General features: G+C 39.8%; 1 protein-coding gene and 1 long non-coding RNA gene across 4 annotated transcripts; one reads left to right on the forward strand and one right to left on the reverse strand.

Moving 5' to 3' along the window:
* Window positions 1-64,546: 64,546 nt before the first annotated feature.
* Window positions 64,547-211,437, reverse strand: RERG (RAS like estrogen regulated growth inhibitor). 3 transcript variants are annotated; one of them, XM_043882584.1, is made up of 6 exons: window positions 211,095-211,437; window positions 207,189-207,352; window positions 96,540-96,596; window positions 86,008-86,081; window positions 83,796-84,267; window positions 64,547-64,694 (listed from the first exon to the last, which is right to left on the reverse strand). In XM_043882584.1, the coding sequence occupies exons 2-5, from the start codon at window positions 207,247-207,249 to the stop codon at window positions 83,827-83,829; spliced, it is 633 nt and encodes a 210-aa protein (XP_043738519.1). In that variant the 5' UTR covers window positions 207,250-207,352; window positions 211,095-211,437; the 3' UTR covers window positions 64,547-64,694; window positions 83,796-83,826. The 3 variants fall into 3 exon arrangements, with proteins under 3 accessions (XP_043738519.1, XP_043738518.1, XP_043738520.1); XM_043882583.1 differs by lacking the exon at window positions 64,547-64,694 and having other exon boundaries at window positions 82,272-84,267; window positions 211,095-211,432; XM_043882585.1 differs by lacking the exon at window positions 64,547-64,694 and having other exon boundaries at window positions 82,272-84,234; window positions 211,095-211,319.
* Window positions 211,438-218,598: 7,161 nt separating this feature from the next.
* LOC122680728 lies at window positions 218,599-227,957 on the forward strand. Its single transcript, XR_006336768.1, has 3 exons — window positions 218,599-218,743; window positions 222,069-222,071; window positions 227,947-227,957. It is a non-coding gene; the product is annotated as an uncharacterized LOC122680728 (long non-coding RNA).
* The last annotated feature ends 38,947 nt before the right edge of the window (window positions 227,958-266,904 follow it).

The raw sequence follows: 266,904 nt of genomic DNA on the forward strand, positions 1-266,904 counted from the left end.
AAAGATTGAAGGCAGGAGGAGAAGGGGAGGACAGAGGATGAGATGGTTGGGTGGCATCACCACCTCAACGGACATGAGTTTGAGTAAACTCTAGGAGTTGGTAATTGACAGGGAAGCCTGCCGTCCTGTAGTCCATGGGGTTGCAAAGAGTCGGACACGACTCAGCTACTGAACTGAACTGAACTGAATTGAACTGAGGCCCTTCAGTTGTATTGACTCATTTATTCTTTGCAACTACTCCCATTTTACAAATGGAAAAAACCAACAGAGCTTATCCAATTCAAATAGTATTTTGATTATAAATCTGTTAAGCTTTGTTCTTAGAGCTTATGCAGTTTATCATTCCATAAGGCTACCTCTCAAGAGAAAGTGAACCTCACCAAAGTATGCAGATGTTTGCTAACATTAATCCTCCTTAGTGTTGGGAAGGCCATGGCATGTAGTTTTCCTTAGGAGTCCCTCCGGACAAAAATGGGATCCAATCACCATCCTATCCTCATCCTGACCCTGTCATTACAGCTAAGACATCAGAGAGGACAGTAACTTCTTACTGAGCAGGGTTTCCATCTGCTGTCCTTCCACAGGGGTCAGTAATGGTACCTGTGACTTAGATTCTTCTTCACAATTCCATGAAATTCCTTGCTGTGAAGGTTAAAGGCATTTTCTATCAGAATCTTTTTTTTTTTTTTTTTAATGGGAAAAGCTAACTTGAACCTAACTTGTGAAAAAACACATAAACCTTTGAAGGCCAAGTAACCTGTAACCTGACTTCACAGAACAACTGACATTCACATGCTGAGTTTAACTGTTAATTCACCCCGATTCTTGAAGACTGCTCAGAATGTTCTTTGCATTTTTAATTTCACTGCTGGCTTAGCTGATGGGCTCTGTTTTTCTTATCTGAGCTGTATTAAGAGTCAAACAAGATCTTACATCATTCTACAGGAATAAATTTATAAACTCTGTTTACTTCAAGTTTCTAGTTGACACATAAATTTAGCAGCTACAAAATTACAGATAGCATTACCAGAAAGCTATTAAGCTATTCTCTTTGAGATAATATTTATAAATGAAATATAATTACCACCTAAAGCATGCTCTTTCCAGAGCTAAAAGCAATAAAGCTAAAGTAATAAAGAATTTACAATTAGTTCTCCTGGGAGGAGGAGGCCTCCAGCAGAGTGAGAAGAAGCTGGGGTGATTCATGGGCCTGGGATGGGGAAAGTAGAAAGAAGAGAAGGGGATAAAGAGAGGAGCTTGGTTTTTCCAGACAGTGGGTATATTCCAGGCTCCACTAAGAGAACAGACTTTGGCGCCCAGAGAGACCAAAAGTCTCTTGCCCTCACTGGGGGAAGAATTTTTAAAGTACTTTTCCAACCTGATAGAAACTTTCTCTTGGGAATACTTTGTTCACAGATGTTTTCCCCAAAGAGTTCTCTTATTTTCCCAGATAGCTGCATCTTGAAAAAAAATTAGATGAATGTAGACCAATAACCTACATAGTACATGGCCATTGTCCTTGATGTTTAAATTCAGGTCAGTAAATAATTATCGAGCAGCTACTATATACAAGATACATTGTAGGTATTTTGAAAGTATTAAGATGGAGCAAGATATGATCCCTGTACTCAGGAAGTTTAAAATTTCAAAGGGAAGGGACTTTCCTGGTGGTCCAGTGCTTGACACCATGCTTCCATTGCAGCGGGTGCAAGTTCAATTCCTGGCTAGGGAACTAAGTTCCCACATGCCATATAGTATGGCCAAAAAACAGGGAAAAAAAAAGATAATGAGATAGCTATTTTTTTTTTTTAATTTAAGTTATTTTTTTTTTTTTTAATTTCAAAGGGGAGAGAAGACATGTGATTGCAATCACTAATATTAGCTGTTCTGTGCCAGGCTTTGTTCTCAATGCTTTACACACCTTAACTCATTTAATCCTCATAGCAACCCTACAAGAAGCTGGCGTTATTTAACTTAATAGATGAGGAAACTGAGTTTGAGCCTTATTACAGAACTCGTCAAATGTTACACAGCAAAGCTGAAACTCGAGACAGCAAGAGATGAAATATTTGCCTTTAATTCTTACACTAAATCATTATCAGAGCCTGAGCTATAATTCAGTTGGAGCCCCCTGATTCTTTGCACAAGGCTCCTTTTATTAAAGTATGAAGTCTTTTTGTTTTCTCCTTAATAATGAATGGGGCTAGAAAGGATTTCCATGCTCCATCTGAAACTCCTGCTTGCTTATTCTGAGAAAGCAATTAACTTTAACTCAAACTTTGTTTTTCTAAAGAGCCCCCAAAAGTATTCACTAAGGATTTTATGAAACCTTAAGCAAAGAACTGTTTGTACAAATACCATCTTGAAAGAGTTTTCTGGCTAGAACTAATATAAACGTACATTTACTGTTGACTTTAGGAAGGCCTTCATATGAATATTAGTTTTTGAAGTTTATTTATTTTTAAAAAAATCTCTCGTTTATCTAAAAATGTATGTTTTGGTTCAGCATATTGGAATCAAAGTTTGTTAGATAATGTTTTTATTGGGAAAACTGGTTTTATTTACATAAAATATCTAAGGCACAACTTAAAAGAAATACAGTGATTTTAAAAATATCCTCTAAGCGATTTTTATGCTTAGTGAAATGTCAGACAAAAACAAATATTTTATGTTATCACTTAATGAGTATAACAACACAGAAATGGACTTACAGAGATAGAGAACAAACTAGTGATTACCAGGCGAGTGGGTGGGAGTGAAATAGAGGTATGGGATTAAAAGACACAAATTACCATGTATAGAATGAATAAGCAACAAGGATAAATTGTACAGTACAAAGAAGTATAGTTATTTTTAATAACTTTAAATAAAATATAATCTACAAAAAATTTTGAATCTCTATGTTGTGTACCTGAAATGAATATATTGTAAACCAACTATGCAAGCATGCCTGCTCAGTCACTTCAGTCATGTTCAACTCTTTGAGACCCGATGGACTGTAGCCTGCCAGGCTCCTCTGTCCGTGGGATTCTCCCGGCAAGAATACTGGAGTGGGTTGCCACTTCCTTCTCTAGTGTATCTTCCTAACCCTGGGATCAAACGCACCTCTCTTCTGTCTCCCAGATTGGCAGGCGGATTCTTTACCACTAGCACCACATGGGAAGCCCAAAAACCTATTATAGTGCAGTACTATATAACCGATTGGAGTATTACATATGGTACCCAGGCTAACTTCTTCAGACCTACAAACAAATTTGACTTACGAAAGCACTCTTGGAATGGAGTAGAACTCATTCGTATTTTGAGGGCTTACTGTACTGTTTTGTCATAATTTTAGTCTCCTTTTATGTCTGATTGGAAATATCCAATGATCTCCTTTAGTCCGACACCATCTCAAAAAGTCGTGGTGACAAATGTCCTTATGACTCAGGAGAAGAGGGAGGGTTACTTTGTTCAGATTAATTCATCAGCTTTGCTCATTACTTTTCTGAAGAGCAAATAGAATTTTGTATGTCTTGAAAAGAAATGATTGTTAAAAAGAAGAGATAGCCACTTGAGTATTGTGGAAAGACTTGAATTTTTAGTGTTGGACTAACAGTTTGTGTTTTAGTACTGCCGTGTACTAAATCATGAAAAACTCTCTTGGCAGCAATCTCTGGGAAATTAAATTTACATCCAGGTTTGGTTATTTTCAGGATTAAAGAAAGACACAGTAAATATTCATAAATAATGGCTAGTAGGTTTCCTACACTAGTAGTAGTAATAATAATTAATAATAATACAATAATAATAAAGCTACCCCAAAGGGATAGGATTGGCATCTAAAATGCATTTCATCTTTTCACAATTTTGAAGAAGTTAATCCTATATTCCATACCCAAGAAGGGAAGAGTAGGCCATCTTAGAATGCTGAAACAAAAGATTCAGTATTCATTGGCGGGGTCAGACCTCCAAACTCCTCATCCTTTGTAAGCTGTGTTCAGCTCACCTATGTCTTATCTCCAGCAGAGTAGCTGTGTTGGACCTGTGAACTCCCAGGCCCAGACCCGCTCTTCACAATGTGGCAAAAATTCCACTCTGTGACCCTCCCTTGCCCACAACAATTTTGCTGTGGAAAGAAGGTAATGTGTGGAAGTTGGACAATTTCTGAAGAGCTGGCCATTTCTTTCAGATAGCATCTTTCAGGATTCTGACTACCTGTGAATTTCAGATTGTTTAGTTTGGTTTTTTACCACCACCTGATAGATCAGCTTCTTGCTCACTGCCTCTCTACCCCTCACGTTAGTCCCTGGTTTCCAAAATAGAGTGCTGGCTAATCACTGGAACTTGCTTAAACCTGGCTGGCTTAGTCCACACAGTCTTTTAATGCATCAGAGAAACTTCAGGAGTCATTCCACAGCAGTTTTGGTCTCTGTATTTCTGTCTCAGGCTCTTTGGTGGCTTTCCTGCCTCTCCTGATCTGCCCCCTGTATCAGTAATACCACCAGCACCAACCTGGCCCCACAGTCTGTGGCTCCTCCTCTGGCTTGTGGAATAAAACATTCAGGCAGAGAAGTCTTTCTAGAAAGTGCTCACTAGGGAGCAGCACATTGAAAGTTGTAAAGCCTTTGTGTATGCTTCCACTGGGTGGATCCGTTTAACCTTCTATACAGTGTTTTTTTTTTTTATAAAGGTAAAATGTATGCTTTCACAAGAAGTTCTTAATTGACTATTTTAAAATTAGACTTTCAGAACAAAAACCAACTGGTGATAATACTGACCGGACACTGACTTATTAGAGAAACTAGGTTTTGTGGGATGTTAAAATAGGCCCTGATGCTGGGAAAGACTGAGGGCAGGAGGAGAAGGGGATGACAGAAGATGAGATGATTGGATGGCATCACCGACTCAGTGGACCTGAGTTTGAGCAAGTTCCAGGAAATGGTGAAGGACAGGGAAGCCTGGCGTGCTGCAGACCATGGGGCTGCAAAGACTCAGACACGATGAGCTACTAAACAACAGCAAGGAAAATAGATTCAGGGTTTACTTTGCAAAGGTCAGTGGACACCTTATTTTTCTTATCCTAAATGACCCCTATCATTCCACTTTGAGGGGAAAAAATCAAGAAAAATGTTGTCACATAGTTCTCTCCACTTCCTTCATTCTATCTTTTTTTGAAATATGTGCTACTGCCAACAGCAAAGAACTTTCTAAACAAAGCAAAAACTTGTCTTTGCCAAAGGATAAAAAACAGTCAAGCATTGGGATAGACTCCAATAGTGAATGGAAACTAATGCAGTCCTAAATCCTTCTTCTTAGCATGATCCTTAAGCTTGGAACCTTGACATGGAAGAGCAAAGGGTCATTGTGTTATGTTGGATGTACTATAGCAGCCAGGGACACAGGTAGAAACTTATTTAAGAGAAATAATTTCTGTGCCCTTTGTGTGAAAGTGAAAGTGATAGTTGATCAGTTGTGTCCTACTCTTTGTGACCCCCTGGACTGTAAGCCCCCAGGCTCCTCTGTCCATGAAATTCTCCAGGCAAGAATACTGGAGTGGGTTGCTTTTCCCATCCCCAAGGGATCTTCCCAACCCAGGGGTCCAACCTGGGTCTCCTGCATTGCAGGCAGATTCTTTATAGTTTGAGTCACCAGGGAAGCCCCATTCTATGACCTTTAAATATCTGAAAATAATATCCTTCTCTCTCTCTTGTTTATGATGGTCTCCTTTGCTCTCTCTCTCTCTCACACACATACAGTCACTCACACACCCCCCACAGGTGTTAATTTTGCTAATTTTGTTGATTTTGCTCAAAACTGATCGTGGAAAAGAAAAATGTTAGGAGAGCTCAAACCCACTTATCTCAGTAGATGAATCAGACTGTGACAGGTGGGTTGTAGTTAGATGAGATGAAAGCTCAAAATAAATGCTGTTAGATGAGATGAAAGCTCAAAATAAATGCTGTTTTCCATGAGCAGTGACAAGTAGAACTTACATACCCATACAATTTCAATCCTATTGTACAAAGGGAAAAGAACTGATGTGTGCACATGTCATGTTCTGGTAACAGAAAGCTGCAGTAAGAGAGGGAAGATTAAAAACCAAATGCCTCTGCAGTTCAAACTGGAAAAATGTCAAGTAGAGAGCGTGGAAAAGTGTCAAATGTGAAACAAGGGTCCAGAGGGCAGATAACAAAGATTGGGCCCTGGATTTAAGCTACGTGGGAAGGGAGAAACTACACTGGATTGGGCAAACTGGAATGGGAAAGAAAGAAGTTTAAGGGAAATGTTTTTGAATGTTTTTTGAACATTCATTTGTTTTTTGAACAAAAAATGTTTTTTGGAAAAAATATTAGACTTAAGTAATGATAGGACGTTTATTATTTATTTATTTAAATTTATTTATTTTTAGTGGGAAGATCATTGCTCACAATATTGTGTTGGTTTCTGTCGTACATCAACATGAATTAGCCATAGGTATGTGTATGTCCCCTCCCTCTTGAACCTCCCACGTCCCACCCCTCTAGGTTGTCCCAGAGCAGCTGATTTGAGCTCCCTGATTCATACAACAAGTTTCCACTGGCAGTGATAATGCATTTAAGATACTGTGATACATGTCATGAATGCAAAAATGGAGGGACAATGGTGTGAAAGGACATCTTTGTCCTTTGAGCTGGTGCCATGTGAGGATAGACAGGAAGAACTAAGAACATGCCAGAGAGGGAAGAAAGGAAGCTTGCAGCTCAGAGCAAATTGTTGTTTTGTCCTTGAGATGAAATGGAATTTTGCTCTGCTGCTTAGAAATTTAGGTGACACAGGTCTCAGAATGAATTTGTATAAATATTTCATTCTCTAGATGGAATGGAATTAGATGACCTCCAGCTCCGATAGACTGAGCAAAGGCAGACCGTGGATTTCACATTCAGGTTCTCACATCTGCACTGTGCTCCTCACCTTGGGATACTATTTTTTGTCTTTTAATTCTGAAGGCATAATCACTTCCTGTAGTTGCCTGGGACTCATTTTGCCCAGAACTCACCCCTGGAAGCAGAAGATCCATTGTGGAGCTCACACAGCAAACCATGAGGGTGTCTGAGATGGAGAACCTCATGGTCACATTCACTTCCCTGTTTTTCTCACTTGGCAAGTCTGCTATGTCACCAGGAAGCAGTCCTGTAAAGCTAACATGGTTTTATGGTGTCAAGAATGACTGGGTCACACAGTCCAACTAGGCTATTACTTCAGTGACTTCATTGAAAACACCACTCTCTCTTGCCACTCTTCAGTCCCCACTCCATTGAATCCTATTACTTTCTCCAATTTCCATGGTGACAGAAAGTCCTGATGCTGGTCATTCTTTGGGGGAAATGGTTGTAATAAATATTTCAGGGTAGATTATAGCTCTAAGTCAAGGGTTTTCAATCTTTACATTTGGGATGCTACTGACAGTTGGGGCTAAGTAATCTTGATGCTGGGAAAGACTGAAGGCAGAAGAAGAGGGACCAGCAGAGAATGAGATGGTTAGTTCATATCATTGACTCAATGGGCATGAATCTGAGCAAACTCCAGATGGTGGCATGCAGAGGAAACTGGTGTGCTGCAGTCCATGGGGTCCCAGAGAGTAAGACATAACTTAGCAAATGAATAACAACAACAGTTGGTCTCTACCCAGTAGACGCTGGTAGCACAAAATGTCCCTAGACATCGCCAAAGGACACTGTGGGGATAAAATCACCTTCTCAATCACCCTGCAGTGATTGAGAAGCACTGCATCAAACCACTGTCTCCCGTGAGTTACTTATGAATCAGTCCTAAGAGTCTAGCAGGGCCCTGAGAAAAGTGAGAGGTGTTTGGAGCTCAGGGAAATCATTAGCTCAGGAGGCCTCAGGACGCAGCTACGAAGGATAAATACACACCGGCTCTTGTGGGGCAGAGGTAACTTCCAGAACCACTATTAGAAGACTGATGAGGGGAAAACAGAGATAAGGGCACAAGACAACTGAATAGAAAGAGAAGTATTAAGAACAATGTTGCTTTCACTCTATGACTTACGCATGTGTGTTTCCATGCTAAGCCACTTCAGTCGCGTCCAACTCTTTGTGACCTATGGACCTTAGCCTGCCAGGCTCCTCTGTCCATGGGATTCTCCAGGTAGGAATATTGGAGTGGGTAGCCATGCCCTCCTCCCGGGGATCTTCCCTACTCAGGATTGTAACCACGTCTCTAACATCTCCTGCACTGGCAGGCGGGTTCTTCCCAGAAGGAAAACCACAGTGAATAGTCAGGAAACCAAGGATCTTGTCTCCACTCTGCTCACCTCTTGGTCTTTAGACCATGGCTTTATCCTTGGTTTCCCGATCTATAAATTGTAGCAGTGTTTCCAGACCTGGTTATCTTAGATGAGAACATGTTTTGTAACTATGTTCTCTATGAAAGTGTCAAGAATTACTGTTTTTGTACAGCTGTGCCTCACAAATAAGTCAGAAGGCTGAGAGGATGTTTCTCAGATCCGTAGAGGGCCTGGGGCTGGAGTGAGTCAGATTCATCCTAGAGCAGAATCATGTAGTTTGGTGAAAACCCAGGTCATACTTCATAACCTAGCCCTGGATTCTTGGGCATCTGGAACAGTTATAAGGGGCATTTAAGAGTGTGTATATCTGGGACATCCCTGGCCATCCAGTGGTTAAGACTCTGCTTTATTACTGCAGGGGGTGCAGGTTTGATCACTGGTCAGGGAGCTGAGATCCTGCATGCTGTGTGATATGGCCAACTCTTTTTTTTTTTAGTTTAAAAAAGAATGTATATATCTGAGTATATAGCATAGTAAAATTTAACTGCTAATATCTCCCATATAAAGGAATTTCTGTTAGTCTCAATGTATACTTAAGTGTCTTCTCAAAGGGAAAACCTTAGTAAACACAAGTAATAAGCCCACGATACTGTTCATATTGCTTGTGTTCTATAGTAGAAAGAAGATACATGCCTGGCAAAAACTTTAAAAAAATATTAGCTAACTGTATACAGTTATCATTTCTATTGCATGATAAATCTCTTCTCTCTTCTGACCTTGCTAATTTTCTTTTATCTACCAGGACCACTGAAACCTGGGAAACATCTTGCAGCCATGCGCCATGAAACCAGATGTTCTTTCCCATGAGAAACAGTAGTGTAATAAATGTCTCCTTCCCTGCCCTGCTTAGTAGGGTCAATAAACGACACAGTGAAACACTATCTTCTCACCACAAAATAGACGGGACAGAAGCAGAAGATATTAAGAAGAGGGCAAGAAAACACAGAAATATACAAAAAAGATCTTCATGACCCGGATAAACACGATGGTATGATCACTCACCTAGAGCCAGACACCCTGGAATGCGAAGTCAAGTGGCCTTAGGAAGCATCATTATGAACAAAGCTAGTGGAGGTGATGGAACTTCAATTGAACTATTTCAAATCCTAAAAGATGATGCTGTGAAAGTGCTGCACGCAATATGCCAGCAAATTTGGAAGACTCAGCAGTGGCCACAGGACTGGAAAAAGGCAGTTTTCATTCCAATCCCAAAGAAAGGCAATGCCAAAGAATGCTCAAACTACTGCACAATTGCTCTCATCTCACACACTAGCAAAGTAATGCTCAAAATTCTCCAAGCCACGCTTCAATAGTACATGAACCGTGAACTTCCATATGTTCAAACTGGATTTAGAAAAGGCAAAGGAACCAGAGATCAAACATCCAACATCCGTTGGATTACCAAAAAAGCAAGAGAGTTCCAGAAAAACATCACTCCTTCTTTATTGATTACACCAAAGCATTTGACTGTGTGGATCACAACAAACTGTGGAAAATTCTTTAAGAGATGGGGATACCAGACCACCTGACCTGCCTCTTGAGAAACCTGTATGCAGGTCAGAAAGCAACAGTTAGAACTGGACATGGAACAACAGACTGGTTCCAAATTGGGAAAGGAGTACATCAAAGCTGTATATTGTCACCCTGCTTATTTAACTTATATGCAGAGTACATCATGTGAAATGCTGGGCTGGATGAAGCACAAGCTGGAATCAAGATTGCCAGGAGAAATATCAATAACCTCAGGTACACAGATGACACCATACACAGTGGAACTAAAGAGCCTCTTGATGAAAGTGAAAGAGGAAAGTGAAAAAGCTGGCTTAAAACTCAACATTCAAAAAACGAAGATCATGGCATCTGGTCCCATCACTCCATGGCGAATAGATGGAGAAACAATGGAAACAGTGACAGACTTTATTTTCTTGGGCTCCAAAATCAGTGCAGATGGTGACTGCAGCCATGAAATCAAAAGACACTTGCTCCTTGGAAGAAAAGGTATGACCAACCTAGACAGCATATTAAAAAGCAAAGACATTATTTTGCCCACAAAAGTCTGTCTAGTCAAAGCTATGGTTTTTCCAGTAGTCATGTATGAATGTGAGAGTTGGATTCTAAAGAAAGTTGAGCACCGAAGAATTGATGCCTTTGAATTGTTGTGTTGGAGAAGACTCTTGAGAGTCCCTTGGACTGCAAGGAGAACCAACCAGTCTATCGTAAAGGAAATCGGTCCTGAATATTCATTGGAAGGACTGATGCTGAAGCTCCAATACTTTAGCCACCTGATGCGAAGAACTGACTCATTGGAAAAGATTCTGATGCTGGGAAAGATTGAAAGCAGGAGGAGAAGGGGAGAACAGAGGATGAGATGGTTGGATGGCATCACCGACTCGATAGACATGAGTTTGAGCAAGCTCTGGGAGTTGGTGATAGACAGGAAAACCTGGCATGTTGCAGTTCATGGGGTTGCAGAGTCAGACATGACTGAGTGACTGAACTGAACTGACTGAACTGTATTCAGAGTAATCATGGATTTTTTCCTCATATTTTATATGGAGAGCTGATTTTTTAAGATGAGGATTGGCTAGTGGGCAACAGGGAACAACAGTGAAGCAAGTGCAAACACCAGACTGAAAACTTAAGACATCAAAACCTTTTGGAACTTCCTAAAATATTATGTGGAAGATCAGCTCTAGTTTAAAGGAAAGATTCAGTGCTTATTTGTTTAACTCTAGTAAAAATTACTAAAACATATTTGCCCTCGGGAATCTAGACTACTGTACCTGGCCAAAAGGAAGAACCATGTTAGGTAAGATTAACCCAGTTCTTTCTGGAACATATGTGTGGTAGAATTGAGAAGTGTAGGTTTAAGCACAAGAACTGGATTGTCCTTACTTTCTATTTATGTAAGGAGTTGGACATCACCTTTTCTCATTTTCAAACTTTCTGTTGCCCAAACTACAAATGAGGTTTCCCAGGTGCTGCCAGTGTTAAAGAATCTGCCTGCCATCCGCAAGAGACACAGGTTTGATCCCTGGGTTGGGAAGATCCCCTGGAGGAGGAAATGGCAACCCACTCCAGTATTCTTGCCAGGAGAATCCTATGGACAGAGGACCTGGTGGGCTATAGTTCATGGGGTCACAGAGAGTTGAACCTGACTGAGCAACTAAGCAGGAGCAGCCACAGCAACAAACTACAGATAAAAACTGTGTGGGAAATGTTTTTGGGTGTCTGCCCCTGAAATACTGTTGCAAGTTGCAGTTGTGCTAAATTAGATCCGGAGAGCTTAATTATAGTAAAATCTGGTAGTGTAGGAGGTAGCCATTAGCTGCTGAGATAGTAGACTGCTTTTTGTTTCTGTCTGGTCTTTGTAGATAGATTCTAACTTTCCCCTTTTATACCTGTCTCACATTTCATTTCCCCAAACCAGAAAGCTTATCCTATTTGCAAAACACTGTTATTGCAGTCATCTCCTGGGGTATAATTAATCAGTAACCCCCAGTTTAATGATACAATGAATAGAATGGCTAGTTGCCAAAAAGGCAAAGGTGACTTGAAAGATGTTATTAGATTTTGAGGAAAATCCTTGCTTTAAATTGGCACTGGGTAGCTGCTTTATTTCTGTCAGATTCTGGGGTTTCAATAAATACATCTCCAGGACAGCATAGAGAGTAGTGTTAAATTTCAATGGTGAGGTTTATTAAAATATGGGGTAGGCACCCTCAAAGTTTGTGGGTTCCCTGTCACTGAATGATTTCTGATGAGAAGAATGATTTCTTTCCCTGTTAGAGAAACACAAAGAGCAGATAGACAAACCCTCATGTTTCCCACTTAACTTGAAATTGCATGATTTATACATGGTGTCGGCTTCTTAGAACTTTCAGGAATGAGGCGCTGAAGCCATGTTTAAAGAGCAGGTCCACGGTATGTGGTACAACATGTATGATGCTGGAGGGCAACAGTGTGGTGGTTTAGTTGCTAAGTGGTGTCCAACTCTTGCGACTGCTTGGACTGTCGCCTGCCAGGCCCCCCTGTCCATGGGTTTTCCCAGGTGAGAATACTAGAGTGGGTGGCTATTTCCTTCTCCAGGGGATCTTCCTGAACCAGGGATTGTCCTTGGGTCTCCCGCATTGTAGGCAGATTCTTTACTGACTGAGCTACCAGGGAAGCCCTGGAGGGCAACGAACCTCATTGCAAAATGACAAACACTTATATGAAGCATTTGAAGTAGCCAAACTCATAGAAACAGAGAGTATAATTCTGTTAGTTGCTGGTGGCTGGGGGAGGGAGAAATAGAGAGTTGTTTAACTGCTCTAGAATTTCAAATTTGCAAGATCAAAGTGTTTTATATATCTGTGGTACAACAAAGTGAAAACAGTTACCATGGAGGAACCAAACACTTGGAAATGGTTACGATGGTCATTTGAATGTATTTTACCACAGTTACACATTTTTAAAGTACTAAAAATTTATTTTAAATTTTTGGCAGAGAAAAATACTTTGTTTTAAAACCCTCACAAGAATAACTGAGTAGGCGCACAGGACGTCAAGGTGAGAGCTGAGTGAGTGTGATGATACTAGTCTGTCAGAGAAGTTTTCAGATCAGAGACATGAAAGTGAAAGTCACTCAGTCAGTGTCCAACTCTTTGCAGCTCCATGGATATAGAGTCCATGGAATTCTCCAGGCCAGAATACTAGAGTGGGAAGCCTTTCCCTTCTCCAGGGGATCTTCCCACCCGAAGGATCAAACCCAGGTTTCCCTCACTGCAGGAGGATTCTCTAGCTGAGACACAAGGGAAGCCCAAGAATACTGGGGTGGGAATATCCCTTCTCCAGCAGATCTTCCCCACCCAGGAACCAAACTGGGGTCTCCTGCATCTCAGGCAGATTCTTTACCCACTAAGCTATCAGGGAACCCTCCCCCTCCCCCCAAAAATAATAAATTATATATATATATATATATATATATATATGCAGGCATGCTAAATTGCTTAAATATCTGACTCTGTGATATGCTATGGACTGTAGTCCATCAGGCTCCTCTGTCAATGGAATTCTCCAGGCAAGAATACTGGAGTGGGTTGCCATGCCCTCCTCCAGGGGATCTTCCCAACCCAGAGATTGAACCCACATCTCTTGTGTCTCCTGCTTTGGCAGGCAGGTTCTTTACCACTAGGGCCACCTGGGAAGCCTGGATCAGAGAAGGGGAATCACTAAATATTTAGTACAACAAAAGAACACCAGTTTTACTGCTCACTGTTGGTTAAGTGACTTAGAAAAAGATGTATCATGCAGTCTTCCAAAAAATATTTACTGAACAAAGAGGAAGCCAATCATTGTGCCAGGTGATGGGGATTCAGTGATGAATAAGACTGATTTGCATTTTTATACTTCAGTCTACTGTAAATTTCCTCTTGCTGAGGTTGTCAATGACCTTCTAGTGACTAGTTACATTAGAAGCTGATTTACAAGGCTTCCCTAGTGGCTCAGATGGTAAAGAATCCTCCTGCAAAGCAGGAGACTTGAGTTTGATCCCTGGGTTGGTAAGATCCACTGGAGAAGGGAATGGGTACCCATCTAGTAGTCTTGCCTGGAGAATCCCATGGACAGGGAAGCCTGGGAGACTACAGTCCATGGGGTTGCAGAGAGTCAGCACTTTCACTTTTACAGAGCCTGACTATTTCCTTCTTGAGACTTTCTTCTCTATTGGCTTCCTTGACTTCAGCTTCACCTGATTCTTTTTTAACTTCAGCAGCTTCTTCTAGCTACTCCATAAATATTGATATTCTCTAGAATATCCTAGACCCCCCTTTCTTCCAAGTACACACACCCTAGGAAAAGTCATCAATTTGCTAAAGTGAAAGTGGAAGTATTTAGTTGCTCAGTTGGGTCTGACTCTCTGTGACCCCATGGACTGTAGCCTGCCAGGCTCCTCTATCCAAGGAATTCTCCAGGGAAGAATATTGGAGTCAGTGGCCATTCCCTTCTCCAGGGAGGTCTTCTCAATGCAAGGATTGAACCTGAGTCACCCACATTGTGGGCAGATTCTCTACCATCTGAGCCATCAATTAGCTAATGACCCTCAAATCTTACCTCCAGCTTAAACATCTTTATCTGGGCTCCAGAATGCTACATCTTATATACTATCAGAGAGCTTTACCTGAATGTCCTAAACTCAACAGATTTAAAACCCAATTTATTCTCTTTTCTGATATTCTTTTCTTCCTACATGCTTTTTATCAGGAAAGGACAGCATCAATAATTTAATTGCCCAAGCCAGAACTTGGGAGTCATTCTATATTTCTTCCTCTGTGTCGTCCTCACCAAGAAGGACTCAAAATAGTCTGTTAATTTCAGCTCTTTAATAATGCTTAAATATGATTCATCCTCTCTTTCATCCTGCTGTCGCTGCTTGAGTTCTCATTTGAATGATTGCATTTGAATTATTTCAATAGACACATCAATTTCCACCCACCTTGGCTTGACTTTCCTTAATCCATCTGACACATTGCTATCAGACTGACCTTGCCACACAAATCTGATTATGTTGTTTTCTCTGGGCAAAATTCTTTAATAGTTTCCCATTACTTCTAGGACAAATCTTCACCCTTGTCAATGTCTTCTGAGAGCTCTCTTTGCCCTCTTCTTAAAGCATTGTCTCTTACTTTTGTCACCTTTTCATCCAACTCTCAAGCAGGATTGAACTCTTTAGTTTGAGACTCTTTTATAAAAGAGATGTACTTTTCTTAGCCAGATGGAGTCCTATTTATAAGTGACTCATGGCTATTCTTTTATTATTTTATTGATTATTACTGATAACTCTCTTGTTGCTGCTCACTTTCCCCATGAACCTAAAATTACTAAAAGAAAAAAAAAATAGTCCATTACATATTTTAAAAGTACACCCTAATTCCTGAAAACAGACAAGTAATCAGTTTGTTTACCATTTATGTCTGCTTTATTAAAACTGGTTCCCTGATAATACTGAACACAGGAATGTTAAGAAACTAAAGATGGTATCAGGGAAACACTGGCAGACACTTATTTCTTGTCCCTCGTTAGAGTGCCAAACATTATGGGGGGAAAACCGGTGATTCTCAGGACACTCATGAAAATTTTTTCTTTCAGTGAAGTGGAATACATTCTCAAATGAGCCAGCACTGCCATACCATTGGGAGCAAATGAATAATCTGTCATTTAAAGCAAAGAAAAAGTATCTGGTGAATAGCTCTATATCTTTCAGGAAGAGAATCTTAATGACCATACTATTGCATTTGAAAAAGTACACTTGGGATTTCCCTGATGGTCCATGCTGCTAGTGCAAGGGGTGTGGGTTCAATCCCTGGTTAGGGAACTAAGATCCCACATGCTGTACAGCGAGGTCGAAAGATTAAAAATAATAGTAATATTAAAAAAACCTTAATTCTCTTGATGATGATGGTAGTGATAGCAGCAGGGAGCATTTGTTGAAAAACTTATCCTGTGCCAGGAACTGAGCATTTTTACTCATGAAATAGATGTCATCATTAGGCCCCTTTTCCAGATGAAGGCTCACAAAGTTTAAATCTCTTGCTGAAGGTCACTCAGCTATTAAACTGGTATAATGTGAAAACCTCTTTGGCATTATAGTTACTACTGCCTCTAAAAGAATGTAGAAAAAGAGAATTTGGAAGTGAGAGGTTTGGAGACCTAACTTCTTAGGACCTGACACACCAAACATTTCTCATTTCTTTACTCCAAAAGCTTTCCCTCATTTCAAGAGATCTGTACCACTTCAGCCAAGACATGTGAGAAAGACCTTTGTCATAATTTTTTCTAAAACCCAGATTACATGAGAGAAGTAGGTTCATTATCTCTATATTAAGTCACAGCAGGGGGAAAACTACATGAAAAATGAATATCTGATAAGTATTCTCTGCCTTGGGCAACATCTTCCCTTTGAATTTAAAAGAGGGAGAAAATTGTATATCTCTGTTATGAATGTGCAGAAGGGAAAATTCATAAAACTCGGATCCCTTTGTTAGAGATTCACACAAAATAACAAAGGGAGCATGTGATTGCTTTTTGCAAAACGGAAGTTCCTTTGCTGGCTTAGGCTGAACATGAAATGATGTTGGAGCAGGCTTTCTGAAAAGGGAATTAGATATCTTGAAGTTTCCAACAAGATAGAACACAACCAGACTCACACTGCTTACAAAAGCCATTTGGCACTGAGTGGAATGCAGAGAAAGCCTTGAAGGGAAAGATTAAATGGGTGACTCAGAGCCTCACCCCTCTCTGCAGCCAGTCACACCAGTGCAGTAAGCTTTCAGAGAGAATTTTCCCTGGGAAAAAAAAGGTACGGATGCTCTACCTTCACATTTCATCATGCTTTATTCTTTCCCAATCACGTTTACATTTTATTCTCATGACAAATTTGGGATGGCAGTAAGCTAGGTACTAGATTTCTATTTATTCAAGAAAAAAAAAAAGTCAGAGCCAGTGAGGTATTATCTGAGCTGAGTTCAGGGAGCTAATAAGGGGTGGGAAATGTACTAGAAACAGGGATGGTTCTGTACTCATTGCTCATTAGGTCAAATCAAATAGAAGGAAACACTGGACCTCAGACATTCTACTTCCAAGGTCTAGGCAAGCGTATATGAAGTGCAAAAACATGCAGTGGAAGAAAAGATCACATAAAGCCCATCAAAATTCACTCAGATTTGTGGAGTGAATGTGTCATATTTTGGGCTCGTAATGAACAGATCCCAATGCAAGTATGTTAATGCAAGATATTTGATTGAGAGATGGTGATTCCAGGAAAAACCAGATGGATAGTGGGAAATCAAGAAAAGGGAGGGAAATAAGTTAATAAAGGGTGCAAATCAATTCAGTTACCATTTTTTGTAACAGGAGTGTAACTCTCTCAGTATGTCGAAAATACACCTCATAGTTTGCTCCTCCAAAGGGTGAGGGTTCAGAAATGTCACAGAGGTGGGTGTGAGGTGGAAACATTGATTCCTCAGCACTTCTAGCCAGATTTATGCAAGCTCTAGCCTGCAGAGAAGGTCCTCAGAAAGTTGAAAATTGGCTGGCTTTCACTCCAGTGAAAACATCAAAAGGGGTGTGAGTGAGGACTTACAGGACCTACATCATAGTATCTCCAACAGAGTTCAAAAGTGGAAGAGCAGACATAGAATATTCTCATTCAGAGAAACATGGTATCGTAATTGATTTTTCTCAGCAGCAGAGGTAGTATCAGAAATGGATGTGTGTGTGTGTGTATTAGGCACTCTTCATGTTCAACTCTTTGCAAGCCCATGGAATGTAGCCCTCCAGGCTCCTTTGTCCATGGAATTCTCCAGGCAAGAATACTGGAGTGGCTTGTCATTCTCTTCTTCAGGGGATCTTCCCAACCCAGGGATAGAACCTGGGTCTCCTGCATTGCAGGCAGATTCTTTACCATTTGAGCCAACCAGGAAGTCCCCACTTTGTATCAGAAGACCACTTTCTAAAAATTTTAATTAACATTTCATTGATCTTTTCCTGTATCACTACTATACTCTTTTGATTATTTAAGCTATATACTAAGCCTGAATATTGGGAAGAGTGATTCCTCCCTGTTTATTTTTAATTTTCAAAATTATTTTGAAAAATAAAAGTCTAGAGTCGCTTTCCTTCTGTATAAATTTTAAAGTAAGTATCTATTTTTGCATAAAAGTTTCATAGATTTTGATAGGAATTTTAATAAACGGATAAATTTAGGGAAAATATACATCTATTATGTGGAATTTTCCAATCTATACACATGGCATGTTCTCTCCAAGTATTAAAGTCTTCTCTGATTGCTTTCTTTAGAATTTTCTTATTTCCACATACAGATCCCATACAAGTTTTGTTAAAAGACTCTTTTGCCCTCTGATGCTGTCCTTCTGTACCAGTGTAAATCCAATGATATTCCTATTACCACAATCAATGTTTTTGGAAGGGAGATTTTTGAGGATTTTATGGAGGTAAAACTATAGCAATTGTCACTATGTAAATATATGTAATATATGTAACACAAAACCTGGAAGTGACAATACCAATATAAAAGTTGTAGGGTAGCAAGGTTATGGGATTTCATTTCCTCATGAATTCTGAAATAATATTCAAATTTAGAGTTTGGAACTTAATATATTGTATTCCTTATAGCTTTGATAGGAAAAAAAGATGTACCTGGGATTTTAGTTGGACCAATTTACCTGTTTCCAGAGAGAAGGGAACATAGGACTTTTAATGGAAGTATGGTCTTCTCACACTCCTCCCCATCCTGCAAGGAGCAATAAAAGAATTTTCATGATTGCAAGAAACAAAGAAGGAAAGGACAGCTCTGGCATAGTGGGGAAATTACTGTACTTTGAAGCAGTATGTTTATGTTCAATCCATGGTTCTAGAATTACTAACAACGTAATTTAGAAAAAAAAATCACTTTATATCTCTTAGCTACAATTTTCTCTCCTATAGAGCAGAATGTTTACATCTAGAAGGTTCCTAGATTGGTTCTCTAAAGTTGCCTCCATGTTTCAAGTTAGAAGAGAGTCGTTTCCTCAGTGCAACTAAATAGCTGTTTCCACTAGACGGGATTAGTTTCTGGGCATTACTGATGAAAACATTTTATGCATTGGTTCTGAAATTTGACCAAGATTTAGAAGTTATAAAAGCTGGGATTTAGACCCATCTTTAAGTGAATCAGAGCTTCCATGGGCAAGATACATGGCTCAAAGTTTTCAAAAGCTCTTCACGGTGATTTTGATGATTGGCCAGATTTGGGAAAACTAGTGCTTTTTAAACTTTAAAGTGCACATAATTCACCCAGGGCTCTTGTTAAAATGGAGATTCCAATTTGTGGACCTGCGTGGGTGGGGGAGTGGCGCTCAGGTGTTCCCAGGGGATGCAGATGCTGTGTATTTAAACAGGAGTACCACTCCTAAAGCAGCAAGAAGACTCTCCTTTGGGCCTTCTGTTCTTTAAAAGGGCAGGTCACATACTGTCAAGGAGGTTCTTTTAAGGAAAAGAGAAACATGATTTTAATTCAGAGATTCCTTAAGTTCTGAGTATTCAAATAGTAAGGAATCATAAATTACTTCTGGCAAGACTAAAATATAAATGCTTGAATGTATAATGAAAATGTCAGCTTCAGTTCAGTTCAGTCACTCAGTTGTGTCCGACTGTTTATGGCTCCATGGACTTCAGCCCATCAGGCCTACCTGTCCATCACCAACTCCTGCAGTTTACTCAAACTCATGTCCATTGAGTCAGTGATGCCATCCAACCATCTCATCCTCTGTCATCCCCTTCTCCTCCCACCTTCAATCTTTCCCAGCATAGGGTTTTTTTAAATGAGTCAGTTTTTCGCATCAGATGGCCGAAGTATTGGAGTTTCAGCTTCAACATCAGTCCTTCCAATGTATATTCAGGACTGATTTCTTTTAGGATCGACTGGTTGGATCTCCTTGCTGTCCAAGGGACTCTTAAGAGTCTTCTCCAACCCCACAGTTCAAAAGCATCAATTCTTCAGCACTCAGCTTTCTTTAGAGTCCAGCTCTCACATCTATACATGACTACTGGAAAAACCATAGCTTTGACTAGACAGACCTTTGTTGGCAAAGTAATGTCTCTGCTTGTTAATATGCTATCTAGCTTGGTCAAAACTTCTCCTCCAAGAAACAAGTGTCTATTAATTTCATGGCTGTAGTCACCATCTGCAGTGATTTTGGAGCCCCAAAAAATAAAGTCTGTCACTGTTTTCATTGCTTCCCCATCTATTTGCCATGAAGTGATGGGACCAGATGCCATGATCTTAGTTTTCTGAATGTTGAGCTTTAAGCCAGCTTTTTCACTCTCCTCTTTCACTTTCACCAAGAGGCTCTTTAGTTCTTCACTTTCTGCCATGAGGGTGGTGTCATCTACATATCTGAGGTTATTGATATTTCTCCTGGCAATCTTGATTCCAGCTTGTGTTTCATCCAGCCCAGAATTTCTCATGATGTACTCTGCATATAAGTTAAATAAGAGGGGTGACAATATACAGCCTTAACACACTCCTTTTCTGATTTGGAACCAGTCTATTGTTCTATGTACAGTTCTAACTGTTGCTTCTTAACTTGCATATAGATTTCTCAAGAGGCAGGTCAGGTGGTCTGGTATTCCCATCTCTTGAAGAATTTTCCACAGTTTGTTGTGATCCACACAGTCAAAGACTTTGGCATAAGTCAATAAAAAAGAAGTAGATGTTTTTCTGGAACTCTCTTGCTTTTTTGATAATCCAACAGATGTTGGCAGTTTGACCTCTGGTTCCTCTGCCTTTTCTAAAACCAGCTTGAACATATGGAAGTTCATGGTTCATGAACTATTGAAGCCTGACTTGGAGAATTTTGAGCATTACTTTGCTAGTGTGTGAGATAATTGCATTTGTCCAGTAGTTTGAGCATTCTTTGGCATTGCCTTTTTAGGGATTGGAATGAAAACTGATGTTTTCCAGCCCTGTGGCCACTGCTGAGTTTTCCAAATTTGCTGGCATACTGAGTGCAGCACTTTCACAGCATCATCTTTTAGGACTTGAAGTAGTTCAACTGGAATTCCATCACCTCCACTAGCTTTGTTCATAGTGATACTTCCTAAAGCCCACTTGACCTCACATTCCAGAATATCTGGCTCTGGGTGAGTGACCACATCATCATGATTTTCTGGATCATGAAGATCATTTTTGTATAGTTCTTCTGTGTATTCTTGCCCCCCTTTTTAATATCTTCTGCTTCTGTTAGGTCCATACCATTTCTGTCCTTTCTTGTGCCCATCTTTGCTTGAAATGTTCCCTTGGTATCTCTAATTTTCATGAAGAGATCTCTGGTCTTTCCCATTCTATTGTTTTCCTCTAGTTCTTTTCGTTGATCTCTGAGGAAGGCTTTCTTATCTCTCCTGGCTATTCTTGGGAACTCTGCATTCAAATGGGTATATCTTTCCTTTTCTCCTTTGCCTTTCACTTCTCTTCTTTTCTCAGCTATTTGTAAGGCCTCCTCAGACAACCATTTTGCCTTTTTGCATTTCTTTTCCTTGGGGATGGTCTTGATCTCTGCCTCCTGTACAATGTCATGATCCTCTATCCATAGTTCATCAGGCACTCTGTCTATCAGATCTAGTCCCTTGAATCTATTTGTTGCTTCCACTGTATAATCATAAGGGATTTGATTTAGGTTATACCTGAATGATCTAGTGGTTTCCCCTGCTTTCTTCAATTTCAGTCTGAATTTGGCAACAAGGAGTTCATGATCTGAGCCACAGTCAGCTCCCAGTCTTGTTTTTGCTGACTGTATAGAGCTTCTCCATCTTTGTCTGCAAAGAATATCATCAATCTGATTTCAGTATTGACCATCTGGTGATGTCCATGTGTAGAGTCTCTCTTGTGTTGTTGGAAGAGGGTGTTTGCTATGACCAGTGCATTCTCTTGGGAAAACTCTATTAGCCTTTGCCCTGCTTCATTCTATACTCCAGGCCAAATTTGCCTATTACTCCAGGTATTTCTTGACTTCCTACTTTTGCATTCCAGTCCTCTATAATGCAAAAGACATCTTTTTTGGGTGTTATTTCTTGAAGGTCTTGTAGATCTTCATAGAACTGATGAACCTCAGCTTCTTCAGCATTACTGGTCGGGGCATAGTCTTGGATTACCGTGATATTGAATGGTTTGCCTTGGAAACAAACAGAAGTCGTTTGTCGTTTTTGAGACTGCATCCAAATACTGCATTTTGGACTCTTGTTGACTATGATGGCTACTCATTCCTTGTAAGGGATTCTTTCCCACAGTAGTAGATATAATAGTCATCTGAGTTAAATTCACCCATTCTAATGAAATGAAAATGTCAACTTCACGAAGACATTAAAAGAAAAAAGACAATTGATCAAATATCATTCCTTGTTTTTATGAAATACTCTGGAAGACACAAGCAGGAGTCATGGGTTGTTTTGCAAGTTCATAGATAGAGAAACTGATTATTATAACAATTTAGAATCATTTCAGACAATGGCCCAGATAATAAAATTCCTTTTTTTTATTGGAAAATTTCCTCAATACTGGAAATTAACTGGGAAATTACATGTTTAATCATTCAAATTCAGATTTCTCATAAATATTGAAATGGGGTCAATAAACATGCTTAATAATCGAAACAAGCTTTTGCTGTTTTAGATAAAGTAAACATTAAAAACAACAAACTGACTTGATGAATTTATCGGGATCCAAGATTTCATTTTCAATTTTGTATGTTCAAGATACTGTGTTATAAAATTTAACCATAATATCAACATTATTAATTTACACTAAGAAATAAAGCTGTTCGGTACAATTGTTCCCTTTTTTCTAATCCATACAGATTTTCCTATAGGCAAACTAATGATGATGTTACCCAGAGGTATGGCCTCAGAACGAAAGAATTAATTATATGCTCTAAATAATTAATATTATCAAATTCTGATAATTTTTTGTTTTGATCTCCACAGTGGGGTTGCCTCTGTAATAGGTAAACACATACCTCAACCCAAACAAATGCGTACTGTCCTCAGTTAGGACTCTGGCTATAATCTACCAAAATGGTTCATACTTGTTGAACATCAGCCCAGTGTGCAAGGTAAATAGGACATCTGAGTCCCTCAGGATGTTCTAATCTTGAAACAGTGAATGACAAAGTCAGTGTTTCTTATTTTCAAGCTTTTATTCCTGATCACTACAGTCTCTTTACTTAGTCACACAATGAATACCACTTTTCTCTTCCTTTGGGGGAAAAGAAGAAAACTGATCATACTCCTCAAGTTATGGTTAATTATGGCCATGTTTATTTTGTGATATTTATTATTTTCCTTTACTAGCAGCCATGTCCAACCCCATTCTTATCCCTTCAGTAGTATCCCACTTTGTATAAGCCATGTAAGTCTTTCCAATCCACCTTCCATAGCATACTTTAATTTTTGAAAAAATAAGGTGTGATTTTCTGTCAGTTTAATACATGTAGATTTAATGCTGTAAAATAAAAGTTATAATGGCATTGTCTTTCTTACCATTTTTCCACAATATTAGGTTCTCAATGACCATCACTGTTAGGAATTCTACTTCATGACTCCTGACTGTGGCAATAATAGTTTCACTGTATGTGTATATTGTTACTTAGCTATTCTACTGGTGATACTCCAGGGGTTATGTTCACCTTTGCTACTACAAGAACTACCCTGTTAATATTTTGGTGCACTCAACATCTTGATTGATATTTTTGGTCTAAGAATAAAATGACCAAATTAAAAGGTATATGAACTTTACATTTACATTGGGTTTCCAATATTTTCCTTGTTTATTTCAGGAGTTCCTTGTATTTCCTCAATATTAAATTCTTGTCTTATAAAAAGTACATATATTTTTTCCAGTCTATTTATTACTTTGTCTAAGATGTTCTTCATTGAAGAACAGTTTCAATTTTGATGTAATCTAATGTATACATTTAATTTTCCTCTTATGACTTGAACTTTTAGTATATTAGTTAAGACGTTGACCCCTTAGGAATAAGTGAAATAAAATCGACGGGAATGGAAGAATTTAATTCAGATGGCCACTGAATCTACTACTACTACAGGCAAGATCTACTACTACTATCTACTACTGTGGGCAAGATCCCTTAGAAGAAATGGAGTAGCCCTCATAGTCAACAAAAGAGTCTGAAATACGGTACTTGGTTGCAATCTCAAAAACAGTAGAATCTCAATTCACTTCCAAAGCAAACTATTCAACATCACAGTAATCCAAGTCTTAGGCCCAACCACTGATGCTGAAGAAGCTAAAGTTGACAGATTCTATGAAGACCTACAAGACCTTCTAGAACTAACACCAAAAAAGATATCCTTTTCATCAAAGGGGATTGGAATGCAAAAGTAGGGAGTAAAGAGACACCCATATTAACAGGCAAGTTTGACCTTGGAGTACAAAATGAAGCAGGGCAGAGGCTAACAGAGTTTTGTCAAGAAAGCACACTGCTCATAGCAAACAACCCTTTCCAACAACACAAGAGACGATTGTACACATGGACATCACTAGATGGTCAATGCTGAAATCAGATTCATCATGTTCTTTGCAGCCAAAAATGAAGAAGCTCTATACAGTCAGTGAAAACAAGACCGGGAGCTGACTGTGGCTCAGATCATGAACTCCTTATTGTAAAATTCAGGCTTAAATAGAAGGAAGTAGGGAAAATCACCAGGACATTCAGGTATGACCTAAATCAAATTCCTTATGATTATACAGTGAAGGTGACAAATAGATTCAAGGGATTAGATTTGATCGACAGAGTGCTGAAGAACTATGGATGGAGGTCATAACATTGTACAGGACGCAGTGACCAAAACCATCCCAAAGAAAAAGAAATGCAAGAAGCCAAAGCAGGTGGTTGAGGCAGCCTTACGAATAGCTGAGGAAAGAAGAGACGTGAAAGGCAAGGGAGAAAGGGAAAGATATACCCAACCGGATGTAGAATTCCAGAGAATAGCAAGGAGAGAAGAAAGCTTCTTAAATGAACTGTGTGGACTACTGATCACAAAGAGGGCTAAGCCTGCCCACTGCCATCAGGGAGAGCATGAAGGGAACCAGCTGGCTACGAGGCAGTGCAATACAGGGAAATAGCAACATCCCAGGCAGATGTAATCACTGGAAACACAGCCAGAGCTGGTCTCAACAGACCACATTGTTGGAGGCAGAAAGAGAATGCTGCCAGGCTTAATGTGAAGTTTGCTCCTTGTTTGATTATTTCAGGATAACATAAAACCAACAAGTAATTATGTATTCAATCCATAATTGAAGTAAGCTACAACTGTTTCTGGCATTTATTCAATGAGATAGAAAAAATTCATGAATACTATTTCCTTATAGCAATTTCTTAAGTACCTTGAAATACATGATGAATGGACTTCTCAACGTTGGACTCAGATTCAAAAATCAGAATCCAGTTAGCTTTTCCTAGGTTCCATTTGCAATCCTTTCTTTATTTGTTTCCCCATCTTCAGGTCTCACAATCTACATTTTAATTATGCAGGACATTGAAATACCATACATATATCAGTAAATCTGAAAGGATAAGAACAGGGGCTCAATAAAACACAAGAATTCTGCACATTAAATGGGAATCACATGAACTGATGGGGCATGAAATTGACCTGCAACTAAAGATAATGGTTCAAATTACACTGGCATTTTCAACAGAGCAAAGCTGTCAATAAAGAAGTTCTAAAGCTATGTATTGCATCCAGAAAGGGAAACTAAATCTTTTTTTTTTTTTTTTAATGGGAACACGGTGAGAGGTCTAAAAAAGAAACATTTTTGCTGGTGTAAAGTCCTCATCAGGCTCAGCAGTCTTGTCAGTTGGATTTGCATGTGAGAAGAACTCTTTCCAAATGTGCAGGCTTCATTGCCATCTGCAAGACAGGACTTTGTAATCCTTCCATTGGCTCAAATTCAGAAATGTCTTCCTCCATAGAGTGTTCACTTACCCATCTTGATCTCTTTTCCTTGCCTCTTTTTTTTTTTTTTTTTAAATTCAAGGCACTAGCAAGCTCAAACAAGTAAAGCTTCCTTGAAGTGTTTAGGCTGGGAGACAGGGTTTTCAGACGGTTCTTATTTTTTGCTTCATGGAAATGGAAAATTGCGCATAGCTTTTCTCTGCTTAAGGCTGAGAAATTACTTATACACGATAAAGAAAAATAAGGGGGAAGGGAACCCGAGTAATCAGTCTGTTTCTATTGTGTGTAGAATTAAGATATGGGCTCTGTTAAATATTTGTAGGTGTGTTCTTAGCCATTAAACTCTCAGCACTGCATTTCTGGTACATGGAAGTAGCTTGACAAAGACAAAAATTAGAAAGACAGACTCTCTCAGCTTGCTATGTGTCATGTTATACATTAATTTAATTTTTTTATTTTGGTACCAGAATATGATTTGGAAATTTCTGTAATGTCACAGGCTTATACTAAATACACATACACACAAATACACAAGGAGTAATCGCATGACCCATCTCTCATCCCTGAGGGCTATGAGAAGTGTTGATCAACGGTTTTGGATACTGCTTCTAGCATTTACATCCATGTTTCTGTAGTATGTTTATTGGCTATTTCTTGGGTTTTTTTTCAACTTATGTGATGGCTTCCTACTCTGGAAGATGAAGATTTAGTTCTTTATATACTGCTCCTAGGCACTTCAATTTCTCATCCTTTTGTTGTAGGAAGGGGGACCCCTTCCAGGGCCCGAAGTTGGGCTCTTGTCTAACACTCGGAAAAGAATTGTCCGAGGAGACACGTGCTGACAAAGCAAGAGATTTTATTGGGAAAGGGCACTCGGGTGGAGAGCAGGAGGGTAAGGGAACCCAGGAGAACTGCTCTGCCGCGTGGCTCGCAGTCTTGGGTTTTATGGTGATGGGATTAGTTTCCGGGTGGTCTTTGGCCAATCATTCTAATTCAGAGTCTTTCCTGGTGGCACACGCATCGCTCAGCCAAGATGGATGCTAGCGAGAGGGATTCTGGGAAGTGGACGGACAGGCAGGGTCTCTTCTCAACCTTTCCCGAACTCTTCCGGCTGGTGGTGGCTTATTAGTTCCTTATTCCTTATCAGGATCTCCTGTCATAAAACAACTCATGCAAATAGTTACTATGGTGCCTGGCCAGGGTGGGTGGTTTCAGTCAGTGTGCTTCCCCTAACACTTTCAACACATTTGGTTAAATTAGCATTAGGTTTAGATTGCTAGAATCATGTACCTGTTGTCCACGGAGGCATTTGGTACACTGCCATTACATTTTTTCTTGTGTAACTTTTCATTTCTCTTGAAGTTAACAACGGACTTTCTTTTTTTTTTTTTCATTTGCTTAGTTTTCTAGGTACCATCTAGAAGGTGAGGGAAAGCCTTCAACCTCCTGGTGTTTCTGAGGGCATGGGTTTTGGTAGCATCCAAAGCAGCTTTATTTCTGAGATCCACTGAGAGTAACTCTCCAGCTGGCATGTCTGTAGGGTCAATGGGGAAACTGGTCCTAGGAGACAGGATTTGCAGGCAGCATATGGCTGCAAAGTCTTGAGATCTTACTGGAATGCAGAAAGGGATAAAAGAGGCTGCAAAGAAAGAAGGGCAATAAATTGCTTGGAGAAGTTGTGTGTTAAATATTAGAGAAGCTCTACTTATACACAAGCACCAGTGGTTACATGAGAAATAATCTACACCAAATTCTTGCCAGGGCTGTTAAGTACATTTTCTAAGGGAAAATGGAAATTAAGACTTTTTAAATATGTGGGATCAAGGGGCAAAAAGAAGGCTTATGGATACTCAAATGTCTCAAATGCTCTGAGAGGTAAAGCAGTGCATATAAATGGATTTTACCCCCAGGATGGGGCAAGCATATTATGACAATTAACCTCTCAGTGGGAGGTGTCTTAGAAATGAGTTTCAACTCATAGATCTTGAGCTTCAGACTATTGTTCACCGATTGAATGGCATCCCTATCTAGGATGTCCTGAAGGTAAGGCATTTCTCCCTTTATCTCTTATACTTCCTGTCTACTATTCTTTCCAAGATAATACTGACACTTCTGTAGGTATGCGTAGCCTTAAATTCTGCAATATATATATATTTTCCCCCTAGGAATATACCCACAGGGGCCAAAGATTTGTTTCACAGGTTTTATGGGTATGAGGACAGTGATATGATAGACTGACTGTATACCCTATTGAGTGTGACTGCAAAAGAGGTACACACAAGTGTTAAAGTTGAAATAGCAACAGTTTGGGGGTTGCCCTGGGAAGACAGGACAGGATGCACCAAGCTGCTGAATAAACCCAGATTAAGTGACTGTCCTCTGAGCTGGGCTAAAGAGAAAACTGATTTTGAACTTAAATTTTTTTAGTGCATGAGAAGGATATTCCATTTAGGAATTTAATCTCTCTGGCAACCTCATATTTAGATAACCTTTGTTATTAATTTTTAGGGCATCGTATTATTTGGGGTATTATTTATATTGTCACATGCTTCCCTGGTGGAGACTCAGGTTCAATCCCTGGGTCGGGAAGATCCCCTGTAGAAGGAAATGGCAATAGCAACCCACTCAAATATTCTTGCCTGGAGAATCCCATGGGCAGAGGAACCTGGCAGGCTACAGTCCATGGGGTCTCAAAGAGTCTGACACGACTGAGCAACTAACACTTTCACTTTCACTTCAGGAAGAAAAAAGTAAGAGAAAAAAAAAGTGAAATATCACTCAGTCATGTCTGACTCTTTGCAACCCCATGGACTGAGGCTGCCAGACTCTTCGGTCCATGGGATTTCCCAGGCAAGAATACTGGAGTGAGTTGTCATTCCCTTTTCCAGAGGATCTCCCTGACCCAGGAGTCAAACTTGGGCCCCCTGTTTTGCACGCAGATTCTTTACCATCAGAACCTCCAGGACACTTTGCTCTAACATGAGGAAAATGGCAACACTCTTGTCAAAAAAGGCAGTTGATGTCCCTTGTTCTTCTAGTCCCCTCGATGAAAGAGAAAGGTCCAGCTCTTCCAGCTCTCTTTGTTCCAACTACTTTAGCCTGCAATCAGGTGAGTACACCAGATTAACCCTGCCTATTTTTGATGCCTGCAGTTTGGGGTTAGGGAAAAAATGGCCTACTGTGGTGCTAAAATCAGCCTTGCCAAAGAATACTGTGCTTTAGGAGAGAAATGAGCAATCTGACTGACCTTCAAGAAAGCTGACATCTTGAGTCCCATTAACTATACTGTCTTTATACCTATACTCTGTTAACTATGGGATGATGAGTCTTGCCATTCCCTCCTTCACAAGGCTTCCCAACTCACTGAATGTGCAGTAAGTTGAGATTTGGCACCTGTAGCTGCCGACCATGACTACATTGATACACTCTTTGGTAGGCCAAGCTGACAAGCACATGGTAAAGTGGGTCTCAAGCCTGGACTAGAATTCCCTGGGAGTATTTAAAAAATTATAATGTCCAGTCCTACTCCCCACAGATCTGCTTTAATTGGACTGAGTTGGAGTCTTAGCATCAATGGTTTCATAAAAATCCATGAGTTTCTAAACATGCAGAGTTGAGACCTAAATCAAATCAGAAGCTGAACATCAAATCATCTTACTCCCCCTGAAACAGACAGGGAACAGGTTTCCCAGTACTAAGAATGCTCCTTTCATTAAGACTTCTGTTTTCTTCTCCCATTCCTTCACTCTAGTGTCCTCAGCAGGGGAAGAGTTATCATTAATAATTTATAGACATTATGTGTTCCAAGAGCCATAACCAGTATAGTTTCAGGTATTTAATACTCACCACAAAAGTTATATTTTCATCTAATTGTAGAATCAAAAGCTAAAGGGAAGAGTTTCCCTGGTGGCTCAATGGTAAAGAATTCTCCTGCCAATGCAAGAGACACTGGTTTGAGCCCTGGTCCAGGAAGATCCCACATGCCTTTGATCAAGTAAGCCGGTGTGCCACCGCTATTGAGTCTGTGCTCCAGATCCCAGGAGCCTCAGTTACCGAGCCCACACACTGCAACTACTGAAGCCTGTGTGTCTAGAGTCCATGCTCAGCGACAAAGAGAAGCCACTGCAATGAGAAGCCTGCATACCACAACTAAGGAGTGGTCCCTGCTTGCTGCAACTAGAAAAAAAAACCTGTGCAGCTACGAGAACCCAGTGTAGCCAAACGTAAATAAATAAATAAAATTATTTTTTAAAAAAGCTAAAGGTGGAATAACTTTTCTGAAACCATATTTCATAAGTGAAAAAATTAGATTAGAACACGCATCAGTTTGAATTACTCCATTATTTTATTGCAAACTTAACGTAGTAAATAGTTTTTAAAAGTTTACATTTTTGGGTGGTTGTATCTTTATTTAAATTCAGCTTATTTGTAACTGTTTTAGGAGAGAGAAATGGAATAAAAATGCCTTTGCTCTACTATTATAGTTGTAAGTCAAGGGTGCGATTTCACCATGATTATTATCTCTAGTTCCCCAAATGCCAGAGGTGGTATAATTTAGTAGTTAAAAGGGCATGGGTTTTGGAGTATGACTGCATCAGTTCAAATCTCAGCTCTGCCTGTCTCTGTAACCTGAAAAGTCTACTTAATGCCTCTTGACATCAATTTTCCCATCTGAAAAGTGGGGATAATTTTTTTTTTCTGCTTTGTTCTGAGGCTTACACATGCTAGTTTAAGTTAAGTGTTGAGAACAACATCATAATTAATCAAAAGCAGGCTATGAATATTATCTTGGTGTTGATGAGTAGCATTTGATCTAGTGAAAGTACACTGTTGCTACAATTGTTCTTCACTAACATACTTTTCGTCAGAGAAGAAGACACTTTAAGATAGGTCAATTCGAGATCCCCATTAGAAGGATTTGTTCACCAAAAGACTTACAAGGAATTTTGACTTTCTTGAGCATTTGCTTCATGTCTGGCACTGTATTAAGCATTAATATCATTTTGTTTATTCTCTACAATTGTAAGATACATTATTTCCTAATTATGTACTGGAGAAAATATTTCTGCACAGTACACTCTTTAAAAGACTTAGAGAAGGATCACTTATATATTTTCTTTCTTGTGTATTTCACATTTGTTTAAGCACTAATGTTAATAGTTGTATTATTGAAGTATTGGTTTTAGGTGTTAGAATATTGGTCTTGGGTATTGCACACTAAGGTTTTCTTACTCATCAAATCAATGTTCCCATTTTTGCCTCAGCCCATTCCTCATTTTTAATCCTTCAGGAAATAGCTGTAATAGCCTAGTAGTCTAAATAAAGTTTCCTGGGCCTAGTGTGTTGCAAGCTACCCAAATATTTTTCTTGAGGGTAGTACGCAAACCAAACCTATTTTGACTGCAGGTGTTAAAACTTGTGGGTCTTGGCAGATTTAACAAATTCTTGATGCTGACAGAATAAGCAAAATGCTTAGGACTCTACCCCTTGGGTAGGATTGTGGCTTGGGAAAATCAAAACCTGTAAAGATGGCTGCGTGCCAGCCCTTTGAGGTAGAGGCGCTGAATGTTTCTATAGAACCTCTGTTGGCCAGCTTCATGACTCCAGTGGCTGCCTGCAAAATAAATAAATAAGGGGCTGATGTGCTGTACAAGTTACAAGTACTGTAACTTGCTTGTCGTGCTGGTTTAGAAAGCAAATGTGTCTGTTCAAAACTTGTCACATCGAAAGCTGTGAATTCCTCCTGAATCTGGACTTTTGTGAGAGAGAATAATTCAAATTTATCTTGGCAAGAGTACTAATGTACTCTTGTACAATGTACAGTGTACCAATGTACAATGTGATTTGTAAAATTATTCTTATCTGCTTTGCTGCAACAATGTCATTACCTGTGTTCTTAGCTATTATTAATAATTTATAACCAACTTTCATATCTTGTGTCACCCTTTTCAAGATTCAGTTCAGTTCAATCGCTCAGTTGTGTCTGACTCTTCGCGACCCCATGGACTGCAGCACGCCAGGCCTCCCTGTCCATCACCAACTCTCGGAGTTTACTCAGACTCGTATCCATTGAGTCGGTGATGACATCCAGCCATCTCATCCTCTGTTGTCCTCTCCTCCTCTAGCCTTCAATCTTTCCCAGCATCAGGGTCTTTTCAAATGAGTCAGCTCTTCACATCAGGTGGCCAAAATATTGGAGTTTCAGCTTCAGCATCAGTCCTTACAATGAACACTCGGGACTGATCTCCTTTAGGATGGTCTGGTTGGATCTCCTTGCAGTCCAAAGGACTCTCAAGAGTCTTCTCCAACACCACAGCTCAAAAGCATCAATTCTTCAGTGCTCAGCTTTCTTTATAGTCCGACTCTCACATCCATACATGACTACTGGAAAAACCATAGCCTTGACTAGACTGACCTTTGTTGGCAAAGTAATGTGTATGCTGTCTAGGTCATACCTTTTCTTCCAAGGAGCAAGCATCTTTTAATTTCATGGCTGCAATCACCATCTGCAGTGATTTCGGAGCCCCAAAAATAAAGTCAGCCACTGTTTCCCCATCTATTTGCCATGAAATAATGGGACCGGATGCCATGATCTTAGTTTTCTGAATGTTGAACTTTAAGCCAGCTTTTTCGCTCCCCTCTTTCACTTTCATCATGAGGCTCTTTAGTTCTTCTTCACTATCTGCCGTAAAGGTGGTGTCATCTGCATACCTGAGGTTATTGATATTTCTCCTGGCAATCTTGATTCCAGCTTGTGCTTCTTCCAGGACAGTGTTTCTCATGATAGGCTCTGCATATAAGTTAAATAAGCAGGGTGACAATATAGAGCCTCGACATACTCCTTTTCCTATTTGGAACCAGATTTTCAAGACTACATGGTAATTACAGAAATATGAAACCATTCAAGTATCCTGAGTGTCTGTAATTTGTACATTTATAACATCACTGAGCAGACAAAATTATCTGACCAACGTGAGGTTACAGTTTAGATAACAGGATAATACATAAAATGTGGACAACATACAGGACAGAATGCAAGTATCCAATGTCACAAATTTTAAAGACAATACGTATGATCAGATAGGGTTTCATAGAAAAGGAATGGCTTGAAGGAAAAGCCCTAAGGGAAGTTTTATGTGCTTGGCAAGATTTTTGTTATATGGTAATGACTTGAATTATGGTATTGCCACAAGAATAAGTTAGGAATGATCACTAATGATAAATTATCAATAGATACATCAGCTGAAGGAAAGATTTGTGTTCAATTTAAGATCCCTTTTGAGGAAAACACACTTATCTAAAAAAAAAACCCAAAACATTAATTGGAAAAGATACATGAATCCTAATGTTCATAGTAGCATCATTTACAACTGCCAAGATATAGAAGCAACTTAAGTGTCCATCAGCGGATGAAAGGATAAAGAATATGTGGTCCATTTATACAATGGAATGCTACTCAAGCATAATGAATTTTGCCATTGCAGCAACATGGATTGACTTGGAGGCCATTATGCTAAGTGAAATAAGTCACACGAAGGTGAATACTGTATGATATCACTTATGTGTAGAATAAAAAAAAAAAACTCTAGCGAATATAACAAAAAAGAGACAGACTGTTGGGTGGATATAGAGAACAAGGTAATGGTTACCAGCGTAGAGAGGGAAAGGGGGAGAGGCAATATAAGGTTAGGAGAACAAGAGGTCCAAACAATTAAGTATAAAATAAGCTATGAGGATATTTTGTATAACAAGGAATTATATACAGTATTTTATAATAACTACAAATGGAGTATAACCTTTAAAAATTGTGAATCACTTTAAAAAGGGCTTCCCTGGTGGCTCAGATGGTAAAGAATCCACCTGCAATGCAGGAGACCTGGGTTTGATCCCTTGGTTGGGAAGATCCCCTGGAGGAGGGCATGGCAACACATTCCACTATTCTTGCCTGGAGAATCCCCGTGGACAGAGGAGCCTGGTGGGCTACAGTCCATGGGGTTGCAGAGTTGGGCATGACTGAGTGACTAAGCACAGCACAATATTTTCAAAAAGACACATTTGTCCATTTACTTGCCTTTTTGATGAAATTCTATTCACTAATGCAGAAGTCATGTTGGAGTTGCTCCTTTTATGTATTTTAAGAGCATATCTCTTATTTTAACTTGTTCACTGAATGTTTATAGTGCTGATTATATATGATGATCTCTGAGATCATCCTTTTCTAGTAATGGTAGAAGGTAGAAGGCTGAAGACTACATTTCACTAGTTACTGTTTATCATCAACTTACTTTTTTGTGTTTGTCACATGAATGATGCTGTGTGTGTGTGTGTGTGTGTGTGTGTGTGTGTGTGTTAGTTGCTCAGTTGACTCTTGGCAACCCTCTGGACTGTAGCCCGCCAGGCTTCTTTATCCGTGGATTTCTCCAGGCAAGAATATTGGAGTGGGTAGCCATTTCCTTCTCCAGGGGATTTTCCTGACCCAGGGATTGAACCAGGGTCTCCTGCTTTGCAGGCAGATTCTGCTGGAGAACTTATTTTCAGTCCCACATAGGGATTCCTTTACTTCCCTTTGCTGGTAAACCAAAGTTCTCTTGTAGAAAGTCATATTGGCATCTCTTTTTATTTATTCTTTAGTTTTTTAAAGAATGTAATAAACGTGTATTTAATCTTTCAAAAATAACATATTCATAATGACCTTTTATTGATGCCATGCCAATGATATTCTAGTAATAGTAATGATTTATGGTAAATAGTTTACAACAGATTTTGTAGTTTAACAACTAAGAAATTTAGTTGAATTAGACATAGACTCATAGACATAGAAAATAAACTCATGGTTACCAAAAGGGAAACGCAGGGAAAGGATAAACCAGGAATCTGAGATTAACACATGCACACTACCATATCCAAAATAGATAACCAGCAAGGACCTGCTATTCAGCACAATGATTGTTTGTTTAAGCTCTTCCTACTAATAATTGGGTGGGGGAGAATGGATATATGGGTATAGAAAGTATTGAAATAATCCTCAGATTTCTGAGACTGGGCTATACTTCCTCTCTCCTCAAAGTAACAGTAACAGAGATTTGATCAGTTCAGTGTTTCTATGACATTGTGGTTAAGATTATGAATTATGGAACTAAACTGCCTGAGTTTGAATCCTGGCTCCACTATCTTCTAGCACTGATAACTTGGTCAAAATATATAGTTTCTCAGTCCATCTGTACTTTTATTTGTAAAATGTAGATAATAATAAGTACTACCATTTTGGATTGTTCTGAGATTCAAATAATTAATGCATGCATTTTTAAAAGTGCCAGGCCCAAAGAACACAAACTGTTATATAATTATGGTAAAACATTTCCTATTTTATTTACCACTGAATATCTTTTTTTAGCACTGAAAAGGTACCACCATACAGGCTTTAAAAGACCTACTTGGTGACTCAGTCAGTAAAGAATATGCCTGAAATGCAGGAACTCGTGTCAATCCCTGGCTCGGTAAGATCTGTTGGAGAAGGGAAAGGCAACCCACTCCAGGATTCTTGCCTGGAGAATTCCATGGACAGAGGAGCCTGGTGGGCTGCTCTCCACAGGGTCACAAAGCAATTAACATTCTCACTTTAACTTTGTATCTTTAACTGTCATCTAAAATGTGTATTCTACTGGATACAAAGACTTGCTCTGCTACAAGACTCTCAGCATTCTACCTTGATTTTCCAGGGAGGGAAAAGGAAAAACAAAGAAGGATTTTCTACTTGCTCTCTAATCCTCCTTCATTGCCTACCCACCCCAAACCTGCCACACACACAGACATATTGGCACTGATTTATCTTTAGGAGAATATAATAAGAAAACATGAATAAGGACTTTTAGTCTTCCACTTTTGAACTTTTGGACACAACTTTATACAAGTTTGGCATATGCTAGCCATATGTTTAAATGTCAGCCAAGTACTTCGATGTCTAATATTTGAACATAAACTGCAAAGTGTAGAATTGCAGTAGAAAACTCCCCTTTTGTTCAGAGCTAGATTCACACAGTGGAGTTTCATGTTGCATGATTTGAAGGGCACCAAACAGCCTTTTTCCTCTGTCCCAAGAATATCCCCTTTCCCCATCTTGTTCTCAATGTCTCTTCCTTTACTAATTATCTTTGGAAAAAATGACAAAGACTTGCATGCTAAAGCAAGTTGGATTATTTTCTATTCAGGGAGTACTAGGAAGCATGGAAACAACCAATGTATAGGAACACTTCGGTTGAGTAAGAAGAAAGCTGGGGAAAAAAGAAATATGGCTCTAAATTAAATCTTTGCTCATATTATTTTCTTGCTTAAAGGGTTTCTGTTTTCACTTACATAAAATTCTTTGAAGGCAGATTGGTTCAATATAAGTCCCCCTATGTTATCAGGCAAGACACAGTTACCGTTTAAAAAATGAAACCACCAAGACTGCTGAGAACTGAACAATATTAGCTAGATCCAAGGACTATGCCAATATAAACAAAGACAGGGACATTTCCCTTTGACAAATGATCTAACACAATGTTTGTGATATTGAATGAAAAATATATTCACTTCATGGAAAACAAGGGTAGAGTATCCACTCTTTAAGCAGAAATTATCCCTTTGTTTCTTCAAAAGTGTTGTGGCTTACTTCTCTCTCATTGCCGAATAAGTGCTAGTATAGAAGGAAATTCACAAAGTATCTGCAAGCCCCTTGAGTTGTTCAGTTGTTAAATCATGTCCAACTCTTTGTGACCCCATGGACCGCAGCACACCAGGCTTCCTTCACCATCTCCCGGAGTCTGCTCAAACTCATGTCCATTGAGTCAGTGATGCCATCCAACCATCTCATCCTCTGTCACCCACCCTTTTCCTCGTAGGAGGGTCTTTGCCAATGAGTTGGCTTTTCACAGCAAGTGGCCCAAGTATTGGAACTTCAGCAGTCCTTCCCATGAATATTCTGGGTTGATTTCCTTTAGGATTGACTGTGGCCACTGCTGAGTTTTTCAAATTTCCTGGCATATTGAGTGCCACACTTTCTTTCCTTCCAAGGAGCAAGCTTCTTTTAATTTCACAGCTACAGGCACCATTTGCAGTCATATGAGAAAAATTTTAAATGGATAGAGATAGAGCTGATCTATTCAAATTTTGGTTTTACCTCCATTTACTTATTTGGAGTCTGTCCTTTTGACACTGTATGTCAACACTTCTACTTCATGGATTTAAATTCTTGATCTTTAGACTTTTGGTTTTAAAGGCTTGTAGGTTTGCTATTTCCCTTGGCAACCAGCTTTAATTACACAAATAAGAGTACTTTCTGTGATCATAAACTAGAAGGGCTATTTGTAGTTTATCTTTTAAAATATTCCCTCTCATCTAAGATCTCTCATGTTCTTTCATGTTATAAAAAAAGCAGAAATTACTCATTGCTACACAGGATTTGAAGTCTAGAGTGTATCTTTTTTTTCTCCCAGGAGGTAGTTTCCCTTACTTTACTCAGTAGCAAATCACAGTATTTGTACACTGTCTCATCACATAAATCACTTTCATATTCTCATCTGAACTTTATAATAAGCTTATGAAATAGTAGAATTGCTTAGTGAACCCTTGGATTTTAGTAGGTCCTTAAATAATGGCTGAAGGAAATGTAGATTTTAATGTTGTTGTTGTTCCATCGCCCAGTCATGTCCGACTCTTGCGACCCCATGGACTGCAGCACGCCAGGCCTCTCTGTCCCTCACCATCTCCCAAAGTTTGCCCAAGTTCATCATGTCCATTGCATCGGTGATGCCATACAGCCATCTCATCCTCTGACGCAGATATTAATGACTTATTTTTTAAAATAAGTATCTGAAGTATGTGGAGTGAAAATGATTTTCTAAGGTCACTAGGTAGAGTTTGAACTCATGTTCAGCTTTTTTAGATCACAGGGCAAGTTTCTTTCTATTGTATTATGGCTTTAGTTTTTGTAATTGTGTTTAAGGTAAAATTTAAAGTGAAATGTTCAGATACTAAGTGCACAATTTGAGTTTTGAGAAATGCATTCACCTGTAAAGCCAACACATCAGGCAAGATATTGAATATTTCTGTTTCTGCAACATTTCCTGGGGACATTTTCCCCAGTCCAGGCAATCACTGTTGTGATTTATTTTTTTAACCACCATAGCTTAGTATTGCCTGATCTAAACCTTCTGATAAATGGAATCTTATAGTAAATACTTTTTTGTATTTTGCTTCTTTCACTCAGCATAAATTTAAGATTTACCCACATTTTGCATGCATAATTTTTTAATTATGCATCTTTTTAATTGCTAAGCAATAGTCCATCACACAAATGTACTACAGTTTCTTCATCTGTTTTTCTGCCAGTGAATCAAACTGCTACAAACATTTGTGTACCAGTTTCTTTATGGATATAAATTTTCATGTATTTTTTTCTTTTTGGGGAATTGCTGGGTTTACATGCTAGATGACAGGACGTATAAGAAACTGCGAAATTTCTCCCAAAGTGGTTGTACCATTTCATATTCCCACCAATAATGTATGAATATTTCAGGTGTTTCACATCCTTGTTGACATTTAGTATTGTCAGTCTTTTAAATTGTAACTATTGTGGTGGGTTGTGTTGCAGTTTGCGTTCTCTTGGTTAACTTGCAGAGCTTTTTTTCCACATGCTTATATGCCATTTGTGAATCTTAGTGGGGTGTCAAACCTTTTCTTTCATTTTTAAATAAGATTGTCTTTTTGTCATTGAGTTGTTGGCATTCTTTCTATATTCTGTACATAGCTTTTGCTAGATATATTGTGAATATATTCTCTGCACTGGTGGTTTGTCTGTTCATTTTCTAATGCTGTCTTGACTGACAGAATTGTAACACTTTTTCTTTTGTTGCTATTGCTTTCTGCAGTCTAAGAAACGTTTGCCTTACCCCAGACTGTAAAGATATGTTTGCATCTAGATGTTTTATGGACTTAGATTTACATTTTGGTCTATAACTTTAACATTTATATTGTGTCCATTTTGTTAATTTTTCAGTATGGTGTAAGGTAAGTGTTGAGGTTAGCTTTTTCCATGTGGATTTCCAGTTGTTTCAGCAGATTTTGTTGAAAAGATGTTTATTATCTTATTGAATAATTTTGTCTTCTTTCAAGTTGATTGTGTAAATAGGTTTACATCTGTACTGTCTCTTCTCTTTGATCCTTATGCCAATAGAATATCTTAATTACTCTACCTTAATGTGTCTCCCAATAATTTTGTCAAAATCTCTTTGACTAATATAGTTTCTTTGCATTTCCATTTGAATTTTAGAAATAGATTGATCATTTTGATAAAAATCCTTCTGGGATCGTAATTAGAGTGTATTCCAATCTATTTTGGAGAGAATTAGTAGCTTAACAGTAATGAATGTTTCAATCCATGAATTTAATATTCCCTTCATTTACCTAGGTCCTTATTTTCTCAAGGTAATGCTTTTTAGTTTTCAGTGTATAAGCCTTCAGATGTTTTGTTAAATTTATTCCTAAATATTTTGTTTAGATGTTATTGTAAGTAGAAGTTTTGAATTTTATTTTTTACCTGTATAGTGCAAGTATAGAGTTTCCCTGGTGGCTCAGACAATAAAGAATCTACTTACCAGTGAAGGAGACCCGGGTTCTGTCCCTGGGTCAGGAAGAGTTCCCTGGAGGAGTGCATGGCAACCCACTCCAGTATTCTCTCCTGGACAGTTCCATGGACAGAGGAGCTTGGCGGGCTATAGTCCATAGCGTTGCAAAGAGTCAGGCATGACTGAGTGACTAACACACATACGCACACACGGTGCAAGTATGTAGAAACAAGTTGTTTGTGCATATTGCCTTGTGTAGAGAACTTGCTAAATTCACTTAGTAGTTGTTTCATAGATTACCTCAGGTACTTTTACATAAAAAATCATATCTGCAAATAGAGACAATTTTACTTTTCAATGCAATTTATATTTTTCTCACCTTATATAGTTTTACGGTATAAGACTGTGTAAGGTGTTGAATAGAAATGACGAAAGTAGATATCCTCTTTATTCCTAATGTTAATATGAAAAGGGTTCAGTGTTGCACCATTAAGTAAGATGTAGGTTTTTTAATATGTACAGGTAATCAGACTGGGGAAATTCTGTGCTATTCCTAATTTGCTGTGAATTTTTAGTAAGCCTGGTGAATAATTTTGTCAAGTTCTTTCTGTATTTGACGAGATGACCGTGTGACTTTTCCCTTTAACCTGTTATTTTGCTGACATGCTGATTTTCAAGTGTGAGGCCAACTTTACATTCCTAAAATAAATATCACTTGCCAAATTAATATGCTAAAATTGTTAAGAATTTTTGCGTATCCTTATTGCATGCCTGCAATGCAGGAGACTGGAGTTCAATCCCTGGGTCGGAAAGATGCCCTGGAGAAGGAAATGGCAACTAACTCCAGTATTCTTGCCTGGAAAATCCCACGAACAGAGGAGCTTGGTTCATGGGGTCACAAAACAGTTGGACAAGACTTAGTGACTAAACAACAATAATATTCCATTGTGTATGTATATATATACATATATATATTATACATACACCATATATGTATATATAGATATATACATACACCACATCAAGTCACCTGTTGATGGACATTTAGGTTGTTTTTTTGTCTTGGATATTGTAAATAGTGCTGTTATGTACATAGGGGTGCAGGTATCTTTCGATATTGTACTTTTATCTGGGTATATGCTCCAGAGTAGGCATGCTAGATCATACGGCAACTCTTAGTTTTTTGAGGAAACGCTATACCGTTTTCCATAATGGCTGTACCAATTTACAAGGGAGTTCCCTTTTCACCACACCCTCTACAGCATTTGTTATTTATGGAATTTTTAATGATGACCATTCTGACCTGTGTGAGGTGGTACCTCACTGTCATTTTGATTTGCATTTCTCTAATAATTACCAATGATGAGCATCTTTTCATGTGCTTGTTGGTGTTCTAGAAGTCTTCCTTGGGGAAATGTCTACTTAGGTCTTCTGCCCATTTTTTAATTGGATTGTTTGTTTCTTTGTTGTTGAGTTATATGAGCTGCCTGTATGCTTTGGAAATCAAGCCCTTGTTAGTCTCATCATTTGCAAATATTTTCTCCTAGATCTAGGCTGTTTTTTTGTTTTATTTGTGGTTTCCTTAGACTTCCCTGGTGGCTCAGACGGTAAAGCGTCTGCTTCCCTGGATTGGGAAGATATCCTGGAGAAGGAAATGGCAACCCACTCCAGTACTCTTGCCTGGAAAATTCCATGGACAGAGGAGCCTGGTAGGCTACAGTCCATGGGGTTGCAAAGAGTTGGACACGACTGAGTGACTTCAATTCACTTCACTTCACTGGCTGTGCATACAGTGGCTCTGGCCTAACTACTGGATGGCTTGTTTAGCTTCTGCCTAAGTTCTATGAAAACAGAAAATGTGTCTCAAATTTACCTGATTCCATAATTTTTGTTTTATAAATAATTTTAATACAATTGCTGTAGTCAAGTCACTTGCTTTGCCTGCATTTCTTAAAATGATGCTTCTTTTTCCTCAAGTTCCAAAGGCCATGTATCTGCTCCCAAGGTTTTTTGGAGCATGAAAAAATTATTTTGTTAATGTGTCTAATTGGTTTTGTTCCGTGGAATTATCATACTTTATTTTTCAGGTAGAAAAAAGTTGACTAAGAAATCTGATACATTTATTTTTGGAGTAAACTTGCTTAAAGTAACATTATCTTTGTAGTTTCAAAGTTGATTACCCTTTTCAGGTTGAAGTAGACCAGGGGAAAGTTCCTTCTCAAAGGAATTCTGCCTTGAGGAACCTTATCAGTTGAGTTTTGTAGTTATACCAGGCCCTAGTGGAGAAATGAATGCCTTAGGATATAGTGGTTTGTTTTCCTGCCTCAGAAGTCAGATCATATCACACTAGTATCTCAGGGACTCAGAAAGTTAGCAAAGCAAAACAAAAAACTGTTGCTCAGTATAACTAAAAGCACATTCAAGCAAAGATTGTGTGGTGAGGGTTCTAGAATTATTGCTGACTCTAAGCTAAATTTCTATGGGGAAGTTACAGAACTTTTTAAACTTCAGGTTCATTTTCTGTAAGTTAAACATGTTGTACAAGGTACCTCCTGTATGAAATCTGTTTATTCTTTGTTGTCTTACAGCTTCATTCTCTTTTGCATCACAAATTTCTTCTTCTTGACTGGAATATTCCTATGAATATACAGATTTTTCAATATTTAAAATGTTTTTCACCTCTTTTTTGACCTCTTATCTCTACAACCACTGAAGGAAGTACCTCATCTGTCAGTCAGAAAATCTTTATTCTACAAAACATTCCATGAGAACTTACTTAAAAGAGGAAGGGATGGGTCTTTGAATGCATAGCATGAATTTTAACATGAATCCTTATCACAAGTCCTAATAAACCCTAAATTTGTTCTAAATTGTAGTATTTATTATCCTTCTACTAACCTCATAGCCTCCAAATTCTGTGTATTGTTATGGCTTTCCCAGTGGCTCAGTGGTAAAAAATTAACCTGCTAATGCAGGAGATGGGCTTTTGATCCCTGGGTTGGGAAGATCCTCTAGAGGAGGAAATGGCAAATCAGTTCTGTATTCTTGCATGGAAAATTCCATGGACAGAGGAGCCTGGTGGGTTACAGTCCACAGGGTCGCAAAGAGTTGGATACAAGTTAGCAACTAAACAACAACAACAAGTGGCACTTATCAGTTCTCTCCTTTACAAGTAAGAATACATGAGTCGGACATGACTGAGCGACTGAAATGAACTGAACTGATATATATATATATATTCAATTCAGTTCAGTTCAGTCACTCTGTCATGTCTGACTCTTTGCAACCTCATGGACTGCAGCACGCCAGGCCTCCCTGTCCATCACCAACTCCCAGAGCTTACTCAAACTCATGTCCATTGAGTTGGTGATGCCATCCAACCATCTCATTCTCTGTCATCCCCTTCTCCTCCAGCCTTCAATCTTTCCCAGCATCAGGGTATTTTCCAATGAGTCAGTATTTTGTATCAGATGGCCAAAGTTTTGGAGTTTCAGCTTCAGCATCAGTCCCTCCAATGAATATTCAGCACTGATTTCCTTTAGGATTGACAGGTTTGATCTCCTTGCAGTCCAAGGGACTCTCAAGAGTCTTCTCCAACACCACAGGTCAAAAGCATCAATTCTTTGGCACTCACCTTTCTTGATAGTCCAACTCTCACATCCATACATGACCACTGGAAAACCATAGCTTTGACTAGACAGACCTTTGTTGGCAAAGTAATGTCTCTTCTTTTTTTTTTTTTTTTTTGATCTGTAGACTGAATTTTTATTTTTTTTTTTATTTTATTTATTTATTTTTATTTATTTTTGTTAGTTGGAGGTGAATTACTTTACAATATTGTAGTGGTTTTTGCTATACACTGACATGAATCAGCCATGGATTTACACATGCTGCCTAGACTGATCATAGCTTTTCTTCCAAGGAGCATGCATCTTTTAATTTCATGGCTGCAGTCACCATCTGCAGTGATTTTGGAGCCCAACAAAAGAAAGTCTCTCACTGTTTCCACTGTTTCCCCATCTATTTGCCATGAAGTGATGGGACCAGATGCCATGATTTTAGGTTTCAGAACGTTGAGTTTTAAGCCAACTTTTTCACTCTCCTCTTTCACTTTCATCAAGAGTCTCTTTAGTTCTTCTTCACTTTCTGCCATAAGGGTGGTGTCATCTGTGTATCTGAAGTTATTAATATTTCTCCCAGCAATCTTGTTTCCAGCTTCTGCTTTATCCAGCCTGGCATTTTGCATGATATACTCTGCATATAAGTTAAATAAGCAGGGTGACAATATACAACCTTGACGTACTCCTTTCCCAATTTGGAGCCAGTCTGTTGTTCCATGAAAAGTTCTACCCGTTGCTTCCTGACCTGCATACAGGTTTCTCAGGAGGCAGGTCAGGTGGTCGGTATTCCCGTCTCTTGAAGAATTTTCCACAGTTTGTTGTGATTCACACAGTCAAAGGCTTTGGTGTAGTTAATAAAGAAGAAGTAGATGTTTTTCTGGAATTCTCTTGCTTTATTGATGATCCAACAGTTGCTGGCAATTTGATCTCTGGTTGCTCTACCTTTTCTAAATCCAGCTTGAACATCTTGAAGTTCACGGTTCATGTACTGTTGAAGCCTGGCTTGGAGAATTTTGAGCATTACTTTGCTAGCATGTGAGATGAGGGCAATAGTTTGAGCATTGTTTAGCATTGCCTTTCTTTGGGATTGGAATGAAGACTGATCTTTTCCAGTCCTGTGGCCACTGCTGAGTTTTCCTAATTTGCTGGCATATTGAGTGCAGCACTTTCACAGCATCATCTTTTAGGATTTGAAATAGCTCAACTGGAATTCCATCACCTCCACTAGCTTTGTTCATAGTGATACTTCGTAAGGGCCACTTGACTTTGCATTCCAGGATGTCTGGCCCCAGGTGAGTGACCACACCATCATGGTTATCTGGGTCATGAAGATCTTTTTTTTATAGTTCTTCTGTGTATTCTTGCCCCCTTTTCTAATATCTTCTGCTTCTGTTAGGTCCATATCATTTCTGTCCTTTATTTTGTCCATCTTTGCAAGAAATGTTTCCTTGGTATCTCTACTTTTTTTGAAGAGATCTCTAGTCTCTCCCATTCTATTGTTTTCCTCTATTTCTTTGTGCTGATCTCTGAGGAAGGCTTTCTTATCTCTCCTTGCTATTCTTTGGAACTCTGCATTCAAATGGGTATATCTTTCCTTTTCTCCTTTGCCTTTCACTTCTCTTCTTTTCTCAACTATTTGTAAGACTTCCTCAGACAACCATTTTGCCTTTTTGCATTTCTTTTTCTGGAGGGTGGTCTTGATCCCTGTCTCCTGTACAATGTCATGAACCTCCATCCATAGTTCTTCAGGCACTCTGTCTGTCAGATCTAATCCCTTGAATCTATTTGTCACTTCCACTGTATAATCAAAAGGGATTTGATTCAGGTAATACCTGAATGGTCTAGTGGTTTTCCCTGCTTTCTTCAATTTCAGTCTGAATTTGGCAACAAGGAGTTCATGATCTGAGCCACAGTCAGCTCCCAGTCTTGTTTTTGCTGACTGTATAGAGCTTCTCCATCTTTGGCTGCAAAGAATATAATCAATCTGATTTCAGTATTGACCATTTGGTGATGTCCCTGTGTAGAGTCTTCTCTTATGTTGTTAGAAGAGGATGTTTGCTATGACCAATGCATTCTCTTGGGAAAACTCTATTAGCCTTTGCCCTGCTTCATTCTGTACTCAAAGGCCAAATTTGCCTGTTACTCCAAGTGTTTCTTGACTTCCTACTTTTGTATTCCAGTCACCTATAAAGAAAAGGACATTTTTTGGGGGGTCTTAGTTCTAAAAGGTCTTGTAGGTCTTCATAGCACCATTCAACTTCATCAACTTCAGCTTCTTCAGCGTTACTGGTCAGGGCATAGACTTGTGTGAGGCAAGCAGAAGTAACGCCATGGCAGGCAGCTTAGATTAGGAGTAGGCCTTCCTACTTCTGGGTGGTAAGATTATTGGATACAACCAATCAGCTTAACACTGACCGCTGTTTGCCAATTAGGAACGGGGCAGAAACCCCCGGGAAAGTCCTGCGCGTGTGAAAGTTTTGAAAGGACCAATGAAATTGCTTTGCAAACTTGTAACCAATCCGCTTAAACCAACTACCAGCGGCGTGTGCTCACCCTATAAATTTGTGTAACAGCTTGGGCTCGGGGCTCTCTGACCCCGCACCACTGCGTTGGATGCGGCAGGAGCCCTGACTCGACTCAGCAATAAACTTCCCTTTTTGCAAGTTGCATTGTCTTGAAGGCCTTCTCTCTTCCCGCTCGGGGATTCGGACATTGGGCATAACATCTGGGGGCTCATCTGGGATCCCTTGACCGGGGGAAAAGAACACTTCCAGGACAGAGGGGAAGGATAGATAATAGCACCGGTGCTCAGGCAGGACAGGAAAGTCCAGTGTAAATCCGAGGCCCCGCTGTGAAGCAGGAAGGTATCTGGCACAGGAGAAAGCTTTCTATAGAGGGTTGGGAACGGGCTGGACGTTCCAGCCGGCGCAAGACCGAGGCCAGCGAGCGTGCTGGAAGGCAGCCGGCTCTGTGGGAAGGAGAGTTCCTCTCCTGATCCCAAGTCTGGTGAGCAGTGGACGCCATTCGGTGAGGCAAGAAAACTCAGGGGGCCTGAAAACCCAGCGCTGTGTTGTCGGCCAACGTTTGTCTGTCCGTGTGTTTGTCTTCGGCTCTCCGTGTTTGTGTGTGTGCCGGCATTGTCTCTGGTCTTGTTCTCTTCTGGTGCATCGTTCTCTTCTCTCTCTTCTGACTTATTCTCCTTCTCCCCTTCTTCTCTGATCTGCCCTCAACTCCTACTCTTTTCAGGAGTTTCAGTGAACAGGCGAATGGTTGTGGGGGCAATTGATGAGTCCCGGCCAGGGCTACACCCTGGCGGACTCTGAAGGCCCTACCCTAAGTGAGCCTCAGTAACTAGAGCCCGACCGGGTGAAACTCTCCTTTAACATCCTTAACTGAGGACATGGCCTAAAATTCTTTGTGTGGGCACGGGTCAGGCACTTAAAGGCCATTAGGGCGCCTGCCACTTGAAGACTCCCGTGAGAGGATAAGGGGGTCATGGAAGGGGCTAGAAACCCCTAGGGTGCCCGCCCCCAGCTAGAAAACTTCCGTGCAACGACGCAGGCACATAAACAGTTCCAAAAGCATACCATAAGCCCAACCTCTTGGCCACCACCACTCCCGGTATGATTTTTGGTGGTCGTTCTCAGTGACTTCCTCTCTCCCTCTCTCTTCCCTACCATTCTCAGAGAAACCTCAAGGCCTCATTGACCTCTTAGATTCCATTTGTTCACTCGCAACCCCACCTGGGACGATTGTCAGCAGCTGTTGCAGGTGCTCTTCACCACAGAAGAATGGGAGCGAATTCTGGCAGAAGTGCGGAAATGGGTCCTGGGGGTCGACGGGAGGCCAACCGCCCAGCCTCATCTCGTGGACGAGGGGTTTCCTCTGTTGCAGCCTAACTGGGATTTTGAGTGAGCGGAAGGTAGGGAGCGTCTCTGAGTGTACCGCCAGACTCTGATGGCTGGCCTGAGGGCCGTAGCTAGAAAGCTGACAAATTTGGCAAAGGTAAATTTAGTAAGGCAAGAGCCCACTGAGAGCCCGGCAGCCTTCCTAGAGAGGCTGATGGAAGCTTTCAGGCAATATACACCTACGGACCCCCAGGCTGAGAAGTCACGCGCTGCAGTTCTGTTAGCATTTGTAAATCAGGCAGCCCCAGATATTAGGAAGAAATTACAAAAGATAGACGGATTGGGAGAACAGACGATACAGGATTTACTGAAAGCAGCTGAAAAGGTATTTAATAATAGGGAGTCCCCAGAAGAAAGGGAAGAAAGAATTTGACAGGAGGAAAGGGAATTAGCTGAGAAGATCAGGAAGGAAGATAGAGAACATAGAGCGAGGGAAAACCAGAAGAACCAGAGGGAGCTAGCCCAGATTCTTTTTGCGGGGATAAAGGCTGGAACAGAATTGAGGGAACCTCGAGACCCCCGGATGAGAGAAAAAGATAAACCAAAATGGCAGGCCCTAAAGAAAGATCAGTGTGCCTACTGCAAAGAACAGGGGCACTGGAAAAACGAGTGCCCTAAGAGGGACCCGAGGAGAGGAACGACCCAGAGAGAGAGAGTCTCCCCTAGAACTCAAGTTCTATATGCAGAAGACAATGACTAGGGGGGTCAAGACTCGGCACCCCTCCCCGAGTCCTGGGTAACCATACATGTGGAGGGAAAACCCGTTGGCTTCATGGTAGATACTGGTGCCCAACACTCTGTTTTAAATAAAAAACTGGGACCAATGTCTAAGAAAACCAGCTTGGTGCAAGGAGCCACAGGGACAAAAAGATATTGTTGGACCACAGAACGAAAAGTAGATCTGGGGACCCACCAGGTGTTCCATTCGTTTCTGGTGATACCAGAATGCCCAGCCCCTCTACTTGGAAGAGATTTGTTGACTAAAGTTAATGCTCAGATTCATTTTGACCCTGGGAGAATGACAGTCATGGATGGACTTGGACAGCCGATACATGTCTTATCCCTAGACCCACCTCCCACAGGGGTTCAAGAACTCCCCTACCTTGTTTAATGAGGCTCTGAGTGAGGACCTCTATGAATATCGGACTTGCCACCCAGAGGTCATTCTGCTACAATATGTGGATGACCTTATGTTGGCTGGAACCACAGAGGAGGCATGCAGCTGTGCCACCGGGGACCTCTTACAGACCCTAGGCACCTTGGGGTATCGTGCTAGCGCAAAGAAGGCACAAATAGCCTGGAAAGAGGTCACCTATTTTGGGTATAAGATCAGGCAGGGGTAAAGGTGGCTAACCCAGGCCATGAAGGAAACAATATTACAGATACCAGAGCTCAAGACCCCCTGCCAGGTGAGAGAGTTTCTGGGGACTGTTGGATATAGCAGACTGTGGATCATGGGGTTTGCTGAGAAGGCCTGGCCCTTGTATGAGGGAAGTAAAGAGACCCCAAACTGGACTTGGACTGAGCCAATGAAACAGGCTTTCCAGACACTCAGATGGGCCCTACTAGAAGCCCCAGCCCTTGCCCTGCCTAACCCAAATAAGCCATTCCAGCTGTTTGTAGATGAAAAGCAAGGAATAGGAAAGGGGGTCTTGACGCAACAATGGGGACCGTGGAAGCGGCTAGTGGCATACCTTTCGAAGCGACTGGACCCGGTGGCCGCTGGGTGGCCCCCTTGCCTTCGCATCATCGCCTCGTCCGCGATGCTCACAAGTTGATGTATGGACAGCAACTCTTGGTTTACACCCCCCATGGCATTGAAGGGGTTTTGAAGCAGCCGCCGGGTAAGTGGATCTCCAATGCCCACTTGACACATTACCAGGCCTTGCTGCTCGATGCCCCATGGGTGCGTTTTCAGACCCCTTGCTTCCTGAATCCGGCCACGCTCCTACCTAACCCAGAGAAAGACTGCCCTCTCCATGATTGCAGTGAGATACTGGCTGAGGCCCTGGCGGCACGGAAACACTTAAATGGTTCACCGATGGGAGTAGCTATGTAAAAGATGGGCAAAAGAAGGCGGGAGCCGCCATAGTTGATGATTCAGGACAGACAATATGGGCTGAGAACACTTCTCCAGACGGCCTGCCTGAGGTTCCCTCGACAAAATGCAATTGTATGAGAGATAATTCAGGCTTGCAAAGCGTGCCAGCTAATGAGGGCAGAGAAGAAGCAGCACACGGGAACGAGGTACCGAGGGGAAAAGCCAGGGCAACACTGGGAGATAGATTTCACTGAGGTAAGGCCAGGCAAGTATGGGTATCGCTATCTGTTGGTTCTGGTAGATACCTTCTCGGGGTGGGTGGAGGCCTTCCCCACTAAGGGAGAGACAGAAATAGTGGTTGCTAAAAAGATCTTAGAGGAGATAGTGCCTAGGTACAGGCTGCCAGTGACTATGGGCTCTGATAACGGACCTGCCTTTGTGAGCCAGATTGTACAAGGGCTGGCCCAAGCTCTGGGGACGAAATGGAAGTTACATTGTGAATATAATCCCCAGAGCTCAGGACAGGTTGAGAGAATGAATTGGACCCTAAAAGAAACTTTGACAAAGTTGGCAATAGAGACTGGCGGGGACTGGGTGACCCTCCTTCCCTTCGCACTCTTTTGGGCATGCAACACCCCTTATAAGCTGAATCTTACCCCTTTTGAGATTCTGTATGGAAGACCCCCTCCTGTGTGTCCTATTTTCAAAGGAAAATGCCTGCCACCCACTCTGTGTCTTGGTTGCTGTAATGCCAAAAATCTTATACCACTCTGAAGAGGTTATGTGCTCACATTGGGACCAGGAAATGCTAAGACAAAAGAGAGAGCCAATCAGTGCGATCACCATAGCAACCTTGTTCAGTCTTGGGCTGGCAGGAGCAGGACTTTGGGACAATTCCAGCAAACTCTGATGGCATTAAGTAGGGTGCATAACCATGTTTGGAAGTTGATTCGAGAGATACATGAGGGTCAAAATAAGGGGGCCATCCCCTCACATAATATTGGCCCAGGTGATTGGGTTTGGGTAAAACAGCACCAGTCTAAAGTATTAGAACCTAGATGGAAAGGCCCTTATGTTGTTCTCCTTACCACTCCTACCGCTGTCAAGGTTGACGGGATTGGACCCTGGGTTCACTGCAATCACGTGCGGCAAGCCACACCGGAAGAACAAGAAAAAGCGCGAGCAGAATGGAAGGCGAATCCTCACCCGTCAAATCCTTTGAAGCTGAAACTCGTCCGCCGGGAGGCCTCCTAATTCTCCTGTTGATGGCTGCCCTTATCGACCCAGGAGCGACTAGTCGCAACCCCCATCAACTTGCCAAGATCACCTGGAAACTCAGCGATGGGCAGACCCACGAGCTGCTCAACGAAACCTCAAGAGTTCACCCTCCGAACATCTGGTGGCCAGACCTTTACTTTGATCTGAGGGGGGTCTTCCCCGGGGAAGGACCCCGAGGGAAATACCCACAGTTTGGGCCATGGGGGGCCATAGGGACCGGGAGAAAACTCGGCCAAGAGGGGTTCTTTGTGTGCCCGGGCAACATAAGAAATAACTGGAAAACCTGTGGTGGCATGGAAAGCTATTATTGCAGGATCTGGAGCTGTGTAACCTCTTGTGATGGGCCCCGGGAATGGGACGTAGGAAACAGAGATTTGGTAGTCCCAAGTGTGGCGCAATCCCCAGGGCCAAGTACCTCAGATACAGGTGCAATTTAACCAAGCTTCACTATCTCTGCAAGGCCAAGGGCTTTCCTCCCTACGAGCCGCTGTAGATGAAGATATAACTCAATCAGTCACTTAGAGAAGTCTTTGACTTCCTTGTCTGAGGTGGTCTTGCAGAATAAGAGAGGATTAGACTTGATTTTTCTCCAACAGGGTGGGGTCTGCACGGCTCTGGGAAAAGAATGTTTCTATGCAGACCATACAAGAGTGATAAGAGAATCTATGGCAAAAGTGAGAGAGCGACTGGCACAATGAAAGAGAGAACGGGAAGCCCAGCAGAGATGGTTTGAGTGTTGGTTTCAACGCTCCCCCTGGCTGACTACCTTAATTTCCACCCTCCTGGGTCCACTTATAGTGCTATTATTGATACTCACATTTGGCCCATGTATTTTAAACCGACTAGTATCATTTATTAAAAAATGCCTCAACACCATTCAGATTATGGTGTTGAGACGACAATATCAGCCAGTGGCCCAAGATGGAAAAGAGGAAGATCCCTCTACCTGAACAACAGACAGGGGGGAATGTGAGGTGAGCAGAAGTAACGCCATGGCAGGCAGCTTAGATTAGGAGTAGGCCTTCCTACTTCTGGGTGGTAAGATTATCAGGCCACCTGGATACAACCAATCAGCTTAACACTGACCGCTGTTTGCCAATTAGGAACGGGGCAGAAACCCCCAGGAAAGTCCTGTGCGCGTGAAAGTTTTGAAAGGACCAATGAAATTGTTTTGCAAACTTGTAACCAATCCGCTTAAACCAACTACCAGCGGCGTGTGCTCACCCTATAAATTTGTGTAACAGCTTGGGCTCGGGGCTCTCTGACCCCGCACCACTGCGTTGGATGCGGCAGGAGCCCTGACTCGACTCAGCAATAAACTTCCCTTTTTGCAAGTTGCATTGTCTTGGAGGCCTTCTCTCTTCCCGCTCGGGGATTCGGACATCGGGCATAACAACTTGGATTAGCGTGATATTGAATGGTTTGCCTTGGAAACAAACAGAGGTCATTCTGTTGTTTTTGAGATTGTATCCAAGTACTGCATTTTGGACTCTTTTGTTGACTATAATGGCTACTCCATTTCTTCTAAGGAATTCTTGTCCACAGTAGTAGATATAATGGTCATCTGAGTTAAATTCACCCATTCCAGTCTAAAATGTCGATGTTCACTCTTGCCATCTCCTGTTTGACCACTCCCAGTTTGCCTTGAATCATGGACATAACATTCCAGGCTCCTATGCAATATTGCTCTTTCCGGCATCGGACTTTGCTTCTATCACTAGGCACATCCACAGCTGGGTGTTGTTTTTGCTTTGGCTCCGTCTTTTCATTCTTTCTGGAGTTATTTCTCCACTGATCTCCAGTAGCATATTGGGCACCTACTGACCTGGGGAGTTCATCTTTCAGTGTCCTATCTTTTTGCCTTTTCATGCTGTTCATGGGGTTTCACGGCAAATTACATATTGCCATATACATATTATATATGTGTATATACATATGTACTTAATTTATCAATATTTAATTTAAGGGTGTATATAGGTGGCTCAGAGGGTAAAGAATCTATCTGCCTACAATGTGGGAGACCTGTGTTCCATCCCTGGGTTGGGAAGATTCCCTGGAGAAGGGAACAGCTATTCTGGCCTGGAGAATTTAATGGACAGAGAAACCTGGTAGGCTACTGTATATGGGGTTGCAAAGAGTCGGACATGACTGAGTGACTTTCACTTCACATGTAATTTATGTATATGCATAATGTAGTATATGTTTAGATGACATTATAATGTGAGAAGTATGCTTCTTTCTCTATGTGGCCTATTTTAATGTTCAAATCTATTAATACCTTTCATCATTGTCTTTCCTAAAATCTAATCAAAAACCTTTGTTTTATAGGTAGGCTCACTGTCCCACAGATTTGCTTCTAATATCAGCAGATTCAGAAATCTAGCTTGGGATTCATGTTTGAAAATTTTATGCTTTGCAGTTGTTCGGCTTTTTTTTTTTTTTTTGCAGTTTAATATATGCCTATTTACTGCTTTGAAAAAAAAATAATCAGAGAGAACAATGGTTAATCAAGTGTGCATCATTGCTTCAGACATCCTAAGTATCATTTTTTCAACAGCAAATATTGTAAATGTTAGTGGCAAATTCTTGTTTATGTCCTAATATTTTGTCTTATGTGAAATCTAGACTGCATAAATAAAATGAGAGCTTTTACTTTCTCAGGCAAATCTGTTTTCAGTATAGTCATAGAGAAATCAGTTACCATGACTGCAAGATCATCTGGCCATTTATTCACTTATTAAATTACACTTTAGCAACAGTCATTCCTACTTCCTGGCCCAGGGATATGGTTTGACCTTTCATTTTGAATTGCTAAGTAAAATTATAAATTCATGTATTCAATTTCCTATCTAAAAACACTGGTTTTTATGTTTCCTTGGTTATCAAAGTTAATTTTTTTCAGATTGATTATACTGAATGTTGTTACATGAGCTCTTGGGGGTGAAATCAGAGGTTATATTGGTGTCACAAGAACTCATAAAAGTTAATTGACTGCCCACAATGGAAACTGAAGTTTCTTTTCTTGGAAAATTATAGTATATTGATGAGTGTCTCATACTGATGCTGCTACTGCTCACATATGGGATTTCTTGAAATAAAGTCAATCATATCAGTTAGCAATGACCAGATGTATTCTATGTATTGCTAGAAGAAACCTTCCCAAATTAAGTTTCAGGTAGAATTGTAGTAGTGATTCCTTTTTGCTCTGATGGTCAATTTTTTTTTTACATTAAAAACAGTATACCTTTGGAAATAGAAAGCATATACAATACTTGTGTATTATTTCTGTCAATGAAAAAACTGTTGCCCACTGTATCAGTAAACAAAGGATGTTGCCGCCATCAAGCCATCATATTATAGCTGCCTCGATGGTGAGCCCTGAGGGAATTCAAGATAGAACCAGGATGCCTACCATCAAGCCTTCAGCCACTGCAGCAACCTGCCAATGTTTCTGAGGAGACTCGGTAGGGGAAAACACAGAATATTGGCCCAGATAGCTGAGGTGTATGTCAAAGGAATGATTTCAATGAGCCCAGACTTTTGCATCTTCCCATACATACAAAAAGGCTACATTCATTAACTTGAAATGTCTGGGGGGAAAAAAGTGTGTTTTAGTTGTTCATTTGTGTCCAACTCTTTGAGACCTCATGGACTGTAGCCCTCCAGGCTCCTCTGTTCATGGAATTCTCCAGGCAAGAATACTGGAGTTGGTAGCCATGCCCTCCTCCAGGGGACCTTCCTGACTCAGGAATCTAACCCGGGTCTCCTGCATTACAGGAGAAGGGAATGTCTACCCACTCTGGTATTCGTGCCTGGAGAATTCCATGGACAGAGGAGCCTGGAGGGCTGCAGTGTATGGGGTCACAAAGAATAGACATGACTGAGCAACTAACATGGAGATCTGGTTGGGAAAGGGGCAAAATTTTTGCATTTCTAACAAGTTCCCCAGAGACACTGATGCACTTTGTGAATCAATGGTCAACGTGATATGTTAAAACATATACAGTGTGGAGATTCCTTAAAAAACTGGAAATAGAACTGCCATATGACCCAGCAATCCCACTCCTGGGCATACACACCGAGGAAACCAGATCTGAAAGAGACACGTGTACCCCAATGCTCATCGCAGCACTGTTTATAATAGCCAGGACATGGAAGCAACCTAGATGCCCATCAGCAGACAAATGGATAAGGAAGCTGTGGTACGTATACACCATGGAATATTACTCAGCCATTAAAAAGAATTCATTTGAATCAGTTCTAACGAGATGGATGAAACTGGAGCCCGTTATACAGAGTGAAGTAAGCCAGAAAGATAAAGACCAATACAGTATACTAACGCACATATATGGAATTTAAAAAGATGGTAACGATAACCCAATATGCAAAACAGAAAAAGAGACACAGATGTACAGAACAGACTTTTGGACTCTGTGGGAGAAGGCAAGGGTGGGATGTTCTGAGAGAATAGCATTGAAACAAGTATACTATCAAGGGTGAAACAGATCACCAGCCCAGGTTGGATGCAAGAGACAAGTGCTCAGGGCTGGTGCACTGGGAAGACCCAGAGGGATGGGATAGGGAGGGAGGTGGGAGGGGGGATCGGGATGGGGAACACGTGTAAATCCATGGCTGATTCATGTCAATGTATGGCAAAAACCACTATAATATTGTAAAGTAGTTAGCCTCCAACTGATAAATGGAAAAAAAAAACATATAGTGTGCTCTTTACCAAAAACATTGCGGTAACATTTTGTTCTTGAAATGCCTAAAATATCCTTCACTTCCCAGTAGTCTAACAAAACAGAAGGTACTTGTGCTGTACATCCTTAGCTCTGCCACCCACTCAGGGTGATCTTAGGTAAACCACAAAATCTATTTGTATTTAAGCTTCTTCTTACAAAGGAGAGCACGGTAATATTCTTACTCTGCAAATTCTGATTTTTCTAAGTTGAAAACTCTCTGACTACAGAATTGAAAGTATGTAAGCCGTTTGTGGGAGCTTCCCAGATGGTGCTAGTGGTAAAGAACCTGCCTGCCAATGCAGGAGACATAAGAGACACAGGTTCGATCCCCGGGTTGGGAGATGCCCTGGAGGAGGGCACAACAACCTACTCCAGTATTCTTGCCTGGAGAATCCCTATGGACAGAGGACCTGGTGGGCTACAGTCCATGGGGTAACAGAGAGTCAGACATGACTTCAGTTCAGTTAAGTTGCTCACTCGTGTCAGACTGCGACCCCATGGACTGCAGCACACCAGGCCTCCCTGTCCATCACCAACTCCTGGAGTCTACTCGTCCACTGAGTCAGTGATGCCATCCAACCACCTCATCCTCTGTTGTCCCATCTCCTCCCACCTTCAATCTTTCCCAGCATCAGGGTCTCTTCAAAGGAGTCAGTTCTTTGCATCAGGCGGCCACACAAGCCTTTTGTGAAAAACATTAACTAAGCTCTATTGATTCAGTTACATTTTCCCCAAAAGTTATTTTTATAATATTCTATCATCAGCCAGACCCTGGAATAGTAACAACTGATATTGAGTATAACTCAAACCAAAGGTTGACCTTGACCAGTCTTTTATGCCTTCTCTAGTACAAAGATACTGGAAGTGCCTGATTTAGATGGGGATATTGTCTCTCTATTTCCCCATCACAGAAGGTCAGGTTACTCAGAAGAAAGTAGCCTTTGCCTTCTTTTATCTGTGTCCTGGGAGCACCTTAGTTCTTAAGGCCTACACACATTCATTTGAACAGAAGTGTCATCTGAAATGAATGAAGTAATTTCCAGTTTCCCTGAGGTCTCAAGGCAAAAGCATTTCACACTCAATGTCTTTTTTCTTTTCTATTACAGAACAGGGTTCATGTTCTAAATTCAGTTATGTGGGATAAAATTTTTTACTCTTTTTTTCCCTAAAGATTCAAATTCTAGAATCAGAACAGTTTTTAGGGGCTCTGTCTATGCAAGGCTTATGGATTTATAATAGCCATATATATTTGAGCTTCTCTGTACGGTGATGCATGCAATGAATTAATTGTGAGCACATCAAGTTCACTTTCTCACTATTAGTTTCCATGCTTGTTCATTTTTTTGAGGGATGACATTGATTGATACTGTCTAGACAAAACCATTGATTCTGTTTCTCACTTTGTTGTTTGGGGTGGGACTGACAGAGCATTGAAAGAGGTCAAGTTCTGATGATGGACAGGTCAGATTTTGAGTTTTCTGTTTTGCATATTTGTGAGTTCTGCTCATTGGATTGACATTTAGATGCCAGCAGGCAGGAGAAAATGCTGCAGACAGTAAAAGACTGCAAAATTTTGATGAAAATCATGGTACTCTTAGAGGAATAATATACTTTACAGCACAAATTACCTTTCCTTGGCATTGTGGCAAAAGTGTATTTATGAGTAGGGTGAACGTAGAAGCCATTTTTCCTGGGACAGTCTTAGTTTATGCCTATTTTCTCGGCAAACTTATTAGTAAATCTCCCTTAGGCTCCAAAGTGCTTCAGTTTGGATGGCAAACATGGTCACCTTATTTTTAGCAGGTGTAAACCATATTCAAATAACTACTTTTTGGTGTGTTTTTAAAAAGTAAGCTGGAAATATTTTCTGATTCCTTGAATGCTACTAGTCTCTAAAATATTGGGACAAACAAGAAGCATTTACTTCAGCAAATAATTTGCCTCTGATTCCAAGAAGGTCTCCCATAGACACCCTGATGGTAAAATGGTCTCGAAAATTGAGCTGTGGCACTGGGGTGGCACACCTGTCCTTTCACCAGTGATAACTGGAAATTTATCACCAATTGCTTCTATATCTGGAAGAAACGACTTGACATCATGCTAAATACACTTTGGATTATAGTTATTGCTGTCTTCAGTGCAGATAAATTCTAGCAAATAATTCTGAATTATGTAGGAAAAAGAACGCAAGTGTTATGGGTTATATTTTTAAGTAAAGAGGGAAGAGCAGAAAGTTTCTGAGTACAAGGTGTCTTCCCTCTGCTGTTTCTTATCTATTATACTTATTATTATCTACTTATGTTCATTATCTATTTAAGGCATAGGTACTCTTTCACAATATCAATAAACATGTTTGTCATAAAATTTATATTCTGACAAGCTCTTTTCTGGTTTTAAATAAAGAAATAGTTGGCACGAACTTTCTTCTTAGTACTGTCTTAGGTTCAAGAGTATGTGGAGACATAAAATTCAGTGAAGAAGCATGAGGCCATTATACAAATGTAGAGTCACAATAAATAGGATATAAGATTATGTGACAGAATGTATGATTTGAAAAATTTTAAAGGCCTTTTAGAGGAGGCAACTAGAATTTGCCTGCTATTTGGGCCTTTGAATGATGCACAAAATACCTGTGCTTGGCATTTATATGCCAAACACTAATGCTTTATCATCACTCATGCCAAGTGCTTGAACAAACTGCTGCCAAATATGAAGCCTGAGGAAACAAATGGCATAATAAAGAACTGCCTTTTTACGTCTGAATCAGTTACTCAGACTTAGGGGCCATTTTCGTCTGCATGGAATAAAGCTGCTCCCTGGAAATTCTGGGCATAGAAACAGAGATGGAGGAAGAGATTGAAGTAATTAATGCTCTGAGAACATTAGAAGAAATTGGATTGATATGAACTGGCATTAAATAACACCAGTTTGAAAATTCCAGAGAGCTACCACATTTAGAATTGCCTTTCTTAAAGCTGCAGATTCAACTGGAGAGCAAATGAGTACATGCTGAGAATTTACTAAAACCCTTTTCCTCTCAGGAAGATACTAAAACAGAAAGAAGCTTGGAACTATTGCAATCTTTGCATTCCAGGATGAAGGTAGCTGATCTTGACCATGTGAAGAACTTGGCATCAGCTGAGTGGCAGCCTCTAGTTCCTTACCCTCTCTTTCTAGAACTATAATACTTATTTTTCTCTTTCCATTTACCCAGACCAGAGTAGTAAGTAGCACTTTTCATATATGCAGTTGTCATAAATAGCTACTAAAATAATGATTTTTCTTAAAGCCTTCAGGAGATACTGAGAAAAAAGGTTGCTATTTGCAGCATTTCCGGTAAGAAGAGGAATTTTAAAATGTCCTTATTAAAGGAAGCAAGTTTTTCTTATTGTGACATTCAAGCTAGGATATTTTGAAATTGTGTTCAATGGTTTTAGCACAGTCATTTCTATTACTAACATCCCTTTTGTCTGTACTCTCAAGATAAGGTGAGGGTATAACAGTGTAAGAAATGTAGAGTCAGGAAAGTGAGGTAGACTAAAGCTACCCCCAGAGGGGAGCAGAGTCAGAACTTAAACTGTTCTCTCAACATTTAAGCTATAATAGCAAATTTTTCTTTAGGTAAGTACCTTCCATAGCTCAGGTACAGAAAAATTCTCAGGAGAAATACTTGCACAAGAACCAGGTAAAGCTAATTTCCTACTGTTTCAAAAGCTAATATTGCCCTACATAGTATTCAGGCATTCGATTTCCTAAAGGAAATCATTGGAAGGACTGATGCTGAAGCTGAAGCTCCAATACTTTGCCAACTGATGAGAAGAGCTGACTCATTGGAAGAGACCAGGATGCTGGGAAAGATTGAGGGCAGGAGGAAAAGGGGGCAACAGAGGTTTGGATGGCATCATTGGCTCAATGGACAAGAGTTTGAGCAAACTCCAGGAGGTTGTGAAGGACAGGGAAGCCTCCCGTGCTGCAGTTAGTTCATGGGGTCACAGAGAGTCAGACACGACTTAGCGACTGAACGGCAATATTGAAAGAAACGTTTTGTAAATACATCTGAATTATTGGATATTATTCTTCTCCATCTATTAAAGATTGAATTTATCTAAAAGGACCAGTTTTAAAATTCTCCACAGACAGAATTGATCTGAGACTTCCCTGGTGGTCCAGTGACTAAGACTCCACGCTCCCAATGCAGGGGGCACAGTTTCAACTGCTGGTTGGGGAACTAGATCCCACATGTGGCAACAGTGCAACTTAAATCCAGCACGCTGCAACTAAAGATCCTTTATGCTACAACTAAGACCCTGTGCAGCCAAATAAACAAAAAAAAAATAAAATAAACATTTTTAAAAAGATTCTGTAAGAGTAAATCTTAAAAATTAAAAAAAAAACCCAGAGAATTGATCTAAATTGAAATAAACAAAAACCTGGTACATAAGCAGCACTCTTTGCCTTTTCATTTGGCTGGATATCAAACCTATCAGTCCTAGAGGAAATCAGCCCTAAATATTCATTGGAAAGACCGAGGCTAAAGCTGAAGCTGCAATACTTTGGCCACCTGATGTGAAGAGCTGACTGATTAGAAAAGACCCTGATGCTGGAAAAGATGGAAGGTAGGGGGAGAAGGGGGCAACAGAGGATGAGATGGTTGGATGGCATCACCGACTCGATGGACACGAGCTGGTGATGGACAGGGAAGCCTGGTGTGCTACAGTCCATGGGGCGTGCTGTAGTCCATGGGGTCACAAAGAGTTGGACTTGACTGAGCAACTGAACTGAACTGAACTGAAGCAGCACTCAGACCAGGTAAATCTTCCTCTGGGAAACAGGAATGAGACCTTATTCTTGGAAGGGCATGTGTATTCGTTTGTTAAAGCTGCCACAACAAAGCACCACAGGCTGAGTGACGAGCAGCAGAAGTTTATTTTCTCACAGTTCTGGAGTTAGAAGTTCAAGATCAAGGTGTGTTCATGTTCTTCTAAGGCCTCCTTGCCTTGAGATGGCCTCTTTCTTGTGCTGTGTCCTCACATGATCACGTTTCTATCTGTGTTGTCTGCGCCCCTGTCTTCTCTTCTTGTAAGGACACTGGTCACAGTGGATGAGAGCTAATTTTCATGCCCTCATTTTACCATAATTTCCTCTTTAAAGGCCCCACTTCCAAATACAGCCACAATTCGAGGTACTCTGGTTAAGACTTCTACAGATGAATTTGGGTGGGGGCAGGTGACAGGGAACAGCACAATTCAGCTCAGAATAGCACACATTGGTTAAAAGTCCTACTTTCGGGGGTCTCTGAGCTACTTAAATGTACTGTTTAAATGTATACCATGGAACGTTTGGAAAAAATTCCATGTAGTTCAACATTTTGCTAACAATTGACTGAGTCATGAAGACAGTCTGTTAGAAGTCAAAAACCCTGAGCTGCAAAACAGTATGGGGTGGTAGAAACCTACAGGATCTGTCAATGGCTAAGACAGCTCTTTGACTAATATCATATGAACATGAAAGTGAAAGTCCCTCAGTCATGTCCGACTCTTTGTGACCCCATGGTCTATACAGTCCATAGAATTCTCCAGGCCAGAATATTGAAGTGGGTAGATTTTCCCTTCTCCAGGGGACCTTCCAAACCCGGGGATCAAACCCCGGTCTCCCACATTGCAGGCAGATTCTTTACCAGCTGAGCCAGAAGGGAAGCCCAAGAATACCACAGTGGGTAGCCTCTATCATCTCCAGAGAATCTTCCTGGCCCAGGAATTGAACCAGGGTCTCCTGCATTGCATGCTGATTCCTTACCAACTGAGCCATCATATGAACATAGGTGTGTAATTAACCACTACTTTCTTTATCTGAAAAATGGGAATAACATCCCTCTTGCGAGTTATTTTGTGGGCTGTAATATGTGAAGTGAGAATATAGCACTGACAGATGGCAGTACTCAAATATTAGTAAAAATAGGGTAGTTCTCCCTCTGCCGTGTGTTAACTTGTATACATGCACTCATTTTCTGTTGAAAAAATGACCATAAATGCATTGGCTTAAAACAATGTTGATTTATTATCAAACAACTCCAGGGGTCAGAAGTCTGACACTGGTTTAAAATCAAGGAGCTAGCAGGGCTAGTTTCCTTTCTAGGCGGTGTTGGTAAGGGGAGAATATATTTCCTTGTCCTTTGCAGCTTCTAGAGGCTGCCTGCTATTCTTGGCTCATGGCTCCCTTCCTTCATCCTCTAAGCCAACAATGGTGGGTTGAGTTAATATCTCTCTGATCCCGCTTTTGTCATTGGTACATCTCTTTCTGTGACTCTAGATAAAAAAGGACCCAAGTGATTAGAGTGGATACACCTGGACCATCTAGGCTAACTTCCCATCTCAAGATTCTCTACTAATTCACATCTGCCAAATCCCTTCTGCTGAGTAAGATGACATATTCAATGATTCACAATAATAAGGGCCATTATCCTGTCTACCACACCGGGGGCTTAGATGGTAAAGAATCTGCCCACAATGCAGGAGACCTGGGTTCAATCCCTGGATTGGGAAGATCCCCTGGAGGAGGGCATGGCAACCCACTGCAGTCTTCTTGCCTGGAGAATCCCCATGGACAGAGGAGGACCCTGGCGGGCCCTTGGGGGCTCCATGGGGTCACAGAGAGTTGGACGTGACTGAGCAACTAAGCATAGCACAGCACAGTGTCCTTGGACACATTTTTCTCATGAGCCAATTCTTTAACAATAAAATGGACATATTATGGTCCCTGCCTTTACCTTGAGAGGTTTGTAAAATTTAATACATGATTTTCTATTTGAGAAACAATACTTCAATAAGATTCCTTATCTTTCTTCTATAGCCATATGAGAAACCAAGACTGAATATCAAAACCATAAACAAAAATTCTATTGTTTCTCCTCACATTCTGATAAATTCTTACCCTAATTTCTCCCCTGCACCTGACCTGACTTTCACCTCACTGATTCTCTTTTACCTTAGTGCTTTAGTAATAGTATTCTCTTATAGTCCAAGTTCAAGTTCCTATTACTATGGATTGGTCAAAAAGTTTGCTTGGGTTTTTCCATAAGTTATTACAGAAAAATCCAAATGAACTTTTTGGTCAACCCAATACTTCAGAAATGGACCACAAAAACTACCACATTTTAAAATTAATTAGAATACCTCATTTTCCAAGTGTTCTACACCAAAAATTTTTTTTGAAACTTGGCCATGGTTCTTATATGTTAGATACTGAACTTGAAGCTGAGGTTAAAGGCATATTCTAAGATTCCTGAAAGCCACAATTTATTGAGCTAGTCCTAAAATAAACTAAAGATATAATTTGGGAATGCATGTGAATATTTTTCTTGGTATGTTATTCTTTTCCAGTAGGCATGTAGAGATGAGTTCCACACAATGTATGAGAAATAAGAGATAATGAATATATACCATATTTTAATCTGCTATATTCATAGAGTATAAAACAATACTTCATAATTTGGATATTTACAGTCAAAGATACAGAGGCTTAACACTTGGTCTGCTGTTATTTACTAGCTGAATGGCCTTGGGAAAATACCACCTTATATAAATGTTCATGTCCTCATCTGCTAAAAGGTGGTAATATTCTAATTTACAAGTTTGATTTGAGGATTAAATAATGCATGAAATTTATTGATCACAGTGTCTAGCACACAGGAAGCACTCAATATTTAAATTGTTATTTTATTTGTTTTCAGGTTTTCTAATGACTGATATGAAGCAAGTGGGAAAGGAGAGTAATGTAGACTGATGGTAATAAGTGAAAATGAGTTTTTCTTTCCTATGTGAAGACTGACAGGTATTTATAGAAAGCAGGCATGGTCAGTAAATTGAAAATATAAACCATTTCCAGGTGTTTCCCCCCTCCCTTGTCACCAAAAATGGTTTCAGCTTTACTCTGTCTGTTTTTTTCCTCTGTATTGTCCACCCAAAGAAAAGCCTGTCACTTTTAGGTTTGTCCTTTGAGCTTCTTTAACACAAAATCTGGAGAAATATGCAAACAGGAGAAGAAAGAAGGGGAGGAGCTTTTAGCTTTTTTTTTTTTTTGAGGGTTTGAGCAGAAATGTGCCAGAGGAGCTCTACTAGGAGTAAAAAGAAGAAAGGGGATTTAAAAATGTATTATTGTGGATTATCTATTCACTTCAAGATGTTAAGGAATATAATTAAGATGTTATTTTCTGAGATTAGGTCTTAGTTATAAACATTCATTTGCTATACAGCAAATTGTGATAAGCAGACATTGAGAAAGAGAGAAAGGAAGGGAAACAGACTGACAGAAAGAGCAGAGACAAATAAGGAAAAAAGAGAAGACTTAAGGCAAATTGCTTATTTCCAAATTCTGACTGAGGCTGGTCCAATCCTGCAATGTGAGTTGGTTGGGTCCATATTTAACTATGCAGGGTTTACATTAAGGTCATATTTTTGCAAGCCAAGACCACAGATTGATTTACTAACCTCAGATTAAAAAAAAAAAATCTTAACAACTTCTTTATTCTGGGTCCCCTGGAAACAAATGACTGACTTGACTAAGCAGACATTTTTAAGCTAGTGGTTTTGGCTCGGTAGTCACAGCTAGGATCAAGGATCAAACCCAAGCCTTGCTGGTGACTGTGTGGACACAGACATGTCAAATCAAAAGTGACATTCCTATCTCAGACAGAGATTACAGAGTACAGGCTCCCAAGGTTTAAATTTTGGTTTTGTCATTGGGCTATAATTCTAGTTCTGGTATGTCGTCCCTTTAATTTCACTCTTTTCTGGGAACAATAGCAATTTTCACCCAGAGACTGGTCTCGTATTCAGGTAACTGATATCTGATGGCTCTTGTGATCAGATACTGTTTTAATTTTTTTTTAAAGTTCCTTGCCACATCCTCAGAAGCTCATTATATAGAAGATAGAAGCTGTCACAAAAAAAAAAAACCAAGGGAACAGCAATTTTAATGCTTTCAATTTAATACAACACATTGCAAATGAGTACTAAGCTTTTAGAAGACCCTGGCCTCAAGGCTATGGAAACCAAAAGCAAATAAGGCATAACTTCTACAGTCGACTGAATGGTTATCTGATTCATGAGACTGAAAAAACTATGAATCACCACAGTTCACTTTAGTCGCTCAGTCGTGTCTAACTTTGTGACCCCATGGACTACAACACGCCAGGCTTCCCGGTCCATCACCAACTCTCAGAGCTTGCTCAAACTCATGTCCATCAAGTCAGTGATGCCATCCAATCATCTCATCCTCTGTCGTCCCCTTCTCCTCCTGCCTTCAATCTTTCCTAGTATTAGGGCATTTTCCAATGAGTCAGTTCTTTGCCTCAGGTGGCCAAAGTATTGGAGCTTCAGCATTAGCCCTTCAGTGAATATTCAGGACTGATTTCCTTTAAGATTGACTGATTTGATCTCCTTTCAGTCCAAGGGACTCTCAAGAATCTTCTCCAACACCACAGGTCAGAAGCAACAATTCTTCGGTGCTCAGCTTTCTTTATGGTCCAACTCTCATGTACCCACATGACTACTGGAAAAACGATAGCTTTGACTAGACAGATCTTTGTTGGCAAAGTAACATCTCTGCTTTTTAATCACCACAATGGAAGTTAAAAAGGGCTCATCATAAGCCAAGTAGTCTGTGAATACAAAGAAGGAAAAGGAGAAAGGTCAGTGGAAAGTTCACTGAAAAGATGATGTTTAATCCTCAAGATTAGGTTGTATTTATTTTTAGTACTGCCAACAACTTATTTTTCTTCTGAAAGTTATGCCTATGCAGATTATTTGACAAACACCAAAATTAGTAAAAGATAATTTTATTTAAAGATTTCATTTTTCTTCTTTTTATGCATAGTTTTTATGTGGTTGAGATTTACATGAATTATTTGTATCTCATTCATCCTTTTAAAAATTGTCATAAGCACTTTCTGGTATTTTTTGAAACTTATAAATAATATTCAATGTCTATAAACTGTATTTGCTTTTACTACAATTTTAAATAATTACTGGATATGTAAATGACTTCCTCTTTTTTTTTTTTGCTTTCTTGTTTTTTGTTGTTGTTGTTATGAGACAGTGTAATTACCTCATTACCTTTGGTATTGTCTTTGTTGCACTTTTTTCTTTCTTTAAAATATTTTTCTAGAAGTAGACTCTTGAGTGTAAATATTTGGAGGTATAAAGGGGTAGAGACAGAAATAATATTCTAGGTACAGGAAGCAGCATAATCATAGGCAGACTATTTCCCTGGCTTAAAAATGACTGTGGAAATGTAAAGTTCATCTAGAAATATGACCATGAAATGCAGAGATGATTTTTCCACATAGGTCTTACATTAACATGTGAATACAGGGTCCTCTGTATATGAAAAGAAAAACAGAGCAGAAATCTGCAGGCATGTTTTAAATGATAAAGACCTCATAATAGCTGAACGTAGTAACAGAGAGAAGATACCTCCCAATGAGAGAAAGAGAAACTTATAGCTAGTACAGTGGTCAGAGGTTTGGAAGTTAAAAGTAAAAAGTGATCTCAAGGGCTTCCCCTGTGGCTCAGTCATAAAGAATTCACCTGCCAATGCAGGAGACTCGGGTTCAACTCCTGATCCAGGAAGATCCCACACGCCCTGGAGCAGTTAAGCCCTCCTGAGCTACAACTATTGAGCCTGTGTTCTAGAGCCTGGGAGCTGCAACTACTGAAGCCCACGTGCCCTAAAGCCTGTGCTCCACAGCAAGAGAAGCCACTGCAAGAAGAGGCCTGAGCACCACAACTAGAGAGTAGCTCATGCTCGCTGCAACTAGAGAAAGTTGATGTAGCAATGAAGACCCAGCAGGGCCAAAAATAAATAAATAAAAGTTAAAAAAATATTTAAAAGTGATTTTAAGATGATGGAGTCTGTCAGTTACACAACTTGCTAATGGAGAGGCTCCAGATCGCTAAATGCATAGTATCCAGAATCCTTAAGCCAAAAATCATGAAAAAGAAGAGCTAATGGTGAGCTGCTGGACAAACAAAATTCATACAGAAAATCTAAAGATGATCTTATTTTTCTAGGGATGAAATAGTGGGGCTGACAGAGGAGATATGGACTGGAACAACCCAGGCATGGGCCCATGAGATCATTTCTTTTTTTAAAATAAATATTTATTTATGGCTGCGCTGGGTCTTCATTGCTTTGCATGGCCCTTCTCCAGTTGCGGCAAGTGGGGACTACTCTCTAGTTGTGATGCATGGGTTTCTCATTGTGGTGGTCTCTCTTGCTGTGGAGTGCAAGCTCTAGGCATGTGTAGGTTTCAATAGCTTTGGCTCCCAGCTTCTAGATCACAGGCTCAGTAGTTGTGGCACAAGGATTTACTTGCCCCACAGCATGTGGAATCTTCCTGGATCAGGGATCAAACCCATGTTACCTGCAGGTAGATTGTTTACCACTTAGCCACCAAGGAAGTCCAAGCCCATTCCTTTTGGTTAGAACAGAGGGATCATGGAAAGAACCTTGGAAGGAATTTTTGGATGCTTTTTTGGGGAGCCTAGCTGCTGAATGACATGAAACCACTTCAGATCTAACTGGAATATCTTTTTTTTACCAGGTCAGGAAACACTAGTGTGCCCAACCCAACTACAAAAATTGGAGAGTTGAGAGTCCTTTCTTGCTAGCTGTGATGGTTGGTAGAGAAGAAAACACTAGGCCAAGGGATGTTCTTTAACCAGCAATGGTCTCTTTTGGGGCTTCCCTGGTGGCTCAGATGATAAAAAAAAAATCTGCCTGCAGTGTAGGAGATCTAGGTTGATCCCTGGGATGGGAAGATTCCCCCGGAGAAGGAAATGGCTACCCACTTCAGTATCCTTGCCTGGAGAATTCCCCCATGTACAGAGGAGACTGGTGGACTACATACAGTCAATGGGGTCACAAAGAGTAGGACACGACTGAGCAAATTACACTTTTTACCAGTAAGCAACAGCAAAGAGAAATACATCTACCATCCCACTGGCTGTTTCACACAGAGCTCCATTTTGTTTGCTTCTGTGCTTTAGAAACAAAAATACCCACTGTTAGATTCCCATTCTCCTCGAACTGAACCTCTCTTTCTTACAGGGAAATCAGTGCATGTTATCTGGATGCAGCTGAGCTTTTCTCCAGCTAGAGGTGCTGGCAGCAAACATAATCGTGAGTAATTAGAGTACTCAACCCACTGAGTACAATGAATGGTTTAAGGATGAGTTTAACACATGTGTCAGGACAAGCAAAGTATGTGGAATTTTTTCCTAGCAGAAAATATCATCAAAAACTCTCCCTCCTGGGCTGGCCAGTAACTGTTTTTTTTCTTCTTCTTCTATTTTTATGCTGTAATTGCATATTTATTTGTATGAAAACAGAAATATGAGTAAAATAATCAGGATACAGGACAACCACATACACTGCTTTAAATATATATTCTCATTAAAGTTGAAGATGTCTATTTAAGTTCTTCACTCCCTTTTAAGTCAAGTTATTTGCTTTTTTGTTGTTGATGGAGTGAGATTTTAAAAGTTGGTGTGTTCATGTGTGTGTGTGCACACACCAATGTTTTAAGTAAAATTTAATGTTATGTTAAAAAATTTTAGATACAAGAAAGACTTAAACTGCTTCAATTTTTTGCAGTGCCAGTCATTACAACACCGATTCAGAAGGAGCTGAGAAAAGTGGTTGGAGATCATTCAGGTTCAGTGACTGTTTTTTCTATCTTATGCACAGAGAATGAAGAGAGAATCCTTTTGTACTCTAATCCCCTGGATCCGTCAATGCCTGAAGCCCTTATCCCTAACCTTCACAATCATACTTAGACTAGATTGCATAGTTTCTGTCAGCTATGACTGATAACAACATTTCTAATGCTTGTGTGTGTGCTAAGTTGCTTCAGTTGTGTCCAACTCTTGGCGACCCCATGGACTGTAGCCCATGGGATTTTCCAGGCTAGAATACTGGAGTGGATTGCTATTTCCTTTTCCCCATGATAGAAGAACTTTCCCTGGAAAAGTTCAAGGAATTTGTGTAACAAAAACAAGACTAGATGGTCAACGACTCTTACAAGTGCTTATTATGTTTAAAAAAGTCAAACAAATTCAACATCAAATGAACATTTTATTGATTTTTTTTTCCTTTTTAATCTCAATGCCTTTTATTTTATTGAGTTGGAATATAACTGCTTTACAGTGTTGTGTTAATTTCTGCTGGACAATGAAGTGAGTCAGCTATATGTCTACATATATCATCTCCCTCTTGGACCTCCCTTTACTTTTGTATAATGGATATCAATGAATTTCTATATACTATTCTTTGCTTGCTAGAAAGTTTTATGCTTATCTGTTCTCTACAATTCCAATAAAGTGGTTGTACATTTGTTTTGCTTTATTGTGTGCTACAAAGTATTAATATTCTTTAGCCAGAAATGGTCCCTTTTGGGGCTTTCCTGGTGGCTCAGATGATAAAAAATCTGCCTGCAATGCAGGAGATCTAGGTTGATCCCTGGGATGGGAAGATCCCCCTAGAGAAGGAAATGGCTACCCACCCCCTTCTATACTTCCTTCCAAATAGTCAATTCTTTCTAGATTTTATAACTTTTAACTGTTGGTGTCTAGATACAAGATCTTTGCTATATGCAGAATAATCTAGAGGCTTGATATAAAAAGAGCTTCAGATGACAGCTGTAGTTATCTCTCCATGACTCTTTCAATACCTGGGTTAAACAACGTTCCCTTTTCGCTTTAAGTGTTAGTTGCTCAGTCATGTCCGAGTCTTTGTGACCCCATGGACTGTAGCCTGCCAGGCTCCTCAGTCCGTGGAATTCTCCAAGCAAGAATACTGAAGTGGATTGCCATTCTCTTCTCCAAAAGATCTTCCTAACCCAGGGATTGAATGTGTATCTCTTGAATTGCACGCAATTTTTTTTACCATCTGAGCCATCAGGTAAGTCCAGGTATAATTTGGCCTTGGCACCTCCTCACAAGCTTGAAAATGCTTCTTTTTTTCCCTCTGCAGAGTAAAGTGAAGAGGTCCATATCCTTACTGACATCACTGAGGGTGTTAAACAGTTTAACTATTTACAGACTGCTGGGAGATGCTGACCTCATGGGATACTGCCCTGTGGAGGTGAGACAGGCTGGTAGCTGGAATCCTTTACTGCAGTCCCACGAAGTTTGCACCTGGACACATCTCAATGCGAGCAACAAAATAAGAAGAAACTATATGGTGGTAAAGATAACGGTGCGTACATGCCATTGGGGCAAATGCTGGACCAAAAGACACAATGACAAAAAAACTCCAACTGCCATTTCTGAAGAGTTGGGAGCAAAAAATTTTGTGTCAGGAGCAAAAGCAGGGTACTACACATGTCCCCCTGCACTTAACACCACGTGGGGGTGGACAAACAACCTAAGCCACCCTTCCATCCCAATCCCCGGACATACCCCTACCCTCAACCCATATGAGGAATCAGCTCACCCCCTGGGGAGCAAGTAAAGGAATCTGTTACTTGTTTCCTCTTCCTCCTATAGCCGGCACAGGAATCCCAATAAAGATTTGCCTGAATTTCTTGTTTGACATCTAGTTAATTTCTATTGATTGGGGAAGGCCAAGAACCCTGGTTGGTATTAGAAGAATCGGAAATTAATCTGTCTACTTCCTTCCATACCTTAGAACCATTTCTGCCCAGTTTAAGTAAGAATTGCCCATTGAAGAAACCTGATATTGATGCCAAAGCTATTTTGAGACAAGGTCTATTCTGGATACAAAAAAAGATGGATAGAGAGACTTTGGTATTCAGGTGCTGGATCGTGGCCTTATTCTTTAATACCATTTTAATTAAACAAGTATTACTGTAAAGTTGGAAGTGAGAGGCTTCATTAGCATCTCAGTTTCATCCTGTCTCCAGGAGCTATACAAATTATCCAGGTGCTTTTGTCAAAGTTCTTATCATTCAGAGGACATTGGAAAACTCTGTCTCCTGCACAGCAATGTGAAGATATGGCATACTGTTTTTGTAGGGTGGCAAGAAATGATAACAATTTAGAGATACTTTTTCACCCCACGAGATTCACAGATTTTTCAGAAAATAGTTACTTGATATATGTAATATGGGTTTCTTGCTCTGTCTCATTGGCACTCCAGGAAAGACTGTCATTGTACCCAGTGTACACAGATGTACACCATTATCATTTAGAGAGTTGGTTAAAATGCAGATTTCTGGGCCCTGCTCCTATATATTTTGGCTTAGTTGGACTGGAGTGGGTGGGTCCAGGATTTAAATTTTAAACATGCTTCCCAGATGACTCTATTAAAAGTATTCCATGGACTGTATTTGGAGAAACATTGCCATAGGGAGCAATGTACTCAGTTGCATCATGGAAGCCCAGGGATTCTAACAAGCTCGATCGAAATGGGATATGATGCTCAGCTGTAGTGTGCAGCCAGTAGGGTTTGACCAAGTGGTTCCAGGAGAAACAGTTATTTACTTATGGATTCAGGTTTTTGCACTCATGATTCACCCTTGACTCTTTTGAAAGGACATGATTTGCAATATGGAGGTAACATCTGGTGGGTTGGCAATCCAGAGTGTCATTTAGGTCTAGTGCCGTTTAGGTCTAGTCCCCGCAGAAGTCAGATACACGTTATGGTTTGTGGACAGGTGCCCAGTCATTAGAGTTAGTGAGAAGAGTTCCAATATGCTTTAATCGGTCCTGAAGTTTTATGGTCAAGACCTAACCATTTATCAGCATCATTAGTTGCCCAGCAGAATTTTTGTGCCCCACTCTGAGCTGCGACTTTAATGGATTGTTTCGAGCCAAGGTGGTAGTTGGAGACAGGATGTTGATTCACGGTTAATAACTTCAGCCAGAAAGATTATCACAATAGCACCTCTCTCTCTTTTTTTTTTTTTTTTGGCATTATTCCTAAAATAAGATTAGGAATATTATTATCAGCACTCTATATCCCTAAGATACCTGGGTGGGTAGGGCTTTGTCTGCTTTGTCCTCACATATCCTTGGGTCATATTCCTTTATTCCCATAAAAGTTTTTGTTTGATACACTGGTTGACTTGGGTGCTTCATATTTACCTTTTTTATTATTATTATTTTTACTTTTAAAATTGGAGTATATTTGCTTTATAACGTTGTGTTAGTTTCTGCTGTGTGACAACACAAATCAGCCTATTGTGTGTACATATCCTCTCCCTCTTAAGTCTCCCTCCCACCACCCCATCCCATCCCTTTAGGTCATCACAGAGCACCGAGTTGAGCTCCCTGTCTTATAAAGCATCTTCCCATCACCAAGCTATTTTACACATGGTAGTGTATATATGTCAATGCTACTTTCTCAACTCATCCTACCCTCCCGCTCCTTCCCCCTCTGTGTCCACATGTCCATTTTCTACATCTGTGCCTCTACTCCTGCCCTGCAAATAGGTAATTCAGCACCATTTTTCTAGATTCCCTATATATGCGTTAATATTTGATATTTGTTTTTCTCTTTTGGACTTAACTACACTCTGTAAGACAGACTCTAGGTTCATCCACATCACTACAAATGACCCAATTTTGCTCCTTTTTATGGCCGAGTAATATTTCATTGTACGTATGATCATGTCTTCTTTATCCATTCATCTGTTAATGGACATTTAGGTTGCTTCCATGTCCTAGCAATTGTAAATAGGGCTGCAATGAACATTGGGGTACATATGCCCTTTTGAATTTTGGTTTTCTCAGGGGTACATGTTCAGTATGTATTGACAGTTAACTAGAGATTAGGTCAAGAATGCTAAGCTAGCAAAACTAGAAACCCACTTCTTACAGAAAATCAATATGGATGTGAAATGTTACAATTTTTTATTGAAGAATAGTTTGGTCACATAGATTAATAAATCTCAATTTGCCTACTACATGTCTTTTTTTCCTATTTCTATTTTTTTCCCCTAAAGCCAACAGAATGAGTTGGCTAGAGAAACTAACAAAGTAAATTCTAAAATTCAAGCTGTAAGTGACATCATTTGGCTTAAGGACAGAGCTGAGCACATGAATGGAAGCTGGATGCCTCTTCTCCTGAGAGAAACGGAGAAGGACAAGCATATTACTGACTTGGCTGTGGTTGCTGAGTTTGTTATATGCTTGTACAGTTGACTTTGGGGCCTCATACAATGAAAATATAGCAACAGACAAGGATTGCTCTTTAATCTACAAATTATGCCCCATTTTTAGCCTGGCACCAAAAATGAGCAGGTGGCATCACTTTATGCAGTAGATGAAGTTTGTAAAATGTGTTTGCAAATTGAATTTTTATTTTAAAGAATCACATACTAAATTTTCTGGAGGTGGACTATTTTCAAGGAGAATTCTGTAGTGATTGTTTTTTAAGGTAAAGCCAGTGATTCTTTTTATAAATTCAAATCTTAACCATATCCATTTTAAAACCATACAGTATATCAGGGACCAGGAGAGTGTAACCTGCCTACCAACCTCAGGAACACATTCATGTATAAAATTTTAGGATTCTAATTTCAATTTTTTATGACTGGACTTCTTCAGAATAAAGGAGGATTAAGACAATAGATGTTAAACTATTTTAAAGCTGCACCATCCAATATGGTAGCCACTAGCACTAGCCACATGTGGTTATTAAACTCTTAAATGTAATTGGTCCAAACTGAAATGTGCCGTATGTGTAAAAGTACACAGTGAATTTCAAAGATGTAGTACAAAAAATTGTGAAATATTGTGTGAATTCATTTTATATTGATTGTAGGCTTCAATGATCATATATCAGACAATGTTGGATGAAACAAAATATATTAAAATAAATTTCATGTTTTTCTTTTTACCTTAATTGTAAATCATTTTACATACTTTATTTTTTGTCACTTTATTTTTTTAATTGAAGGATAATTGCTTTACAGAATTTTGTGGTTTTCTGTCATACATGAACAAGAATCAGCCATAAATACACCCATGTCCCCTCCCTCCCAAACCTCCCTCCTATCTCTCTCCCCATCCCACCCTTCTAGATTGTCATAGAGCCCCTGTTTAAGTTCCCTAAGTCACATAGCAAATTCCCATTGGCTATCTATTTTACATATGGTATTGTAAATTTCCATGTTACTCTCCCCTCCCGCTGTGTTCATAGGTCTGTTTTGTAAGTCTGTTTCTTCACTGCTGCCCTGAAAATAAGTTCATCAGTACCATCTTTCTAGATTCTAAATATATGCATCAGTATATGATATTTATATGGCCTCTTTCTGACTTACTTCACTCTGTATACTAGGCTCTAGGTTTGTCCACATCATTAGAACTGACTCAATATGTCTCTTTTATGGCTGAGCAATATTCCATTGTATATATGTACCACAGCTTCTTTATCCATTCATCTGTCAATGGACATCTAGGTTGCTTCCATGTTCTAGCTATTGTAAATAGTGCTGCAATGAACATTGGGGTACATGTGTCTTTTTCAATTTTGGTTTCCTCAGAGTATATGTCTAGTAGTGGGATTGCTGGGTCATTTAGACAATTAATGATGATCTGATAAATTGAAAATAGAAAACTGTGACCTCCATGTATGGCTCACATTATATTTTCATTGACAGGACTACTTTAAAAGGACAGTACAACTTACAAAGAGATCCTCCATTATTAATGGAAAACCATGATGATGTAGAAGACACATTTTCATGGGATGAAAACATTATTTCCTAAAGTATACTTCACAGAATCCCGTGAGGTGCACCCCATAGCCAAGTGAGTTTAGGCAACAGTTACTAATTCACAGCATTCACTAGCATAATATTGATGCTTGAATGAATGAATGCTTGTCTTATATTAACATGCTGTTTTCCAATCATTTGAAACATAATCCTCTTTTAAAAATGATAACCAGTAGCAGTCTGCAGGCTCAAGAAAGGTGTTACTGCAGCAAATGCTGTTGAATTAAATGATCACCAAGTTCCTTTCGTCTCTGTTTATATAAACGGTACTTGTTTCAGTGTATGCATCCTTCTTTTCTAAAAAATCATTCCCCTATTTTGCATAAAATATTTCCTTTCACTTTTCTAGGCTACTTGAAATATCACCCATTAGATATATTTGTGTAATCAATTTTACTCTTAAAAAAAATCCCCGATTTGCCCCATTTTCCAAAGAAAGCATATATGGTGAAGGGTTCAAGGGACAGGTGGTGTTGGTTTAGTAGCTAAGTCATGTTTGACTCTTGTGACCCCATGGACTGTAGCCCATCAGATTCCTCTCTCCATGGGATTTCCCCTGGCACTAATACTGGAGTGGGTTGCCATTCCCTCTCCAGGAGATCTTCCCGACACAAGGATTGAACTGGGATCTTCTGCATTGCAAGTGGATTCTTTACTGACTGAGCCACCTGGAAAGTGGAGGGGGAATACCAAAATGTGTGGGAAAGATGAGAGGATGCTGGAAAGATCTTTATCCTTTTTGAAATGTTATTTTAAAAGTATTTCTCATCAAGAAAAGTGCAATGTTATGGGTTAACAGGCTGCTATGGACAGGCTGGGGAACCTAAATATGATTTGTAGCTTTGTTTTCCAGGGAAATTGAACTCAACATCTCAAGAAGCCAATTTACAACCAAATGCTAGGAGTATAAATTGTAGTTGGACACTTCCAGTGCATAGATTGACTCAGAGGCTCAGGGAATAGAAGCAATCAATATCCTGTGTATGTTTCAATACCCACCTTGTTTTTCTCAATAAGCCCTTTGCTTCCCATAACAAGCAGAAGATGAAGAGGATGATAGAACAAAAGTTTTCTATGACTATGCTTATAGGCTCTCATAAATCATTAAGGAGCATTAAGAAGGCATCAACAAGCACTTCCCTAGATTGCTGAACAATGAGATTTTATTCTTAAAAATACTCTGAAAAAAAAAAAAAACTACTCTGCCCGGGAATAAACCAAATTATTTTCTTCTATCATAAAATAGGTAAAGAAAGACTAGACAGACACATGTACACATGCATAGTCCAAAATTCCGTAAGTTCAGGTGCTCATTCGTGTTTCCAAAGGAAAAGTAAAAAGGTCTTTGGGCTCACAAAAGAACAGAATGACATTCACTTGCAATGGGTCTCTAGTGACTAGAGGTAATTCAGGCCAGGGAGCCCGAAATGACATAGAAGCATGGACAATTTAAATAAATTATTATTTTAAAATACAATATTGATACTTTATTAAGAGTGGGAAAAGTACAAATTAGAAACCTATTCTGAGATATTGAGCATTTGTTTTAAATAGATTTCAGGATGGGTTTTTTTTGACATGTCCCCCTTGCTTAATTGCCAACTGAAAGCTCAGCATTCTTGAGATAGAATTCACATACAATCAATAAGCCAATTTTAAACTTTAAATTGCTGAGCTTTAGAAAATGTATGTAGTCATATGACTATCATAGTAATCATGATATAGGATAGTTTCTTCACCCTAGAAGGTTCAGATGAGCCCCTCTATGGTCTATTCCACTTGTTACAATTAACATAGTTAAAGATACGATTAGATTTAAAGCTACCATCTTGCTCATGTTTTCTATTTAGCTCATCTGTTATTTTTTCCTTATTTCCTTTTTCTGTCTTTTTCTGAATTTAGTATTTCTTCCATTTTATAAACACTATTGACTTATTAGCTACAGCTATGTTTTGGTTCTTGCTTTCATTTTTGTTTTAAATGGTTGTTAGATTTACATGATACTCATTGAACTTATCATTGCACATCTTCAAATAATATAATTATATTTTATCATCTTTTGTTTCACTGTACTCATGTTTCCACCTACTATCCTTACCCTTGGCTGCTTTATAAATGTTCTTTTTTTCACTGTTTTTCAGGAATTTGATTTTGATGTTCCTTGGTGTTGTTTCCTCTGCTTTTCATTACTTGATGTCTAGTGAGCTTCTTGGAACTGTGGGGCTTATAATTTCAGAAAATTGCAGCCATTATTTGTTCATATAGTTCTTTATTCCACCATCCTTTTCCTTTATTTCTGGGAATCTAATTATATGCATGTTAGATTGTTTGAGTTTGTTTCAAATGCCATTGATTCTTTATTATTGTCTTTTTTCCTCTCTTTGATTTATTTTGGATTATTTCTAGTACTATGTCATTAAATTCCCCTGTGATTTTTTAGGACGTCATCTGGTGTTAATCCTACTGTTTTGTTATTTCAGACACTGTATCTTCAATCTCTAGAAGTTACAATTAAGCCTTGTTTATATCTTTCATTTCTGTCCTCATACTGTTCATGTCTCTATCTTCTTAAGCATATGTGTCATACTTATAACAGCTAAGTTACTTGTTTTTTAATGCTATCATCTGGCATATCTTGGTCTGCTCCTATTGATTGAATTTTCTCCTATTTATGAGTCATATTTTCCTATTTCCCAGCGTAAATGGTAATTTTTGACTAGATGTCGGACATTGCAATTTTTATCTTGAGTGCAGGATTTGTTGTATACCTTTGTATAGTGAGTTGGGTATTATTCCAGCACAAAATCAAGTTACCTGAACTCGTTTTGAAAAAAAAAATTCAGACATCCTTTTAAGCTTTCTTATGGCAACTGGGTCTAAGGCTAATTCAGACTCATAATTAACACTATGTGCTTTTGAAGTCCTGTGTATCACCCGATGCCCTGTGTATTACAAGGTGTTTTCACTCTGGCCAGTGGAAATACAAATACTATTGTCAGCCCTATGCATGCTCCTCCCAATTTTTGGCCTATTTCTTTCCAGTGCTTTTTCCTCCAACCTTGAGGAATTTTTTCTCACTATGCAAAGATCCATATTCAGCCAAAGGCTGTAAGGAACCCTTCTGAAGATCTCTCCATGTGTGTGCTTATATTCAGTTGCTTCAGCTGTGTCAGACTTCAGGACCCCATGGACTGAAGCCCGCCAGACTCCTCTGTCCCTGCGATTTTCCCAGCAAGAATACTGGAGTGGGTTGCCATTTCCCCCTCCCAGGGATCTTCCACACCCAGGGATCAAACCCAAGTTTCTTGTGCCTCCTGTCTTGAAAGGGTTCTTTACCATTGAGCCTTTCTAGACATTCTAGCCAATAGGGTCTTATCAACTTGGCCTCTCCAAACTCCGATTTTTGTCTCCTCAACTCAGTACAACTCCTAGGCTCTGTTTTGATGTATATTGCTTCTTGGAACCTGCCAATTGGCAGGAAACTGGAACGAACATAGGGTTTACCTCATTCTTTCCCTTCTCTCAGGGATTATCATACTGTACTGCTTGTCATTCAATGACTGAAAACCATTGTTTCAAATATTTTGTCTGGTTCTTTCTAGTTGTTTAATATGTAAAGGGAAATCTGGTCTGGTCTCTGTTACTCCATCATGGCCAGGTGAACGATACAATTTTAACACTGAAAATAAGACTCTGTGCCTACTGAAGCAAAATGGATCGTGCTTCATTGCCACTCATACACCTAGTAATATTAACTTATTTAGAAGTGATGTCAGCAAGATGATTGAATAAGCTGTCCCTCGCATATATCCTCCTCACGACAACAATAATTTGACATGGCTTCCCAGGTGGCTCAGTGGTAAAGAATCTGCCTGCCAATGCAGGAGATGCAAGAGATGTGTGTTCAATCCCTGGGTCAGGAAGATTCCATGGAGAAGGAAATGGCACCCCACTCCAGTATTCTTGCCTGGAAAATCCCATGGACAGAGGAGCCTGGCAGGCAACAGTCCATGGGGTCACAAAGAGTCAGACAGGACTGAACACACAGCATTAGCATGGAAAAAGTGTCTTCGTGGGAGCTTTTGGATCCAGACTGGAGGTTGTGAAACTGAAGTGTAGTCTAAGACTGAGGGCCGTTTTAAGAAGGCAGGTTCACCACCATATGGCTGACTTGTGAACTGTGGTCTTGCCTACAGACAAACAGTCCCATACCCATAAGAACTCAGCTACAGCCCTTTTGGGTTTGGGTCCGTTACTGGCACCAGATACCGAGGAACCTTGGAGGAGTTATGCCCACCTCAGCACTGGATAACAGAAGTAGCTTGTGAACTCACTCCAGACCCTCTTGACCACAGTCTGAGAACCCCTACAGGTAAGCCTGTGAAACAGTCTGAACGCAAACTCTGAAAGGTTCTTATAATTGGGCTCCAGTCCATTCCAGCCAGAGTCCATAAACAATCCTGTTGGTTCAGGAACCCTACAGAAAACACTCCTGTCTGCACCCCTGGAGATCTTGAAAGGGCCTTATACTGGGGTTCTAAGGACCTAAGCGTCCCCATCGACAGATGAGTGAACAAAGAAAAGGACATGAATACATACACTACTGAATATTATTTCACCAGGCAAAAGAAGAAATCTTGCCATTTGCAGCAACATGGATGGACCTTGAGGGTAGCAGGCTAAGTGAAATAAGTCAGAGAGAGACAAATATCATGTGATTTCACTTACATTAGAATCTTTAAAAAAGCCAAACCAAAGTAGAATGGTGGTTGCCAAGGATGGGAAGTAGGGGAAATGGGGAGATATTGGTCAATGTGTACAAAGTTCCAGTCACTCATCCAGTTATAAAATAATAAGTTCAGGGGATCTAATATTCAATATGATGACTACAGTTAAAAATACTGTATTTGACAGTTGCTGAGATAGTAACTGTATTTGATAGCTGCTGAGATAGTAAACCTTAAGTAGTCTTACCACAAAAAACAAAAGGTAATTATGTGAGGTGATAAACATGATAAGAAATATTATTGTGGTCGCAATACACACATGCATTAAATCATCAGGTTGTACACCTTAAACTTGCACAATGTTTTGTCAATTATATCTTAGTAAGGCTGGGGAAAAATAGACACTGCCTTCTAAGCACAAACAGAAAATCTTCCTTCTGATTCTATTTTTAGATGAAATAGTTACATAGTCCCAGAGTACAGTAATGCCCAAATCAAAAAATTTATTCTTAATTTTGATTACCTCAGGGAGCATCACTACTCCAGTCACAAAGAAGCAAGCTTACCACTCTTATAATACATAATTCAGGGTACATAATTCAGGGTGAATGCAAAATTTTACACAAAAATAAAGAGCAAAGGTTCTCTGAAAAAAAAATCATATTATAATAGGAGTAATTATTACATATTATTGGGCTCAAATTTTAACATACCATGGTTCTAGAGCATGAACAAACAGACCAATGAAACAGAACAGTCTCCAAATAGACCCACATATATGGGAATACAGAATTTGCTAAATGTAACATGCCAAACCTATGGAGAAAAAAAAAATTATTTGTCCTTTTTCTTCTGAGACTCTCCCAATAAGTGATTAGCTCAACAACTTTACCCTTAATTCAACTTTACTTTGATTAAATTTGGCCAAATGAACTGACTACTTTTCTTATCCTCAAAGTGGACAGAGGCTGTTTTAATAAGAAAGCTTGATTTTTACCATACTTGGAATGCAAGATGTTGCATTTATCTATGTCTATGTACCACAAATATTATTTAAAAGAAAGATCCTGCCTTCTTTCAGGGCTGTGAGACATATGAGTACAAACACAATATACGGAAAAAAGTCTTTTGACTGTTGAAAGTAAAACAATTACAAGAAAGCAAATATCGGTAGTGGTAGTGTGGTAATAACAACCCATCATTACAGTTCAAGAACACACAGGTTTCCGTCATTACAATACTGTGTAAAAGAACCAATGTGTTTATAATCTTCACTTGTGGAGAAGCCTGAGGCATGAGAGGAATAACTAATTTATATCTGTGCAATCTCAAGTTCTTCTGTAATTACCAGTTGGGACTTCTGCCAGTGGTTCTATGTTTTAACAGGTCTGGATTTGTATATATCTGTCTAAGGAAGATACCGGTACTGGGGACTGTAAGTTCACTTCCTTAGTGTTTGACCTAAGAGAGCGTCCAGATACTACAGTAGGCCTCCTTAGCCGCATATTCTTAATGGGCACTGGCTGAGCTTCATCCCCAAGTATAGCATGAGAGAATGAAAGAGATTGCATTTCTAGAAGATGCTATTTTAAAAACAAATTTTCTCTGCTTTCCTTTTCCCTACCCTGTCTAAATGGACATTACTGGAAATGAATCACAGCTAAGTTACCTACTTGGTCCTTTAATATGTAGTTACCTAAACTTGTGGTTTTATGAATAGATGTGACATGCTTTCTTCACTTCCGAATCCCTTATCTTTTTTCTTTCTCTTAATCCCTCCTCTCTCCTCACCTTCTTTTTTTCTTCTTGAAGAATGATATATGTGGCTCTCTAAACTCGTAATTACTACATTACCATCACCTTTCGTGTCTCCATGTTTTGGTTCCGTGCTATTCCTTTTGATTAGATACTTTTACCATCTTTCTTTCCTAGATAACTTGTATGTACAGGTGACCCTTGCACAACGTAGGGTTGAACTGCATGGGTCCACATATGTGTGGATTTTTTTTTTTTTGAGCAAATACATTGGAAAGCTTTTTGGAGGTTTGTGACCATTTGAAAAAACTTGCAGATAAAACACATAGCCTAGAAATATAGAAATAATTAAGAAAAAGTTAGCTATGTCATGAATACATAAAAAATATGTAGCTATGGAGATCATATAGGCATAAGGTGAGTGATATTTACTATAAAATTAATAATGTATTACTTTTCTTACCATTTATAACTTTGTTTTCAAAGAATCATATTACAGTACAGTATACCACTCTCCCAAAATTGAAGAAACTATGTATCAGCTTATTGTCATGGATAAGAGGTTTTTAAAAAATGTAAATTTTCCAATACTGTGTTATGAATTTGACTGTAATACTGTACACCATACAAATTTTATAATGGAGTCATTCATTGTGTATAGGCTAGGCCATTATGAAGCAATCATACTGATTACACTAGGCTACTATAAAGGAATCATATTGCTGCTTCTTCATGATCAATGCATGAAATAAATATAAATTTCTTTTTCACAGATATTTCCATTGTTGACATCAAGTATAATACATATAACATCTACAGTGCTTCGTAACACATAAGACTATATATCTATATGTACTGATAGATGATTCATTTTATAAACAGATGACATAAACTTATAGTATTGATAAACACAGTGCATGTATATGTGTTCAGTTGCTCAGTCGTGTCTGACTCTTTGTGACTCCGTGGACTGTAGCCCGCCACAGTATAGTGTTGTAATTGTGTTTTCTCTTCCTTGTGATTTTCTTAATAACATTCTCTCTAGCTTAATTTATGTAAGAATACAATATATAATGCATAACACATACAAAACATGTGTCAGATGAGAGTTTATACTATTGGTAAGGCTTCCGGTCAACAGTAGGCTATTAGTAGTTATGTTCTGGAGAAGTCAAAAGTTACACATGGATTTTTAACTGCGTGAAGAGTTGGCACCTCTCACCCCCTCCACTTTCAAAGGTCAAATGTATTCTTAAAGGTTCAGCTCAGAATCCATCAGATGGACTAATGTGTCAAGTTACATGTCCAGTTTATCTGTAAATATTTGTTCATGAATAAATGAAAGCATAACTGAAACAGTTGTTATTGTTTAGTTGTTGTGTTCGACTCTTTTGTGATCCCATGGACTGTAGCCTGCCAGGCTCCTCTCTCCATGGGATTTCCCAGGCAAGTATACTGGAGTGAGTTGCCATTTCCTTCTCCAGTGGATTTTCCTGACCCAGGAATGGAACCCTGTCTCTTGCATTGGCAGGAGGATTATTTACCACTGAGCCACCAGGAAAGCCCCATGAATAAAACAAGTCTTCCCTAAATTTTCTCCTTTCTGTTTCTTCATACCGATGACTCAAGAATAAGTCTACTAAAACACTATGGTGGATCACAGTCTAGGCTTACAGTCTGACTTTGCCTCTCTGAGTTCAAATCCTAGCTTTACCCACTAAATAGCTTTGCAAACTTATTTTCCCTTTTGGCTCAGTATCTTCATCCTTACAACTGTGACCATAATACTATCTCTTGCATAGGGGTATTGTGAGAATATGATGAGATAAGACATGAAGGGCCTATAATAGCATGTAAGGACTCTAAAAATAGTAGCAATTATTATGAATAGGTGCTTATTTCTTTGCATCACATTCAATAAGTCATCAACTCTGCAATCCAATAGTCTTCTAAAATCTCTCCTAAAATGGCAAACTTCTCACAAGAAAAACTGCCTGAATGTGACAGAATGTGAAAATTATGCTTTTTATTATATTCACATAAAATAGTCAATTACACCGAGTTGTCCAAATGCATTGGTGAATTAAAGCCTCCAACTCTTACAAAGTTTTATACATATATCTATGCATTTATAAATACACACATATGTAAAAGATATATATTTTCTTCTAAAATAAAGTGCCCAAATCTTAATATATGGGGGCATAATAGGGGAAAAAAGAATCATAACGCTTTATCAGTTATAGACTGTTTCACAATATAAGAATCTGATTTATACACATTTATTCAGGTATAGTGAACTCTAACCATTCATTCTTTTCTGAATTCTAAATGAATTAATTTATCCAATATATTAGAAGCCATGTAGCCAGTTTAAATGAATCAGAAGCTAATTCTTCTTACTGTGCCTGTCACAGAACCTGGGCTCCCCAACAGAAGAGTAGTTAAGCTTCATTTTTAATTCCCCTGTTTATCTGAATGTTGTCTTTCTGCTAAGATGATAGAGAAATGTAAATGAATAAACTTCCAATTCTAAATCCTCTATTAGCATTCAATAAAGTCAGGGTTTGGTGAAAAAAAATTCCTTTTGTCTTTATTTCACCCTGGGCTTGATGAGAAATGGCCTGGCAGATTTGAAATGAGGGGTCCTGCTGTCTCTGTTATAGTTAAGTCTTGTTGGAATCACAGAAGAATAATTAGGATGCAATGATCAATAAATAGATCAAGGAGACAGTCAACTCAAATTGAAATGAAACTCTCCAAGACAATGGAAAACTTTGTGAGCGCATGTTTGAATTTAACAACAGAACAGAGGTTAAAGAAAAACTAGATGGTTTAAGATCATTCAGAAAAGCCTCACTTCAAATAGAAACAGACTCTATTCTTCAGTACAATGTCTCAGCTACTCTTACTGTTTTCATTGGGTTTTCTATTGTGTGCATGCATGCTAAGTCTCTTCAATCGTGTCTGACTCTTTGTGACCCTATGGACTGTAGTCCACCCAGCTCCTCTGTCCATGGGATTCTCTCAGGCAAGAATATTGGAGGGTTGCCATGCCCTTCTCTAGGGGATCTTCCTGATCCAGGGATCGAACCAACATGTCTCCTGCATTGGCAGGCAGATTCTTTACCACTAGCGCCACCTAGGAAGCCCTGTACTTTCTGTTTTCTTAGATTGTTAGGATGATCATTTGTAGGTTTTGACAAGGAATACAATTTAAAATGCTTCTGAAAAGATTTCAACCTATGGAAGCAAGGTGAAGATGCCTAAAAATAGCTTAATACGAACCCAGCCATTTTAGAATTTGGTGATTACATGTTCAAACTGCAATAGAGCATGTTTTATTCAAGCAGGCAAAAGAGAGATTGTCAGCACTGAAATTGCATTAAAACACTCTGCAACTTCCCAACATACGGAAGGCTGGGACCAGTGGGAAGCCCAAACTTTTCCCAGAGTCAGAACAAGGAATGTAGTATCTTCTTTTCTTTGGAGAAAGAAAAAGGGCAAGAAAATGTTTCCAATTACCCAAACCGACCTGAGCAGGGTCTTCCCAAGGACGGAGCTGCCTAACTGCTGATTTTGGTGAGCATCTTATTAATGGCTTGCTTGACGTGCGTGGTGGAGCTGCGTCGCCTCGTCTTGCCCTGGACCATCCTCCGGCGACGCACCTCTCGACACAGCTCGTAGAATATCTCGGTGATGTTCCCTTCTCCAGTGCAGGCAGAACACTCATAAAAAGCACATGCCAGTTCTGTGGCCAGCTTCTCCCCTTCTTCTGTACTGACCTGTCTGGAGTGGTCCAAGTCAGCTTTGTTTCCAACCAAGATGAGAGTCACGTTCTTGGGCTTTTTGATCTCATCCAGGATGTTCTTAAGTGGCAGCACTTCCTCAAAACTTCCTCGGTCAGTAATGTCATAGACCAGCACAAAGCCTTCCCCCCATCGCATGTGTCCTTCCCTCTGAATGGTGTCTTCCTGTTGGCAGGGAAAAAACAGCAGTCGGGAGACCTGGAAGTAATTGCAGTATATAGATGCTACAAATGCTAACAGTGATCCTTTAACAACCATTCCTTACATTCAGCAGCGTTGGAAATTCTTGGTAGACTGCCTGAACAAGCTGACCCTCTCAGTTTCGAATAGAAGCATAACTTAGGGAACTAAACATTTTCTAACTGCACGCAGCCTAACTTTGTGCTTCTAACTTTTTCTTGCCACATCATTAAATGTGTAATTGCAAGGACTATAAAGAAATTATCCTCCTAGTTGAGCATACTGCCTCTGAGATTTTTCATCACAATTAAACAATTGGCCAATAGGTAACAAACAAGTAGACCTTACCCCATCCTCTGAGATCAGAATTAGAGGCATGGCTTAGTGAAGTGGTTTTGATTTTGTTTTGTTTTTTAATCTTCTTTTCTTCAGATTAGAGACAATTAGCCACACACACACACACACACACACACACACAAAGTGAAAAACCGTATAGAATCAAAGTAAAAGCTAGGGGATTTGGGCTTTATTTTCTATCTCAGCACCTTTGATATATTATGCAGTCTCAATAATGATAGAAACTCAATTGCAGTGATTCTCAAAAGGGGTGATCGCTCCTTCTTAAGAAGGTAGCATTTGAAAGCATTCTTAAGCAGGTGTGATTTGAAAATGTATTGCCATTATAGGCTCAAATGACTTCTCCAGGCATGTACTTTCCTGCTGTCTCTCTCTTTAGAATCAGTACTGGAAGATGAGCACATATTTAGGGAGCAGGTAGTGATGAGAAGGAAAACTGTATAACTAGCTGCAAATATATTTCTTGGATTAAATAGTTTTATCAAGTAGTAAGTGAAAAGCAACATCATATCCTTCAGCTTCCTAACTCTCATTCTCAGTGGTCACCCCTATTCTGGGAGGGCTTCCCTTGCAGCTCAGCTGGTAAAGAATCTGCTTGCAATGCGGGAGACCTGGGTTTGATCCCTGGGTTGGGAAGAACCCCTGGAGAAAGGAAAGGCTACCCTCTCTGGTATTCTGGCCTGGAGAATTCCATGAACTGTATAGTCCATGGAGTTGCAAAGAGTCGGACATGACTGAGCGACTTTCACTTTCACTTCTTTCTATTCTTGGGAACCAAGCCTTCCTATAAACTGTTTCTAATTTCAGAACTGACTGGCTGCAACGCAAAAGTATATCAGTTTCATTTTAAAATAAGTTGTTAGCGTTCAATGATGTGGCTCAAGTTTTTAATCTGATGTGATGAGGTTTAGAAAGAATATTACAGAAAAGATTCCTAAAATAAAGTATTCTGAAAAAAGATTCTAAGGTTATATAAGTCGAGAATATAAATATTGTAGATTTCTTTAAGATTCAACTTATATATATAAGCATATTAAAGGTACTGAGAACTTCTCCAGTGAAGATATATATTTAACTTGATCAGAGTATTTCAAAACACATTTAACCATGAAAACCTAATATTAATATCCTGTGATCTCCCCATAATAGAGGTGAGAAATTCTACTTTAGATGATAGCATATGAATGTTAAGGTATTTTCAAAACCCTCTTGGAGCACTGAGAAATTTATATAAGGACACATATATAAGCTATTGCAAATAAACTGATATAAAGCATAACTAGATAATTAAGTCTTTAGGCATCATTAGGTTAACCATAGAAAAGTGTCTTAATTCTGTTCATATTATGCACATCTCATTTTTATTTATCCAGAAATATTAGAGCTGAATTCCTTTTTCACCTGCCCAGCAGTATCTAGTATCTCCATGGTGACAACTTCATCATCAATGGTTGCTTGGTGTCGGTAGGTTGATTCTGAGGGAATGAGCAAAACGAAGGTAAAATGGTAAATAAACGCATAGTTAGATTTGATCCTTGAAATTATAAATTAGTCTCCAGTGTACACCTGTTTCCAGAGCATTAGAATAACGTGCAGTTTAAGGGGTGGAAGAAGGTGCTGTTTTTATACTCTTAAGTTCTTGGGAGTAACAGGTTCTAATATGGGATCCACAGATGCTCAGGATATAGCATGGGAGATTCCCTTTTTCTATTATTTTATTCTCCTGTGAGGCAAGCCTTCTAATACTCTTTTCTCTCTGAAAGGAGACTTCCACATCCTAAAAAGAGAAAGAGATTCCCACAAGGGCATTCTACCTTGAGACTCCTAAAAGTACAGCTTAAGGAATCATGTTAATTCCTATTCCTGACAAGATGGCAGGCAGACAGGAGCTGCTCATTTCCATCTAGACCTCCACTCTAGGAATGTATTAAACATTAGAGGGAGGCAGATCCCTATTCATGTAAAAAATGACTGTGGAAACCTAGGAGGAACCCTTGGGGTGGTAGAAGGTGGTTGGACCCGGGTGTTCAGGGCTTGTAAGGAACGGTCACCCACAGTAGAGGAGGACTGAGGGAGAGAGAGAACAATTCAGAGGCAGAAGAGGTTGCTTAGTACCAGTTGGAGGCCGGTGACTCAGACAGTGAAGAATCTGCCTGCAATGCGGGATACCTGTGTTCGATCCCTGGGTTGGGAAGATCACCTGGAGAAGGGAAGGGCTCCACACTCCAGTATTCTTGCCTGGAGAATTCCATGGACAGAGAAGCCTGGAGGGCTATTGAGTCTGTAGAGGTTACAAAGAGTCTGGCACGACTGGGCTATTGAGTCTGTAGAGGTTGCAAAGAGTCTGGCACGACTGAGATTAACACTTTCACTTCAAGATAACATCAGAGTCATCTTCAAGCTCTGCTGGGGTCAGGAGGAGTCAGGAAAAATACAACCACTAGGTGGCTCTGAGTGTTCTGACGTGAAACGAGAACCAGGCATTAAAATGGTGTTGCTGCGACTGCTGCTGCTAAGTCGCTTCAGTCGTGTCCGACTCTGTGCGACCCCATAGACGGCAGCCCACCAGGCTTCCCCGTCCCTGGGATTCTCCAGGCAAGATCACTAAATGGTGTTGCTCTATATGAAAATGAAACAAATGACATAAAGCACTCAATACGTGACTGACTGAGTTGATGAAGTTCAGGTTGAAACATTCTTCCAGAAAGTACTAGTAAGTGATAAAAAGAAGGAAAATATGAAAGCAAAATATAAGAGGCATGGATAATAGAAACAGACATGTTATTTTCCCCTATAAAATGAGCCTCGAAGAGAGACTAAAATACATAGAAGAGTGGAAAATAGTTGAAGCTGAGGCTGTAGTAACAGAGAATTTCCCAGGACTAGAGCCATTGAATGACTTCACATTAAAAGGACTATTAGTATAGAACAGATAAACAACAGGGTTCTACTGTATAGCACAGGGAACTATAGTCAACATTCTGTGATAAACCATAATGGGAAAAGAATATGGAAAAGAATGTTTACATATGTATAACTGAATCACTTTGCCAGACAGCAGAAATTAACACAACATTGAAAATCGACTATACTTCAATAAATAAAAGTTTTTAAAAAGGACTGACAGGACACAAGGGAAAAGCCCCAATTTCAACCTATTACAACAAAATGTAAAGATATCAATGACAAAGAGGAAAATTTTAAAAGATCTAAAGGAAAAAAAGTCCATCACATACAAAAGCGTGTGACTCAGACTGACACTGGACTTCTCATCAGCAAAACAGAATTCAAGATCCTAAAGGAATCACGAAAGCAACAAAACTATACCAGAAGCAATTCAGAACCACAAGTCTAGATAACACCAAAATATCAGGGTGGAGATGGGGCTAGAGACCAGAAGCAGGTTTGAGGGAGTTAATGTACTTGCATTATTCCAAATGATGATATAATAAAAAGGTATTTAGAACAGAAAAAAGTGAACAAATTATTCAACTCAACGATTAGAAGAGGAAAACAAAGCAAATCCAAGAAGATATGAGAAAAGTAAAAGAGAAAATGGCAGAAAAAATTAGATAAGGTTAACAAAAGCAAAGCATGGCACTTGAAAAATTTAAAAGTAGGGTGGGGAGAGGTAAAGAGCAGAGAAAACTAACTAGTAAATTAAGAGAGAAGGCGCAATCAAACAAAAATAAGCATAAAACAGGAAGTAATTACACATCCTGGTGAAATAGAAATAATGTTGTGAACTGTATACCAAACAAATTTTAAAGCCTGATTAATTCTTTGAGGAAAAAATGCACAGATTGGTACAATGAGAAATAAGACACTTAACTAGGTCAATAGCCTGTGAAATTTAAATGTTAACTGTAGATTTCTTATGAGAAAAAATGACTACCTAATTGGCTTTATAGATTTCTATTAAATATTAAACAAGTTGTTCTAGGGGTAAAAAAAAAAAAAAGGATAGCTACCCACTACATGAATTCCAAAAGAAATATTAGAAAACTAATAAGAAGAGAAAAGGAAAATAAAAATGTAGGTTCATTTTTGAACACAGATTCAAAAATTCTAAAAAAGTAATATCCAGTTGAATCCAACAGTATAATAAGAAAAATACACCATAAAATAGTAGAGTTTATTTCGGGAATACAAAGTGTTTATAACTATCAGTGCAATTAACAAATTAAAGAACTAAATGAAAATCACTTGAGTACCTCCATAGGTAGATCTATAGCATGATAAAATGTATACAAATTTAAAATATGTGTATATATAGAATTTTTTTCAAAAAATATGTAATAACTAACACATACTGCTTACCCTTTGAACACAAATTATTCTAAATGCCTTACTCATGTTAACTTATTTATTTCTTACAAATATTTCATGGTATGTAATACTATCAGATCTATTGTATGTGAAGAAACTGAGGTACAGCAATGTCTAATAAGTTGCTGAAGGTCACACAGATGTTAAGTGGTAAATGGTACAGTTACGACTGGAGCACAGAAGACTGGCTTTGGGAATTTAGACTTTGAACCACTGTGCTAAGTGTCAACCGCATTAGATTATATGCCTCTGGGAATAGAGGAAGGCAACGGTGTCAGAATAGGGGATGCAGGAAAAATAAAGTGAGGAAATAGAAAGCCTTCACATACACATGACATGGTGCTAGGAATAGAGCAGCATGATTGACTTAAGTATTAACTCAATTATTTGCCCTGAAGTACTCAAGTTACTAACCAGTCAATCAACTAAATAAACCTAGAAATTTCTTCCCTACCAGGGTAACTGGTAAGCTGTTGCTTTTATTTTTTCCTATAATCTGTCTACCTACCTATTATCTATTATCTATCTATCTCATGTTTCTTTCATTTCTCCAGCAACTATCTTACAGTTCTTTCTTGACCACAGTTTTATGTTACTTTGCTGTAAATCAAATCTCCTACTCAAAATACAAACCACAGGAAGGAAGCTTAGCTGAGCAGTGTAACCTAGCCATCAGTCCTATGTGATAACCACTCACAAAGGCAGCACACATTGCAGATGTATTTTCTGAAAAATAAAAGTTTAAAATTAGGTCATGTTTGTTTTATTTTTTTTAGACTCCACATGTAAGTGATAGTATTTGTCTCTATCTAACTTATTTCACTAAGTAGGTCCATCGATGTTGTGGCAAATGGCAAGATTCAATTCATTTTTCATGGCTGAGCAATATTCCATTGCCTGCATGTGTATATGTATATATCTCACATTGTCTTTATCCATTCATCTGTCAGTGGACATTTAGGGTGCTTCTTTATTTTGCCTATTGGAAATAACTGTACAGCACAGAGACAATAACCAATATTTTATAATAACTTTATATAGTATGTAATCTATAAAATATCAAATCACTATGTTGTACACTTGAAACTAATATAACTTTGTAAGTCACTATTTGCCAATTTTAAAAAAATGACAACGAGATTATGTTCAATGTATTTTAATAAGTGTATTTTACATTATCATCATTCTCCTGTAATACGTAATCCTTACAGGGTATGTATGATTCTCAGTTCTAGATCATTCCATTCCCCTCTGTTATGTTAAATGGGAGATGATTGTTTTATATAATTAAATGCTCTAAAATACCACTGACAGCCACTACTCATTTCTAAGTGTTCTCTCAGTGATTTCCTTCTCATCTCCTGGGCTCCAGTCTGAAGAGGAGAAGCCCAGAGGGCCCTGCACAAGCTAGGGTCCACGCCCTTTTTGTTTCTCTCTCCACTGTTCTGCCGTGACCTTTGCGCTACTTTTCCTCTTAAAGGACTGGCATCAGCCCTGGAGCCTGGAAAACAGAGTTCTGGGCTTTAGTCCATCTCTTTGCACCACAAGTTGTCTGACAAACAGGGACATTTTTTTGAGTTGCCTCCATGCTAAATAGAATATGTATTTCAACCACAGAAGGCCACAGTAGGGGGGAAATAAAATATAAAGAAAACGGTATGAAGTTGTGTGATTCTTTGGCTGTTTGTTAACTGAAATGAAAACGATGAAAGGCAGGAAATGAGGGAATGTCGGCCACAGACAGCAGCGGGAGGCAGCAGTGATTTCATCTAAGCTGAACACTGGTTTCACGCCATTGGAAGAATATTTTCTTTAAGTCCCTTCTCCCTCTCTCATTAGGAACTCATGGCTACATGTAAAACAGTGGAAATAGTGCTTACAGAGGCAAAATGTACACTGGTGTGCTAGCTTTTCCGAGGATAATTCTAAAAAAATGCACTAAGTACTGTTAGAATGGAATGAAACTCTACTATTCATTCTGGAAGTTAAGAAAAAATATGTAAGTTTTTGTTAAGGAAGTTAAGAAAAAATGGAGAATGGAAATACTTTTCATTCATACTCACAAAAAAATGATCATTTTAGTCTTTTTTCTTGATGGGTAAGGGGATGATTGTTTAAGAGATACTTCAAAATGAACCAAATATTGGATACTGTAAGATCAATAGTTGGCATCACCAATTCAGTGGACATGAACTTGGGTAAACTCCAGGAGATGGTGAGGGACAGGGAAGACTGGTGTCCATGGGGTTGCAGAGTTGGACACGACTTGGTGACTGAACAACAAGATCAACATTTGTTTCACGATGGAATTGTGCTGCTGCTGGTGGTAGTAATTTAGTTGTGATTGATTTTTTGTGACCCCTGGACTGTAGCCTGCCAGGCTCCTCTTTCCATGAGATTCTCCAGGCAAGAATACTGGAGTAGGTTGCCATTTTCTCCTCCAGGGGATCTTCCTGATGCAGGGATTGAATCTGGGTCTCCTGCTTTGCAGGCAGTCTCCTGCATTGCAGGTGGATTCTTTACTGACTGAGCCACCAGGGAAGTCCAAGATGGAATTAGGCATATTAAATATGTATCTCAAGTTCACTGTATATGAGAGATACATGATTGAAAACCTGTATTCCATATCATTTTATAAACTGAAGTATATTTTGCATACTAAGAGAAATTGATGCTCAGAGGAATGTTTCGTACCATTAATCCCTTTACTAATTTAGCTCTTTTGCAAATTTCAGCATATTAATATGGACATTTGGCTAGTGCAACAACAGTTAGTAATGTTGATTTGTGCTAGAGTGGGAATTGTACTAACTGGAGTTCTATTGCTGATCTAACCACAAAATAGCCATGTAATCTTGGATAAACTGACTTTGTTGGACTTGTTTTCTTAATTGCCAAACAACAATCTCAAAGTTCCTTGCTGTGCCAATATGAACCAGTTCTGTGAGTTGGCTAAGCACCTCTGTTTTAGTGTCCAGTTGAGACAATTTGTTCTGAGTGTGTCTCTTTCTTAGTATGAGTTTTTCCAATCAGAGGGAACTGTAATTCAGGTAGGGAGAACCAGTCACAAAATCAGAGCACCAGTGGGTCCAATATGTCTCCCACTTCCTACTTTCATTTGTGTTGCCTTAATCCATTCAAACAGAGTGCAGTGTCTCCTAAGGAGTAATAGTTTCCCTCTCTCTCTCCAACTGCCCCCAACACACACAGGGGTGCACGCACCCACAAGCACACAAACGCACCACAACTGTAAACGATCTAAGTCTTCGTCTGTATTCTCTACCACGATCAGCATTTTCTGAAGGTAGTATGACTCTGAGAGGTAGAGACTCAGGCTTTTTTTGGAATCTAAACGGGACACGGAAGCTGTTCCGCACCCAGGAAACTGCTGCCACTTCCATCATGCAGGGAGTTGTCTTGGTTAGATGGTCCAGTCCCAAATTCTACAGGCTTCAGTGTATGTGTGTCTGTGTGTCTGCGTGTCTGTGTGTCTGCGTGTCTGTGTGTGTGCATATGTGCTTAGTCATGTCTGACTCTTCTTCTCTGTCTATGGGATTTCCCAGGTCAGAATGCTGGAGTGAGTTGACATTTCCTTCTCCAGGGGATCTTCCCAATGCAGGGATCAAATCGGAGTCTCTGGCGTCTCCTGAGCTGGCAGGTGGATTCTTTAGCACCATCTGGGAATGAGTAGTTTCTAAATGCAATTCACAGACCACTTCTGACCTCTGACAAAGATTTCACTGGTCCATGGTGAAATGAGAAAAACTTAAGGAAAAATAACATTGTCCAAAGTCAAGGACTGATTTTTTTCCCCTTAGATTATATCCTTCAAAACACGTGGATGTTAACAATAGTTCCTTCTTATACGAAAATGGAAGTGCCACTAGAATTTTTAATTCTCCCTCACCTTCTGAGCCCTCCATCTGTAATTGGAATTCCTATGAGAGTTCCTCTCCTTAAAAAAAAAAAAACACCAAAATCTAAAAGTTTGAAAATCACTTGTGCTTATACTAGCAAACAATTTCTTTACAGAATTATCTCAGAGCAATAGATATTCCAGGGCTGTTAATATGCTGAAGGATGTTCACAGTCTTCAGTTCCTCATGGAGTAAAAATTCTGTTACAGGTTGAAAAACAGCACCATGATTTTGAGGACGGCTTATGATACAGAATTCAAAACTGTTTTTTACAAATAAGCTACTTTGCTTTCAAAGATAGCTTTCCTTTTGGGTGGCGGTCTTGAAACTCTCTAATATTATGAAGTTATGCCCAGGAAGGGCTTTCCAGGTGGCAATAATGGTAGAGAACCTGCCTGCCTATGCAGGAGATACAAGAGACTCAGGTTTGATCCCTGGGTCTGTAAGATCCCCTGGAGGAGGGCATGGCAACCCACTCCAGTATTCTTCCCTGGGAAATCCCATGAACAGAGGAACCTAGCAGCCTACAGTCCATAACATTGAAAAGAGTAGGACATGACACATGCAAAATAGCACACATGCATGCATGCCCAGGAAATGCTTGGTTCATCTTGAATCAAATGGATTGGAACTCCTCTAGGCTAGAACATTAGTGACTTCTTATATATGAGTGTACACACACACACATCCAGTTTCCAGGGTGACTGAATGAAAGCCTCACCTGGGAGTGAGTCATCTATCTGATACGCCTGAAGTCAGATGAGCCCCCTTGTTGCCTAGCAGCTGCAATTCTTGTGGAGCAGAACAGTACAAGGTCACTCAATAAAGTTTCATTATTCATAGTGAAGGAAGCCCATGGTACAAATAACTGGTGCAGGAGATTTCTATTAATAGCATTTGTTTTTCAGAAGGAATAAAACCAAAGGGAAAATGGTTGACCTAAGACTAATTAAAAAGCAACATTAGTTACTGGAACAAATCTCAGACAGTATTCAAAAATTTTTAAGATCATCTTTTAGAAGCTTTATCTTTTGTTGAGTTGTACCGGTATAGATAAATAAAATTAATATTTTTCTATTAAACTCCCATAAATCATTAAGGTTCTCAGGGGCTATAATCTTTATAAAGCTTATTTTTATATAAGTAATTAAATTATAAGAGGGGAGTAAGCATTTACATAGATGGGGTAAGCAATAGATAATGATTTTTTTCAAACCAACTACAATGTTTTAGATACAAATATATCATCTTAAGCTTAAACTGTGGCTATATTAAAAACATTTCAAAAATTATTGATGTTGAAAAACCTTTTATTTAAAAGCAAAACCAGAGAAGACTAATAAATGTAGAGACATGCTATTTTCTTAGATTAAAAGAATGAATATCATAAAGCTGTGAATCTTCTCAAAGGAATGTATAATTTTAATGCAATTCCAATCAAAATTATTTCATGCTATGATATAGTTTTAAAAATTGACCTGGAAGAATAAACTAGAGATAGGAGTCCAGATAATTTTGTTAAAAAGTAAAGAAGAAAGGCTTTCTCTACTGAGTATCAACATGTCCTAAGGAACATACAATTATCAAAAGAGTGTGGTACTGGCATTGGATGTGAAAAGCAAATCTAGAATTGCATCCTTGTGTACATGATTCCATGTATTTTTAAAAGGCAGCATTGAGTGGAGGTTTCTTAAAAAACTGGAAATAGAACTGCCATATGACCCAGCAATCCCACTCCTGGGCATACACACCGAGGAAACCAGATCTGAAAGAGACACGTGCACCCCAATGTTCATCTCAGCACTGTTTATAATAGCCAGGACATGGAAGTAACCTAGATGTCCATCAGCAGACGAATGGATAAGGAAGCTGTGGTACATATACACCATGGAATGTTACTCAGCCATTAAAAAGAATTCATTTGAATCAGTTCTAATGAGATGGATGAAACTGGAGCCCATTATACAGAGTGAAGTAAGCCAGAAAGATAAACACCAATACAGTATACTAACGCATATGTATAGAATTTAGAAAGATGGTAACGATAACCTTATATGCAAAGCAGAAAAAGAGACACAGATGTACAGAACAGACTTTTGGACTCTGTGGGAGAAGGCGAGGGTGGGATGTTCTGAGAGAACAGCATCGAAACATGTATATCATCAAGGGTGAAACAGATCACCAGCCCAGGTTGGATGCATGAGACAAGTGCTCAGGGCTGGTGCACTGGGAAGACCCAGAGGGATGGGGTGGAGAGGGAGGTGGGAGAGGGGATCGGGATGGGGAATACATGTAAATCCATGGCTGATTCATGTCAATGTATGACAAAAACCACTACAATATTGTAAAGTAATTAGCCTCCAACTAATAAAAATAAATGGGAAAAAAAATAAAAGGCAGCATTGAAAGCAGTGGGGAAAGGTGGATATAATTTAGTAAGTCATAGGAGGACAGTTGGTCAATTCTTTGGGGAAAATGTTGCCTCTTCACCTTGTACTTCTCACTACAATAAATTCTATAGATTAAAAAGTTAGAAATTAGGTAAAATATAAGATCACTCTCTATCCCCTCTCCTGTTCAGTTTCCCTTCATGGTGCTTATCACTGTTTGACATCGATTTGTTTACTGACTCTTCTCTCTTCACTAAACTGTAAGTTTAACAAAGCCCATGCTTTCTCCTTCTGCCTATTGGTTTATCTTCAGCACCTAGAATCATTTAACTCATAGGAGGCATTTAATACATATTTGTGGGATGAATGAGTGAAAGCAATGAAAGGAGCTCACAAGGGCAAAGAAAGCCCCCTTTGAAGCTGGATGGTGTAAACTTGTAGTAACAAACACAAAAACAGAAAAGAAACTGGGAAACATCTTTGCCCATTTCATCATTCTGCATAAGGCCAGCTTGGTCTGGGACACTGTGCTTGGTAATAAAATGATGTATGCCTTTCCTACTGCCTCTGGATTTCAACGATGTTGACCTTTACAAAACCAACTAGGGTCCCAAATCATAACAAACAAAAACTCAAAGGCTTAATTCAGAGTCAAACTTTAGCTCAATTTGAAACCCATGGATTTTCAGTGTTATTTTGAAGATGAGAACTAAATAAGAGAACCAATAAGGACTCTGCTCTGGACTACAAAAAATACAGTTGATGAATACTTCATCCATCAATATTATTGCTACTTTCAAGATGTACAGATATCAATTTTTGCTTCTTTATTATATTTTAAATAGGCTTAAATCAGATTCATTGGAGAGAAGAGGAGGGAAAAACATGGTTTATTTATACATTTTACCAAAATGAGAATTCACAAGCTTTATATTACTATTAGTCTCTTCTCCCCATGCCCTTCTCTCCCAGACCCAATTAGCCATATCCATTGCATCCTCTTTCTCCCACTAGAATGATGCTACATTTCCTGATGGAAGAGCATCACATTGTACCCACTTCCTTCTTGTCTCAGGTTTGACCAGATTTCTTCATCTATGCATTAAAATCCTGCAGAGTTCTAAGCACAGACAGCGTACAACACACATCCATCTTCTTACAGGGCCCTTTGCGTGACTTGATAAAGCACTTCTCAAACAGCTGCAAGACGCTTAAAAATGTTGCAACAGAAAACATCATTTTCTCTTTTAGGTCAAAACTTTGATTGGAGAGGAGGATGAAATAAAATTTGACCTACCGAGGGTGGGATCATATTCCCAGATGAACCGTTTGGTCAAAAATCTCACTACAAGAGCTGTGGGAAAAAAGAACAACATTTTAATCAAATTTGTTAATTTTCTTAACAGCTTTTAACCCTCCTCCAGAAAGAGGACTAGCCCATAAAACTATATGCGTTTTATGGTTCCTTGGCAAATAAACTCAATATATTTATTTATGTTTATTCAAATATTTTAAAATTTCATATTGTGGTCTAAAAATTGGTATAATGTTTTCACGGTTTGTTTTACCTTAATGAACAGTTTAGATTTTTTCCCTTGAATCCTGGAATTGAAAACATCACAATGTGAAAACGCACACATACTCAATTTCTAGCAAAACAATGAATTCAACCATAAAGCATCACAATGCTGGTGTCTAAAGTTTGAATACTGATAATGATTGATACAGGTCAGTGAAAAGGTGATTATTTTTACTGTAATGAAAAGATATTTGTATTATGCTGCTGCTGCTGCTTAATCGCTTCAGTTATGTCTGACTCTTTATGCGACCCTATGGACTGTCCCGCGCCAGGCTCCTCTGTCCCTGGGATTCTCTAGGCAACAGTACTAGAGTGGGTTGCCATGCCTTCCTCCAGGGGCTCTGAGCTCTGACCCAGGGATTGAACCTGGATCTCCTGCATTGCAGGCAGATTCTTTACCACTGAGCCACCAGGGAAGCCCCATTTGTATTATAAAAATATTCAAAATTAAGGATTTTATTAGTGAGTCATTAAAGCACATCAAAAGTAAAGCTGATGAGGTAGTTGTAGAAAGAATCAGAATCTGGAATTATGCGAAGCACCCTACTTCCATGATCTCCTCGACCAGGACTTCATCCCTGTGAGGCAAGTACTAGGATTGACCCCATTTTTCAGATAAGGAAACTGAGGCTCTGAGAGGTTAACTCACTTAACTAAGCTCATCTAGCCAGTTAGTGGCTGAGCCAGGATGTGACTCCAAAAAGGCTATTTCCAAAACCTGTAATTTCTTCATTGTCTAAAACTGGTTTTAAGGCCGAGGCTATCTGGCTAATACTTAACTAGAAGATGAGTCAGACAAAGAGTGATGCTGAAAAAAAGTGGATTCTATTGTCCTTAAAAAACTGATGTGACAAATGCTAGACATTTTCTTAGACTTGTATTATAGTTGAAAACAATGGTTTTTAATCTACCAAAAAAAAAGTTTTTTTTTTGGAGGAGAGCATCACTGATACTTTAAAAATAGAATGAAAGCTTTGGATTCTTTCCCTGGAAATATGTATATACACACAGTCTAGTATATAATTTCAGCAGGCTCACTAACTCTTTGAATACCCTCATGGTCTTCCTGGGATCTCACTGACCCTAACTAAAGAATCAGTGTTTATTGAAATTATGTTATTTTAAAAATATCTATTAGGGTAGTTTTATTTTTACTGAAATGCCCTGTATGTGGTATTCTAAAGATACTCTTTGGAGAAATAAGACTATTTAACTGAAAGGCACTGTCAATCTTTCCTCTTCCTACTGCCTCTGTTAAAATCAACAGAGGTATATACTCCCTACCACGGTGGCCTATATGAGAGACTGCAGTGCAAATAGCAATGAAAACTTCATGAGACAGACCACAAGGATACGTGGCTTGGCTGTAGACCGAAAGCTGCAATGCTCTTTCTAATTACAGAGTGTGAGGCTGGATTTGAGCCAAAATATTTGCAGTGCCAAAAGTAGCAAGGCCACTGACCCTATGGGTGCTTCCCACAGTGCATGTACTTGTGGTTTTATCTTCAATTTGCAGAGTCTGTCACCATTCACTCTCTTGAGACTGAGTCATTTAAAATTTTTTTTGCATGTAAGAAGTAGAAAGCTCTAGATAGAATTTTTCTGCTTTTCAACTGTCTATTAGTAAACATAACTGCCTGCAGTATTCAAAGCGTTTCACATTTTTGTTGGAATATGGAGTTTTAGCTTGAAAGTTTGTGACCTAGCAAAATTCATTTATCTGGCATCTTTAAGTCATAAGCTATTAAAATTAACAAAATTTCTCATTCAACTGAAGTTTGAAGTACCCTGGTTCCTAGACCATTTAAACTTTAATAATTTCTCAAAGAAATCTTTCTAAAATATTTTAGACATGCCATTACCTTTTGAAACCTAGTATACTGAATAGAACTAAATCACTTTTAAATGTCTAGATCTTAGTTAAGAATCTATTACTGCCCTGCGTAGTTGTGGAAATACTTCTAGAAGCTGCAGAGTGGTAGAGGCAGAATGATTCTAAAGTGCTATGGCTCTTGAATGATTTTAGTTTTTGGTTCTATAAATATATTTTCATATTGTGTGTGTTCTCAGTTAGTCAGGTCTGACTCTTTGCAACCCTATGGACTGTAGCCCACTAGGCTCCTCTGTCCATGGAATTTTTCAGGCAAGAATACTGGAGTGGGTTGCCATCTCCTTCTCTAGGGAGTCTTCTTGACCCAGGGATCGAACCCCCATTTCCCAGGTCTCCTGAATTGCCAGGTGGATTCTTTCCACTGAGCCACCTGGGAGGCCTGCATAACACGTGACAGGCATTTAACACACAATAGGCAAAAGGAGAAGAGGGCAACAGAGGACGAGATTGTTAGATAGCATCACCGACTCAGTGGACATGAATCTGAGCAAACTCCATGAGATAGTGAAGGACTGGGGAGTCTGGTGTGCTGCAGTCCAAAGCCGGGGAGGGGGGGAGGTCCCAAGAAGTTGGACATGACTTAGGGATCAAACAACAACAACAAATAATCCAGTAAACAATTGAGACAAAGATTTTTTAACATACCAAGCTTATATTCTACTAGGAGACAGATAAAAAAAAAAATTATATAGTCTGTTAGAGGTGATAAGTGATAAGGGATCAAAGAGGGAGAGTAAGGTAAGGGGGACTCCACATTGGGAGATGAAGGTGTGAGAGGTGCTGTTTAAGATTGGGTAACCAGGGTAATTCTTGCTGAGAAGGTGATAGAAGAAAGAGATGAGGGAATATACGTGGGAGGAATAGTATTTCGAAAAGAGGGAACAGTCATTGCAAAGGTCCTAAAACAGGAATATGCACTTGATATGCTCAAGGAATATTAAGCAAGCCAGTATGGCTAAAGTATAATGAGCAATAGCGAGCAAAGCTGATTAGATTATTTCCCTCAGTCATGCCTTCCCCTTCCATAAATCTACCATCAACATCACCACCATCACCACCCTCACCACTACTACGAATAATTAAAACGACTAAAATGCTTCTTCGTTATTATCATTATTGTTATCATTTTACTTGATTCCTTCTTTAGAATGTATATTTCATGAAGGCATGGGATCTGCTTTGTTCATCACTATTTTCTAGTGTCTGGCACATGTAGACAAAAATATTAATACTTGTTGAATAGAAGAAAAAAGATGTATCAACCCACCATTCATTCTTCTTAATAGTTAAGTAATAACCAGGCATCAAGAGAATAAGCAGAAAAATTAACCCAAGAGAATTCATAGCAGAATCATGCTATAATGTTTTTCTAAAATGTCATGTAAATATACAAGCCGAAATGTTTATTTTATGATGCTTATACAAATTACATTTCTTAAAGTTTATTAAAACTGTAAAATTGATCTAATTATCTTTTAAATATCCTGTGGTTTCCATCCCAACAATCCCAAGCAAAGGTCTTCTTTTGATATAAAATGGTGGTATTGATAACAATTACTTCCACTAAGAGTCTGACATATGGTTTTTTTTCCCTAAGTTTTAAGGTTTGACATACTTGATTAGTTACAAGTAAGTCTCTGTATTATAAAATATCTTATTTTCTTCCCATTGCCTTGAAAACACATACCTTTCCATTAAATAAGTAAAAAAATCTCTAATTTAGAGAGTAACATTTTCCTCATTTTGCCTAAATTATAACCTATTTGAGTAATTCTTCTTTACATGTGGTTTATTTTTGGAATTCCTGGCACTAAATTTCATAATTATCAATGAAAACTAGTTTCCAATGAAATGGAAAATTCACTAAGCAGAATTTGATCCAAAGAAATATTACTAAAAGTGACATCAAGGTAATAAATAAATAGGATAAAAATTCTGTTTAAAAGCAAGAGCTAGCAGGTAAAATTTCTACATTAAAATAGTCAAACTATTTCTAAAGGTTAACAAGGCTGGGCCAGTTATTCAAAATAATTCCTGATGTCATTATCACAATGAGGCAGACATCAGAAGTACCAGCTTTAAGGATTAGAATAATATTTTTAAATGAAAAATGGCCAGATATAATCTTTGCAATAAATTAGCTTTTATTCTTTTCCCCATTTATTTGTATTCATTGGAGGCTAATTACTTTACAATATTGTCGTGGTTTTTGCCATACATTGACATGAATCAGCCACTGGGAAGACCCAGAGGGATGGGATGAAGAGGGAGGCGGGAGTGGGGATCTGGATGGGGAACACATGTAAACACATGTAAACTAGCTTTTAAAAAGAAGTGAACTTTTCAAAGTAAATGAAAACACCCATGATATTCTTCCACTCTAAAAATAGTTAAGAGATATACTCAAAAGACATTCAGAAAGAACTTTCAAAGGTTACTTTTTGAGCTCATATTCTTTAAAAAAAATCCTGTTATATCATTATTTTTCACTTATACAACCATGAAATAGCCTAATTAACAAGGTATCTGATATAGTTGTTTCATAAGACACTCAGGCATACTCAACCCCCTAAATATTTGTGATCATTGTCATTTCTATATTCTCTTAAAGATGTATTTTTATTATTAAAAGTCTAGTCTTTTTGTCTGAAAGGAACTTTTATCTCTTTATGGATGTGTATTGAATGTGTTCTCAGTTAAAGCAGTTGCCAGTTACTTGTCCTCTTCAAACTCTGGCTTTCTCAAGAATAATATAAGGATAAGAGCATCACGCTGTAGCTCCCGGATCCTCACACTTATCTCCTCTGTAATATGAATTTCAGTCACTTTTCATAGCACTCCTTACATCACCCCATAAGATGGATTGTACTAAACTAACATCATACAAATTCATCTCTTAATGCTTCTAATCACATTGTTATTGCTGCCTTGAAAGTCTTTATCCAGCTAGTGAAATCCCAATCATCCTTCAAAGTCTAACCCAAATATAACCTCCTGTATGAAACCTTTCCTTTCTGTATCAATTAGCAATTGCCATGTAACAAATATATTTCAAAACTCAGCAGCATATAACAATAAGCATTTATTATAGGAAAGTTACCATGTGCTTATAGAATTCTGGGCAATTGATTGTTTGAAGAAAAAAATTCAGCTGAAAAGTGTTTTAAATGGCTAGGTCAGAATTTTAGGATAGGAAAAGAATTTCTGCTTCAATTGAGAATACTTCAAGGAATACTAATTTTCACCTGCCATTTTGGATAACTTTTGAACTTGCCATTGATCTTGGTAATACACTGAGCGAAAATCCTTGACGTCATATATATGCTAAAATGGTGCTTATTATCTCGTCTATTCACATCATAATGAAAACTTATTATGAATTATATATATTAAGTGATGTATGTGGTTTTTATTTGTAACCTGCAGGACTTTCATTAAAAAATATATTTACTTCCAAATTGTAAACAAGGTAACTTTTAAATAATTTTAAATGATTTTCTACAAGAGTCTACTAAATTTAGAACAATTATTTCACAAAGAATTTTAATCATTCAGTGAAAAACTAAAAATTTTGTTATAGGAAAAGAAACGAAATATGGGCAATATTAGCACAATCAGAGTCCATTCTGGGTTGTAAGTATATTTACCACTTGTTATCTGAATTATTTTTTCTATTTTGCAACCATTTTTTTCAGTGTTTAAATGAATATAAAAGATTAAAAACCATGAAAAGACATTATAATAAGCTTACACAGTATCCTAAATGTGAAACTTCTCAATATTGTAATGCATAGAAGATAGAACATCTCTTTTCTTCCTCCTCCTCTGCACTTCATCACACTACTTACAATATAACCACTTGGCCAGCAAAAATGAGAAGAAATGGTGATTACCAAGATTAAATGGGTGGCAAAAATCAATATTAAATTGCTTTCAGCTTGAATTTTATGATCTATAGGGAAGATATCACAATAAGTAAGGTGTTTGAAAAATAATGGAAAAGGATGAAAGAATTCAATATCACTTGGGAATTGTTTTCTCACTCTACTAAGCACAACATCAATCTAAACAATATCATAAAGATTATAATGGGAAAATAGTCAAAAAATAGTGCAGTTTTTGTCCATATTGTTATCAAGTTTTGTTTATTGAGCGTGTGCTCTCAGGTTGGTGCTGTGTTATATTTTTACATGTATATCTTTACTCTTCATTGCTCCATAGCATGGGATACATATAGTATAGTATGTGACTATGCATATAGATACACCTATATATAGGTATGTGTGTACTTCACAGAAGAAATTGAAGCTCAGATTATTTACATTCCTTCCTGAAATATGTGCCAACTCCTGTCTGACACCAGGAATCACATTCTTTCATTGTGTCACACTCATTCATTCAGTGGATGATGCTTCTTTTTTTTTTTTAATACAGATGAGGAATTTGCCACTGGAAAGTCTTATTGGCGTCCTCCTCTTTTGTTACTAAACTCTTAATTTGAAAAATTTCTGGGAGAAAGTTGTATGTATTTTATATACAGTTTCCATTTTGAAGAAAATATATTCTTTAGTTACCTAACACTGCTTTTGTGACAAAAAAAAGGGATCAAAACTGTGGTGAAAATAAAGGCTTGAAATGTCTCTAGAAAAAAGTGAGTTTCTAGACACGTGCTTCTGAACGTTCCTGGGTTTCTTTTATTACTTCCGTATGAAGCAGTGACTCACTCTTTTCATTCTATAATCCATGATGTACTAACACAGAGGCAATGCAATCATCTTCATGGTATATGTCGCTTCATCTGAATGTGGTTGGTTGTTATTTTTCTTGTTCAGTCATTCAGTTGGGTCCAACTCTTTGTAGCATGGACTGCAGCATGCCAGGCTTCCCTGTCCTTCACTGTCACCTGGAGTTTGCTGAAATTCATGTCCATTGAGTCAATGATGCCATCCAATCATCTCATCCTCTGTCACCCCCGTTGCCACCTGCCTATTTATTACAATTTTACATACAATGTGGAGATCCTCGCTTATTTTGAGTGTTCCGTAAATGGTTTCAGGGCTTCCCTGGTAGCGCAGCTTGTAAAGAATGCTCCTGCAATGCAGGAGACCCCAGTTTGATTCCTGGGCTGGGAAGATCCCCTGGAGAAGGGATAGTCTACCCACTTCAGTATTCTTGGGCTTCCCTGGTGGGTCTGATGGCAAAGAATCTGCCTGAAATATGGGAGACTTGCGTTCGATCCCTGGGTTGGGAAGATCACCTAGAAAAGGGCATGGCAACCCACTGCAGTATTCTGGCCTGGAGAATCCCCACAGACAGAGGAGCCTGGTAGGCTACAGTCCACGGGGCCACAAAAGAGTCAGACATGACTAAGCAACTCAGCACAGCACATAAATGATTTCAGGCTGTTCCTTTTTAAAAATTTTGCACCCTGGAAAGCCCAAAGAAGCTAGTAAGCATATTATGTAGGTAACCCAGAATGGAACTAAATCAAAGAAAGGGATATTGAAATATGTATTTAGAAAACAATGAATCCATAGATAGTTACTGCTCACCAGAGCATTTCTATTTATAGAAACTAGTGAAGGACCACTTCCTCTTTCAAGTTTTCCTTGACTTTCCCAAGCCATAATCACTCCCCATGGTGATGTGAAATTGTCATTTGTTTCTTCTCGATTATAGAATGTGCACAACTGCCTCACAAAATATTCACTTATATTCCTGTATGTCTTACAAATTGTGAATAATCTGAGGTCAGAGATTAAGCCTTGTTCCCTTTTGTCTCCTGGGGCTGGAATACTACTTGATACATAATATGTGCTCAATAAATATTTAAAGAGCTGAATGAGGAAACAATTAAAATCTGGATAAATTATTTGACCCCCATATTATTACTGTACTCAAGTCAGTACTCTAGTGTGCTTTTATTATTTGAAAAAATCTTCTTTACAGTGGAACTTCCATTGAATATAAGGCATCCCTTCTCAGGTTCAATGCCTAGTTCAGATGTCTATTAAAAATCTGATTGGTCAACCTCGAGACCCACCAGGTCCCTTCTCTTGGGCCAGAGGGAACCACTGTCCTCGACCTCATACTACCATCAGCCTTAAGTTTAACTCCAAACCTTCAGTGGTCATAAGCTTCAGAGAAATAAAAATGAGCTTATTTACAAAAATAGGTTGAGTTCTACTCTAGATCTGGGTAGACAGTTTATTGCTGAATAAATTAATTTGGTAGAACTCAGTACCCAGTTAATAACTATATGAGCTGTTAGGTTAAAGTATACATACTTTTTGGAACACCATTAAGTAGATTTTAGCTATTATTTAAATAAAGACACTAATGGGATTTCTGGAATGGTAACTACCGAAAGGGAGTTTATATTGAATATTGACTACAAGCTTATTTATTTCTCACAAGCACTCTCAAAAGTAGGGATTAATGTTCCTATTTTACACATAAGAGACCTGAACTGAAAAGTAGTAAACATGTCTGTTTTGCAGAGCAGGCAAGTGACAGAACTGGATTGAACTGGGTTCATTTACTTTAAAATGTGTGCTTTTTCTAATGTCCAATATTTACCACTATATTTTAATATTTATATGAATATGATTTAGTTCTGAATGGCTGAAATTGTTTTCCCTATGAGCTTACACCTGATGAAGAAGCATGCTTTGAAAAGTGCATTTTTTGACTAGATTTCTTCATCCAGAGTGGAGGGAATATCCATGACCAGAAACCATGGCAACACAGAAAGACAATATGAATTTCAAGATGCAAGAAGGAAACTTTTACATAAATAAGATTTTTGTTTTTTTTTTGAAAAGGTCTTTAAAAGATGCAGCAAAGGGAGGAAAAAAAGGGTACGTAATGATACAGACATAAATTAGTACGTGATAAACAACTGTTTTCTTACTCTTTTCCTCTGTCATTAACAAGTTCCTTCTTTCAGTAACGCAAATGGGATGTCAGGGAACATGGAAGGCAGCAAAGAGGACAGCACAGAAAATAAGATGCAGTTCTTATTTTTGAGAGGCTGAGAATTTGTACTTTTGCATATTCCAGGAAAAATCAAAAGACATACAGCTAATTTAGAGTATTATCTAATTTGAGTCCTGTTATGATGCCCAGGTAAAAGAAGGGAGGCCAGACTGAGGTGAGTTTTACCAACTTAAGTGCCTCAAAGGGAGAAAGCCTTCTGTTTTCCAGAAAGGAAAGTGTAAGAGACAAAATCAGAGTAATACGTATAAATTGTCAATCCTATGACTGCTTCTGTTCCATCTTCAAGATGGATGGGGTTTGGCTAAAAGGTAAGAGGTAGTTCAGTTTTATCTTTTTCCTCCCTCAGCTGGACCTCTATCATCCTCTTGTCAAATTAAGCTTCCAAATAAAATTTCCCTATTCTCCCCACCCCCATCCCATTTGGATCCGACGCTTCTGTACCTTACTCCTGGGTCTCTCCTGAACCACCAACCTGAGGTTCATGTTCTTCCTTTTAGCATCTTCTCTTTCTGTGACTACACTAACCTCCCCCAGGAAACATGGGCCACTGTGCCTTAAATCGAGGAGAAAACTATGCAAATCTCAGCACAGAGACTTGATCTAGAAAGACATGTGCAGGCCAGCACACTTCTTTGAAGTCTGGGCTTAACAGTTGCAAGTGATGGCTGAAACCAAGAATATGGCACTTTGGAATCTTAGGACCCCTAGTCAAAGGGGCTAAAAGCGCTTTCTGAACTGAGAAATTTAACCAAAAAGGGATGGAAATAGGCTGGACTGGAAATGAGACGTCAAAAATGCACCAGGAAATTGTGCAACTTGAAATGTCAGGGTTTTTTTTTAATTTTTGTAAATTTTATTGAAGTATAGTTGATTAACAATGTTGTGTTAATTTTTGCTGCACAGCAAAGTGATTTAGTTATACACATTGGTATATTCTTTTTTATCTTCTGAGATGTCAGATCTTACAGAGGGGTTCAGAGCAAGGGATGCGTACACAGAATTCAGATTTCAGATAGAATTACTGATATCTAAATTTAGTAATTTTCAAATGCTTCTCCATCTGGTTCTCTCATTAAGTCTTTTTCTCCTCCCCACAGATATGAGTTTTGAACACATTTATTTAATCATTAAATATTTATTGATCACTGTGCTAGACATGAAAGAAAGCAAGATTGAGAGGATTCCCTAAGCAAGATCTTCACAGTGACTTCATATTAGACCTAAATTGAGAGCTGAGTCTTGGATGAATTGAAAGTTTGCTAACTTAGGGAGAGCGCTGTAAGCCAAGAGCATCATGTTCAAAGGCCTAGACATGGGAGACTCTGGTTGGTTTAGGAGTGCAAGTGGTTCAGGGTAGATTGAGTGGTATGTGGGTGGAACTATGTAGGGGGTAGTTTGTGAGGTTCTTCAGAGACCACTCTATGAAGGAGCTTATACATCACATTGAAGAGCTTGAATTTTACTCTGAAGTCTATGGGCACACGGATTCTGAGTAGAAAGGTGGCTTAATTTGAGCTGGTTACGTATAGCAACTGTTCACTGACTAGCTGTAGAGAATGATAGAGGGACTGGTTCATATGGAATAAAAGTATAGGAGAAGCATTATTCTCTGAGGCAGAATATAATGAAAAAATCAGTTAAGAGCAGGTGAGATTGGACTTGAACATGAGATACTAATGACAATATCCAGGTAGAGAAGTACTATCTCTCCTTCCTTCCATCCATCCATCCATCCCATCTCATATCCTTTCATTCATTCACTCATCTATCATACATTAAGTGTATATCTATTAAATACCTGTCATATCCCAGTCACAGGTAAGCACTGTCCCACAGGCAGCTGACATCACAGCATGAAGCTGAACAGAATTGATCACTGCTAGAATGATCTAGGGATTTGCAAATGCAATAGGCATGGTTAAGATGCCCCATGTAGAAAGTTTAAAATAAGAACAGAGGACTGAGCACAGAACTCTATTTTCAGTCTCATCTTAATGGTGAACTCTTTCACTTCCTATGTTCTTCTCCATGTCAACTCCTCAAATTTCTAGACGAACTAAAAAACTGAACAGATAAGTCAGAGGACAAAAATTTGTTCATGTAGTCTCTGAAGCAGAACCACCCGCAGTCCTCTACTCCCTGCTCCATTTCCTGTGATGGTCAAAATAAACTGAAATTTAAAAATTGAAGCCCCATAAAAACATGGAAATTGAGCAATTTAATGGAAATTTAAAATTAATGCAATATAAAAGTGGGTGCTTTATAATGCCAGAAGTTCAGATGAGAAGTAAATTGGTTCCAGATGAGGGTCTAAGTGTTGCTTTTAAATTATTATTTGCTTAAGCCTGAAAATTTTGACTTGTCCTGCATTCTGACAAAAATATCACTTTGAGAAAGAGTTACAAAATTAATGTCAGTTCTCTATGCAGGGAAATTCTTAAAGATAAATGGTGTAATCTTCAAGAATTATTAGAGATGCTTTTGTATCTGGAAACCTAGCCACAGAGTCTAACTTCAGTGCATTTCAAGTCTTGAAAATTGACTTATTTTGCTATGGAATGGTAAGGTAAGGATTTGGTACTGACAACAGGGCTTTAGGATGACAAATCAGAATGGGGGATATGGCAAGACCATGACTTGTAATACTTAATGTTTGATAGAGAGTAGAGGTTTGAGGATGCTTATAAAGAATGCAAAATCAAGAAAAAACTTTATCTTAAATTAAAAATTAACTTGTATGATTGACTAACAATAAATTCTTCCTGAATTTAAATTGAAAGTAGGAACGAGAGAAGTTAACTTTGAAATATGGTAATTAACTGATTTGGTTTTGTTTCCTAGTTTGTATTTGAAAGTTAATAAGTGAAAAGCTTTGGATTCTGTGCTAAGGGATTCAAACCAGCTTTATATAAGCTGTAAATTATTATTCATTTTAACTATAATTTAATTGTAAGTGATGCTTAAGAAGTAAGTCACTAAATTTCCTAGGCCAGAGTTTTTAATTTAATAATTTACAATTTAAAATTATTTTCACTAGAATAATATTTCATACCAAAGCACTATACAGAAATAGAATTATGTATCTTATATTAAGGATTTTTCTAAATTTTTCAAAGGATTTGGTCATAAAATTTGAATCTTTAATTTTTACTCATTTTTGGAAGAGGAACACGTTTGGTGTTAATTTCTGAGTTTCTTTTCCTGTGCTTGTATTACTAGAACACCCAAGAAGTTGGCAACTGGAAATGTATAGAATTTGTGGGAGCATTAAAGTGATTCAGAGTGACTCAGTATCCTAGACAAGCAGACAAGCAGAAGAATATCTCATATGATCCCCAATAAATGCCTTCTTTTATAAAGAACCAAGTACCTTACAATTTATTCTGCTTTCACATGGCCTCTGCTCCACACTCATTTTGCTTCCTGCCTAGATGGGCTAAGATCATGGCATCTGGTCCCATCACTTCATGGCAAATAGATGGGGAAACAGTGGCTGACTTTATTTTTGGGGGCTCCAAAATTAATTCAGATGGTGATTGCAGCCATGAAATTAAAAGACGCTTACTCCTTGGAAGGAAAGTTATGACCAACCTGGACAGCATATTAAAAAGCAGAGACATTACTTAGCCAACAAAGGTCTATCTAGTCAGAGCTATGGTTTTTCCAGTAGTCATGGATGGATGTGAGAGTTGGACTCTAAAGAAAGCTGAGCGCCAAAGAATTGATGATTTTGAACTGTGGTGTTGGAGAAGGCTCTTGAGAGTCCCTTGGACTGCAAGGAGATCCAACCAGTCCATCCTAAAGAAGATCAGTCCTGGGTGTTCATTGGAAGGACTGATGCTGAAGCTGAAACTCCAATACTTTGGCCACCTGATGTGAAGAATTGACTCATTTGAAAAGACCGTGATGCTGGGAAAGATTGAGGGCAAGAGGAGAAGGGGACGATAGAGGATGAGATGGTTAGATGGCATCACCGACTCAATGGACATGAGTTTGGGTAAACTCCAGGAGTTGGTGATGGACACGGAGGCCTGGAGTGCTGCAGTTCATGGAGTTGCAAAGAGTCGGACACAACTGAGCGACTGAACTGAACTGAAATTAATAGATTTAAGAGGTTGTGCCTATGACCCTAGTATGGGGGTCTCACCTCTAGCAGTTGGGTGTCTCCATTTGTAGCCCCATCATCACTCCTACCTTCAAAACCTCATAAGATAAAACCAAAACATGGGGCCTTAAAAAGTCACAATGTACATGGAGAACTAGAGCCTAGCAAAATAAGCGTGTAACGAAGAGGAGTTGTGAGTGATTGGACTGGAAAAGGACCCACATTATGAAGGGCTAAGACATTTCTAATTAGGTTTAAAATGATACCAAGCTAAGACAGTTTAAGATGATTAGAAGCCATTAACATAGTATAAACACAAAGATGACATGATGCCTTTTTGTTTTACAAAGGTCACTGCTGTTTCAGTGCCAAGATGAACTAGAGATAGGAGGACTAGTGAAGGAGCTATTTTAGTACTACAGAAAAAAAAAAAAAAAGACAGAATGACTGCTCCTTCACTCCTATCCACTAGTAAATGTGTCAAATCATAATTGGAATTATATGTGACCTTTTCAGTCTGATGTCTTTCCCTAGCAATGTGCATTTTAACATCTTCCATGTCATGCCCTGGCTTGTGAGCTTATTCCATTGTATGGGTATACTATAGTTTATCCAGTCACCAACTGAAGAACATCTTGGATGCTTCCAATTTTTGGCAATTATGTTTTGACCATGAATATTCACATGAAGGTGTTTATGTAACAGAAGTTACCAGACAATTTGGGTGAATATTTAGGAGTACAATTCCCAGATCATAGTAAGATTTTGTTGTGTTTGGTTGCTAAGTTGTTTCTGACTTTTTTGCGACCCCATGGACTGTAGCCCGTCAGGCTCCTCTGTTCATGGAAATTTCCAGGCAAGAATACTTGAGTGGGTTGCCATTTCCTTCTCCAGGGGAACTTCCCAGCCCAGAGATCGAACCCACATCTGCGTCTCTGCATTGGCAGATGGATTCTTTGCCACTGAGTCACCTGGGAAGCCCCCTTCATTGTTTCAGGTTATAGTAAATCTTGAAGTCAGGTGGTATCAGTTCAGTTTGGTTCTCCTTCAGTACTGTGTTGGCTATTCTGGGTCTTTTCCCTCACCACATAAACTTTAGGATTAGTTTGTCTATGTTCACAAAATAACCTTGAGACTTTGAATGGGACTGTAGTGAATCTTTAGGTTGAGTTGAGGAAAACTGTCATCTTGACAATATTGAGTCTTCCTATCTATAAACATGGAGTTTTTTAGTTTTTGGGTTTTTAAAATCAGAGTTTAGTAGTTTTCTCCTATACATCATAAACATATTTATTATGTATCTACTCAAAACTATAAAACACTGATGAAAGAAATCAAAGAGGACACAAACAGATGGAGAAACATACCATGTCCATGGATTGGAAGAATCAATAGTGTAAAAATGAGTATACTACCCAAAGCAATCTATAGATTCCATGCAATCCCTATCAAGCTATCAACGGTATTCTTCACAGAACTAGAACAAATAATTTCACAATTTGTATGGAAATACAAAAAACCTGGAATAGCCAAAGCAATCTTGAGAAAGAAGAATGGAACTGGAGGAATCAACTTGCCTGACTTCAGACTATACTACAAAGCCACAGTCATCAAGACAGTATGGTACTGGCACAAAGACAGAAATATAGATCAATGGAACAGAATAGAAAGCCCAGAGATAAATCCACATACTTACAGACACCTTATCTTTGACATAGGAGGCAAGAATATACAATGGAAAAAAGACAATCTCTTTAACAAGTGGTGCTGGGAAAACTGGTCAACCACTTGTAAAAGAATGAAACTAGAACACTTTCTAACACCATACACAAAAATAAACTCAAAATGGATTAAAGATCTAAATGTAAGACCAGAAACTATAAAACTCCTAGAGGAGAACATAGGCAAAACGCTCTCCGACATCAATCACAGCAAGATCCTCTATGACCCACCTCCCAGAATATTGGAAATAAAAGCAAAAATAAACAAATGGGACCTAATGAAACTTAAAAGCTTTTGCACAACAAAGGAAACTATAAGCAAGATGAAAAGAAAGCCTTCAGAATGGGAGAAAATAATAGCAAATGAAGAAACAGACAAAGGATTAATCTCAAAAATATACAAGCAACTCCTGCCCCTCAATTCCAGAAAAATAAATGACCCAATCAAAAAATGGGCCAAAGAACTAAACGGACATTTCTCCAAAGAAGACATACAGATGGCTAACAAACACATGAAAAGATGCTCAACATCACTCATTATCAGAGAAATGCAAATCAAAACCTCAATGAGGTACCATTACACACTAGTCAGAATGGCTGCTATCCAAAACTCTACAAGCAATAAATGCTGGAGATGGTGTGGAGAAAAGGGAACCCTCTTACACTGTTGGTGGGAATGCAAACTAGTACAGCCACTATGGAGAACAGTGTGGAGATTCCTTAAAAAACTGGAAATAGAACTGCCATATGACCCAGCAATCCCACTTCTGGGCATACACACTGAGGAAACCAGATCTGAAAGAGACACATGCACCCCAATGCTCATCTCAGCACTGTTTATAATAGCCAGGACACGGAAGTAACCTAGATGCCCATCAGCAGACGAATGGATAGGAAGCTGTGGTACATATACACAATGGAATACTACTCAGCCATTAAAAAGAATTCATTTGAATCAGTTCTAATGAGATGGATGAAACTGTAGCCCATTATACAGTGAAGTAAGCCAGAAAGATAAACACCAATACAGTATACTAATGCATATATATGGAATTTAAAAAGATGGTAACAATAACCCTATATGCAAAACAGAAAAAGAGACTCAGATATACAGAACAGACTTTTAGACTCTGTGGGAGAAGGCGAGGGTGGGACGTTCTGAGAGAATAACATTAAAACAAGTATACTATCAAGGGTGAAACAGAAATCCAGCCCAGGTTGGATGCATGAGACAAGTGCTCAGGGCTGGTGCACTGGGAAGACCCAGAGGGATGGGATGGAGAGGGAGGCAGGAGGAGGGATCGGGATGGGGAACACATGTAAATCCATGGCTGATTCATGTCAATGTATGGTAAAAACCACTACAATATGGTAAAGTAATTAGCCTCCAACTAATAAAAATAAATGGGGAAAAAAATAAAATGCATGTCAGATAATGACATCTTACATATTTATACCAAAATAAAATAAAATAAAAAATAAAATCAGAGTTTAGTAGTTTTCTCCTATACATCATAAACACATTTATTATGTATCTACTCAATTGTTTCATTTTTGTGGTGCTAATAAAAATGATATGCTTTTAGTTTCAAATTCCACTTGTTCACTGCTAGTATAAGGGCTTCCCTGGTGGCTCAGATGGTAAAGAAACTGCCTGCAATTCAGAAGACCCTGGTTCAATTCCTGGGTTGAAAAGATCCTCTGGAGGAGGACATGGCAACCCACTTCAGTATTCTTGCCTGGAGAATCCCCATGGACAGAGGAGCCTGACAGGCTATATATAGTCAACGGAGTTGCAAAGAGTAGGACATAACTGAGCAACTAAGCACATTGCTGGTATAAAGGAAGACAATGGACTTTTGTATTTTAATCTCATATGTTGCAACCTTGCTATAATCATTTATTATATCCAAGAGGTTTCTTTCTTTTTGTCTACTTTTTGAGATTTTCTACATATATGATGATGTCATCATGAACAAAGACAATTTCTTTCTTTCTTTCCCATCTATTTCTACTCTTTTCTTACCTTATTGCATTTTCTAGAACATTCTACACTGTGGAAAAAGAGTGGTAAAAAGAATCATTTTTCCCCTTGTTTTTGATTTTAGCAAGAAAACTTGTAGTGTCTCACCGTTAATTATAATGTTAGCTGTGGTTTTTTATAGATATTCTTTATTAAGTTGAGGAAGTTCCTCTCTATTCCTAGGCTGCTGAGAGTTTTCAGCATGAATGAGTGTTGGATTTTGTCAAGTGTTTTTTTGCACCTCTAATTATGATATTGTGATTTTTCTTCTCTTGCCTGTTCATGTGATAGTTCCATTAGCTTATGTCCAGGTAAGCTAATCTTGGCTATCATTTTCTGTATTCACTTGTCTTTCTAGATTTCAGGATATGGTATATTGCTTAGCAACTTCACTTTTTTGGTTGGACCAGAAAAAGTAATTAGCTTTGTGTGTTCAGCTTTTTTGTTGTTGTTGTTGTTATAAGGATAAAAGTGATGATTTAGAAGCTCTTTACATTTCAGGGCTGAAATCAGATTGTGGTTTAAATTTTTTTACAGGATAAGTAGATTCCAGGGCTTCTTGATCTTATTGTTATTTTTGCCTCTTCAATACTCTCTTACTATTCTTTTAGCTCAGCCGTGTGTTGTATATATTCCAGCATTTTTCATGTGGGCAAATGCAAAATGGATTTCCCTGACCTACAGTAGCATCATAGGACTAGAAACAGCTCAATTAACAAGTATTTAATAATTCATTTTTAGTTTTATTTAGTTTTTTATGACTCAAGTTCCTCATATTACCTAATTTCACAGATTATGTGAAAAAATATATTTGGGACACACATATATATATATACACATATATATATGAATATATATATGTGAACTTGAATATATATAACATATATATATATATATATGTTAGTGTTAGTCACTCAGTTGTGTCCTATTCTTTGTGACCCCATGGACTGTAGCCTGTCAGGTTCCTCTGTCCATGGAACTCTCCAGGCAAGAATACTGGAGTGGGTTTCCATGCCCTCCTCCAGGGGATCTTCCCAACCCAGGGACTGAATCTGAGTCTCCTGCATTACAAGCAAATTCTTTACCATCTGAGCCACTAGAGAAGCCCATATATATATATACACTACTACGTACTCTTTTTGTTGTTGTTGTTGAGTCTCTCCACTGTGTCCGACTCTTTGTGACCCCATGGACTGCAGCACACTAGGCTTCCCTGTCCTTCACCATCTCCCGGAGTTTCCTCAAATTCATGTCCACTGAGTTGGTGATGCTATCCCTCTGGGCTCTCTCACCAGAGGATGAGATGGTTAGATAGACCAGAGGGATGAACCTGCCTGAATATCAATGCCAGCAGACACCAGCAGGGACAATGGTGAAGAACTTCCAGTGCTTGATGGAAATCCATGCAGTAATATCTTCCACATCACACCAGGAGATAAATAGGCAGCAAGAAAACCCCACAGTGGACTATAAGTCCACTGCAAAAAATCTGAAGTTTCAGACTAAATTCATAAAAATTGGCGATTTTAAGTTTATGTCAGAAAACAGAATACGATTGGAGATCGAAATGAGGTGGTTTTAGAGAAAATTATACCAGCCACATGAGCCCACAATTACACAGAAAGTGTGTTTGCAAGCTCTTTGGGAGAAATTGTGGTATAGGGAAATACAATACTCTATACTTGAAATGGTAAGAATTAGATTTGAGTCCCACCTCTGCAACTTTCCAAATAATTTAAAGCAAGGAAATTATGCTCTCTGAGCTCCAGTGGTTTTATTTGTAAAAGGAGAACAAGTAAATATACCTTACAAGACTGCTGTGATTATAAAATCCCATGCTATACATAAAAGTGTTTTAAAAACTATAAATGTTCCACATAAAAGGTAAAGAGATTGACACCAGATGCTACAATGTATCAGGCTCCTTGTATTATGATAAATATTATATGTATTATGTTATATTTAATATATGTAGTAATTATATTATAGGGTTTCACAGGTGGCACTAGTGGTAAAGAACCTGCCTGCTGGTAAGAGACGTGGGGTTCAACCCTTGGGTTAGGAAGATCCCCTGGAGGAGGGCATGGCAACCCACTCCTGTATGCTTGCCTGGAGAATCCCATGGACAGAGGAGCCTGGTGGGCTATAGTCCATAAGGTTGCAAAGAGTCGACATGTCTGAAGCAACTTAGCATGCACATAATTATATTTTATTACATTACCAAAGTGACTTAGCATGCACATAATTATATTGCATTACATTATGTTACATTATATTATGTTATATTATATTCCTGGTTTGCCAGGAGAGCCTTATTTTACTGCTATTGCCTTGGCATCATTTTTTAAAAATGCTACTTTTACTCTCAAATGTATTTTTGGTTTAGATGATAAATTACATGGTCACCCTGTGTATATGTTTCATACAATATCCTTGCAAGATAAAGGAGGTATTTTTATTTTCTTTTCATAGATGAGGCACCTAAAGCTCAAATGGCCTGAGCAATTTACCTGTGCTCTCTCAGTGAGTTACACTGCCTTATCAGAAATCAAATCTAAGCCCACCAACTTGAAAGGCCAGGCTGTTCTATCTACCGTGCCATCATGAAAAGTACAAAGTTACTCTTTTGATTTGCCTTAGACTGCCTGCGAGCATCTCAGTTGCCAAGTCATGCCCGACTCTTTGCAACCCCATAGACTGTAGCCTGCCAGGCTCCTCTATCCATGGGATTATCCAGTCAAGGATACTGAAGTGGGTTGCTATTTCCTCCTCCAGGGGATCTCCCTGACCCAGGGATCAAACCCAGGTCTCCTGCATTGGTAGGCGGATTCTTTACCACTAAACCACCTGAGAAGCCCTTGGTGTATATAAACTGAAACCATTTTTTTGAGGCACAGAACATGGGACCCACCTAGACTGAAAGCAGCAAGTCAAGAACACAGTGAAGGTTAATCCTTGAATTTCTGAGCAGGCAGCCTCCCAAATCCTGTTTATCTTCAGGGATTTGGCCTTTGCACTGGACTGGCAAGCAATCCAAAAGCATGCACATTAGCTATAAGCAAATCAACTTAGAAAAAAATTACATTAACAACCCCTCTCTTCAGTTTTCTTTTTATTTTGGTTTCAGTCAAACATTCTTAAAAGAAAATCTCCATCTCCCTCAAATCTGCCTTTTCCTTGGTATTCTAAAGCTTTTAATTATGTCCAGTTTGTAAATCTAATTTAGTGAAACCTCATAAAGGGGAGGTGGGGGGGGGTGGCTATGTTTGCTTAGTAAAGCCTGGAGTAAGGTTCATGCCAGATCTCATCTTAACAAAATGAATTCACTATCCCCTGGTAAACAGAGGATGAAAGTTATAATTATACTGGTGACCAGAAAGACTCTCTGGCTTTGGTTCACAGAATTCTGTGACCTTAAGTTAATACTATAAATCAAAAAGACGAAAATCTGGGTCTGAAAATGAACATTATTCATAAAATTTGCTCTAAGCAAAAGAGTGTTTTGTAACATTCTTGAACTAAAACTGTGTCTTTAGGAGCTAAATGAGATGACTATTTGGGGGGATGGTCTTTAGTTAATTTAGGCTGAAATAATCTGAATAAAGATGGAAGAAAATGAAATTATTTTGTAACTGTAGTTTTGCAGATATATTTATTTTTTACAACAGTTAGTGCATAAATTAGCATCCTCTTATACTGATATAAGATGGGGGGAGACTGAAACTTTGAAAAAATAATACATGTATGTGTAGAACTTGTATCTGAAATTATACCCACTGATCCAGAATACCTCCATCAAAATGTGATGAACTATTTAGCAACATTCAACAGCAAACAAAACATTGCTCTAGAATGATTATCTGAAGACAAGGTCCGAATGCATTAGAAGGTAGATTGTGAGAATTTCATGTATTAAGATGCCAAAGCAGAAAAGAGAGACCACTGAATTATTTTGTACTTGGAAAAAGGTATGTTCATAAAATTGGGGCTAATCCTACCACTTCTATAAAAATATGTCTCTGGAGTCAGGCAACATGTCTGTGAGTCTTGATGGATAATAGCCTGTACATGAAACATGTCAAACATATGTAAAGTACATCAGGTTCCCTCAGAATAAGATGGAGGTGTGTAAAAATCTGAGATCCTCTCTCAAAGAGAGGTTAGGTAGATATACGAAAGCACTGCAAAAGTTGAAAGCAGAGACACAACCCAGCCAGTGAGAGTAGTATCTTCCTAAACAACTGAACAGAGAAAAAAGCCAGAGGGAGAAACTTTCCAGAAGACAAGGTTACAGGTGCATTAAAAACAAACTGTAAGTGAATTGTATTTAATAAAATCAAAGGACACAGAAGACTAGGCAGACTGGCCATTATGGGAACTTTTTGTATTTTCCAAAAGGAAAACACAAAATATTTTTCAGCTTTTTAACTGGAAAAAAAACAAGAAGGGATGAATAAAATATGTAGAGACCAGTGGAGCCTGTAATTGATCAAGCCTTGTTCTTATAAGTTTCCATTACATTCTGCTCTTATGTAACAGACATACTCTTCTTTATCACTTCCTGTATTTTCAAACAGTTTTACAAGAATCATGTTATTAATGTAAGCTCAGTTGTGTTAAGTTTCTGAAATAAAGCTCAACTTAAATGATAAATATTTTTTTCAAAGAAACAGTGAACATCAGGCTTAATGGGGGGCAAATGATTATAGGTGACTGAGTACACAAGATACGCCATCACTGCTGTACTATGCTGGGTGAAAACACATAATAAAATCATAATGTAAAACTAAAAAAAAGAAAAAGAAAGTAGTGACCAAATCCAAACTGGCCTTAAAAAAAAAACAAAAACAAAACAAACAGTAAGTGATGAACAATGCCAGTAATGGTCTGCTTTAGTGAACTGTCCTGTTTCTGAAAGAATGTGGAGCTGAGTCCTGCAAATGCAAATACTTAAACACCCTGGAAAAAACGTTTTTATGATGTCAGTACAAGAAACTTCATATAAAATAATCTAAATGTATTAATTATCAGGGGAAAAGCTTTATGTGAGATGGCTTGATAAATCAGTCATTGATGCCAAGGGCAGAGGCACTGGGGGGGCATGAAGTGAACTAGACAAGGTCACTTTTGTTAAAACCAGTGATTTTGTAGGCATTTAGAGATCCTTTTTTTTAAATATTCATATATTCCTGCTCTGATATTAAGCTCTGAAATTTTGGTCTCTACAATGAATATTAATGATCAGGACAACAGTTCCATTAAATTCATTAATGGTCCTTTAACTGTTAATGTTGTCCATAATCATAACTGAGAAGAACAAGACCGTGTTTGTTTCTTTGTTCTATGCTAAAATATATAAAATGTTCTCCTAGTTTCTATTAATTCACCTCACGCTTTCCTTATATAAGCTGAATTATGACACAATTCTTAGCATTTCTTTAAAATGTATCATTATTATTTAAAGCAAAAAATATGCACCTGCATTTATTATGGAAAAAGGAAACACTGTGCTAGGCTCAGCTGGTGGGAGAGAGGGATGAAATATAGATAATCAAGACAGAACTTATACCCCAGGGCTTTGCAGTTCTGATGGGAGATAGATATTCACCATAACAATAGCATAGGGCAAAACGTGACCTGAGTTACACTTTGGCGAGACAGAGTTCAATTCTATAGAAGAGTATGGGAGATTTAATGCTAATGGAAGAAATTCCACTTTTAGTAATTTATCCCAAAAGCTATTTTGGACAAATACAAAAAGATACTATGTACCTCGGTGATTTTCCTATGTCACAATTTAGCTTATCTTTACCAAACAATTAGCTGTCCGCTTGACTACGCCAACATATCAATCACTCTGTTACTGAGATTGGAGTTACTAGGAAATAAAATATATAAAAGAAAGTGTGTCTATATCAATATATATCATATATATCAATGATATTTAAGGCCAGCCTACAGACACTCACTATCCCCTTCCACGCCTGTGACAGGCATTACTAATTGATCATGGCGGACTTTGTCCTGTGCTATCACTGTGGCCTTATGGGCCTTCCTTGACGTATTGTTCCTGAGAGTTGCTACCTACTGACTGAGGTCATGCAAGACGACTGCATCTTATCATCCAGGATATAGGCCTTCGTTCTCCTGTCCTGCTCCTCGGATCTATCATTGTCTTTGGAGTTTGCCAGGAGCAATGAAGGGAAGCAGTACAGATGGAGATCAGAGGCTTCTCACATGTGTTCTAACATAGCAGCTCCTCTGGTTAACATTTTGCAATTCAAAATAAGATTTCTTTCGATCAATGGATTTTCTACTAAGAATTTGCAAACTATTAGGACTTTCTAATGTGATTCCTTTCTGTCTTTCCACAATCTTTGCAAGTGATAAAGACAAGATCGCTGATATTAAACAGCTAGTTCTGTGTGGACGCACATAGTTTATGGACGACTATGTGATATGCTTCCAAGCACATCAGCAAGCAAGCTATTCTGTCCATGAGTTAATTTGCCATAAATACCACAGCTTTGCTTACTCTTTCTATTCCTTTAAATTTCTTGATAGTTTATTCCCATGATAGTATTTAACTACATCAAAAATGAGTCATTTCTATTGTGTAAGTAAATTTAAACCCATATGCTTTTGCAGGAGCAACTAATTGTTAACTGATTTTCTTTTTTAAATCCAAAAATTATTCAGAACAAATTATCTTTTGTCCTAATGGTTTTAAAAATAAAAAGTAGCCTCTAATTATCTTAAGTAGGTTAAAAGTTAACTCTCTAAGGAATATAAATTGCTACAATTATTTTGGAAAAGAATATGGCAATAAATACTAAAGCTAAAAATATGCTTGCTCAAAAACCCAACAGTTCCACTCCTAGATTTTTTTTTTTAACTGCACCATTCAGCATCCAGGATCTTAGTTGCCCCTTCAGAGATCAAACCCACACCCCTTACATTGGAAGCCCAGAGTCTTAACCACTGGACTACCAGGGAAGTCCTCCCCCGCACCCCCTACTCCTATGTCTTAATCCAATGGAAAGCATATGTATAGTCACCAAAAGTCATGTACAAACATTATTATAGCAGCAATATTTATAGCAATATTCATATTTTGGGGCTTCCCTTCACAGTTCAGTCAGTAAAGAATCTGCCTTGCAATGCAGGAGACCTGGGTTTGATCCCTGGGTCAGGAAGACCCCCTGGAGAAGGAAATGGCAACCCATTCCAGTATTCTTGCCTAGAGAACCCCTTGGGCAGAGAAGCCTGTCGGGCTACTGTCCGTGGGGTTACAGAGAGTCGGACACGACTTAGTACAATATTCATGTTAGTCCCAAACTGGACATCTTCCAAATATCCAAGGGTAGAATGGATGCACTGGGATTTGTCAATGGATATAAACTATATGGTAATGAAAATGAACAATAAAGATGAAACTTGCAAACATAAAACTGAGTGAATGATGTCAGACACAAAAAGGGTTAAAATAGGCAAACCCATCTATGTCTTGGAAATGAGCTTAGTGGTGACTGTTGGAAGCATTAGTGACTGGATGCAGTCATAAGGACACGTCCCTAGGATCTGTCAAAGTTGTGATGCTCACTTCTCAGTTGACTTCATTTGTGAAAATTTACATAGCTTTAAACTTGTGATATATTTTATACATAAAATATATCTTATACTTCAATAAAAATTAAAGAAACAAAGTGATCGTTAACCCACTACATCCAAAAAGGATGGCTAGCTCAGGTTTTATGATAGTCAAATCCAGGCTAGGATTTAGGTCTACTGGTAACTTGCTGTGTGGTTTGGACAGGTCACTGAGGTTCTGTTTTATTTTTGAAATGCTGAAATAGGGTACAGCATATCTAACTCATAGGATTGCTATGAGGGTTCAGTGGCATAATTACTAAAAAGAATGTAGTATAATGTCTGGGGCTTCCCTGGTGGCTCAGCAGTCAAGATTCAGCCTGCAGTGCAGGAGATGTGGGTTTGAACCCTGGGTTGGGAAGATCCCCTAGAGAAGGAAGTGGCAACCTACTCCAGTATTCTTGCCTGAAAAATGCCACGGACAGAGGAGCCTGGTGGTTCACAGTCCATAGGGTAGCAAGAATTGGACACGACTTATCGACTAAACATACACGCACAGCATAATGTCAAATATGTCATTACAATATAGTAATAATAATACCTAATGATTATAGAGTGCTTCCCAGGTACCCAGGTCTGTTTTAAGGACTTAGTTTTCTCTTAAAAACCCTGTGGGGCAGGGCCTTTATTGACAAACCAGGAAACTGTAGAACAGACTTTAGGCTCATGCATGATCACACAGCTGCGAGGGGGGAAAGCCTGAATTAAAATTCAAGGCTACATACTTAACCACTGTATTATCTTCTATAATAAGAACTTAATCAATGGCAGTTATTATTACTACAAGAACAAATCCTGGCAGAGATGTGGGAGATTATAGGGATGAATCGAGTTTGGGCTGAATTGTTATTCTCCGGGAGGCAAATGGCAACTCTAAGGTTAGGTTTTGAAATTCTGTGTTAAATAAATAAATGGCTGTTAATTTTAATGCAATTACTGGACCTAATTTGAGACAGAAAATGAAAGTAAACAAATGCCATATTATCATTGCACTTTATAAATTGAGAAAACAGCTGCAAGGGAGGTTAATGACACGCTCACTCTCAGTCCCTCAGAGCCTGTTCCCTGAGGACACACAGGAGACAGGCTCTAATGTTCCCTGGTCCAGGGAAGCAGGCTATCTTGTCAGGCTACATCTAAAATCTGCCTTGGCTTTGGTGGAATTCCGGGTAATTTTTTTCTTTTTCCTCTGTCTTTTCAACATTTTCTATACTGAACACACTTTATTTCACCGTGGAAAACTCACTTAAAAAAAATAAAATGAAGTACAAACAAGGACCAGTCTCTGTAAGGCAATAAGAACCACATGTGTTGTAAATGGAAAACATGCTGATTTCTCTTTTGTGTATTGGAAGCAGCATGCCAGACACATAGTCCACAGCTTTGAACTGTTTACATAAACACACCCAAGCCAAGGGTTTGCACGCAACAGTTAAATAGCCCGCACGCGGGCATCTGAATGACTTGGAAGGGCAAAAACTGGTATTCACTTCAGTTGAATTCCCAAAGGGCACATTAGCAACATTTGCGGTAGACTGTAGCATCCCAAGTCACTTTGAAAGAGAAATCTGCTGAAATCGAGTGGGGTTGGTAGAGTGCTAACTGGTAGTTGAAGGTGAAATGGATTGGAATGACCCAAGAAGTTCGCTATCAGCCGCTAGAGGGCACTACCAGTATAAACAACACTTCCTCAGGAAAGGTACGAACCTCCTTGAGGAAAAAAAAAAGTGAACGTGCTAGTTGTGTCTGACTCTTGGAGACCCCATGGGTTGTAGCCCTCCAGGCTTCTCTGTCCATGGCATTTTCCAAGCAAGAATACTAGAGTGGATTGCCATTCCCTACTCTAGGGGATCTTCCCGACCTGGGTCTCCTGCATTGCCGGCAGATTCTATACGGTCTGAGCCCTCAGGAAAGACATGAACATCCTTCTCACCCCCTAGTTCTAAGCAAAGAAAGCTGACAGGATAAGGTCAACAGAATTCCACTTTTATTTTGCTTGCTCTTTCTGCATAAATTAGATGAGGTTTTTCTTCTTTGTGAAGGGATTGATGGACAGAGGGTCCGCTTACTCTTATGACTCTTAAACTGTCATAATCATTTGATTGTAAACATGTCATTTTACAACAAATGTTGAATGTTTCTCATGGGCTAAGTCCCGAGCTTGTCACCACCATGGTATAAATTAACTCCAAGACCACACTCTTGCTTGCATGTTGGAGACAAATAGCTTCTGAGATAACCAAGAGGCACACGAGATAACCCAGGAACTATAAAATGTAGAAGGCTGATGCTATTTTGCTGTGCACTGCAAAATACTGTGGTTGACCGATGGGAATATCAGCCATGGTCATTTTGGAAAGCCATCTGAGAAAAGCAGAGAACAATGTACTACTAAAACAGGCAGAAAAGAAAGCAGAAACCAGCATTAGCAAAGTTATGGAAGCAGAAATTTCATGACTAAGGAAAACTAAAGCCTTTCATTTAATATTTCTGACAGTCTACATGGACTTAGAAAACTTTTAAATGCACCAATTTACCTGCTTTAGAGATCAAGTGATATTTCTGTCCCATCTACTGTAGTAGGTGTGTTTGTTTTTTTTTCTTTTCTGAAGCTGTTATCTATAGTGTCCAATTTTTCTTAACAGAGTAGACTGTGAAGCAAGCCACCTCTTGGAAACTGAGGTCCTCACTGTGTTCTGCCTGATCCTGGACACAGTAGAGCTTTATTCCAAGAACAGAGAACACGTTACACCATCCCATTTCTGCCTCTGAAATTCAAGTTATGAAGCAGTGCCCTAGGAGTGAAGTTTAACATGGATAACTTGACTTGAGAAAATTCAGTGCAGCTGGAACACCTCCTTGTGGTTTTCCGTGTACTAGGAATAGAAATTTGCAATGAACAAATATTTTTTTTTTAATTTAATTTTCCCATAGGATTGGAAACTTAATAGAACTTTTTTTGATTGGAACCAGATCTACACATGTATTCTTAGATTCTAAAGCCTAATACAATTGCATTATTATTTGGAGGTGAAAAAAAGGATTCTTTTGCCATCATAGCTTTTCAAAAATAACACTGCTTTCCACTTACATTGACTTCTCTACTGTTTATGTTATGCTACTTAGGAAAGTGCTATTTTCTTGTTAAATTAATATGTGCAGACAAGCATTTACTCACCACACGTCAACATGACCTTCTTATAAGTCATCACTCCTAATATTTATGGTCTAGGAATGAGGTAGTTTGGGTGAGTCACAGATTTATACTTAGCCCAGAGATTAAGAAAAAATTAACACCACAATTTCCCTTAAGTAATGGAAAAAATGTGACTTATTACACATTTCTTTTCTGGGTCAGTGTTTTTTCAGGCAATTCACAGGGTCCTAGGATCACACAAGGTTTCTTTAGTTTCTCTTGAGTGGAAGAACGGGGAAGGACTTCCCTAGGGGTCCAGTGATTAAGACTCTGCACTGCCGCTGCAGGGGGCAGGGGTTCATCCCTGACTGGAGAAATAGATGCCATATGCTGCACAGGGTGCAGCCAAAAATGAAAAATGAATGGGGGGAGTTGTGATGGGTGCTTAATTTTAAATTTTATTACAATTGTATGCTACTTTATTTAAAAGAACATAGATAACCACTGTGAAGGTTATTGTTGTGGGCAATGAAAAATATTAAGCAGTGGTACAGACTCTGAGTGTTTCAAATGAATGAAATTGAATCAAGTTTCTCAAATAGCAGCGTCTCAGATGTGTACTTTACTTACAAAAGCAATCCTTTACCCATTCTTTAAACATGTGCTTATCCGGCATAAAAGAGGGAGAGTCTAGTGTTTATGAAATGTAGGGGGAGCAATGAAATTCAGAAAATACCAACAAGGTCTATGAGAAAACAATAGAGAACCACAGTCCCTGGAAAATGTAGGAATAATTGAATAGCATTGATAATTTATAGAAAAAGAACATTCACGGTAGTTTTGGCATTCTATCATCTAAATAAGATGTCTAGAATTAAAAAATTAACAGAAGCTAAACTGTAGGATTCACATAAATTTTACTTATAGTTACAAATTATTCTCTCTGGTGGTTTTCCACAATAGATATTGTTATGAGTTGAATTGATTTTGGGGTCTAGAGTGGCTCAGATGGTAAAGAATCTTCCTGCAATGCAGGAGACCCAGGTTTGATCCCTGGGTCAGGAAGATCCTCTGGAGAAGGGAATGGCTACTCACTCCAGTATTCTTGCCTGGAGAAGTCCATGGACTGAGTTGAAATTGATATTGAAGTCCTAACTCCCACTGCCTTTGAACACAAAATTAGAGCTTATTTGGAAATAGAGTCTTTGCAGATGATCAAGTTTAGATGAGATCATTAGGGTGGGTCCTCATCCAGTGTGACCACAGTCTTATAAAAAGGAGAAATCTGGCCACAGGGACAGACATGTGCAGAGGGAAGATAGTGTGAAGACAGAGAAAACGCCGTCTACAACACAAGGAATGCCTGAAGCTACGGGAAGTTGGGAGAAAGGCAGAAACAGATTTCCCCTACAGCCTCAATAGGTACACAATTGGGACTGCCCTAGTGGTCCATTGGCTAAGACTCCAGGTTCCCAATGCAGGTGTCCTTGGTTCAACCCCTGGTCAGGGAACTAGATCCCACATTCCACAACTAAGAGTTCACAGGCTGTAACTAAAGATCCCACACGCCACAAGGAAGACTCACACAGCCAAATAAATAAACAAATATTTAGAATGGAAGGAATGAACCATGCTGCTGACACCTTGATTTGACTTCTCACCTCCAACACCACAAGATAACACATTTCTGTGGTTTGAGACACCCAGTTTATGGTACTTTGTTAGGGCAGCCCCCAGAAATAAATCCAGATATCTATTCCTGATGTCTGTCTTGTAGTTTGCGATTTACCACCAAGTCTCCTGCAATTAACAGAGCACAGAAGTTGTATCCAGATTGCCCTCAGAGCCAACCACCTGGTCCAGTGCTGGACCATCTGACTCTACCATTCACATAAGGCAAGTTCCTTTTATAATTGGCCAGAGCAAAGCAATTAGGAGGGTGAATCTGCTGCAGAAACTCATATATTGCATTATGAAGCCAAATACCTTTGATTTTGATTATTGTTCAAACAATTAGAAAAGAATATGACTTTTGACTGCATTTCATGATCTTCAAGGAAAATTTGGCCAAATGGCTAGAGTAGGTCTGATTCGTGGAATATTTGGCAGAATGTAAAAAATACTGGGATTACAAGAAGCAATCATGGACATCCATTGATACATCTGGTACTTCCATAATGTGGCAATTCATTGGTCCCCTGACTAATGGGGCAATAATACAGATTATAACTTGCCTCAGTCACACGCAGAAATCATGTTTATGAACATTATCTCTGATATCATTTGGGTCAGATGAAGACTTAAAATCTTGCATGCACATGGAATTAAGTTATAATTTTTAAGATAAATTAAACTTCAGAAGGGACTTGTCCTAGTATTTGATGAAGGAGCTTCAAAGAAGCTAGTTTAAATGTGATGATAGTATCAAACTTTTTCCATTTTTGAAATGTAAGTTACATGTGCAGCTGTGCTAAGTTGCTTTAGTTGTGTCCGACTCTTTGCGACCTAATAAACTATAGCACACCAGGCTCCTCTGTCCATGGGATTCTCCAGGAAAGAACACTGGAATGGATCGCCATTTCTTCCTCCGGGTGATCTTCCCAACCCAGAGCTCGAACCTACGTCTCTTATGTCTCCTGCATTGGCAGGCGGGTTCTTTACGACTAGTATCACCTGGGAAGTCCCGTAAGTTACATGTGCTTAGGCATTTAGACATTGATCCCACACTGTCTTGATCCTTGCTGCATATAGACTTGGGAAAGAAACTGAATAGTTTATCTAGAAAATGAACAGTTCTGATGAGCAACTCAGCCAAGAACTATTCAGACTGCATAAATAAATAAAAGAAAGTAAAATAAAAAGATCAAATAAGGAAACCTAGATGAAGAATATATGAAGCAATAAGAAAACAAACAAAAACAAACAAAAATCAAAAAGGAAAGGAAGCAGGCATTTTATTCGGAACATATAAAGAAATTTAACACTACTAAATTTTTCGCCTTTCATTTTCCAGCAAGTGTCTATGATGCATTGTAAGTATCAGGAAAATATGCACAAACCTGGTGCCACCTGTGTAGGTGTGACCAGAATTCCGTCTGTTGCAAAATACAGGATTAAAACACATGAAATTAGAGAAAATGACACATAAAAGAACAACTGAAGTTTCCAGCAAAGTAAATATATAGCTAAGTCGATTAACCCTCCAGCAAAGTCCTCCTGGGCTGTGTTTTCTCAGGAAAATGAGGGTGGAGAGAGTCACAAAAGTCTTGGCTCTGATCCACCCCCATGGCCTGCTGACACAGGCCCGGCTCCCCAGAGCACTGGGGTCGCATTTGAGCTACTGACAGGAGACCTGCTTTCATTAAAATTGAGTAGGAAGGAGTACAGCAGTGGGGCTGAGCAGAATAACTGCTCAAACTTCTGGATTCTGGAAGGGGTTGGGGCTGGAGCGGGGAGAAGGTTGCTGAAGCACTGGGTAGGATGTACTTGGTAGAACCTAACAATTATCTTGTTCTAGCATTTAGAACTTTTATTCATTCCTGGGGTCACTGCAATTTTCCAGGGTACCCTGAAAGCAGCCAGTTGTTAAGAGGCTATTTCCTACTTAGTCTATGTTGGGTTTGTGCTACAGAGAACTCTTAACCATTTGCATGCCCTGTACCATTTTGGGATAGCTAGTAAATCAATTAACAGGATAACATTTTAAAATATATAATATAAAAATACAATTACAAATAAAACCTGGGTTGAAATACCACTATTAAAATATTGATGTACTTACTGTTTTAAAGAAACAAACTTGTGATATAGCAATTACACATGCTTCTTGAACATTTTACATAAGATCTAGTCATGAGTTTAATAATAATCTAATAATTATCATAATTTCAAGTTAATTATGAGTACAGGTGACATTTTGAAATAGGAGCAGCAATTGATATGACTGAAAATATCTGTGATTTCTAGTGTCGACAGGCATGGTATTGCTAACAACACTTTGATCTGTAACAACATCATAATGGAAGACACTGCTAAATTTCACTTATATGAAATTTAAATGTTAGTGAAAACGAAGATGAAATATATTCCCATCCAAGCTAACAGAACCTCTGAAGACTTTGGTGGGTCTGGACCTCAGGTTAGAAACACTGCTAGAGAGGTTTACCCATCCTGATACAGAAGTTTGCCACAAACACCTCATCAGTTTTAGAGCAATCATATTATGATTACCACTTCACAAAAGTGTTAACTTGGGACTTCCCTAATGGTCCAGTGGTTAAGACTTTGCCTTCCAATGCAGCAGATACAGGTTCGACCCCTAGTCCGGGCGCTAAGATACCCCATGCCTCACAGTCAAAAAAACAAAACATAAGACAGAAGCAATATTGTAACAATTCAATAAAGACTTTAAAAGTGGCCCACATCAAAGAAGTGTTTATCTCTCTGAAGATTCAGAAGTCACTTCAAAATCTTATATTAATAGTATGCCAAGAGGTAACATCATGAGGATCAAATACTATCAGCCTGTAGATTGGAGGAATGTTTGTTAATGAAATCACTGGGTTCAGAAAACAGATAGTAGTTTCTAAACCAAGATGTGCTACATATTCTGCAAGAGAGGTTGACATTATCATTGCACCATGAGTCCTCAGGGGGAAAAATATAGAGCAGGGGATTCATCACAGTTAATAAAACAGGGTACATGGGCTCCACAGGTGGCTGGCTGTAGTGGTAAACAAAATCAAAAGTGAAAGCAGTTCAGTCCTGTGGACTCTGCAACCCCATGGACTGTAACCCGCCAGTCTCCTCTATCCATAGGATTCTCCAGGCGAGAATACTGGAGTGGGTTGCCATGCCTTCCTCCAGGGGATCTTCCCAACCCAGGGATCGAATCCAGGTCTCCTGCATTGCAGGAAGATTCTTCACTGACTGAGCTACCAGGGAAGTCTCAGCCTGCCAATGTGGGAGACATAAGAGATGGGCCAGGAAGATCCCCTAAAAGAGGGCAAGGCAACCCACTCCAGGATTCTTGCCTGGAGAACCCTATGGACAGAGGAGCCTGGCGGTCCACAGTCCATAGGGTCACAAAGAGTCAGACCTGACTGACCAGACTGAGCATGCGTGCGAAGCCTAGGAAAGCCTACTCTGAAGTCAGGCAACATTTCATTCAAATTGTTCAAATCACAACCCTTCAGCTCACATTTGCTAAATCATTTTATTACTCTAAACTTCAGTTATCTGAGTTGCCAAATGGAAATAAAAGTAGTGCCCATCTCAGAAATATTAACGGATCAAATGAGACAATGTACCTAATGTACTAAACCAGTGCCTGCCGTGAAGTATCCCTCACCTGTCCTGAAATGAAAAAAGGAGGGCCAGCTACAGATTAACAGACATCTCTCAGCCTGTCTTCCTATTGAGCTTCTTTTCTTGGACCTGCTCTAGGATCATCCCTTTAGCGGATGAGCTCTGTTTTTTGTCCTGACCTCTGGATCTCTTCGGTTCAAGAGGGCAAAAGAAAAGAAAAGAGGCCACTTACACTGCATTTGAGGCAGATGTGCAGGACATACCAGAATAGTTTAAAACTATGTGCAGTCAGCAGATAAGAGCATAGGTCTGGTATCAGCTCCAAAATATTTTGTAATTTTGGGAAATAGTTTACAATCCAGCCACCCCCACTTTTGCTTTGCCAAAATGTCAGGAGGGACATGCAGGAAGCTAGTGAACTAGCAAGTAATTTTTCATATGAATTCCCACTAGTTGGGGCTGAGTTGAAGTATGTAATTTATGGCCATTCTTGGGAAACAACCATACTCCCGTTTCATGAAAATATGGTCCTAAAACTGATCAACTGCTTCCTGTCTTAAAGTGGTAGGGCTAAACTTAATAGGAGTGTCCCTTTTTCACTCTTTTTGGTTTCCATTTTATACTTAAGGATGCAAAAAATAAAAACAAAACAAATCAAACAAACAAAAAAAACTAAACCAGAACTTGTACACAAAGATAACTGATGACTAGGAAATGACAACTTTGGCTGCTTATTTTTGGAAGCTGGGCTTTACTTTCTTTTGCTGCATTTCATCACAGTGAAATACAAATGATGGCATCTGCTGAAGGGGAAATTTTGCTATCCAATATTTTGGTCACTTTTTTGGACACTTAGAAAAACTTAGAAAAAAGCCACAAAAATAGAATAAATAACTCTTACATATTCTTTACTGAGATTCACCCATTGTTTACAATTTGCCTCATTGGTTCTATCATTCTCTCTCTCTCTTTATGTAATATATACTATATACAATCTGCATTTTTTTTTACCATTATACAGTAAGTTGGAGATATTGTGCATCCTTACCTCTAAATATTTCAATATGTGTACTTAACAAGGATATTTTGTATTATAACAGCATAATTACCATTATCAGAAGATTTAACATTGACACACTAATATTATCTAATCTACAGTCAGTATTCACATTTCTTCAATTGTCCTCATAATACTCTTTATACAGTTACTTTTTTTCCTCCTGTCCAGTATCTAATCCAGGAGCAAACATTGAAATTAGTTATTATCATTTCGACTTGCTCTAAAATTGGAATATTTCTTTACTCTTTTATATATATGTATATTTTTCAAGGTTTTGACATTTTTGGAGAGTACACGGCAATTGACTAGATTCAGCTTACACATTTGGGGAGAGAAATGCAACAGAAGTTACAGTATGTCCTTCTCAGTCAATTATGTTAGAATGCACAGGTTGGTTTATGCCTCCATTGGTGAAGTTAACTTTAATCAGTTGATGAAGGTGGCATTGTTCAGATTTCTCCATTGTAAAGTTGCTATTTTTCTGTTTCCAATGAATAAATAATAGGTGAGATATCTAAGACTATGTAATTATTGATATCCTGATCCTCATCAAACTTTCATCCATTAGTTTCAGCATCCACGTGTGACTCTTACTTTAATCAATTAGTACTACAATGGTTCTCAAATGGTAGTTACCTAAACCTGCTGTTCATTTCACACCTGATATTCTTAAGCAAGTCAATTGTTTATGTCAACCTGGACTCATAGGGACTTCCCTGGTGGTCCAATGGTTAATAATCTGTCTTCCAATGCAGGGGATGTGGGTTTGATCCCTGGTTGGGGAACTAAGATCCCACATGCTATGGAGCAACTGAACTCATGTGCTGAAACTACCGAGCCTGTATGCCATGACTACAGAGTCTGTGGGCCGCAACGATAGACCCCACATGATGCAACTAAGACCCTATCAGCCAAATAATAAAATTAATAGATACTTTTAAAAGACATGGACTAATATATTATTTTATTCAAGGTTGTCATCCATTATTATCAATATTTATTTTGTCCCAGAATTGTCTAGCAAGTACCCTTTCAAGCTGACTCCTATGTCCTTTTGACAGGCTCCCATTATTTATTTGTTGAACACAACAATAATAGTATTTCATTCTCTGCAAAATTTGTTGCCTCACTAATACAGAAATAAATCTTTGATTCTTTCATAAAGATGATTCCTTTTTTTTTTTACAGGAAGGAGAATAATGATTAATGATTGATTTAACTATATATATATATTTTTTAAACTATGTGTTTTAGTCTTCATGATTTGTGATTTTCTTTATGTCAGTTGTTGATTTTAGGCACTTGTTTATACTTATGAATACAAGCATCAATCAGGCCAAAGACAAAACCAATGACAAAAATATTTTAACCAAGTTTATCTTCCTGAGAATAGAAAAACAGAGACTCAGAGGCTTAGAGACTCAACAGAGGCTTTAGACAAGGAAGGAAAACTGTGATATTCTATCATTCATATAAGAAGGAAGAGAGCAGTAGAGATTGCCTTAAATGTTGGAAAAGAGAAAAATGGCCATAGCTACTTCACATCTATGACAAATTTGTTTTATATAAAACTGCAAATGTTTCATTATAATGGCTGATATACTTTCTCTGTAGTTGAGCAGATATATATATATGTAGTATATATCTTTAGTATATATATAGTACATATCTATATATATCTATACATATAGATGCATATATAGATATGTGTATATATACATATATGTATAGTATATATTATATACATATGTCTATATAGTAGCACATTTATGTACTTTTTCTTTTAAATCCTTTCCTTGATACTGAACTGAAAGTCGTGTTAGATTGTGTTGATTTCACTGATTCTCAGTCTGAAGCACTATGACCCTTGTTGGGTGGCATAGTAACCCTGCTGTTCCCAGGCCATTTCATGAGCTAGAATGCAGCACAGAAGGATTGAAGCAGATGCAAGAGACATGCAGATACAACTGAAATGTGGCTTCTTAAAGCCCACATACTTGGAAAATTCTGAAAAGGTTCCATCCATAAAGAAAACCTAAAAGAACTGCATGGTAGAAGGTATGTAGAATTTGGGGTGTGACCTTAAAAATGTCTTTTAAGCTTTTAATCATAATTCCATCATCTTTAAAAAGGGATGATAATAATACTTACCTTACCTATCCCACACGTTATTATAGTAAAAGAAAACCTGCACAATAAAATACTCTGCATGTGACAGAGTCACATTAGTTATGATCACACACATCGTTTAGAGACATTTGAGGACATTATACTGATTACTGGATTAAGAATTTAACTGCTCCCATCACATAGGAGAGATGGAAATTTAAGAACTGAGTTGGGAAAATACATCCTGGGATGCTCAACAATCATTAAAGCCTTAGGCAATAATGCTTCTCAATAGCAGGGGCATCACTGAATGTTCCAGTCTATCTGATATAAATAAAGTATGCCACTACATCACATTCTCCTGGTGGCTCAGCAGTAGAGAATCCATCTGCAATACAGGAGACAAGGGTTTGAGCTTTGGGTCAGGAAGACCCCCTGGAGAAGAAAATGACAACCCACTCCAGTATTCTTGCCTGGAAAATCCCATGGACAGAGGAGCCTGGCGGGCTACAGTTCATGGGGTTGTAAAAGAACTGGACACAGCTTAGCGACTGAACAATAAAAATGGGCTATCGTAAGGAAAACCTCAGAGTCAACAGAAGTATATTGCTTGGAGCCTCTTTATCTCCTCTGGAAGCCTCTCTTTTCTCAGGAGTGAGCTGCTGCTGCTGCTAAGTCACTTCAGTTGTGTCCGACTCTGTGCTACCCCACCAGGCTCCTCTGTACCTGGGATTCTCCAGGGAAGAATACTGGAGTGGGCTGCCATTTCCTTCTCCAAGGAGTGAGCTAGTCACTGAAAACCCTGGTGCAGGGCACAGATCTGCTCTCCATATGCTTTGGACCCCACTTCTGCCCTCTTCTCATTTGTATTTTGCCTCTTTAGGAACTAGCCAGATTCCCTTCACTCAGTCTGAATGGCTGAGGTACTCAGTTAATACTCCTAGAAATACATGCATTTTAGAAGAGATTTTAGAGATTCATTCATTCACTGTATATTTAACGAGCACCAATTCTGTGTTAGCAGTTCAGGCTCTGATCATGCAGAAGAAACATACAATCTCTGCTCTCATGTAGTTACAGTTTGGTGGTGGAGAGAAGTGATCCAACAATCAATAATATCAACAACAATCATAATAATAACAACTAGGGTTTCCCTGGTGGCTCAGTGATAAATAATCCGCCTGACAATGATGGGGACACAGGTTTGATTCTTGGTCTGGGAAGATCCCACATGCTGTGGAGCAACTAAGCCCATGAGCCACAACTACTGAGCCCATGCACCCTAGAGCCTATGCTTTGCAACAAGAGAAGCCACCGCAATGAGACGAATTACAGTGAAGACCCAGTACAGTCAAAATAAAAATTTTTTAATTAAAAAAATAATGATAATATTTAACAAGAACAGGTCATATTGCTGAGCACTGACCAATTGCCAGGCACTGTTCTAAGTGTTTCATGTGAAAAATTCTCCCCAAAACATGGATACACACACACACACACACACACATATATACACACACACACACATATATATGTATATATATATATACACACATATATATGCATACTCAGTCGTTCAGTCATATCTGACTCTTTGCAACCCCCTATGGACTGTAGCCCACCAGGCTCCTCTGTCCATGGGATTCTCCAGGCAAGAATACTGGAGTGGGTTGCCATGCCCTCCTCCAGGGGATCTTCCCAACCCAGGGATAGAACCTGGGTCTCCTGTATTGCAGGGTAATTCTTTACCACTGAGCCACCAGGGAAAGCCATACATACATACACACACACACACACACACACACACAGTTATTATTCTCACTTCACAATTTTAAAAATTAAGTCTTGTGAAGCTGAAGTAACTTTCACACAGTTACTACCTGACAGGAAGAATTTAAAACTTAGCTCCAGTACCTGTACTCTTTGGTAAAGAAAGTATAGGGCAGTAAGGAAATAGACTCTAACACACGCTAGGGATAGAAATGAAAAGGTTTCCTGAGAAAGTGTTGTATAAACTGAGACTTGAAAAATGAGACACTACCTTTGTCAGAATGAATCTCTTATGCAGCTTTAAATGTCCTCATGCAGGATAACAGGAGGGGATTGAGAAGAGGAAAGTTTGAGGGCAGAAGAATTCAAATCTCATCACTGAAATGGCTGCCCACTCTAATTATGCCCAAAATGGAACAAGGCCCATACATCACCCTGACAAGGCACTGCCAACCAGGAGAAAGAATGGGTGGGTCAATCAGGATAAAGAAAAGCAAAATCAGGGGATCAAGTCTTACACTATACCAAAGTTAAGATATTCCAAGCTAAGAAGGGTGGGAGAGCTTGAGTATATGAAAACTAACTACACAAACTGAAAATGCAGAATCAAAAACCCCACTAGACTTTTGTCTCACCCTTAGCACTGCTTCTAGGGTAAAAGGATAATATTAAGTATGCATGATACATTAAAGGAAAAGGGGGGTAAGATGGGTAGGAGTATTGAAGAGGGAAAAGCCAGCAGAGAAAGGTTTTTCTTTCTTTGTTCATAACAATCTCTTTTGCTCTCAAGGAGGAAAAATAAAGCATGATGAGTGTATAATATACATCTATATTGTGAACAATTTAAATTATGCATACCAAGAATCATCCCATAAAGCTACTGCTAATGGTAGAATTTAAATTTTTCACAATATAGATGTATATTATATTGTATTGCTAAAGCAATACAAGCAATAACCAAACTTAATGTACAGTTATAACTTTATATATATGGGCTCTTAGAGATTTGTTGTTGTTGTTCAGTCACTAAGTCATATCAGATTCTTTGCAACCCCGTGGATGGCTGCATGCCAGGCTTCTCTATCCTCCACTGTCTCCCAGAGTTTGCTCAAATTCACGTCCATTGAGTCCAATTACCTTATTTTGTAAATGTGAAAATAAACCCAAAAATGAAAGTCTTGCTCTGGTCACACAGCTAATTATGGGCATCATGAATAAGTACCAGATCTTGGAATCCTATAATATACATCTATGTTGTGAAAAATTTAAATTCTACCATTAGCAATTGCTTTATGGAATGATATTCATGATAAGTATAAATTTTTGTTAAGAATTTTAACAGACTTTGCTGAAGCAATACAAGTAACTGTTTTCTCTGGAGCCCCTGGCTGTGTTAATGAGGATCCCTAGCTTCAGTGGTGACATGGCATTTCTGCCTTTTGTTGAAACACGACAGATGTAGGTGGAGATCATGAGTGCTTTCCTTTCGCAATGAGCCAACAATGCCAGAAGCGCTACACAAACTTGGGCAGATGCTACCCCTGCCAGGTGGCCTGATATTCAGATAGGAGAAAGGAATAACATAGTAGGAAAAGTAGATGACTCAGGCTGCAGAGAAGAAGAAGGGATGGGAATTAACATCTATAATTTCATTTTGTGACTCATAGAGCCATTTTTCCTGGGTTGTATTTCAAACAGTGCCAGCTAATTTTAAGATGAATGTACAGATTTGAGATGAAAAGGACACAATGACCCCAAGAAACTAAAATTAAGCATGGATGTGAAGGATAAGGCTAGAAAGGGGAAACGTGGGACTTCCCTGGTGGTCCAGTGGTTATGATTCCGAGCTTCCACTGTGGGTTCAATCCCTGGTTGGGGAACTAGGATCTCACATGCTACAGCACTGCAAATAATAATAATAAATAAAATAATCTTGAAACACATCAGAAACAACTCAATTTTTAAAAAAAGGAAAGAGGAAATGTTTCCAGTAGAGGATAGGACATAAATTTGAAACAGGGGAAAGGAAGTAATTTATAGTCAGATGGTCTCTGATGCAATTCCACACCTGCTCAGCAGGAGTGTACCCTAGGGTCTTGCCAGGAGCACAGGGAACCACCATGGGTCTTTCAAACAGAAGGCCTTTAATAGAGGGGAATTGCTATTGAAAACAGTGAAAGAATGGAAAAGCCAGATGGAGATGGAGATGGACAGGCAGAAGCGGAAAGCTGTAATCACAAATAGAGGTGATGAGATAACAGGAGGAAATAGGTAACCAGGGCCAAGCATCTGGAGCCTTCCAGAAGGAAGTGTAGAATGCCTTGTGGGAGAATCTCATGGAAGGAGGGGCTTTTCTGAAGTAATGAGAATTCAAGAAGACATGTTGTTACTACAGGAGAAAATAGGGAGCAGAGACAGAAGGAGGGAGACATTCAGTGGTTTTTCCCTCCTCTAGCCCTTCAATCTTCTGTCATTGCTTCATACTGGCCAAACATACTAGGGGGGCAAAGGACACGGGAGCCTAAACAATGTCATCCATTTGCAAAGTAGTCCGTTTCCAAAGCAGAAAAAGGGCAGAAATGAATCTGAAATTACTGTTTGTTGACCAGAACACATAGCAGAGTTAATGAAGTCTGACTCCAGCAGATCCCCATTGCATTGATCTCTGAGCCAGTCCCAAGTGAAGCAAGTTTTCCATTAGGACCTCTGTTACCAAAGGGTCTGTATTTGTCCATCCTCCTCTTCAGTGCTTTTGAAGTAAGCTCCAAATTCATTGTCTATTTGCCAAACTTTAGAGTTTCCCTAAACAACCAAAGTGTCTGGGCTATTAAAAAGTCAACCTCCAGCTCACCACAAGAATCCATTCTGATCCTGAAGCATTCTTCTGAGACTCTGAAAGCCTGTTAGTAAGCAGCTCTTATTAACTCCCTCTTCTAAGGGATATAAGGCCTAAACCCTTAATTTTGGATGAAGATATTGATCTAAAATGAGTAGATCATCAGCCACCTATGAGACATCCTAGATCATCACCATTATGACTCCAGGATCTGTGTCCCCCTCCACCAGATTGGACCTCCTGGATATGGCCAATACCAGAATTTCTCAAGAAGCACCATGCCTTCTTTCTGAGGCACCAGCCTTGGGGGCAACAGAGCCGCCATTCAGTTCTCTGCACTCAGATTGCCCCTGGTCCATAAGCAGACAATTTGAGCTTTCCTTCTCTATCTGTCCTTCAGTCATTTGCCATCCATGAGAGAGGTTAAACAACATACAAGATTCAAAGGTGTCTGAGAACAAGATGGAAACACAACTAAATTTCCTTTGGAATCTTGACCTTTTGTCCCTGGAGAGAATCACATGAGAGCTAAGTCGCTTCAGTCATGTCCGACTCTTTGAGACCCCCATGCACTATAGCCCACCAGGCTCCTCTGTCCATGGGATACTCCAGGCAAGAATACTGGAGTAGGTTGCCATTTCCTTCTCCAGGGGATCTTCCCCATCGAGGGACTGAACCCACGTCTCTTATGTCTCCTGCATTGGCAGGCAGGTTCTTTATCACTAGTGCCACCTGGGAAGCCCCAGAGAGAATCAAAAAGGGTGTTACTGGAGTTTTCCATTGAAGTGCTATCTCCATGAAGTCAGGGCACCACTCTGAAAATGTAAATAGAAGAGCAGATGGCACATAATCCTCTTAGCACTGAGGATTCTGCTCTTTCTTCAAGGTTTCAATCTGCTCCTTCAGAGCAGACTCTGACTTAAATAAAGATGGGAAACAGGGTGTCCTGAAACCCCAGTGGATCCGAGGACACAATCAGCTGTCAACCCCTTTCCTTCTCCCTATGGCACTTGAGAGCTGAAGATGAGAGGAAGGGTCCTTGTGTTGCTGCTGAACCCTGGTAGCATTAGTCATAACAGAGCAGCGGCCACTCACAGACTGCAAATTACAACCCTCTGCCTCTGCATGTAAACTGTCCCAGTACCACTCAAGAGACCAGGATTGGAAGCTCACATACCAACCCCTTCTTCTAGCCAACAATCTTTTAACTTCTGCCAAGGCTTTTCTCACTAAAACAAAGTCGCTCGGCCTCCAAAAATAACATCTGTTGCTCAGAGTAACATTTTCAAACAACATAATAAACTGTACTTCCAGAAAATATACACTCGGTGCTTCCCTGAGGGTCCTCACAGAATGAATGATGTGGGATTCTGGGCTCCCTCCTTCCACACACGCACTGTCTACCCTTGGGCAAATGGTTTTGTTGTCACGGGTGGTGCTAAGAGTTACCATGGGAAGGTGTCTCCATCTGCAGAATGCAGGGACCAGAGAGGTTTTAAATAACAGTCCTACCCAGATTTGTGATGTAGGCTTTCACAAGTAGAACATTTTTTTTTTTTCCAAACCGAGGTTATGGTGCCCTGGAATTAGTATCAGGGAGACCCAAGAAGTTTAAACAAATAGCAATAACCATAACACTCCCAGCATGTACATTTTTAGATTCCCCGCAAATTAACTCTGCTTTCAGGGATCAGCTAACCCCATCACTCCAACCCCACAGGATTCGTCTGCAATTTGTTCATCTTAGAATATAATCCTCTCCATCTCTCCCTGTCAGTCTTTTCAAGATAGAAGGACGTGCTTGGATCACAGTCTGTTCCATGACTATACTGAGCTGCCCTGATCATCTCCTCAGTGTAATTACAGGAGCTCTGAGAGGGGATGTGTAAGTGGTGGACAGTCAGCACCACTGGAGATCATGCAAGACACTCATTTCTGTACCCACAGGGTGGAGAAGGACTTAGATCCATGAGGACCCTATCATTTGTAGTCTGTCAAATGAAGACTATCATTTGTAGTCTGAGCAAAAATTCCAAAGACACTTCTATTATTATCAACCTCTTCTGCCTTGAAAGAACCCTATTTCACCCCCCCCCCCCCACCTCCCCACCCCCACGACAAAGCCTGACTCTTCTGAAGCAGTTATTTTCAAAGTTCAGAATCACCAGAATCACCTGCTGGGGTTGTCACCTAGATTCCTGGACCTCCAATATTAGAGTTTCTGATTTAGTAAGTCTAGGGTGGTGCCTGAGAACATGCATTTCCAAGACGATGCTGACACTCATGTTCCAAGGACCACAGGTTGAGAATCACATTCTTTGGGGCCAGTGTCTATCAGTTCAGTTCAGGTCAGTCGCTCAATCATGTTTGACTCTTTGCGACCCCATGGACTGAAGCACGTCAGGCTTCCCTGTCCATCACCAGCTCCTGGAGCTTACTCAAACTCATGTGCTGGTATCTAAAATAACCTTTTACATGTGTCTCAAAAATAAGCAGTCTCGTGAGTTTATTCTGATGGCTCCTAGCATAGAAAAAAGCGCTTTTAAAAAGGTGGATGATGAAGCTTCCCTGGTGGCTCAGTGGTGAAGAATCTGCCCACCAATGGAGGAGACATGGGTTCTGGCCCTGCACCACAACTACTGAGCCTGTGCTCTCGAGCCCAGAAATCTCAACTATTGAGCCCACGTGCCTTAGAGCCCATTCTCCACAATAAGAGAAACCATTGCGATGAGGAACCTGAGCACCACAACTAGAGGGTAGCTCCCACTCACCGCAACTAGAGAAAAGCTTGCGCAGCAATGAAGACCCAGCACAGTCAAAAATAAAAGTAGATAATGGATATAAACTTTTAAAATAGATAGCATTGGGTATATCCAAATAATATTTTTTCATGTAGACTTCACAATTTAATATTTGTATAAAGACATAAAATCATCTCGTATTGTTCATTTGTTTAATCTTGTTATACCCCTCAAGCTATTAAACCTGAATAATGTTTTAATTGGTTCTTTAATCAAATCAAGGTCAAAGGCTTTCAGATGGGCAATGCAGATTTATAATTTGTTCTTTGAAAATCAAATAAGAATTAGGAATTATGCCTTGAGAGAAGGTAAGATCCCATTTAGATCTGTTTCCCCCTTTATTATACTTGCAAGTTTGGCTTATGATTGCTTCCCATCCATTAAAGTGAAAGTGAAAGTGAAGTCGCTCAGTCGTGTCCAACTCTTTGGGACCCCATGGACTGTACTCTACCATGCTCCTCCATCCATGGGATTTTCCAGGCAAGAGTACTGGAGTGGGTTGCCATTTCCTTCTCCAGAGGATCTTCCTGATCCAGGGATTGAACCTGGGTCTCCTGCATTGTAGGCAGATGCTTTACCGTCTGAGTCACCACGGAAGCCCATTCATTAATAATTAACCAATTAAGCTCTTAGCCTTTCTTGTTGTCACAGGCAGAGCTCCAAGCCTCCACATTAATAGTAGACCGCATTACAACAAAATGTGTACAGTTCCCTAATTTCCTAAAAAGGCTACATTTCCTGAAATTTATGTGCTCTTTTTCATTCTCAGTTTTAATGATATAGATGTGTCCCCTCTAGCTTCAATTACCCACTATTAACCAGAGTGAAGTGTAAGCAAGGTCCAGTGTCTGCCTCACTTGGTCCGCCTGCCTGGCTAGCCAGGGAGCAACCCAGCAGAGTACGTGTCCTCTTCTGAGTTTAAAAACAGTCTCTACCCAGCTTTAATGCCCACTGGTTCCAGAACCTGGAGAAGCCCTTGACCTCCCAGACTCTTTTCCATTGTAAAGTGGAGCCAATAATCAGTGCCTGGACTACTTCACTGTGCTGCTTTGATGATCAAAATAAGAATGAGATAACAGGAGTGACTGCATTTTGGAAACTCGCGTTAGAAAACAGCAAGGTTTCCTTCTTCTTGGTGTTGTCTTACGGGCGCCCTGCATTCACAGTGATGGATTGTTAGTTCGCCCTGGTCCCTGTTCATAGTGAGCAGTTTCTTAAATGTATGCCTGGATTCTGGTAAGGAAGGATGATGGCTCCACACCCACTGACCACCGCAGCAGTGCTGACATTTCTTTGCTGTGGTGTGAGTGATAAAGTCATGTTCAGATACATGATCCCTCTCAGCCCTTAAATCCCTGTACAGTTATAATATGATTTCCTCCATTTCACAGATGGATAAACAAAAATACAGATTTTTATTGTCTTCCCAAGTATACAGTAAGGAGCAGAACCCAGTCCTCTCAAAAAGTCCATGGTCTTTCTGTCACTAAGAAGCTTTTCTTACGGGAAACCAAATTTAAATAACTAAAGAACAGGTAGGTAGGTAGGTAGGTAGATAGATAAATAATGGATGGACAGATAGACAGACAGCCAAGCAAAGGGTGTGATTCATCCATATACTAAAGTTTTCTCCTTTGTTTGCAAAGAATATTATTTTAATGACTTTTGGGACGAAATAGTTTGACTTAGTTTTCAGCATTTTTTAAGGTGCACTTTCTGGAGTTGTAGGCTTTAGGATCATGGCTATTAAGTACATTTCACCAACAGGCAGGGGCCAGTGCTTCCAACCTCTGAGTGCAATAGGTTGGTCTGAAGGCTAGATTCTAGTGTAACTTTTGGTCACAGACCCTTGTTCTGAATGAACGTGTTTTGTAGAGGAGATGATGAACAGTCACAAGGGATCCCAAAGCAGGAAAGTAAAACAAGAGAGTGGGAGTTACCTCTGATTTGCTGGTGAAATGAGCCATAAGCCCAAATTTTGATCTATCATGCCCAAAGCGGTGTGGTTTAAATGGTTTTAGCTCATGACAGGTTCAATGTGTGCCAGCCTATAAAGACAGATCTGTAGCATTTCTTTCAGCTAGAAAGTGCTCCCTCTTAAATGTGTGCAGAATTTTATTTTTATGAGTTCCTAGCCAGGCATTCATGTGACAGCAATTCCTGGCCTGTACTAAACTTCCTCTTTTAATGACTAATCCATACTTCTTTTAGATAGCAGGAGGTGGGAACATTAACAGAATGTAGACATAAGCAATGAAACAAGGAGGGCACACACCAACACAGCATCCATTTAAATGTGTGTGTGCATGAGAGAGAGAGATCTCAATGCAGGAATTCTGAGACCAGATATTAAGACGCAGATTGCACAATGTTTTGTATTTTTAATCTTTGTAAACCTTACTAAATATAAAGTAAGACATAAATATACAAAAATGGCCATCATGACTGAATTCAACCATTCTAATGATAATCAAGACTTTGGACCACCTTAACATAAAAACACAATTTTATTTAAATAAAATTTATGTTCTAAATGATTTAAAAATAAATATTAAAAGAGTGAACCCTAACAGAAACTTGGGTGACTATGATATGTCACTGTAGGCTCACTGATTATAACAAATGCACTCTCTGGTGTGGGATGTTGAAACTGGCGAGGCAGGAGGGACAGTCGAAGTTAATATGGGAATTCTCTGTACTGTCCATTCAGTTTAGCTATGAATGTAAAACTGCTCTAAAACACGGTCTATTGTAAAAAAGAAATAGTCTTCATTTTTAAGGTGCACTTTCTGGAGTCGTAAGCTTTAGGATCATAGTACATTTCTTAAACATGCAGGGGCCACTGCTTCTGACCTCTGAGTGCAATATGTCTGAAGGCTAGATTCTAGCGTAACTTTCGGTCACAGACATTTGTTCTGAATGAACGTGTTTTGTAGAGCAGACTATGAGCAGCCACAGACTAAGGAAACTTGCAGATTTCTGCAGTGTTAAAGCAGTCTAGGTCAAAATGACATTTCCAGCTCTGGCTGAAGATAACATAGCTTTCCCATACATGCTGCCTCCTAAATACTTTAGCTCCCCAAAGAGAAAATGACCCTAAACAATCACTTTTTTCCCCCTATTTTTTGGCAGCACACTGCATGCAGAATCTTAGTTCCCTGACCAGGGATTGAGCCTGTGTGCCCTGCATTGGAAGCGCGGTGTGGGAAGTCCCAGCAGTCACCTTTTAAAAATATAAATCACTTCCCTAACAATCAGGGGAAATAGATACCACCTTTTTCTTTTACTATCTTTGTGCATATTGTCTGCTCTGCAGACAACTTAAGGGAGCTTTAGAAAAACTCACCTCTGCTTTAATTGATGTATTTATTGGTACTCTGTGTAGCACAAATGATGATTTTCAGGTCTCTTTGGCTTACGAGGATCACTGCAGCATGATATTATTATCTTGCTTTGGGATGTTTGCATCCCCCTGTTTGGGAAGCTGTAATCAGAGCTGGGAATCTGTGTGGATCAAAACAAACTGTGGAAAATTCTTAAAGAGATGGGAATACCAGACCACCTGGCCTGCCTCCTGAGAAACCTGTATGCAGGTCAAGAAGCAACAGTTAGAACTGGACATGGAATAATAGGCTAGTTCCAAATTGGGAAAGGAGTACATCAAGGCTGTATATTGTCACCCTGCTTATTTAACTTCTATACAAAGTATATCATGCGAAATGCCAGACTGGATGAAGCACAAGCTGGAATCAAGATTGCTGGGAGAAATATCAACCACCTCAGATAGGCAGATGACACCATCCTTATGGCAGAAAGCGAAGAGGGAGGAACTAAAGCGCCTCCTGATGAAGGTGAAAGAGGACAGTGAAAAAGTTGGCTTAAAATTCAACATTCAAAAAACAAAGATCATGGCATCCAGTCCCATCACTTCATAACAGATAGATGGGGAAGCAATGATAGTGACAGACTATTTTCTTGGGCCCCAAAATCAATGTGGATGGTGACTGCAGCCATGAAATTAAAAGACACTTGCTCCTTGGAAGAAAAGCTATGGTGAACCGAGATAGTATATTAAAGAGCAGAGATATCACTCTGCCGACCAAGATCTGCATAGACAAAGTTGTGGCTTTTCCAGTAGTCATGTACGGATGTAAGAGGTGGACCATAAAGAAGGCTGAGTGCTGAAGAACTGAAGCTTTCAAACTGGTGCTGGAGAAGACCCTTGAGAATCCCTTGAATTTCAAGGAGATTGAACCAGTCTATCCTAAAGGAAATCAACCCTAAATAGTCATTGGAAGGACTGATGCTGAAGCTAAAGCTCCAATACTTTGGCTACCTGAGGTGAACAGCTGACTCATTGGAAAAGACCCTGATGCCAGGAAAGATTGAGGGCAGGAGGAGAAAGGGGAGACAGAGGACGAGATGGTTGGATGGCATCACCAACTCAATGGACATGAGTTTAAGCAAACTCCAAGAGATACTGAAGATCAGGGAAGCCTGGTGTGCTGCAGTCCATGGAGTCAGACGTGACTGAGTGACTGAACAACAACGGCAATCAGAGCTGATGTTGGGCCTTCTTGCTGTGTATGTGTGAATTAACACATTATTTTTTACTCCGCCTTGTGGTCTTCTGATTTCCCCCCACATATCTAGACCTTGAGCTTATAGTACTTACAATACCTAGGAGATATTGAACAAATATTTTAATTAAAAGACTAATGAAATAAATGATGAATAAATGCCAGATGAGTTCAGAGACCAAATAATTTGAATGATTCACAGGGTTTATGTAAGAATGGCAGATAAGGCTGGCCACTGGATTGGACTTAGACTGTGGGAAATCCTACATGGTCCACAGAGAACCCTAGGGGTGACCAGGAAAGGGTTCTCAGTGGGGCACAAACACTGAGAAACAGTGAAAGCAAGAAAGACCACTTCAGTAAAACTGTGATTAGGAGTGATGATGGGTCAAAATAAGTATCTAATAGATACATGGACGACACTGGCACCTTGGAAGAAAAACTATGACCAACCTAGATAACATATTAAAAAGCAGATACGTTACTTTGCCAACAAAGGTCCGTCTGGTCAAGGCTATGGTTTTTCCAGTAGTCATGTATGGATGTGAGAGTTGGACTATAAGGACAGCTGAGCACCAAATAATTGATACCTTTGAACTGTTGTGTTGGAGAATACTCTTGAGAGTCCCTTGGACTGCAAGGAGATCCAACCAGTTCATGCTAAAGGAGATCAGTCCTGAATATTCTTTGGAAGGACTGATGCTGAAGCTGAAACTCCAATACTTTGGCCACCTGATGCAAAGAACTGACTCACTGGAAAAGACCCTGATGCTGGGAAAGATTGAAGGCAGGAGGAGAAGGGCATGACAGAGGATGAGACGGCTGGATGGCATCAGCGACTCGATGGAGATGAGTTTGAGCAAGCTCCGGGAGTTGGTGATGGACAGGGAAGCCTGGCATGCTGCAGTCCATGGGGTCGCAAAGAGTAGTTGGACACAACTGAGTGACTGAACTGATAAATAATACTGTTATAAACATTCACTTGTATGATTCTATGTAAACATATGTTTTCTTTCCTTTGGATGGGTATATAGCTATAAGACTTGCTTGATTGACCATATAGTAACTTTGTTTAACATTTTGAGGAATTGTCATTTTTCAAAGGGCTACACCATTTTACACACCTATTAGCACTGTTTGAGAGTCCCAACTTTATACATCCTTGTCAATATTTATCATTGTCCATTTTTCATCATAACCATTCCAGTGGGTACAAAGTGACATCTCATTGTTGTTTTTGATTTGCATTTCCTTAATGGCTAATGACGTTGAGCATCTCTTTGTGTACTTATTGTTCATTATATATCTTCCAGGGAGAAATGTCTATTCAAACCCTCCATTCATTTTTAATTTGGGTTATTCATCTTTTTTATCACTTAGTATAAAGCTTCTTTATAAAATTCTGGTTATAAGTCCCTTATCAGATATTTGATTTGAATGTACTTTCTCACACTCTGTGAGTTGTTTTTTCACTTTCTTTGTAATGTCCTTTGATGCATGAAAAATAGTTAATTTTGGTGAAGTCAAACATATCTATTTTTTTCTTTTGTAGGTTGTGTTTACATGTCACATCTCACAAACCCAAAGTCACAAATACTATTATTCTTTTTTCTTCTAAAAATTTATAGGTTTAGCTCTTATGTTTAGATTTATGATTCATTTTGAGTTAGAAATGTTATATGGTGTGGTCCTTGTCCACATTCATTCTTATACATGTGGATATTAACTTGTCACAAAACAATTGTTGGAAAGACTATCCTTCATTGAATTGTCTTGATACTTCAGCCAAATATTAATTGGTCATAAATATGAATTTACTTCTGGGCTGTCAATTCTGTTCCATATTTCTATGCTTATGCCAGTGGTACACTTTTGATTATTGTAGCTTTGTAATCAGGGGATATGAGTCGCCGATTTTGTTCCTCTTTATCAAGATTGTTTAGCTACTCTCAGTTCAGTTCAGTTCAGTTCAGTCGCTCAGTCGTGTCCAACTGTTTGTGACCCCATGAATCGCAGCACGCCAGGCCTCCCTGTCCATCACTAACTCTCGGAGTTTACCCAAACTCATGTCCATCGAGTCAATGATGCCATCCAGCCATCTCATCCTCTGTCGTCCCCTTCTCCTCCTACCCCCAATCCCTCCCAGCATCAGGGTCTTTTCAAATGAGTCAACTCTTCACATGAGGTGGCCAAAGTATTGGAGTTTCAGCTTCAGCATCAGTCCTTCCAACGAACACCCAGGACCGATCTCCTTTAGGATGGACTGGCTGGATCTCCTTGCAGCCCAAGGGACTCTCAAGAGTCTTCTCCAACACCACAGTTCAAAAGCATCAATTCTTCGGCACTCAGCTTTCTTCACAGTCCAACTCTCACATCCATACATGACCACTGGAAAAATCATAGCCTTGACTAGACAGACCTTTGTTGGCAATGTAATGTCTCTGCTTTTTAATATGCTGTCTAGGTTGGTCATAACTTTCCTTCCAAGGAGTATGCATCTTTTAATTTCATGGCTGCTGTCACCATCTGCAATGATTTTGGAGCCCCCCAAAATAAAGTTTGACACTGTTTCCATTGTTTCCCCATCTATTTCCCATGAAGTGATGGGACTAGATGCCATGATCTTAGTTTTCTGAATGTTGCGCTTTAAGCCAACTTTTTCACTCTCCTCTTTCACTTTCATCAAGAGGCTTTTTAGTTCCTCTTCACTTTGTGCCATAAGGGTGGTGTCATCTGCATATCTGAGGTTATTGATATTTCTCTCGGCAATCTTGATTCCAGCTTGTGCTTCATCCAGCCCAGCATTTCTCATGATGTACTCTGCATATAAGGTAAATAAGCAGGGTGACAATACACAGCCTTAACGTACTCCTTTTCCTATTTGGAACCAGTCTGTTGTTCCATGTTTAGTTCTAACTATTGCTTCCTGACCTGCATATAGGTTTCTCAAGAGGCAGGTCAGGTGGTCTGGTATTCCCATCTCTTTCAGAATTTTCCACAGTTTATTGTGATCCACACAGTCATAGGCTTTGGCATACTCAATAAAGCAGAAATAAATGTTTTTCTGGAACTCTCTTGCTTTTTCGATGATCCAGTGGATGTTGGCAATTTGATCTCTGGTTCCTCTGCCTTTTCTAAAACCAGCTTGGACAGCTGGAAGTTCACGGTTCACGTATTGCTGAAGCCTGGCTTGGAGAATTTTGAGCATTACTTTACTAGCATGTGAGATGAGTGTAATTGTGTGGTAGTTTGAGCATTCTTTGGGATTGGAATGAAAATTGACCTTTTCCAGTCCTTAGCTACTCTAGATTCATTAAATTTCCATATGAATTTTAGGACCAACTTATGAATTTCAGCAAAAATAAGCCTTCCAACCTTTTCTATCAGACTCTGCCTGTGTCTTGGGACACAATTTCAAGGTCTAGGCAGTCAGTTTATGAGTCTGCTCAGACTTCACTTTCTGCTGGTACATGGCTTTAGGATCAGCCACATGTCAGAGACTGAGGCCCTCTCAGGTCTTTCTGAGCATGCATATAACTTTGTACATGAGTCCAACCTTCCAAATCCCCAGGAACACTATAGAGCTTTTCAAAACCCCCTGTGAATGTCACATTTCCCTTATCTTCCTTTTTACGTTTCTAGTCAAGCTCGTTTGTCTGTGATGTTAAACAATCACTACTGATTTTTTTTTTTCTGACAAATGCCCTGGAGATAGGGTTTTTTTTTCTCCAGCAGGTGTCCTGAGTCAGATCAAATAACAACAACATCCTGAATTGGGCTTTTCCCCAGGCTGTGAGAAAAGTCAAATAGTGGTGACAATGCTCTCTAGGTAGAACTTTCTGTGGGGCTCCAAACCCGACCTGCCTGTCCCTCCAGTGGCTCCGAGTCTGGCATTTTTCAGTTACACGGTTGTGAGACTGGTTTTCAAGGTCACTGTGCAGAGGTGGGAAAAGAGTGATAATACTGTTCATCACTGACTGTCCGTGGTGGCTCAAATGGTAAATAATCCATCTGCAATGCATGAGACCCAGGTTCAAGTCCTGGGTCGGGAAGATCCCCTGGAGAAGGAAATGGCAACCACTCCAGTGTTCTTGCCTGGACCTGCCTACCCTTCCAGTGACTCCAAGTCTGCCATTTTTCATAGTTAACGGCTGTGAGACTGGTTTTCAAGGTCACTGTACAGAGCTGGGAAAAGAGTGATAAAATAGTAGATTAAGTTAAAACGCCACAAACGCTGTAGTTCTTAAGGTTCAGCATTTTTTTTCCTGAATAAACTATTCTCAGATTGTTACAAGACTTTAGCTAATTTCTTGTGGTCTAAAAAAGGTGATTTTGATGGCTTTGCCAGTGTTTTCATTGCTTGTTTGGGAAGATGAATTTACAGAGGTCTTCATTTGGCCACTCTATAAGTCTACTACCATTATTCATCCTTAAAGAGAAATGTAATTCGATTGAAACTTTTCATACAGTATAAGTAGTTTTTGATCTTTGTTTTCATCTAATTTATTTAGGAGATTACATATATTAGTTCAAAGTTCACAAATTTATGACATATGGCATAAACATAAATTTTCCAACTTTTTTCCAGTCCCTTCTTCATATCACATAGTTCCTCATATTATAACATTAAACCTCCTATGTTAATGTTAAACCTCATAACATTAAATCTCCTATGTGGCCCTCCTTTCTTTCCCCTTATTTTGATTGTGCCTTTGTTGCTGTTGGTACTCAGAACAGAACACAGTATTTCTATGCTGTGTTCAGACCTTTGCAGAACATAAGAGAATTTTTCGTCTTCCTGTAATAGGTATTATGCTTATATTGCTGCTGTTTTTCAGTGTACACATCTGCTTGAGTACATGAACCTGCATAGATTCTTAGCAGCTTGAAATGGGACACTGAAAAATGAAAATTGTAAAACATATGCTGAAAAAGTTAGTTTTTCATTATTGAAGGTCAGGAACATTGCAGTTTGAAAATGGTCAGAAGGCTAATGGTCAGAATGCTGACACATATCTTTCAAACTGCCTACCATGATGCATAGCTACTTTAGGAAATGATGGAAAGAAAAAATTCCACCCATCTTTCATGATTATAAGGATCTAATTTAAAATACCAGTACACACAAAATTTTACTTGGTACTTCCTTTTGTATTCTTTAAAGATATTTTAATTTTTTTTAATCCTAGATTAATCTAGTTTCTTCTTCCATTGAGAAATGCATTGCCTTAGAACACTTTTCTAACAATATTTGATCTTTCAACAAAATAACTCACTCCCATTAACTAACTGGGCTTCCAAGGTGGTTCAGTGGTAAAGAATCTGCCTGCCGATGCAGGAGATGCAGGAGACATGCCTTTGATCCCTGGATCAGGAAGATCCTCTGGAGAAGGAAATGGCAACTGACTCCAGTATTCTTGCCTGCAAATCCCATGGACAGAGGAGCCTGGTGGGCTACAGTCACAAAGAGCTGGACACGACTAAGCACGCACACATTAACTAATTACCCCTTACCCCCCTTAAGTACCAATAATGCAAACAAAAAGGGTAAACACATTTATTTGACTAGTATCTTTCAGATATCTTACTAAAATGTTATAATGTATGAAAATGATTGATTTTCCTGAAAATGTCATCACTCAATTTTTCTACATCTAAATGGTATACAGGTGTGCATAATCTTTTCATTTACTTTCAAATCAACTTAAGGGTATATTTTGACACGATCACTTCTAATTTCTTAAAAACTTTAAAATTCATATAGAAAAATTCTACCTCTATAATTTAACCCATTTGTTTATGACTTTCTTCTGTAATTCATACCACTGCTTATTGTGCATACTAAGTTGCTTCAGTCATGTCCAACTCTTTGCGACCCCATGGACTGTAGCCCACCAGGCTCCTCTGCCCACAGGATTCTCCAGGCAAGAATACTGGAGTGGGCTGCCATTTCCTCCTCCAGGGGATCATCCGGACCCAGGGATTGAACTCACATCTCTGGCACGTCCTGCATGGGCAGGAGGGTTCTTTACCACTAGAGCCACCTGCAAAGAGAGCACCTCAAAGCACATTTCTTTCTAGTAAGTCCAAAGTCTCCATGTGTGACCATTAAAGGAGGCAAAAATAATCACAGTACTTCAGAATTAAAGGCAACTAAGCTGTCAACTTAAAGGAGCATTTTTATCAGTCTCACAGCCTATAAACACATGGACTACAGCTGAAAATCTAGAGAAGAGACCAAATACATACACACACACACACACACACACACACACACACACACACACACACACAGTAAGTCCCTTACACACAAACCTTCAATTTGTGAACTTTCAAAGATGTCAACATAACTTTGCATGTCCGATCACGGCCAGTTAGTTCCAGTCACATGGGTGAGTTCATGTGTCTGGTGTACACTGTCATGCGTGTGCATCTTCAAGCAGCTGTGCTTTTGTGTACTTACTGCCTGTACTGTATAGACTACAGTGGCACAAGATCTCTATTTCAAGCCCAAAACGTCTGGAAGCAAGCCTAAACGCAGCGGTGAGGTGGCTGGTACAGTACTACCTCGACTGACTGGGTTGTTTTTTCAAGAGGGTAGACAGAATTGAAACCATCAAGGAACCAGAACCTGTGCCATCAGCGTCAGGTGTGCGTGAAAGTGTAGCTTGCCCTCCGTCCCCTGTGGTTGACGATCCTCCAGCTCCGCCGTCTCCCACCTCCTCCCTCCTCTAGCCAGTAACTCCTCCTGCCTGTTCACTCGAGGCCAGCCCTTGTGTGCCAGTTGCTGTACTGTACTATTGTACTTTTCAAAGTACTATAAGATTAAAAAAGGTTTGTTTTTTTTTAATTTTTTGTGTTTATGTATTATTTGTGTGAAAAGTATTACAAACATATATAGTACAGTACTATATAGCCAATTGTGTTAGTTGGGTACCTAGGCTAATTTTGGTTGGATTTACAAACAAATTGGACTTATGATTGTGCTCTGAGAATGGAACTCGTTTTTATGTAGGGGACTTACTATATATAGTCCCTCAGTCGTGTCTGACTCTTTGCAACCCCATGGACTGTAGCCTAACAGGCTCCTCCGTCCATGGGATTTTCCAGGCAAGAATACTGGAGTGGGTTGCCATTTCCTTCTCCAGGAGATCTTCCCAACCCAGGGAACCTATATGAAGGACATGAGAAATAAAGAAGCAAGAGACATAATAAGAGGCTAAAATTTTGATCTCTCTTGATTCCACCACTTTTCTATTTTTATCCTCTATTATTTTTGCTGCTTAAAAACATGATATCACACTTTACTGTTTGTTGTATTAACCAGAAACTCAGAGCACATAGAACAAAGGGAGCTGGAAGCATACATTTAGACATTTACATGCTATCATTTCCAGATTTGCCTTTTTCGGTATTTTCCCCAAAATATTTCAAAATCCTTCCCTGGATGACTGAGGAAACAGACTTCACATTTTTAATGCTAAATTAGAGCAAGGAAGGGGACAGCCTAATGGTATAATGGACAGATACTCTGCAGTTCTTGCATTTTGACTATGTGTTAAGAACTTGATTCTACAATGCAACAGATTCAAGAGTAGCTTTAAGCTCTTTAGAAATTTACTGATGACATTCTTCTTATTCATTTAAACCATTCTTCTGGCTGAAGCTTTGTACTTTCCCACTCCATTTAAAATGACACTCTTGGGTTTTCTGCAATATTTATTGTTACATATTTGAAGGATTATAGTAAAAACATGAAGACTGGGACCTTGGCAGTAATGAATAGGCTTGATCTATACTCTGCAAAGTTAAAATACCAGAAATGATTGATACGGTATCAAGGAAAGTACCCAAAACAATATCCATCTATTTATTTTCTTTTTTTTTTTCATCAACTTTACAGACTGTTTTACTTGGGGAGAGAATATGCTTTGGATTCATATTTGAATTCCAAGTTTTTCTCTTGCTGTGTGATCTTATACAAGTTACATATTGTATTTGAGCATTAATTTTCTCATCTGTAAAATATGGATAATAAAACCTGATGTGAGGGCCAAATCATAAACATAAATTAAATGATTGCATTGAAACAAACGTTTGACTCCTACAAACCCCAGGACATTCATCCAGGACATGTACATTGCAACATTCTCCAGATTCCTCTGTGTTTTGGAGATTAGGTGTAGGGACCAACCCTTGTTGTTCAGTTGCTCAGTCGTGTCTGATTCTTCGAAACTCCATGGATTGCAGCACACCAGGCTTCCATGTCCTTCACCATCTCCCGGAGTTTGCTCAAACTCATGTCCATTGAGCTGGTAATGACATCCAACCATCTCATCCTCTGCTGTCTCCTCCTACCCTCAATCTTTCCAAGCATCAGAGTCTTTTCCAGTGAGTTGGCTCTTTGCATCAGGTGGCCAGAGTATTGAAGCTTCAGCTTCAGCATCAGTCCTTCCAATGAATATTCAGAGCTGGTTTCCTTCAAGATTAACTAGTTTGATCTCCTTGCTGTCCAATGGACTCTCAAGAGTCTTCTCCACCACCAGTTTGAAAGCATTAATTCTTTGGGGCTCAGCCTTCTTTATGGTCCATCTTTCACATCCATACACGAATACTGGAAAAACCATAGCTTTTATTCTAAGGATGTTTGTTGACAAAGTGATGTCTCTGCTTTTAAAGATGTGAAAAAAAAATAGCCTTTTTCTGAAGAGGATCTGTAAATAACTGTGTGCTTTTCTAGAGTTACAGTTGTGTTCAAAATCAGGTCAACTCTTTTATCTCAGTTATAAGAGGTGAACACCTACAGTAAATGTTTCTTAATTATTTACTAAAAGTTCGTGTTGAAATGATAACTTTACTATCTTTAGTTGGCATGTTGCCTGAAACATAATCATTTCCCCATGTCCCAGTTGAATGAAGATTTTGGACATCAGAAATGTAAAAGGAAAAGAAATAACAGGAAGGGAAGAGACAGAGCAAGTGAGAATGTGTTAAACATGTGGGGTGAGGGGATGAGGAAAAGGATGGTGATCATGAGTGTGTGTGTGTGTGAGTGTGAGTGTGTGTCAGTATGGAGGAGTGACTGTGGGTGGCTGCCGTTGTTGTTTCGTCACTAAGCAGCTTCCACCTTTTTGCAACCCCATGAACTGTAGCCCACCAGGCTCCTCTGTCCATAGGATTTCCCAGGCAAGAATACTGGAGTGGATTGCCATTTCCTTCTCCAGTGCATCTTCCTGACCCAGGGATCCAGCCCACGGCTCTTGCTTTGACAGGTGGATTCTTTACCACTGAGCCACCGTAGAAGCTCCTGAGGGTGGCTACTACTTAGCTATCCTGGGACCAAATTAACCTCTTCTGTTATCAGAGTTAAATTTGTATTATATTACTTAAATACAATTGCTTCTAAAGACAGCAGTGATTTTTTCTTACCTGATCAGCCATAACATTTTTGCAATCTCAAAGGCAGTTTAGAAGGGAAGGCTCCTCAAAACCAGTGTAATTTGGAGCAAGGCTGAAAGCTAGGGCTGCTGCTGCTGCTGCTAAGTCACTTCAGTCGTGTCCGACTCTGTGCGACCCCATAGACGGCAGCCCACCAGGCTCCCCCGTCCCTGGGATTCTCCAGGCAAGAACACTGGAGTGGGTTGCCATTTCCTTCTCCAATGCATGAAAGTGAAAAGTGAAAGTGAAGTCGCTCAGTCGTGTCCAACTCTTAGTGATCCCATGGACTGCAGCTTACCAGACTCCTCTGTCTGTGGGATTCTCCAGGCAAAATTACTGGAGTGGGGTGCCATTGCCTTCTCTGAAAGCTAGGGCTAGGCACTGTTTTTATCTAACTATTAATAAATTGAACTGTAGAACTGCATTAAGGTCTCTGTTAGCAATCCCTGTTCAAGCCAGGATGAGAGTCCTATACCTGGTTGAAAGCAACCTCCTGTCCCACCATACTGCAGTTAAATGTATAGATTTTGTGAATTTCCATTAAAAAAAAATTGAAGTGTCTGGCTTATTCCCCTGAATGCATTAGCTTCCAAATTTAGGTTGCCTCTTTCTCCAAAAAATTGTTAGGAAACATTTGCTTGCTGCCATGTAACATCCCAAAATATCAAGACATTAAGAGATGTGTGAGAAAATGCCTACGGGTTTTCTTATTCCAATTGCCATCGCTGAAAGCCACAACAGTGACTCATGGCTTTTCACGGAGAAAATTACCAATCAACAGAGAAAGCTAAATGAGGCACTGAGGGATACAGTGTGGGCAGCTGCAATTCTGGTCATGCTTTCTTGCAGCTTCTCCACCACACAGCGGGAGCTTCGAAAGATCGTGTCTGGAAGTGCATAGAACTGCACTTCCCAAGCTTGGACCAGATCATCAGGGTCAGTGGCCAGGCCAAAGTTATAATGAAAAGCAGATGGGTTGAGTTTAGTAGTTGGGGAAGAAGAAAGAAAAGACAAGAAATCCACCCATCTGAACATAGCTATGGAGGTTTCCAGTGCAAGAAAATAATTAAAAAAAATAATAACAGCATTTCTTGGCTAGAATTAAACTTTTTATAGACTGAAAAGTCAAAAAATCTCATGTGAGACTGTCCTTTCAAACAGAGAAGAATGTCTTTTCACAGGAGATCTTGGAATTTTACTGTAAAAGACTGATAAAGGAAGTGAACAACGGTTTTTTAAATTATAAAGATGTATTTAAGTGTGTTAATTGATCAGTCGTGTCCAGCACTTTGGGACCCCATGGACTGTACCCCACCAGGCTCCTCTGTCCATGGAATTCACCAGGAAAGACTATTAGAATGGGTAGCAATTTCCTTCTCCAGGGGACCTTCCTGACCCCGGGATTGAATACTGGTCTCCAGCATGGAACCTGGGTAGCCTAATTCTTTACCGTCTAAGCCACCACAAAAGTCCAAAGATATTAGGAGTGATAAATTAGGAGTTTGGGATTAACATGTACACACTGCTATATATATGATTGATTAAAAAAAAAAAAAAAAACAACAAGGGCCTATTGCATGGCACAAGAAACTATACTTAATATTTTGTAATAAACTATAATGGGTTTCCCAGGTGGTGGTAATACAGTGGTAAAGAACCGGCTTGCCAATGCAGGAGACATAAGAGATGTGGGTTCAATCTCTGGTTGGGAAGATCCCCCGGAGGAGGGCATGGCAACCTCCCTCCATGAACAGAGAAGCCTGGCGGGTTACAGTCCATGGGGTTTTAAGAGTCAGACACAACTGAAATGAGTTAGCACAGCACAGCACATCAGGGAAAATAATCTGCAAAAGAATATCTATCTATCTATCTATAACTGCATCACTTGGCTGTGTACCTGAAATTAACATGACAGTGTCAATCAAATACACTTCAATGAAAAATTAGAAAAAAGATAAAGCTGCAGCCCGGTTTTCCACATGAAATGAATGCATAAGTCACATCCACTGTGGATCCTGAGAGCCCCTTCCTAGGGCCACTCAGGCCCTCAGGAGCCCTCTTCACACCACCCCTTCCTGTCCTGGAGTGCGGGGGGAGACCTGGGGCCCTGAGTGGGGAGGCCTGAGGCCCCAGCTCTGACTCTGGCAGGAGAAGGAACCCTGCCTCTCTGCAGTCCCAACAGCCAAGCTTCCTGTGAGCAGTAGCTGCCCAGGCGGTGGCCAAGAATGTTCAAACACAAAACTCTACACCCTGAAGGCAAATCTAATAAATCATCCCCAACAGCCTCCAACTGGAGGCACAGGCTTGGAGACTGAAGTCATACTGGCTGAAGGCAACAGGGAAAGCGTGGAGCCCTCCTGTCTGCGAGAAGCTGGGTGACTTAAGCTCGTTCACAGCACTGCTGATAAACCCGAGGTGGCTTTCAGCCTCACTCAGCGCTAAAAGCCTCACTGAAGACTCCATGGGGACATATTTTCCCCTTCTGATTTGGCAAGGCATGGAACTGGGGGTGGGGGGCCCTAGCTTTCAAAGAGGAAAGCAGAATTATCCAGTATTTTTTTTTCCAGGCAAGGCTTTCTTGGGGCCCCTGCTGCAGCAGTAGGGAGTCAGAGCAGACAACAGGCTCCCTTGCTTGCTCCCCAAGGTGGGAGTGAGTTTGCTTTTTATACAGGGTAGGGGTGTGTGCAGGGGGCAGGTGGGAGGGGTAGCTTAGGTGGTCGGCCCACCCCTTAGGTGGTATTGTGTGCAAGGGACATGAGTAGTACCTGCTTTTACTCAGGGCTCTTCAGAAGTGGCAGTTAGTTTTTTCAGTCTCTTGGTATCTTTCGTCCAGAATTTGCCCTAACTGCTATATACCCAGGCAGAGCAGCTTCATAATTTTGGCAGGGAAGTATCACCTCTCTCGTCTGGTTAACAGTTAAGAAAGCCCAAAGTTCACCTGATTACTTCCCCTCTTAGGCCCTGCAGTGGCTATTGATCTTCTTGTTATTCTTGTTTGTTTAACCTTCTGGTTAAGTTTGTGTCTTTTAGGGTCCAACAGTTTGAAGTAAGGCTCATAGCTCAAGGAATTCAGCCCATTGCAGCAGAAAGTGGCCCAGGTCCTTGTAACAGTCAGCGAGGGACTTCTATACCTCTAAGGTAGGCCAGGGTCTGAGGCCCCTGTACAGCAGGAAGAAGTTTCAGAAAAGACCAGTGACTCTTTAGTCCTTAAGAATAAGGGTGTAGAGTGTCTTGTGGAGAATGAGACAGGCTGGGATATGGGACCCTCTGCAGTGCTGCAGTCCTTGCACCTGGACACACCTCTCCTCAAGCAAAAAATACAAAGAAACTACATGGGACTAAAAATAGCTTCATGCATGCACAGTTAGGTTCAGCATTCTTGGTGTAAACTGGGGAATAAGACTACACAGCCAGGTTGCTCCTAGTTTTTTAGGCAGACCATGTATCATAAAGATACCTCATGCATTCTCAGTCTCAGTTCTTCTCACATGTACAAATGATGAAGAGTGACAATTCTATTGCATCTAGACATTTGTTTTTTACACTTTTTTTTTTTCCCTTGAGAAGAAACCAAGCACAGACATCAATAGCTTTGATCATCTGTTTTTGGTTCATCTTCTGCCTCCCAGACTCTGATTTCATTTAGAACCAGCATGTATGTAGCAATCCAAAGAAAGCCTTCAATCCTCCCAGTGGAGGCCCTGAGCCATTCCCATAATGACTGAGTCATGTGGGTTTAACCCAGGAACCCAATCGCCAGTAAAGGAGTCCTCTCTGTCATGAAGAATTTTAACAATTTGAATAATATGTGAAATAGTAAGTGAGGACACTTTTATGAAATTCCACATCCAATTCAAAAGCTGGCATGGGGTTTGTTTCCTTGTTTGTGTTCACAGATATACCATTTATCAAGTTGGCTAATATCTGGGCTTTGAAGACTTAAAGACAGAACAGTAAATAATTACAGGGAGATAGCATCACCAACTCTGTGAATTTGAGCTAACTCCGGGAGATAGTGAAGGACAGGGAAGCCATGTGCCCGTGGGGCCACAAGGAGTTGGACACTGAACAACAGTGACATAGTACAGGGTGCTGGTGCCAGTGTTGCTAGGTTTGAAATCTTGGTTGTGCCACTTCCTTAAAATTAACCTCCTCTCCTCAATTTCCCCATCAATAAGCAAGGGCCAATGCTAACTTCCAACCAGTCCATCCTAAAGGAGATCAGTCCTGGGTGTTCATTGGAAAGACTGATGCTGAAGCTGAAACTCCAGTACTTTGGCCACCTCATGCGAAGAGTTGACTCATTCAAAAAGACCCTGATGCTGGGAGGGGTTGGGGGCAGGAGGAGAAGGGGACGACAGAGGATGAGATGGCTGGATGGCATCGCCAACTCGACGGGCATGAGTTTGAGTAAACTCTGGGAGTTGGTGATGGACAGGGAGGCCTGGTGTGCTGCGATTCATGGGGTCGCAAAGAGTCGGACACAACTGAGCAACGGAACTGAACTGAACTGAATGCTAACTTTCATAGAGCTGTTATAGCATATATATATATATATATATATATATATATATATAATGTTCAGAACAATTCCTGGAACATCAGAATAGCTCCGTAAATGTTAGATTTTATTATTATATCTGTATGAACATACTCTCCATCCCATATAGGAAGAAAGAAAAAGACAAAAGCCTGCTGTGATGGCCCTCTAAATTTACATCAGTGAGAAGAGAGTGGAGAACAGGAAAAAGAAGGTAAGAAGTGAGGTCATACTTATAGCCAGGTGAAAAATGCCCAGGGAGGTTGTTTCTAAGGCACGGCCAAATAGTTTTGGTATTCATACAGTAAAGTTTGGAAGAGTGTCAGTGTGACCACTGGCAGGAGCCACCAGGAAATTCAGTCACTTTCTTTTTTATACATTTAAAAAAAATTATCATATTTTAAAAATGTATTATGAGAAGGCATTTTAAAAAGATATTTATTTTTATTTTATTTATTTGACTGTGCCAGGTCTCAGTTATGGCATGTGGGATTTTCCATATGCAGCATGTGAACGTGAGTTGCAGCATGTGACATCTAGTTCCCCAACCAGGGATGGAACCTGAGCCCCTTGCATTGGGAGTGCAGCGTCTTAGGGGCTGGACCACGTGGGAAGTCCCTCTCTTTTACACGTTGATGAATTAAATTATAGTTCATGAGACAATTTTATCTCAAAAGAAGGACTAACTGGCAGATTAGGTTTGAAAAAGGCAGATTAAGCTTGAAAAAGGTCTCCTGGCTCCTTGCTAAAAGAACTATCCATCCATACAAAGAAAGTCCTGCCAAGGGTTAACCATACTGGAACCAAAGGAAGGCTGTCACTACTAAGAATCTCAGAAGTTAAAAAAAATTCAAATATTGACTCAAAGATGTAAGATCACATCCTAAAGTATGTATCTTTTTTCTTCTCTCCTCCTCTAAAGCCATTAAACTGTGTATAATTCTAGGAAAGATGAGTCAACTGCCAAACTGCAAAACATGCGCTTTCTACATAGACATGTTGATTTCAGAATGACATCAACGAGTGATATAAACAGTTCATCTTTATGTTCTGACTTAACAACAATGATCTTTCACTTCCTGATGACCTCAAAATATTTTACAGACATTATGTCATTAAGAAGGTATTAAAGGGATATTTGTGTCCAAACATTATGAAAAAGTATGATGGAAGATATGTGGGCTGAAAGACATAAATTGCAGTGACGGTAATAATAACTTGAAATGTAATAATAATGTATGTAATAATATATAATGTAATAATAAGTCATATCATATCATTTTTTATGGTTTAAAAAATCTTTTCAGTCATAATGCTATTTAAATTTTAACATAAACCTGTGGCACAAATAGAACATATAATAATCTGTGATTAAGAAAGTGCTAGAGTACTAACACTGACTAAACAATTTAGTTTAGAATTTTAAAAAGTAAATGCTAAATAAAAATAATTTTGTTTACTAATTTAAATGCGTAATGTATACTCATTATTTGTCTTGTTTGCAACTCAAAAATTTCTGCCATCTTCCTGAAATATATACTGATACACAAAAGCCTCTCTTTTTGGCAGCCAAAACATGTAAGCGTCTATTTCAATTGTTTGGAAAAGGAAATGGCAACCCACTTCAGTATTCTTGGGCTTCCCTGTGGCTCAGCTGGAAAAGAATCTGCCTGCAATGTGGGAGACCTGGGTTTGATCCCTGGGTTGGGAAGATCCTCTGGAGAAGGGAAAGGATACCCACTCCAATATTCTGGCCTGGAGAATATACAGTCCACAGGGCTGCAAAGAGTCAGGCATGACTGAGCTTCTTTCACTTTCAGTATTTTCGCTTGGGAAATCCCACAGACAGAGGAGCCTGGCAGGCTAAAGAGTCAGACCTGACTTAGCAACTAAACAATAACAACATCTCTATTGTTAAAGAAAACCAATGAAGGCAGGAAATGGCATTCAATCCAAACTTATAGTTCAGGTGTACAATTTCTAACACAGGAAGAGTATTTTCCCTGATATTATATAAAGTTTTATGCTTTAGAGTATGTTTATTTTACAATTGGTCATTCTGAGACATCAAAAAGAAATTAGAAAGCTATTAAGATGTTTTCTTTTCTTTAAATAACTGACCTGCATATATCACTTTAGAAAAATTATTTTATTACAGTTCAGTTCAGTTCAGTTGTTCAGTCGTGTCCTGAACACCCAGGACTGATCTCCTTTAGGAAGGACTGGTTGGATCTCTTTGCAGTCCAAGGGACTCTCAAGAGTCTTCTCCAACACCACAGTTCAAAAGCATCAATTCTTCGGCACTCAGCTTTCTTCACAGTCCAACTCTCACATCCATACATGACCACTGGAAAAACCATAGCCTTGACTAGATGGACCTTTGTCTGCAAAGTAATGTCTGCTTTTTAATATGCTGTCTAGGTTGGTCATAACTTTCCTTCCAAGGAGTAAGCGTCTTTTAATTTCATGGCTGCAATTGCCATCTGCAGTGATTTTGGAGCCCCCAAAAACAAAGTCAGCCACTGTTTCCACTGTTTCCCCATCTATTTGCCATGAAATAATGGGACCAAATGCCATGATCTTAGTTTTCTGAATGTTGAGCTTTAAGCCAACTTTTTCACTCTCCTCTTTCACTTTCATCAAGAGGCTATTTAGTTCTTCTTCACTTTCTGCCATAAGGGTGGTGTCATCTGCATATCTGAGGTTATTGATATTTCTCTTGGCAATCTTGATTCCAGCTTGTGCTTCATCCAGCCCAGCGTTTCTCATGATGTACTCTGCATAGAAGTTAAATAAGCAGGGTGACAATATACAGCCTTGATGTACTCCTTTCCCGATTTGGAAACAGCCCATTGTTCCATGTCCAGTTCTAACTGTCGCTTCCTGACCTGCATACAGGTTTCTCAGGAGGCAGGTCAGGTGGTCTGGTATTCCCATCTCTTTCATAATTTTCTGCAGTTTGTTGTGATCCACACAGTCAGAGGCTTTGGCATAGTCAATAAAGCAGAAATAGACGTTTTCCTGGAACTCTCTTGCTTTTTCAATGATCCAGTGGATGTTGGCAATTTGATCTCTGGTTTCTGCCTTTTCTAAAACAAACTTGAACATCTGGAAGTTCACAGTTCACATACTGTTGAAGCCTGGCTTGGAGAATTTTGAGCATTACTTTGCTAGCATATGAGATGGGTGCAATTGTGTGGTAGCTTGAACATTCTTTGGCATTGCCTTTCTTAGGGATTGGAATGAAAACTGACCTTTTCTAGTCCTGTGGCCACTGCTGAGTTTTCCAAATTTGCTGACATAGTGAGGGCAGCACTTTCACAGCTATTTGAAATAGTTCAACTGGAATTCCATCACCTTCAGTAGCTTTGTTTGTAGCGATGCTTCCTAAGGCCCACTTGACTTTGTGTTCCAGGATGTCTGGCTCTAGGCAAGTGATCACACCATCATGACTATCTGGGTTGTGAAGATCTTTTTTTGTATAATTCTTCTGTGTATTCTTGCCACCTCTTCTTAATATCTTCTGCTTCTGTTAGGTCCATACCATTTCTGTCCTTTATTGAGCCCATCTTTGCATGAAATGTTCCCTTGGTATCTCTAATTTTTTTGAAGAGATCTCTAGTCTTTCCCATTCTATTGCTTTATTACAGTTTATCCTAAATCCATAAAAAGCAAAGTTCTTATACAGGCCCATGAATAGGGTAGAAGAAAAAGCTCATCCTGGTTAAGCATAAACTCACACATTTTAGGATTAGCCTGCCATGAACCCAGCTGGGAATAATGCTCAGGGTTGTTTATTTTTTAATGTATTTATTTATTTCAACTGGATGATAAAATACTGTAATGGTTTTTGCCATACATCAGTATGAATCAGCCATAGGTGTACATGTGTCCCCTCCATCCTGAACACCCCTCCCGTCTCTCTCCCCACCCCATCCCTCCAGGTTGTCTGGAGTCCAGTTGCTTTACAATGTTATATTCGTTTCTGCTGTACAACAAAGTGAATCAGTTATACATATACATATCTCTCCTCTGTTTTGGATTTCCTTCCCATTTATGTCACCTGACAGCTCAGTTGATAAAGAATCTGCCTGCAATGCAGGAGACCCCTGTTCGATCCCTGGGTCGGGAAGATCCACTGGAGAAGGGAAAGGCTACCTGCTCCAGGTTCCTTGGGCTTCCCTATGGCTCAGCGGCAAAAAATTTGCCTGCAATGCAGGGGACCTGGGTTCTATTCCTGGGTTGGGAAGATTCCCCTGGAGAAGGGAAAGGCCACCCACTCCAGTATTCTGGCCTGGAGAATTCCATGGACTGTATAGTCCATGGGGTCTCAAAGAGTCAGACGCGACTGAGCGGCTTTCACTCACTTCACTTATGTCACCACAGAGTTTTGAGTAGAGTTCTCTGTGCTCTACAGGAGGCTCTCGTTAGTTATTTCAACTATGTATCCCTTCATCTTCTCCGAAAAGTCTAGTGAGGAGCCTTAATATCCCTGCCATCACTTCTCTGTCCTACTATCAACTTTGTAGGAAGCCAACTAACTTTTCTAAAAATTAAATATATGATGTGAATTTATGGAAATGTACTCTACAGCGCTGTTACTCCTCATCTCCTGTAACCAAGACACCCACATCAAACCCAATGACACTCACCTGTCAGAATGTGATGGGGAGCACCAATCAGAATGGAAGAAAGGAGTGAATCACCACACCTTTTATCCCATTTCCTCACCCACACCAATAGTCTCCCAAGGGATGCCGGGAAAAAAAAAATTCAGACTGCTCTTTCTATTAATTTTAATCTCATCTTTTAAAAATGTCTACATTTTTATGCTTTTTTATGATGAAAATAATATATCAGTATCATAGTGACAGGTAATGAAACTAAACGGGCCTAGTTCAAATACAAAGGGAAAGATGCTCCTTTGTATATAGGACTAATTTTGCAGGAAAGCAGGTCTTATTTCTCCTCAAATGGATGTTGTTGGTTTTTCTAAACTTTTGGCTTGCTTCTTCAAAAAAAAAAAAAAAGATAAAAGTCTGACCTATGAAATTTTTTTCTAGAGAAGATACAATAAGTCACAATGCCTGAGCTTTTAAACCCAGTTAACTTTCCCTATGCATGCTACGTGATCATACCAGCCTAATTCATCAGGAATGCACACAGATCCAGATCATTATTACAAGCTGTAAACCTGGGAAGAGAGTGTGTTTGAACTGAAGAATTTAATAGCATCCAATGACAGCAAATCACAATGACAGGGTGCATGTTATTAAAGCCGTGAGAGGTGAATTATGAAAAATGCATATTACTGAGTCAGTTTTGGGGCAACTGTACTTCTTAAGTGGGCTAACCCTTAGGAGTCCTTTCAGAGTATGAACTGAGGTACTCATGATGTCTTCCTTAGGTGACAAAATTTGAAATACCACAGAGAAGAGTGGTGGCAAGCATAAAGGATATTCTGTCTTACATACAATTTTATTTTCTCTTAACCCAATTCTAATGGCAAGTGACAGAAAAGCAGCTCCAGTAATTTGTCAAACACAGACATGTGTGTTTCTTATGCATGGCACAAAACGCCTCCATATAATTTCCCCAATATTTACTTTATTCCTAAGCAGGCAACATCTTAGGGAAGGGTACATGTCCATGATATTTTTTTTCCTTGTGGCTATATTTATATAACATCCTTTCCCCCCTGAAACACTTAGATCTGATGTTGATTGCCGCAGTTGCCAGAATACACATACCTTGAATCCAAATCATGCAATGTTTCAACAACTAGAATATAGAACACACAATATTTAGTTTCTTTGCTCTGAAGGTATGTTCTATATTCTTAAAATAGTGTCTGTTAACAAGCTAAACCTCAAATGCATTCCTTAAAAAGGAATAGTATGGACTGGGATAGAATTCTGTGAGTTAAAGCTTGATATTCTAAGATTTTCATTATAAACTCCATGTTAAAAAAAAATGTGCTTCTTTCACCCTTTTTGTAGGGAGGGAAATGTTGTGGGTAATTAAATTACCTCAATTTGTCTGATTATTTTTCCCTCTACATAATCTGGCCCTGGAGGATTCAACAGAAGGCTTCCCCTCCATATGGGAATTCATACTAGCTAGAGAAAATAAGTTATATTGCTGCCAAATAGGTTGCTAAAATTCCAGATATTGAGTTAAAGAAGAATTTAATCTTGTTGACTTGATTTTGGGATTAAAGAACACAGACATACTAAAATAATCTCTACTGATCATGCTTTTAATGGAAACTAAAATTGATTGGACAACATACAGGAATTTCCAAATGCACATGTAATTTTATCTTTACGGCTCTATAGAGGAGATATTAGCTGTTCCCACTTTACTGGAAATAAAACTGAGTCTCAGAATTTAAGTAACTAGTCGAAGGCCATGGAGATACGTGATTGTAAAGCACATTAATCCCAGGACTCTCTCTTCTACTGCACATGATTCCAACTTTACTGAGTTGGTTCTAATAAATCAACAACTTCAGTAAAATGCCTGCTCAGAATATTGTGGTCAACACACAGAGTACAGTCACAACACTGAGTCACAACATGTGTAAGCCACTCCCCCACCCATCTTCTTGAGTGTAAAGCCTGTGTTTGGCTTCGAGTCAATGAAATATGGCAAAGGTGTTGGAATGTCCATCCCATAATCATATGTTACACAAGACTGGGATGAGAGAGAGTCCTGGCTGGGTTTGAAGAAGTAAGCTGCCATGTTGCAGAAAGGTTGTGTGGCAAGGACCTGTGGGCACATCTAGAGCTGACAGAGGACCCTGGCTGACAGTCAGCAGGGAAGTGGGGACCTCAGACACACAGCTGCAAGGCAATATATGCTATGAAAGTCCTAAGTGAGCTCAGAAGCAGACTCTATCCCTAGTCAAGCCTCTTGATGAAACTGTATGCCAGCGATTGAGATCCTGAGAAGAGAATCCATCTAAGATGACCCCTTAGCAGAGGACCCATCTGAGATGATCCCAGACACCTGTCCCATGAAAACTGAGATCATAAGTAGGAATTGTGTGAAGCCACTAAATGTGCAGAAATGTGTTATACAGCAATAGAAATCTAGTACAAAAATCTAATACAACACACAGGGCCTCAGACACGCAAGGTCTGTGAAGATGAAAGAGTTAAACTGCTTCTTCTATGGTGCAAAGTCAATCTCCTTAATGATATTCATCTGTGCCAATCTATAAGGCACATCCTATCCACCCCCTCAAGGAATGCTAATGAAAGATGAGCTTTTAAGAGTTTCCCTCCATGGCATGCAAGTGTTGCAGAAGCCATCAGCAGCACACTGGCACTGCGTGCTTCAACACGAATCCATTGGCTCTGAGGTTTGGTTTGGAGGTCAGAATTCCTTGATTTCCAAGATGGTAAGGAAACCACAGTGAAAAAGTAGTATTCATTTTAAATCTCTTCTCTTCCTTCACCTCCTGTCTCCAAATGTACAATAAACATTCTCTGATTTCTGGGAGCAAATGCTACCTTAAGCCCCGTGGATTCTTTTTTGTATAACAATTATGTTTTCATTTTTGTAAAGTTTTTATTGAATTTGTTACAATGTTGCTTCTGTTGTTTCATGTTCTGTTCTTTTGGCCATGAGGCATGTGGGATCTTAGCTACCTAAGCAGGGATCGAACTGGCACCCCCTGCATTAGAAGGTGAAGTTTTAACCACTGGACCAGCAGGGAAGTCCCAATCCTTGGGGATTCTTCCCTTTACCTTGTTGCTCTGAAATCCTTCACTGACGCTCATAATTAATTCCAGAGCAGCAGTTTTGGGAAATGCCTATCAAGCTTTATGTGTTGAACGGTCAATGTCCTCTTGCGAGAGTCATCTGTCACTTTGGTGATTGAGTGAAGTCGTTCAGTCATGTCCGACTCTTTGCAACCCCATGAACTGTAGCCTACTAGGCTCCTCAGTCCATGGAATTTTCCAGCCAGGAGTACTGGAGTGGGTTGCCATTTCCTTCTCCAGAGGATCTTCACAACCCAGGGATCAAACCTGGGTCTCCCACATTGCAGGCAGACGCTTTACCGTCTGACCCACCAGGGAAGCCAAGGGTAACGAAATACCTGAATAATCAACTGGCAGAAACAGAGGTTCCCATTGCTCTATTTCCCTTCCTGAATCACCATCTTCTGCCACGGTAGTTCTAGAGTTGTCTGACTACTCTAAGAATATAATATATTAATTTGACAGCAAAGATGAGCACATGTGAAAAAAAAAAAATCGTAATAACAAACATTCATTCTTAAAAGCTACAAATTAGTTGCTCCTGTCTGTTTTGAAGACTTGTAGGGTTGATTAATTCACTATTTGGAAAACACTGCTATTTGCTCTCATTCTCAGCTATGATAAGCTAGGAAGGAGTTAGGTAACAAGTGAGAGGTTCAGTTATGCAATTAGAAAACAGACTATGAACCGCCACTGTGGGCAACGAACTAAGTTGGATTCTGTGCTAGGCGATAGCTCTCAATATTGGCTTCTCACTGAAGTTAGAGGGGGACCTTAAAAAATACTGATCCTGGGTCTAGGATGTGGTCAAAGATTTTTTTTTTAAAGCTCCCAGATAATTCCAGTATACACTGACAGCGTGAGAATCAGTGGATAAGCGGGCCAAAGTGGATATGAAATCCCTCAGGAAGTTTGCAATTCAGTTCAATTTGTTGTTCTTGCTCAGTACTTAAGCTGGGATCCAACTCTTTGTGAACCCATGGACTACAGCATGCCAGGCTCCCCTGTCCTTAACTATCTCCCAGAGTTTGCTCAAATTTAATGGAATAAAATTTGAGCCCTCAAAGAACAATCAAAACATTTTTTCCTGGAACTTCCCTGGTGGTCCAGTGGCTAAGACTCTGTGCATCTACTGCAGTGGGTATGGGTTTGATCCCTGGTTGGGGACCTAGATCTGACATGCCACATGGCAAAAGAAACAAACAAACAAAAACCAAAAACCAGTTTTCCTTGAGAGGTCAGTGGTTTTTGACCACCTCTTTCCAACTCGTGAGTTTCTTTTCTCTACCTACCAGATAATCTCCACCTTTGGAGGTCTATGTCTTCCTCTCCTTTCTGACTCATGACACCATTCTGGGCAACTCCAGCTTTTTGGGGGGGTGTGTGTGTTTTCCTTGAGAGGTCAGTGGTTTTTGACCACCTCTTTCCAACTCGTGAGTTTCTTTTCTCTACCTACCAGATAATCTCCACCTTTGGAGGTCTATGTCTTCCTCTCCTTTCTGACTCATGATACCATTCTGGGCAACTCCAGCTTTTTGGGGGGGTGTGTGTGTTTTCCTTGAGAGGTCAGTGGTTTTTGACCACCTCTTTCCAACTCGTGAGTTTCTTTTCTCTACCTACCAGATAATCTCCACCTTTGGAGGTCTATGTCTTCCTCTCCTTTCTGACTCATGACACCATTCTGGGCAACTCCAGCTTTTTGGGTGTGTGTGTGTGTGTGAAAACTGTATTAAAGGAACTCATTCGTTCCCATTCATTCAAAAAAATATTTATTGAACAGTTACTCTGCTCTGGGTATTATACTTGGCACTGGGGTATTAAGCAAAATCATTTAGTTCTTGCCTTAGTAACTAGAATCTAGTGGGAATATAGCATGTATGCATACTCAATTGTTCAGTCATGTCTAACTCTACAACCCTATGAACTGTAGCCTGCCAGGTTCCTCTGTCTAAGGGATTTTCCAGGAGTGGAGCAGGTTGCATTTCCTCCTCCAGGGGATCTTCCCAACCCTGGGATCAAACTGGCATCTCCTGCATTGCAGGTGGATGCTTTATTGATGAGCCACTGGAGAAGCCTCAGTGGGAAGACAGATGAGTCTTTTAATAAATAGCATACTTTTTACACTTTTCAAGGAAGGTATAAAGTGTAGGAGAAAAATTACCAAAAAGAAAACTTAAGTCTGATTGCATGTGGGCTCAGTTGCTCCAGTCGTGTCCAACTCTTTGCGACCCTAAGGACCACAGCCCACCGGACTCCTCTGTCCATGGGATTCTCTAGGCAAGATTACGGAGTGGGCGGCCATGCCCTCCTCCAGATTAGAGAAGTGGAAGAATGCTTCACACACAGAAAGCAAGCTAAGCCTGGAAGGATATATATTACTTTGGCTAGTAAACAAGGAGATAGCTTCTTATGGTTAGAATGAAAAACAAAAATAAAACTATAGAGGCGCAAAAGAGAACTGTGAGCACTGGATCATCCGTGTGAGTTTGTAGGAACAGAGACAAGGTGTGGAACAGTTATCATGCTAAACAAGGCCTTAATCATTCACCAGGTTCTTGGGAAGTGTCACACATTAGGTTTGTGCTTTTAAAGTGTATTCTTGCTGAAATTTCATGGGACATATATGCATTAGGTAAATCATTCCATTTACAGATGACAGAATTGAGGGCCAGAGAGGCCAAGGGGCATTGCTCCAGGATTGTAGGCAGCAGTGGTAGCTCTTATCTGGGTCTGATTCCAGAGCCTAATCATCACTTGATCCACTATACTGTCTCCATGTAAGGAGAAGGTGATACAGCTAGGCAGGTGCCAAATTCATAATCATGTAATCATTTGGCCTCCCATGAGAGTTCTTAGTCATTTCTCATCATCCATGTCTCCTTTGGAGTTACGAAATTAGTAACCTCTCCCTGTAACAGTCCCATCTAACATTGGTCTTGGCTGTGATCTAGATATCCAGATTGTGAAAGCTCCCCCACCTAATTCTAATGTGCCCCCAAAGACTGAGAATCACTTTACAGGGGAAATGAAGATGGGAAGGAACATTCCATAGGGAGCTTGCAGTTCAAATCAGTGAAAATTCACCCTTAGAACCCCTCATTCCCCTGGATCTCCCAGGAAGCCACTACTCTTCCCTGGTGGAAGATATTTCATTTACTGTCAAGAAACCACTTCAACATGTGTGAAAGCAATGGCGTCACTTTTAAGCAATAATAAGGTATCTTGGGCTTCCTGGGGGGCTGTGGTAAAGAATCTGCCTGCCAAGGCAGGAGGTGCAGGTTCAATCCCTGGGTCGGGAAGATCCCCTGGAGAAGGAAATGGCAACCCACTCCAGTATTCTTGCCTGGGAAATCCCATGGACAGAGGAGCTTGGTGGGCTATATAGTCCAGGAGGTCACAAAAGAGTCGGACAGGACTTAGTGACTGAAAAACAACAACAACAAAAGGTATCTTAGGCAAAAATTCTGAGGTTGGACTCTCTGGGGAAAATAATGATTTTAAGGGATCTTCCTGTGTTATTATCAAAGCGTAGTCCTTATTACCACAATTAAGAAATGCTAGCGCATGATGATGTGTAAAATAGACAGCTAATGGGAAGCTGATAGCACAGGGAGCTCAGTCTGGTGCTCTGTGACAACCTAGAGGGGTGGGATGGGGTGGGAGATGGGAGGGAAGCTCAAGAGAGAGGAGACATGTGTACACCTGTGGCTGACTCACGCTGATGTATGACAGAAACCAACACACCATTGTAAAGCAATTATCCTCCAATTAAAAGTAAATAAAACTTTCAAAAAGAAATTACTAGCATGATGACAACATTAAGAAGTGAAATTGCTGATTCTTCCTCCTGTGCTGCTTTCATAGCCATCCATGGTGTCTGGATGCTTGCTGGGCCCTTTGCTCAAGATCAAGATTAACCCCCTGTGGGGGGAAAAAGTTAAAAAGCAAGGCACAATACATCTAAAGCTTTAAATCTTCTTCTGGGGAGGAAAAAGTTAAAAGGAAAAGAAATTGTGAGTATCAATCTGATATATTATTTAGAGAATCTGTCTTGGTGTCAAAGAGATGAAGGAGAAGAGAAGAGCATGGAGGAGGAGAGGAAGAGAAGGAGGAGGAGGGGAAGGGAAAGTGGTTACAGGAGGAGGAGGAAGGGGGAGGAGGGAGAGGAAAAGTGGTTACAGGAGGAGGAGGAAGGGGGAGGAGGGAGAGGGAAAGTGGCTACAGGAGGAGGAGGAAGGGGGAGGAGGGAGAGGGAAAGTGGTTACAGGAGGAGGAGGAAGGGGGAGGAGGGAGAGGGAAAGTGGTTACAGGAGGACAGGAGGAGGAGGAAGGAGGAAGAGGGGGAGAGGGAGGGAGGGGGAAGGGGAGGAAAGGGAGAAGAGAGAGGGGATGGAGGAGGAGAAAGGGTGGGGAGGAGGGGGAAAGAGGAGGAGGGAAGTAAACTGCTTGATTCAGAAGGAGAAGAGGAAGAAATAAAAAAGAGGAAAGATTTAGAGGCTACTTTTTCACAGCCATATGGGGTAAGTGACAAAGAACAGGCCCTGCTATTAATGAAAATAAGCTGCCAAAGTACAGGCCCATGCAGAAAATAACAAAGCATTTAATTATACAGTGACAGTTGCAGCCCTGGGGATTTCCCGGAGATTAATGGAGCAGCTGGGAAGAGTCGATGGCCCTGGGGACAGCCAAAATGATCCCAGTCAATGAATAATACCCAGGAAAAGCCTCTTGTTAACTTCGCTATGAAGCGGAAAATGGAGGAGGACTTGGGTGCTTGGTTTTTGCCTTCTTCTTTCTCTCGTCCTATTTACAAAATAAAATTAACAAAGGGGACAATTTGGTTTCAATTAAGATCCCTCCAGAGATAATCAGACTGCCTATTTCATCTCTCACTGGTCAAGTCGCTGAACTAGGGGTAAAGCTTTTCCATTACCCCAGGCTAAACTGCGAGTCATGACCAAGATCATTTTTGAGAAGGTGGGAAGAGGGATGAATAGACATTATGAAAATTGGGATTTCAAGAGGTGGGAGAATCAGAGTTCGAGTTAACAAGTAGGATTAAGGCATCATGATAAATCCTAAGTAAAAGACACTACTCTTTTTGGAAAGCAAAGCTTACAACGAACCAGAGAGTAAATGTAGTATTTAGCACAACCAAATGCTAAGTATGAATATATTAATGCAAAATTTAAATATCATTTGACTGGCAGTCTGAAAGTTTTTTAGGTCTGGAGTTTTAGCACTATTACTAATTTGCTCACATGACAGCAACCAGACATAACACTGTCAGCTCTTAAGTTTGACAATGTTAGGTACAAACGGGAATTAAGGTAGTACATATATACTGTTTCTTCTTGGTATTTTGCTTATTTTTCTTTTTTTGGCCACACTGCACTACATGTGGGATCTTAGTTGCCTGACCAGGGACTAAACTCTTAATCACTGGATCGCCAGCAAAGTCCCATTTTTAACAGCGAAGTGAAATACTCTGAGACCCTGTTTGACATTATACTAGGGGAATTACAGTGAAGCAAGACTTTATGATAATTTTATAAGACTGCATATTGCTATCCTCTACATTATCAGGAAATAAATACCGAAGATACAAGGACCTAGAAAATTTCTTCCTGTCAGGGTAAATAAGACTAGAGAACACCAAACTGAGTTCTAGAGTTCCAGAGCTAGAAAGGTTCTTAGACAGGCGGTAGTCATATTTTAAGGATGGATATGGATCCTTAAGGAGGTATGGATATCCAGAGAGATGGATGACTTACTTGCTCAAAGTCACAAGGTTAATTAGTGGCAAAGTCAAGACCATAACTTATGTCCCCCTCCTTCACCCAATCCAATGCTCATGGGCTGCCACCAGTGTTTCCTTTTGCTCACGTGGCCAGCTTTAATGCCTTCTCAGTGAAGAGATGTTTATCTTTCACGCTCTAGCAGAATAGGCTTTCAACAAAGGATAAGAAAGCACAGTCTGCTCTAAGATCCAAGGTTGAGTAACCACTGTTACTTGAAGAAGGTCACAGTGTCTCTACAGCTATATTAAGGAAGTTACACAAACAGATATACAGAGACTTCGAATCTACTAACATTCTTCTTTGATCATCATGCATGAAGAAATGCTCAGAAAGAAGGCAGTGCAAAGTACAATGACAAACAGGGAATGGTCTTTGGGATCAATTCTTGTTCCAATGCTAGCTCCTATTCTGAACATGTCATTAATTTTTTTCTGAACTGTGACTTTACCAAGAAATGAAGATATCCTTTATATACTTAGTGTGGAGCTAAAAATGAGATACCACCACAATATTGTAAAGTAGTTAGCCTCCAATTAAAATAAATAAATTAATTGAATAAAAAATAAAATTAAAAAAATGAGATACCATTTAAACTGTATTTCATACAGAATGGGCACACATAATGTGTTCTTATACCAATGTGATACTAAAATTGTATTTAGCATGTAATGGATGACCAATAACTAGATTTTATTTGCTCTTCCTTCAAATGGCTTTTCTAGACCAAATTAAAATTCTTAGAGAGAAATAAGGGGGCTTCCCTGGTGGCTCAGATGGTAGAGAATCTGCCTGCAATGCAGGAGACACAGATTCGATTCCTAGTTGGAAATAACCCCTGGAGGAGGAAATGGCAACCCACTCCAGTATTCTTGCCTTTCTACCCAAATTAAAATTCTTAGAGAGAAATAAATGTTCTACTTAATAGAAGGAGGAATTCCTTCCACAGCTCTCTGTTTTCCACTGGCAGGAGTTAAAAGAACACCCCAGCCCCTCACATCCTTTCAGAGTAAAGAGATCAAGGAATTTCTTGACATCAGTCCCTAGAAGAAGCCAAAGTATTGCAGACTGTCCCTCTTCTTGATAAATTAAATAGAACTTTCTGTGATGATGGAGTTGCTCTGTATTTGCACTGTGTTACCTGAATTATTAAATAGTCTCCTGACCAGCATCTCTCTTCCTACCTTTGGTTTCAATCTCTTTTCCCCAACACACACCATATTGTATTCTTGGTGTAGAAATTAGAATAGTTGTATTAAAACATAAGCCATATCATGTCATCCCTCTGCTTAAAATATTCAAATGGCTTTTTGTGTCATCCCGGTAAGAGTCAAAGTCTTTATGGTGACACAGAACCAGTGTGATTTCATCAGCCTCAAGAATCACTTTGATCTCTTTCTCTTCCTTCTCTCCTCTCCAACTAAACTGGCTTCCTTCTTGATGTCCTTGCCGACATCAGACCTTTGCTCTCATGTTCCCTTTGCCAGGAATGTTCTCTATTCAGATAACCACATGACTCACTCCCTTATTTTCTTCAGATCTTTGCTTCTATGCAGTCTTACTGAAATCTTCTCTGATCAGTCTATTTAGAATTGCAATCCTCAACACTGTTTCTATTCCCATATTCGTATTTTTGTTCCCATCACAGCCATCATCATCTAACATAATACACATTACAAATATTCATTTTATTTCTGGCCCTTTAGAATGCAGATTCCATTGTTTTTAATAGTTTGTTCATTGCTATATTCCCAGAGCCTCAGACAGTTGACTGGTATATAGTAGATGGTAAATAAATATTGGTTGAGAAAATGGTTCTATAGCTAGAGTGTTAGGAAGAAAGGGCTTCTGGGAGAGGAATTTACATGACCTACTCCATAAGTGAGAAGTAGAAAGCAGGACTTCCTTGGTGGTTCAGTGGTTACAACTTCATCTTCCAACACAAGGGGTAGAGATTCAATCCCTGGTTGGGGAGCAAAGTTCCCACATGCCTTGCAGCCAAAAACCCAGAACATAAAACAGAAGCAATATTGTAAGAAATTCAATGAAGATTTTTTAAAAAATGGTCCACATCAAAAAAATCTTTAAAAAAGGGGGAGAGCTTGGTATGAATAAATCCCATCCTCAAAAATTCATGAATAAGACAGAAAGCCACGGTCTCCTAATTATCACCTACTTCAGTTAGGATACAAGCCAGACATTAAGGAATCCATATGATTTCTTAGACTCTGTACATTTCTAAAAATGCTCTTTTCATAATCATCTATCCATTTCCTAATATTAATTTAAAATGTTACTTTTCTTTGTAATAGTAAGACAGGGAGGAGTTGGGGCTGCACTATGCAGAGTCCACTGAGAGATTAGATTATGGAGTTCAAGAACTGCAAAAATTAAGGCAGATGTTGACAGCCTACGTAAATCCTAAACATCTTCTATCCACAGAGCCTAAGGTAAGGGATTCAGGAGAACATGCAAGGCAGCTTGGGTCTATGACGGGCCCTCAGAGATTGAACAATGGGAAGACCTTCGGGTTGCTCCAAAATCTGGAAGCAAATGTTGCTGGTCATGGATTATGTACACATCACAGCTCTAGAGTTGTCCAAAGGTGGTAAGATGTTCCTTAATTTTCAATTTAACCCATGTTCTGGTACTGGAGCCAAAAAGGTTTTCTGATTTTTGGATCATAAAAGATTTTCTGATTTTTGGAACATTGGATTAAATCGCTGATAATTTAAGGATGGATAAAAACAAGAAGATCTCTGGTTAAAGATATGGAGATAACAAACAGAACTTAAGATAAGAAATATGAAACAGTGAATAAAGGCATCTAAAAAAAGTGTATTCATTTTCTGTGGCTGCATAACAAATTGCAATAAACATAGGTGCTCAAAACATACTAAAGGTTCTCATAGTTTCTTATCTCACTACACTGCTCAGGGTCTCACCAGCTGCAACTGAGGGGTCAGCTGGGGACTGTGGTCTCCTCAGAAGCTTGACTTGGGAAAGATTCATGTTCAAGTCTCTTCAGTTTGTTGATAGAATTCAATATCTCGTGGCTGTGGGTTCCTCATTTTGTGCAGGCTGGTGGTGGAGGGGGTCTCTAAACTCACAGAAGTTACCCCACAATTCCTCGCCACTCAGCCTTCTCAAAACAAAGCATCTTACTCCTCCAAAGCCAGCATTGGGGTCTCTCTCACTCCATTCTGCTAAGAAAGATTCTTTTACAATGTAACTTGATCACAGGAAGTGACACTCATTACCTTTGCCATTTTCTGTTGGTTAGAAGCAAGTTACAGGTTCTATCTGAACTCAAGGGGAAAGGGAACTAACTCAGCAGGGATCATTTTAGGGTGTGTCTGTCACACTCACACTAGCATCATCCTAAATCTCCAAATACTCATATTTGAGTCCTAGGCCACTCCCATACATGATAGCATCAATCTACCTGTAGCCTAAGAAATGATTCATAGATTCTAGATGCGGAATTGAACATCTAGAATTGAACAACAGCAAATCCTCTCTCTGCCTCACCATCCTCTTACAGTCCAGCATTGATTTCTCTTGCTTATACCTTCCTGAAACTTCTTAAATTTCTCCTCTTTCTCCTTAAATTTTCCCTGGTGGCTCAGACAATAAAGAATCTGCCTGCAATGCAGGAGACCCGCCCTCTCCATGGTGTCAAGGCCATTGCTATCCTCTGCTTGGACTGTTGCAATAGTTTCCTACTTGGTCTCCCTGCCTCTCTAACTCTGCCCCACCCTCCTGTTTAACCTGGACCTCACAAGGAAGCCAGAGTGTTTTCTAAAATACAAAACTAATAACAACTTAGCTATTTCCTTGTTTTTCAAAAGTTCTATGCTTTTTTTTTTCTTTTGTTCTAATTTTTTTTTCAAGAATTTCTTTTTGACATGGACCATTTTTAAAGTCTTTATCGGATTTATTACAATACTGCTTCTGTTTTATGTTTTGTTTTTTTGGCCTTGAGGCATGTGGGATCTTGGCTCCCCAACCAGGGATTGAACCTGCACTCCCTGCACTGGAAGGTGAAGTCTTAACCACTGGACCACCAGGGAAGTCATCTCTTGCTTCCACCTTGATATACTGTTTCTACTGTCTGTTACCCACCCCCCTCAACACCATATCCCCTCTCCACTCAACCAACTTGGCTTGTTTGCACTCATCTTCAGTTTCATGACTTCTGATTCTCCAAGCCTAAATTAAGCATTGCTTCTGTGTTTTCATAGAGAACCATGTACTTCCTTTATCCTGGCACTTACTGCTCTGTTAGGATCTATCTGGCCGGTTAGCTGCTAAATCTCTGAGTAACTGTTAAATGAACAAATGCCAAGTTTTCTTGAAAGCTGCTATCTTGCCATCATCCCTGATGTCTTACACTCATGTATTTTCCAGTGTTGAAAAATACAGAGTGAGAGCTCAGTTGGTAAAGAATCTGTCAGCAATGCAGGAGACCCCGGTTTGATTCCTGGGTCAGGAAGATCCACTGGAGAAGGGATAGGCTACCCACTCCAGTATTCTTGGGCTTCCCCTGTGGCTCAGCTGGTAAAGAATCTTCCTGCAATGCAGGAGACCTGGGTTTGATTTCCGGGTTGGGAAGATCCCCTGGAGAAGGGAAAGGCTACCTACTCCTGTATTCTGGCCTGGAGAATTCCATGGACTGTATAGTCCACAGGGTCGCAAAGAGTTGGACACGACTGAGCAACTTTCACTAATTAAAAATCACAGATGCAGTAATTTTTCATTTTGAGGTAAATTGAGACTTACGGAAGAGTTATGAAAATAGAGAGCTCCGTATACCTTTCACTGACATCCATGTAAAGATAATACCTTATGTAACAATGGTGCAATGATTAAAACGAACATATTAACAGTGATATTATACTATTAACCAAACTACAGATTTTATCTGGATTTTACCAGGTTTTCCAATAACGCCCCCTTTTCTCCTCTTCCAGGATACCATCCAGAATGCTATGCTGCATTCTGTATCATGTCTCCTTAGTGTCTCTATATTCTGTGACAGTTCCTCAGGCTTTCCTTTTCTCAACTTTCCTGACACTTTTAAAAAGTACTAGCCAGCTGTTTGCAGAATATCCTTCAATGTGGGTTTGTCTGTCATTAATCCATGGTTAGAGTAGGATTATACATTATTGGAAAGAATGACACTGAGGTGAATAGTACCATTTCGATATGCCTTCTACCTAGTGATTATTTAATTGATTAACTTCTTTATTTATTTATTTAATTTCCCCTTTAGTACTTGTTTAAACTGGTGCTTGCCAAGTTTTTTCACTGTAGCATTGCTATTTTTTTTCTTTTGCAATTAGCAAATATTTATTGTAGGGGAGGTCTCTTGAAACTATGCAGATATCCCATTTGGGCTTAAATTTTCACCCATAAAATCTATCCATGGTTGCCTGCAGAAATAATTACCGTGATGTGGTGGTGTTCTATTCTCCTCATTCAGTCTGTACTTATTCCCTGGAATTTTTTTGTAAAGAAGGCTTGCTATTTCTTCCTCTTTTACTTATTTACCTGGTTATTTGTTTCCATCAGTGTGGACTCAAGGATACCCATGTTATCCATTGGGTTATAGTCCATACTGTTATTGGATTTGTGTTGTTATTCACTTTGCTGGAATTCTTCCAGCTCTGGCCAGTGGGAGTCCCTGCAAGTTGGTAAATATGCCTCTCTCCTGTCCTATTTCTCAGCACTTCCTTACTTTCTGGTGCCACAAGACACTCACCTTTCATTCGCCTGGCTCTGCCTTGGGACCCCTTCCCCGAGGGATTCCAGTTCCTTTCAGTACAGAATTATACCTGTTCCTCCGACACTGTGACAGTCTTACCTGTGTACTCATTCCCACATTCCCCACAGTGGGGTCCCCTCTTCTGTTTTCTTCAAAAGAAGACACACTTACAATGAGTTTTAGTAAATTCTATGCGTCCAGGACACGATAATGGAGACATGGCAGGACAGTGGAGCAGAAAGAGCACTGAACCTAGAGCTGAGAGATATTTCCAATAATCTGGCATTTTGACTCTGGGTCTGGATTGGAATGAAAAGATATTGTAAGTAAAGGAAATGATGAATATTATTTCAAGTGAGAGAAATCTGCCTGTGAACACTTGGCTATTATTTCACCTTTCTTTCTCACGTTCTCAAATTTCAGAGGCAGGCAAACAATTCCAGTTATTGTTGTTGTTCAGTTGCTAGGTCATGTCCAACTCTTTGTGAGCCCATGGATTGCAGCATGCCAGGCTTCCCTGTCCTTCACTATCTCCTGGAGTTTGCTCAAACTCATGTCCCTTGAGTTGGTGATGACATCCAACCATCTCATCCTCTGCCACCCTCTTCTCCTTTTGCTTTCAGTCTTTCCCAGGATCAAGGTCTTTTCCAATGAGTCAGCTCTTCGAGTCAGGTGGCCAAAGTATTGGAGCTTCAGCTTCAACATCAGTCCTTCCTATGAATATTCAGGGTTGATTTCTTTAGGATTGACTGGTTTGATCTCCTTGCAGTCCAAGGGACTCTTAAGAGTCTTCTCCAGCACTACAATTCAAAAGCATCAATTCTTCAGCACTCAGCCTTCTTTATGGTCCAACTCTTACATCCATACATGACTATTGGAAAAACCATAGCTTTGACTATATGAACCTTTGTTGGCAAAGTGATATCTCTGCTTTTTAGTACTCTGTCTGGGTTTATCATAGCTTTCCTTCCAAGGAGCAAGTGTCGTTAAATTTCATACTATTTTTATACTATAAAATGGCATGAATGGGGGGAAAAGGCTTGCTTCTTTTTCTTCTCGACTTTCCCACCCTTCTTTCAAGAGAATCTGAACCTGAGATTTTCTATTTGCCAGCAGGAAAAAAAAGGTAAGTACCTTTACAAGAACAATCAAAACAATGACTCACAAACTCAGTGCAGGGATTTAAGATTATTTCCCTGGTTTGAGAACTTTGGGGATTATGTTATATTATTTGCTGAAGGGTGAAAAAGAAACTGTGTGGAGCTGGACAGCCACGCTTGCCTGACATGCATTTACAGGATCCAGGCTGGACTCTAGACAACAAACCCTGACTTCCTTCAGCAACACATTCCAGGCCTGCTGTGCCTGGAGCAAAGGCAGAAGGCATTCCAGGACGATCGTAAATGATCCTTTTCAAGTCCCTAGAAACGGATCTCTTTAAACACCCTTTTCCTATCCCCTCTCACATATGGTCTGCTGCTCCTCAGCTCCCCACATTCTCCTTCCAGAACCTATGCTTTTGACAGTAGGCTTTATTAGACTGAATGTTTTTAATTAAGAGAGAAAAAAGAAGTTTTCTGATCTCCTGGAAAAAATAAAACTGGTGTTCAAGTGAAATCTGTATGAGGAATGCTTTACTCTTTTACGGGCATTTCATTAGCTCAGACTCATGCACCGTATATACAGTCGTGGTGTCGTTTAAGAGCCTGGATCTCATCTTTTCCAGGAATGCTTCGCATGATGTCCAGTTGGCAGTTACCAAGAAAGAAGTCCTCAGCTTTATTGGCTACAGCAATGCTGCTGACAACAGCAGGATCTCTTGCTACGTCAATTTTTCAACTTCTGGTTGCTTCAGGATATTGGGTTGATGGTATGACTACTGAGAACTTGATGAAATCCACAGAAAAAATCACATCGTTGATGTTATGTTCTCCAGCCATGATTTTCATGCATGAATGCATGCATGCATGCTCAGTCGTGTCCAATTCTTTGTGACTCCAAGGACTGTAGCCCACCATGCTCCTCTGCCCATGGGATTCTCCAGGCAAGAATACTGGAGTGGGCTGCCATTTCCTCCTCCAGGGAATCTTCCCAACCCAGGGATCAAACCCAACTCTCCTGCATCTCCTGCATTGGCAGGCAGATTCTTTCCCCCTGAGCCACCTATGAAGCCCATTATTTCTATAACCAACTCAAAATGCACTACCTCAGCAAAACCACTTTCCAGTTGCCAGATGGTATGCAGTAACTTATGTCAAGGAGTCATCCTTTACATACATCAGAAATGGAGTTTGGGGGATTGCTTTGGTTTTGAAATAGCCTATCTATATTATCTTCAAGAATACACTGCATGGAAAAGTTTAATGCAACAACCAGAAAGCTAGAGAGCTTCTCAAATGAATGCTTGCAAAATGACTTGGGTCTAGCCCTTCTGAACATCATTAGAGTCATGGCTAATGAACAAACAAGTGTTGAAATGGAAAGATTCTAATTAGCCACCTGGAGATGGTGGCAGAATTGAGATTCCCATATTGTCTTCAGGAGTAAGGTCCTGCTTTGGGTAAGGTCCCATACAGCTGAGAATGAATCTAAGGTGACAGAAAAGGAATGGGGTGTCAATGCTATAGGACCATCTCACCCACTCCCCTTCCCACCTCACACACAAAGGGTGCTACCTTGAATGCCAAGTGTGCCTAATTAGGAAATGAACAGCTGAATCAACAGAGGTCATTGTTAATCTCTCAGTAGCTTCTGCCCACTCATTTTTTTTTTCCTGCTAAGTAGGTGGCCTTCACTCTACATTATGAATGATTGTGCATCCTGGTTCTGTAGCCATCCATAGAAAAATCTCCATTTACCTTGTTAACTCACAGCAAACTTGGCTGTGGGTTATTAATTTTTTTTCTCTTGTTGGTTTAATTAATTACCCACATCCATCAGCATTTATTTGTCTCAAATTGAACTGAGGTCAAAAGAAAATCAGTTCAGGAAGGTGGGAGGAAACCAACATGGGTTGCCACAGGGCACCACACTGAGGAAGCAGCTACCCGGAAATTATTTCACTGATAATGGATACACTGCTCATATGTCATCCTCCTGTCCAGAAGGCTCACAGCTTCTGTTCTGTCCCATGCTCCTGTCCCCTGATCATGGCTTAAATTGGACAACAGAAGGCGAAGAGCCACTCAGTCAGATGGTTTTAGATTTTGCATATTGTGAGACACATTACAGGCTAAACAGACAAGCATGTGGATGGGATATAGCCATATCCACCCATGAAACTCAGTGGCCTGCAAACAAGCCCCATGAAAGCTGAGTGTGTGAGCCCTAACCACCTGAAGAATATGATCCCATCACTTCCTGCCTCCTTTTAGGACATTTAAAAATCCAAGAAAGGGGTTGCTACTCCTTCACAAGTTTGCATAAGTGAGACCTCTCTAGTCAGTGATTTGGTGAATAGGAATCATCTTGAGTCGAATGAGAAAGCAGCCCAGGAGGAAAGATGCTGTGAGAAGGAGCACACCACCTTTCCCAATAAAAGGGTGTGGAGGCAGAGCTTTTATTTATTTACAAGAGAAAAAGAACATGTTGTTCTGCCCAGGCAGAGTTTTTCTGATGGAAGAGTCGACCCTGGCTTCTCGGAAAGAGATAATTAACATTATCAGCTTGTTACAAGGTTGGCAGAAATATGCAAGAAAAATGACACCTTGTCTGCATTATCCTTTTCCCCTGAACAAGTATTTCTCAAACAGATGCAACCCCATACTTGGGCTTCATATTAAAGTGAAGCCATGCTCAAGTTTAAAGCCCTGGCAGAAAGGTCAATCAGGTCTTCTGCTACAGAGGCTGTGAATCTTACACAAAAATATATGCTAAGAGTCAACTCAAGTAAACACATTTGAAGGGAAAGCTTTCTGATGTCTTGTGAGCTCTTGGTTTACACTGAAAGCAAAACCCACCTCTCTGGGCTGAGAAATGGTTTTGAAAGACCTTTAGAAGTGGTGATTCACCAATTCATTCGGAGAAAGGTATTTTATACATAACAATACTGCAGAGGAGAAATTATTCTTCAGCATTCATAGCACAGTTAATATTTTAGAAATACTTCGTGATCTTTAATTGCTGCCACTGAAACAAAACAATCTGAGGTGAGACTGAGAAGAGACATAAGAAAGGTTAGGAATCATATAACAACCATACGTACTCGAGGGATCACAAACCTCCTGGACCACAGACCAATCACATCAGTTTCATATACAATAACAATTGCTCACATTGGCAGAGTACTTATTCATTATCAGCTGCCGTTCTAAGGATGTTCATGGATTCTTCCACTTAGTACTTACAGTGATAACAGAAGCAGTCATTTATTCTCCAAATGTTTATTTAGCACCTACAAAGTGTCAAGACTTGCCAGGTGGTTCAGTGGTAAAGAGTCCTCCTGCCAGGGCAGGAGACGTGAGTTTGATCTCTGGGTCTGGAAGATCCCCTGGAGGAGAAAATGGCAACCCACTCCGGTAATCTTGCCTGAAAAATCCCATGGACAGAGGAGCCTGGTCAGTTACAGTCCAGGGGGTGGGAAAGAGTTGGACTGTGGCTTAGCCACTAAACAACACAAACAATGTGTCAAACCTAGTCTGGGGGCTGGGGCTATTGTACAGATCAACACACACACAAAGGCCTGCATTCTGTAACTCAGATTCTAGCATAGCCAGGATTTGAATCCAAAGAGCCTAGCTGCTGGGCTGTAAAATCATCAGAGTTATTAGCAGGTGTCACAATGAAGCATCTTTTGGGGGACCAATGAGAATCTCTTAGATTGCCAAGAGTTAAATGTGAAGCAATTGGGAGAGATGTGTGTTCTGTGACCAGTGTGGCTGGATTACTGAGACTGAGCTCACGTCCATGGGAATAGTTGGAGCAGGGCCTGAAACAAGAGAGCTGGTGTTTGGAATCAGCCAACCTGGGTTCAAGTTCTGGCTTTGCCATTTATACCACGGATGCTTAGGGGCAAGTTGTTAAACCTTTCTGAGTATCATCTGGAAGACAGAAATTATAACAAGAGCTGCAATTCCTGTGCTGTGGCGAGCTATTACATGAGATAAGAGAAATAAAATACTGTGCCAAATGCCTGGAATTATAGAAAGTAAACTATTCTGGGACTTCCCTGGTGGTCCAGCAGTTAAGACTCTGAGCTTCCACTGCAGGGGGCACAGGTATGATCCCTGGTTGGGGAACTAAACTGAAAGAAGGCATCTTGGAATGTCGGCCCTGCACTGGATAAATGCCTGACTGCACAGACTGAGGGGAGTGGAGGTCTCCGGCCCATCTGTCTTCAGCGTGCGTGTGCATGGATGTAGGCAATAGAGAGAGAAAGACGGCACACCGCCCTGCATTACCCAGGGGCACTGAAAGGGAGGTCCCTGTGTCAAGGAGCCTGAGTGTTTCATCCCCTATCATCAGCTCTTTGGGTCTCTGTCTTCAACATGACCCGGTCACCCAGGGCTCATTGAAAGCAGAGATGCTTGAAGCTCACTTATCACTTTGTCCATGAGGCCATTTCTTGGTCTGGCTGCTCTACCCCTGGGGCCTCGGTCCTCTTTCATTTACAACCCCTGTACCTAACTTTCTGTGCTTTCTATCTTCCTGTCCTCTCTCTTCATGGGGATGCTTCCACGGGTCAGTCCATATGGTCTGATCTGTTAGTAGTCTCCTCTCCGGGCAGTACTCATAGGCAACTCCCTTCTTTACCAAGAGGGATGCAGGATTCAAGTCTTCTCAGGTCATGCCTCACCCAAGTGATCGCTCAAGGCGATTCCCTAAACTTGGAAACTAACCAGCTAGGATTCTTCAGGATATTGGTCATCCCCATCCACTTGGTCACCCTCAAGTCTGATTTGGCCTTCATTCGTGAGTTTTCACAGGCTTCCGTGGTGACTCAGATGTAAAGAATCTGCCTACAGTGCAGGGTTGGATCCCTGGGCTGGGAAGATCCCCTGGAGAAGGGAATGCCTACCCACTCTAGTATTCTTGTCTAGAGAATTTCATGGACAGAAGAGCCTGGTGGGCTATAGTCCACAGGGTCACCTTCCAGAGTCTATCCATAATTCTTAGCTAAATTTCACCTTCTTCTACCCTCAAAGCCAGCTGCATTACATATCTGTGTCTATTTCTTCTTATTCACATTTCCTCTTAATCTTGGCCTCTGACCTCAGCCTGGAAAGGTTCTTCAATGTCAGGGAGTCATGTGACTCCCTATTAAGCTGGGCACACCTGAATAATCTAGGATAAACTCCCCAGTTAAGGTTCATAACTTCAACCATACCTGTAAAGTCCCCCTTGCCCTGTAAGGTAACATATTCACAGATTCTGGAGATTAGGACATCTTTGGACATCTTTGTAAAGATCTACAGATTTATACATCATTGTAAAGATGTACAGATTTGCACATCTTTTGGGGTCATTATTCCACCCATTGCATTTCCTCTCTCTGGCCCCTAAAGGGAATTCTTTGTGCAAATATATTCATGCCATCCTAACATCCTTAATATTTTCAATGCATTCCAGTATCTACTCAAAGTCCAAAAATCCCAAATCAAAAGTCTGGAATCTTATTATCTATTTCAGATAAACCAGGATAGCTGAGGCTCTAGGTGGCAACATAAGGGAGCCTTTTTTCCAATATGAGTGTTTTGAAATAACTCAATTGCTGTTTCTATAGTTTACATATTTTATCAAGGTTTCCACTTGGTGATGAAACTGTATTTGGAAGTGTTTTTGTATTGAAAGTGTTTTTTTTTTTTTTTCATGTCCCACCATGCCCACTGTAGACAATTATTATCTTCCCATTCTGACTACAACTCTCTGCTCCCAGGGTAGAGCTAGTTACATGTTTTTTTCTGATATTCCTATTTTCTAGGTTCGTGCTTGTCACATATGGAAGGAAATGCTAAATATGAGACTAAATAGAGACTAAATATTAAACCCACTAGTATCTTAAAATTTTTCATGAGTTTAAAATGTAGAAAATACAGCCATTCATAATTGGTTGAGGTTCAGATTTTCTGAACTAGCACTCTTAGCTAACACACAGACACACACATATAGATACACAGTCACATACACACACACTCACCAGATAACAGTGGAGATTTGAAAATTATCTAATTTGATCTAATGGCTAGTCCAGTATCTTTAAAATGGGGAACTTGAAGAAATCAGTTTTGTTTCTAACTTTATCAATACATCTTTATAGAAACAGCATTCCAAGATTAAAATGAACTTGATATTTTCTGGCAAATTCTTTTTGCTTGCATGAGTCTCTCAATAAAATGAAATCCTTTCACTCCAATAAAATTACTCTACAGTAATTCTTGAGCCATTCAAACTAGAACACATTAGAAATAAAACCTATTACAGTGTGAATGCTATTGGCACTGAGCACAAGGGTGTTAGACTTGACTGAGCAGACAGACAAAGGTATTTGGGAGATTATAACGAACATACTGGGGGCTTTCCTGGTGGCCCAGGGGTAAAAGAATCCTCCTGCCAATGCAGGAGATGAGGGCTTGATCCCTGGTCCTGGAAGGTCCCTAGAGAAGGAAAGGGCAACTCACTCCAGTATTCTTGCCTGGGAAATCCCATGGACAGAGGAGCCTGGAGGGCTATAGTCCATAGGGTCATAAAAGAGTTGGACATGGTATAGCAACCGAACAACAACAATGAATAAAGCAGAGGTGACCGAGTTAAATAAAAGTGTTCACTAACTAACTATGAAAATGCTACACGGCATAAATAAAAGATAATACCCCCCCAAAAAAATCTTATTTCATTACACCTTAAATAAAACACAATTAACAAAAGCTCATGTTTCCTCGTGATGGTTGGTTTGAGAAATTTCTGAATTCATATGGAACAAAATCTCCTTTTCACTGAATCTGAGAAAAATGACTTAAGAAAATAGTATGTAAAGTTTCCACTTTTCCATCAAGGCTATTTATAGCAATTATTCACCCAAAACACCACCATCATAATGTAATTTTGAATAACAAATTACAGAATCAAAAACAATCATCAGTGATGATGACAGTGGTCCCTTTGCCTTTATAAGTATCCTAGTCTTCAATATTTATTGACCTATAAGTCTCCAGCAATAATTAATTATGAATTATTCATAGCAGATAAAAGATCTCCAGTTATCTGATGGGATCCAACCCTACCCAATCTGCCCTCATAAAATGTTTGAAGGCTTCTGGCATTTTGCCCTGTGTAGGAGCCTGTCTTTCAGCTATTTGGTTCACAAGAACATCTTGTATTTCGGTGGAGGAAAAAAACACCCTCCTATTGTGATAAATAATGAAGAAACTCTGCAATCCAATATTTTTAACACATCCCATCATTTAAAATTTTTGACTTGACTATCTATTTTCCTTAATGTTGACATCCCAAGACTTGCACATTTTAAAATATCTTCTGAGTTTTGCTTTTGGTGCCCTTCCAGGTCAAATTATTAATGTATCCTCCCTTCCCACTGAGGATATTTAACACACTTCACATTTTTCACATATTCAATGTTAAGCTCTCCCATCTTTCTTTACAACTTCCACTTTCCTCCAGTAACACCTTCTTCACATACAGTTGTGCCTCCAAGTCCAATAAGAGGTTTTAGCATGAAATCATAGGCAGAATTTGGAATAGAAATATTATTTTTAAAACTGAGCTAAAGAAAACTGTAATATAAAGCTAGAAGATCTCTTGGTAGTTTAATCACAGTTTCCTCTGTACTGATTCTTCATTTTTCCTTAGTAATGGTTCCAGTGAAGTGAAGCACTTTTCTTTTTTCTTTAAGAAATGCATTCATTTTCTTTTTTTTAATTATTTTATTCATTTTTAAATTTTTGGCCACACCCTGTGGCATGTGGGACCTTAGGTCCCTAACCAGGAATTGAACCCATGTTCCCTGAATTGAAAACTGGAGTCTTAATTACTGGCCACCAGGGAAGTACCCTAAAGTACTTTTCATGCATGTGTGCATGTGTGATCACTCAGTCATGTCCCACTCATTGCAACCCCATGGACTGTAGCCCGCCAGGCTCCTCTGTCCCTGGGATTCTCCAAGCAAGAATACTGGAGTTGGCTGCCATTTCCTCCTTCTGGGGCTCTTCCTGAACCAGGGATCCAACCCGCATCTCCTGTGGCTTCTGCATTGACAGGCAGATTCTTTACCACTGAGCCACCTGGGAAGCCCAGAGTACTTTTCATAGATACTGATTAATCTAAATGAAAGTTACCAAGTAACAGGGAAGAGAAGACAAGAGAAGGAGAAAGGAAGAAGGCATTCTCTGAGCATCTACAACTCTGGCCTGGCATTTTGTTAGACATTTTTCAAGTACTGAGGATAAAAGCACAGACACAGGAGACAAACCGCCTGGGTTTGAATCTTGATTCTGCTGGAGTCCCGTCTCTACCTGTAAGACCCTGGGCAACTTATTTATATCCTCCTCAATCTCCCCATCTGTTAAGAAGGGATAATAATAGGCCCAGTTCATAGAAGAGTGGCAATGATTATATGAATTCATATGTGTCCAGTCCTCCAACAGCGGTTGGCTTATAGTCAATGCTATAAGCATTAGCTAATTATTATGATTGCTGGTTATCATCAGATCTCACATGGGTTTGGTGCACAACAGCCCTAATAGAAGATGCTTATTATCCTCTGCATTTTACTGAAGACAAAACTGAAGTGCACCAAAGTTAAGCAAGCTGACCACACACACAGTTAACATATGGCCTGTCAGGCTCCAAACCTGTGTTCTTGCCACTGAAGGGAAATGAGGGCTGAAGAGCTGGCACTGGGGAGCTTTAAAAGGGCCTTTCCTGCAACTGAATCAGCAGGATTCCCAAAGCTCTTCACTCTCCCTAAGCATTATCCAGGTCCTATCCCATTCGTTTATCACTTGGTTATCCGTTTTCCCCTCCTAACTCCAATATTAATGACATATGTGAATTGGTATGAAGAAAACATCATAATTTTGAAAGATAAGAAACGAGAGAGAATCTTAAAAACCCCAATGAACGTACAGTATTTCAGTCTCAATGCCTCCCTCAAAACCTCTCCAAGTACTTCCCACTGATCTTTCTCTCTCTTTTTAATCCCTATAGCACATATGGCCTGAATTCAACTGCTAGAATGCCATCTTATGTACAGTTTAAGACACTAACTTGCACAGATCTCAACAAATATAATTTCTGATAGTATATTTACTTATCGAATTTCACCTTTTAAAAACTCATGATGAGATCTGAGTAAACCCCTTTCAGCCAAGGATGGACAAATTTGAACCTCAACAAGAATGACTACAGTAAAATAAAATACACATCATGACTACATGAGGACAGCAAAAACCACAGAAGAGTGAAGATGTATCACTTTTTGAGAAAGAAAAGGAAACAACTTATTATTCTGACAGCTGATAATAGTAAGAAGTAAGCAATTTTTTTCTATCTTTTCTGTATAAACTGAACTTCATAGTAGCAAAGTAGTTGTTAAGAGGAAGTTTCTTTTTATAAAAAAAATACTACAACTAAAGTAAAAATAGATATGGACCTCTTCCATCACCAGAGAAATTTCTATGGAAAGTGCTGTTCTAGAAAGCATAACTCTAGACAATGAACGTCAATTTCTACCAGACACTGATTGACAGAGCTACATAATAGCACCTTGCAAAACAGACAAATAAAAACCTGAATAAAATAAATCCTCTGGATCTAACTACCAATTTCCTGTGTTTACAGGAAATACAGGGGACAGAGGACTGTTACACAACATTATGAGGATCCAGTCAGCAAAGTCCAAAGATTGTGGATCAACGACCAGAACAAATGATGCACTTTTCTTAACAAAAATAAACCTCAAAAACTGATGGAGGAGGAAACTTAAACCTCATAATTTTTTTGTGTGAAATGAAAGAAACATATCAAACAAAATTACAATTCACAGCCCTTATTAAAAGCCTGTTTCAAACAAACTGCAAAATAAATAATTACAAATTTTAAAACAATTGAAGTCTCTCCTTCTGTATTGCTCTCCCATTGTCTTTTCAAATGGACCCTGAGACTGAATGGTGTTAAAAATCAATCATTCTAAGAGTTGCACTTAGTTGTATCCATATTATACAACTGATACCCTGTCCATGTCAGTTTCCTGGTTTTGATCACGTGCTGTAGTTATATGAGGTACTGTAATCATTGTGGGGAACTTAGGTGAAGGGTATACAAGTGCTCTCTGTCTGTTTCCGCAACTCTGACAATTTTCTAAAAATATTTCAAGACGTAAATCGATGAGATGGTTGGATGGCCTCACTGACTCAATGGACATGGGTTTGGATGGACTCCAGGAGTTAGTGATGGATAGGGAAGCCTGGCGTGCTGCAGTTTTGAGGTCACAAAGTGTCGGACACAATTGAGCAACTGAACTGAACTGAAATTTGTCAAAATCCATCAATGGGCTAGAAACCACCACCAGCTGATTTCTAGTCAGACAGGTCCAACAAAACATTAAGGTCCTTGAAGACAAGGACAATCATAGAGTTCTCTGAACTTCCACAAACACTGGCATTTTATTGGGAATATGATGGGAAGGTGGAGAGGGTGGAAGAATTGGGGACATAGAAGGAATTTCACAAATCTCTGTAAATTGATAAGTGGGAGACATTAAGAAATCATGGGTTAAATTTTGGGACTCAAGTACTTAAATGTATGGTTACTGTCCTCCTGATTTCACCTCTTTTTGGAACACTGCTAGAAAAATAAATTCAAGATATAAAACATTTGAACGGAAAAACAGTCCCAGGCATTGGAACAGACAACCATTACTCACACTACCAAGTGTGGCTGAGTCTTCCTTTAAAACATCTAACTCAACACATGTTGCCAAATGACTAGGAAGCTGGCTCAGTTATTAGGTTCAGTTGTAATTTATGAGATTCTTAATGCAAAAAGAAGTCAAATGCTTTTCAGACAGATACATATTCCCAATTTTTTATTCTAACTTTAAAATTTTTGGCTTCACCTCCTAAATGACTACCCAATGGCATAAAACAAAAGAGGGCTTTTGAAAAATATTTTTTTAAAAAAACAGGAAATGCATCATCAAGAAAAAGATGTTATCTTTCAATCCAAAACAGTGGAAACTCATGAACTTTTCTCAACATTGCAGTTCTGCCTATACAACCATTGCATAAATTTTATAAATGCCACTGTCAGCAAATGATTGAAAATTATTTTTTCCAAATGTTGGAGAAAGAATAATTATTGTATATTCATTAAAGCTAATCTGCATTAGTGGGCTTTCTCTCGTTGCGGTGCATGGGCTTCTCTTGTGGAGTGCAGGCTCTAGAGCATGTAGGCTTAGTAGTTGTGGCATGCTGACTTTATCTAGTTGTGGCTCACAGGCTTAGTTGCCCTGTGGCAGGTGGGATCTTGGTTCCCCAACCAGGGATTGAACCCACATACCCTGCATTCTTAACCACTGGACCACTAGGGAAGTCCCCAGCATGGTTTAATAAACTCAAGCTTATCAGGTTCAATTCCTACGTGGTCTATTTACCTTTTCTCAGTATAATATTTGGTACCATGGTCTTGGACCATATTTAATTCCCAGACTTTAGTAGTATAGCCCAACCTACCCCTGTGGTGGTGGTGCTTTAGTCGAGAAGTTGTATCTAACTCTTGTGACCCTATGTAGCCCACCAGGCTCCTCTGTCCATGGGATTTCCCAGGCAAAAATACTGGAGTGGGCTGTCATTTCCTTCTCCAGGGGAATTTTCCTGATCCAGGGAGCAAATCTGGGTCTCCTGCACTGCAGGCAGATTCTTTTATTAACTGAGCTACCAGGGAAGCCCTAATCTACCCCTACTATTGCCAAATAGCTCAAGGTATCATCTTAAAAACAAAGGTCAGTATGTCACTGTTTTTGAGGCTTACACTGTTTTATGTTTTAAACAAAACTTATCTTGCTATGAAGAGAATAAAAAGTCTACTCTTAAGAAACTACAGAAAAGTCTCACATTTGCTCTGCCCCAGTAGAGTATTTTTGGCTCACCTAGTCTACTCCCACTAGAATATTAGCTTCATGAGGGCAGAAAGATTGTCTGTTTTCTTTACCTTTGTATCATCGGTTACTCATGACATTCCTGGCACTCAATGTTTATTACCTGCAGCTCACAAAAAGTTACATGCCTTTTCAAAGCTGAAAACACCTATTTCAAATGGAAACTGAACACTCCGCAAACTTAAACAATGGTTCGCAAAATGTGGTCCCCAGACTAGCAGTACCAGCATCCTCTTGGAATTTGTTAGCAATACAAACGCTCGAGCCCTACTGAATCAGAACCTCAGGGATGGAGGCCTGAATCTTATATTTTAACAAGTCTTCCATGTGATTCTAGGAGGCCTCCCTGGTGGCTCAATGAAAAGAATCTGCCTGCCAATGCAGGAGACACTGGTGCGATCCCTGGGTCAGGAAGATCCCCCGGAGGAGGAAATGGGAACCCACTCCAGTATTCTTGCCTGGAGAATCCCGTGGACAAAGGAGCCTGATGGGCTACAATCATGGGGTCACAAAGAGTCAGATATACCTGAGCGTGCATGCGCACATGCACACACACACACACATACACACACACACACACACCCCCCTCAACTTATCCTGAGGCAGATTGAAGTTTGGTATCTCTACCCGTATAACCCAATGGAGAGAACTCTTTCCCAAAGTCATCTCTGATTTGCATCACATAAGTGAAAGAGGAGAGTGAAAAAGTTGGCTTAAAGCTCAACATCCAGAAAACTAAGATCACAGCATCCGGTCCCATCACTTCATGGCAAATAGATGGGGAAACAGTGGAAACAGCGGCTGACTTTATTTTTTTGGGCTCCAAAATCACTGCAGATGATGATTGCAGCCATGAAATTAAGAGACGCTTACTCCTTGGAAGGAAAGTTATGACCAACCTAGACAGCATATTAAAAAGTAGAGATATTACTTTGTCAACAAAGGGCCGTCTAGTCAAAGCTATGGTTTTTCCAGTGGTCATGTAAGGATGTGAGAGTTGGACTCTAAAGAAAGCTGAGCACCAAAGAATTGATGCTTTTGAACTGTGGTGTTGGAGAATACTCTTGAGAGTCCCTTGGACTGCAAGGAGATCCAACCAGTCCATCCTAAAGGAAGTCAGTCCTGGGTGTTCATTGGAAGGACTGATGTTGAAGCTGAAACTCCAATACTTTGGCCACCTGATGCGAAGAACTGACTCATTTGAAATGACCCTGATGCTGAGAAAGATTGAGGGCGGGAGGAAAAGGGGACAACAGAGGATGAGATGGTTGGATGGCATCACTGACTCGATGGACAAGGGTTTGGGTAGACTCCGGGAGTTGGTGATGGACAGGGAGGCCTGGCATGCTGCGGTTCATGGGGTCGCAAAGAGTTGGACATGACTGAGCAACTGAACTGAACTGAAGCTCAATTATTTTAGTACAGAACATACATACATACCCTGGAATGTGACTAGAAAATGACTTTCTGTATGGAATAGATATTTGGACCAATAAGAGTGTATGACTGTTATGCCCTTTATATAACAAGATGCCTTGAATCCTAAGACAAGAATGTGAGAAACAAAAAATGTTAAATAAAATGGCAAACAAGGGATTATAACTGCAAGGCTTTCTCCCAGACAACCTATTTTATGGCACATCTAAACAGAACTTAGTTAATGAACATAGAAGTAATGTGATATGGTGTTAATGTCCTCACATCAAGAGCCAACGAGCTTTGTTTTTCTTTACTAGCGGAAAATAATCCAAAAAACTTCACTGGGATCCTTCATCATTTCGATGAGCTAAATAATACGAAAGTGGAAAATTCTACGATTCAATAAGAGCATCCAGGGCCTAAAATGTTCCAAAACCAACATATTTCTAGATGACAGAAGGGAGAGAAGGATGATACAGATGCTGTATCCAAAAGGCTCCTGACAGGCTGGAAGAATGAATTAAATTTAACAAAACAGTATTTAAGGGGACAAAATTAACTTCTATTCCTGAATGACATATACATACCCTCAGTTATAGGCTTGGGAAGACTTGACTCAGCAACAGCGTATACATATATATACATACATACATATGTATACATACATAGCAAAATACATATAAAAGAACATATATACTTCATTTGCTGTACACATTCCATGAGTCAGCACTGTGCCCATCGTCACTGTAAAAGCAACAGTGACCTTAGAATGTCTAAGCAGAAGCAAAGGATCTAGTATCAGGACCACACCTGTGCTCTGATCTGGACTGGGCATCCCACATCTGAAACGCCTGCACTCATTTCCAAGCCCCACACTTCATGGAATGCACAGCTGGAATAGGACAGAAAGGATGATGCTGTGACCAGAGACTGTGATGTCTGCAGAGCAAATGAAAGACCCGCTGAGTACTAGACGATGGAAGAGAAAACTCGGGCATGGGTGGAGGCAGGCTATGCATGCGTTCGTGCTCAATCCTGTCGGACCTGACCCTATGGATTGTAGCCCAATGGACTCCCCTGTTCATGGAATTTTCCAGGCAAGAACACTGGAGTGGGTTGCCATTTCCTCCTCCAGGGGTTCTTCCCAACCCAGGGATCGAACCCAAGTCTCTTGCATTGCAGGCAGATACTTTACCATCTGAGCCACCAGGGAAGCCCCAGAATACTGGAGTGGGTAGCCTACCCCTTTGCCAGGGGATCTTCCTGATCCAGGAATCAAACCAGGGTTTCCTGCATTGCAGGCAGATTCTTTATCAGCTGAGCTACCAGAGAAGCCCCCAAAGGCATGATAGCTGTCTTCAAATATGTTCAGGGCTATCTTAAGGAAGAGGGATCTAAAGCGCTATATGGAACTCTCCACTCCAGCATTCTTGCCTGGGAAATCGCACGAACAGAGGAGCCTGAAGGACTACAGTCCATGGAGACGCAGAGTCAGACACAACTTAGCGACTAAACAATAACAGTGGAACTTTAAGGGAGTTAAACTAATGAGTAAAAGCTGACGAACAGCCTTTGGTTCCAAAGAAGGTAAAATAACAAACTGGAAGACTTGAGATTGCTTCATGAGACAGTTTGGCTAGGCTCTAGGACCCAGTTATTCAATCAAATCTTGCAGTAAAGCTATTGTGTAGAGATGGTTAACATTTACAATCAGTTGACTTAAACAAGGAAGATTATTCTTATTAATGTGGGTGGGCCTCGTTCAATTATTGGAAGGCTTACAGTACAAAAACTGAGGTTTCCCAGAGTCAAAGAAATTCTGCTTTGAGACTGCAATATTCACCCCTCCCTGAGTTTTTAGTCTGCTACCTTCCTTTACAGATTTCAGTCTTGCTAGCCCAAATAAATACAGACATTACATAATTTGTGCAAGTGAGTGTATGTCCTATTAGTTCTGTTTCTCTGGAAGACTATAATTGATACAGTTGCCCAAGAATGGAATGGTCTATTTCCCATCATGATGAGTTCCCTTCACCCAAGATAGTCAAAGGCAGGTGAGGAAACCACTTTGGTTATGATAAAGAGACCATTTAAAATATGTGATTCTTGGACTTCCCTGACAGTCCAATGATTGAGACTCCATGCTTCCACTTCACAGGGGCAGGGGTTTGATCCCTGGTTGGGGGACTGAGAACCCATTTGCCTCACAGAGTGGCTTCCCAGGTGCCGCTAGTGGTAAAGAACCCACCTTCTTTACAGGAGACTTGAGATTCGATCCCTGGGTCAGGAAGATCTCCTGGAATAGGAAATGGCAACCTGCTGCAGTATTCTTTCCTGGAGAATTCCACGAACAGAGGAACCTGGCAGGCTACAGTCCGTGGGGTCACAAAGAGTTAGACATGACTAAGCACGAATGCACACGCACACGTGCATATAGATATGATTCTTGATGAAATTATGTAGCATGTATAGACCACATGGTATTTTTAGTATTAGTTGCTCAGTAGTGTCCGACTTTTTGCGACCGCATGGACTGTAGCCCGTTAAGCTCCTCTGTCCATGGGATTCTCTAGGCAAAAATACTGGAGTGGGTTGCCATTTCCTCCTCCAGGGGACCTTCCCAACTGTACATAAAGGAGACTGCATTAATGTGCATTACAGGATACCCCACGTTAACCTGTTATAGAGAACTGTCTCTTGAGTCTTTAAATTTTATACTAATTCTATACCTCTGGCTGGCCGATTGTTTCTCTATTTAGGTTTTAAGGTGAATGACCTGGTGCTATTTGTTTCCATCAACCTGATTGTGAATTTAAAGGCACAGTTGAAATGTCGATTTTTCTTGCTATCCTCAGAAAAGATTGCTGCAAATCTACTCTATGATTCTCATTCTTTTCAGTTTATAATACAAACAGCTTATTATTTTTTTGCAACCTATGTCTTATAATAAAGCAGTGCTGAAAAATTAAATAGAAGAAAGTTCAGTTGCCATATAGGCTACGAAAATGATTTGCCAGTGGTGATTTTTAAGTTTGATTCTAAATAGATTTACGAAGAATGGCACTTGGAAGACATGGTTCAAATTTTGCTATTTAAGGTATCTTGAAATTATAGGCTTACTCTCCCTAACATTTCAAAAAGTGTAGAGCTTAGGCTCTTAGGGGTATAGCAGTGATAAAACCTTTCACAATCATTTCTATAAAGCAATATTTCACAGTTTTCTCTCTCCAATGGTTCTCTAATATACTTGTAGAAGGAAGGCAATGGAAAACCAAAAATAAAAATAGCTGAGCTCTCCACAATTGGGCTTCCTGCCTACTTTCCCTGTTCAAAGAAGAAAGGAGACACCATCTTGCAATAGAGGCTTCATAGACAACTGGGCTTCTCCAGTGACAGTTGGCATTTGATGACCACACAGTCCAACTCAATTTATTCAGTGTATTGAGGATACTGTCTTCACCTGCTCTGGGGACATAATAAAGAGCAGAAATAGCTACTCTGCGTTTTTAGAATGTATATGAATCCTGTACCATGAGCAAGCTATTCTAGAACACAGAGTTGGTATTAAACACATACTTGTTGAATGAATAATTGAATGAATGAACAAAAGCATAGTTTAAGATTATAGGGAAACATATAGATACATGCGGGCTTCCCTGATGGCTCAGATGGTAAAAGATTCTGCCTGCAATGCAGGAGACCTGGGTTCAATCCCTGGGTCAGGAAGATTCCCCAGAGAAGGAAATGGCAACCCACTCAACTATTGTTGCCTCGAGAATTCCATGACTGAGGAGCCTGTCAGGCTATAGTCCATGGTGTCACAAAGAGTCAGACAAGACTGAGTAACTAACACTTTACAGATACATATATTTATATATACTTTTGAGAAATCTGTCTATCAAAAATGTGTAAATGTTTAAAACTTTAATTTTTTAGTAAGGATAAAATTTGACTATCAAAAAATTCTATAACATACCATACTTCCTTCTCCAATAAGGCATAAGTTCAAATTATTTTCCCAAACCCACCTCCCTTTTTGACTCTTACATAATGATCCTAAAAAAATACCCCAACTCAACATGCATTCATTTCACACATTTGAAAGTGCAAATTCCTTCAGCAGAAAATATACAACCTTCCAATAGTCTGTAACAGTATACATTCAGTGGAAGAACACTCACAGATGGCTACTGGCCTGAGCGTATCCATCCAGCCCCCTGTGATGGACAGCCAGGAAACTGACCATACTGCTTTTCCAAACACACATGTTAAGGAACACAGGGGAAGCACTGCACAGATATTAATAACAAGAGCATGATATGACTTCCCTGGTGGTACAGTGCGTAAGAATCTGCCTGCCAATGCAGAGGACATGGGTTCCATTCCTGGTCTGGGAAGATTCCACATGCTGTGGAGCAGTTAAGCCTGTGCTCCTCGCCACAGCTACTGAAGCCTGCATGCCCTCGAGCCCAGGCTCCGCAACAGGAGAAATCACCACAGTGGGACGCCTGTGCACTGCAACTAGAGAGTGGCCCCCGCTCTCCGAAACTAGAGAAAGCCTGTGTGCAGCAACGAAGACCCAGGGCAGCCAAAAATAAAATTAATTAATTTTTAAAAGAGTATGGTAATATTTGGAGCATATTTTATATCACACTTGTACTTTTTCAAAGCACCTTCACAGCCTGACTGGCATCACAGAAAAAAAAGCAAATAGATGTATCATTTGACAGATGAATGAAAAGAGAGAGTGATGGATGGTGTGAAGTTTAAACCCCAATCCTGATAGTTCAGTTGGGCACTTTTTATAAAAAGTTAGATCATATTGAAAGAATATGGTACATCATATTCTTCTTTAATAACAGCAATAAAAAATGTATTCTTTAGCAGGAGATGATTCAACAGCCTTCCTACTTTTGATCCAAAGCTGTAAGAAATGGAATACTGCATTATAGGGGAATGTCCATATACACAGGTTGCTGACAATGTTGACTGAATTGACTGGCAACTTATCTAGGACTCCCAGGGGCCTTTGTCATGCATTGGTAATTCATTGATTAGTGGAAATCTCTGATAAAAATAAACTCTTTAGTTTTTTTTTTTTTAACAAAATTCATATCACAAAATTCTAATGATGTTTCTAACATAAGGTGTTTGAAAGGAATAGGGTATTACAAAATGAAAACATTTCGTAGCAAAAAGTTGCAAAAGCCTCACAGTCATAAACTGAGCTTCATGACTTGGCTGTGGCTCTATGGAGGCAGATGATCTAGGTAATAATCTTTCTCATATATATATATTTTGTGACCCCATGGACTGTAGCCCGCCAGGCTCCTTGGTCCATGGAATTCTCCACGCAAGAATACTGGAATGGTAGCCATTCCCTTCTACAGGGATCTTCCCAAACCAGGGATCAAACCCAGGTCTCCTGCATTACAGGCAGATTCTTTACTGTCTAAGCCATCAGGGAAGTCCTCTCTCTCATATGTATGTATAAGAGTTTTACATATTTTCTTATTCAAGGCTGAAATTAGCTATTTCAGGCTGCCTTGTCTTCATAATATAACTACTTTCATTTTTAATGGGATGGAGGATATTATGGCTGTTTTTCTGAAACCACATCAATTTTCAAAGGCAGCGTGAGCAACAAGGACGCGTTTGCACTGGAATTTTGGCTTCGAGGCCAGTACCACCTTGAAAATTTGGCTGATTTCCCCAAACCCATAAGTTGGAGAAATACCAGTAATAAAAAGGGGAATTACAAGGATGATTTACAATTTTCTTCCCTCCCTTTCCTCAAAGTTAGTCTTTGTCAGTTGCCAAGAAAACAAGATCAAAATGGAACCAGCTAGCAACTGATAATTAACTACAGGGAAGTATTTCAATGAGTAAATTAGCTATCAGATAAAAATAAAGGACAACTGAATTTTAATAATATATTTCAACAGAAAAAAACCAGGACAGAGATATGCCCTTTTGACTTTGAAAAACAGTTCTTGATTTTGTTTTGTTTTCCAGTATCGTTTCTTCCTAGTTATATGTTTTTAAGAGAAAAGTTTAAGAATTGGTCACTGCCAGCCTACAAAAATGTTTACCCACCAATAAGCAACTGATTTTTATGATTTTAATTTTTCCTTTCCTTTCCATTTTCTAAACCCTTATAAGCATGACTCCTCATTTTGCTTGACTTCCTGGGCATGCAAGAAAGGTCAGTGTGACTTAAGCCCTGCATAGAAGTCTGACTTTTTGTACATTTCCCTAGGTATAGCCTTCCCTGGTGACTCAGCAGTAAAAGAATCCACCTGCAATTCAGGAGTTTCAGGACACGTGGGTTCAATCCCTGGGTCGGGAAGATCCCCTGGAGGAGAGCATGACAACCCATTTCAGCATTCTTGCCTGGAGAACTCCATGGACAGAAGAGCCCAGTGGGCTATAGTCCATAGGGTTGCAAAGAGTCAGACACGACTAAAGTAACTTAATATGCACACATAGGTATACACCTGCAATTTGAAAACACCCTTTTATTCCTCTTGGGGTGGAACAACCAGAAGAAAATCAACTTGTTTTGGCTGTTTGCCTCTTTCTGGTTTTCCATCTCTTCAGGTAAAGGAAGGTATAAAAACTCAAAGGCCACATTACCATATTTTATGACAAGAGAACAACTATTTTTCCAGCCCCATTGAAACATCTCAATGCCACGTTCCTCTCTTTGATCCAATCCACTAAAAAAAAACAATTACTTCTCTAACCATCAACTAACTGCACAATAACCAATGGACCTCATTGCTGGTAATCTTTAAATTTCAACAACTACTTAGGTAAGGCATCTTCATACACACACACACACACACACACACACACACACAGACTTCTTCCAGGAGCCATGGAAGTTCTGCACCCACCTGAAACACAATCTGTCCCTCTTTTTACCTAAACAAAGAGCTAAAGAAAATTTATCATTAAGATTATACCGTATAGTCTTAGGACAAGAATAAACAAGAACTTGAAGAGCTGATTGGCTCTTGAGTAGGTAAAGTACAGGAGTCAATGCTCACACCATGTGATGCACATAGCTGAACCTGCTTGTTCCTGGAATTGTACCCGATGCCTAGGTGTTAGAGATCGACTTGCTATATCTTCATGAAGAGTCCCTTTTGGTCACTGATTTTTAGAGAAAATAATTTTTATATTCAAACAAGCATGGTATGTTAATATTCACACATTACTATTAATAATTTAATGTTAATATTATAAACACTATTTTAGTTAATATTATATATTACCATTGATATTAAATTTTGCCTATACTTATATAATCAATAAAACATGCAATAGAATTACATGACTGTAATGAGATGCTTGTATGACCCAATCCCCTAGATCTTTTTCCTCCTTTTATTTATTTAGTTTTTTAAGACTTTTTTGATGTGGCCCGTTTTTAAAGTCTTTATTGAATTTGTTACAATATTGTTTCTGTTTAATGTTTTGGTTCTTCAGCCTCAAGGTATGTGAGACCTTAGTTTACCTATTAGAGGTCAAACCCACACCCCCTGCATTGGAAGGCAAAGTCTTAACCACTGGATCACCAGGGAAGTCCCCTTCTCCTTCTTTTGTAAAGCACCTTGGAGACAATGTTTAAGAAGCATCAATCTACACTGTTCAGTATAAATGAAGGATATCAGTCCAGTTCAGTTCAGTCGCTCAGTCGTGTCTGACTCTTTGCAACCCCATGAATCACAACCCACCAGGCCTCCCTGTCCATCACCAACTCCTGGAGTTTACTCAAACTCATGTCCATTGAGTCGGTGATGCCATCCAGCCATCTCATCTTCTGTCGTCCCCTTCTCCTCCTGCCCCCAATCCCTCCCAGCATCTGGGTCTTTTCCAATGAGTCAACTCTTCGCATGAGGTGGCCAAAGTACTGGAGTTTCAGCTTTAGCATCAGTCCTTCCAATGAAGGATATAGACTGGTGTAACTACTTGGGTAAAGAAAAAGTTCTAAAACATACTATAGCATTAAGGAAATTGACCTACCTAAGACACCACTGATACTGTTTTTACTTAATACATTAATTATATGTGATCTCATAAATATAACTCAGACATAAAGGACACATGCATATTAAAGCAGTGTCCAATGCTCATTGGAAGAGTTACGTTTAAAATCAGCATTGTCCTTGCCTGTCCTACTTGAAGATAAAATGCAAAGAACTTCTGAAAACTTTTTATAATTAAGACAGAGGGAAAATCAAACAACAGCAAGAGAAGGGAAGAAAAAAATAAATCTCTTTGTGCCAAGGGAAACGATATCACATGCTTGTTTGTGTTTGGCACCCCAATTTACAGTCCAGCAATCTGAGTCTATGAACTTAGGCCTTCATGGATGAGTGAATCAACTGGCTTTTGAATTAGAGAACAAGGGTTACTCCATTAACTTTGAGACTAGCCCTTTCAAGAAATATATTTAGCTAAGGCACACAATATTTCAGTCCTAAAATGAGAATGTCAACTGTGAAACGGAATTGAAAATTTCAGTTGTTTCTGTTCCGGCTCCTCCCACACATACTACCCATTTGAATACTGTGAATCCAGGAAGCATTTACATAATAAATATGGTGTGCATTCTAGGTTTTACGACAGGTCTTTTTGCTTTCATTACTTGTCACATTAGAGGCTGATGCAAACATGTGAGGAAAATCTATGTCCTACATGCCATGTTATTACTGGCTGCCTTATCCTTAGCCAGAGAAGAAAAACATTTGCTCTGCTGGGGCAACAGAAAAAGGAAAGGGTTGGGAAAACTCGGGGCTTCCTTTGACTCTACACTTTGAAGCATCCATACAGTGCTCCCCATGCTGAACCAGTGAGCTCACTAAGCCAGAAAGATCACTTGAAGACAGAACTGCGAGAACTGCCAAAACTAGACAGAAGGAAGAAGAATCTTCCTGATCCAAAAGACCCTGTAAATTCTGCAATACACATACACACACAGACATACCCCATGTGTTTGGTAATTAACACATTATTAAATTTCGCTTGTGCTGACGCGTCTAATGTCAACCTGTCAACCAAAGAGTTCTGGTTACCGTTAAAGTCTGTTTTAAACATGGAGGGCTTATCTGTTACCTGGGCTTAGGAAGCCATCAACTACATACCAGAAGCGCTTTCAAATTTAAGAGGTTTAATTTATTAAGGACACCAAAATATTTCTGGCTGTTTTTCCCCAAGATTTCCAAGATATTAGCCAGGAGAAGTATTGTTATGATCATCAGTGGTCAAGCTGTAATTGACATAGACCAGACTGTGGATTTAAGAGGAGAGAGACAGAAAAAGTGTGTGTGTGTGTGTGTGTGTGTGTGTGTGTGTGTGTGTGCGCGCTGAGCAGTGATACAGAATTTTTTTATTATAAGTTTTCTGACTTTTACTGAAAACCCAAATACTCACTTGAGTAGAAATATATCTTTATATGTTTTCACTAGACAACTAACAAACTTAAAAGGCACACCTTGAAAACTGTAATATACTTGAGCACTTACTCTGTGCCGGATACTGATCTAAAAAACTTGTGTATAATATCTCACTCAGTTCTAACAACAACTCTTTGAGATAGGCCCTATTATAATCTTTGTATAATTGCAGAAGCGGAGAATTTAAGGGCCTTGTCAAAGTTGCCAAGTTCACACAGCTAATAACGTGTAGAACTGGGAGTCAGACCCAACAGTAGGACACTGGGGCTCTTGTACTTGACTCCAGGCCACCCGGGCCACTGTTAGCAGATAGTTGGTCTTATTTACCCTAAGTGCCTGGGCTTCCCTGGAGACTCAGAGTGTACAGAAGCCACTTGCAATGCAGGAGACTTGGGTTCGATCCCTGGGTCAGGAAGATCCCCTAGAGAAGGAAATGGCTACCCATTCCAGAATTCTTGCATGGAGAATCCCATGAACAGAGGCGCCTGGTGGGCTACAGTCCAAGGGGTCTCAAAGAGTTGGACATGACTGAGTAACTAAGCATACTAAATTCCAAATTGGTATTGAGTGTGGGGGATAGCAGATAGGCCATGGCAGACTTGAGCCTCTGAAGCAATTCACACAGTTGTTCAGTTGCCAAGTCGTGTCTGACACTTAGACCCAGGTTCAAAGCAGAGACACTCAGTTTCTACCACTCCTTTACTCCAAGGTCACCTGCTGCCCCGCCCTTCCTAGGAATATGTCTCCTGCTGGGCGTTTGGTGAGAAATGGATTGTTTGAGCCCACAAGTAGATCATGGTCATTTGGGGAGGCATTTGAGTAAGTGAGGAGCCGAATACATTCCAGAAGGTATAATTTCTTGCAGACTTAAAAAAAACAAAAGTTATTTACAAAACAGATACAATCTGTACAATAGGAAGGTGAAGGTAGAGTACAATGAGAAGGCAGAGACTGAGCTATCCATATTAATAAAGAACTAGAATAAACATGAATTCACCATGGCTAGAGTCTGGTTTCAAAGCTGATAGGTTATCAAGTCCTCTGTGGTTGTTTTCACTGAACTCTGGGAAAAGGTCTCAGAACTGACTCCCATACATAAGTTAAACCAATACTTCTTTTTAAATGGGAGGTGTGGTTACAAGGTCTCGGGAAAACAGTCTCATGTTGAAATATGAAAACACTGCCTGTTTATAGATGACAGACAAAAAGGCAATTGTTTAAAGGCATGTGGTCTATCACTGTCATCTTCCCCTAAATGAAAATAAACACCCATGGCAGAATGTATATAAGGTAGAGTGAGAAATCAGTCCAAAGAAGAGTTATTAATCAAGAATCATAGGATTTAAGACTTGGGAAGGACCTTAATTAACAAGTTCCACTTCTGCACTTTCCGTAAGTTAAAACCAAGGTCTGCAGAATGTGGACTTCTTGGGCAGGTATTATCTTCAAGCTCTGGGCATGAGGGCTCATTCCCTGAAGGTATGGAGCATGAAGACAAGAGAATAGTCTGTGGAAGCTGGAAGCTCCGATCTTTGAGAGGTAGGCCAGCTGCTTAGGGTCAACAGAGAAGTGGCAGGAAAGCCAAGCAGGGTGATGTAATGGGACCTGGGAAGGCAGGAGTTTTAGGAAAGAGTAAGTAGTAGTGTTAAACGGTAACAAGAGTTCTAAGAAGATCAGAACTGGGAAAGATTCATTAGATTGGTTGGTTATTGATCAATGGTGTGTGTGTGGTCAGTCATGTCCAACTCTTTGCAATCCCATGGACTGTAGGCCAACAGGCTCCTCTGTCCACGGGAGTTTTCAGACAAGAATACTAGAGTGGGTTGCCATATCCTCCTCCAAGGAATCTTCCCGACCCAAGGATCAAACCCTCATCTCTTGCGTCTCCTGCATTGGCAGGTAGATTCTTTACCACTGGGTCACCTGGGAAGCCCTGACCTTTATAAAATCAGTTTCAGCAGTATGATCACAGTGAAAGTTGTTTAAGCAATGAACAGGAAGTCAAAAAAGTTAAGACACTGAGGCCAGAGTCCATGTTCAATAACCTTGGAGAAAAGAAAAAGATGGAGTAGTGGACAAAGAAATGCTCAGGGGAAAAGGTCAGTAGAGAATGAGAGGAATCCTTGAAACAAGGATTGAAACTATTTTGGGGGAGACAAAGCCAACTGAGGTCTATGCTCTGATGGGTCAGCCTTGACAGAAGGAGATACCCAGTGTGTTCAGAGATAATACAGATGAAAAAGTGGTGGTTACAGGGTACACAGGCTTCCCAGGTGATGTTAGTGGTAAAGAACCTGCCTGCCAATGCAGGAGACGTAAGAGATGCAGGTTCAATCCCTGGGTCAGAAAGATCCCCTGGAGGAGCGCATGGCAACCCACTCCAGTATCCTTACCTGGAGAATTCCATGGACAGAGGAGCCTGGTGGGCTACAGTCCATAGTATCGCACAGAGTCAGACAGGACTGAAGCAACTCAGCATGCAGCACGCATACGGTACAGAAAGTAAGTGGTTCTCTCAACTGTATTTTTATTTTCATGATTCACTTTCCAAAGCATGTAGACTTACTTTTGGTGATGACATGAGGTTTAAAAATTCCCCTTTCCTTATTGCCTATGTTAAATTGTGAATGAATAGATGTTAAACAATGAGCTCTGAGCCTTGATCCCTCACTGGTGAAAATTCAGGCCAGCTCTTGTGGGCAGAATGAATTTTCCCACACACTGCCTCACCCTCATCCTCCACTCACTGAAACAGTTTCCTCATTCTCCAGATCCTTCCACCAGCCACAAAAGTTAGGTTCTCACACCATCGGGAAGGCTTCCCAAGCAGCGCTAGTGGGAAAGAACACGCCTGACAATGCAGGCAGCATAAGAGACACGGGTTCAATCCCTGGGTCAGGAAGTTCCCCTGGAGGAGGGCATGGCAACCCACTCCAGTATTCTTTCTTGGAGAATCCCAGTGACAGAGGAGCCTGGCAGGCTACAGTCCATAGGGTCACAAAGAGTCAGACACGACTGAGGCAACTTAGCATGCATGCAAGCAAGCATGCATGCTTGCGATCAGGAAACTAAGATGAATAGGGAGGAGTTTAACAATCTTAGAGCTTGTGAAGGCTGGCAGTTTCTTGGCCTTGCCAACTGTCTGTTACTTTCTTTACCTGGTTTCTGCCAAAGGCCAAAGCAAATAGCAAGTGGGAGAAAAGGGTGATGGCAGAGAAGAGCCCTCTCAAGAAAATTATAAGAAAAAGAGAGAGAAAGACTTAGAGTCGGCAGTATTTACTGCTGAAATGAAACCAGAGAGCCAATTTGGAAAGAGAGGTTGGTTACAGAATTAATGACTGCTCATATGTGTTTGGGATATGAATTTGAGCAAACTTCAGGAGACAGTGGAGGACAGAGATGCCTAGTGGGCTACAGTCTATGGTGTCACAAAGAGTCAGACATGACTTAATGACAGAACAACAACAACAACGTGTTTAAGATTACTTGGATGACCTGTTGTATCGGATGATCTGAACAGGCTTCTCTCTACAAACACACACGCACTATGTCTGTTAGAGTCCTCTCTTGAGAACCAAAAGCTCAGTGGACAAAATCAATTATGAGTCTTTCTTCCAGTAAGAGACCAAAGCAACATTCTCTGAAAAACCACGTTACCCTGGCATTTTAGCAACACTTGCTTAGCACTCTTTAATTATAAAATCTGAGATCTATTTTTCAAATTGGACTAGATACATTTTTCACTTCCACCATTTTGCCCTTCACCTGAAAGGTCTGCAAACCTTTCCTCAGGTGTGGAACACTAAAGGCTCTCAATTACTGAGGAGCACCACAATCTGGTCATTTAAATTGACCCTAGAGGTGCTGGCAATATGTTTCCCTTGAGGTCAGGCACATCCCAGCCTTCACAGTCCTCCCTGATTTTAGACGTGTCGAGTGACAATGAAATGGAGCAGAACTCTATGGTCCTTCACCCTTGTCCTCTGTCTGCCTTTTGACTGTGGAAAAACTAGCCAAATACGTTTAATCAGAGAAGTGAGAATATGCAGAAACAAAGGAAAATAGTCAAAGGAGACCAAATAACAATAATGTCGTCATTAAGCAAAGTCAAGGACCCTTAGTTCCCTTCTCAAGGGTTGTAGATAATATTCTGAGGCATATCCTGTGAGCTCTTCTAGATACTGAAAGCCTTACCAGGTGGAGAGTTAAGTACAGGATGACCAGACTGTAGCCGTGACATAAGCTGTCACAATTCCAAGAATTGGCCTCAAGGAAATGGAAACAAACTGACCTGGGAACTGAAAATTAACTGTACTAAAAACAATCAAGATGATGCTGGTCAGACCATCGATGACCAATTTCAAGATGACTGTCAGAGCTGACTGTGTGGTTTCTGCATGTAGCCCCCTCCCTCTGTCTATAAAAATTCATGAGCCCTGATTGGGGTGCAGAGGAGTCTGCCTTTAGACAGATGTCCTCTTTCCCTGCCTGGCTGCCAGAATCCAAAATAAGGCAAACTTTCCTTTCCACCAATCTGGCCTCTTTATTGACTTTTGAGCAGTGAGCAGTCGAACCCTGCTTTGGATAACAATAATAGAATTCTTCTCCTTGTAAAGACGCATTTATTCAGCACTCAACACATGCTTGACATTGAGCCGGTTGCTGAGCATATAGAGATTGATGAGATATTACATTGGCCCCTCAGGATCTCATATAGACAAAAAAAAAAAAAAGAGCAAATGTATTTTTTAATTTCTACAATCTTATTTCTCTGGAATTCAGATATCCTTTCTTGGAATATCAAGACCTCTGACGTATCCATTGCCTTGTGTATTATCAACAGCGCTGCTTTACCATAAAGAAGCAAAAGAGGACATAAAACCTGATTATGCAAAATGAAAATCTGAGTTAAAGAGAAAGACGCTTCATCTAATAGAGCCACACAGGAGAATAGGAGATATGCCAACCGCCCCCTCCCACCACCCCACCACCCCCCGGCTCAGTCAGTAACAAAGCGCAGTAACAAAGACACACACAGACACACACGCACTACAATCACAACAAACACCTTACCTGACTTGCCCACACCTGCTCTCCCGAATATTGCCAGTTTGACCTCTGCACTTTTAGCCATGCTGGGTGCTGGGAGACAATTCACTGTGGTTCGAACGAAAGAGCTGAGAGGATCTTTGTGTTTCCAGCCCTGGGATTCACCATATCATGGTAAATCTGCAATCCTTAAACAAAAGAGATTTGGGAATTCACTGGAGAAAGTGACTGGAGAAAGAACTTCATATTTATTAAGCATCTTCTATGTGCCAGCATCATTGACTTGATCAGCATCTTCCCTGTTGATCGCCATCACAATCCTGCAAGAGGGCTCAAGCAATTTACTGTAAACCATTCAACTAAAAAATAATAGTTCTAGGACTTGCTCTTCAATCTGTCTGGTTCTAAAACATACTTTTTTTTTTTTTTTAACACAAGATAGCATTTTCAAAAGCACTTCCTCAAAGAATGTTTTATGTCAGTAATTGATAACAAATCCTTGTCTGTGAATACATGTATTTACCATGTGCCTGTAAACACTCAATATACAAAAACACACGATGCAGACAGTCACATTTGGAATTCGATTTCCCTTTGGGCTGACTAATACACATTCCTACTAGCTAACCCCACTATAACATGATTGAATTTGCCTTTCAAGGTTTAAGTTTTATCTCCATTCACTAGATCACAAGGTCAAGTCATGTAACAGATACCCACGTTCCTAAAATTGATACATAACATATACATATTTTTACATTTTCCTAGGCACAATGCCCTGGAACACAAAAGATAAATGCTATTATAACAACCTCAAGTACATTAGTTTATGGCATTGTCCTAACACTTGGGTGCTCAGTCATGTCTGACTCCTTGTGACCCCATGAACTATAGCCGGCCAGGCTCCTCTGTCCATGGGATTCTCCAGGCAAGACTACTGGAGTTGGTTGCCATTTTCTTCTCCAGGGGATATTCCTGACTCAGGGATCAGAAACCCCGTCTCCTGCAAGTCTCCTGCACTGGCAGGCAGATTCTTCACCACTAGCACCACCTGGTAAATGACATTATGTAAGCGTAAGCTTCCCAGGTGGCGCTGGTGGTAAAGAATCTGCCTGCCAATGCAGGAGACGTAAGAGATGCGGGTTCAGTCCCTGAAGACCCCCTGGAGGAGAGCACTGCAACCCACTCCAGTATTCTTGCCTGGAGAACACCCTGACAGAAGACCCTGGCAGGCTACAGTCCATAGGGTCACACGAGTTAGACAAAACTGCAGTAACTTACACGGATGCAAGCCCACTTTATATTATGGGTGCTTTAGGAATGACGCCAAGGTCCTTGGTACCATGGAAATGTAAAATTGGAGTCTTGGAGTTAATGAAAAAAAAAAATTCTCCAGCCATCACAGGAGCCCTTTCATATGACCAGGCAACCATCTAATAACCACTCAGGGTCTAATTTACCACTTCCAGGGGTGGGGGGAGGAGGAGCATAACTTTTCTTTTCTTTCAACTTTTTCTTTTCTTTCACTCAGAGCCCTTCAAGTATCTAGCAATTACTAGGAGCCTTGGTCCCATTCTAGACTTCTACTTTCTAGGAAAGTGAGACCCAGTCCTCTTCCTTGGTTCTACATGGAGACGTCTGTTCTTGTTTATGCTTTTTGACCCTCACCTTCCCTCTTGACCACATGCAGCTCCCTTCCCTGGCATTTGCCATTTTAATCACTCTAGAAACATGGCATCCTCTGCATTCAACCCCTTGAAATGTGACCTGACAAATGACCCAGCACAAGTTTCATGGGATTCTTCCTCTTCTTCGTCAAGGCATGCTGGTTATATTCCAGCACAATCACTCATATTAAGGCTCACATTTTTCACATGAACTGCAGGCTCCCCCACTCTGAACTTCCGCAATCGATGTTTTCATCTTAAATACAAGACTTCACTTTCAAGTCTGTTATCTAAACATATGAACGGCTCCTGCCAGGGTTTTGGCATCTACAAATTTTCTAAAAGAGCTTTTCCAGAGAAAGAAAAAAAGTAAAAGTTCTTCTGAAAAAGTATTTCTACAAAGACATTAACATATAATTGTTTCCTTCCCTATGCATCTAAACCATTGACCTCTGCCTCACAAATTCTGTATTTGCTGACTTTCACAGTGTCAGAGCTTCCTCCGAAGGACAGAAAGGTCAACATTAGCATTGGCTGTTGTTTACTTCATCAAAATAATGAAAAAACTCCTTAGTGATCATTAGTAGCACAAAACGTAGAAGTTGTAACATCTGTAATTTGTCCAGTCCCACACTTTCGGCTAAAGATAAAAGAATTCCGTTGTCATTTTATGTGCATTCATTAAGAAAAGGCCTCTATGTTTAAAGTTCAGTGCTTCAACACAGAAGCATCACAGAAACATAATCTATTGAGATATATTAACTAAATGAATTCTAAATAAGAATGGCAAGCATTTCTTTGAAACATAGAACATGCAAGTGTCTGGAGCTTGTATAAACAACAATTTGTTATTTCATGCAGGACTGCTCATTCCCATGCCCATAAAAATCCAAATAATTTACTATCTGATTTATGCTTCAAGAGAGTAGCCATCAAATGTGATTTAAAAAAAAAAACAACAAACCACACACTTGTTAAGTCAAGTTTTTCAGTAATTCCCAAATGGCCTCAGAGGCAGAGGAATTTCACATAAGAAAGAGAAATTATGTGGGTTGAATGTTTCATATATAACGTAAAAAAGACACAGCTAGTTAGTGTCAATTTTAGGTTATGTTAAGAAAAACCCCTTAAAGGGAGACACAAAACTGACATACATCTTTGAACATTTTCTCACATGAATATATGAAAAAGTTACATTTGATAAAGACAGGAAGCAAAGATGAATGTGTCAATTGTGTTAATAAGGGACCTGTTGCCAAGTCTCTGATGTTCAAAATAATTCATGATCCAAGAGCTTCCATGACATGGATGGAAGAAAACATTTGTTTTCATGTTGTTGGGCAGAAGTATTCTGTCTGGGTCTCAAAGCTGCCGTTCAGTTTTTAGGTGGACTGTTTTAATAGGACAAAAAAATTTCTCGGTTCCTATCACTACTAAAGATAAAATCACAGATAAGAGGTTCATTTGAGAGATTAAAGGTGTATTGATCTTTTTCCTAAACAGAAAGGTACCAAAAGAAAGCTTAGGAAGACTCCAAATTCTGTTATTATTAATGCATGCATTGATTCATCCCACATTCATGCTAATCGCAAATGGTCATCTTCAAAGAGCTTACAGACCAATAGGCCTATGACATTTAGTTCACTATAAGCTGAGCTTATTTATTAAAAAAAACGATTTATTCATAATAAATCCCTAAACTATTATACTTACAAGCATCTTTATAAGGTAATAGTTGTTTCAACTTCTGTGTTCATGGTCTCATCAAAATAAAGTGCAGGTGTTTAGGGAAACAAAGACTCTAATCTGACGGTGGGGCTGAGATTCTCTTTGGGCCACTCCTTCTCTAGCTCTGAAACCAAGTTTTGCCAGTCTCATTACCGAGGAATTGTCCCTCATCTTATCACAACGCAGCATGCACGGGGAGGAGGAAGATTGTAGGAGACCCCTGGCTATAGCGTTGCTCAGAAAGCAACAGGTATCCTGGAATGATAAACAAGCCCATCGTGGACTGCAGGTCATTTGCTCTCAATCTAGGCAGAGAATGGAACCTGAGTCGAAAGGGCATTTCTGGTCTTAGCTCCTTGACACTGTCAAGCCCCTGGCGCTGGCGCTCACATCACCCTCTCGGCGACCCCCAACCCCCGCCTGCGAGGACCCAGGGACCAGGAGGACCGCCCCAGAGGCCAAGCGTTCAGGGGCTCCGAAGGGTCTTCAGGAAGTCATCCCGAAAGGGCCACCTGGGCACGTGCGTTACACTCACCTGTTCACACTCTCCAGGCCCGGGAGAGCCGCGGTCCCCTGGCAAGTTCGGAAGCGGTTCCCCGGGACCGCTAACCCTCCCACGTTGCGCAGCGCAGTCTGCGGGGGGCGTTTCCCAGCCGCTGGGCTGAGATCGTGGGTGGGAGCGGCGGCAAGTGCTGGCGGAGCGGCCGGGGACTCCTCGCTGCCGCTCGCTCCGACTAGCGGCCGAGGGACTGCGGCAGGACGCGAGCTCAGCCCGGGAGGCCGCCGGGATGCTGCAGTGCGGCGCTCCGGCGCCCCCTACCGGCACCAGCGCCCCGCTCCCCACGCGAGGCCGCCTCCCGCTGCAGAGTGGAGCATCCGTTCATATACCCGTCTTCGCTGCACCCGAGACACTTTTCGCTTGGCCCCACTCAGTTCCCGGCCTCTGGGTTCTCACAGAAGGACCTCTTCCCTTGGTTAAAACCTCGCGTGTGAAAGCATGCGTGATGTTTTCTATTCCCTACTTCAAACCATCCTTTAGAGGCATGTTTAATTATCCCCATGAGACCCAAGAGGAAACTAAGGATAAATAACTTTTCCTGGGGCTTTCCGGATGGCTCAGCGGTAAAGAATCCTCCTGCAATTCAAAAGGTGCAGGGTCGATCCCTGGGTGGGGAAGATCCCTCGGAGAAGGAGATGGCAACTCACTCCAATATTCTTGCCTAGGAAATCCCATGGAGGGAGGAGCCTGGCGGGCTATAGTCCATGGGGTCGCAAAGAGTCGGATACGACTGAGCGCAGAACTTGTCCCCAAGGCTAGTAAATGGTTGGAATGAAATTCAGGCCGGGTTGGAAGCTGAGATGCTAGAAGAGACATACATACTGAATTTAATGGAAATTCAGATCTGTATATTTGAGAAAGTTCCAAAAGCTTCACACTCTCCTTACAAGATCGGCATTTATAACAGTTGTATTGAAGTCACTGTCCATCGTCCTCGAAACCTAGCAAACACAATTAATATTCGTGCTATGCTAGACCACCTTTCATATCTCTTATCTTACTTGGTATTTATACCCTCCTTGAGGTAAGCACTCATATTTAAAATTATTATCCTTTCAGAGATGAGGAGGTGCAGTTCAGAGAGGTTAAATGATTTTCCAAAGACTATGACACTTCTGGTTAGAGGAGCAGGAAACACCTAGGTTATTTTTTTTCCTTTGAAACCTAGGTATCTTTAGCAAGATACCAGGTGGGCTCCAGGAAACTATCACATAGAGCAGACAGGGGCCTGGAGCTGAGTGTACACTCTGCAGTGTGTTCTTGAGGCTGTTCCCAGGGCCAGCTCACCTGAAAAGTCACTGCAGCCATGAGCTGTGGACCACACTGGCCAGAGCAGTTAGGTCTGGGGCAGAGGCAGGAATCTCCTTGCAGCTTAGGAGTTGTCCTAAGAATTCTTTGAGAAATCTCAAATACTGTCTCCTCTGTGACTTTTCTCATCACAAACCTATGTCTTGCTGCTAAATACACACTTGGGTTAGATGACCCAACTCTATGTCCCCTAGCACCCCGTGCTCCATCATCATATTTGCATCGTACTCAGTTTTATTCCTCAGTCTTTTCCATGAAACTTTGACCTTCCTGAATGTAAGGATATTGCATAATTGTCTCTGTGCTTTCAGGCTCTCCAGTCATGGTGGCACATAGTGGGTGTTCAAAAAACAGTTGAGTGAATGAAGAGAACAAATTGGGACTGTGCATATTGGATTTATTTGCATATGCTTAATTTGGGATAGAATAGCTAGTAATATGAGTCTGAAACTCAGGAAGGAGGTCTGAGAGACAGATTGGAGTGTCTCAGTATACAGGAACTTTTCAAAGTCTCTGTTGTGGAAAGAATGATCCAGGTAGATTATATGGAATTTTATAGAAATCCAATTACATGGAATTCTGTGGCTTTAAGGTGTTTAGGTTTCACATGTTACCTTCTTTGCCTATCAAACCCTGTATTCATGGAAAGAAAGAGAAAAGAAAGAGAATTCACTCAGTTGTGTCTGACTCTTTGTGACTCCATGGACTGTCCATCATGGAATTTCCCAGGCAAGAATACTGAAGTGGGTTGCCATTTCCTTCTCCAGTATTCATGGAAGGAGTTAACAAAAAGATCTGTATTTACATATCTATATGTAGATACCTATTTTCCTACTTACAGAGACTTAAGCTGAACTCCTACTTTGCCACTCTTACCTAATTGGAATTATTGAAGAGGGTCCAAGCCAGGCTCCTTTTGTAACAGTTGTGGGAACTTGTCTACAGAATCTGTTCTCTCCATCCTCCTACTTAGCCCATGTACGTAGGCCAGCAATCTCCTTTCACTTCGGGAAGCACTTTCAGGCATACCTACCACTCTTGACGTGCTGTGCCCACAGAGGTGAAGTAGCCATATTGGAGTCTGATACCCATTGTGTGACATTTTCAGCACATGCGTGCGTGCTTAGTCGCTTTAGTCGTGGCCAACTTTTTGTGCCCCTATGGACTATAGATGACCAGGTTCCTCTGTCCACAGGATTCTCCAGGCAAGAATACTGGAGTAGGTTGCTATGCCCTCCTCCAGGGACTTTTCCCCACCCAGGGATCCAACCGTGTCTCCTGTGGTTCATGTATCACAGGCGAGTTCTTTACCACTGATCCATTGGAGAAGCCTCAATATCTTCAGTAGCCTATATTCTGTGAGAGTAGTATCCCAGTATATTTGCTTGCTAGGCAGCAATAGCCCTCGGGAGAGCTCTTGTTATCCTCTGGTCCCTCAGCCTGACTTCAGGCTTAAGCTAAAACTTCTAACACAAAATTAGTAGATGAATCATCAGTATAAGCCCGAAATACCCATTATAGACTGGAATGTGTGTGTGTATGTGTAGTTGCCAGTCATGTTAATTGCAAATAATTGGAGTAGTTGAAAAATACAGAGTAGAAAATCACACTCCAAATGATGCCATCCAGAAATAACCATTGTTACCATAAAAGAACCTCATTAAAGATGCTATAGAACATAAATGAATCAATGGATGGATATACTGATATTAAATGGCATATAGATATGCTGAGGGCCATCATATCCTTTTAATAATAAATAAATGCTATTTTTTAATTTAATAAATACACTAAATTAAGCAGAAGACAAAGAAATGAAAGTGAACCTTAAAAGATTGTCTTCATTTTAGATATTTACTTATTTTGAAAGTGAAAATGTTAGTCACTCAGTTGTGTCCGACTCTTTTTGACCCTATGGACTGTAGCCCGCCAGGCTCTTCTGTCCATGGAATTTTCCAGGCAAGAATACTGGAGTGGGTTGCCATTTACTTCTCCAGGAAATCTTCCTGATCCATGGATCAAACCCAGGTTTCCAACATTGCAAACGGATTCGTCCCCAGCTGAGCTAGAGGGGAAGCTCCTATATGGTTCATATTTAACCATATATTTTAGTCAACGTCAGTTGACTTCTTGCCATTTAATCAGGAGGAAATTAGCCTCTTACTTCCCCATCCCTCTTACTATATTTTTACTTCTGTATTATTTTTAATCAAGATTTTATAATATCTGCATTTGTTCTGTAACACTAAGTCCCAAAGGGCTTTAAACTTAGTCCTATATTTAAATGAAATAAATTTATTCAATTATTTTACTGTAGTTTTTCTATTCTTGATTATTTTGATTCATCCCTTTTCATTTCTTCCTGATGTAATGTTCTCAAGAAAGTCTTGGATGGGCTGTATTGTATAACTGAGTATATTCAACTGTTTCTTTCCTTGCTATTTTTAATTTATTTTGTTATTACCCTTCTTTTGTTTATGTGATCCCCTTCCTCCTTTTTTCTTGCAAAACATATTTTTCTGTTTATTATATTGTTTATTTTAATCAGATATCGTATTTGCTGCAATACATAATAAAGGAATTCTTCCTGGCTCTGTTCCTCCCTTATCTGAAACCTGTTTGTTTTAAACGGTGGAGCCATGGCTTGAGGGCTAAGCATTTCACTCTGTCTATCATGCTGAGATGTGAAGATAAAGCAAAAAGGAGAGGTCACGGCAGTTTCTGTGTAGCCTTGTTAATGGCCGAGTGCCAGGATTTAGTATAGGCAATCAGGAGCGACACTATTCCAAAGAAAAGATTCCCCCAAGCTTGAGAGGCTCCATTCATTCTCAGAGCCCTCTACACTCTCCCTTAAGCCATTCCCACTCACCCTGTCCCTCCTGTTAGAAAAGGAGAAGGATAGTTTCTCAGTTTATTTCTCTCCAAAATTGGAGGTATTCATTATTGGTGAACAGAATACTCAGGATTTGATGACTCACTGAAACTGCTTCAGGAAGTCAGAGCCTGTCTATACCCTAATCTTTTATTTCATTAGAAGATTCATTTTAAAGTTTTATGGCAAGAAATCAAACCCATTTCCTGATTTTGTTGCTGCAAATGACTTTTTTTTTTTGGTCTGTGGATGGGCGATATTGTTGTTTTTCTCTATTTTATTAGATATTGCTTGTGCTCAGTTGCTTCAATATTAGGCAGAGGAAAATCTGATTTGGGCCATGGCTGGACTTTCCCTCTGCCTGGGAACAGATGTAAAATCTTGTAGAAGATAAGTCACAGAGAGAGAATTCCAGATATTTGCATAGACATGCCCCTGGGACCTTGGCCAGTCCATGAGCTTGCACGTTGTCTCGTGAGTCTCTGGGAGACCTCGGAGAAGAACAGCTGCGTGGTGTCTGAAAGCTGGGCGGAGATTTCAGAGATCTCCATGTCCTCGAAGACACACTGGAGTTGACCCAGGCCAGAGTTCAGAGAACTTGGTGAACATCCTGGACGTTTGACTGAGACTTCAGTAGGCCCATATCCTAGGAGTGAGAGCCATGCTTGGGAATAAGAACAAGAATCTATGAAGAATGGTAAATGTGAAATACATTCCCTCCCCTGAATGAAGGCTAAGACGAGACCTTGAGAGGGACAAGCTAATCCACCAGTAAATTAACCGCCTTCTCAAACAAAACTGTTGAGAAAGAGAACACGATCCAGAGCTTCTCTAATCATCATCTATAATGTCAGACATTAGTCTTTGTCTGCTTGGGCTGCCACAGCAAAATACCACAGACCAAGTAAAGTAAACAACAGAAATTTATTTCTCACAGTTCTGGAAGCTGTGAATTTCAAGATCAAGGTTCTGGTTAAGTAGGGTGCATTATGAGGCCTCCTTCTGCTGGCTCTTAGGTAGCTGTTGTTTCACTGTGTACTTACACGACCTCTTCTTTGAGACTGCAGAGACCCTGGTATCTCTTCTTACTGTGCCCTGTACAGTGCTTAGTTGCATCCGACTCTTTGCAGCCCCGTGGATTGTAGCCCACCAGGCTCCTCTGCCCATGGAATTTTCCAGGCAAGGATACTGTAGCGAGGTACCCTTTCCTACTCCAGGGGATCTTCCTGATCCAGGGATCGAATCTGCTTCTCTTCTGTCTCCTGCATTGGCAGGTGGATTCTTCACCACTGTTCAGTTAAGTTCAGTCGCTCAGTCATGTCCGACCCTTTGCAACCCCACGGACTGCAGCACGCCAGGCCTCCCTGTCCATCACCAACTCCCGGAATCTACACAAACTCATGTCCATTGAGTCAGTGATGCCATCCAACCATCTCATCCTCTGTCTTCCCCTTCTCTTCCTGCCCTCAATTTTTCCCAGCATCACAGTCTTTTCAAATGGGTCAGCTCTTTGCATCAGGTGGCCAAAGTATTGGAGTTTTAGCTTTAACATCAGTCCTTCCAATGAATATTCAGGACTGATTTCCTTTAGGATGGACTGGTTGGATCTCCTTGCAATCCAAGGGGCTCTCAAGAGTTTCTCCAACACCACAATTTAAAAGCATCAATTCTTCAGCACTCAGCTTTCTTTATAGTCCAACTCACACATCCATACATGACTACTGGATTCTTTACCACTAGCGTCACCTTATCTCCTCTTATAAGGACACTAATTCTGTCAAATCAGGGCCCCACTCTTAAGGTCTCCTTTAACCCTACTTCTGTAAAGGTCCTATGCCAAAATAGAACCACATTGAGGGGTGGGGCGTCAACGTATGAAATTTGGAGGGGCACAGACCTTTAATCTGTAGTACATACAATAAAAATTACTAAATAAAAACGGTACAGATGAAGCTATTTGCAGGGCAGAAATAGAGATGCAGATGTAGAGAACTGACATGTGCACATAACAGGAGGGATGAGGAGGGTAGGTCAAATTGGGGGAGTAACATTGACATATATACGCTACCATGCGTAAACTGACAGCTAGTGGGAAGCTGCTATATAGCACAAGGAGTTCAGCTCACTGCTCTGTGATGACCCAGCGGGGTGAGGTGGGATGGGGAGGCTCAAGAAGGAGGAGATAAATGCATGCATATAGCTGATTCACTTTATGGGACTGCAGAAATTAACACAACATTGTAAAGTAATTATACTCCATTAATAAAATAAAATAGAATAAAATTACCAGATAAGCAAGAAGCATAAAAAGATTTATCTCTAATAATATAGAGATAAAAGTCAACAGAAGTAGACAAATAGATGACCTAAACTTTGGAGTAACTAGACTAGAACTTCAAAATTTCTAGGATTATTTTTCTCATCAGGTAGTGAACAAAATAGATAAAAATGTAAAATACTATATTTTGTCCATTTTTGGATTTTAATAGAGAAACAGAACCTATAAAAATGACGAAGCCCAGACTGACCAACATGGAGGAGTAAGAAGATATGGAACTCACCTCCCTCCCACCACAAACATGTGCAAAATACATCGACATATGAAACAACTCCACTGAAACCTAACTCTAAGCTGGCAGAAGGACTCAAGTGCGACCAAGGCTACATGAAAGACACACGTATTATCAGGTAGGAAGGGAACAAAAGCAACCTGTGTCCCTGGGCGGTGACTCAGAGGAAAAGGGAGATTATGTAGGTAGGCAAAGACCTGCCCTGGGGAATGAGCTGTGAAAGCATACAGGATGAAGTAAGTCAGAAAGAGAAAAACAAATATCATATATTAACACGTCTATGTGGAATCTAAAAAAGTGGTACAGATGAACCTATTTGCAGGGCCGGAATAGAGATGCAAATGGAGAGAACCACATGTAGACGCAGTGGGGAAAGATATGTTGTTAAATGAGAAATAAAGAGCAAACCAGTATGACACAATTTGTATGTTTTAAAATTGTCTTTATACACACACATGTGTCCTCATGCATACTTAGACCATCTCTGGAGGGAGGGTATACAGGCCACCGGTACAATGGTTTCTTCTGGAAAAGAGAACTGAAGGCTTGAAGAGGTACTTATGTTTCATTATATACCATTTTCACTCTATGAATATTGTATTACATCTATGTAATTACCTGTGAAAATTTTTAAATTTGAGTAAAACTATAAAAAGTATCAGAAGATGTGTGGTTTAGTTGCTCAGTCATGTCCGACTCTTGCGACCCCATGGACTGTAGCCCGCCAGGTTCCTCTGTCCCTGGGATTTCCCAGGCAAGAATACTGGAGTGGGTTGCCATTTCCTTCTCCAGGGGCTCTTCCCAACCCAGAGATCAAACCCAGGTCTCCTGCATTGCAGGCGGTCTCCTTGTAGACTGAGCCACCAACATAACCCGTTAAGAAGAGGAAGGGAATATATATCACTGATTCCCAAATATGCTGGCCTGCCTCCAGGATGGGGAGAACTCTTTAGTACTAACCTTCCACCCACACTGTTTCGGCCCCCATGAGAGTATACAAGTATACCACACCAGATGCCCTTTGACTTGACTGCTTGCAACCTTTAGGGACCTTGACCCTGCCCCATGGCCAACAAATAACTCTGACGTAGTTCCATTTCCCCATTTCCTGGCAATTGAACCATCCAAGTTGACTCAACACCAACCAAATTCCTCTTACATTTACCACTGTGCTGAATATAGTCCCCAGAGACTGAAAATCTAGCCAGGCTTTCTGGCTAACTGGCCCCAGTGCAGCACAAGTATAGAAAATCTGCAGAAATGAACCAAGATGTACCATTGGCAAATGAACGATTTGAGAACAAAGGATGATAAAATTTCAAAAGTGAATTCCTGCTATTAAGGATTTAAAAAAAAAATGAGAATCACTTCTTTCTGTTCACATTTATTAGAGCAAATCATTTGTGATATTTATGCCAATTAAGTAGTTAAGTCAAGCTTTCCCTCAGCCAGAACTGATTTTCACAAACATTAAATCAGGGGCAAACAACTTAAAAATAGCTTTGGATGGCAATAATTGCTACTTTATATGATCAAGAAAGTGTATCTTTGTGCCAGAAAGCCCCTTTTCTACTTGGCAAAGACCTAACTACCACTGTTCCCTAAAAAGAAATTGATGCATTGATTGAAATTTCTAGATTCCAATGTTTAAAGTTGCTTTCTAGAGTTTAGAAAATGCTAAAAATTATCTTTCAGTCCAAAATGGCTTCAGACAATAACGTTCCAATGATGGATAAAATATTGTTTAAGTCATTTTGTCTTAGTTTGAGCGCTGAAGAATTGATGCTTTTGAACTGTGGTGTTGGAGGAGACTCTTGAGAGTCCCCTGGGCTGCAGGGAGATCCAACCAGTCCATCCTAAAGGAGATCATCCTGAGTGTTCATTGGAAGGACTGATGCTGAAGCTGAAACTCCAATACTTTGGCCACCTCATGCGAAGAGTTGACTCATTGGAGAAGACCCTGATGCTGGGAGGGATTGGGGGCAGGAGGAGAAAGGGACGACAGAGAATGAGATGGCTGGATGGCATCACTGACTCGATGGACATGAGTTTGAGTAAACTCCGGGAATTAGTGATGGACAGGGAGGCCTGGCGTGCTGCGATTCATGGGGTTGCAAAGAGTCGGACACTACTGAGTGACTGAACTGAACTGAACTGAAAAGGAAAGAATGCAAAGAAACAATTGTGAAAATTAATCCTGAACCCTAACAGCTAAATCTTCGTTTAAAATTATATATACAATTTTCTAGCTCCACTAGATAATTTGAACCACAAAGTCAAAACAATATTTATAATTAAAAGCTTCTCAGAGCCTAAGCTCTATTAGGATAAGTTACATGACATTCTTTAACTAGAAAATGATGTCCTGCTTAGAAAGCAGATGAGAAATATTAATTCAACTTTTCATACATTCTCAAATTTTTCTTGTTGTTTGGAGTATGATACACACTGCATGCATTATTTAATTCATTTGTATATTCACTCATTCCATACAAACATTTTTAAGATTATTCACTTTAACAGCACTTGGGCAGTAAAAACCATCCGTATATAATATACTTATTCTACTTAAGCCTAAAAATGGATGTCTCTGCTCAAATGTCAACTTTATGAACCAAATGAAAGAAGCAGAAATTATGTTTAGCAGTTTGATAAATGGGAGTGAAAATGAATAGTGGCTGATATTCTAGTAGTTTTTTGTTTGACTGGTTGGTTTTTTGTTTTTATTTTCAATTGTGCTTTTTTGTTTCAATTCTTCTCCCAGTCCCACAAAAACTTTCAAACTGAAATGTGCCCCAAGGTGCTTTCCATCTGTTAGGTTTTGCTACTAATCAAATGAACTGAAGACAATTGACTGGTATCTAAAGGGTTGCTTCATGAAGTTTTTGGTTCATTGGCACTTTAAGTCTTACTATCAGTTATAGTATGTCCCAACATGTCCCAACAATTAATGGACGAATGGACTAGGTCTGTCAAAGAACTAAAGGAACCAAAGGAAGATTCATCTCTGGTCGAGAAGGATCTATGGTGGTAAGACTTTGCCTTTATTCTTCAACATGCTATGATACCATCTATTTTTCCCCTCTAAGCTCCTTCACAAGTTCCTCCTTACCTTACTTATGAATATTGAAGCTTCTTGGAGCCTTTAACTTGGTCCCTCTGCTCTCTCTCTCTCTGCCTAAATTTTCTCAGGAAGTATGATAGTATAAATGCTATCTCCACTACTTGTATAGATGATACCTACATTTACATAACACAATGATGACTATGAAAAGAATCCTCTTGCCAATGCAGGAGTAAGATCCCATGAAGAAGGACAAGACAGTCCTCTCCAGTATCCTTGCCTGGAAATACTGATGGACGGAGGAGCTTGGCAGGCTACTGTCCATGGGATTGAAGAGTCGGACCCGACTGAGCACACATACGCAACACACAACTCTAATACTTGATGAGACACTGTTTCCCGCTAAGGAGTATCTTCCTGGGCAATATCTCAGCTTGATTCTATAAGGTTTCAGTCACTTTTGCTCAATTGGTTTCATTCAGCTTCTATGACTCAGACCTGCTTATTTGAAGACTTTGATTCTCCTGTGCAATTTAGCTGTTCTCCCCACCCCACCAGCCAGCAGGGCGCTGGCAGTTCACGTGGCTCTGAGTGGAAGAACGTGGTCCTTCCTGACTCTTTCCCTCCCAGATCTGGGGTAAGGAGAAGAGAGTGACAGAGTGCTCTCCTCTGTGACCATCTTTGCCAGGCCTCCCCCATCTCCTCGTTTGCTTGGTAACTGCTTTTCCATCTCATTTTCTGTGACCTGCAGTGGCCGGGCGGCAGCACTCTCCTGGGCATCACTGATCTCTTGTAACATAAGCCATGTCTTCCATTCCCCTGCCATAGCTCTCCCCACTGTATTCTTATGACATATGTGCCTCTTATTCCACATGAACAAGCATACGATCCCATCCTTTCTCTAGAACCTTTCTCCCACCCGTGCAGGGAAGTGTGAGATCTAAACTCCCCACATCTCAGAAACTGGGAACCCACAGCAGGGTGGAGGTTGTCAATGTCCATTTCCCTCTGATTCTTTATGCATGTGCATGCAGCGTGCTAAGTCACTTCAGTCATGTCCAACTCTTTGCAACTCTATAGAGAGCAGCCCACCAGGCTTCTCTGTCCATGGGTTTCTCCAGGCAAGAATACTGGAGTGAGTTGCCATTTCCTCCTCCAGGAATTGGTAGCACAGAGCGCTCAAACACTGGTGAAGAGCCCATACAACCAAGTCCTAACTCTCAGGCTCCCCTCATATCTACTTCCCCTCACCCAACAAACTCTGAGGCTCGTTTAGGAAGGATGAGAAAAAGAAAATGGAGATTACGTAGTCATCACATTGCCAGGTTCCACGAATCTCTGAAATCTGTTTGAGTTCTGTTCTTCCTAGGATTCACCCAAATGAATGCATTTCCAATTGAAAACTGTTTAGCGAGGTTTCTATCACTCACAAAGCAGAAAAATAGTGACTCCTACTCACTGCACTTAAGCCAGAGGGATGTATACAAATGCAAACATCGCTAAGGACCACATTCAGGAGCAAATGAGCAGGAGTGCTTCCTTCTCTAACATGAGGTTTTCTGGATGCTGTAGGTGACTGTTTGCTTTCTTCAGTTTTATTTTAATTTATGTTTGAATAGCTCAGTCCTAGTAAAAGCGTGGTCCGTGACAGACAAGTAAAGAAATTGAGAACTAAGAATGATTTGACATTGACATGATATTCAAGCCTGTGGTCAGTGAACTCATCTCACTGAAAAAAGATGGAGCAATTTGAGTGTTTTCTTTATGTTTCATTTTCTTAGTAATTCATTCCTTCTTGAAAAGTAGCAGTCTGTGGGAAAAAAAGAGAGAAGAAGGGGGGGCGGGGGAAGAGGAGTAGGAGACAAGGCAGGCAGACAGGAAGGAAGGAAGGGAAAAGAAAGCTAGCTCTTTTGGTATGTAGCATATATTCTCTGTAAACTGCCTGTAATTCCTTATATGAGGTGACAGGGCTTCCCAGGTGGTATAGTGGCAAGGAATCCACCTGCCCGTGCAGGGTACACAAGAGATTTGGGTTTGATCCCTGGGTCGGGAAGATCTCCTGGAGAAGGAAATGGCAACCCACTCCAGTGTTCTTGCCTGGAACATTTCATGGACAGAGCAGCCTGGTGGGCTGTAGTCCACAGTGTTGCAAAAAGTTGGACAGGACTGAACATACACACATACTCACACAGGGGATAAAATAAGTACATAAACACCCGACTCCACCACCTTGATTCTCTTCGCTGCTAATTTACTCTCCCTCCCCCTGATGTTCTCTTTCCCACTCCATCCAACTATACGCAGCTACTCTCTTCCCCACCTACCTGTCCAATTTCCTCATCACCACACTGCCAACCACTGCAGCTTTGCTTCAATTATGTTGCTTGAAATGCTATTTAAAGAAGTGAACATAAATCATGCTCTTATGTTCCACAGCAGACCATGATCTTTAATGAATGTTTGATGCCCTAATCACTTGTGCCTAAATTCCTTTATAGTTTATCATAAAATTGCATTCCTACCTTCTCAAGTCCCACATTTCACAGGTTATATAAGACTTCTTTCTTTAAGCTTCAAGAAAATTAATCAGTTTGCTTTAGGAAAAGCGAATAGTAAGAGAAACAAGGAAAAATGTTTACATAATGACGGTGTTACACATTTTTCTGAGTGCAATCAGTTAGAAACTCTTACTTAAAAAAGAAAGATAAACAAATTGAAATGAGCCAAGTTTGGCTCAGTTTGATTATAGAGGTTCTTTCAATACATATCAAGAAAATACCTTGTTAAGGATCAACTAAGGATTGCTGTTACCTCAATCATGTTTGGCTTTTTATCAATGTTAGTTTGGAATTATTCTTTTTTTCCACATGGAGAAAATGTGCCAATGTATTTGTCCACAAGATAATAAAACAAAATTCAGAAACATTTTGGTCCTTATATTTGAGTTTCCCATCCACTTGAGTAAAGATTTGGTTAAAATGAAAGGATAGAAAATGAAATTTAGAATTTTATGAATTAGGAAATTTTTAAAAATGTATGTCCGGAAATAGATTATAGTAAATTAGGGCTTCCCAGGTGGCACGAGTGGTAAGGAGCCCACCCGCCGATGCAGGAGACTAAGAGATGCAGGTTCAATCCCAGGTCAGGAAGATCCCCTGGAAGAGGGCATGGCAACCCACTCCAGTATTCTTGCCTGGAGAATCCCGTGGGCAGAGTAGCTTGGCAGGCTACAGTCCATAGGGTCGCAAAGAGTTGGACACAACTGAAGTGACTTAGCATGTGGGCGTGAATGCTTAATACACATGAAAGATTCTAGAAATCAGGGAAGATAAAGACAGAAAGCAGTGCAACAGAGAGGAGATATGGAAAAAGAGTGTGTGTGTATGTGTGTGTCTGACTGGGGGATAGTTTCATTTATATTTCTAGAGCATAATAATAATAATGATAATTCCATTTATCATTTTAAAACATGTTTTCCTGTGTACTGACACTTCCATTCCAGAAATGTTATTTCTCCTCTCCACACTGGAGCGTAGCAACAGTTAAACAGCTAGGGATTTCACTCAGTGGTCTGATAAGTTCTCACAAACGCTTTGTTTACAGCTGAGGAACATAAATGCCTGTTTACATCTATCTCTGGCAAAATTTCCTTTCCCTATCTGATGGACATTAATTTAGACTTAACCAGTTTCCTGTAAAAAGAAATTGCAAAGGGCCTAGGAAGAATATGATGTGTATGACTAATTTCCTCTGCCTGCTATAGACATTAAATTAAATTTACATGCTAATTATGACCATAACGGCCCTTTGGATGATGCTACACTACAGGCCGCAACTGAAATGAGGTCCCCAGTTGTCACTGAGAAAATCAAAAGGATCTTAGTTTGAGGAGTAAATATGTGATTATAGTGATTATGTGTGAATTGTGATTATATTCTTCAATAAAGAAAACAGACTGGTGTTTACAAGTTTCCTCTTGAGAATCAATTAATGAATTAACACATATTGAACACCCACAGGGTTTCTGGAGCTGAACAAATAAATTACTTCATCAACCTGCAAAAAAAAAAAAAATCATCACTAGTGATGACTGAGCTGTGCAATAAGCCCAGCTGAGCATGACCTTAAGCAGAACCATTAAGCACGCAGAATTTACCTTCACTGTGGTAGCATCTGCATTGTGCATTCTGGAACAGTTTGGACTAGAAGTCCTGTCTGGACTCTGCTTCTGGCTCTGTTACCTGCTAGCTGTGTGATAATGACCAAAACAATTTACCTTTCTGAGTTTTAATTTCTTAATTATAAAATAGGAAATCATTGCCCTGTCTTATGGAGAGTCTCAGAGGAAACAAGGAGTGGGAATTTACTTTTAACATTATAAATAGTCTACATCCATACAATATTATTTCCCTGTTCCATTTTTTTTCTCAAGACTTCTTCAAGGGGTTGGTTGTTCTCATGATTTCTAATCCCCCTTTCTTTTTCTTCTAAATCCTCACTCCAGGGACCTCACATTGTGGCCTCAAAACAGTAGCCGGTTCTCAGTTTTCACTTTACTTATCCCATCAATAGTATTTGACACAATCCACAGGTGAGTCCATCTTCCTTGAAACACTTTCTTCATTTTGCTTCCAAAGATACATTCTTGCTCTTCTCCCTAAACCACTGACTATATTTTCTGTAATGGTTCTTCCTTTTCTCTCTACTATTTATCCTTAGCGTATGCAAGTAAGTTCTTAGACTTCCCTTCTCTACATCTGTTTCTTTCTTTTCTGTCTGTGTGCATGAGTGTTAAGTCGCTTTAGCCATCTCCAACTCTTTGCGACCCTATGGACTCTAGCCCACCTGGCTCCTTTGTCCATGGGATTCTTCAGGCAAGAATACTGGAGAGGGTTACCATTTCCTTCTCCATCTTTTCTCTCTACACTCATCTAATGTCATGAGTTTAAATACTATCTCTATTCTGGATACTTTCACAGCAATCTAGACCTTGCTTGCAAACTCTAGACTCATATTCTACTTGTAGCCCCACTGGGTTATCTCATAAAATTTTTAGCAAATATATGTTCATCACTTACTGACTCATCTTCTCCCTTACATCTACTCCATGCACAATTCTTTTCTATTTCGGTTGATGGTACACCCACTTTCCATTTGCACTAGACAAAGTTTTAGTCATACTTGACCCCTCTCTATCTCTTTTGCCCCATAACCAATTCCTTTATCCCCTACCCCTCAATAAATCCTGTTGGTGCTGTCTTCAAAATCTATCTACTGATTACCATTTTCATCATCATTACCCTGGAGTAAGCCATCATCATCTCATTCCCTCACTAGCCTCCTAGCTAGTCTCCGTACCGTTCTACAGTTTATTCTCTATAAAGCAGTTAGAGTAATCCCCTTAAAACATACCCCAGGTCATGTCACTTCTTCGTCAAAACTCTCCAAAGACTCCTTCTTTAAGCAGAATGAAATCCAAGACTCTTACAATGAATCATGAGGTCTTGCAGGATTTCTCACATATACTGATAGAGACACAGACATAGACACACACACACACACACACATACACATACATACTTACCCCTATGTCTGATCTCATCTCTGACTAATCTCCTCACTTATTCTGCCCCAGGTGCAATGGCCTCTGTGCTCTTCCTCAAAAACTCTGGCTCTCTCCTGAAGTTTGAAGGAGAATGGATACAGAAAACTCTGGCTCTCTCCTGAAGTTTGAAGGAGAGTGGGTACATTTATATGTATGGCTGAGTCCCTTCATTGTTCACTTGAAGCGATCATAATGTTGTTAATCTGCTATCACCAAATACAAAATAAAAAGATAAAAAAGATTGTTCTCTAATGATAATGACTATCAAAGCAAAAAAAAAAAAAAAAACACCTCTGTCTCCCTCCTGCCTCAGGACACCTGCTTTTCCAATTCCATTCTTAGGCATATACCCTAGTAATTAATCAGTGAGAATAATGACTTCTCTGCACCAAGATACACACATTAAGAATGTGAAAGTGAAAGTGTTAGTCTTTCAGTCATGTCTGACTTTTTGCAACCCTATGGACTCTAGCCCACCAGGCTCCTCTGGCCATGGAATTCTCCAGGCAAGAATACTGGAATGGGTTTCCATTTCCTTCTCGAGGGGATCTTCCTGACCCAGGGATTGAACCCAGGTTTCCTGCATTGCAGACAGGTTGTTTACTATCTAAGCCACCAAGGAAGCCTTAGTTCAGTTCAGTTCAGTTCAGTCGCTCAGTCGTGTCCAACTCTTTGCAACTGCATGAATCGCAGCACGCCAGGCCTCCCTGTCCATCACCAACTCCCAGAGTTTACCCAAACTCATGCCCATCAAGTCGGTGATGCCATCCAGCCATTCATCTTCTGTCGTCCCCTTCTCCTCCTGCCCCCAATCCCTCCCAGCATCAGGGTCTTTTCCAATGAGTCAACTCTTCACATGAGGTGGCCAAAGTATTGGAGTTTCAGCTTCAGCATCAGTCCTTCCAATGAACACCCAGGACTGATTTCCTTTAGGATGGACTGGTTGGATCTCCTTGCAGTCCAAGGGACTCTCAAGAGTCTTCTCCAACACCACAGTTCAAAAGCATCAATTCTTTGGTGCTTAGCTTTCTTCACAGTCCAACTCTCACATCCACACATGACCACTGGAAAAACCACAGTCTTGACTAGACCAAGGAAGCCTAAGAATGTGTAGTAAGAAACAAAATGAGAAACAAACTTGATACAGATATAGGAAGCAAAGTAAATAAACAAATCAGAACATAATCTTCTTTTTCATTGTCTTATTTGACATACAAATTTATATTAGTTTCAGGTGTACACCATAGCAATTTGATAATTTTATACACTGTAAAATAATCCTGTCATCATCCATTGCATAAAAGTGGTTACAATATTGGATCCGAATATATTCATACAAGGAAATATGTTGCAACAATGAAAAGAAGTGAACTAAAACTGTAAGGACATGGATGACTCTCCCAAACAAGATTTTAAAAATCTGATAGGTATGGTTACCCAGGTGTTGTCTTCATCATAATTATTTATTAAACTGAATATGCGTGTGTGTGCATGCATGTGCTCAGCCACTCAGCTGTGTCAGACCTTTTCCAACCCCGTGGACTGTAGCCCACCAGGCTCCTCTGTCCATGGGATTTCCCAGGCAAGAATACCGGAGTGGATTGCCATTTCCTGCTCTAGAGGATCTTCCCCACCCAGGGATCAAACCTGCATCCCATGCATTTGCAGGTGAATTCTTTACCACAGTGCCACCTAGGAAGCCCAAACTGAAAATACATATTCTTTCTCTATGTAATTATATTTCACAATTTAAACATCTAAATTTTTTATAGACAGAGAGGAGTCATTCGGCCACCCCTAGTCACACAGAATCTGGGAGGGTAAAAATATAGTAACAACAAAATTTTGTTTAAGGAGAAAAAAAGGAAATAGGTATTTGGTAAGGAGTTAACAAGTGTCTGCTGCACATAAGCTATTCGTTATCTGAGATACTTAAGTGCAATTACAGTTTTAAAGGCATGTATTTTTTATACAACCATGTGCATAAATAAAAGCCAACTATTCATCTGATGGTCAACCAAAAATAAAAGCAGATCTGTTTGAAAACTTGAAGCAGAAATTTTCTACACTGTGCTCACTAGGAATCAATATATCTGTGGTTAACTTGATTCATTTCTAAAGGATTTTCCAGAGACAGCGCGCATACTTTAGAGCTAATCCCTGCGTGAGACAGATGTAGACCATCCCACTCTGTGGATTTGGTTTCTCCCCAACTTGGCGTACTGCTTTGAGACTGGCAGCTTGAAGTATTTCCTGACTCTGCTGAAATCCTGAGGCCGTAAAACAGGCTTCAACTTTTCAGGATTTGTCATTGAACTTTCACCCCTTGCACACTTTTTCTAAATTCCGAAGGCTTTTTTCTTTTTTTTTGTAATTTACCTTTGTAGGTTGCCTGAGTCAAGTAACCTTCTCTCTAGGAGTGGCCTCGTGGGAGTAGAGAAGCAGCTGAAGGCTGCTAGGTGGGGCTCCGTAGAAAACTTGCTTTCTCAGTACAAGGGACCTTCTCTTTAGTGCAGCAGAGAGACAGGTGTGCCTGGATGCGTGCGTTACTTCACTCGTGTCTGACTCTTTGTGACCCTATGGACTGTAACCCACCAGGCTCATCTGTACATGAGATTCTCCAGGCAAGAATAGTGGAGTGGGTTGCCATCCCCTCCTCCAGGGGACCTTCCCAACCCAGGGATCAAACCTGAGCCTCCTGCATCTCCTGCATTGCAGGCGGATTCTTAACCTCTGAGCCACCAGGGAAAACCCACTGGGAGGTGTATCTCTCCACAATGAAGCAGAAGACTAAAGCAAATATACCAGAGATTGTGGAGCAGGCGCTTGGATCAAACCTAGATCCCCATCAAGACTGCTTAGAGGGGATCACGAACCTTCAGGCTCCCAACATCATCAATTTCAGAGGCTGCATCCATAAGATCAAGTGTTTCCAGATCAAGTGTTTCCAGGACTATTAGAACTGCAGAATTATTTCTCTTCAGGGGGATAAAAAGGCCCCATCTAGAACCCTGTGTCATACACTGAATAATAGTCATTAATACCTAGGTAGAAGATAACTTCAAAAGCAATTTTGAAATAAACTGTTAGTGAGCTATAAAATTGTAGGAAGTCTTATATTAAAAATAAAAGCAGTGGAAACTAAAACTAAACAAAGATGAAGAGAACCTCCAATGCTGAAGAAATAGCACTGATTTCAGAGCAGATGTTTCTGAAATTCATTCCAGATCTTTTTCTTTTTTACCTTGAAAAGGTGCCTTAACAGCTTAGTCTCAGTTACCTCACCTGTTATATTAGTTAATAATTTCTCCCTTACAATATTGTTGTTACATGTGGAAAACAGTAATCCCACTCCTGCTACATGCTACTTATTCAATAAATAAATAGTTGCTATCACTGAAGTTCATAAAATCAAGTCATTTTCTAAGGTCAGTAGTTTTGTGATCTTGAGGTTATTGATTTTTCTTCCAAAAAAAATAAAGTGGATTCAATTAAATGACTCCCTGCCATTCAATAGGGACTACATAACACAGAGTTGGCCCCTGTCATAAACCCACATCGTATCAGGGGAACTGTCCAGAAAGAGTCTGATTCCTGGCTTCAAGTGTCAACTCTAATCTTGCCCAGATATTTGACTTTGGTCAGGCATATGAAGGAACCTCAGAATCCTTCTCTGTAAAACTGCAGAGTTGAGGGAATACGGTCTCCAATATGTCTGATACTTTTGGTATCAGATCAAATTCTCTAACACTTTTGGTCCTGGAGGGCAAAGGAGAATAGGAAAGCAAAAGCACAAATGAATTGAAAGTTAGAGGAATTCATTTGGCTGATACCATATTTCATGATCAGTGGCTGAGAATTGCTGTCTGGCACAATTTTGATCAAAGGTACACGCCTGCTTGTCTTGATTCCAGTATCTAGTGTCAAAGGAACTGTATTTGAGACAAAGGTGCTTCCCTGCTCTAGGATAAAGAGGAAGTTCCAAGCTGATGTCAATGAAACAACTATAAATTGAAGATTCGTGCCTGCTCAGTCACTCAGTCGTGTCCACCTCTTTGTGACCCTATAGACTATAGCCCACCAGGCTCCTCTGTCCACAGGATCCTCCAGGCAAGAATACTGGAGTGGGTTGCCATGTCCTCCTCCAGGGGAGCTTCCCCACCCAGCGATTGAACCCATGTTCAATCTCTTGCATTGGCAGGTGGATTCTTTACCACTGAGCCATCTGGAAAGCCCAAAAGTGGGGCTAGTGAGAAGCATAAATTATGAGAGTGAAAGGAAATAACCCCAGCCAAAGGAAGAGGTCCTGAACTCCATCAGAACACACTAGATCTTACTGAAGATGTCACATAATAATTATAGAAAAGTTATAAGGCCAAAAACCTGAGCATTTTCTTTGAATTTAAAGGACCAATTACTTGGGGCAAGGGTACTGGATTGCAATCATGTAAATGTAAGTAGCTAGTTAATTTCAGAGGAAAAGAGAATTTTAGAAAGCTTCTGCTCACGTGACAGTCAAAAATGTGACCATGCGAAAGAGCCCAAAGCAACAGAGCTTGGCTTAGGCTGTCAGTAAGGAATCATTTATGATGCTGTCTGTGTGGTCTGGGTCTCAAGCTGTTTGAAATGCTTAGACGAATTTGATCTACTAGGTTTATGCATCTGATTTATTTGATTTACAAATGCAGGGGTTAGCAAGATGCTGTTAGATCTGTATTTGAGTATTTAAAGTAAACTCTGTATGTATGTTAGATGATTAACCGTTTGAGGCAATCCAGCTACAAAATCTTGAAATTGTCACTGTAGTTTAAAACATCCTAGGGAATTTGATTAAATATGTAATGACTGAAAAAATTGATGATACATCAAATTCAAAAAAGCATCTTTTCCAAAACTCCTATATGCTAAAAATAAAATAAGGTCTTACAGAAAAAGAGTCTTAAGGAAATTTAATTTTCAAATGGTAACTTTCACCAAAGAAATGCTGATTAAAATCCAAATATTAGATAGAATCCCTGTTCTTGCAAAAATGAGAACCACCTGTATTTCTCCTTTACTATTTTTCTTTCTCTAGCTCTGGCTAACTAAAAAAGTCCCACAAAATAGATAGAAGATTCCCTTTCTAAGTATGTAGGCAGGAATCTGAAAAACAAATTTTTATTCCAGTGCCTGCATTTGTAGTGCCACCTCGTGTTCACGAAAAGCAATGACATTTTTAGAAGTTGAAGTTCAAACTATTCAGCATAAAAGAAGCTGTAAGGATACAACATGGGGAATATAGCAAATATTTTATAATAATTATAAAAGGAGAATAATCTTTAAAATTATGAATTACTGTATTGTACAACTGTAACTTATATAATATTATTCATCAATTATACTTTAAAAAGTTGTTCAGAATTGAAAACAGAGAAAAGAAGTGTCAGTCAAGAGTGGGAATGTGGAACACATTTCAGTTACGCTATTAACAATCTTAAGTGCTTAAGATATAAAACCTATTGAAATTATGCCCCACTTTTTCTTTCTGATATTTTATGAAATTTTGTATTTTGTTTTTTATATCCATTTGTACATTCTATTTGTATTATTATTTCCCAGCTTTAGGGTTAGAAAAGCTTCTGCCTTCAAAGAGCTTATGTTCTACTTGTATTTATCACAGTCAGTTTATATCAAAATCAAATATATATATCCACCTCTCTTTCCACTAGTGTGCTTTTTTTCCCCTCCAAACTACTACTTTACTAAAAGGCTTTGCCTTGAACTGGTGTTCAGTAAATGTACATGGAATCAAATAGGTGTTTGAGGATAATTTACAAATCAATTAATTTTATAGTTTTAATGACCTGGCTTTTTTCTTTAGATCTTTGGTCAACAATTATTCTGTTTGTCTACTGTATGCTGGTTTTGAGAGTCCCTTAGACAGCAAGGAGATCAAACCAGTCAATCCTAAAAGAAATCAACCCTGAATATTCAGTGGAAGGACTGATGCTGAAGCTGAAGCTCCAATACTTTGGCCACCTGATGTGAAGAGCTGCCTCATTGGAAAAGGAAACGAGTTTTGAACTGAAGACGAGAAGATAATTGTTCTTTAGATTTGACTGAGCATTTTCATCCCTGAGAAGTAATCATGTTCTTATAATACCTACAAGTGACTGGAAAGCTATGGAATCACACCAATTAGAATTAATAGATGGGGAAGAGAGATGAGACAGACCAAAAATGAAAATAGTGACTGGAAAAAAATATGAAAGCATATGCCTTTCAAGTTCCACTCATTCATAAACTGTTTACTTGCAGGCATTTATGGCCTCTTTTCCTCATTGCTGTATTTACAAATTTGTATAAATCATATATTCATCACTAGGCATTCACCAAGAAAAAAAATTACTTCCCTGAATACCTAAAAAAAAGAGGCCCAGAAAGGAAGCTAATAATTACTGATGTGTACTATGGTTTGGGCAAAAATTCTCTTTATCCCTCTAATGCTCACAGCTATCCTAAGGCATGAAATTGTTTATTGGTTAAGGAATTTGAAGATCCAAGATGGTGAGTGATTTGGCCCAAGTCAAAGCACTTGTGAATGGTTGAGAGAAAATTCAAATTGAATCCTATTTTGACTGAAGGGTCCTTTAGTTTCTGATAGTTCATTCTTTCCATTCTGTGAAAGAAACAGCAAATGAAAGATTGGCCAGTCCCGTCTACACCTCTGCGGACATTTAGCTCTGGTGTTAAACCAAACATACTGGCTCTTCAGACCTCAGTCTGCCTGGAATCACCCACTTGCCCTGACCAAGGTCAAACTGACCAAGAGGAAACGGGGTGTGTACAGTCTGGTTCCTAATCCAAACAGCTAAAGAGCAGGGAATGAGCTTACCTCTGTACCATAAATCAATAAACTTCACAACAGTTACCCTTTACTGGGGAAGCAGTGAATTTCTTTCCTATTTGTAGAGAAAGACTCCTTTTTAAAGTTAAATTAATGTATTCAAATTCCATCCTCATTTCTGGGCATCCCTTCCTCTGTTTGTTCATTTTCCTTTTCTCTTTGACCCATTGAAACAGCTCTTTTTTGATATTTTAAAAATGACTCCCCAACATCCTCTTTTATTCCCCTCCTGACAGTTATGTGAGGTTTTCTACGGGATACGAGTTGCATTTCTTCAAGTTTCCATCTTCTCTTCTTGGATTTCTAAGTTCCCCTAGTGATTGGGCCCTGCAATACTTTGCTCAATTTCTGAAGTACAAAATAATATTTTCTGCTTTCTATTTTAGTTTTTTTTTTTAACTAATTCATGCCAATTATTTAGACCACAGTTAGTCAACATTACGGAACATTTGTTGAGGTTCAGTTTCTCAGTCACGTCTGTTTGTGACCCCATGGACTGCAGCACTCCAGGCTTCCTTCACCATCTCCTGGAGTCTGCTCAAACCCATGTTCACTGAGTCGGTGATGCCATCCAACCATCTCATCCTCTGTCACCCCCTTCTGCTCCTGCCCTCAATCTTTCCCGGTATCAAGGTCTTTCCCAATGAGTCAGCTCTTTGCATCAAGTGGCCAAAGTACTGGAGCTTCAGCTTCGGCATCAGTCCTTCCAATGAATATTCAGGGTTGATTTCCTTTAGGATTGACTGGCTTGATCTCCTTGCAGTAGCTGGGAAATTTTCAAAAATTTCTAAACTATCGCAAAAAAAGGAGCTTGGAAATTTTCTGAACTATCTAATTTAATATATGAGGAAATGGAAAAGCTGAGTGCTGTGTTCCATATGACATGGCTAATAAGTCATGTTACCTGGAGTGCTGTGCTAAGAGTGATTCTGAAGTCATCTGGAGACCGTGCTGAAAGGGCACTATGACCTTCAGAGCGTCTACCATGGGCGTGGTAGAAGGTATGACTAGCGGTGAAGAATCCACCTGCCAATGCAGGAGACCCGGGTTCAATCCCTGGGTCAGGAAGATCCCTGGAGAAGGATGTGGCAACCCGCTCCAGTATTCTTGCCTGTAAAATCCCATGGACAGAGGAGCCTGGTGAGCTACAGTCCATGGGGTTGTAAAGAGTCTGGCACGACTGAGCTCACACACACACACACAAATACTTGCTCTTTCTGTTCTCCACCCTGCTGTCTTCTAGAGCAGTGCTTCTTGAGCTTTCATGTAGGTACAGGCTGAAACGCAGTCTGATTCAGTAAGTCTGGGGCACTAAACCGTGTCCGACTACTGTGCCCCAGGGACTGTATGTAGTCTGCCAAGCTACTTTGTCCATAGAATTTTCCAGGCAAGAATACAGGAGGGGCTTGCCATTTCCTCCTCCAGGGGATCTTCTCCACCCTGGAATTGAACCCGGGGAGCTTGGGCAGGCATTGTCTCCTGTTTGGCAGGCAGATTCTTTTACCTCTGAGCCACCTGAGTGGGTCTTAAGGGTCTGCCTTAAACTGGAGACCAAAAGGTAGCAAAGTCCAGCCTGCAGACCAAATCCAACCCACAGCCTCTTATTGTAAACAGTGTTTCTCTGGAACGCAGGCCACATCTGTTTGTTTACTTAGGATCTATGACTGCATTCAGACACCAGTAACACAGTAGGGTAGGTGTGGGGGCAGAGACCAAATGGCCTGCAAAGGTTAAAATATTTACTATCTGGCCCTGTATATTTAAAAACAAAAAAATTGTCAGTCCCATTCTTGGAGCACAAGTTGTCAACCTTTGTTGCATGTCACAGCGACCTATTAAATTTTTAAAAATCCAGACGCCCACGCCACACTCAGCATCTCAAGGGAATTAATTCAGACCATTTAATTCAGGATCTCAAGGGAATAGGACATCATTATTTTTTCCCTTCTACATATATATCTTCTTAAAATATTTATTGTGGAATAGTTGCTTTACAATGTTAGTTTCTACTGTATAGCAAAGTGAATCAGCCATTACATACACATGTATTCCCTCTTTTTTGGATTTCCTTATTTAGGTCACCACAGAGCACCAAGCAGCCTTCCCTCAGCTAAACTGGGCATGCATACCGCTAAGTCGTTTCAGTAGTGTCTGGACTGTTTGCGACCCTATGGACTATAGCCTGCTAGGCTCCTCTGTCTATGGGATTCTCTAGGCAAGAATACTGGAGTGGGTTGCCATGACCTCCTCCAGGGTATCTTCCCAACCCAGGGATGGAACCCACACCTCTTATGTCTCCTGCATTGGCCGGCAGGTTCTTTATCCCTAGTACTACCTGGGAAGCCCAAGCTATACTGTATGTTCTCATTAATCTATTTTATACATGGTATCAAAGTGTGTGGACAGTATTTTTTAAAATCATTTTTTTAAAGTCTCTGGGAAGTTGAGACCTACTATTTCAGAGCAAGCGTTCACAAATGCTGGTGAGCACAAGAGTCACCTGACCTGACTCAAAAATGCAGAGTCCAGGGCCACATTCCAGGGAGTCTGGTCTGACTGTTCTGCCTTGGGGCCCAGAGATCTACACAAATACACCAGTGTGTCTTCCACAGGGCCCCCAGCACCTCACTTCAGAAGTAACTATGTCTTTGCAATGCCATAGAAACTTTCTGGAAAGTTCTACACCAGCTCAGGTGTTTACAGAATTCTGACTCGCAATAGTGAGTCATCTTTATAAAGTACATCCAGTACCAGGGACTGGACTTCTTACCAAGAAAAACGATCCTGCACACAAAATGTTTTACTGGTGCCCTGATTTTCTTAACCTCTGAGTGTCATTACTGCCATAAACTACAGAAGAAAAAGACAAGCTTTCTCAGAATGAGTCACTGTCTCTACAATTTTATTTAAGAGTTTGCGGTTTTGTTTTTTTTTTTTTAATAAACTTTTTATTTTGCATTGGCATATAGGTGATTAACAATGTCGTGACAGTTTCAGGTTTACGGCGAAGGGACTCAGCCATACATATACATGGATCCATTCTCCCCCAAACTCCCCTCCCATCCAACCTACCACATAACCCTGAGCAGAGTTCTGCAAACAGTTTGCTTCTACAAATGTGGAAGAGGGATGCGGATAACTGCTACTGAATGATTTGAAACACTTGGAGAGATTTGAATCCCTCTGACTGGGTTTGGGATCTGCCTGCAATGTGGGAGACCTGGGTGGGATCCCTGGGTTGGGAAGATCCCCTGGAGAAGGGAAAAGTGACCCACTCCAGTATTCTGGCCTGGAGAATTCCATAGACTGTAATAGTCCATGGGGTCGCAAAGAGTTGGACACGACTGAGCAACTTTCACTTCATTAGCAGCATTAATAGCTCATTTTCATTTCATCGTAATATTGAAAAAAAATTAAAATAACCCAATTTCTAGGGTACCAGCATAAGTGATCCAAATCTTTAATCAAATTGTGATAAATGTATTCCAGACCCAGTGCATTTGGTCCCTGTACAATCTGCCCACCAGCAAGAACATCGGATCAGCAGTTTGTACATCCCCTTCACTCTCTCCATGTGCAGGAGCTGTGTGTGGCAATGGCTTTCAGAGAAGCACTCCTCCTCCTTTCGGGGCATTACTTGGACAAACAAGGAGATTAAAGCAAGAGGGTGGCTCCCACTGAGCCTGGGCTTTGCATCTGCTGACCACAAATAGTGTGGCCTCATCTAGACCTTTCACAGTCTCACTGAAGAATCACCATCTCATCACTTATTTATCCTTTGTTTTTCCTCTTGTCTATGAAAGGTTTATTGGAATCCTGGTTGATTTGCATGTTTAGAAATCTGCTTCAATGGAGGGTGCAACCAGACAAAGAGAAGAAAAGTGGAAGAAAGCACTTGGAAGGCGTTGGTTGCCTGTTTCTGTTCCCTGAGATTCAAATAGACCAAAATATCTCCTGTAGTTTGAACAAAAAGCCCACCATACACCTTCTGGCCATGAAATTCAGGGTACCTTGATTGAATATCTAGACTTCCACTGGACAAACATATTTTTGGAAAGAGTGGAAATTTTTTTTTTAAGAAGCAGGGATGCTGAGCATTAAAGAGTGCAGCTGGAAAGAAACAGGCTTGTTCACTCTGCTTGTGGCGAAGAATACTTCTTAAGCAGGCAATTGGTGGCTGCTTGCTATTCCCACTGCAGTTTCAGAATTGAGAGAAAATCAACAGAGGTCATACCTGAGTTGGCCACAAGATGGCAGGATTTCAGCACTTTCCTGCAGATGAAAGGCATCCTCTTGCCATTAGGGTTAATATCGCTAGATGGTAGTAATTTCGGCTTGACTCTCTCAAGAGACTTCACACTCTCATAACTGAAATTCAAATACGGTTCAAGGACTTATGTTTTATAGTTTTAAAATGTCAAGAGTCAGCCATTCACGTAATACAGTTGGCATCCGCAAATGGAAAGCTATAGGGAAACTTCTGGCTTTATTTATTAATGGGTCTCTCAACTCTCTCACTGACCGAGGTCTGGGGAACCACCTGCTCCTTTGTCGAGGCTTTCTCAGAAGGAGCAAGTAGGAAGACTGCCATTGCGGACACAGTTTCTGCAGCTTCCACAGAATAGTGTGGGAAGGCAAGTGGGGCAAAATTTCAGGGCAGAAATAAAGGGGAAATTGTTGATGGAGGGATTGTGTTTGCGCTTGGAGGCATGAAGGGCAGACATGGAAATGCCTCAAGCTTAGCAGAAAACCATGAACACATAAAGCTGTACCACACTCTTTCATCCACGTGTCCAACCAATCTTTATTCAAAACTATTGATTTCCTAGGAGTGTGATGTTCCCAGGAACTGAAAGATGGATAAAGCATAGTACTGCCTTCAAAGAGCTGGTAGACTGTATCTAGAGATGACTGAGAAAAAGAAAATCTGTCTATGACAACTTGACTAACACACAAAACAGAACCAACTATGGAGCAACTGGGAAGGAAACTGGACAAGCTGCAAGCAGGTGAGGAATTCAGAGGACAGCAGGCAGGATTAACACCAGGGAAGAGGAGACAGTGAGATAAGATAGATAATTAGAAAATGAAGTCACCCTAGGGAGTTGAGGGTTTAAGGTTTGCAATCCAATTAGGGCCCGCTGTGAAACTAAAACAAAAATCAGAAACAAAACCACCGAGAAATGGAATCTTTCCTGCCAAATTAGTAAACGAAGGATGTCACAGCCCTTAGCGATTGCAGTCTTGCAGTCGAAAGCCCTGAGAGAATTTAGGAAGGAAAGAATATCTGCCATCTGGAGCAGCCATCAGACTGCAGCCACTCCCAGACCGCTGAGGTGCATATCAAAGGAATGATTTCAGTGAGCCCACACGCTTGCATCTTCCCTTACACAGAAAAGTGCTAAATTCTTTGCAACACCTGATTTTCCTTTAATTCACAATAATCTTTTGACGTTCAGACCACCTCCTCTTTGTTTTGCACAAAACTTCTGTGTAACCTGGCTCCCCACTTCACCTCCTCAGAGCAGTTCTCACGGTCACAGGAGATGTTGCCTTCTGGACTTGACGTCCTAAGAATTCCTACTGAATAAAACGTAACTCTCAACTTTAAGGTTATGAATCTTTTTAAGTCCACACAACGTAACTACAACCCCAAAACCCTTGGGTTTCAACCCTGACTATAAGACGGGCTAGCCATAGGATCTTCGCCGTCAGGGAAATGTTTCTGAGCCTGATGTTTCGATCTGTGAAATGGAGCCTCTAGTGACTAATTCAGGGGGTTACTGAGAATATTAAAGGGGAAACATGAGTGGATGCGTTGCTGGCCAAAATCTTGGCTTTCTCAGCCCACCGAAGCTGAATAAAAATGACGGAGACAGAGTTTGGAGGAAATAGAAAGGTGGCTTTAATTCCAGACGGCGGAGAGGGGATCACAGTAAGTTCACGCTTCAAGAAATGAGGACTCCTAGTCAAGAGTCAGTGATGAGGAACAAAAGTGTTAGGATCTTGTCAAAAACAGGCATAGGCTGGCGTCAGTAACCCAGTAATTGAGTCTGGCAGTTTGGGAGCTCTGAGGCCTGCTTTCTGATAATATAACTACAAAGAGAAGGGTGTTGTAAGGGTAAATACCAGATACGGGATGTATTTAGCATCGAGTTAAAGGAAATAAGTGTCAAATGTAGCTTCTGCAGGGTTAAGGGGCAGAAAACAAAGTTAGTTACAGACATACAGAGTTAGAAACAGTTAAAAAAACAAAACGCAACTAGGAATGTTCAAGCCTGCTCACCGTTCTCTTTATCTTCCTTGTTCTCAGGAAAGGGGAAGAAGAAAAAAAAAAAAACCTCATTCCTCTTTTTTTCATTTTCACTGCAACAGATGTGCCTGGCACATCTTGCTGACTACAGAACATCTATTGCTTTACTTCTCTGTCAAAGCCTTTACAAAGTTAGCAGAAAATGCAGGGAGGATAAAGGACACCCATGCTGGGCACACAAACCAGTCACAAAGTGGACCCCAGGCCCTTCAACACGTCCTCGGCACTGGCAACTGTAGGCGGAGTTAAGTGACAGCCTGGGCCCCGGGGCCTGAGAAAGACGGAAGCGTTTCACCAGGGAGACTTGGAGAGGGCCACTCGTCTGCTCGTTTTGCTCCTACAGACACGAAGACACACTCCTGGTGACAGAGAGAGTGAGGCTAGACAGTGAGCCCTCCTGTCCTCACAATCGCATGCCCTCTTCCTTACAGTCACAGGACACTCTGAACTGTGTGTGTCCTGCTTTTAGGTTCTCTGTGTATGTGTGTGTGTGTCCCTATATGCACACCTCCCCATAGATCTGTACCTATCCTGGGTTGGCTAAAAGTCCGTGTTTTTCATACCATCTTACAGAAAAACTCAAACAAACTCTTTAGCCAACCCAATAATTTAAAGGCTGCTCATTTCCAACTGAAAACCCTGTCTCTTCTCCTTTCCAAACTGGAAGCTGAATATAGCCTTTTTCTATGGTCTACATAAAGGAAATTCACTCTCTGAAGTATTAGGGGGCGGTGTCAAGTTTACCGGTGGATTCCTCTCTGCTAAGCATTTCTTTGTCTTTAAATGTTCTCTCATCATGCCCACTGCCACCAATTGGGGGTTCTCTCCTCTTTGATATTCTTCCACCCTATGCTGGGCGCTGCACTTGCCCACTCCCACCTCCATCTTACTTCACCTCCACCCCCTTTCCCATGTACTTTGACCGTCAGGCTAAGACACTTTCTTAATGTACAGTTTCAACAAAAGTGGTCTCTTCCCATAAAACAATTCCTCTACCAGTAATTATAAAGGTTAATTTTTGTTTCATGTTATAATGCCTCCATAAATGTAATCACATGCCTAATTATATATATTTATAAATTTGCTTTTTAACATAAAATGGGACTATAGAGTCATATTACACATTACTGTTTTGTGATTTTTAGTTGCGCCTCAATTTTATGTCTTCTTTTTACGAGGCTTCCCTCATAGCTCAGTTGGTAAAGAATCTGTCTGCAATGCAGGAGACCCCGGTTCAATTCCTGGGTCAGGAAGATCCCCTGGAAAAGGGATAGGCTACCCACTCCAGTAGTCTTGGGCTTCCCTTGTGGCTCAGACGGTAAAGAATCCACCTGCAATGTGGGATCCCTGGGTTGGGAAGATCCCCTGGAGAAGGGAAAGGTTACCCACTCCAGTATTCTGGCCTGGAGAATTCCAGGGACTATACAGTTCATGGGGTCGCAAAGAGTCAGACACAACTGAGTGACTTTTACTTTCACTTTTCAGAAATCAATCAAACTTTTTCATTACTGTATACAGTTAACACTTTAATGAGAGACAAGGTAGATTTCTTTGTGTACAACTTTGGTAAATGGAAAGATACAGCATAAAATAATTCAGGGTTATGATGTGAATTCATCAGCTAAGATATTAGAGACATTTGCTTAGAAGAGCTATGAAATTAATATAAATTACATTAGCTATATAATGTTAATAAGGAAAATTGCTCATACTTCATCAACATTTTTCTGTATAGCAGGAACTATGTCTAACCATTTGTATGCATCATAGAAATAACCTACTACAGCTATTCCACAGGCGTAACCTACTATGATAGGCTACTGTGGTGGCTCAGTGGTAAAGAATCTGCCTGTTAATGCAGGAGACGCAGGTTCTATCCCAGGATCAGGAAGATCCTCTGGAGAAGGAAACGGCAGCCCACTCCAGTATTTTTGCTTGGGAAAACCCATGGACAGAGAAGCCTGGTGGGCTATAGTCCATGGGGCCGCAAAAGAGTCAGACATAACTTAGCAACTAAACCACAGCCTCCTATGTAGTAGACTATTTGGTCATTCAGAGGCACACGAAAGTAGATACATTGCAAAAGGTAACACAACCTCTTAAGTGACATTGCCCAAATGCAATGAGTCTGGCTGCAGAGTCTGTATTGTTAATCACTGTGTGGTCAATCACATCGTTATGTCCAACAGGAAAAACACTGTGCAGTCTTGACTGCCAGGGACCTATACAGGCGGTCATTGACCAAATTTACTAAGAATTCTCCCTCCCAAGAGAGCTCCAGCTGACCCTGATGGGGCGCTCTGGGCTGCTCCAAATTGGGCAGCCAGGCCAAAGGAAACAGGTAGCAGGCAGGCAGAACAAAGAGGGCAAGGTCTGCTGAGCAAGGTACAGTGTAAAGAGTAAAACAAAACCAAGAAGAACTGAAAGGAGTTGAAAGAGAGGATGCAGAGGATGCTGAAGCCGCCTCTGGGGTGAGAATGGCGAATCTCAGTAGCTCCCAGCTCTGAGCCCAGCGCCCAGAATAGCTGCAAGAAGGCGAGCTGCCAGGGAGGCACTTACAGCAGCCAGAGCCGAGAGCACTTAATCAGATGCATCCGGTTTGCATCCACAAGATACTAGGTGGAAATATGTGGTCAACTGCAATGAATTGGCATGCCCCGAAGTGGGCCAGCCCTTGCTGGAAGCCAGATCTCCTGCAAGTGGAAACCTAATCTCTCTTTCCTCTGAGTGCCTGCCACACAGCTAATTCATTCTGCACATTTTATCCCTTTATAATAGACTCTCTAATGAAGAGGAAATATTTCTGCCTTGTGATGACTGAACAGAAACTCAGAGTATCAGCTAGCCGGACTACACGGAACACTCTGGTCAGGGACCCCATCAGACAAGGCCAGTCCCCTGCCGATGGCATGTCACAATCCTGCTGGTGTCATCCGGTACCATCAGCCCCAGGGAGGTCTGCCTAGAAAGCAAGACACCAGTATGAAGATGGTCAACATGACCTTTAGAACTGATGAGACTCCCCCTGGTGGCTCAGGTGGTAAAAAATCTGCATGCAATGCCGGAGACTGAGGTTCAGTTCCTATGTCATCCCCTGGAATAGGGCATAGCAACCCACTCCAGTATTCTTGCCTGGAGAATCCCATGGACAGAGGAACTTGATGGGCTACAGTTCATGGGGTCGAAAAGAGTCAGACCCGATTAAGCAAATAAAGTACACACTTTTCTGCCAGAAATTCTTACAAATGATGTATTGTCATTGTTGCCAGTTGATTTCAAGATCTGATTGGACTGCAATCTACAAATGAACTATATCCAGGGACTTTGGGTGTTTACTATTGTTTGGGATATTTTCTTGTCCTGAGTAAGATTGCATGGCAGGTACTCTCTGTCCCCTCTAGAATTCCTTCACCGGGCTGGACTGCTAGTCTCCCCGTTTCTGTGACTGTTGCTCTCCCCTTCAGAAGGTTACCTCCTTACCAGCATATACCTGGGAAATTGTGCTGTTCCCCCAAGTGGTCTATGGCCCACAACAGACTGAAGTGGGCTTATAACAGCTGGTCCCCCTTGCCTCTGGGCAGAGCAAGTCTTCTGTTGCAATCACATACTCAAATTCCCTGTAGGATAAGTCTGCAGCTAAGGATTCTCCTAACATTATGGTTTTACCTAGCTTCTTCTCCCGCCTTTAGGTTTTTCCTGAAAGCCTCCCCTTAAGAAATCACCTGTATAGAAATCCTTGCCTCAGGCTCCATGTCTCAGGAATCCAGCCTAAAACTGCATGTAAGATGTTTTTGTCAACAAAAGTGTTGGTTGCTCAGTTGGGTCTAATTCTTTGCAACCCTGTGGACTATAGCCCGCCAGGCTCCTCTGTTTTCCAGACAAGACTACTGGAGTGAGTTTCCATTTCCTCCTCCAGGAGATCTTCCCAACCTAGGGATCAAACCCAGCTCTCATGCATTACAAACAGATTACCGTCTGAGTCCCAGGGAAGCTTGTCAACAAAGCCCATAAGTTATGCTCATGGCGCTACAAGCAACACAGCGCACTATCTCTCAAACACTCAGCTATTCACCTGCACTATTTGACCATATTTGCATATGACTGATGCAACTATTTATGTAACAGTTTTCTTTAGATGGTTTTCAAACTAACTCCTTTTTAAAATGAATATTTCTGAAGCATGCATTTGAAATTCTAATTAAAATGTTAACACACACTAAAATATATATATTCATCTAAATATCATTTCATCAACTGCCATCATATGCACATGGTACAAACATGATAAAAGTAAAAGTGCTCCCATCTGATTTGAAAAATCTGTTTTTACTGGTTTATAGTACTTCTGCAGAGCTGTGTTCATATCCAGGAATTGGTGATGGACAGGGAAGCCTGGCATGCTGCAGTCCATGGGGTCGCAAAGAGTCAGACATGACTGAGTGACTGAACTGACTGTGTTCATATTAGACATGGAATAATTTATTGTCGGTTTTAAAAAAATTCAATACATATTTTTGAATTTTATCTTAATTTATGATCTTGCCAATAATCCTAAGAGTGATGTTGATGACATAGAATAAAAAAAAAGGAAAGAAGTATCCATTTTTAAAAAACAAAAATAGGGATTTCCTGGTGATCCAGTGGCTGACACTATGATCCCAGTGCAAGAGGCCTGGGTTTGATCCTTGGTCAGGAAACTAGATCCCACATGCTGCAACCAAAGATTTTGAATGCCACAACGAAGATCGAAGATCCCATGTGCCACAACTAAGACCTGGAGGAGTCAAATAAATAAATTTTTTTTTAAAGAAGCAGAAATAATTCAAAAATCCTTTTGTATCTGCATTTTGTCATCAATGTTTGAATTTTTCTAGGTCATCTGACATGTTTCTGTTACCTCATTTAATGGTAAAATTGGAGCTAACTTAACAAGGAGAAGAGATCTTCTAAAAACTTGAAACACTTAGGATGATAATGTAACATCACTAGGTTCAGATGCTTTTCTCGAAGGAGGAAGAGGCATCAGTGGCCATCTGCTCAGGTTACTGGAACCAGGATTCTCACAGCTGGGAGCTGAGTCAAGGATATAATCTTCAAAGAGAGACTTGCAGAATGTGCCACTTTATCACAGGCGAATGCAACCAAAGGCAAACAGATGATAAACAGCCTGGGATAGTGACTCTGTCTCCTGGCTTTTCCCATCTTCACTGCGTTGACTGTGGAATTTTTAACGACTCTTTTGATAAACAGAGTATGTCGATGTGCAGATGATGAGCCAGTTGTCAACAAAATACTTGAGGGTCAAGGCTTTGCTCCTCATCTCCAGCATAATAGACTTTCTCAACCAGCCAGCCGTCACACATTCCTCCTGGAACAGTTGCAGGACAGAGGGGCTAGAACCTTGAGATCCACTCTATCTTGAAAATCAAGCCTTATACACTTGCAAAAATTGCTACATGTTGAACCCAATGGGACAAGTTTAAAATTAGAGACTGTGAAAGAGCAGAGCCTATGACTCAGGAATATGAGTACAGTATTGATAAAATAGTTCCTACTTGCTTGATCTTAAAATTCTTTCCAAAATGAAAAATTACTTTTAAAGAATATTAATTTTAAAGAATTTTTAAAGAATGAACTGCTTGATGTTTTTATTCATCTGTGCCTGCCTTGTTGAATGACAAAATCTGCTGACAGCTGAACTTAAGATCCACTAATATGTCAATTAATCTCTTTGCATGTTTTCTTGTGTGAGAAAGTATATAATCTAGGTGTCATCCTGATATTTAATCTTGAGGTAGCAAGCAGTTTTCTTTTACAAGGAATTTGTTTTAATTTTCCAATAATTCAGTTCAGTTGCTCAGTCATTTCCAACTCTTTGTGACCTCATAGACTAGAGCACGCAGGCTTTCCTGTCCATCGCCAACTCCCAGAGCTTGTTCAAACTCATGTCCATCGAGTCAGTGATGCCATCCAACCATCTTATCCTCTGTTGTCCCCTTCTCCTCCTGCCTTCAGTCTATCCTAGCATCCGGGTCTTTTCCAATGAGTCAGTTCTTCACATCAGGTGACCAAAGTATTGGAGCTTCAGCTTCAGCATCAGTCCTTCCAAGGAATATTCAGGACTGATTTCTTTTAAGATTGACTAGTTTGATCTCCAATAGTTACATAAGTTTAAATTTTTGAGTATGATCCTTATATATTCATTCATTCCTAGAAATGTCCTCAGTAGTAAGGTTTTAGTCCTGAGTAGATTTTTTGTTTTTGTTTTTCATACAGGCTCTTAATTGCTGCAGTAGTTGCTTGAGTGGTCTGCTTCCATCACTCAATAGTTATAGCCTTGGGAATGTAATTCCCTCCGTCCTTATAGCCTTCTAATTTAGCTGAAAGTGAAGTTGCTCAGTCATGTCTGACTTTGTGATCCCATGGACTGTAGCCTACCAGGCTCCTCTGTCCATAGGATTTTCCAAGCAAGAATACTGGAGTGGATTGCTATTTCCTTCTCCAAGAGATTTTCCTGACCCAAGGATTGAACCTGGGTCTCCCACATTGTAGGCAGATGCTTGACTGTCTGAGCCACCACGGAAGTCTAATTTAGCTGAGTAAACACCATAACTGAAAGCCAAACCAGCCTCCTCTGTGTTGTGAGACATCAATTACAATATAAGAACTTTGAATTATATATTTTAAATTAAAAAACATAAGAAATTAACTTTTATTTACCTGTCACATGTGGATAGATACAGGCACCCGAATTTACTTTGTGTACAAGACAGGCTTATGTCATGTGTGATGACTGAGGCAAGCTAGGGGAAGGGCAGATTCTAAGTACAAAGAAGGTGACAGCCATGGCTTCTTGGCTGAGATTTCCTGCAAGAAACTTGACCTAAACATAATACCATTAATTTATAGGCTAACAGCAAAAATTGGTAGACACCTCTATTCTTAGTGTGAGCTCTTTATCAAGCACACCAAGGGGAAGAAACAAGGAAGATGCAATCAGATAAGACAAGAAAGAAGCCAAAATAACTCAAACTTATTGAGGCTATCTGAATCTCACATTAGGTATATTTTCTGCATTGAAATGTTAGCTAATGATAATGTGGAGCCATAGCAATTAGGAAGACATTTAGAATCTAAGCAACCAGAAAATGCAGACAAACCTTTGCAATTTTTTCCACTGATGCTTTAAGCCACATAAAACCCAATTTGCTGACCTTCCTGGTGATAATAAGTTACTTGCAATAATATGCTACCCATAAAATATGTTCCCTAAAATAAAAAATATTTAATCTACTCCTTCTAGGCAAAGATTTTAACAAGCGAGAAACTACCTACTTTTAAAAAGAGCTCCTTGACGTGCAAAGTACATTTTGAGAACTGCTGTCTTCTAGTGTCTCCATCACTGTGTGATTTGGAAAATGGTATAAGTATGTCATCTATGAAAATTTCATATTCACACACTTAAAAATATGACCACAGATTTACTTAAGCAGTTTCAAAAATTTTCCGAAGAGCTTTGATGCATGTTAAGTCATTTTCTTAAAATATAATAACACAACATATTTCCACTTATGTTCAAGAAGAATGAATGCATTTGGGGAGATAGAAATATAACAGCCATGTTCCAACAAAAATTTCTGTATATTTGATATATGGAATACAAAAATCAGTACCATGATATGATAAGCATGAAAAACAATGTACTTCATTCATTTGCATCTACTTATAATTGAAGGCATCTTTTTCAGATGGGATAGCCATTCGAATCAATTTTTAAAATGCATTTAGGAACTTCTATTTCTGCAGACAGTAATAGTAATCAGATTTACCCTCTAGCCTGAAATCATTTTTTAAGAAACAGACACAATAAATAAAATGATCATTTTTATACCACTGGAATTCAGGTATAAAGAACAGTGACTCATCCCAAGCAGTGAACAAATAAAATATACCCCTGATTGTGCCAACTTACTGTTTTAAGAGAGTGCTTTGCAGTAACCAAAGGTGGGAAAACAGGTGATGCCAAGTTCAGGAAATAAGTTCTGGGTCGTGGAAGACTAAAGTGGCTAGCATTTACAGGACAGGGTACTAGAGGAGAAAGCTGCAAAGGGAGATTAGCCCAGAGATCTGCAAAAGGTGTATTCTCAAGTGATCTGCAGAACACTTTGTGCACACATGTGAGGAAATTACTCATTTCCAGGAAAGAACTGCCGATTAGAAGGAACAACAGTCAATGCTCACATAGGATTGGAGACGGTTCTAGTTCCCACTAGCCAGATGGAGAAACCTCATAGTTAATAGTGGGCTGGGTACAGTACTCAGAAATCATGAGGTATTGCCTCATGATGGGCATTAATTTACCTGCTCAGGTCCCACAAAACAAAAACAGTCTCTATAGAATAACCTATTTCCAAATAGGTTCTCAGATGCTTCTTGGTTTTCTGGTTAAGATCAAGTGTAGCGTGGGGGCTTCCCAGGTGGCATAGCGGTGAAGAACCCATGTGCCAATTCAGGAGACATACGAGATGCAGGTTCGATCCCTGGGTCGGGAAGATCCCCTGGAGGAGGGAATGGCAACCCACTCCAGTATTTTTCCCTAGAGAATCCCATGGACAAAGGAGCCTGGTGGGCAGTCCATGGGGTCACAAAACAGTCTGAGGCAACTTAGCGCAAATTACTGTTTATTAAGATAGACCATATTTGGGGTCATAAAACAAGATTTAACAAAATTAAAAGGATTTAGATCTTACAAAGTATGTCCTTGAGCCAGAATGGGGTTAAATCACAAATTAATAACAGAAACAACTTTGGAAAATCCTCAAATATTTGCAAATTAAGTAGCCCATGGATCAAGGAAATCAATGAGGAAATTACAATGTTTTCAACTAAAACACCATACCAGACTAAAAGATGCTTGCTCCTTAGAAGAAAAGCTATGACCAAACTAGACAGTATATTAAAAAGCAGAGACATTACTTTACCAACAAAGGTCCATCTAGTCAAAGCTATGGCTTTTCCAGTAGTCATGTATGGATGTGAGAGTTGGACTATAAAGAAAGCTGAGCGCCAAAGAATTGATGCTTTTGAACTCTGGTGTTGGAGAAGACTCTTGAGAGTCCCTTGGACTGCAAGGAGATCCAACCAGTCCATCCTAAAGGAAATCAGTCCTGAATATTCATTGAAAAGACTGATGTTGAAGCTGAAACTCCAATACTTTGGCCACCTGATACAAAGAACTGACTCATTGGAAAAGACCCTGATGAGGGGAAAGATTGAAGGCAGGAGGAGAAGGGGACAACAGAGGATGAGATGGTTGGATGGCATCACCAACTTAATGGACATGAGTCTGAGTAAGCTGCAGGAGTTGGTGATGGACAGGGAGGCCTGGCGTGCTGCAGTCCGTGGGGTCGCAAAGAGCCGGACATGACTGAGCTACTGAACTGAATATATACCAGACTCCTGTTAGTGTTCGTTGCTCAGTTGTGTCCAACTCTTTGTGACCCCATGGACTGTAGCCCACAAGGCTTCTCTGTCCATGGGATTCTTTAGGTAAAAATACTGGAGTGGGTTGCCATTTCTTCCTCCAGGGGATCTTCCCATCCCAGAGATCGAACCCAGGTCTCCCGCATTGCAGGCAGATTCTTTACCCCCTGAGTGTGCTGTGATTAGTCGCTCAGTTGTGTCAAACTCTTTGCAAACTCCTGGATTGTGGCCTGCCAGGCTTCTCTGTTCATGATATTTTCCAGTCAAGAATACTGGAGTGGGTTGCCACGCCCTCCTCCAGGGAATCTTCGCGCCCCAGAGATCAAACCCAGGTCTCCCGCATTGCAGGCAGATTCTTTATGGTTAGGCAGATTCTTTATGATCTGAGCCACCAGGGAAGCCCTTAGCCCCTGAGAGATGCATCTAAATCACAAGGAGTAATTTTGCTTCCTCTCCCTCAGGGGACATTTAGCAATGTCTGGAGACATTTTTGCTTGTCCCAATGGTGAAGAGTAAGGGTAAGGGATCTTACCGACATCTAGAGAATAGAAACAAGGGATTCTGCTCAACATTCTACAATGCACACAACTTCCCATTAAAAGAATCATCTGCTCCCAAATGTCAATAATGCTTGCATTAAGAAACTTTAATTTCAAGCAATAATTAGGAGAAATTTAATAGTACTAAACATCTATATTACAAAAGAAAAAACACCACAAATAAGTGAATTCAGCCTCTGCTTTAAGAAGCCAGGATAAAGAAGCAAATTAAACACAAAGTAACCAGAAGAAAAGAAATAGCAAAGACCTGAGCATAAATTGATTAATGAAACCAAATATTGATTCATTGTGATCAATAATATTTATAAATCTTTAGCCAGACTGATCAGGAAAAAGAAGAGGACACAAATTATCATATCAGAAATGAAAGAGGTGTTAAAAGGGTAATAAGTTCATTCAATAAGAAATAGATAACTTTAATAGGCATATCTATAAAATATATTAAACTTTTAATTAAAAAATTTCCAGCTAAGAAAATTCTAGCCCCAGATGGCTTCACTGGTGGATTCTTGAAAGTAATGAAGAAGGCCATCATATTAATTCTGCACAAACTCTTCCTGAGTATTAAAGAACTGGTGAAGTGAGAGTGAAAATTGCTCAGTCGTTTCTGACTCTTTGCAACCCCATGGACTCTACAGTCCATGGAATTCTCCAGGCCAGTAGACTGGAGTGGGTAGCCGGTCTGTTCTCCAGGGGAATCTTCCCAACCCAGGGATCGAACCCAGGTCTCCTGCATTTCAGGCAGATTTTTTACAGTCTGAACCACCAGGGAAGCCCATGGAACTAGTACTACATCCCAGATTGGTCTGAGATCAGTGTTGCTTTGATACCATAACCAGACAATGACATTAAAAGAAAAGAAGCTACACTACGGTGTCCCTCATGAACATAGATGCAAAAAAATCTTTTAAATTATTTTGAAAATTCTGAAGGCTGTTTATATATTGTAAGATTCAATATTATTAACATGTATTTCCTCTCCTGGTGGCTCAGTCAGTAAAGGGTCTGCGTGCAATGCGGGAGACCTGGAATCAATCCCTGGGTCAGGAAGATCCCCTGGAGAAGGAACACGGCAATCCACTCAAGTATTCTTGCCTGGTGAATCCGATGGACAGAGGAGCCTGGTGGGCTACAGTTCATGGAGTCACAAAGAGTTGGACACGACTGAGTGACTCACACTTTCACTTTTTCTTTCCTCTCCCAAGTTGATTTACATATTCCTCATAGTCGCTATCAGATCTCAGTAGACTTTTTGTTGATATTTACAAGCCGATGAACAAATTCTTACAGAAATAGAAGGGACCTAGAATAACAAATCAACTTTGAAAAAGAATAAATTTGAAAGACTAATACTACTAATACTAATAACACATATCTTAATGTAAAGGTCAGTAATTAAGATAGTGTGGTATTGGTATCAAAATAGAAAAACAGATCTAGGGAATTCACAGAAAGTTCAGAAACATTCCTGCATTCACAGGCAAGTTATGTTTCACAAAATTACAAAGATAATTCATTGGGAAAACTCAGTCTTTTAAAATTATTTATTTTTAAAGTTTTGTGTGTGTATGTGGGCCATTTTTAAAATCTTTATTGAATTTGTTGCAATATTGCTTCTGTTGTTTCTGGCTTTTTGGCCACAAGGCATATGGCTCTTTGCTCTCCTGCTAGGGATCAAACCCACATCTTCACTGGAAGATGAAGTCTTAACCACTGGACCACCAGGGAAGTGCCAAGATAGTATTTTTTAAAGTGGTAATATAAAAAATGAATATTCATGTATTTAAAAAATCTTTAATCCACATGTCACAGCATATATAAAATTCAAAATGGATCACAGACCTAAATGTAAGTTCTGAAACATTAAACTTGTGCAAGAAAACTTGGAAGAAACTCTCTTTGGTCTACAATAAGGCAAAAATTAAAGATTTCTGAGATACAACAACTTAAAGATTCTTAAATACAACACCAGAGACATCATCCAAACAGGAAGAAAAAGGATGATAAATTAAATTACATTTAAATAAAACTCTTCTGCTACTTGAAGGCCACTGTTAAGAGAATGAGCTACAAGGAATAGGCTGGAAGATAGTATTTGAAAATTGTCTACGTAATAAAGGACTTTTATCAGATAAAAGATATTTATCGGAGTTCTTTTTATAAAGAACTCCTGGAACAAAAATAACAAGAAAACTAACCACTAAACAAAAGATTTGAACACATCACCACATAAAATGAACAGATGGCAAAGAAGTACATGGAAAATTATTTGCATTATTAGTCATGAAAGTAATGCTATTTTGGTAAGAGATTCCATTACTAATACAACAACTGAGCTTCATACTGTGCTTTGGCAAGGATAAGGAGGGACTAGAACTCTCATACATGGCTGGGAGAAATCTAAAGTGATACAATCATTCTGAAAGTCAGTTTGAAGTGTCTTCAAATTTAAACATGTCCTTACCATATGACCCATTCATTTCACTCCTAAGTATTTACCCAGAAGAAATGAAAGTAAATGTTCACATCAGCTTTATTTGCAATAGCCACAAGCTGAAATTGACCCAAATATTCATCAGTAGATTAATGGATAGACAAATTGTGGCATATAAATACAATGGAATTCTATTCATCAATGCACTACTGACAGACGCAGCAATTTGGATGAATCAAATCATAATGCTAAAGGATGGAAGCTAGGCAAAAAAGACCACCTATTGTATGATTCAATTTATATAAAGTCCTAGAAAATGCAAGCAAATGGGCTGTGAAAGAAAACAGATTTGTGGATGCTTGCAATGAGGAGCAGCAGGAGAGAGCCTTTACAAAGAGGCACATGAAAACCTTTGGAGGTGATACATATCTTCTTTACCTTGGATGTAGTGATGTTTTCAAGGGTCTGTATGTATGTGTGTGTATACATATTATATACTTATATCAACATTTATTTAATTGTACATTTTTAGTACATGTGTGTACCTTATGTATATTAATTGTACTTTGACAACGATATCAGAAATATTTTTAAAATTAAATTTCGGATAGATACTGAATCGCTGTTTCACAAAATGTTCAAACTAAGGTTTTTAATATTAGTAAAACCTGTTCAGTAGCATTGCTCTCACTAAAGCATATTGTTTGTAATATGCTTTTACTGAGCACTGAATGTTTTCATTTTATCAAAAATAAAGTACTTCAAATACATTGTTTTATTTAGCTACATCTCATCCTTAAATGTATATCTTTGTGTGTTTAATAGAGTACATATTTTATTAGAAGAGTTATACATTTATGCAGTTCATAAATTTAAATAATGCTCATACTTAATGTTTTAGTACTTTTTTTAACTAAGAAAGTGAAAGTATTAGTCACTCAGTCAAGTCTGATTCTTAGTGATCCCATGGACAGTAGCCCACTAGGTTCCCCTTTGGCCATGGGATTTTCCAGACAAGAATACTGGAGTGAGTAGCCACTCCCTTCTCCAGGGGATCTTCCTGACCTAAGGATCAAACCTGGGTCTCCCACATTGCACTACCAGGGAAGCCCCTTTTTAACTAATGAAAGAGCTTAAAAAAGCTTTAGGAGCTACTGCTTTAGCAGTGTACGGTTACAATATTAGAGGCAGTAAGGATAAATGAAGCTTCAAAGAATATGCAGGTAGGCAAGTACTATTTGTATGTCTAGATACAGCATACAGCTTGAATGGGCCTAGGGGATAAATCTCTAAAAGCAGATTCCTCTTAATATGTATTACAAACCAGCCTGTTTCCCATTTGGCTACATCAAAAGCTTATATTTTCCTTCTACTAGTGGTCTTGATGAAAGTTGCTTTGAATTTTCTGTACCTAAACAGATCTTTTTTGAGTCTGCAAAACGTATTCCCAGTATAATTTACGTTAGACACACGACTCTTCCTGGTTTTCTAAAGTATACATATTTTAAAGATTTTTTAAAAATTATTTATTTATTTTTGGCTACTGGGTCTTTGTTGTTGCCTTGGGACTTTTTCTAGCTGTGGCCAGCAGGGATGCTCCCTAGCTGTGGTGTGCGGGCTTCTCCCTGCGATGGCTTCTCTTGTTGCAGAGCACGGGCATTAGGGTTTGGGCTTCAGTGGTTGTGGTGCATGGGCTTAGTTGCCCTGCAGCATGTGGAATCTTCCCAGACCAAGGGCCAAACCCATGTGTCCGGCATTGACAGGTGGATCCTTAACCGCTGGATCACCAGGGAAGTCCCACGTGACTCTTCTGAGTCTCTTCTTCTGCTGTGTTCTCTTTTTCTGTCTCTAAACTGTATGCCTTCACTTTCATTCTGAGTCAGATATCTTCAATCTTTTTGTCTCAGGGGTATCTGATCTGTACAGACTACATCAACAGGCTCGCTTGCTTTTGGTTTGGTCTGTCAGTGGGAAGCCCTGGAAGGAAGCTAACAATTATGCATGTATAATTAAGAATACACACGAAGATGTGCAAGTTTCTGGGATGTAATTCTGACCACTGAGCATGTCTATTTGGCTGGGCACAAGACAAATACATTCTGGGAGAATGGCAGTCAGTTATTGCAAATTTAATCAGGAGGTGATGCTAATCACAGTTGTGGCTTAGAATGTGGAATCTATTAGAATTAGCAAATCTCCTCATACGTAGCTATTTCTGTCTACAGGACTTTCATCCACAACCAGTTGTCTACTTGTAGATAATCTCATTCACTGCTGTGATAGCCCATCCAACATCACATCCAGGTGGGATACCTTTATATCCCTGGAAATGCAGCAATGGACTCTTCTCACAATTCACTGATGATTCACACATCTCATTACCCAGAAAAACAAAGCAATGAAATGGTCTGTTGAGGATTCACAATCACAGCAGCTGCTATGAACCGCTTAGATATTGGGGTGCTATTCTGTTGTGTATGGAATATATCTTCAGACAACCAATATACAAGATATAAAACTGTTTTCACAATACCCATCAGGGATGGGGGTTATGCATGCCTCAACAACCTTGTTGCTCCCTCACCAAGTCTGGCTATCACCTCCTCACTGCTGAGTACATAACCCACCAACCATATGAAGTCATAGCTGAGTCCTAACACGGCACTAATTTCTACACCTTGAGCTTGCTACCTTTTGGCAGGTTGATTACATTAATGTCCCCATTTTGAAGGTCAGAACTTTTTCCTCCAGGACTAGATTCTTTTCCTGAGATCCAAATGTTCTCTGTCTTGTTTCTCTAACTTTCAACATATTCCCTACTCTCTACACAATGACAGTTTTCTGTAATCTAAAGGTGAAAAGGGAAGAAATGTATTTGATTTCCCTTAGTGGAAAAGGGGAGTTCCTTTTTGAAGACCAAACTGAAAATGAATCCACTTCAGGGGATTCAGTGTCATTTCATGTCATGCCTGTGTATTCTCATTAGGTAGCTTCCCAACAGCAATAGGTCAGGAATTATTTTACTTTATGTTCATTATGCAGTAGTCACAGAAGTAATTTGAGAAGAGAAGCAGGCAGAAATATTTTAAGAAAAAATTTGGGGGTAAAGATCTAAAATTAGGACCATTTTGGTATTAAAGTGTGGGGATTGCTATGATTAAATTTAATTATGAAATGCCCTCACTAAATCTCATATGACAACCGACTAGTTGAAATTGAATTTCTTCCAAATCAGTGTTGCCCAAAGTCACTTACCAGGCACTCTATATAATATCAAATTAAATAATCTTATTTTATTATCAAGAGCCAGATTTTTGTTTCTTTGTATACAAGGAGAAGCATAAACTATTAAATGTGAGGTTCTGGGGTTTCGGCTATACTGAGTAAATTGCCTAACCTGATCATCATTACTGTGCTACTTATTTTTTGATTGAACTGATCAGATAGATTGTTTTAGCATATTGGCTTGAGGGTTAAATAGTACATAATAATAAAATAATTCATGAAGAAACAACCACTTGCCATGTATTCACAGGACAGATTATGTATATGCCCCCATATAAGCACACAGCATAGTAGATGCCTCACTGAAATATTGAAGGTGATTTATTCAGTATAGTCTGGATGAATGCCTTCTGGATTTTGTAATTACGGTTGGGACAGTCCTGGAGAAAAAAGTCACCATCCTGTTAGACCACCAGCTTGTAACCACTACTAATCCCACCAACATTTTTTAGAAAACTGAAGCTAGGTGAGACTACAGCCAAAGAGTAGGTAGGGAGCTTGAGGAAGGCTGTTCCCATCCATGGGGAAGGAGGGGAAGGTGTAGTTCTGGCTGTGTGCATGTGAGCGGCTGGCAGAGGCTCTGAAGCTAATGAAACTTTTTTTTTTGATACATTTTTATTGGAGTATAGTTGCCTTATAAGGCTGTTAGTTTCTGGCATACAATGAAATGAAACAGCTATGTGCGTGTGTTCATGCTAAGTTGCTTCAGTCATATCTGACTCTTTGCAACATGTAATAAAATAAGAATTACTATTTACAAACAGTGCTCAGCATGGATGAGCACATGTAGAATCTGAAAAATTCTTCAGTCATCAGACATTAAAGGTGTAAGGAGAGAATTTTGTCTTCAGTATCATGTGAATATGGATATTCTCTCCTGTCAGACATACTCTTAAAATGTATCATTTATAATTATAACCAGATCATATTTTCTTTTTTGATGGTAATTAAGCAATATAAAATCAGAATTTGTATTTTTAAGGTTCAGCTAAAGCCAAGAATGCATGCTTAGTCATTTCAGTTGCATCTGACTCTTTGTGACCAGATGGACCATAACCCACCAGGCTCCTCTGTCCACAGGATTTTTCAGGCAAGAACACTGGAGTGGGTTGCCATTTTCTATTCCAGGGGATCTTCCCAACCCAAGGATCGAACCCGCATCTCCTGTGTCTTCTGTATTGCAGGCAGATTCTTTATCCACTGAGCAACCTGGGAAGCCTAACTAAAGCCACACACATACAGTAAATATGTTTGGAAAGTAAATGCTTTATGTGTGCTGAGTGTTAATAATAAAACGTAAGGTTTTATCACCCATGCTAGAAAAAAAGCTATATTATGTTTATATTCGTCAACCAAAATGATAGTGCAATGTTATTTTCAGACAAAGAAGCAACCAGAGTATGAACCAATAACTGTAGGCAAAAATTACAACAAGATTATGACAGATAAAAGTGTAGGTTATTTTTCCAGATTTTCATGATGCCTGTGCAATTATTAACTTAAAATCTTGTAGTTCATTGTGATTTTTCTCTCATCCTAAGCAAATGTTTACTTTCACATCTAATTTTGGATTTTCACTTTTTAATCTTTTTCTTTTAAAAAGCTTCCTAAACTATAAGCTTTGAGGTCTTAGGTCTATCTCTGGGCTCTGAAGTTGTTTAGTGTCAGTTCATAGAATTATTTCTTCCTCAGCAACACACACCACCAGGCTATCACCATACATAGAGTCCAGTATGGTTATTCGACTTTGCTCTATTAAAATAATTTGAAAATCAGATTATAGCTACTTATAGAAGACAAGGAATGCAATTTCTCAGACTTGAGTTTCTAGGACCCACAATATCACCATGTACTGAGGTACGATACTTCCTCCACAAATAAAACTGAATCCTTTCCAATATCCTGAATAGAATAATGTAAATTTTAAAATATTTATTTTTAAATATAAACGTGTCTGTATTTCACTTGTTTCCACACAATTTCAGTCTTCAGAGCTGATTTCCTGGAATCTATTGTTAATTATTTAGAAACATCTCACATAAAATATGAACATGTCAAAGTACTTTATCTCTGATATGATTTGAGGGTAGATATAATGAATAACTCTTTCCTTTTGTGACTGGATAAATTATTGTTTTGAGGTTTAAAATATCAGAAAGACAAGTGACCAAAAAAATGCCCTCAAGTAAAAATTTGTGCTTGCTTGAGTCAGAAATATAAAAGATGTTTTATTCCTGTAGTGTTTGGGATCAAATCATGCATCATTTGTGTGTGTTTGTTTATGAAAACAAACAATCAAGACACATTTTTTTTTTCGTCTTCTCTGCTAACCATAACAGGTTAATGGAGATATCTCCCTGGCTCCATTATTTCAATACAGATGTCACTAACTTCTCTCAGACACATTTTAATTGCTGTTAGTTTCTAATGAAATTCATAATCCTGAGGGAAAGTTAAACTCATTGAAGGATTTTCCTGGCTCACTGCAGAATATTAAGCAGCACAAATGTCTGATACTGACATAATTAATAATATTGCATGGGAAGAGTTTATTCTAAAGGACCAGCAAAGAATTAAATGTATTAGATGTTATACAGAATAACATAAATTTTCTAACCTCTTGTCATTCCAATGTAATACATTTGCAATGATAACATTGATTTTTTTTTTAAGTGGACTGAAAATAGCTTATTTGCAACTCACAAGCTTACAGCCATTGTTGTATACCTGTCTTCTGTCATAGACATCTAAGTGAAATTGGCCAACGAAGATGACAGCATTGTTCTTAGTCTTGTGGATCTAGTTTGAGGAACTTCTTCCTACAGATGTTTTTTAGTATGTGACTACTCTCATGTCTATTTCAAATGCATTCATGGTGTTCCCACTTATATCCTCAGTATTTTCAGGTCTTTAGTAAGCAATTCATTTGTCTATTTTTTAATTAATTTGTAAGGTTCTAAATCTTTCTTATAATTGGTTTTTCTGTATATATCTATTTGGTGTAAAATGTTTTTATAAAGCCAGTAGGCCCATCAAATAATTTTTTAATATAAAAATTTTCAGCATTGTGAAAATATGTTGAATAAAATGTAAAAGCTTTGCATCCACTCTGCCCTCTTCAGAAATCAGTTCTCCTGGCAGTTTTTTCTGTCTACTTATACACATGCATATTTTTGTACAAATGGCATTACATCATATATATTTTTCTACAAATTATTTCTTCTTGGGCTTTCCTGGTGGCTCAGCTGGTAAAGAATACACTTGCATTCAGGAGACCTGGGTTCGATCCCTGCATTAGGAAGATCCCCTGGAGAAGGAGACGGCTACCCACTCCAGTATTCTGGCCTGGAGAATCCCATGGACTGTATAGTCCATGGGGTCGCAGAGTCGGACACGACAGTGATTTTCACTCACTCACTCACAAATTATTTCTTCTTAATAATATCTGGGAGATCGTTACATTTCAGTCTATGTAAGAGCATCTCATTATTTTCAACAACTTTCCTTGATTTTATCTTGTATTTGCTAACCTTTAAAGCTACATGCATTACTCATTTATTTTTAAATCTCTGTAACACCAAAATTCAGACCAGCAAATTTCAGGGCATTTATTATCTTCCACACTTCACTGGGTAGATGCAACTTTCATGAACAATTCATGGAAAGTGTGACATTTAGTTATTGATCTTGGTATTCCTAAATATGTTTTTCTCATTGAGTACAAGTAATGACATTTAAAACTCTTTGCTTCTGGAATGATTTGCATTTTTTGTAGATGAAACTTCCCACATTAATAATTTCTAAATTCCATTGCCCAGAAGCATGAGGCTTCTAACCATTTCTTTGTAGCTTTGGGGCTTTCTCAGACCCTGGCATATGCTTGTGCTTTTTTTTGCACATCTGTAAGTAGACAAGTTTTCTTCAGGTTGGTATAGATCTTTATCTTTATTTTATGCTCCAGTTCTATTCTGTGACTCAGTAACAGGAGGTAATTTCACGCTTTATGAAGAACCTTGAATGGTTTGGGATATTTTGTTTTCAAGAGATAGAAATGCAGATTGTTTGGTTGCTGCTATAACTGATATTATATGACATGGTGATTTAGTATCAACCTAATTTTTCTAACATTTTAAAGTTCAAAAGTTATAAGGAAGATTCAGAAGGGACTGTTACCCATGTAAATAGATCACTTTTCACTAAATTACTGTCAACATGCTCACTTAATTTGTGAAACCCAGGAAGTCTGGAAATTGGAAATAAAACTTCTTCAGCTTTTGAAAAAAAAATTTACCTCACCTTGCAGTTATTGTCTAAAAAATAATTATTAAGGAATACCAGGTTTTTATATTTAAGCAAATGAAAACAATAAGAATTCATGATATCAAAGATAGGCCAGCGTACTTAGTTTAAGATCAAAAGCCCAACAGTAGTTGATATGGATCAGTGGGGACCTGCAAGAATTAGTAGCTTCAGAAATAAAGCAGGGAGATTCCCAGAACATCCTTCAGCTCTTCAAGGTCATTGCCAAAGAACCCCATGACTCCAATATTTAATTGGCTTTTTAAGCTTGAAGTAATTGAGCTCATTTGACTTTATAAAATCTTTGGATGTATTAGTTGTGGGATTTTTAAAAATCATTTTTATAACAAAGTTTCTCAACATGAAATTTTGCTTGTGTTGCTGTAGTTATAAAAACAGAGTGGATGCATTCGTATTTGATTTTTGCATATCTATTTTCAGCACTCTAAAAATAGCAATATTCACACTTGGTTTCTTCTAAAAATTCCAACTCAGAGTTTTTCAAAGAATAAGGAATAGAAAGATAGTAAAAATATTGATGTTTATAATCATAATACCTAGCCACAAAAATGCTGAACACATAGCAGGCACTTAACAAATAGCATTTGAAAAAAAGAATAAACAAATGAGAGCTTTTATCTAATCAAGGGTCCAGCTAATGGGAAAACACATATTAAGCCAAAAAAGACTGAAAACACTACCAACAAAATGTTTAGTGAAGTGTATGTACATATAGATGCTTTATTTTAGTACTTATCTATATGTATATATTCAGAGTGTTCTGTTAAGACAGATTAAGATAACTACTTTATAAATTGCTCATACTATCAAATAGCTATCATACAACCATCATACATATAGGTGGACAAATTATCTTCACCACAATGGAGGGAGAGGAGGTTTTTCTCTTCGTTTGTTTCTAGGGAGTTTATTGCTGCATTTTGCAAGGCCCGAAGTTGAAATAAAGCTAATTCTCAACCCTTTGATTTCTTCTTTTCTCTATCTACACTCTCCCTTGGTGATCTCAGTTTCAAAGTTTTAAATACCATTTTCTACACTAAAGTTATTTAAATGTATTACTCCAGTCCAGATTGAACCCCTCATTTCCAGAATGATTTGTCTACGTTCTATCCACCTGTCTAATGAGATGTCTAATAAGTATTAAAAATTAACATGTCCAAAACTGAACTCCTAGTCTATCCTCAACCCCTACACTAGCTCAGTCTTCCTTTAACCAAATAATGGCTCGTCCATCCTGTCTAAACTAAAAACCTGGGTGTCATCTCAAGTTCCTGTTTTTACTTATTCTCACTAATTTATATCTGATTCCTGAGCAAATGTTTTTCATTCTTGACTCTCAAACTTTCTCAGCATCTCCACTGCACATTATTTCTTATCTGCATATCCAATAACCTTCTAACAGGTCTTCTCACCTTGTTTCCAAGAGGATATTCTCAACACAGAGGCTAGGAGTACACCTAAGTTAGACAATATCACTCTTCTACACAAGACTCTGAACCAGTTTCCTATCTCTCTGGTTAAAGTCAAAGTCTTTATAATGATCTTTGAGGTCCCATGCAATCTTCTGTCAACATCTCTCACCCTCATCTACCACCAATGTCCTCTATAAACATTCCATTCCTAACACACTAGCCTTTAGGCTGATCCTCAAACACAGCACTTGAACACATCAGAGAGATCACTGCAACACATCAGAGAGATCACCGCCTCCAGGGCCATTCCTGGTTTTGTTCCTATTCTGAGCATTAAAACAGAGCCTGCCACATAGTAAGTGCACAATAAACATTTGCCAAGCAATTTAATAGATTATAATTTAAGACCTCTGTTAATTTAATTTGTTTTATCAAAAGGACAGATTTTTAAATTGTTCATACAGTGCCAGAAAGTAAGGACAGGCTTAAAGATCAATGGGATCCAATAAGAATGACCAGAAACAATTTTGAAGGGACTCAGATAATCTAAATTGCAAAAAAAAAAAAAATGGAGTTCAGGGAGACATGCACTAAGTCGGTAGAAGTGAAGCACCAAGAAAGGAAAGCCAAGCAAACAAACTGAGTGACTCTGTGAAGATGAGTAGGGATAAGACAGCTTGAAACCTTGACAGAGCGAGTAGGTTCTACGGGTCTCAGATGGAAAGCGTTTCTCTTGGCTAAACCATATGTGCGGGCCCAGGGTGTTGTCTGCAAGGCTCTTGTACGTAGCAAATTAAGGGTTCACAGAGGTTTGAACATGTTCTTACAGTCACAAATCTTTTACTTCTGCAGTCACTTTCCCAAAGCAGATTTTCTAAATGATTAATTTAGTTCAACTTGTACTAAAATTTGGAATCCCTTGATACTCTCTTTTTTCCCAATCAATCCATCTTACAAAAAATATATACTCAGGCCATTTTTTTCTAAAGGATCCAGTTCTGATCAGGTAACTGCAAAAATATTTCAATAGTCCTAGTTCCCTTAACCTGGCCTTTGATGGTCTCCTGGTCTAAATATATCTCTTCACCTTTCAGATCATGGTCCAGAGTGGGTTGACTGGTGTTCTCTTTTCTTGCCAAGGCCAGGGATCAAGGGTCCTTTCATCTTAGGAGTCTTAACTTCTTTAGGTCATTAGAGGCTTCTCTCTTCAGGATGAAAGTGAAGATTGTGCCTGGAGGTTTTTATGGGCCAGGCTTGGAGATGCACATAGCTTCTACCGCATTCCATGACTTTATCTCAACACTTAAAGAGAAACTGGGAAGTGCAATCAAGCTATGTGCTCCCAGGAAGAAGAGAGAGATATGGGTATTGGTGAGCAAAGGATTTTCCTATGTCAATTTGTCACCTCAACTCCCCTAATTACTCATGTTTCAAGGCATAACCTGGGTTTTCCAGATTTCAGGATCTTCAAATGTATAAACACTCTCTCCCCTTCCTGAATGCTTTTAGCATTTGTCTCTATTTTTGCTTTTACTTACTGTATTTTCTCTTTTTGATAGTTCTTTTAGTATATCATTTTTTCCACCAGTTTGAAAGCTCCCTGAATTGTCTTAGCTGAGCCCAATATGGCACAAGTTGAAAAATACATGTTTGCTGGGTGACTTAATGAATAATCCATGTAAATCTCTCAGTTAAAAGGAGAAAAAGTGGAAGAGAGCTAAGTAATTTCATAAGCTTAATCCTAAGATTTTATCCTGAGATATTTGGGGAGAGTCAATCACACTGTAACTAAAACACTGTTACCTTTAAACATTTTGAAATGCTCTTAGAAATGCTGATACTCCCATACAAGAACATAAAATAATATTTTCATTTTAAAAACTATTTTGTCATGGGACAGAATGCTTTTTGACCATACTTAATTCTTGCCTGGATTTGGTTTTTTGGCTTTTTTTAAATTAAAAAATATAGTAAAATTTATTCTTATTAAGGTAAAGTTTGATGAGTTTTGACAAGCCCATGTCATGTGACTGCCAACAAAATCAAAACTTAGAACGTTTCCATTCCCCCAAAAGTTCCCTGTGTCCCTTTTTAGTCACTCTCTCTCATCCCCTCTGGCCCTTGGCAACCATTGATCCGTTTTTTTCTTTTCTCCCTATAGTTGTGCCATTTCCAAAAGTGGCATCATACAGTGGGTGGATTTTTGGGTCTGACTTCTCTTCACTTAGCATAATGTATCTGAGATTCATTCATCTGTGGCATGTAGTTTATTTTTATCCCTGAGTAATATTCTGTTGTTGTATAGATCACGGTTTCTTTATCCATTCAAAAGTTGAAGGATTGCCTAAATTTTGAGTAAAACTATCATCTTAATTTGGAAGATCCCCTGGAGCAGGGCATGGTAACATGCCTGGAGAATCCCCATGGACAGAGGAGGCTGGCAGGCTATGGTCCACAGGGTCGCAGAGAGTCGGACAGGACTGAGCGACTAGACACAGCACAGTACATCATCCTAATAAAAATTATTTGCTCCTCCGTGCTCCTCTTCTTCGTCACTCACTGTTCTTAGCTGTTCTGCAAGGTTTTCCAGGATAAGTCATGCTATCACTATTACTTTGCTGACTCTTGTCTGCTGTTTTGTAAAAAAGCCTAAGTGAAACTGGAGGAGAGATTTGCATCTTGAACAATCAGACCAAAACAGTAACATAAATATTTCATATTTCAATGTTTGATAGTATAATTTTAATTGGTAATTATGCTGCTTTATTCATTCCACCAATAGTTTCTGGGTACCTACTTTTTTCCTGAAACGGACAAATCCTCTGGAGACAGTGGCAAACAAATACTTGACATAATGTCTATGCTTGCAGAGTTTACTGTCTAATGAAGGAGACATTCAATTAGGTAAATGGTGATTAAAAAAAGGAAAATATCAATAATAAAAGTACTAATGGGCTCTGAAACCTGCAACTGTGCGATAAGGCTCAGGAAGTGAAGTTTGAGCAGACATCAGATTAAAGAGAAGAGAGGAGCATTCTAGAAATAGAGACCAGACACACGACTCTGTCAGGAGGAGACACAGTACGTATGGAATTTAGAAGGTTAGAGAGCAGAGGAGATGGAGGTGTGACAAAAGGCTTGAAATGAAGGTAAGAGACAGAGGGACTTAGGAGCCACAGTCAGTCAGTCAGTTCAGTCGCTGAGTCGTGTCCAACTCTTTGCGACCCCATGGACTGCAGCACGCCAGGCTCCCTGTCCATCACCAACTCCCGGAGCCTACTCAAACTTATGTGCTACTCAAACATCATGTCGGTGATGCCATCCAACCATCTCAACCTCTGTTGTCCCCTTCTCCTCCTGCTTTCAATTTCCCCAGTGTCAGGGTCTTTTCAAATGAGTCAGTTCTTCACATCACGTGGCCAAACTATTGGAGTTTCAGCTTCAGCATCAGTCCTTCCAAGGAATATTCAGGACTGATTTCCTTCAGGATGGACTGGTTGGATTCAAGCCATTGCTTGGATTTATATAAGAAAGTCAGAGTGAGCTCATCAAACTCAGCTCATATGGGGGCAGATGGAACCTGCTTTAAGTCCTATTGTGTTTCAAGGCAAAGTAGAAGAAACTGTAGGGGTTACAGGTAGACTCTTACAATTAGGAAGGGATTGTAATCATTCAGACAAGAGATAATGTTAATTTGAACTAGAATGAAAGTGGTTGGGATAGAGAAAAGTGAATTGACATAACTATTTCAGACATAAAATGACAGGACATTGAATCAAATTGGATATGGTATTATCGGGGAGGAGAAGGAGGCATCAATGATGATTCCTTGGTTCTCAGCTTGTGAAAAATGGTTTGGTGCTGGTATCATTTATGGAGATAAGATAATTCTGGGGGAATTATTAGGAGCTCAGTTTCAGACTTTTAAAATTTGAGGTGTTTTTATTTTTTAATTGAAGTATAGTTGATTTACAATGTTGAATTACTTTATGGGGTACAGCAAAGTGATTTTAGGTATATATGTTTATAGCTAGCACCACCTGGGAAGCCCATATATGGTAAAGAGTCTGCCTACAATGCAAGAGACACAGGAGATGCAGGTTCGATCCCTGGGTCAGGAAGATCCCCTGGAGAACAGCATGGCAATCACTCTAGGATTCTTGACTGGAGAACCCCATGGACAGGGAAATCTGGCAGGCTGTGCTCCATAGGGTCACAAAGAGTCAGACAAAACTGAAGTGACTTTGCATGTGTGCGCATGCACACATGTGCACACACACACTTACTCTTTATGATATTATTTTCAGTAAGTTTTATTACAATATATTGAATATAGTTCCTGGTAATGTACAGTAGGACTTTGTTGTTTATCTATATTATACATAGTAGTTTGTACCTGCTAAACTCAAACAAACTCTTCCTTTATCCCCTCCCCCCACCCTTTTCCCCCTTTGGTTAACATAAGTTTGTTTTCTATGTCTGTGAGTCTGTTTATTTGGGTCATATTTTAGATCCCACATATAATTTATATCATATAGTATTTGTCTTTCTCTTTCTGACTTACTTCAGTTAGTATGATCATCTTTAGGTCCATCCATGTTGCTACAAATGTCATTATTTCATTCTTTTTTATGGCTGAGCAGTATTCTATTGTGTGCATGCATATGTTTGTGTGTGTGTGTGTGTATAAGATGTGATATAGATACACCATTCATCTGTCTATGGACATTTAAGTTGCTTCCATATCTTGCTTATTGTTAACAGTGTTGCTATGAATACCGGAGTACATGTATCTTTTAAAATTAGTTTTCATCTTTTCTGGATGTAAACCCAGGAGTGGGATTGCTGTATCATATGGCAACTCTATTTTTAGTTTTTTAAGGAAAAGAAATCTTCATACTGTTTTCCATAATGGCTGTAGAATTTACATTCCCGCCAAAAGGGTAGGAGGGTTCCCTTTCCTCTATTCCCTCTCCAGCATTTGTTATTTATAGACATTTTAATGCTTAAGGTGTTTTAAACATTCAAAAGGACTTTTAAGCATGCAGGGTTGGCATGGGTCAAAAGAGTGTTGTACAAAGCCTGCTGATATAACTCTTTGGATAGTCTGCCTTGGTGGGAATTGAAACATAGTCATAGATTAGAATGCTAGGGCACAGATACAGAGGAAAATAGTAGAGATTAGGATTAATCTTTTAAAACTGCAATGGTAAATGGACAGGAAGGGGAGAATAATCCAGCAAGGGAGATTTTAGAAGAACATCCAGAGATATACAAAAAAGCCAGAAACATGCAGAATGATGAAAATTCAGAGATGAGAGTGTTTCAGAAAGGAGGGGCAAGTCAACATAGCAAATGCTACCAAGTGAGAGCAGCATTAGAGAGATAACGGGAGTAGAAGCTACATCAGAGGGGTCTGAAGGGTAAATAGAGGATGAAAAAATGGGGACAGAAAACACACACAACACTTCAGAAAAAGATTACTGTAAAGGGGCAGTGGTGAAACATCAGGAGAAAGAAAAGGCGGCAACTGAGAGCATGAAAGATTTGGTGAAGGTTTTCTTTCCTTTAATCTTAAAGACATGAACATGGCTAAAAAAAGCTAAGGGAGGGACTTCCTTGGTAATCCAGTGATTAAGACTTTGCCCTTCAATGCCAGAGGTGTGGCTTCAGT

Source organism: Cervus elaphus, chromosome 22 (assembly GCF_910594005.1).
Source record: "Cervus elaphus chromosome 22, mCerEla1.1, whole genome shotgun sequence".
Classification (NCBI taxonomy): domain Eukaryota; kingdom Metazoa; phylum Chordata; class Mammalia; order Artiodactyla; family Cervidae; genus Cervus; species Cervus elaphus.

What these genes read in the sequence shown, in the direction of transcription:
- RERG (XM_043882584.1), bottom strand. Translation starts at nt 207,249, where the DNA reads ATGGCTAAAAGTGCAGAGGTCAAACTGGCAATATTCGGGAGAGCAGGT. An exon ending in AGCAGGTGTGGGCAAGTCAG is followed by an intron (nt 96,597 to 207,188) that starts GTAAGGTGTTTG and finishes TTTTTCCCACAG; the next exon opens with CTCTTGTAGTGAGATTTTTG. An exon ending in TACTAGATACTGCTGGGCAG is followed by an intron (nt 84,268 to 86,007) that starts GTGAAAAAGGAA and finishes AATTACTTCCAG; the next exon opens with GTCTCCCGACTGCTGTTTTT.